This window comes from Python bivittatus, unplaced genomic scaffold, assembly GCF_059951505.1.
Source record: "Python bivittatus isolate LINGU-HERP-01145 unplaced genomic scaffold, Pbiv_v1 ctg000700_np1212, whole genome shotgun sequence".
Taxonomy (NCBI): domain Eukaryota; kingdom Metazoa; phylum Chordata; class Lepidosauria; order Squamata; family Pythonidae; genus Python; species Python bivittatus.
The window spans coordinates 54131183-54419540 of record NW_028277098.1 but is presented as its reverse complement, the minus strand read 5'-3'; the positions used below and the strand labels follow the sequence as shown (position 1 = coordinate 54419540).

Sequence of the window (288358 nt, the reverse complement as noted above, 5' to 3'; positions counted from 1 at the left end):
AAGCTGTCGGTACATAGAAAGGCAGTCAAAACAATTGGGGATGTGAAACTACCATCTTATGAGGAAAAGTTATAATGCTTGTGGTTTATTAGCACTGAAAATAATGCAAGTAGGGAGAAAATGATAGAAGAATATACATTTGGAATGATGTGGAGAAAGTGGATTAGGAGACTCATAATACTGGGGATCCTTAATGCTGGGAGTTTCAGGAATGAAAGAGGAAGTAGTTCTGAAAGCATATAATCAAACTGTGGGATTTATCTCTACAACTTGGACTAAAGATTAGACAAACTAATAGAGAAGACAATTACCATATGTAGTAGTCATGATGAATGTATATGTGCTCCATTATCAGAAACTGAACAGGTCTAGTGGAGGTGCCTGGGGCAGAGTCTTGTAGGGTTATCTGTGTGTGATTCCTGAGGAACTAGACAGGGTCTTCTGGACTGTGCGCTCAGCCACTGGCTTGTTAGATCCATGTCCCTCCTGGTTAATCAGGGCCACTCAGGAGGTGACCTGCTAGTGGGTCCATATGGTGACATCTGCTTTTTTGAGGGAGGAAGTTGTGCCTGCAGCCTTGAAGGAGGCTGTGGGGTGCCCTCAAGAGGCCATTTCTGGATCTAACGATTCTAGACAATTTCCCTCCAGCCTCCAACCATCCCTTTTTAGGAAAGGTTGTGAAGAAGATGGTTGGGCTTCAGCCCCAGAGGATCCTGGAGGAGATGGATTATCTGAACCCATTTCAGTTGGGTTTCAGGCCTGGTCACAGTGTGGAGACTGTAAGGTTTGCCCCGTTCGACAGAGAAACTCTCGTGACACGTGTGGTTCACAAAGAAGGTTTACTCATGCGTAACGTAGTAGTCACAAGCAAAGCCAGGACTGGCTTGGTACAATTGCATCACTTGTTATATTCCCCCCTTCCCGCGCTTTTTTCCCGCCCCGCGATCACGTTGCAGCTGCGGATTGTTGGCCCCCAATAATCCCCCTTGATTGTTCATGATGGCAGGATCGGTCAGGGTCCATTGTCCTTGATTGCCAGTCCCCCTCCGGCTGGGTTGGTTCCTTCCCGTTACGTGCAAGCCCGCGGGTTCTGTGCTGCGTTGCGATCTTGTTTCGCTGCCTGCGGCCCCGTTCATTGCTGGCTCGCGCCGTTATCAGTTTATAGTTAAAAGCTTCCGCTGCGGTTTTCCTGTTTGGCTGGGTGCAGGTGGCCCGTTAATTAGCGGCGCTTTCAGTTCCTCTTTTCCCCGCTAGCTACCGCCGGTGGATTCCGCGTGGTCTGGCTGCGAGCTTCCCTGAAGCCCCGTGCTGACCGAACCTGACAGAGACAGCATTGGATGTGCTTGTTGATGACCTGTGGCAGAGCCAGGATGAGGATACTGCATCTTTCTTTGTGCTCCTTGATGTCTTAGCAGCTTTCAGTACCATTGATCATGATATCCTTCTGGACTGGCTGCAAGGTTTTTTGAGGGGGGGGCATTTTACAGTGGTTCTTTCTTTGTGGCCGATTCCAGTTGGTATTAACTTATAGGGTGCTGCAAGGGTCAATACTCTTACCCCTTCTGTTTAACATGTACATGAAACCACTGGGTGAGGTCATCCAGCGGTTTGGGGTCAGATATTATTATAACACTGATGACACCTAATAATACATCTCAGTCCCAGATTGACCAAGTGGTCCTGTTGAAGTTGTGTCCCAGTGTCTAGAGGCTCTACAGGTCTGGATGAGGAGGAACAGATTCAGGCTCAGTCCTGACAAGACTAAGTGGCTGCAAATATTTGGGTCATCTGGCTTTGAGGGTTTTCCATCTTTGATCTTGGATGGGATTGCATTTCACCACTCAAGACTGGTGTGCAACTTGGTTCTACTTGGACTTATAGCTTCTGCTTAAAGAGCAGGTGGTAGCTGTGGCCAAGAGGGTCTTTTCACAGATGCACCCAATGAGCCACTTGCACCTTTCCCTCTACCTAGAAGCCCTTCAAACAGTCACTTATACCTTAGTCACCTCACAAATAGATTATTGTAATGTGTTCTACATGGGGCTGTAGAAGACTACTCAGAAGCCCAGAATGCAACAGCCTGGACAGTGTTGGGCATGCTTCATTATGTCTGTGTGACCCCACTGCTCCCTGAGCTGCACTGGTTATCAATTGGCTTCTGGGTGCAATTCAAGGTCCTAGTTATCATGTATAAAGCTCTTCATGGCATAGGGCCTGGTTTTTGAAGGACCACCTATCTCTGGTTGTTTCTGCTTATCCAGTGCGATCAGGGAGAGTGGGCATCCTTCATGTCCTATTGATTAATCAGCGTCATCATGTGGGACTCAGAAATTGTGCCTGCCTTCTGGAATGATATCCACCCAGAGATCCAGATGGCTCCCATCCTGATAATGTTCAGGAAACTATTAAAGACTTGGGCTATTCTTCCAGGCTATGGGGCAGAGTAAAGGTTGAGCCCTTGCTGGATTGTGTATGTGTGTGCGTGTGCATGTGTGGTTCTACTGTGTGTTGTTTTGAGAGCCATTCATGATTCCCTTTTGTGTTTTGTATTTTTTACTTTTAATTGTAAGCTACTCAGAGTCAAGAGTTATGTGGTCTATAAATTGTATAAATACTACTAGTAGTAATAATTATTGTAATACTGAATCCAAATGCTGTGCTCCAAATGTATCTGTGGGAAAATATTCAATTGGGTTTGGAGTGGTTTTGAATTGTTAACTAATTTTGAGAATTATGGAGAAGGCAGGTGGAGAATATATATGTTTGCTGATAGATACTCTCTGCTTCTGCTACAGGAGAGAACTGTGAAGTGAATTCCCGCTTGGGCCGCTGTACCCCAGGTGTCTGCAAGAATGGTGGCACCTGTGTCAACCTGCTGGTGGGTGGTTTCAAGTGTGACTGCCTTTCTGGAGACTATGAGAAGCCATACTGTCAGATGAGTACCCGTAGTTTCCCAGCCCACTCCTTTCTTACTTTTAAGGGGCTGCGCCAACGCTTCCATTTCACCATCGCTCTCACGTAAGTACTTGACGTAGGAAAAAGAAAAGTTCAGTATAGACTGACATTTGTATTTTCATTTACATTATTTTGCTCTTCCTTAGAATTTTCCTGGCATTCTGGACTATGAGCCAGCAGGATAACCCTCATACAACTATCCCTCTTCTTTTAAAAAATCTATTTTATTTTCAATATTTTTACAAAATGACTAGACTATGAAGCCCAGAGGAAAGAGGATTTTAAACAATAAATATAGTAGGTGGAGTATAAATATTTAACCAGTTCTCCAAATGTGACTATTGCAGTACTAAAAATTTGCAAATGGATAGAGTTTTGTGAAATTTCCTTTTTTTTTTTTTTTGGAAGCCAGATTAGATGAACTATATTTCCTTGGAAATTTTCTACTTTCACTGAAAATAAGATATATAGGTTAAAAAATGTCCCACTGTGCCCAGATGGGCCATCTCCTATTAAATGTCTTTAAAATTGCAGTCTTAAAAAGGTTTTGATACAGAATTCTGCTTCATCTTCTGTGTGTTTCTTTCCTGCTGAGATTTGAAATAGTTACATAGGACAATTTTAAAAGATTTGAATATGGACATATTTGCCAGGGGAATCACCTTGATCTAGGCTCTTACCTGTCCACAGGAGGAGAGTGATATAAGTAAATGCTGATGGTGTTGCACAGCCAGCATTATTACACTTGTATAGGTCCAGCTCTGGATAAATGAGAGCTGTATTCCTCCCCACTACCCACAAGTCCTGTCTGCACTAGATTTGAGGGCGGGGGGAGGTGTGTGGATGCTGAGAGCTACCACAGGCATCTGGGGCATATAGACCACTCAGTTTTGTGGATCTGTTTTGTTTAACTTTCAGACACATTGTGCTACCTATTGATTAGTCAAGCATCTTCCTCTTTCTAACTGTTTTAGCAATACTATTAAGCTAGAAAGGAACTTCTACTAGAGGAAAGCCTAGCAAAACTTTTGGGATTTGTGTATCTCATTTCTTGTTCTGTCCTTCAGTGTCAATGGGCATATTTGTTGTAAGGATGTTATTTGCTTGAGTTCCTCTGATGAGATTATGGAGTCCTCCCCATGTCCTGGCCTCACCCACCCATAATCATTCCAATTCCATCCCTATTGTTAGCCTAGCACAAAGAAGCCAGCCAGCCAAGGCCTTTTTGTCCCTGGCGAAGGGTCAGTGAACTCCAGTTCTGCTCTGTATACTTGTCACACACTTTTTCCTCTGGGACTGGGGATGTGTGGGGGTGGGGGTGGGGGGAAACTGCCAAGTGCTGACAGTCTAAAATGAATCTACCCAAAAGAGCAATACTGTGTGTGATCACAAGGGAAAGGAAGACCTGCTTTGCTCAGATGGGAACCATATTTTTCAGCCCTGACAGGCTCACCATTCACTGTTTCTGTGGGTTATCATTCCCCACCTGCTGCAGAATTGGTTGCTTCAATAACTCAGCCACTTGGTAATCTGGGAGCAGTTTGGTTTGGGGAAGAAAGGATCTCTTGCATGTGGCTCTTAATTGACTTCAGATACCACTGCAAAATATATCATCCTAAGGGACAAAGACGAGTGATTTGAGAAACATTCTGTTCTTGAATATAGTAGTTCACCTAGGTAATTATATACATTTTTATTTTAATGGTTTTACTATTGAATAATCAATTATGAAGCATGCATTTCTTTTTTCTCCCTTTAACCAACCTTATATGTTTTATGAGTATCTCTCTGTTCCTGATATACAGTATTAGACCAGAACAAAATACATTTAGTAACCTTAATAAAATAAAATAAAATATGCTGAACAGGTGTAATTTCACATGTTCCACTCAGATACTTCAGAGCACAAACATGTTTGCAGGTATAAGATAGAACTTGCTTATGCTCCTTTGATTGTAAGCATATATTTGGGGAATAAGCACGTTGCTATTAAAGAACAAACAATATGTATTTGAAGTAGAAATAAGAAAAGAAACCTCCAACCATGCAGAAGTTGGTACCAGTCAGCTGCCTTTCATTATAAAATATTTTCGAAAATAGGAAGAAAAGTTGCCTTAGCTGACTGGCAGCAGCTGTGGATTCCCTGTGCCAGCCAAGGTACTAATCGACCACCTGCAACTTTCCACGTGGCAATTTGGGGGCAGGGGTTGGTTCTAAATTTCATTAACAGGTGTACCATACCTACTGCACAAGGTCGATGCGTGTAGGGAAAATGAAAAATTTAGAATCAGTAGTAAAGAGGTAATATCTTATATGAGTATGTGGATGTGTAGAGAACATTGTGTATCTTTTTGGATATATGAATGCTACACTTGATCTTAGCCAAAAGGCCGAGAAGCAAAGGCACATTTGAATCTACTGCTTAAATTAAAAAACCATAGTTATCCAGGTTCCCTAGCCCCAATAATCAAAGTATATAAGGCTAAGGTTACTCCTATGCTCTTATATGGAGCAAAAGTTTGGGGCTTAAATTCCACTTCATTATTAGAACAAACACAATCCCAGCACCTGAGAAGTATTTTGGGTGTAGACAAAAGGGCTTCTGCTGATGCAGTTAGAGCTGAACTGGGAATTTATACAATCTATTCCCTGTCTAAAATCAGAGCATATAACCATTAATGAAATAGAGATTGACAGACTTCCAAAGCTGTGTTTACTAGAGCAGATAAAATCCCAATTACAGACCTCCTGGATTATACAACTGACAAATTATATAAGAAGCTGTGGTCTTCCCGTCTCTTGTGCAACCGGAGAAGAAGTAAAAAAGAGAGCTGCTCAAAGAATCTCGGATATAGAAGCACAGAAAGAGATAGCCACCCTTGGTAAGGTTGGCAATTTGAAATGGGTGAGCCAATATAAACATACTTTTCAAATTGCCAACTGTTTAAAGATACAAACGCCAAAACACCTTAGGAGGTATTTACCTGAGTGAGATTTGACCAGCTTAACACAATGGTTAGACATGGGAATCATTGTATTCCTTATAACGAACGCATTTGTATCTGTGGAGCGCCAGAGATCGAAGACTTAGCACATATATTATTTGATTGTAATCTGTATAAGAAGGAGAAAGACATGTATCTTGGACCACACATTAAATGAATCACCCATTGGGAACCACATATTAAAACAACATATTTTATATGTGGTCAGAATTTGAAAATAACATATACAATAATACAGCTCGGTATTTGAGTAAAACAGTATGGTTGAGATCTGCATACGTGGGGTTGATTGGGGTAAATTGTAGGGGTGACACGGAAATATGATTGTACTCTCACCTATTTGTATACTTAATCACTGTATTTTATTTCTATTTTCCTTAATTTGTTTTTATATAGGGTTTTATTAATATTTTGTGTTTGGAATTCCGTATTTTGATATGGCCTAAGGGCTAATCAATAAACTTTGATTTGATTTGATTTGATATATGAATACAGATCATGAAATGTGTAAAGTAGGTAGAATTCAAGGGTGATAGAAGACATTTAATTTGTATGATCTTGTGTTTTCTGGCTTTTCTGAGCTGTTGCTTATTTTAAAAATGCATTATTATTTACCAACTACATTTTTAAAATAATTGGGAGCCTTTAAAGGGTTCCTCCTATGCTCAGAAATAGTATATTTCTACAAGTGTGAAACTGTACCACTGAAAGCTAAAATGCAAAATACATTAACTGACCTGTGTGAATGCTGCTCCAGTCTTTTCTGGATAAATCAGCCTATATACAGTTGCTGGTAAGCACAGAAGAACACTCAGGTCTGTGAATTAGTATAGTAGCACATCGGGAAAAGACTAGGTTCCACCATAACAAGCTAATAGATTGCTGTGTATTTTTGTTTTAAGTTGTTATATTGGGAAGCATTCATATGTTACTTTCCCATTTGCAATTTGAAACGGCACATTCTAGGAATGAGTAGCAGTAAGCAATAAGCTCTGATGGAAGTCTACATGAAATAATCAACTAAATCTATACATTATCCATCTCTCATGGGTTTAGTTCAGTTCAACTACAGTTGATAGGTGGGCATATTGTAAAAGAAGATAAGAAGGTGCTATAGTTCTCCTGTTATATTTGTCAGAAGAGGGAAGATGGAATAATTTGACACCTGTGAATGAGGCTAAGCTTATTTGTTGGGATCTTTTAATTCCTTTTTCTACTGGATTTCATTTTTGATCTGGTGCCAGGAAGCTATGCAGTATGATACTAGTAAATAGATTGTCTTTGTTCTACCAGAAGATTGTAGAAAGTAGAGAGAAAAGGTACCTAGTGCTCTGATTATAGACAATTAATATATCAACATGCTGTTAATTAAAAACAAAAGTCGCCCTAACTATAGTGCTTTTCTGAAGATTTATTTCCACTTCTTTAGACTAAATCATAGTAAGCAACCTTTGAGTGCCTGATGGTTAGCAGCATTTGCTCTGGGGGCCCAGCAGGTTATGTTAAGGTGGGCATGACCAGTAAGTCAGTAGCAAGAATCTTTTGCAAAAAAATATTTAAAAATCTCCCATCACCACCCCCACCCCAAATTTAAACAGTAACAGAAGCAAGAAAACAAAGAACCAGTCAAAGGTATGGATAGTGTGCATGTAACACAATGAACAGGGCACACCAGGGAACCTAAAAATAACAATCTTAACAATCTAAAAGTTGAAATGGATTGGTAGGGGCTGATGTCATAATTATATTTAAGTTAATGTCTTACCTGAATCTTTTGTCTGAATGTACATTTTGGAATTTTCTTTGATGATATTCTCAAAAAATTGACCACTACATTAACAGATGGAAGTTTTACCCTAGATCACCTAGAAACAATAGTGTAAATCAACTCAACATCCCATTATATTTCCTGGTGTAGCCTGTCAGTGCATTTTCTCCTCCTAGCCATCTAATGAAATAAGGAATAGAAAAATGTGTTTGGCTGCGAGTTAACTTGTAACACATGGAGCAGAATCCAGTTTCCAGATTCTTTGGCCAGAACTTTAATCAGTAGCTAGTAAAGCCTTGTTTGTTTGTTTGTTTATATTTCAAATTTAGATACTGCCCATCTCACGAAAAAGTGACTCTGGGCTCTTTTTATTTATATTGAGCATTTTTCTCCAAGCTGTGAGGGTGTGATTTTCTTCCAATACAACTACATCATTTTCTGGATCTAAATGGATCAGTTTGCCCACTAATTCATATTTCTTTATTATCCTGGTTTCTCACTTGACTTAACAGAAATCTTTTCTTGTCCCACTTCTTGAACTTGACCTGGAAGTTGTGCTTTCCTTGAAACTATAGATATCCTGGGCTAACTTGGAACTTCCTTTAAAGGCTATGGCTGAGACTTGATAATTCGTGTCATTATGTGCCCAGTAACAACATGTGAACCTATAGTCTTGATTGTATATTTTGGGGAGTAGTAATCAAGTTCTCATAATTCTCCCAGCACAGCATTAACCATTTCAAATGACCACACTGGCATCTTGCTAAGAGCTGCCAGAACCTTGAAGAGCTTCCCATTGACATTGGAGAAATTGTTATTGTATGCTTATCTTCCTTACTTTCCTCGCTCTTATTTGCTGTTTATATACAGCCACATGCAACCGATACGAATGAATGAAGGGTTGAGATGGAGGGGGAGTTCCAGGATGAGTCACAGCTGAGCCAGCCTACTTGGGCACTCCTTTGTATGAAAGAACTACACACCTAATCACAGAGGAATGCCTTTGTTAGAACTAGCTTAGTTCCTTGGGTAAATCATGGCACTTAGCAATAAACATTCAGAGCCAGGATGTCTCCAAAATTTCTACTTAGGAAATTGTGTGAATCCCAAGTGCAGTCTACCTGTGTTTGTGAATGTTATATATGACCTGTCTCTGTGTGTGAATGTTTTCAAAGGAAAATTGTTTATTGGTATATGGGGTCCAGTGATACAGTTCATGTGCAGTTTATGTTGCTTTGTGTGGGAGTCCATTTTGGGGGGTTTTAAACTCTTTTTTCATCTTTTCATTTCATAACGCATTAGCAGCTATTGCAACATTTCTGCCCAGACAAAAATTCTAATACTTCACATCCTATAAACCACCCTGGTTCTTATGAACGTCTTGCGATAGGGATTGGGATGCCTGGAATGAGGCTTAGCATTCTCTTCTTTTGGGCAGGTTTGCCACCAAGGAACGGGATGGGCTCCTCCTCTACAATGGGCGTTTCAATGAACGGCATGATTTTGTTGCACTGGAAATAGTTCAAGAGCAAGTTCAGCTTACTTTCTCAGCAGGTATGATTGTTCTCCAGTACATATATTTATTTTAGTTTCCAGAAATTCCACCTCAGGATTTACTTTCCAGACCTTCTTTTTCTAAATCATTAGCAGTATTTTTTACCTCCTTGGCTCAGCATATTCCTGTTCCACTACTTCTTTCCTTGCTATAACTTCTGGTGCCATCACTGCTTCTCCTACAAAACCTTTTTGTAAAATGATGGAGAAATTATCCTTTTTTTCCTCAGATTTTATTTTTAAAACCTGAATTGTGCTTCATCTTTCCTTCAGGTGAAACCACAAGCACAGTAGCCCCATTCATCCCTGGAGGGGTGAGCGATGGGCAGTGGCACACCGTCCACCTGCACTATTATAACAAGGTAAGATTATTTTGTGCTGAACTGCATAGGCCTAGTGTTGAAGCACCTAGCATAGCAGTCCTCTTAGGATCTCTGAAGAATTCTGCTCATTTTATGCCAGTTTTCCCATTGGTATTGCCTGAATACCCATGTCATTGTCTGTAGTTGGAGATGCTGCTTATAGTGGAAGAGGAGGGTAGTTTCCATGGCTATGAAACATTCAAGAACTAGAAGAAGCTTTTGATTGTGGAGCCATTGTCATGATGTCTGTTTCAAAATATTTGGCTCCTGTAAGCTACTGGATATCCCCAGCCATTAGTATTCATAGTGCTCTAAACACAGAAGTATGGTGGGGGGAGTGAGGAGAAAGCTGTGATGGTCCAGCATGATGGAGTCCCAAGAAGCCAGTCACTAAATAGGAGGATGCTGACAGGGGGCAAGAAGAGGTGAACAGCTGGTGCAATTGTCACAGCCTGCTTCAGTTAATAAGCATGGGCCTGAAAAGGCTGCCCTGGGGAACAGAATGGCATTGATGGCTAGTGGGTGGGAGTGGAATTGAGGGAATGATATTAATCTGGGGGAGGGGAAGAAGGCAATAGGCAAAAATTGCCAGGCAGAGAAAGAAAAAACTTTCAAAAATTAACCTCTGCAGGGGAATACAGAAAAGTCCTCCTATAGTTCCTGTTTGCTGTGTCCTTGTTCTCCTAGGGAATTACCATTGCTTTTGTACGTTCAGTGCATTTTCATTCACTTTTCCAAAGGCCATCATGCTGATTCAATTCAGCCAGGACCCTCTGCCTGAATGTGATGATCTGAATCTAGAAATCAATTGAAGAATACAAAAACCTTGATCACAAGTCAGCCCACTTGATGTAAGAAAGCACCCAGAAAGATCAGTTTATAGCAGCCCTGTGCAAACTGAAGCCACAAAGGAGCCAGAACTACTCAAAGACTCAGCATGGTTGCTTCAAGCCCCTCCCAAAGTATTCCAAATATGCATATACATGTCCAGAAGACACTTCTCCTGAGTTAGCTGGTGAAGGGAAGCAGCAGCCACATCACTTCACCAGCTACCTTGGCAACTGCCGAAAGAACTTCGGGGTAGCTTTGAAGCAGCCATGTGTGTTTGTTGCAGTTATTTTTATACCTCCCATATCCCAAAACTCTGAGTAGTCATACAGCATCAAATTCCATAAAACACCATAAAATCCAATAAAACTTTACATAGACAGCCACAAAACTTTCACAATAAAACCAAATCAAAATAAGATCACACTAAACCTGGCAGTCCATGTCATCATTAAAATTCAAAGTCCCTAATGAGAACTGTCTTCACTGTCCTTCAGAAGGTTGATAGCTACAGGACAGGCATACCTCTAAGGGCAAGTTGTTGCCCTGTGTTGGGATCCAAATAGAAAAGGTTTGTCTACAGGCCCATGTCCATAATGGTCCATGTTTCTAGATGATCACATCGGACGGGCAAAATCCATTTAGAGAAAATAATGTTAAACAGTTGCAGCTTCAAAAAGCAGATCCAGAGCATCCTATTGAATGATTTTCAGGACACTACTTCATAAACATTGAACTTTAATATTTATGCTTTTATAATACTGCCCTGTGCAGAGAAACTAATTAAGCTATACATGCTATGTTATGTTGAACTGAGTCTCCTAAATGGCTTCACGATGATACTCTAACAGGACCCCAGTCTTTCAGAACTTGAATAAAAACTCTGATGCCAAGATCCAGCTGGTTAACAGGCATTACTCTACTTGCTTAAAGTTTATGCAATTGCATCAATACAGTTCCTGTTAGGCAAGAACTTCTGCTACACAAAAAAGGATCAGATAATCATTACAACTGCTTGACACTTACTTAGCATTGGCATCGTGCTAGATAAATGCCATGTTAGACTGCACAATTAGCCATCTGTTGTTGTAAGCTGCATTTTTTTCTTGTTTGACCAGTGCTTGTTTCATTCCCACATCAAATGCAGAAGTCAAAGGTGGCAGTAGAAAGAGCCACATTTTGTGATGTATTAGAGTTTCCTCCTGGAGTCCAGAGGAGTCTGGCTTGGCTCCATGCTCTCATTTGAGAGTACTTTATTTGGGATGGGGTGTTGTTCCTCCCATTCCTGGGAATGTTTCTGAATGCCGGTGTCAGCACTGATGAGCTGGATTGCCTGTGGGTACTTCACACAAGCATAGTGCTTCTGTGCCAGCAGACGGCTCTTGCTAGGTAGTGTGGAGGATACCTGCTTCCACTGCCTGCACCTAGCGCCATGCAGCCGTTTCTGCCCCCTGCCCCTGAACTTTCAGCCTTGTTTTAAAGGGATAGGTGCCTGACAAATACAGTATAAAAATCAAAAATGGAATCAAAGTTGCTTTCATAGGTTGCTGTAGGTAGCCTGCCAGTGAAAAGTTCTTAGCAGCATGTTGTGGTGACCTGGAGGTCCAGAGCTTGGGCTGAAGCATCACACTATTTCATTACACCAAGTCAAGCTTGCATAAACTGTCACTCAGGATCTTTTGTAGAAATAGTTCTATCGCTCCTCCTGCTCCCCCCACCATCTCACCGTGTAAGAATAAAAGGTATCTTGGGAGTTATGACTGTGGGGATTGTCAGAATATTACTTTTCAAAAAATGCTTTCTTACAAATCACATGGGGGATAGAGGGACACTGTATCCCTGGCCTCCTCCCACAAACTAAAAATATGTTATCCTTGGCTCATCCTGGCTGGAAACCAAGATATGTTAGCTTTCACTAAGACTGTTGGTTCTTTGGATTGTTCCTCTTTTTTTCCGAACACACTGTAGCAGGCAGAGGTGAGATTGGGGAGAGCTCTAACAAAGGTGCTCTTTTAAGTATCTATAAGAGTGGCTAAGCTTCCAGTATTTGGAGTGGTAGATAAAGTGCATAAGCTCTAGGTTTCAGTGCCATGCCTGTCAAATGGTAATAAGGCAGTCCTGCTGTTTCTTTCAGAACAATAAATACAGCTTATTAAAAACCACTGTGAATCTCTGTCCAAACATGTGAAGGCTTGCTTAATTGTTGAAGATGCCTTGTCTCTTTATCCTAGCTTTGGAAGCTAGGACACACAGGAAGTGAGGTCCTTTTTTTTCCTTTCTTTGCAATGAGCAGAATGCTTTCCAATTAGGGCAAAATTTGCTATTTCTACCAACTATTCCCTATAAAGAAAGAGTGGGATAGCTCATTGCATGCCTGTGGCTAATCTTGGCTTTCTTTGCTCTCAGTTTCTCAGTTCTCTGAGACAGTAAGTGGATTCAAAGAACAACTCTAGATATATTAGCAGCATGTCTTCTTAGGCATTGCCTTGAGGCATATTGGTACATCTAACTTAGTTTAGTGACAGATTGTGTGTGTGTGTGTGTACCCGCACTTATGGGAACAAAAAGTAGCAGAGCTATAGGGAAATTTACTCCTATTTTCCTCTAGCCAGTGAAAAGAATGAAAGGATTTGGGGATTTTGATAGAAAACAAAATCATCCCTCCTAAACTGAAAATGCAGAACATCCATGAACTGACAGAGATAATTCATACTAAGGCTACATTATGGAAGTAGGAAAAACAATATGATACTACTCTGGCAATAGAAGGAGACTAAGGTTCTTCCCCCCAGGTCAGTTAAAGTGCTCTCCTCCCATTTGTGAACCTGCAGAAAAGATACTGCTGTCCATATTGCCAGTCCCTGTTGTTTCTGTTCTGGCTTGTAGCTGGAGGACACATCCAATTTCCTATGCAGGAAAGGTTGCCCTCCCAGCTCCTTCTCAACATCACCAGTCAGCAAGAAAACCATCTGCTAATCGCAGCACTATGTTCTGACACATGTGTAGTTTTGTGGTTTTAGCCATCTCTGGAATATGCTTAGAAAAATTGGAATCCCAAAACATATACTTGTCTTCATGTGAAACCTGTACACAGGTCAGGACACCACAGTATGGACAGAACGTGGCAAAACACATTAGCTCCAGGTTAGCAAAGGAGTGAGACAAGGCTGTATACTTTCCCCTTGTTTATTCAACTTATATGCAGAATATATATCGAGGGAAGCTGGATCGGAAGAAGATGAGCAGGGTTTTAAAACTGGAGGAAGAAACAACAATAACCTGTGCTAAGCTGATGATAGTGCTCTGGTAACTGAAGATGCAAAGAATCGACAAGCTCTCATAATGAAAATGAAGGAGCACGGTGAAAAAAAACAGGCTAATATTAAAAGTAAAGAAGACCAAACTCATGACAACAGGTTCAGCAACCAGCCCTGAAATTGACAATAAAGATATTGAAGTGTTGGATAGTTTCTGCCTTTTAGGATCAACCATCAACAGTAAAGGAACCAACAATCAAGAAATATGCTGCAGACTAGCACTTGGCAGAGTAGCCATGAAGGCCTTGAGAAATATATGCCATGACAAAGATCAGAATTGTGCAGGCAATGGTTTTCCCTATGATGCTCTATGGAAGCAAAAGTAGGACTTTGAAGAAGCAGGATACAAAGAATATTGATGCTTTTGAAATTTGGTGTTGGAGAAGACTCCTGAAAATACCATGGCTAGCCAAGAAAATGAACAAATGGATCATTAAACAAATCAACCTAGAATTCTAACTCAAGGCACAAATGACCAGATTCAAATGATCCTACTTTGGACATATTATGTGAAGACTTTGATTTCATAGAAACTGGAACTCTTCTAAAAAGGAATGTTTCCAGCAACTTTCAGATGACTGTTATTTGGCAGGTTGGAAGAGAACTCCCAATGTGCCACTTTCCTTACAATCCTAATGACAATTACCCTTGTGTGTGATCTTGGTGCTGCTGTTTGTATGAGGAGGAAAGTTTCTTTTGGTGATAATGGGAGCTTTCTTCTTAAAGAACCATCAGGAACCTAATACTGAGGAATTTTCCCTTCTCTATCTGCAGTGTTTAGATGCTCACTCATGGCAGTGACTATCTGCATTTTTCTAAAAATGCCCACATTTGTATTCTTAGCTGCTCAGCAATAGTCCAGGAGGGTTTCTTCCCTCTAAAAGGCCATGGTATAGTCATTGCTTCTTTTCATGCTTTATCTGGTATTTCTGCAACCCAGTATAAGCTTGTATGAAACTGAGGTTCATACACAAAACTCCTGTTTTATCTTCTGTTAGGTTTCCTGGAGACTGAGCCAGCCAATCCTTTGATTGCTTTTACTTTCCATCAGTACTTTTTCTCTGTGGTCAGATTTCAAGCGCTTTCACCAGTCTAATGTCCTCCAGATGTGGAGGGCTGCAATTGGTTGGGAATAATGACCTGCAGAAAAAAGAGAGCTCCTTTGTCAGTTTGTCACAGTGGGTTAGCTGAGGACTCATCAGTATACAATTAAAATGGTTGTATGACAAAATGGAGAAGTTTAGTCTTCTGGGGTCACAAATCCTTCGGGATACAGTAATTCCAAAATACTGTAATCTTATGCCAGAGAAATAAAATCCTCGTGTTTAATAACCTGTGGCAAACAAGAACTGCCTCTGGGCAAAACATATGTTGCCTTTTTATTGGGGAACTTGTCTGAGTGTCAGATATCCAAAGTAGGTACTTGTACGTGGAATTTGAAAGCATGGGCACCTACTGCTTGCACAAAAGGGGGATTGGTGGCTGCAGTCTTCTTCTAATCCCACTCCTGTGGATTTTACAGGCCCAAGTCTCCATTTAGCCATATGCCTGCCACTTGCAAAAGCCACCATGTTGATTGTTCTTGATCTGAAGCAAATTTAGACTGTAGATTAAACAATTAGACAATTAACAACTCTGGGGAGTTTGCTTGGATCTGCCTGGGCTGGAGCGTGGGGGCTGTGCTCTGAGCCTTAAGCTGAGTTCCTCCCCTCTCCGCTCTCCCATTTTGTTTTGCATGTTTGGAGAGAAGGAATGACTCAAAGGCTGAGGGAAGATTTGGGCTGCCTGCCAGTCCCTTGGTGCTGTGCTGTGACCTGCTGCCATGGGCACACCCTCCCCTCCCCTCCCCTCCCCTCCCCTCCTCCAGCTGCCTTTGCTCCCTTTGTCTGGAGCTGGCCTGTTTCCTGAGCCTGGCCTTTGAATCGGTCTTCAGCTACGGTAGTCCAGGCCTGCACACAACACTGTCACCGGTGACCCATGGATTTTCCCTGCAAGGGACGGGGAATGCGCAGGATGGGCTTAGATGGAAGGCCAGCCCAGTGGACAAACACAAAGGGCAGAGGGATAGTCCAGAAGAGAAGCTCATGCTGCATCAGTAAAAAGGCAAAGGGATGCCTCAAGGAAGTTTTTTTTTTCTTTTAATTATGCATTTATGAAAAGAAGCTGGAGAACTGTACCATATTTACAGAGATATATAATTACATTACCATCTGAAATGTAGATGGTACCCTCATAAGCAGGATCAACATTTTATACCTGAAAAGAAAAAAAGAAAAAAGGCAGAAGCAGAAGTAAAAAATCACAAGCAGGAATGAAGAGTGACCTCCGAGCCCAGAAGCAATGGCCGAAAATGGAGTTAATTTGAATTTTTCTGTATGCTTTAATAACTGTCTCCAGGAACGAAGAAGAAAAAAAACTGCTAATAGTTTCTTAATCTGACTCAGTCATCTGTTCACCAGTTTTCCAAAATAGATACCTCTGTTAAGTCATTAAGTCTTTTCCTGATTTCGTAGATGTTTATCTTTTCTCATTCTCCTAAACTCGAACCTTATCAAGATCCTCTTTGTGAGATATTCTGTTCCTCCAGCAGTGTATAAAATGAAAAGGAGAAGTGGGGAAAATGCTTGGTAACAAAATTTTGTTTTTATTCAGTAAGACAAGACGCACACCTTTGTGTGGCTCTACATAGTCTGACAGTTTGGAAGTCATTTTGCAAAACAATGGGAATTGTTTTGAGGGTCCTTAATGTAGCTGGAGATGTCTCTAAGATGAAATTTAGCACAACCTATCTTAAGGTGCTGAGCAGCTATTGGATATTTTCCTTGTTTCTCAATTTGTTGTAGGTAAGAAAAAAATAGGGAAAAAGCAATGCAAAAATATGGTGAGGGGGGTTACTTAAAGGAAGGTATCATCTGGTCCCCTTCCACTACCCCCCCCCCAATTTCCATGAACAAGAAAGGGCAATTGAGTGATAAGAATCTGAAATAATTTAGAAATAAAAATAGATAAAAAGAATTTCATAAGAGCATATAAAATTGAAAGGTATAAATAATTTCTGCCATGGCTGGTACATGCTAATCACTTGACTCTTAACTCTGGTGCTTCTCATTCTGTTACGCATAAATATTAAAGGCTTGCCTTTAATCAGATCTTTGTGCCATTCTACTGGCCACTTTGAGAATTTTGTTAGAAGTTTGGTCTGTATTTGTAAATAACAGGCAGCTTTTGGTCTTCATTAGCAATTTATTCCATTGCACCCAGACATGTATCTATCCATAGCTTTGATTACTGATTACTGACAAACAGTATAGATCTTACTAGCCCAACATCTGCCCACTGCAGCTGAAAAAAATATCTAACTTCACAAAGGATACTGCTTGTGAATTAATTATGTGCCATTAAGTCTTAGTGACCACATAGATAGATTTTCTTCGTAATATCTATCCCTAACCTGGTCTTTCAGGTCTTCCAGTGGTGCAGCCATTGCCACTGTAACTGAGTCCATCCACCTTGCTGCTGGTCATCCTCTTTCCTTCTCCTTTCCCCAGCATTAGATCCTTCTCCAGAGAGCTAGGCCTTCACATGTGTCTGAAGTAAGATCACTTGAGCCTGGTCATTTGTGCCTCAAGTGAGAATTTTGGATTGATCTGTTCAATGATCCATTGGTTTGTTTTCTTGGCTGTTCATGGTATTCTCAGGAGTCTTCTCCAACACCAAAGTTCAAAGGCATCAATGCTTTTTCTACCCTGCTTCTTCAAAGTCCAACTTTCACTTCCATAGAGTGTCACAGGGAATACTATGGCTTGCACAATTGTGATCTTTGTAGGTACAGGTACACCTCACTTAATGACTGCCTCATTTAGCAACAATTCGAAGTTATGACAGTGCTGAAAAAATAACGTTATGACCAATGCCCTCATTTACAACCTTTGCAGCATCCCTCAGTCATGTGATCACCATTACAATCACTACGCATTGTTCCATCCCTGACCTGTTGTTCCCCCCCCCCCCGTCTTGCAGAGCAGAGAGATTGGAGAGGAAGGGGTTACAAGAGAGTAAGTAAGTATTCCTACAATGGGGAATAAACATCAAAAGGAATGCGGTGGTGCTGGCAGCCCCAAGCACATTCGGGTCTGGGACTGCAAGCATGCTATGCAAACAATCCAATGTATTCTCTCCTGTAATCTCTTCCTCTCCAATCTCTCTGCTCTGTGAGTGGGGGAGGGGGAGAAGAAAAAAATAGTCAGGCACAGGAGAGATTGCCCAGAGATCACTTTTTAAAATTATTTTTTGCCCCCTTACTTCTTAAGCAATCTCTCCGCTTTGGGGGGAAAAAAAGGGGAAAAAAACAAGCAATCTCTCCTATGCCTGACCTATTTTTTTCTCTCCCACCCTCACAGAGCAGAGAGATTGGAGAGGAAGGGCTCACAGGGGAGTAAGCAGGCACACAATGGGGAATATACCAGTCTGTTTTTGTAGCATGCTTGCAGCTCCCAGCCCCAAATGTGCTTGGGGATGCCACCACCGCTGCTTACTCTCTTGTAATCCCTTCCTGTCCAATGAATGTAAATACATTAATTCCCTTCTTGTCAATTATCCAAGCACCAAAGGGCAGGGGAGTGGGGAAAAAGGGAAGCTGAAGTAAAATTGTTAGGAGACAAACAAAAGCCAAAGGTGTGAAACTGATTACAGGTAGTCCTCACTTAACAACTATAATTGGGACCAGAATTTCTATTGCTAAGTGATGCGATCATAAAGCGCAACGTCACATGACTGCATTGCATAGCGATGGCAGTCCCGACAGTCCTGCAAGTTATAGACAGCAGCTGCAAGCCAGCTATCCCAGCACCGGGTAAGTATTCCAAAGATCTGGGGAGTAGGGAAAAGGAAGGCAAAATCATGGTCACATGATTTCCTACTTAGTGACCGCTTCACTTAACAACAGAGCTGCTGGTCCCAATTTTGGTCACTAAACAAGAACTACCTGTATAGACACATCACAGCATCTGAATATCTTTTCTAAGGCCTTCATTGCTGCTCTACCAAGTGCTAGTTTGTGGCATATTTCTTGACTGCTTATTCCTTTACTGTTGATTGTTGATCTTAAAACGCAGAAGCTATCTAACACTTCAATATTTTCATGATCAGTTCTAAGGCTGGTTGTTGTATCTGTTGTCATTTGTTTGGTCTTCTTTATATTTAATTTTAGTCCCATTTTTTCACTATGCTCTTTGACTATTATCAGAAGATCTTGCAGATCCTTTGTGTTTTCAGCTATTAGAGTAGTGTCATCAGCCTAGTGCAGGTTCTTGATGTTTCTTCCTCTAGTTTTAGAACCACACCCATCTTCTCCCAATCCAGCCTTCCTTAATATATATTCAGGATATAGGTTGAATAAATAAGGGGAGAGTATACAGCCTTGTCACACTCATTTGCCAATCTGGAGCCAGTCTGTTTTGCCATGTTCTATCCATACTGCGGCTTCCTGACCTGTATATAGGTTTTTCATGAGGACAATGAGATGTTCTGGGATTCCCATTTTTCTAAGCACATTCCACAGCTTGATGTGATCAACACAATCAAAGGCCTTTCTATAATCAATGAAGCATACACAGGTAGTCCTCAGTTAATGATGGCAATTGGGACTAGAATTTCCATTGCTAAATGATGCAGTCATAAAGTGTGACATCATGTAACTACACTGCTTAGCTGCAGCAATTCCAGCGCTTTTGGTTGTCATCGTTAAGTGAATCCCGCAATGTTGTTAAGTGTGACGTCATGTGGTCACCACTTGCAACCTCCTGCCCGCTTCCCCAATGATTTTGTTTGTCAGAATCCAGCAGTGAAGGTTGCAAATGGTGATCATGTGACTGCGGGATGCTGTGATGTCATAATTGTGAGCCAGTTGCCAAATATCTGGATCATGATCATGTAACCATGGGGACGCTGCAATGGCCAGAACTTTGAGTACCAGTTGTATGTACCATTCATTCAGCACCATCATAAGTTCAAACGGTCACTGAATGAGTGGTCATTAAGCAAGGATTAATGTATTACCTTCTTTTTGGTATTCTTTGGCTTTCTCAATTATCCAACGTGCATCAGCAATAAACTGCTTGTGAATAGCAAGGGACAATATATGAAGGAACAAAACTGTTCTAGAAAAATTGCTGCATTATTTCTTAAAATAAAAAAGTCCATTGTAGCCCTATAATCTGCAAAATCCTTTCTTTTTTTGTGATGCCTGCTTGATGCTTTTCTTACATAAGTCATACGTTTGAGTTCCATGCATCTGCCAGATGGTTGGGGCAGAATTTGTCATCATGAAAATTGTCATTTTCATTTTTGAGAGAAGGGAGAGAGAGAGAAGACTTAGGACTTACTGATTGTGATAGATTGAAACAGGTGGGGCAGTACCTGCTGATAGCCCAGGATAAGACATTGTATTAGTCTGCTGGATCTATTTCTAAAGATTAGATCATTAAATTCTCCCCAGGCAAACATATAGAATGCATTCCTCCTGTGTCGTAAATTCATTTATCAGAACGAGTTTCAGCTTCTGGTTCTGCCTTCATCATTGTTAGTGCATATTAGAATCACTGCTTCATAAATAAATACCTGTGGTGAAGCAACAGGGGAAAAATTCCACCCATTTACCACTTTGATGAGCGCTAAGCATCAGAACTCTGGCGAGTGCTCTGAAAGTGTCTGGCCATTGACATTCAGCTGCCAACATAGCTATTTTTCCATCCTTTCTAGCATCACAGCTAGCAGAGGCATACTGTGTATTTTTTCCTCAGATGCAGAGCAGTATATTTTTTTCCTCAGAAGCAGAGCTATGCCATCTAACTGGACCTGCAAGTGCATTTAAGGTATATGAAGGATTCTTTGACATGGCATAATTTTCTGTATGTTTTTATTCCCCAATCTCTGACAATCCAGTTTGAAGCCAACCAACAACCATGTTCACTTCTGCTGGCCTTGAAGTGCTGAGAAAGAGTCAGGGAATGCCATGAGCCATCCAGTTCTCCCTCCAATATGAAAACTGGGCTCAAAGAGCATCCTGTCCCTTGGCATAATAAAAATCTCATCCCTATGCAAGACAAAAGGAAAAGGAAAGAAAGTGCTAGCAGCCCACTTTTCTCCTTTCAGTACATGTTGCAGGTACAGTTGACCATTTTCAATAAACAAAACTGTTTTGGAGGGAATGAAGTTAGCCTGCTGTGAGGACGCTGTTCCTTCTGTTACAATTAAAAAGCCTCTGCTAGCTGTGATGCTAGAAGGTAGATATATGCAAAACAGAGTGGTCTGTTATGGTACATTGTGTTCTTCCCTGGAATTTTCCATTTTTCCCTCTTGAATGGGCCTGTGCAATCCTCCCAGTGGTGCTTTGCCTATTCTGTAAATGTATCTTATGGGAGAGTATCTTCCAGCTATCTTCTGGAAATAGACCCTTCATTGTACACATAGCTACTGATTGCATGGTGGCATCTTTGCAACCTGATATTTTTCATGATAGAGCTAACCCTGGTTGTGATTTGCAGTTCACACACCTCTAGGGGTGTGTGTGTGTGTGTGTGTGTGTTTGCATATGTTTGATGGGAAAGGGAATAATGGCTCACTTGAGTTCCACACATGCTGTTTATTTAAACAGAGAAAATCTAGCCAGGATTTTTTTTTGCAATGATTGTGAAACTGACTACAAGTGTTAAGAGTGTTCTTTGAGAAATTATATAAGCAGAGCAAAGCCCTTTTCTTTTTCTCATATTGTGACATTGACTAGGAAGTGAACAGAAAGATTTAGATTGAGTTGACTGATAGGGTTGTCTAAATTCCTTTCTTAGCATAGTTAAGAAAATGGGTGGTGAGAAATGCTTAATTATGGCCAGGAACTGACAGGTGTTGTGAAAGAAGAACAAAGTCAGTAGAAAACCAAATCATTCACAGGCCCCATCATTTGCAGGAAAAAGGCTAGCTTTGCTCCGGTTTCAGGCAAATAAGTGTAGAATCAGAAAAGCCTTGAAAGAAGCCAAGAATCATGGGGACAGTGCATCTGGAGTCAATCTAGAGGGTGCAAAGAGAGTATTCAGAGTGCAATTTCTACTAGATTCATTCCAACTCAGGAGAATCAATATGAGAACATTTGCATTGTTCAGTAGATTTTGGTCAGTATTCTGCACTTCCCTATCAAACATTTTCTGTCATGACCATTAATTGGCTACCCTGAAGTTTCTATAATAGAATTCTGCTTTCTTTTCACAGCCTATCGTGGGGATGTCTGGAATTCCACAGGGGCCTTCAGATGAGAAAGTAGCTGTGGTGACAGTGGATGACTGTGACACTTCAGTGGCCTTGAAATTTGGCTCTATTCTAGGAAACTATTCCTGTTCAGCTCAAGGGACACAATCAGGCACAAAGAAGTGAGAATTGTACAAGCACTATAAGTTCACCTGATGAGCTTGTAATAATAAGTACAGAATAGAGATGGGTAAAAACAGATTGACTTTACAGTAGTTATTCAGTGGGGAAATGGTTGTCAGAAAGATAAGCCATGGGGCTATAATTAACTTTGTTAATTTCCCTGGCTCAACTTCATCCTATATGAATGTGAAGTACTGTAGATTTCATTGATCATCTGCTTTAATGTGGTGCCATTTACGGAGATAGGAAGCTAGTATTTTGCCAAGTTGCATGGATGCATATGTATAAACACATAACAATCATGAGAACTAATAATATTGAATGCTCCAAACACAATTTTTCACTATTGAGCTATTAAGTTACTCTCCCTTAACCCAAGTGCCTTCCAGATGAATGAACAGACCTCAACTCCCAAATCCCAGCCAATTTGGCTATTGCTGAGAATTCTGAGAAGTGAAGACTACATACATTCAGGGCAGGACATTTAGGATGATGGTGATATGTTCCTTAGCCTTCCCCGCTATCTTCTGCTACTGCATTTTTACCTACAGGGATATGGTTATTTGCTAAAATCTCAAACTTCTACTGTAAACCTCTATTATAAATTGGCTGCATAGTGACTCTGAGATCTTAGGTCCACTCTTTTAATGTAATGTATGATTGGTGCCAGCCATAATGTCTGTTTAGGTCAGAACATCTTTCTCAGGCAGATATTTCTTTCCTTGACAGTGTTTTTCTCTTGAGTAACTCTAATTTGACTTTACAGATCCTTGGATTTGACAGGTCCCTTGTTACTGGGTGGCATTCCTGACCTTCCTGAGAGTTTCCCAGTACGGAACCGGCACTTTATAGGCTGCATGAGGGACTTCTTGATTGACAATCAAGACGTAGACCTGGCTGACTTCATTGCAAATAATGGAACTTTGCCTGGTATGATGAATTCAGAAGCTGGGGAGGAAATTGGAAGTTCACCCAGTTGGTGGGGTTTCTGTAGGTTGAAAATTGGCAAAAGGAGCACCATCCATTGAGAAGACCTTGAGCAGGCCATAGCCAGTGTCTGCAGTATAACAGATCCATAGGAATGGATTTCAGTCATGACTTAGCTCTTCATTACTCTTAGTAGCAAATTCAGCAATGCCTTCCTAATCCCTGGGGAATCTTCTTCTGCTACTATTCTTTGCAGTGCATTCTTATATTATATCTTACTTACATCTTTCAGGTTGCTCTGCCAAGAAGAATGTTTGTGACAGCAACACATGTCATAATGGTGGAACTTGTGTCAACCAGTGGAACACTTTCAGCTGTGAATGCCCTCTGGGTTTTGGAGGCAAGGACTGCAAGCAAGGTAAAAGATGGTAGCTGCTAAGGAAGGGGGCTTTTGGGGAATGACATCTGTGCTAATTGCCAGGAACTATATCAGGAAGTTACACCTGATCTGCCTAGCTCCAAGGAAACAGAAAATATACACTAATTATTAGAAGCAATAGAAGAAAAAGTGGGAATTCTAGTGTCCAGAAATTCTTGGACTGGGACCTATAGTACTAATAAGTATATATGTGAGAATAAGAGATGCTGACACATTCTTGCAGATGTCTGGGGACCGGGGATCTAAGTAAAAAAAAGCTGTTGTTTACTTAGCTTCAGAATACAATTCTCTTAAATACTGTGTCTTCTAAAGTGGTTGTATCATCTAGTACAAGTTGTCAAAAATGGTATGAGTACAGAAGCAGTGTTTCAGACCCTTCTTTAGGGTGTCTGGCATTGATTATAACAAGGAGTGAAAAAAAACAGGACAAAAATAATAAGAAAATACAAAAATAAATAAATCTAATTATAACAGTTACCCAGATTCAATCAGAACCAGAGCCACAATGAAATAAAATGGTCTTAAGTGACTTGTGGAATGAAAAAAAGGAAAAGGCCAAGTATACCTCCACATGGAGCATGATCCAAACAATGGGGGTGACCACAGAGGAAGCTTTAGTCTCACCCATATCCCATACACTTCACAAGATGAGGGTAGTCTTAATAGAGCCTTCCTTGATATTTGGACAGGATGGGCAGAATCAATTCTGACAAGACAGTGCATGATATGTCCTGATGCTATACCATATAGAGCTCTATAGGTGGTAATTAACACTTTAATTGGACCTAAAAGCCTAAAATCAGTCAGTGCAATCTTACTCTGCAGCAGTTGGGTTGTCCTGACACCTGTCTGGCCACCTCATTCTGTACCAGCTGCAACTTCTGAGTCATCTCCAAAGGGAATTCTGCATAGAATGCAAGTGGTGGTCAGGAGGCATGGTTCCATTGTAAGGACATCCTGGTCCAGGTAGGATCATAACTAGGATACCAGACAGAGCTAGGCAAAGCCCCCCTTGGCCATGGCTTCCACCTATTGTTTGAACTGGAGCCACAAGTTCAGAAGGACTCCTAATCACAAACCAGCTCTTTTGGAGGGAGTGAAACCCCATAAAGAGTAAATTTTGGGAATAGTGTTTCTGGAATGTCCAGATGTTTATTAACATACAACAACTCCATCAAGCTAATACTTAATCTGAGCATATCTTGCTCCATCTAGTGCCTAACAGCACAGGTTCAGGACTTCCATGGCATCTGTGGTGGTGACATACAACTGGTTGTCAAACACATGTGGGTGACATCCAACCTAAACCAACTGATGACCTCTCCCAAGGTTTCATATACATGTTAAATAATATAGGGAGAGCACAAAGCTCCGTGGTACCACGTATTAGAGCAACCAAGGGTTTGAATGCTACCCCTTCATGATAGTCAACTAGAACCATTTGTTTAGGTAGGAGTGAAACCATGGTGCTCCCCACTTCTACCCCTTGCAAGCAGTCCAAAAGAGTGCTGTGCTTGATGGTGTTGAATGCCACTGAAAGATCTAATAGACCCAAAGAGACTGCACTCCATCTATCCAGGTTTCTAAAAAAGGGGTAATCTTCTAAAGGATTTAGTGCCATTTCTTTCCCATGCCTGAGCCTGAATCCTGACTGGATGAGATCCACATAATCCATTTCCCCTAGGATGTTTTGTAATTGGGTCCTCACCTCCTTCTCAACATCCTTCCCCATGTTAATAAATATAAATGTTGATAATTATAAAGTGAGTATATTGGTTCTCACATTTTCAGCAGCCAAGAAACCAATTTAGGAAGCTCTAGCAGTCTAGCAGAAACTGAGTAAATCATCTTAAATCTTTTAAAACAAAACCACAAAAAAGGATATAAAAATTATCCCTCTCTCTCTCTTTTTACTATATGTAAATAAGTATACACACACACACACACACACACACACACACACTGTAGAAGCCAATGGCAAGCCAGTTCTATATAGTTGCCAAAAATTCTAATATGGACACCACCAGAAGGCTTCTTTATTGGAATGGGATCAGACGCACTCATTTGGCAACTCCAGCCTATGCAAGGGTGGTCTGGTCCCTCCTATGTCCATTTGTATGGCAAGAAAATGCAGAGAAAGAATAGACCCACAAGCTTCCCTATCTAGTGTGTAACAATAATGCAGAATTCTCCCCTGCTTCTCCATACTTACTTTTTAAGGAAAGTTTTTTTTAACTGTCATCAGATCATTGTTTAGGATTTGGGTGGAGTTGCTGTATCAGAATACATACAAAATGCTGAAGAATGTGATAAAACTTTCAAAATGCTATTTTTAAAAATTAATATTGTGAGTATATAGGAAGAGTCCATCTACTCCAGCATCAGTCAGAAGCCTATCTGGTGTATCAGCTTGTTCCCACAGTGGCCAGAATCCAGTGGGAAACTCAGAAGGATACGAACACAATAGCATTCTCCTCTCATATTGCCCAGCAATGGCCATTGAGAGGCATGTAGCTTCTTATAAGTACTCATGATAATTGTTCCATTTTTTTTTTAAATGTCTTGACTCTATATTCTCAGTTCTCTCTATAATCATGAGGAATAGAAATTTGGGAAGAGAATTCCAAACCTTAGTTACAAAATTTAATGGCTGCACAAATATGCATTGGAAAATAAGAGCTATATTTTGTTGTCATCCATGTGGTAGGTTTTAAATGGAAATCCTTGGAGTACACACATACTAGACTCGTATTCTAGCAGTATATATATGTGAGCTCTGGTATGCAATGTTTTATACACTTGTTGTACTGCTTTTTTTCCTCTGTGAAGAAATGGCAAGTCCTCAGCGTTTCTTGGGCAACAGTATGGTGACTTGGAATAATTTGGCATTGGTCATCACACTTCCATGGCACATTGGACTTATGTTTCGTACTAGGCAGAGCAGTGGTGTCCTCCTCCGTGCTGCAGCTGGGCAGCATTCTACAATCACACTTTGGGTGAGTGGGCAGCACTTTACTATTCTCTTGCCTAGGGAAGGCCACTTTGTGTTGCAACAAGGGTAGGCATCTTGCATGGGTGCAGCCTCCTAGCATTCTGAAGATTATCCCACCAAAATTCATTGGTAAAATATCTATATTCTGGAGCACCATTTCAGGTGATGGGGGGAGGGAGATTTTAAAAGGTGGAGAAGGGTGTAGTTTGCTCCCAGAGGCCTCCCATTCTGTCCGCAGTGGCTGCAAATCCAAAAGGGAGCTGTCTCCTCCACGCACGTATTAAGAGTAGGAATGGAGAATTGGAACTGTGTACTTCCTAGAGGCCTCCTGCTCTGCTCAAGCAGTGCAGAGATTGGTGAGATGTGGGTTGTAGATCCCTTGCATCATCAGAAGCCTCATGACTTTCTTTGATGCTATGTACTTGTTTCATTATTCTCAAGCCCCCTTTAATGGGCATAGATGGATGGTGCCCTCAGCAGTGAAAACTTGATTCAAAACTAAATTCATTCTGTTCTTATCTCTTTGCTCAGTTAAGTGAAGGCACAGTGCTGATGACTGTGTACCGAGCCAACAGCCAGATTTCAGCATTAAGACTACATCAGGTGAAAGTGAATGATGGTGACTGGCATCACCTACAATTGGAGCTGCATAGCAGCTGGGACAATCCGGAAGCCCAATGCTTAGCCATAATGGCCTTTGACTATGGTTTGCACCAGGTACAGTGAGCACTAGGACTCAATTAATCTCAATGGTCAACTAATGGCTGAATCTTTTGGCATTCATGGAACACTACTCTGTATATTTCTGAAGCTTGAACGTAACACTTGTAACAGAATTCAGTCCAGTGAAACTAAAGCTATCTGTGGAATAGATCTAAATTGATTCCCAGTATTCTAATACACTTCGTCACTTATCTCCTTGACTATCCTATCACTTAGGCTTCTTTTTCTCTAGAAGTTGATTTATAGTTAATTAATTCTATAAAATTCTTCAGTATCAATCTACAGGTATCAGCTTCCGTATCTATCTACAGCTATCTTAATAATTAATTTCAGCCCACCTCTTCTTGGCTTTCACAACTGTCCTGGTGTTTTATAACATCTGATCTATATTATACCAAATATGTATTGTGATCCTATCAAGAAATTAAGGAAAAATTATGTTTGCTTGGTCTGCCTATCCTCCAGGTGGTGGCCAACATTAGTAGTGAACTTCATGGACTAAAAATGCGGAATCTGAGTATTGGTGCTGTCCTGGGGGAGAAGGGAGACCTGCAGCATGGCTTCCGTGGCTGCATGCAGGTAAGGGGGCAAAGAACACACCTTGATGGCCCTTTCTGGATGCTATTGGGCCATACCATGATGGACACATCAGGTCCAGGCTCTGTCACTTCTTTCAGCTCCTCTTTCTTTAGTGCTTTTTACATAGATGATATATCTTTCAGCAGTTGATTAGACCATATCACTTTTAAGCAAATTTATATCCTTGGGAAATTATGTAACTGGTAGCGATTGTTGTGGTGTATGTAACAATATATTTTTACATATAATAAATTAGAAGCAGCTGTCTAATCTCCAGCAACCAGAGCTGTGAATTGATGAGACGGTCTCATTCTGTAGCCAGATTTTGCTAGAAAATTCGATAAAGCAGGCACACTTCTAGGTCCTAAGTCATGCCTACATTATGCAGGTTTCATTCTTTTTTTACCCTGAGAGGAAAGGAGATATGACAGGTAACTCCTGCTTAAACAGGAACACCAACACGTACAGTAGTACACAATTCACAGTTCTATACCAGCACTGTTTTTCACTTTTCCCACTTACTAGTCATGCTGGCTCTGTATTTCCTGTTTATGGATGTGGGCTGGGTATATCGCATGCTAAGTTTGATTAATACTGGAACTAACTGTATTTATGCAGATCTGTCAAGTATAAACTCTCAGTTTATTTTAGGCAATGCAGCACCATCTAGGGGCTATAGGTCTCAGGTCTCATATTTGGCTTATTTATTTAAAGATGTTTATATTCTGCTTTTGGGGTGCTAAAAGGCAGTTGGTTTAAATAGCAGGCTGCAAATTTTGTTCCCTATGAACAGAACCAAGAAATGACTGTGCACAAGAATAATCTGCCTTTCTAAGAGCTGATCCTCTCCTTCCTTGTTTTTTGTTTGGATCCCACAGGGTATAAGGATGGGTGAGACATCAGCCGGTGGTATTGCCTTGAATGTAAACCAGGCTGAGAAAGTGAATGTGGAGCAAGGCTGCAGTATCCCAGACCCTTGTGATTCCAACCCCTGTCCTCTCAATAGCTACTGCAATGATGATTGGGACAGTTACTCATGCAGTTGTGATCCAGGTCAGTGGGAGGGACAGTGCGATTATAATGGTAGATGAATAGATGGACAACTCCACATCACCGTTCTTAGCTGCCCAGAATTGTGTGCCACAAGATGGGCGGCCATATAAATCAATATAATATAATATAATATAATATAATATAATATAATATAATATAATATAATATAATATAATATAATATAATATAATATAATATAATATAATATAATAAAATATAATAAATTCCTCTAAAACAGCTCTAGCTATGCTGCCTAGGGTTTAGGTGGCTGTAGTCCAATATATCTGGAGGGCATCAAACATTTGTTGTATATGATATGTGATGGGCTTAGCTGTTGTTGATGGTACCTGCGTGGCACTCAGAGCTTTTTTTTACTTGTATAATAGCTGAGTCAGAGCTTGAAATAGTGCTGTTAAAGCTTTGATACAAAGCTCTGATATTTTATCATGATTCACTCTGATTAAACTTGATTTGATGGAAAGATATGTTATAAATATGCTTTGACTATTCTTTCTTACTGTACTTTATTTGTACAATATATACTGACTTTTTGTGCTCCCTGCTTTAATTCCATGTAGTTTGTTATTGACAGCTTCCATAACTAAATAAGTAATATACACCAAAATCAAGATTATTACCTTGCATAATTATTGAAATAACATGGATTATATTTAAACTCTTCACGGTATTAATATTTGGGTATTGCAGCTGATTAGGATATTATACAAAACATAAAAACCACCGGTTTAAACATGTATTTTTTTATTATTATTATTATTTATTATTATTACTTAAGATAGAAGTTGAGCCAGAAGCCAATGTTCTTACCAGGGATTGTGTATTTTTTATTTTTTTTTAGCCAGTTTCAGCTTTACATTCATTGTTTGACTAAAAAGTGAAAGCAGAAGTAGGTAGCTGAGTAAGCAGAAAGATCTCTGTAGCCGAGCAGGACTTCGTGCAGTCCCGGCAGGACAGGCTTCCTGCTGATTTCCGTCTTTCCAGCTGCACCTGTCCCATGCAGTTCTTTTGCTTGGTTGTGATTTGAGGAATGATTGTCACTCGGGTCTCTTGCCTGGCTGGGATATTGTTTAGTCTCAGGTTGGAGGTTATTGCCAGAATTACACCTTGAATTCTTCCTGTGGTGTTCAGGTTACTATGGAGACAGCTGTGCCAACGCCTGTTCCCTTAACCCTTGTGAGCATCAAGCCATCTGTGTCCGCAAGCCCAGCTCATCCCATGGCTACACCTGTGAGTGTCCTGACAGCTACTTTGGGCCATACTGCGAGAACAAGTGAGTCCGTGAAAGGGCACTTACGCGTGTTGCTATGTGCCCAGAAGTGTGTGTGTGTGCTTTTCAGTATATGTAGAACTGACACGTGGAAGTACTGAATGGTTATCGCAGTTATCGATAGAAACATTAGGCATTTGCATCTGGGTGTGAATGTCTAAAGGAAAGGTCAACCCAAATGAGTGTAGCAATAATTCATGTATAGGAAAGGCATGAATACAGTGACGATGGCTTGCGTATGAGCGTATACAGTGTATACACATAACTAAGGTGCTGTGATTGGTGTATATGTGCATGCCAGGCCAGGAGATTACTTTAGATAATGTGATTAGAACAATAACAAACCAACACAACAAACATGTGGAAGTCCTAAAAAAAATCCGGATGCATCTTTAGTTATCGCCTCTTTACTGAAAGCTTGTAAATTATGACAGCCATCACCTACACAGGAATGGAAGATATTAGAAAAGGCAATACCATAATTCGTAATGATGAAGTTTGTTTATTTCTGTCACATTTAGCTTTTACTATTTTAGTTGTTTGCTATAGTCTTCTACTATGTTTGAAAGGTGCTTATAACGGACCCTGTTTTTTCTTTGTTAGGTTAGCTCAGCCCTGTCCACGGGGATGGTGGGGACATCCTATATGTGGACCCTGCAACTGTGATGTTGGCAAAGGATTTGACCCTGACTGCAACAAAACTAATGGAGAGTGCCGCTGCAAGGTGAGATTTGGATTATTTATCTTGCTGAGGATAGAAACGTACAATCTGGAATTTAAAGAATAATCAAAGAGGGTGCAGAATAATTGATAAAATAGTTGCTGTGCCTGTGTTGATATTTTGCTGCTAGTCGTCTTGTTTTAGTAGATTGACTTTTAAACATTCTGTCTTCAATGGCTTTAACAAATGAATTTGTCTGCTGAGGAAAATTATGACAAACCAGACAAATCTGGACATCTTGGTGTATACTCTGTGTAAGGAGGCATTGGCCAGACTCAATGCCCTGCTTGAATTCAGGAAGTTTGTCTTATCATATACCTTCTTGCCTTCCAAACATTGCTATAACTTCCAGCAATATCAACCAGCATGAAAACTGTAGTTCAACAAAATCTAGAAGGCCGCTGGTTTCTCAACTGTATGGTAAGGGAAGGGCAATTGTGGTAATCAGCTCCCCTGCTGGGAAATGTATCCAGCATAAAGTAAATGTTCACTGAAGAATTCTAATAACCTTCCAGTGAAATCCATGGTTCCCTTGAATATAGTTTGAAAGCAACTAGTTTAAGAGAGAATATACTCTAATCCAGTCTTTCACATTTTGATAACCTCCAGATGTGTTGTAACTCCCATAACACATCCAACTTGAGGGAGCCGGTGGTAAATGAACAGGAACAAATGGAATGCTTCCTTTTCTTCCTGTGTAGTTTGGGATTGGCTGAGTTAAATTGCTAACTACCAGTCCTTGATGTGGCAGAAAACAATATCAGCATAATATTTTATATCCTTGCAAGTAATCCCTATCCCTTCACAGTAGGTGCATTTTGATAAATGGCTAGATCAGCAAGATTAGCCCTCTCTCAACACTTGCTCAGGTTTTGTATAAATGTTGCTGAACATGGGTTTCATGCTGTTCCATAAGAGCATTACCTGTGTTTCAAAATAGTTCAAACAACTGGTTGTCTCTCTCTCACTTGCCCATGCTCCCCTGTCCCCCACTAGTTAGGTGCTCTTCTGCTGTTCCAGGATGAATACAATGAGTTTGTATATGCACCAGTATAAAACAATCAATAATTACTACATCCCCTGAGGGTATTACCTGACCACCCTAAGAGAATGTTTGGTGAAGCACATTAGATTGTATCCACAGTAAATTGCTATAGCTAACTGTCTGCTTAAGAGGGAAGACACTAATTTTAAACTGGAGCAGCAAAGGATTACTTAGGAGAGGGTTGTGGATGAGATGAAGGCAACATTAAGAGGACATGGCAGAAAAACATGTTGCTGGGACGTGTTTATGCCATGACTAGGTGCAAGTGGGGAAAGTTGCTTAGAGGAAGTATTTTGCTTCTTTCCAACTATTAATTTGCTATGTTCCCCAGACCAAGAATTATTATGTTATTTTTAATTATGCTGTTTCGTTTGTTTGTTTTTATATATTCTTTTGATATTTATATTTTATGTGAGTCATCTTCAACTTGAGGAATTTGGCAAGATACAAATTAAATTAATAATGGTTCGACGTCTTTGTGATTAGTTTTAATAATCCGTATTTGGAAAACACAGTCTGAAATTTGTTTGATTCTAGTGATAATTAATATTAGCCAGTTTCTCCCTCCAGATGACATAATTAATGGAAACCAAACACTTCTGAATTGTTACCAACAGTGCAGAAAGGTTAAGGAAAAGAATGTGCTGGTACTTGTTTCTTCTCATAAACAACATGCTTAATCATTGCTTGGTATGACATGTGCATACGGCCACTCAAGATAATATGGAATTGGACTTGACATGTTTGATAGAAATCATGATAGTATCTTGGGAATTTCTGTCCTTTTTGAGTATGCAGGTGAATTGCTGAAAGTTTAATAGGAAATAACATTTCTGGTAAAGGTCTTGGATTGGCCAAGAGGTATATATGCTTCTTATAACAAATAAAAAACCATCAGAATTTAAATCTCCCTCTGCTGTTCTACAGGAAAACCACTACCGTCCAGCAGACAGTGCCTCCTGTTTCCTCTGTGACTGCTACCATACCGGCTCATTGTCTCGCACCTGTGAGCCTGAGACTGGGCAGTGCTCTTGCAAGCCAGGTGTCATTGGCCGCCGCTGTGACCGCTGTGACAATCCTTTTGCAGAAGTTACCATCAGTGGCTGCGAAGGTTAGAAATATTCCATGGGCAGGAAGCACTTCAGATTAGGTCAAATTTGTCTACTGCAGGTTGCAGCCTTAAATGATCCCAAAGAATTGAGCAGAGTTAAACTTGATTAGGACTTGGATTATAAGACACCAGGAAATCCTAGCAATAGGTAGATTACCTTCCCATTTATTTTAGATACATTTACTGAAAAGAGCACGCTGAGTTTACATAGAGCAAATAACTATTCACGTACTCTTTCTTTTTTCTTGCAGTGAATTACGATAGTTGCCCACGTGCCATTGAAGCTAATATTTGGTGGCCACGCACCCGCTTTGGCTTACCTGCAGCTGCATCTTGCCCCCGGGGATCTGTAGGTAATGAAACATCTTTAAGAATTCAGTCATGTACATATAATAATCAGTTGAATTATTAAATGGTCTTTGGATGCTTCCAGACAAAGGTTTTCTTTAGTTACCCTGCCCTGTTGACGACATTTTATGGATGGTCAAAGGAAGTAGTCTTCCTCAAATAGTCATCCCATGGTTTCCTAGCCCTCATCACCAAAAACTCTGTTGTGGAGTAAACAATGCAGTAACTATGCAATATATGTTGATGTGCAGTTTTTTCTCTCTGCTTGGAAGCACTTTTTGTGTGAGCCAAACACTCCTCTTAGCACCACAGAAATCTGATTTGCTTCTGGAAATGAATGTCCCACATTATAAAAAGCAAAAGCAAACAGAATCCCATTCTTCTCTCTATTTGAGAGACATGTGTTTAAAGGTTGAATGTTTTAACCTCCAATAACAGAAAAAACAAAACTTGAGCAAGCTAATATTTTTATTTTATTTTATTTATTAAGTTTCTCCCCACCCATGTCCCCCCAATGAGGGACTCTGGGCGGTTCACACAAACCATTACAACCATAAATACATATAAATACATAAAACATAAAAATTTAAAAACATTACCAAAAAAGAGAAAAAGAGTCCAAGAAGATGATGAAGGATCTGGGGCTGAAGACAGCAAGCCTCTATGGGGCTAGCCATCCCCACACTTGAAGTATTCCTTCCCCACCCCAGGCCAAGTGACAGAACCAGGTCTTCAAAGCCCTCCGGAAGGCCAGGAGTGAGGGAGCCAATCTCACCTCTGGGGGCAGAATATTCCAGAGAGCGGGGGCTACTGTAGAAAAGGCCCGCCTTTGACCCCGCTAATCGAAGTTCTCTTACTGCAGTGGTCCGAAGCATGTCCTCTCTGTGTGATTGAGTGGGATGGGTTGAAGTATATTGTGGCATTTGGTTTTGTGGGGCAAGTTTCATGTTGTCAGGTCCCTTTCCCACAAATGATCTCTTTTTGCTCCACAGGTACTGCTGTACGGCACTGTGATGAACACAAGGGCTGGCTGGCACCCAATCTCTTCAACTGCACCTCACTGACTTTTGCTGTTCTCAAGGGTTTTGTAAGTGCTTTTCTTACATTTTCCTGTTCCCAGAGAAAAGCCAAGAATCTATGGATTTACTCCCTTCTATGTGTGTATGAATGCAAACGTGTAGTTTCTTTAGTTTTATTTCACCAAAATTCTCCAAAGCAAAGGCTGTTAGATACAGCTCTTTATTCTCACTAGACTTGGTTTCATTCATAGAATCCCCAGTCCTGCCTATTACCATCCCTTGACTATAAGCCAAGGAGGAGGAGGTGCTGACACTCTTTGTAAGCTGCTTCACAATGAACTTGTGGTCACTGGGCCTGTATTCAGGCTTCATTGTAAGAAGAGAAATACAGCAGCTTTCTCAGGACCACTTCCTCTTATTGCCTGGATTGATTGAATGGGATGGCAATATGAATTGTCTTTTAACAAAGAAGTACATGTAGACCTAGCTTACCAACTGCCTTGTACAGCAACCATTTGAAGTTACAATGATGCTGAAAAAATAATTTTGCGACCAAGGCTCACATTTACAACCTTCACAGCATCTCCTCTCAGTCACATGTTCACTGTTACAGTGAATTAGTATGCATTGTCCTATGCCTAGCCCATTTTTTTCTTTTTTCCCCTCACAGAGCAGAGAGATTGCTTAAACAAGTGATTTCTTCATGAGTTGCTTTTCTCTAGGTGTTGGCAATTGCTGCCTGTAACTGACAAGATTTTAATCACTTTTACTTTTGGCCTTTCACCTGGTATAACCCTCACATTTCCAGGTTACGTTTTAGCCCTAGGACTATAACGTGAAAGAAGGGATTTTCAGAGTACTAAATTCTGTGATGAGTATTAAATTCAGCATTAGAATGTTTTGATTGGAATTGCTTAGGAAAAGTTTTGGTTCCATCTCTGACTGTGTCTTAGCAAACCTGTGGCAAGACAAAAGCTGCAATTGAGCTATCAACCAGCTGTGTTTCGTTAATTTACCTTGTTTCATTGAAGCACCTTGTGCAGAATATCTTAATCTTTCCTGTGAAACAGGCAGAGAGATTGTTGCAGAATGAGTCAGTTTTGGATACAGAGCAGTCTCAGCGGGTGGCTCTCCAGCTTCGCAATGCTACACAGAACACTGAGAGCTTCTTTGGTAGTGACGTCAAAGTGGCTTTTCAGCTCTTAGCCCAGCTCCTGAAGCATGAAAGCAACCAAGAAGGCTTTGGCTTGGCTGCTACCCAGGATGTTCATTTCACTGAGGTAAGCCCATGGGCTCAGGTTCATATGAAATGGAAACTCTGAGAGCAGAGCACACTTTTGAAGCAGGCAAGCAGGTTTGGTACCAGGGCACAAAACAGGTTTCTTTGGCAATATCAGAAGTTGATCTGATCTGATGGTACTAAGCTGGTCTGCTCTTGGAGCATGGGGTACCTTATGTGGCTTAGTGGAAGAGAAGTGGTAATCATCCTGTTGCATCTCTCAAGAAAAGCAAGTTGTTTGGTGCTTCCACTGATGGGCCTCAGGGAAGAACAAATCTTCAGTTCAGTTCAGCTGGGCATTGTAGAAGGAATGACAACTGGCAAATTATGCTTCATCCTAAATGATTAGGACTAAGAATCTCACTGGCAGGGGCATGCTACAGAACAGTGCCCTATAGACCCAAGCCTAAGTCAGTTCGCCAGTGAAGATTATTTTCTTAATAAATGTGGATTGATAAAGGCACACATATTGAAGGCATCAAGGCAACAGCTGTTCCGTGCAAGAAAATGTCAGCAATGAATATCCTTTTGCCATAGATGCCTGCAACTCTTTGGCCTTCCTGTAAATACAACAGAATTCCAGTCTTGCCTCTTGAAGCAAGCTGTTACTTAGATTTGACATCAGAGGCTACTCCTAGCTGGCTCAGAATATTCTTTTTTCTGTCCTACAGAATTTGCTTAAGGTAGGCAGTGCTCTACTGGACAACAGCAACAAGCGTCACTGGGAACTGATCCAACAGACAGAGGGTGGCACAGCACAGCTGCTCAAGCACTTTGAGGATTATGCCAGCACTCTGGCCCAGAACATGCGCAAGACATACTTGAACCCATTCACCATCATCACACCCAACATTGGTGAGAACATGATAATAATAATAAGTTTCCTAATTAACAAGATAGCAGTTCCTCAATTCTATGCATTTCAGATAACTATACTTACAGTACATTAATCTGCATGTGAATAAAAACAATAGTAAATGGAACAGGTATGCTGTGCTTGTATGCAGCTGAAGCACACGTATTTGTTTTGTGGCAGGCTCCAGCCTGGAAGAGGCATTATTTTGTAAGTTTGGGAGTAAGAGGGCTATTTCTTCTAAAATGATGCTTGCTACCAGTTTTTGTCAGTTCTTGTATTTAAATAGGCAACAGTAATTTGCTCTAAATGCTACTTTGATTAAGAAATCAAGATAGAAATACATATTTATTTATCAAAAGGATTTATCCTTTTTTATATATTTATCAAAAGGATAATTTTATTTGTCAAAATTTATCAAAAGGATTTAAATGAAGTAATATAATCAATTATTTAACTAAATATTGAAGACCGAACTGTCCTGCTTTTTCTTAAGTTACTACAGCTCTTTTCTTATGATATCTCCATAAATGTCCAATAACTCTAAGGTATGCATAGAATATTATCTGCATATTCATGATAGGGAGCTGAAATGGATTTTCTTAATTTCACTTAGTTATCATCGTCTAAGGTATGGGCCAGTGATTCTCCCATTCACAGATCGTATTAGCATGACTAAGTGAACATAAGTGGGCTGTAAGACTGTGTTACCTGTACTGTCAGGCACAGCACCTCCAGGAACTAGGGTTAGAATATACTGGTGATGGCATTGCATAACGTGGCCTCATAATTCGTTCACGAGTTTATTGAACATAGTAATTAAATAACAACAGCAACAATAAAATAATTAATTATTATTATGAGTATCTTCCCCCACCCTGTGCAAAAATATTTTACTGAACCACTTGGTGATGAGTGGGCATGTTCTGCAAATAATGCTTTATTTTTTGCCTTTATGAGATGGTTTGAAAACGTGTGTGTGTGTGTGTGTGTGTGTGTGTGTGTGTGTGTGTTGCTTCGGTCTGGACATAGAGTTAGCATTTATGACAGTATGTGGAGATAAGTGAAAGGGACATAGATGCCCACTTAAGAACTTCCAAGTCAGAATTAAGGATTTATAAGTAAAACAGTGCAGCTGTACACTGGCATTCAGTTGGCTTGATGCCTAATGAGTGTGTTTATGTGTGGGTCTCAGTCTATCTGTGTCTTATATTGGCAGTTATTTCTGTGGTGAGGCTAGAGAAGATGAACTTTGCTGGTGCCAAATTGCCCCACTATGAGACGCTCCGCGGTGAGAAACCTGCAGACATAGAAACTACTGTCATCCTACCTGAAAGTGTATTCAAGGCTCCAGAAGGCAAACGTGAGTTGTGGACGTGGGGGTAAAAATTCCTGGTATTCGAAAAGATGCTATTGATACAATCCCTCTTTAGCAGTACATCCTTTTTTACTGTCCCAGATCTTTTATCTGGGGCATGAGCAATAGAGAAGCATTACCACATAAACATAATTTATAATCCCCTGAATATTGGTCAGAATTCATAATGTTGGACTGATTAGATCTCTCTTTTTTTTTTTTTTTGCCAGTTAGCCTTTTCCTGAAGCCTTACTATATGGCACTTCCCAAGCCCTTAAGTGACTGGGTTTATTCAGTAAGCTAAGCCATAGGGTACTTACCATGATTTATTGAATACAGCAGAATTGGCAGTACACTAAAATAAATTACATTATGGCTTAATGCAACGTGGAAACCCATCCATTCTATCCTTACCACCTTGTGTTCTGACAAATAAGCTGTGTGTGTGTTACTTAACAACATAGGGATTTATTTTGGGGCTTTGTGGCTGGCTGCAGGAATGCTTTGGATGGTCAGTGCAATTCAGTACTGAATGCCATGATCAAGACTAAAACACACACACAGAGGAGTTTCTATTATTTTTCCTCATATATTCTTTTCATAATAAAAAGCAATCAGTTGAAAACTGGAATGGAAAATAGAGACCAATAGAAGGAAGTCTTGTTAATATTTCCTTTTCTGTTATACAGTATGCCAGTTTCAAAAATTCTCTTATTTTCTCTGTATGAGGGAATGAGAAGAGGAAATGTTTGTCATAAGGGAAAGCTTCAGGCCCTGACAAATAGGGCCAGGGATGTTATCAAAATAGCCAGTCTGAAAAGAACAGTAGTAGGAATAGCATGGTAGATCAGAGTGATGTCAGAAGTAGTTTAAGATTTTCTGTGTTGGGCCAGGCAAGAAAGGGCCAAGGCAAGGCAAGAGAAATGAAGTTGGTTTCAAGTAGCAGGTAAACCAGAAGAATTTGGGTGGCTCTAGTATGCAGACAGCTTCTGATCACCTGTTAGAAGGGAAATGGTGGTCTAATAGAAATAAGGACCATGTCATGGAGGCAGTGGGAGATCTAATTATCTGCTGAAATAAGTTCATCAAACATATCCTGGAAAATGTCACCAGCCCGTGCCCTTTAGCTTCTTTTTTGTTTCCCCAAAAAAGCAGACTACAAATATTGGAAATAAGTATTAGCGAAAAGATTCAGTCTAACCTGGTTTGGCCTGTTGCAGTGGCAAAATAAAATGCGGCTCCATGTTTCATGCTCATTTTCAGAATCTTCTGTGGCCAGTGCCAAGCCTTTGCCAGGCACCAATGAGGAAGAAGAACCTGCCCTTATGACAAGACAGAAGAGACATCCAGATCTAAGTGAAGGCCAGGCCATTGCCAGTGTGATCATCTACCGCACCCTGGCAAGTCTGCTTCCAGAGCAGTATGACACAGATAAAAGGAGCCTAAGGTAATGCCTGCCTCACACCTGCACGCATAAATGTATTAGTAGAGAGTGTAGAACTGTTCGGATCACAATGCTTGTATTTTATTCCAGTTCTTCTTTGAGGGTGAGGGTTTTCCATATTGTTTACGGAAAGGGTTGTTGAAACTCCAATAGCTTCATGATTCTCTGGTTCACAAAATAGGGAGCATGGCTGTTGTTATTTGCCTGGCTGACTTTGTCTAGTTTTAGAAACAAAGCAGGACAAATCCTGGTTAGTACTTGGATGAGATGGGGGACGCGGTGGCGCAGCGGCTTAATGACGCTGAAAGTTGCTGGCCAGAAATGGTCGACGCTTCAGCGGTTCGAGTCCAGCCTTCGCGTTAAACAGGGTGAGCTCCTGTTTCCTCCCCAGTTCCTGTCAACCCAACACTTCGAAAAAAACTTACGTGAGTAGATAAATGGGGACTCTCACTCTGGTAGGAGGAAAAATGCTGGCGGCGCCTTGCAAAAAAGGAGTTGGGAGCAGTTGCCGGTAAGCGCGAAAAACCGCGCGCGCCCGAAAAGGGCGCGAAGCAATGGAAACCCCGCCTCCTGCGCTCGCCAGCTGGGCTCTGCCCTAGGAAGGAGGCTCTGGCAAACCACTTCCGAAAAACAGTTGCCTTGAAAACTGCAAGGACTCGTCCAAGCAGTCACTGCAGGGTCAGCAATGACTGAGCGCAGGTAAAAAAAAAAAAAACTTGGATGAGAGACCACCAGGGAATACCAAGATTGGGAGGTTGAAAAAATATCCCCCAAAGCAATGGCAAACCACTTTCTGTACTGTTGCTAAAAAAAATAGCATATGGATGTAATCATGGAGTCTCCAAGAGTCAAGCCTGATTTGAAAGAGATTTTATTTTATTTTATGTGCTAGCAAATGTCTGGAAGCACTAAGTGAGGGACTAAGCAGAATTCAACTTTATACAGGGGTGAAACAGCGATTTAGGTAAATATATGCCCTGTTGTCATCACAGAGTCCCCAAGCGTCCTATCATCAACACCCCAGTGGTGAGTATCAGCATCCATGACAACGATGCATTGATGCAACGAGCCCTTGAGAAACCCATCACAGTGCAATTCCGGCTGTTGGAAACCGAGGAACGGACCAAGCCTATCTGCGTCTTCTGGAACCACTCCATCCTGTGAGATCTGTTTCCCAGTCAAAATGTTTGGGACTGGCATATATTGAACAGGGAGGGAACAATAGATATTTGTGTGGTTCTCAGGCTGACAGATTCACCTTGACTCTGCTGTTTTTCAGGGTCAGCGGGACTGGTGGCTGGTCAGCCAAGGGCTGTGAGGTTGTGTTCAGGAATGAGACCCATGTCAGCTGCCAGTGTAACCACATGACAAGCTTTGCTGTGCTGATGGATATTTCCCGCAGAGAGGTGAGACAAATAAGGACCCTACTTTTGAGAATGGGAGAATAGGGCAAGGGAGAATTCTGAAGAGAGAAGAACATAGTAGCAGAAATTAGGCTTTGGCCCCTTAAGGGTGGTAGACTCATAGGGCTGAGAACAGCTAATTAGGCCATCTAGTCCACTCCCTGCTCACTGCTGGAATTCAAGTCAAATAGGTATCTAGCCTCTGAACGTGTTCAGTGAAAGGGAATGTCCACTGTCAAATTGCTCTTACCTTAGGGAGACCAAATAATAACAGCTAAATTCACATTTTCATGGGTATCCATTAATAAATTCTCTGTTCCTCCCAGAATGGTGAGATCCTGCCCCTGAAGACCATCACGTATGTCTCCATTGCTGTGACACTGGGCAGCCTCCTGCTTACTTTCCTCTTCCTGGCTGGATTGCGAACTCTGAGATCCAATCAACAAAGCATCCGCAAGAACCTAGTGATAGCGCTATTTCTTTCTGAGCTCATCTTCCTACTGGGTATCAACCAGGCTGACCTGCCAGTAAGCACCTGTGTGGGTGGGAGGGAAAGGTCAGGGAACTCTACTAAAAAGATCAAGTTCATTGCCATTACCACATTTAGTAGTATCAATCCAATATTTCCCCACCCACCCAAAAAATCATACACTGCTATCTGGCATCAGTGCATCCTTCTTTGTCTGGGTGCCTTTGAGAGGCCAAGTAAACTGCCTTAAATTAACAGCAGCAGCTCCTGGAGATGTGGCTCAAAGATAGGGGATTAGGGTAAATATGTACCTTTCTAAATATACCGTGAAATAGTTCATTACACTTTGGTTTTTGTGCACATTTGGGACAGGTTTCCTAATTCTGCTCCTTTGTCTCTTTCCATGATAGTTTGCCTGCACCGTCATTGCCATCCTGTTGCATTTTCTGTACATGTGTGCCTTTTCCTGGGCATTGCTAGAAGCACTGCACATTTACCGCATGCTGAGTGAAGTGCGAGACATCAACTATGGCCCCATGCGCTTCTATTATATGGTTGGCTGGGGTGTGCCAGCATTCATCACAGGTGAGGCCTGCACTAAACATTGTATAATCTGGCTCACAGCCATGGTCATTCTGCGGCCATGATACTCTTTTGTGAAGCATATTTTAGTAAAGAGAAAATGGAAAAAGCATTTCCTTGCTCTGCTAACCTTGTAACAGACAACTGGGTCAATTTAAGCAGGATATAACTGGACTAACCTAAAACTGGAGCCTAAAGCTGGAGTGAACTGGCTTCAGCATTAATTAGATTAATGCTGTTCTGTCACAGTTCTTACAATTCCACCCTGCTGTCTGAGTAGATGAAATGATTAAGGACTTATATTTCCTCTTTGCTGATTGCTTTGTATGGCATTCTTCTTAGGACTTGCTGTGGGCCTGGACCCAGAAGGGTATGGGAACCCAGACTTTTGCTGGCTCTCCATCTATGATACACTGATTTGGAGCTTTGCTGGTCCCATTGCTTTTGCTGTTGCAGTGAGTAGAGAAGCAAGGGAATATGGGGAGGAAAGGCAAAAGGTCCACATTTGGCAGTATGGGGACAACTCTCTGGTTTCATAAGACTATTCTTGGTTTACATGAAGTGAAAGTTACAAATGCAGTGAGAAAAAAATGAGAGGTCTTTGCTTTAAGATGGGCATGGCAACCATTACTTTTCACAGAAATGCTTAGTTTTATTTACCCAATGGGTGCAAGGACTGCCTAGTTCTGTCATTTCACTCTGAGGAAGCTTGGAAAACAGTATTCTCACTGAACTGATTGAAGATGCAATGGAAGTCTGAGAAGCATTGCCCAGAACTGCAGCCCTTCCCCTGCTCCAGCAGGAACCTCAGATGATGGGTTACATGAGTTTCCCAATCAGTCATATAGTAGCTGTAGGACTCTTATAAAAGAGAAGTGATCTTTGCAAGACCAGAAAAGGGCATTGCCGAGGAAGAGGGACTGATACAGTATCTAAGATATTCCAGGTTTGGGAGGAGATGCTGTTAGCCAGAGAGAAGTTTAGTACTAATCTTTTCCCTCTTTCATTCTACAGATGAGTGTTTTCCTCTATGTCCTGGCCACCAAGGCCACTTGTGCTGCTCAACAGCAGGGTTTTGAGAAGAAGGGGACAGTGTGAGTCTGGTATTGCTCATGCACAACTGCTCTTTTCACCTATTATGAATACTTAACTGTCCTCCCATGTCCCTGCATTGTGATTTCTACTTTTCTGATGCCATGTGCTTTTCCTCTGATTTGTCACCCTTATTATTATCTCCATTTTATTGCACCCTACTAGCTCATTATTTCTGCTGAGTTCCGTTTTCTGACCTAACACTGTTATATTCCAATAGTCAATGCTTCCAGTATTTTTGTTGGAATTGTGGGATCAGTCCTACATACATAGTATAGCAAAATCAGCCAGGACATACTCCAGGACCAGCAGACAGAATCAGGAGCTTATTCATAAGTAATATTCTATCCATGAGGCTAGGGATTGCTGTGTGGGAGAGACCACACTGACTATGCTCCTTCTCTACTATAGCTCCGGTCTACGGTCGGGCTTCATCTCCCTGCTGATAATGAGTGTCACCTGGTTGCTGGCTCTGCTGTCCATTAACAGTGATGCCATCCTCTTCCACTACCTATTTGCGGGCTTCAACTGCCTCCAGGTAATTTGGGTATAACGAGATAACACAATAGCATACACTGGTGTGGAATCTCCCCAAACCAGTCACATTTGCTCAGTAATATTGATCTATTATCAAGTCCCCCAGTTAAGTTTTGTTTTTACCATTTTTCCCTTTCCTCCAAGGACTTGTTTATCTCAATTTCATTCAGTAATATAAATTGAGGAATCAGGCCGAACTTAATTTTGGAGGATTTCATGTGGCTTCTTGAGTATGATTGACCTCTGTGTGGCAATTGGAGCAAAGGAGCATGCAAGTTCTCTTGGTCATGATACTGTATCAGGCATAGCAGGCGTACTCCAAATAGCAGGGGGAGAGGAGTCAGTTTTTTCAGTGGGTTGGGGTCTTTTAAAGGATGAAAGAGTTCTGGAGGTGTTCTGGGAGACGCAAACAGAATCTATGTGGCACTTGGACTGCGTGTTTTATACCTTTGGAGTAAATAAATTCTTACGTACTTGAGCTCTTTGGCTCTCAAAACGATTAAGTTCTATGGAACAACAGGATTTTAATTTCTGTTAGTATATGTAGAATTAGTTATTTTGCTTCTCTCTGTTGCTCCAAATACTTTGATGTGTATAGATTTCATACAAGTTGTCTAATACTGTAATGCTGTGTCAGACATCTCTTCTGATAAATAATTAGGAAATGATGGTTTAAAATAGGATTTGTATCTAAATTATTGCTCTCTAAATTATAATAGAAACATGCAAAAATGTCATTTTTTTTCTTTTTTTACAACTGCTGTTGTTTTCCTAAGGTAATATCTACCAGAGCAAGAAATGTCTTATTAATAAAAGCAGCAGTTATTCTCAGTTTAGAAATTGGTGAAGCCCAGTCAAATCATAAGGAGTTTAATAAAACTTTTTGCATTTTTTAAGAAGAAAAACATTACTGCTTATGAGTGGGAAGAAATATATGGAACAAAAGTAATAGGACCATTAGGATTGAAAATAGAAAGCAAGGCCTGCAAATTAGGTTACTGGCTTCCCCTTAATGCTGTTGGAAAGCCAGTGTGGAGCAATGGTTAAGGTACTGAACTAGTACCAGGAGATCCAGGTTCAAGTACTCCTTTAGCCATGGAAACTCCCTGGGTGGCTTTGGGCTAGTCATTCTCTCTCTCAGCCCAACCTATCTCACAGAGTTGCTATCGTGGAGATGCAGTGGAACAAGATCCCCACAGATGCTGCCTTGAGCTCTTGAAGGAAGAGGAAGATATAAATCTAAGAAATAAAAAAATAAACATCATAAAGCTTGGAAGCCATGAGGTTGCCATTCAGTACTTATGCTCTCATTGTTCCATAGGGACCCTTAATCTTTCTCCTCTGTGTCATCTTGTGTAAAGAAGTGAGGAGAGCTCTCAGATCTATTTGTGGAAAGAAGCACAGCACTGATCCTACACTTACCACCAAATCTACCTTGACAGCGGTGAGTATTTCAAGGAGCTTTCTTTCCTAGGATCATCGAGGGCATATAATGCATTTGAGCAGAAAACATCAGGTATTTTGTTGCAGAGTTTGACACTGATCTTAAAAGGCAAATCAAACAAAACATTGACCCGGAGTTGGCATTTTGCTCCAGTTCAGAAATTTAACTCAAATTCTATATCAAGAAATGACAATGAAGCCATTGGCAATGAAGCAAATATGCATATATTTGCATGTTTTGCCTAATTCATTCTCCTACTATTAGTATTATGGAAGGCACAAAAATGATGTAAGACATTGAAGCCAAATTATGTACGACCTCCAGGCCTGATCGCATGAGTGCCCGCATCTTTTCACAACCATCTGTATCACTTAAAACTGAGTAATTTCACAAAAGCTGAGATTCACAGGCTACATTCATCCCCAAATTTTATGTTACTCGGAACAGACGGCACACATAATATTCTGTGTCTCACTTTCAGATTGTCACAACAGGAAAAAGATGGGCTGGTTTCTTACAGCAAATATGAGTTTTGGCAACACATTCCGAGGAACAACTAGTGAATGCCTGTGCGAAGAAACATGCTGCTAGCATCGAGGAAAGAGATTTCTAGTATAAAGAGAGATGAATGTTCAAATAGATGAGACAAACTTGGCATAGTGGAAGTTGGGAGGTCCAGGACTAAGAGCTATGCTAGCGAAAAATGCTCAGTTCCTTAATCCAGTTGGTGAAAAGAAAAGAAATACATAAGGGGCTCCATTAAGTTAGCTCTTGCCTCTCCCCTGCTGTTAATTGCTCTCTCCCCTATTATTATTCTGATCTCAACAGGCTTATATCTGCAACAATACCTATGTGGATGGGCAATTGTACCATACGCCATTTGGGGACTCCACTGGTTCCTTGCATAGCACTGTCCGCTCAGGCAAGAGTCAGCACAGCTACATCCCTTTTGTGCTCAGGTAATGCTAATGCCAGGGCCAAGTGATGATTGCTAGTCCCTGCATGTGAAATAATCTAACAGTCCTTAATGAATGTGTAGGTATACATCAAAAATAAGGTACTTTTGATTAGAACACCCTTTATCCCCACTGTACAGGGACTTAGTTTATGTTTGGTCTGTTCCTGAGAACTGTATGTGATATACCTGAATCCTGCTAGCTGCCACCTGTCCTTAGTGTTGTGGAGGTAAGGAGACATGTAGCCCTCCAGATGATGCTGAAATACAGCTTGTGCTAATCCCAAACAGAACTGTCAATGAGAGATGCTAGAAATGTCTGAGAATGAGATAGAAAAAGTTGAGAGTCAATGGCTGGACTGTGCTAAATCATGTGTTCATTAGCAGTTCATTGCCTCTGATTGGGAAATTCTTTTTATTTAAAATATGCAATGCAGTGAATCCATTGAAACATATAAGTTATCACATTATTTAAATGCTATACTGATAGCATTTTGAGGCTTGTGTCTTTGTTCATTGATATTTCAAAGTTACACAAAGTATTTTTTGTTTGAGGATATTTCTTTCTAGGCTCTTCTTCATGGCCAGGTTAAAGTGCTACCCATCAGTCCTTGAGGCAGCAGAAAGCAATCTGGGCACAATATTTGATGCCCCCCACTGGCACTGCTTGTCCTCTACAGGTGTGATGCTGGCAAATTGTACTGTCTTTATTTACAGTGTATAGTGGGGATTCATGGATTCCCCTGGCTTTATTTCCCTTGCTCCTTACCAAATATCACCAAGTGGCAGGAAAATATCCATCACTTTCCTTAACATGGGCTGTGCTGGGGTGGTGTGTTTTGACAGGTGCATTCAAAGGTTGCTATTTGGAATAGCACTAAGATCTAAAAGAAGGACAATCAGCTGGTATCAACTGATCATTGGAATCCTTTTGAATACGTGTATACAGATACTTGTACTGAGCTAGGCTGATTGATGGGCTCCTTTTGGATAGAGTTTTAGTGCCATTCCAATGTGTGCCAAAGCTATGTTCAAACGCAGCTGAAACAATAGGCATGGGTAGACTTGTGCTGTGAAGCAGCAGAGGCAGAGCTATCCCTCTCTCCTTCTTTGCCATGCAGCTCAACACTGCTGCCACCACAAGTCAACTGTTGTTCAGGCTGATCCCAGTTTCCAGGTGGGGATTGATTTGCAGATTTGGTGGGAACGTGGGAGAAAGACTGCTTTGAAATAACTGGACTCTTGTGCTGCCCAAAGCAGAACAATGTATAGGCTGGAGGGAAGGGAACAAGCCCACACCAGCCAGAAGTGGCCAGTGAATGCCAGGCTGCCCTAGGGGAGGTCACCTGACTCCAACACTGATTGAATGGTTAGCTAAGCATATCAAGTTGCCCCCACAATAAAGCTGCCATGCTTTGTTGCCTACTTAAAGGGGAAAGCACTAGCATTGCTAAGGACAACTTTAAGTTACCTGAGATATGGGTTGGGAATGAGATAAAAGCAATTTCATGAGAACATGGCAGAAAAAAAAGTTTTCTGTGATATGTTTATGCCATAGTTATGTGCAAGGAGAGAAGCACTCTGTTTTTACCATGGAGAGGAGAACAGAACAAATACTAATCCTTCTGCATTTGTGAAATCAGAATAAGAAATTGCATCTTTTTAGGACTAGCACATAATAGGAATAGAGGGATGCCTTTTTTGTATTAAACAGTTAATGCAAGTCTATCAGAAGACATCATCTCTTGTCCTTAAGGTCATTTACAGCAAACACGCATGCCAAGAATGTATAATTTCTTTCCTGCCACCCTGGTATAAGTCTTGTTGTCTGCACTGTGGAATCTTGGTGGCTGTCAAATCCTCTGTTTTCTGCTCACAGGGAGGAGTCTGGCTTGAACAATAGCCAGGTACACATTGGGCCTGCCGATCCCAGTTCTTTGTTCCTGGAAGACAAGGATCAGAACAATGGTGAGAGGAGGAGAATTGGACAAGTTCTGGGCAGAACTGTCCACATTTCTGGGCTTATAAATTGCCTTCAGAGGATGGCATGTCCTATAATTTGCTTCTTAAAGTTATAATATAGCGTTTCTCATTTCCATATAGTCCTTTTCTTCTTTCTCCACTTCCTGTTTAAACTTCTTTAAACCCTCTGTGATTTTGGACACCTATGGTGATTACATGTGAACAAGAAATCCACAATTCCTCCTCCTCATATTTCTCAGAGTCTAGTCAAAATTAAATATGTGCGCTAGGCTGAGGATGCAGTAGGTCCCTAAAGCTGCAATTCAATATATTACATAGGATATCTGTAAATCCCATGGAACTCAGTGATAATATCTTCATAGAGTTGCACAGTAAATCTCTTTATTTGCTTTGCTGTGATAAAACTGCTTCTCTCTAAATGAGAAAGGCAGATTAAAATGATCACTGCCTTTGTTCACATGCAGAAATGGAGGCTAGGCCATGTGTGATATGGAGCTCCCTGTGTTTGTGGGACTTGTTTTGGTAAAGTGAATACTTGCCTTTTTCCATACACACTATTTTCTTTATTTAAATCATCCCAATCCTTATGAAGTTGCAATATTAGCCCTTCATAGTTAGAGAATCTGTATTTTATCGAGACACCAATCCTTTTTTTTAAATAAAAATTTTATTAAGTTTCAAACAAGAATAAAATACACAAAGACATCAAAAGAAAAGTAGAAAGAAAGAAATAGATAAAGAAATGTGAGGAAAAAAGAAAAAAGGGACGGAGAAAAAAACAGAAAAGAAAAGAACAATTTCCTACTTTCTTCAGTACAGTTATAAGTAAAATAATACATTAACTTCTTACTCAAGTAATATCAATAAAACACAATATTTCTATAGCAAAAACAATTCTAAATATCAAATCTCAAAGTCAAAATTTCATTTCTTTCAGTTACAAGTAAAAATCCCAAAAGTAATTTCTAAATAGAAACAAAGTTAAAGAAATTTATACAGACATGTTATCCCGAGGACCTTACCAATATTTGAAGTATCAGTTAGTCTATCGTTATTAAACACCTAAATCTATTTATTTTCTATAACAATAAAATCCATAAACGTTACCATACAATCCCAACCCAAGAATAAATTCCAGTATTATCAATCCAAACTCATAATTTGTACATTTTAACCTTAGTCCCATAAGTCCACTTTAAATTCCTTTTTCTTCTTTTCAGGGAGCAGCTTGACATTTAATCTTTTTTCTTCAAGTGAAATCTCAAGTAGTAGTTCCTCGTCACTTTGTCCTTTTTTACTATCAAAGACATCTTCAAAGGTTTAGTACGTCCTTCTTGCACATCCAGAAAGAGAAAAATCTCCGAAATACTCTTCTGCTTTATGGTCTGGATATTATCAAAAAAGATTTCAGTTGTAATTTTGGGCTTTATAAAGAACTCATTATCTCCAGGCTCAAAATAAACTAAATCATCCAGCCCTCCATCCAGATCCAGATCTCTTATTCCAGTTTTCTGTTCTGAAGATTGCCTTATTTCACACCATGTAACATCATCAATAATCTTATTTTCAATATCCAATTTTGTTTGCAAATCAATATCACTATCAAATTTGTCTAATTTTTTCTCAAAGGCTTCAAATTTAGTTTCTGTCACTGGTAGAATTCTAGTAGTGAGATCTTCCATTAAATGTGTAAGTGTCTTTAAATTCCCTTTGCTGAACTGCAGTCATAACAAGCCTTGGAGACAGAAAAAAAAATGGGTAAAAAGCAAAGTACTTTTGGCTGGTGTGGGTCTTCCGGGCTGTGTGGCCGTGTTCTGGAAGTTTTGTTTCCTAACGTTTCGCCAGCACCTGTGACCGGCATCTTCAGAGTGCAGAAGCACAGACAGGAACAGTTCTCTCTGTGCCCAGGGTGATGTGACCCTTCTGTGGGTATTTATAGAGATCTGGGTGGGGGGGGGGGTTGGGTTACTGAGTGGCTGCTTGTTTTGGAGTCAGCATCTGTGTGTATTTTCCTGGGGATTAGGCAGGGTTTTTTCTTCTACTGAATTGTTAACGAGGGGCTGCTGGGGGTGATTAGCAAGTTCATTGTGTGAACTGTTCACACGTCCTGGTGGTTGAGCTGAGTTCGTTGACCTTTTGCAGGCTGTATTTTTCAGGATTGGTAGCCAGGTTTTGTTGATTTTTAGACTCTCCTCTTTTTTATTGAAACTGTGCTGGTGTTTGTGAATCTCAATGGCTTCCCAGTATAGCCTGGTATAGTGGCTGTTGGTGTTGTCCAGTATCTCTGTGTTTTCAAATAGGATTTTGTGTCCAGTGTGCTTGAGAGCATGTTCAGCTACTGCAGATTTTTCTGGTTGCTGTAGTCTGCAGTGTCTTTCGTGTTCTTTGATCCTGGTATGGATGCTGCATTTTGTGGTCCCGATGTATACTTGCCCGCAACTGCATGGTATGCGGTATACTTCTGCGGCGGTGAGAGGATCCCTTTTGTCTTTTGCTGATTTTAGCACTTCTTGTACTTTTCTGGTGGGACTGAAGATTGTTGGGAAATTGTGTTTTTCCATCAGTTTTCCCATGCGGTCTGTGACCCCTTTGATATAGGGCAGAAATACTTTGTTGGTGGGTGGCTGTTTTTCTTCTTCAGTCGTATGTTGCTTTCTTGGTTTGATGGCTCTTTTTATTTCATTTTTGGAGTAGCCATTCGCTTGTAGGACCCAATTAAGGTGGTTAAGTTCAGAGTTTAGGAATTGGGTTTCGCAGATCCAATTGGCACGATCCATGAGGGTTTTGATAATGCCTCTTTTCTGACGTGGGTGGTGGTTGGAGTTTTTGTGTAGGTACCAGTCTGTGTGGGTGGGTTTTCTGTAGACAGAAATGTGATTTTCTGGATTTTTTCCCCCATTTTGTCTCTCATAGTTGAGGTATACCTATGATGAAAATTACAGGCCTCTCTCATCTTTTTAAGTGGGAGAACTTGCACAATTGGTGGCTGACTAAATACTTTTTTGCCCCACTGTATTCTGTGACTGTTTTAAGTGCATCCGAAAACAATCTGTTAATCCAATAGTAGTTCTCCAGCAGTATCATATCAAATCTGGCCCAAATAAAGTGAGGTCAGATTAGACTTGATAATACCATATATCCATCTTGAAATTCAGCACATCCTTGTGGCATTATTAGAAGGCAAAGGTGAGATATTATAGACTGAGTTTGCACAAAAATACATATGCAAGAGAACAGTTTAATCACATGCTAAAATCTCCTGGTTTTTGAACATGGTTCTTAAATCACCCATTGGGACTATTAAATACCTGGCATGAAAAGCAGGTTGTATGTCCTAGACAGACATCTCTTTTACCCTCATAGGGGATATGCTTTGGTATGAATTGAGAGTGGAGAACAGTTGGGGGAAGAATGGATGCACTACTAATGCACTAACTCTGATTACTATTTCTCTCTCCCCCTGTACCTTTTGGCCATAGAACGTGATACTGATTCAGACAGTGACCTCTCTCTGGAGGATGACCAGAGTGGTTCCTTTGCTTCCACCCACTCCTCAGATAGTGAGGAAGATGAAGAATTTCCTAAGGAGCCCTGCTGGGAAAACCTACTGTGCCCTAACAATGAGAAGCTACCAGTGCACAATACTCCAAAGGGTAATGCGTTGGGCAACTCCAAGAATATCTGAGCCCTCACTAAAATTGTAGGATGGAATAGACCAGATCAGAATTTACCTGATTTACAAAGAAGTTTCAGCTCATCTTCATTATTCTGGAATTTCTGTGATTGTGTGGTGGAGACCATTGCTACAGTGATTCCAGGGAATTTGACACTTGAGTAAGGTGTAATCAAGTTCAGTTGCTGTAGGTTACAGATGCTTTAAAACTATGCAGAATTCTTTGTCAGTTGAGATAAAACAGATATAATCTCAGTTATATTCAGAGCAAGATTATTTCATAATGCAAACTGTCTTATTGTTAGTTCTTCCCTGTCCATTAAAACTCTAATTTACCTTAATCCTCAACAGTGGCACTGATGCCTCTTTCTCCTACTAAAGAGAGCTGATATAAGCATGTAATGTTATGACAAAGGGAGAGAAGGAAACCCCACAGAGCATGCTCACAGAATAGTGAAGACAGGACAAAACTACTTCTTCAGTGTAGTTTTTCTCTGGGTCTGAGCATGCATTTTTATATCAGTTACATCTCCTTGGGCAGTGGCTTTTCCTCAGCTCTCTTAATGTGGCCATTAAAGTCAGGCGAGCAGAACAGATACAGGGACAAGCATTGAAATCCATGCTCTTCTTCTGCTTTCTCAGTAGATAATGTCTCTGGACCTGGAAAACCTTACTGGCCGGGTGACTTTGTGACCACTGCCAGTGAAAGTGATGGCCATCTCGGCTCAGAGTCACTGCGAGTAGAGCCAGTGGGCAAGAACGACCGTCTGGGATTGACAGAAGAGCTGGCCAGAGAGAATGGGGAGGGCATCTTGGGCTCACTGCCTCATCCCACTGCTCAGCCCCAGAAAGGTAAGAAAGTTAGATTCTGGGAACTGTAACACCCACTTGCCTGTTTTACTCTTTCAATGTCCTTTCGAATTGTATCAAATACCCAGTTGCATTTTGCAACTGCTCTTAATATACAGTAGTGAATTCAGCATCTTGAGTCTCTCAAATCAGATAAATATGGATTAAGATAAGTATATGGTGTATGTGAATTGTGAGAATGAATATAAATAATTTATTTGCCTCTGGAAAAAACAAAAAAATGTACAAAATGTTTTGTAAACAAGCATAATCTCTTGTTTGACATACTAGTACAGAATTTAGCTTTATAGGAGATGACCTTTTAATGTCCCTGATCAAAGAATCTAATTGTGTGTTACTCTTTGGTGTTCAGCCATGATTGGAACATGATTGAGCATATGATTGGGCATATTGAAAGCACTGGGAACAGGCTGTTCCTCTGCAAAGTTTAAATGCCTCTTGGAATCTTGTACACACAGTATAAGCAGTTAATAATGAAAAAAAAAGAGCTCAATTTCCAGTATATTTTTAATTCAAATATAAAGATATTAAATTTGAGCATCACAGTAATTCAGTTATAGGGCATAAACAGCAGGGCCTATTGATACATATTAAGGAATACAGTAGTGGTTATGATTCAGTTTTTTTGAATAAAAACTAGTTTTCATTGGGCAGAAATAATGTGTCATTGCAGCCTTTGGTGAGAAAGCTCCACAATACTAACTTACAAGAACTTATATGCATTTTACAGATAAGCTGGCATTGGCAATTCTTGTAAAGTTAAAGATTGCACTGAGATGAATTTTCTCCAAGTTACCAACTTAGAATTGAGACAAAAATCTTTTCTGCTTGCTCTAAGACCCTGCTACCAGATGGGCCTAAGACCTAATGCAGACTTCAGCCCTTTGATAAAGAAAATACATAAAACCAGATAATTTTCAGTTATGAGTTTCAAGACTGTTTTAATTTACTGAGATTATTGGATTCTGAGTGCCTTTAAGCCAGTGTTGTCCAAACTTGGCCACTTTAAGATGAGTGGACTTCAACTCCCAGAATTCCCCAGCCAGCATGGCTGGCTGGGGAATTCTGGGAGTTGAAGTCCACTCATCTTAAAGTGGCCAAGTTTGGACAACACTGCTTTAAGGTTTATTTATGAAAATGGGCCACAGCTCTGCTTTTTGTTTTTTAAGAGTAGAACATAACCGAGCCCATACCACTATCAGGAAAGACAAGCAGTCAGACCCTTTGGCCTTAATTTAGTCCCTGCAGCAAGGGATGTTTTCTTTGACTCTGAATCTTCTGCCCTCAGGCATTTTAAAGAAGAAGTACTTGCCACCCATCAGCGAGAAGAACAGCATCCAGCGTATCCATAACAAGCTCTCCAGCTGTCGCTCAGGGATGGTATCATTGCATGGTTCTTCGGGGAGTGACGGCAGCCGTGGGGGTGGGGCACCCCGACCCCGACAGACCCTACAGGAACAGCTCAATGGCCTTACACCTATCACCATGAGCATAAAGACTGGCACAGTGGATGAGGACTCTTCAGGCTCTGAGTGAGTATGGCTGTGCCTTCTCCTTGCTAGCCTATTTTGGTTGCTTGTGTGTGTGAACCTGCTGCCTCTGTGAAGCCCCTTGCCCATGCCAGATCTGGTGCTTCCAATCTTTCAGGGCTCGTATTTTGCTATATTTCATTTTTGTCCCACTTTATTCCCAGGCTGTGCCTTTAAAAACAATGTCTGTCTATTACAGTTCCTTAGATTCTTCCTGACTTACATGTTATAAGAATCTTTTAATTCCACTGACCTTGTGGGGAGGGTTTCCATTCTTGGAGAAGATATTTCTCTGGCTTCTGGTTCAGAATATAACCCCTTAGCCCAATCTGGATATAGCTGAATGTGAAAGGCACTGATGCAGCCATCTCCTCCTTTGTGGATTTTAGGTGGGAAAAGGAGTTTTTGAAGGAAAGCCCAGGGTTACCCTGCAGCTTGCCCAAGGGGTGGAGGAGCATTTCAGAGTTAAAGTCCCTGAGAAGTACTGAGCTGCTCCTGTGAGATGCTATGGGACTCAATCAAAGTAGTATCTTCAACAGCGTGAAGGGGGAATTGGGGATACTACCCTGTTCTAACTTCTTCCTGAGCTCTCTGGCACTAACCCCCTTCTCCTCCTCCTCTCCTCCCTTTTCTGTTTCTTGTTCTCTCACCTCTCGCTTCAATCGCCCAGATTTCTGTTTTTTAATTTCCTCCATTAACACATGAGCCCCAGGGGGGTGCTTTGCTCAAACCTGCTCATGACCACACTCATGTGTTTGTGTTCCCCCTGTCCTGTCTCGCTTTGTGTTTGATCACTGAGCAGGAGCGATGAAACCTCAATCTGATGTCGCATGCACCAGACTCTCTTTCTCTCTCTCGTGTTTGGCCAGTCTGGGAGCCAGGATTGTTCTCAAACCACAGCGAGGAAAGTTGTCTCCATCAGCCCGGCCTGGCCCAGAGAGCTGGACCCACTGTATGTAGTGCCAAATGAAAAGTGACCTGCCCCCCACCCCCCGGGGGGAACAGCAGGTTCCAGGAGGCGGACCTAGTTGAACAGATGCACTTTGGATCATTCTAAAATGGACTGAAAGAACACAAACTTGACCACCTCCAAGTCTTCAGGGATTTTCATGCTTTGTTGCCCAGTCTGGAAGTGCTGCGTGTCTGGAATATATATATTTTCTTTATCTATCAAAATTGGTCTGGGGGAGCCTCAGCAGCCACCACATGTTTGGGCCTCTGGAAATGTATTACTGTGCAGATGTTTTCATTGCATATTTGACAATGGGGTGGAGCTAGGGGCCAATGTGCTTGAAGATGGCTGCAACTAGGAGCCACTAAGAACTGTAAGTTTTGACTTGAGTGACAGATCAGGATTGGCCCAGTTTTGGAGGACACCGTGCTGGGCTTCTCCTAGGATGGAGGGAAATAGCACCTTTTGAATTAAAGCTGGAGGGTGCAGCAGACCTGGCTGTGCAGAGGACTGTGTGAGACCTATGCTAGACATTCCTTAAGGACCACAGCTGGCTTTGCATTGAATCTGGAGGCCCCAACCCAGGGGCCTCCCTCTGCAATATATGTGTGTGTAAGTGCCACGGTCATGCTTTTTTCTGATCCAGCAGCGAGCATTTAAACACACCTTCCAAGGTGCAATTGAAGCATATTTAATCCAGGGTGCATTTCAGTCTCGGGCTGTCTGGCACATACAGAAAAATAGGAGTCTGACATCTTGGTTTTGCCATACTAAGCAATTATAGAATAGGAAAGGAATTTATCATCATCCAAATAGCTTTTCCAGGATACTATGTAAGTACATAGCTGTTCCGCAGGACAGCAGCTAGTACCACCTGCACTTTTTTGGCCTAAGGAAAGTTTTTAAACATGTTGAATGAAATAGTAGGTTTGTTCCAGAAACCCAGAGCCATTTCCCCAGGATGTTCATCGCCATCATGCTGCCTACATTCATGGACTGTACAGTTTAGCGTCAGCTGTGGATCTTGTTCTTCTCTGGCACGTTGCTTACTCCAGCCTTGGTGCTTCAGATTGCAGTGGGATCAGGGACACAGGACCAGTATATCCACTGGCTTCAATGGAAATGTTCCTCTTTGGATCACGAAAATTACTTTCTAACTGCTTTGTTTGACAGCCACTTCTCCAAGCTCAGCCCACCATTCCAGTAACTTGGCCCCATCAGAGTGCTCCAAGAGGCAGCCCATCAGGTGTTGAGCACCATGGGTGTGGCCTGCTGAGCCATCAGTCCATGCTGCAATTATTTTCGTAGAAAATGACAAAAAGAAAAAAGTCCCGCCTCCCGCTCCTCCCAGCCAGTTAGCACGTGTTTCCCTGTTGCTACTGTGGCTGGAGCAGGAACGCTGCCTTGATGTCTCCCCAAAGCGCCTGGCTCTCATGCCAACAGGTTGCTGCCTTTCTGCCTCAGAAGCCTTCATTTTTTTCTACACTCAGCCAAGCCTGATGCCTGCTCATAATGGGGATTTTCATGCTGGTCCTTTTGGAAAGTACTTTTTTTATAATGTTCACTGGGAAAGAGATTTTTCTGCTAAGGGAGAGTGGGAAGAGGGGGGCAGCTTGGGGAGGGTGAAGGCACTGTTATTTTGATGTGTTTTTATTATTATTATTATTAATTATTATTTTTATTTGACCATTGCTGAAGGATGTTCTAATTTAAATAGCTGAAAAGCCCTTGGGGTTATGCTTTGTAGCAATGTTAAATCTTGTTAGCTGGGGTGCAGAAACTGATGCGCTTTATTGACTTAAGCCAAGGTTTGCACAATAAGGAATTAATTGGGACTTGACTGTTGTCATGGCCTGGCTTGTCAAAGAAAGTAGTTCTGAAAATTAGGCTTTTCTTTTCAACACCTCTAGAAATATTGGCCATTGCTGTTTAGCCTTTTGTGGCCTCTGTACTTGCCAATTCCAAAACCTTTCTTGGAATGTTTTGACGTATAGAATGTGATTCTCTGAAATCTGTATAACATCAACTTGGCACTGCAGTGGCATCTACAATGCTAAGTAGGTGGCAGGGGATGAAGACCAGCCTCTTCAGTGTATGGATTGATCTAGTACTGTGTTATTTCCATTGAGTGTTCCTTCTGAACCATTTGGCTTTAGCTGGTTAAGTGAAATGAGACTCCCCTCTCCCCCCAAGTCTGTACAAAAGAAGAGCCATTTGCCCAAGTTCTACCTGGAGGCTGTATTGCTGTTGTGTTCAACCCCATTTTGGTCAACTTCTGCTGCTCATATTGAAGCAAACTGGAGATACACATGGAAATAAGATTCAGCTGGGCAGGAACTAGTTTGGCTTCCTAATATATGGCTTGCTGCAGTTATTCCAGGACAAAGGAATATTTAAAAAACCACAGGACTTCCCATGTTGTCCTAGAAGCGTTTCCCCTCACAACCCACAGGTGAATGCAAAATGGTAAGCGATGCTTCCAAATGCAGGAAATGGGACACACTCTTGGCCATCCCATACCTATAATAGCTTTTCTCAGCCCTGTGCTGTTCAGATGTGTCTGAACTACAAGTCCCATTGTCCACAACCAGTAGGATCCATTAGTTATACAAACTGAGGGTTGTTGGATGTAGTCCAATACATATGAAAGGCATTGACTGGGGAAGGCCAACTCAGAATGCAAACATATCCCTACAATTAGAGTAAGCAGATCAGAAGAAAAAGTCACTAGGACAAGAATGGCCTTCCAGATGTTACTAAGTTATGGTTCTAAGCAGCTCCAGCCAGCCTGGCCAATGTGATAAAAGCTGGGAATTGTTCAGCAGTATTTGGAGGGCTACAGATTTCTTACTGCTGGACAAGGAGAAGCAAATCAAGACGGCTTCCCTCTCAAATTGCCACCTATAAAGGTGAAGGCTAGTTAATTCCTGAATATCTTTATTCTGTTCTGGTATGCTGAATGAAGATTGGAAGGAAAGATCAATGGCTACTCTACAGTGTCTTCCATAAAGCCCCACCCCTGCATAAAAACACTGAAATTATATTCGTCTCCAGCCAACATTGGATTATGTTTTCTGTCAGGGCTCCATTACAGGCAGCTATCAAACAAATGAAGCCTTGGGAAATTTTCCTTATTGGAAACACCTTCACTTACTATATTTTGGCTTCCCTGAAACCATTCAAAGTATTGGATTTCTACCAGAAAAAAGCACTGGTAACCTGCTCCATCATCCTAACCCCTAGAGTACCTCTAATGCTGAGTTTTTAGACTGTAAGTCAAATGCACAAAATAGCCTACAATAACTTCCTATGCAAAATCTTTCTTATATGGCAAATCCATTAATTGAAACAAACTTGAAAGCAGTGGTAGTAAAGGATTCAAAAGCTCTCTGCAGCAGCGGTGACTTCCAGGGAAAACAGTCTTTCCACCTATTCCTGTGCCAGGTGGGACGGAATTGGAGGGGGAAGGTGCGCCACTCCATTCATGACCAAGGAAGTGTTAAATCTTAACTGTATCAAAGACTGAGAAACTGTCTTTTATGGGGAGCTTGATGTGAAGAGTTCAGCTTTTGCTTCATCACTGCAGCCAATTAATCTTTTAGTGTCTATCTGCTGTCTATAAAGAGCTAATTAGCTGTTTTACCTGTGGAAAGGATGTATTTGACATGTCTGCTTTTTAATTTATTATTTTTTAAAGATGTATATGCATATATTTACAACTGAGCACACCTTTCATTTCCTAGGCAATAAATCGCCACCGCCATTGTCCAGACCTAAGCATATGCCATTGTAGGTTCAAGGTTCTTGTCTTCTAATATGAGTTCCCATTGATTCAATCCATCCTTTTCCTCTTCACTAGCTAGTAAAGTCATTTCCAACAGCGCTCAGCTAAAGCCATGTACAGTTGTTTCCATAGTCTTGAGTAGCTGTGATGCATGCAGATATTCAAGAAATAAATGCTTTCTTGTCACAGCCTCATCAAGCTGAGCTGGAAACGGTAGTCTTTAAATTTCTGCTTGGCAAACAGCTGTTGAAGTTGGTGGAATATTGTCAGGGAAACAAATCATACTTTTCCTTGAGAAGCCCAGTTTGGTGGAAGGGGAAAGCATAGGAAAAGAGCCCTGATGGTTTAATTCTTTGGAGGAACAAAATGGCTTTCCTAATTCTGAATGTGTTGCAGGCTCTTCCTTTGATATAAATATCTCAAGTGTACAGGGAGGGTTCTTAATGTAAATATAATAGAGTTCACCTCCTTTTCCTAAATAATAAAACCATAGTTCCATGTAGGTGGCTCCATTTCAATGCTTTGTCCATATCTTTGCTAGAAAATTGAGTAGGGAAAGGGAAGACCAAGAACCTGAATTCAGTAGGAAGAACTGAAGCTATTACATTTCCTTGCTATTGGGTAGGGGTATTGTGAAAGAGAATCTAGATTATTTCTCTTCCAATAAGCTGTAACAAATATATAGGGAAATGACCCCTAGCTCTGATGTTAATGATTTACCAATCACGAGAAATTCTTAATCTCTGTGGAAACATGACGGGTCACTGCAGATTTTATAATTCATCCAGCTTTTGTCTGCTATGCTAAAATGTACAAGGTCTATCTGGGGAGCTTCCATTAATAGTATCAAAATGGGACAAATGTCAAACTGCTGTTGCTGAAAAAGGAATTACAATATTGGTTCTCATCTCCCTGAATGAGCACTGATCACCAAGGAGGTAATAATGGAATTACTTGAATTGATTTTGCTACAAAAGTCGATACACAGGTGTATGTGTGTGTATTTTTTATTAGAAAAGCATATATTTTTCAGAAATTAGTAAATTTAGCTACAACATACATGAATATAGTGGAAGAATTGATACTGCATTTTGTCACAGTATTTGCTCTCTCAATCTTACACAAGGCATAAGGATTTATGTACTTCACTGTTGCAACTACTTAAGCTGCAAAGAATTATTCACATTCCATTCCTTAGTATTTGCCGGAGGAAGAATTTCCACATATCCAAGAATCATTCCACAGACTTTGGATAGAGTCCTGTCAATGTATAGTCTTGAAACTAATACAGTATTGCAGAGTTTAACACATTAATACATCACTTTCTGTGCAGTGATTGCTAAATAGTCTCAACCTCCTTCACTCACAGCTATATTGCACATTGGGGAAGCACCATTTTAATTTAGAGTAGGAAGAAGCTGAAAATTTTGTCCAAGGCATCTTCCTCTGTGGTAGATTGTTGCAAATTTAAGTAGATGGCTGATGAAGGCAGACAGGTAGATCTGTTCAAAACTGAGCTTCTAAGAATTCCACTGCAGCTATTTAAAACTATTCTTTGATCTTTATGTAGGTCTTTGTACAAAACTGGCTTGCAAGCAAGTGTATTTTCAATATTGTGTATTGCTTTTCCATCTTTTTAAGGAAGGAGGGTCTAAGCCACAAATGCACTAATACTCAGGAATAATAGAAAAATGCTAATTATATGAATGTGATTTGTGTCTTGGGATAAATCTTTATCTTTAGCAACTGTATAACAGATAGAGGAAGTTGATTTTTTTTTCCATCTCTGTCTAGGTTCCTAACTTTTATGCAACTATTAATAGCGCAGGAGCTCTGTGAATAAATAGTAGTACCACTGACCATCCTCAGTTTAATATAAAGAGGAGGTATGGAATAAGTATGAAAAGATAAGGGGTTTGAAATAAGAGCTGTGTAGCCTTTCACATAATAAGAATCAGAAGCTTTCTTACTCTTAAGTTTAACCAAAAGAAACAATTAAGTCCTTACATATAACAACTGAAATTGTATGTTAGTGTTTACTTTTAAAGTATCAAAGTGATCAACAGTGCATATGTTATTCAGTATTACATAATGCTTCTTTACAGCTCTATGCTGTATAATGGTATTCCTTGTAAGAGACTAAGTATTCCACTGAGCTCCAGTAAGACTGTTTTTTTCTAATGAAGTCTTAAGCTAAACCAACCATCAAGAAGTAAGGAGAGTTTGCATTGGTATAGAGGAGCCAAAGTTTTCCCTTTCAGCAACATCTCAGCAAAGCTTCATAGGCTGCAGCTCAAACAGACTTCCAGCCACACAAGTTTCATCTATAAATCTAAGGAATGTAATGACAGGACAAGAGCTGGTAATGCTTCTTACTCCATATCCTCAAACCACAAACCCAGAGTGTGATAACATTAGAGGAGATGCACAGTGTAAGCTTTGAAAGTTGTCCTGAAAGAAGTGATTACAAGAGTTTCCTGTGACAGAAGACCAAAGCAGCTTTATCTTCAAAAGGAAGGCATCATTCCAGATTATCAGTTCTTTCTGGCTTGTTCCCAAGATTTTAGTAATGGCTGGTAGTATTATCTTAAAGGACAGGTGGAGTAGAGAGTTAGGACAGCTTCACAAATGTTTGGAATCAGCATGCACTTAACATTTGTATTATATTCATTTTTTACATACACCTCAAATCTATTCCATTATTTAGAACAATCAATAATGTACATTTTTTAAATCTAAGGACTGGGATTTTGCTTTTATAAACAACATGGATAGATTTTCAGCTGCTAGCCGTCAGATCCACAAGCATTCAGTATCCAGAATATTCATCAGATGAGCATTCCAGATAATACATGGGTTGACTTTCTTCCCATAGACTATCTTCAGGGAGCCAATGTTATTTCATTCACATTGGTGAGGCAGGACCTCTTAAGTGGCTTCAAAACCCAGGGAGCCAGTCCCTCACCTTGAATTGCTAGAAGTTGTCTTCTTTGGCAGCCGCAGCCTGCTGTTCTGAAAAGTGCCAGAAGGGACTGGCTTCTGACATGCAGCTGTAGAAGGAGGTGGAGAGAGATAAAAGGAAAGTAAATGTCTTTAATTCATTGTTTATTTCATAGTTCTATCACAGAGGAGACTTATGCTCCCCAAAAGGCCAAGACCATTCTTGACTGGAAACTGAGTAGGGAAAACTAAATCCACCAGAATTCTAGTCCCATGTTATTCATATATGGGAAATTCATTGTTTGAAATAGGTCTAAGCTCCCTGCCTGCATATTGAGCACTGTGGTCAACAAAAGGCTGGCAGCCCATTTAGGTTCAACACGACAACCTGAGTGCCACCAGGTGGACTTTGTGTCCATTGCTGAGAATTCTGCGAGCTGAAATCCACATATCAGACAACATGCAGATTAGGGAAGGAAAACACTATACAAAAATGTAACCGTAAAAGTGTGCAAGAAGAATGGGTCACTCCTGTTTCACCAGAGGATTTCTCTCATATCTGCTTAACACACACGACTATGTCAGAGTGTCCTAGAATACAGCAGGAAGGAGTAGAAATTCTATACTATTCTTGTGCAAGGGTCAGGCTAATCTTCTCTGTATTGTTTCAATTTTAGTGTATATGCTGCTAAAGCAAGCACAAAGTAAATATCTTATAAACCAGGTTATGCAGTCCAATATCAGGCATGGACACAAATGTACTTCATGGTAAACCAGAATGATAAAGAATTGTGGCTTCCCATCAGCGAGGAATGAAGTAATGACTGCAGCTCCGTTGCGCCTGTTGTCTTTTTTTACTAGGCACTTCTAAACAAGACTCAAATGGCTGTCTCTGTGTTTTATTTCATGTTTTATGTGGATTAGAACTTGTTTCTCCCCTAAGAAGGCAATTTGAGATCACGCTTGCCTACCATTTTAATAGATGGAATGGCACTGAGGACAATTCTACTCCAGAACAGTGTTTAGTTTTTCTAACAATATCTTTTTCAACAATTAAAAGGCTTTTTACCATCCCTGTGTATTCACTCACCTTTCTTCCCAGCCACAGAAGTTACTCTAATGGATCCCTGCCCACCAGATGTTTCTGAACTGATTGGTTTAAGCTGGCTGGATTTCCCAGGAACTGTACGTCTACCTAAAACAGCAGCAGTATGACTGGTTGGCTTTGGCACTGGGAGTTGGCTTGCCAGTGCAGATGTGCCAGTGCGCCTTGATTGAACCTGAAAAGAGCCACCACGAGGCTTGGAGCTGGCTTGTGTTTTGGGGCTATGGCCTCCCATAGTTTTCACCTGACCTGTAATGAAAGAGAAAAAATGGTTTAATGGCAAATCAGCAAAACGTTTCTAGTCAGAGAGACTGGATCCTACCAGATTCTTTAAATGTAAAATAATGTGTAGATCATAGGGGCCAAGAGATATTGTTTATGTGGATTTTCAAGAGTATTTTAACAGAGTCCCTCTCCTATGAACATTCAGCAGTCATAGAGTGAGGAATGGAGCAAGAAACAGGCAGCTTTCACAGTGAAAGGAAACAAGGTGTGGGCTCTAAAGATCTGAAGACTGATAGTTCACTTATCAGCTAGAGAATCAGGCATTAATGATGGATTAACAATATGCAGTATTTAGATAACACCAAGTTATCCAGTTTAGTGAAGACTCAGACTGAAGAGCTCAAAAAAGTCTCTTAACTAGTTGATTTCTTGTTGCAAAAGAGCAGCAAAGAGTCATTGCACAATTGCATATTCTGATATACCAAAAGCAAACTGCACTTACTGGCAACTATCCAGGAAATACATCTTTGAAATAGTATCAGAAAGACCAATTTGAAATAATGAAAAAGAAAAAAAAGGCAATAATTCTTAGAAACAGTTCTGAAATAAATACCATTTACTCAACAGCATGCATATCCTTCAACTGCATACAACTTTGATCATATCTCTCAAAAAGTTATTGCAACAGAAAAGATGGGAATAAAAAAACCCTACCCTACTAAGAAAGACATGTAAAGGTGTGGTTTCCTTTCTACAGTAAAAAAGAAGGTTGATAAAACCATAACTTCACCTTCAGTTTGGAAAAATACTGGTAAAGCTCAAGAAATTCAAAGTTTATTCTGAAGATGTTCTTATTGAAAGACATAATTCATGTAATTCACTTCTGCAAGATGTAAATGGATGGAGAGTGAATCAAAACTATGCCTTCACATACACCTGGCTCTCTAATAATTAAAACTTTATAGCAGAAGTGGACAAAGAGCATACAATTTTTATCTCGTTTTTGCTACTGAAGGCCATAGGAGCATGGCAAAGACATGAATGATACTGCTAAAGGAAGAGGGACTGGGATTTTTTTAACCCATTTTCCTAATTTCTGTGTTGGAATGCTTTTTTAAAAGGAAGTAAAATAGCTCCATTAAGCTTTAACTCAACAGCCAGTTTGATGTAGTAGTTAAGGCATAAGGCTAGAAACTGGGAGACTGAATTCTAATCCCACCTTAGGCAGGAAGCCAGCTGAGTAACATTGGGCTGGCCAGTCTCTCTCAGCCCTAGGAAGGAGACAATGGCAAGCCACTTATGAAATCTTGCCAAGAAAATTGCAAGGACTTGTCCAGGCAGTTGCCAGGATACAAGCTGACTTGAAGGCACAAATATATATATATATTACTGCAACAGCACAATAACAGCAGAGCCACCAACAACAGACACTGAACAGTACTGGAAGAACGTATGGGAGAAAGAGAAGACACATAACACCAGTACAAAGTGGCTGCAGGACATGAAAGCAGACCACAGCAGTCTCCCAGAACAAGAACCAGTCACCATCACAGCAGGTCAAGAACATGAAGAGCTGGACAGTACCTGACCCAGACACGATCCGCACCTACTGGCTAAAGAAACTAACTGCAGTGCATGAATGCCTAGCAGCACAGCTGAACTAGCAGCAGGCTCCCACCCAGACTGGCTAACACAAGGAAGGACAGTGCTGATCATGAAAGACCATCACAAGGGAACAGCACCATCCAACTACCATCCAATAACCTGCCTCCCCACAACATGGAAAGTCCTATCAGGCATCATAGCCACCAAGCTATTGGGCCATATGGGCCAGTACATGAACACAGCTCAGAAGAGCATTGGGAATGACACCAGAGGCTCAAAACATTAGTTGCTCATAGATAGAGCAGTCCGAGATTCAAGGTCTAGACAGACCAATCTGAATACAGCCTGGATTGACTACAGGAAAGCCTATGACTCAATGCAACACACATGGATCTGTGAATGCCTGGCACTATATAAAGTCAACAGGACACTAAGGACCTTCCTCAAGAACTCAGTGGGACTACGGAAGACAACACTGGAAGTCCACTCAAGACAGCTCGCACAAGTGGCCATCAAGTGTGGCATATACCAAGGTGATGCACTGTCCCCGCTGCTGTCCTGCATAGGCTTAAACCCCCTCAGCCAGACAATCACAAGAACTGGATTCGGATACAAGTTCAAGAGTGGAACTACCATCAGCCACCTCCTCTACATGGATGACATCAAGCTGTATGCTAAGAGTGAACGAGACATCAACTTGCTGATCCACCTGACACGGATCTACAGTTAAGTCATTGGGATGTCATTCGGACTGGAGAATGTGGCTGGATGCTAGTAAAGAGAGGGAAGTTAGTTGATGGGATGGAACTGCCAGCAGGCCACATAGCAGACATACAGACCAGCTACAAATACCTTGGTATCCCATAGTCCCATGGGAGCCACAATGAGGAGGCAAGGAAGACAGCAACATCCAAGTACCACCAAAAGATAAGACAGATCCTGAAGAGCCAGCTCAATGGGAAGAACAAGATCCATGCCATCAATATGTACGCCCTACCATTCATCAGATACCCTGCCGGTATAGTGAGCTGGCCAAGAGAGGGCATGGAAGCTGCCAACATGAAGACCTGGAAGCTCCTCACAATGTACAGAGGTTTCCACCCCAAGTCCAACACCCAGAGACTGTACACCAGCCAGAAAGAGGGTGGGCTGGGTCTGGGTGAGTGTCTGTCAGGCCTAGCCCAAGGAACTCCAAGAGACCATGCAAATTCAGTCCAGCAATGTTTATTAGCCACAACTTCTAGCAAGAATCTTCCCAGACTGAAACCCCAGCTCCCAAGCAATGCCAGCCACAACATTGTGAATTCCTCAGGGAGGTGCCAGCCTCATCCTCTTATCTCTCCCCTGCGACTCAGGAGATGAAAGAAAATGTTTTTCTCCCTGAGTCTGGCCTTCATGATTCCATTCCATCACAGTGTCCAAGCCACTGTCCTGGATGAAACCCGGAGCATCCAGAAGTACATCAGTAAGATAGCACCCAAAGATGAGCTGTTGAAAGAATGCCTGAGGCAGCAGCAGACATGGGAGGAAGTTCAAGCAGAGGAAGTGCCATGGTGAGAGAAGCATCTGCATGGGATGTGCCATCGACAGATAGCTGAGATGGCTGACATTAGGAAATCCTACCAGTGGCTGGTAAGGGCTGGACTAAAAGACAGCACTGAGGCATTCATCGTAGCAGCAGAAGAACAGGCACGAAGCACCAGATCCATAGAAGCAGGTGTCTACCACACTAGACAGGACCCAAGGTGCAGATTGTGCAAAGAGGCCTCAGAGACAGTCCAACACATAGTGGCAGGATGTAAGATGCAGGCAGGAACAGCATATACTGAACGGCACAACCAAGTAGCTGGCATTGTGCACAGGAACATCTGCATGGCGTATGGGCTAGATCCTGCCAAGTCATGACATTATGTGGGAGATTCCACATAATGTCATGAATAACAGGGCTAAGATCCTGTGGGACTTCCAGATCCAGACGGACAGGCAGGTACTGTCCAATGAACCAGACATTGTGGTAGTAAACAAGGACCAGAAGACAGCGGTGGTGATAGATGTAGGAGTGCCAAGTGACAGCAACATCAGGAAGAAGGAGTATGAGAAGCTGGAGAAGTACCAGGGCCTGAAGGAGGAACTAGAGAGGATGTGGAAAGTAAAAGCCAAAGTGGTCCCAGTGGTGGTAGGAGCACTCAGGGCTGTGACTCCTAAGCTGGGAGAGTGGCTCCAACAGATTCCCGGAACAACATCAGAGCTCTCTGTCCAGAAGAGTGCAGTGGTAGGAACAGCTAAGATACTGCCCCGAACCCTCAAACTCCCAGGCCTCTGGTAGAGGACCCAATATTGAGGAAGACACATACCACCCATAGGGATGAGAGGGGGGATATAGATACAGATATAGATATAAATGAATGAGAGAGGATATATATAAATATATCTAATTTTTATTATTTTTTATATCTATATCTCTATATTATATCTATATCTCTCGCTATATATATCTTAACTCAACTATTTTACTTTCTATTCTGCAGACTACTTCTCAGAAGATCTTGCTGAATTTGAACAGAGTAATCTGTAAAGGAAATGTGTGTGTGTGTGATGTACAAAAGTGACTGGGGCTGAATGTGACATATCCATCTCTTAGCAAGGCATTTGTTCTAACAGGTTTTGTGCTTAGTAACTTTATTCTGTGAGACGTGGCCAGGGGAAAAGGTAAGATACAAATAATGTATTCCAACTTACTTGCATTTATCTTCTGGAGAGGTACCATCTTTTCTGGAGCAGCTGGAATTCTTTTCACAGGGCTGGTCTGCAAGAGACGCAGCTGAGGATTCAGCTTTCCTTTCACTTGTGCCACAGGCACTGTCCCTCTGCTAGATGAGACCTGCAGATATATCTAATACAGCAAGATTCCAGTGGAAATTAAATGTTATAGGATTGTGTTATGATGTCACAAAGGTAGCTGGTGTTCCAGAAGTTTCAGAAGCTTCCCTGTTGTGCAGGGAAAACAAACATACGGTTTTATATGCACACATGCACATACATCTTGCCACGGCTGCATATATCTGAAGGGGAACTGCACAATTTACATGCATGGTTTCTGAAATGTTTATAGCCTTAGCTTGCATTGACATCAACAAAGACAGGCTAGACACCCTTTAAATCTGGAGAACCACGCAAAAGTTACTCACTATATGCAACTTTTATGCACTGATGTACATTCCTAACTATCTGCTCTGGTTTTCTTTTCCTTGGCTGCTTCTGTTGGAAATACCTGTGGATCTTGATCAGGACAGTTTTTAGCAGAAGCTTCTGTCTTCCTCAGCATTTTCCTTCTGCTGGTTTGAGGGAGAGGTTTCAAACGCAGCAAAGGCTCCTGGCCTTTTGTGGCAGTGGGGAGGACAAGTGGTTTATCTGTCCTGCTGCTCCTGATAGTTGCCTGAGGCTTGAGACAAAATAAAGCAGCTGCAGCTTTTGAAAAGAGCTACTATTGATTCTGGAGAAAGATAGCTTAAACGTTTTTAAATATACAGATTTTCTAGGGAAAAAAAATCCATTAAAATGCGGAAGAGGTACATGTCCCATTCGAATAATATTCACATATCGACACATTCACACACTTCTGTATGGTACTCAAAGCAGAGTAGCAGTTTTTAAAAAGCACAGAATCAGTAATCATAAGACTAAGTTAAAAACAAGTGAGCAGATTCTACAGAACCGAAAAGTACAAAAACTTAAGTGAATAAGGTTTTAAGTGGTTGTCTAAACATGTTTATCAGAGCATACTTTTCCAAATGGACTACCCACAGAACTTTCTTTTATGACTCTACTGTAATTCACAAGGTGGATATAACAGAGCTGGGTAATGTTTGGTGGCCAAGAGCTGTACGGGTAGTCCCCAGTTTAAGAACAAGTTCCATTCCCAAAGTCTGTCCTTAAGTCAAATTTGTATGTAAGCCGGAACAGTATTATTGTATAAAAATATACAATACTGTTTAAGTAGTATTGTGTAGTGAATTGGAACCATTTAACTTGAATTTTGCTACAATAGTTCCATTCATAACTATGGGTCATCCTTAAACTGGGCATTCTTAACCCAGGGACTACCTGTACTTCACATTTAGAAGATGGAAGCTGAGGGCTACAGTGGGTGAGGTGGTGATACACTGTGGACAAGGGCATGTTGCATGTAGAGCCAGGTTTTGGATTCCCACCTACTCCCCAAGTTGGCAGGCAAATTGTTTGTTTGTTTGGTTCAACATATACTATGCCTATTTTAGGGCACACACTGAACTTTGTTTGTATTCCACCTCGGAATGGTGAAAACCTTGGCAAGGTTTTTGATAAAAGGGACTTCAAGAGTCACATAATAAGCATTTGGGGAATGCAGCTAAGCTACTCCTACCCTAAACAATCTTCAGTTTCTAACAACTCTCATATAAATCTAAAATTGGTTGGCATAGATTCCAGGCAAAAGCTAAAGATTTTGAAAGGGTAGGCTTCTCTGTCTCTCTCTCCTTGTACTATACATTTAATGAAAAATTATGCAAGTTCTTTTTAAAATGTATATAACTCTCCCCCCAAAACCCAAGGACCTTGACTACAATGTAAAGTTCTGTATTTCCAGAATCCCATGATCATGACTGTATACACTAGTCTAGATTTTATACATAGAGATACATTCTTGTTTAAGAGTAATAAGTACTCCTCTCTTTTCATTTTGATCTGCTCCAGAAGATGCTTCTAAAATAGTATGGCTTGCTTGTGATTTCTGAAGCATAAGGCAACTTTGGGAATGTAAACTCAGAGAGTAGAGAATATAATGTATTCAAGCGAGAGGGCTCTGGATAGAGAAAGAAGATATCAGGAGAGGAGTTTTCCCTCATAATACTGAATTTCCAGATCCAAGTTTGCAAAATGGAAGTGATTAAAGCTAATCACCTTTTACAGGGCTATTGAATAGATTACCAAGAAAAGTACTTGGGGAAATTGATAAAGAAATGTTACATATTATAAAAATCCTTATAATGAATTATTGCATCATGTCATTATATGGTAACATGAGGATAATGCTAACAAGCACCATGCAGAGCTGTTTAAAAGGATCCCTGTGTAACTGCTGCAATATGGCAAAGGAGTCCCGAAACTCTGCTATCTCAGCTTAAAATGCTAAAAAGAAACAAAAAATAAAAAAGATCATCCAGTCCAAAAGTCCAGGGATTTGGCGGATGGGGTGGGGGATTACACACTAATGTAATAGCAATTAGATTTAAAAGAAGCCATCATCTGCGTGGCATGTGTGGATGAAACGCATATCTATAGACATGTTCAATTGGAGAACCTGACATTGCAATTTATATACAATTTTATGAAGTCTAGGAGACAATTGCTGAGGTTTTGAGAAATGAAACTCCAACACAGGCACCATGTTGGGAAAGGCTGACTAATAACAACAACACAAGCTTAGGAAGAAAGCAGAATCAAAACCAATGATTTCCTAAGCACAATCTTTGCAATCTATATGCCCTAAGTATGAGCTGCTGCCCTGCCACCATACCTTTTTAGTGCCAGATGTCACTCTGGTCATCAAGGCCTTGGGTTCAGAGAGCTTAGACTGGGGAACATCGGGACTGCAAACATAAGATACATTTTGGAGTCTCCTGGGACTAGGCAAGTCCACAAGGCAGGAATGAGGATTTCCCCCCTTGGAGAAGAGAGCTTTGGGGGAACCTTGTGCCAAGCAGGTAACTGGTTCCACTGTTGGGAGCAGAGCTTTCAGAGGACTGTTGTTCACATTGAAAGTCTTTCTCCGGGAGTTCTGGGGACTCTCGGTCTCTGCACACATGAACCTACTTGGAGGTAAAAGCTCATGTTCTAGAACTGTCTCAAGCTTTGTTTCAGAATTGACATTCTGCTTTTCCAGCAGCTGACATTTCTCAAGCTGCACAGCCAGCAGGTTAGCTTCTTTCATGACCTCTTCCAGCTTCTCTGGAGTCAGGGGGCTCCACTGGAGAATTTGCTCTCTGGCCCTTTCATCGTTCTCCCCCAACAAAATGTTCAGATCAACTGCTTGTGCCACACTCTTGTCACTGAGCCCAAGGGGGCGAGTTATAGACTCTTCCTCTTCTTGTCTATAGCAGCCATCAATGCTGAGAGAGAAAGAAAATGAAGCATGTCCACACACAAGGAAACAGCCATGTAACTCAGAATAAAGTTTCATATTATTATTATTGTACACTTGTTATGGGGAGGCATGTAAATATCGTAAAGAAGAATATAAGTTAACCTAAGAAAGTGGCTCCCATCCTGCCAGATTTCGAAGTATTGGCTTTTGTACGAAACCAGAATAAAGCTTGTCAGTATTAGTATTTTCAACTGCTATTTTTTTTAATTTAAAAATATATTGGAAATATGTAATATTTTAATTTAAGGAGTGGACAAAAAAAATTAGAATCATTTGTATATTTTCACCTTTCTCCCAAATTATTTATTTGATCCATTAAGATCTTCATTTATGCGCACTTGAAGAAAATTTTTGCACTGGCCTCCACTTTCACCCTCCCAGGGAGCTCAGTAGCTTCAGCAATCCTGACAGCGAAGCCAGCAAGAGCATGAACTTCAGGTAGGGTCACCCTTGCTGGTAAGACCAGAAGGATGAGGGACAACGCTAAGAGTGATCCACAAAGGGATCTTTGGAGCTCTGCAGGTGTTAGGGAAGCTGTCTAGGGGAAGGAACTCCAACATGAAACCCAGAAGAAGGCAATGGCAAGCCACTTTTGCCAAGATCAACATAGACCTGGCTGTAACATTTAGATAAGTTTGGTTCCAGATTATAAGACCCACAAGTTAGAAGGCACTGCTCTCGTAATTGAGAAAAAACACTGAATTTTCATTAATAGATCTGGGGAAGACAACATGGCTATATCAATGCTACAAGTAAGCCTGACTTGTAACACTGAGTGTTACTGTCAAAAGAGGAATTCCTCATTTTATAAGGACATATTAAGTTGGAACATGGAATGTAAAGAAGAATGATCCAACAAAAATCTGACTTTCTTAAAGCAGAAATGAAATGTACTATACTGCCTGTTTTAGGAATAACTCAATTTCGTGAATGAACTAAGTGAATCAGAATTGGCCCCTTAAATCAGGTGATAACATTACATATTAAGGACATGAGACCACACAAAGGAATGAAGCATGATTGATACTCAAAAAGAATTTAGTTAAGTATGTGCTTAGCTATTACACAGTAGGTAATGTATTTTAGAATTAGGGCGTATAGTGAATATCAATGTTACACAAGGGTATGCACCAACTAAAGACACATTGATGGAAGTCACTGAGGAATTGTATGACAAATTGCAAGAGGATGTAGTACTAGTTGGATGATTGGAATGCAAAATCTGGAGAAATGGAGGAACCTGGAATTACAGGAAGATTTGGACTAGGTAAATGCAACAATGCAGAAGATGTTAATAGAATTTTATGAAGAGAATTGAGCATGAAACTAAGCAAACTCAGGGAGGCAATGAAGGACAGGAAGGCCTGGCACAATATGGTTCATGGGGTCACAAAGAGTCAGACATGACTTAATGACTGAACAACAACAATTGAAGAGAAATCTGTGTTCACTGCCAATACAGTGGTACCTTGGGTTATGAACGCCTCTGCTTACGAACTTTTCGGGTTGCGACCAGCTCCGGCCGCAAAAATTTACCTCGGTTTGCAAACTCCGCCTCGGGGTACGAACCGGATCTGCGGCCATTTTCCGCCGTGACACGTGGTCTGCGGCCGTTTTTCCGCCCTGCCGCGCGGTCTGCAGCTGTTTTTCCGCCCTGCAGTGCGATCCGCGGCCGTTTTTCTACCCTGCCGCGTGGTCCGCGGCCATTTTTCCGCCCTGCCGCACGGTCCGCGGCCGTTTTTCCACCCTTGACGTGTGGTCCGTGGACGCCGGAACAGATTAATGGTAATTACATTGAACCTTATGGGAAAATTTGCTTCGGGTTGCGAACAAATCGGGTTGCGACCAGAGTCACGGACCGGATTAAATTCGTAACCCGAGGTACCACTGTATCTGCTTCAAGCAATATAAATGCAGATCAACCTGGATATCACTGAGTGGACATCAGAATCAAATCCTACATAGTAAAAAACAGAAAATGGATATATATATATATATATATATATACACACACACACGTACATACACGTGCGCGCACACATACATACTCCACCATGAAATCTTCAGGTGCAATTTGTAGAACCAACTGATTTGACCTAGAGAATATACAGTCAGAATATAAGATCAATGTAAGGAACAGATTTAGTATATTTAACTTAGTGAAAAAGAACCATGAGGAGCTTATGGAATGTGATAAAGAGACATTTTGAATACTAAACTGGAAAAAGTAATCCCAACATTTCAAAGAGGAAAAGATCCAAATAGCTTTTAGAATTATCTATTATGATAGCTTGAAAAAGACAGAGGATGAAATATATGAGTGATAAGCAGCATACATTCAACCAAACACTGATTTTCAACTGCTTTTGAAACACAGAGTAGCTCAGTATAGGGAAGGGAGCCAGACAAGGATGAATATTATCCTTGTATCTGTTTAATTTACACACTGAATGAAAGGTAAGAATGGCAGGATTGGAAAATATAATAGCTGGAATCAAAATTGAAAATCAAAGCACTACAATTTGAAATATACAGGCAATATCACTTTGTTACCTTAAAAATTAGACTTAGAAGAGTTCATTAAGAAATAAAAAATGGAAAGTGAAAAATATGGGCTACATATGGGCCAGCCACAATTACTGAACTCACAGGTGACATCAAATAAATAACGGAGGTTGATAGTTTCATTTTCTTGGTCTCAAGAACTGATAGAGATGGAGAGTGTGCTAGAGAGGTAAAGAGAGTACAGTAATTCTAGCAAGGAAGACAATGACAGATTTAGAGAAGATCTGAAGGGTATGGATATTTTCTGACAAAAGAGATAAGAATATTTAAGGCAATTCCCCCCCCAGGTGATAACATACAGATGTGAACGACGGATACTGTAACAGATCAAGAGAAAGAAGAGAGATGTCTTTGAATTACTTAAGAATGCCACCAACTCTAAAAAGCACCAGTCACTTGGTCCTGGACAAAGTAAACGCTCCTTTAAAATTATGATCAGCAAGTAGAAACTCATAAATTACACAGACTTTGAATATGTGATACAAGTGGATGATGAACTAGAAAAAAATTATTGTGCACGGCATGATGGATGGAAATAGAAAAGTTGAATGGGCGGGATCAAGGAGATTATTCGAATGTCCTTGGAAGAACTATGGGTTGATCCTGGGGACTGCTCAAGATAGCAGGGAGGGACTAGGCCTGACTTCAACCCTAACCCTAACTAATTTCACTTTTAATTTAAAAACATTGTCAGTGATTCTGAAGGCACTTGCTTATCAACTTTGCACACTAGCTATTTACTCATTTCGTAGCTTCTATGAATTGTTAGTGACCTATCAGTCTTACCCATCCAAAGGAGAAAACTGTCCAAAATCCAGTGTCTCATCAGTAATAAATTTTATATCTGCAAAATGACAAATCCTAATCATTAGAAGTATTAACCTTGATATTTAACCTTTATGAATCATGAACATCACAAATATTACCTAGGCATCTTAACAGTTCTAAGCAAGAAAAGAGACAGCTATTATTTCTACTTTGTAGTTAACAATACTCCCAAGTAAAAGCTAACTCCTGTTTGTAGCAGAAGCAGTTTAAAGTTCTTATAAAATACATGGGAACTGAAGAAGTTAATACTTGTGCCACAAATCACATGGAAAATTTGTGGTGAAACAGAGAATTAAAGCCACCTGTCTATTCGTGATTCTGCTGCCAATAATTTCAATATGTTCTGAGAATTATACAAGTCATAGTGGAACTTACCTAGACAACTATGAAGAATTAGGTACACTTAAATCAAATGAGATCAGCTGGAATAAGCAAACTCAAAACTCTTCATAATATCTGACAGAAAGCTTCACACTAAACATTGCACTGTATTAAAAAATTCCTACACCCTCTTGAAAGTTATACAAGCAAACATAAAGGGGATTTTTTTTTTTTTACAAAGACTGATGTTAAAAAGTTTTAGAAACAAATTGTAATGATCCTAGTCCAAAATGACCTTGGATATGGTATGGAACAATATCATGCAGATATTTACATACATAGACACTGACTTTCTGTACTCACCTTCTTTTGATGGTTCCATGCTTTCTAGCAGTCATCTAAGGATACTATTAAATAACTGAAGGGGGAAGATAACAAATACATCATGAATGTTAAGGGAGATATGTTCTGCCTTAGAACATACCTAGAAAAATAATGGAATTAGATGGGAATACAGAAAGCTGCTATATTCAGATTATTGGCATTGACTTTCCAGGTTTTCAGACATTTTTTGTTTTATTTGAAACAGATTAACCCTGGTTTGATCATGCAAAACAATCTAGTTTATTTATTTAATAGTAGTTACCAAGTTTAAAGTTTCTATTTTTAAAATATTTGAAATACACAAAATAATGTGCATGTGCTAATTATAGTTGTTACTAATAATCTTAACATTTTCTGCATTCTAGAAGTCAGGGTTTGGAAACTGTTTGAAACAGAGGAAAAAAAGTACACCCAACAATTGCTACACAAGTTACACTAATGGGAGATTGAAAAAGATTGCTTGGTGAAATGAAGTGAAAGGAGCTGTGGATGAGAAAAAAATGCATGGAAGAGAATAATTCAAAAAATGAGAATAATAAAAAGACATGGTATAATTTGTATATAGAGAAAAAGAGAATGGTAAAGAATGTAATCAAAGAGCAAGGACCAGTTCAGATTTAAAAAGGCAGAACAAATGCAGAAATATTTTAATAGAACAAGCAGTTTTGAAAGTGGGTAGGAAATGCTCTAGGATGAAACTGAAATGAGGAATGCTGGAAGATACGTTTTAGAGATTTGTATGGGAACGATAGGGATACATGATACAAATGCTGTGAATGTTAGTAGCCAACAAAAAAATAGACAAAAATAAATACTGTGAGAATGTTGAAAAATGGTAAGGGTGCAGGTGTAGAAAAGTTAAAGTATGAATGGGGTTTGCTTATGGAGTGACTGTGCAATTTAATCATTTGCATGCAAAAAAACCCTGCATCTGTGCCTGACCATTGAAAAAATGTTATTGTTCTCTCATATAAAGTGAAAGGTAACAAGAGTGAATGGAAAAACTACAGGGGGGTTAGTTTATTAAGTATGCCTGGGAAGGTGCTTGGGAAAGTTCTCATTGAAAGGACAGAAGTGATGTCAGGAAGCAGAAGCTGAGAAGTGCAGTATACCTTTGCAGCTTTATACTGGGCAGGAGTTGCACAGATTAGATCTTATTCTACAGGAATTCACTGAGAAATGTATGAGTGTGAGAAAGATTATTTATTGTAAGTTTGTTAATTTATATAAGTGTACAATAAAGCAAATTGGTTAGAATTGTGGATCATTTTTTGTCAATATGGAACTGAAGGTTGGTTGCTGAATGTGCTAAGAGTGACACATGATGGAAATAAAGTGTGTGTGACAATGAATGGAATGCTTAGACAATTGTTCCATAATGAGCAAGGAATAAGTTCCTTTTAGTTATTTAATGTACTTATGAATATATGTATAAGTAACACTTGCAGCAATATTAGAGGCATGTTGATTGAGGATATGAATAGCTGTGCATTTTTGTATGTAGCTGCTATATGTTATTGACTGAGAACACAAATGATTTGCAGCAAATATTAAATGAATTGTATGGGGATTATGGATTTCAGCAGGAATGTATCAAAGACCAAGGATGTTGTGTTGACAGGCAAAAAGAAGTAGACAAGTTACAAACAAATGATGAAAAATCAGGATTCTTTGGTAGATGGGGAAACGGATAAAGAAATGTTAAGATGTGCAAACACTGGTAAAAAGATGGTGGTCTGGTACTAGTACATATGTAAGTAGTGTGTGGTCTGTTAGAGGAATGAATGTTTATTGAAAGAAGTGCAAATGGCTGTATATACAGTAAAACTGCTTCTGCCCACTTAGTTATACGGAAGCGAGAACTGGAAACAAGTCTAAAAGTCGAATGCAATTGCACGTGGTACTTTAGAAAAGAATGGATGATGTCAAGGATAAATGGGTGCAGAATGAACATGAACTGAATACATCACTGAATTACTACTACAAAAGGAATATATTGAAGTGGTTTTGTCATATGAGAATGAATGAGGATTGAACTGCAGAGAAAATATAAACAGCAAGGGAAAAGCAAATGGGTTGAATGGAATAGGAGACCAAGAGGGTGGATGGAGTTGATGAGATCCTCAAAAAGAGAGGCAAGAAGTTTAAAGAACAAAAGGCAGTGCCTAGACATGGGGAAAGCAAGACTGCTTTGCAAGAATAAAGAGGTGTGGAGAGTAAATGGTGTTGATATAATTTAGTTATCTTTTATTTTCTCTTGCCTTTGTTTGGATTTTTGATTTTTTTTTTTTTTTTGCCTAACTACATCTTACTCTGTGCTTTGAATGGGTATTTATGGATGGATGGATGTGGTTAAATTAAACCTGTTAGGGACTTCCTGTTCTTAAAATTGTTACAAATTGCAGAGTAGTTTCATTACATTATTCTCTCTCCCATGAAGGGGGTGGGCAGAAAGTGGGGCCGGAAGAACTTAAACCTAAAGACTTTAGAATGCTGCGCTTACAGTGTTACAACTTCTCAGGTAATTCAAATGAAAATTATGTCGCTTTTCTTTTCAACTTAGGGATGAACATAAAAATTCTTGGCTGTTATTATTCAAGAACACTGACAATAACAGTTTTAAGCATAATGGCACCCCAGAGCAGCTGTTCTACCCCCAGAATTGAACTAAGGAGAACAAGCGAGCTTCCAAATAGCCTAGCCCTGACCGCGGTTTATTTCAGGCAAGAATGAAGCCATCATATCCATGTCCGTTCGGCCTGTTGCGCTCTTTTTCTCTCGTGTATCCGAGGATTGGGAGTGAGATCCTTTGACCATCCTGTCACTAAAATAACTAAATTACAATCATTTGAGCAGTAGGCTGATGTTTCTTGAATGGAACGACGCGGAGGCCTCCTTTGCCTTACCCGTTAAAAACAAAACAGTTTACACAAACGTAACGGGGAGGAAGGAAGGCAGGCAGGCAGGACGCAGTTGACTTTGCTTGGAAGAAAATCTCGCTCTGCTCAGGGGACGGGGCTGATTCCCTGATCTGTTCAGCATTGCAAGTCTTAGCTCCTAAGTAAATACGCTTTCAAGATGGGTATTTAATTTGCCTTAAAGAGCAAGATGCAAATCGAGTCTCCATTCAATGTTTTACACGCACACGCGCTCACTTCGTTCCTAAACTTCCCTAAATCCCATGAAGGGCAGCTCTAGCACAACGGCTTTCATACGTAAACCTATCCACCCCTCCATGCAACATGCAATCCATCCCCGCCTCCAGCGTACCATTTCCCCTACGCTCTCACCGCAAAGTTCCTCCGCTCTTTACAAACAGCCAAAAAAGAGGCAACAGCAAATTCAAATTTCCCCCTTTTGTCTCCGTCACAATAGTATTCTACACTCCTTTATAGCGATTGGCCCAAGGCTTGCGGAATCCCATCAGCCACGCCCCTTTCTACTTTCCCTTGCGAGGGGACGACGTAACCGGTGGTACCGGAAGTGTGGCTCGAGGATTTGGTTCCCCCAGTGGCAGATGAATCAGGCGAGGAGGAAGCATGGCTGCGGTGCCTCCGGACACTTGGCAGCCGCCAACTGTTTCAATGGAAACCACGTAGGTGTGAGAAAGGGCTTGGTAGGATGATAAAGGGCATCTTTTGCTCACGGAAGGTCCCAGATTTAGTCTGAGCACGGGCTAGAGAATGTCTCCTGGAAAGCCTCCGCCAGTCAGTGCGGGAACGATTATAGTCGGATGAACCGATTCCGGACAAGTTTCCTAAAAGCTGTTTTGGAAAGAGTTGAGAGGTGCTAATATCCCAGTGTTTCTCAGCCTCAACAACTTTAAGATATGTGGACTTCAACTCCCAGAATTCTGGCTGGGGAATTGGGAGTTGAAGTCCACGTATCTTGCTGAGGTTGAGAAACGCTGGGATATCCTGATTTTACCAGTTATTTGTGTATGTTGACAATGGTTCTGCTATTCTTAGCATAAGTTACAGCTTCTTTGGAAGTGGTTTTGCCCCTTTTTGAGCCTGTACAGTTCCTTTCTTTGGGGGACAGTGTACTTCTGCCTTGAACATCTCTCTGACACGCAAAGGTTCAGCTATAACTTTTCTTTCCTTCCACCTTTCCCAGCATTACAGCCAGAGAGCTAGGTCTTCACATAATGTGTCTGAGTAGGATAATTAGTGAGAACTCTAGGTCAGTTTGTTTGATGATGCATTTGTTTGTTTTCTTGGCTATCCATGGTATTCTCAGAACTCTTCTCCAACACCAAAAGTTCAAAAGCATCAGTACCTTTTCTGTCCTGCTTCTTCAAAGTCCACTGTGAAAAATGAAGGTGCCCTATTGGTGATTATATCATGATGTACCTTTTCATCTTAATATTTAGTATTTCATTAAATATTAAATAGCATGAGAATTCTCTCTGTTTTGCAGTATGGGGCTCATTGTTTTGGAGCTGTACTGGAAGCATGCACCCAAGACTTGCAAAAATTTCGCTGAGCTGTCCAGACGAGGTTATTACAATGGCACAAAGTTTCATAGGATAATCAAAGATTTCATGATCCAGGGGGGTGATCCAACAGGAACTGGTAAGAACACATTCGAAATACATGTGTTAGACATATTCTATCTATAATTGTAGATAAAAACCAATGTATAATGCAAAGGTGATATTAAGATGACAGCAGTCTGTCCATTCTGCCTCTCCTCAAATTCCTGCATCAGTCTCATTAAATCTAGGTGTCCTAGAAACACAGACTCACAGGAAGCAGTTTCTATTTTGGCTTTCCAAATTAATTAATTAGTCTTCTTGTTGTGGTAGGAAGAGGAGGAGCATCGATCTTTGGCAAGCAATTTGAAGATGAGCTCCACCCAGAACTGAAGTTTACAGGTAGGTAATCCTTCAAAAGGATTTAAATCTTCTAGGATAAATGCTTCACTATCTGATGTTAAATTAATTGGGTAATACTGTGTTTTAAAGACACATCTGACATTATTTCCCCATTAGTTATTGATGGCCAAATTGGTAATGACTGCACACAAATCTAATTAATAAACTTTTATTATAATTTCTTTTAAAATTATTTGTTTAGATTTTTTTATTCTGCCTGGCTCCAACTGACCGGGCAGCTCACAAAGTAAAAACAAAAACAAAAACTAGTAAATAAGAATAAAAATAAATTCTAAAATATTACAAAATAGTTACAGGATGGCAATCCAGATAACACGCAAGTCCATCCAACCTGTCCCAAGGCCTGGGAAAATAGCTAGGTTTTCAAGGCCTTTCAGAATGCCTTTCTCAAGAGGATCTCATTCCAGAGGGGTAGGCACTACTAAGGGAAGGGACATTTCCTGGGTCCTGCTGGATGATACTGTTTAAACTGTTGGATTGTACAGGCTGGGTAGAAACCATGGGAGATAAGCAGTCCCTCAAATAACCTGGCTGTATGCCACGTAGGCCTTTATTGGTGATAACCAGCACTTTGAATCACACCTGGCAACCAGTGCAGCTTGGGCAGGAGGGAGGTCATGTGGGCACGCCAAGGCAAGCCCATCGCTGTTTGCATCTCTGCATTGTGTACCAGTTGAAGTTCCTGAGTGGTCTTCAAGGACAGCCCATGTAGACCTCATTGCAGTAATTGAGCCATGAGGCGACAAGGGTATGATTGTCTGGAGGGCTGCCTGATCCAAGGAGGAAAATCCAGAGCTCCAAAATAATTATCTACCTGGAAGGGATAAAAAGGTAAAGACTCTTTTAAGATGCACTCAACTCCTGGTGACTGTATGGAGACATCCATGTAGTTTTTTGGTAACCATACAAAAGTAGTTTATGAATGTCTTTTTTTTTTTTTAATTCCCAGTCTAGAGTTTTCTGGGTGGTTTTTCATCAAAGTACTACTGTAATCAGGTCCAACTTATCTAAATACTAGTTTGGTCCTGTTAATAAAGTCTGACCAAGGTTGGGCAGTAGTCATTTGCTATGGGTATGAACCAGCTCAGCCTTTCCCTGTCACTGCAGAAATGCAGTGCCCTCCTCCTGCCACCTCATCATTGCAAGCAAGAGAAGAAGTTGGTTCCCTTTAAGTGTCCCTTGATATTGTCAAAAACTTAAGCCCAAAGTTCTGGCCTGTTTTATCAACCAGATGAGTGACAGAGATCTTGGCTTTTAAGTTTGGGTTTAGCAGATGAGATTAGAAAATTGTTAGTTAAAAAGATACCCTAGAAGTGATGAGAATGACACATAGCATGCTCCAGAAAGTGCTGGGAAAGGTATATAGTATTATAAGGGCTTGTGGATGCCAGTTATTAGTCAACAGAGATGCACAGGCATTTGGATATGAGGTGGGAAGCGTGCTCCAGACCCAGTATGGGCATATGTGCTATACCTGTCAGTGGCATCTTAATGAAGTCATGTCTTTTCCTGGTCTCCTACAGTAGCTATGCAATCACAGGAACATACCCATTTAAGGGCTAATGCCTCCCTAACATCCCCTGAGCTTAAATGCATATTTTAGTAGTTGATATAAGTGTAAAAGCTATCTGAAGTCCATGAGCAGTCCTATAATTTCAGTACACTTGATTCTGAATTTTGATACCTGTAAAGGAATGATATGCAATACATATCCAGCATTTGTTTTGTTTGCATGTTTGATACAATTATCTTAAAAATCATAAACTGGTAACATTTTTTCTCCTTAAGGTGCAGGAATCCTTGCTATGGCGAATGCAGGTCCTGATACAAATGGAAGCCAGTTCTTTATTACATTAGCACCAACCCAGTGGCTTGATGGCAAGCACACCATCTTTGGTCGTGTTTGCCAAGGAATTGGGATAGTCAACAGAGTGGGTATGGTGGAAACGAATGCACAAGATCGTCCAGTGGATGATGTAAAACTTTTGAAAGTTTTTCCATCTGGCTAGACTAAAATCGCAAAAGTGTTACATATAGACTCTTCAAAGAAAACTGCTGTATTCGAAGAGATACCTGCCAGCTACTTAGATGCAAATTAACCTGTACTAAAATTATCTTCAGGATTCATCATTAACCTTTTTATTAAAGCTTAATAATCAAGTGGTACATGAACTATCTGAAATGGGTGACAAGTATTGTTGATAGTATGATTTTGTCTACTATCCATGCTTTACTTGGAACATAGCAAATTATATGTGTAAATAAACATAACATTTCAGATACCCAGAAGGAGTCAGGCAATGTCTAGTATTTTACAAGTCATCATAAATACCTGTTAACTTAGTACAGTGTCCACATGACTCTGGAAGTAAGGTTAGAATGTTCCAAGTGGAAGTAGGAAGTTGATTTGTTACCATTTGTTTATTATGTAATGACATGCATATATAAAATTTTAGGACCAAATTGTTTATACTGATAGTGATTTATCTCTTGGTAAATCCCTTCATATTCCTCAAAGTCAAGGCCATGAAAACTTATGATACATTTGTCTGAATAAAGTGTGTTTTACTACATTTATTTATATTTTGGATTTAGATACCACCCATCTCACGAAAAACTGGCTCCGGGAGGAAATACATTTCTTCCTTGTTCTTACCATGATTCAGTGCTGCAAATTAAATACTTACATATTTGTACATATCTATTCTGTGTTTATCTCCATAGTGTCATTGTTCATCTATATTTGTTTCAGTTCATACATACTTTTGGGAATGGGGCAGATTTCCATGGTCTTAACACCTAAAACCCCGCCAAGTAATAGTACTTCAGTGTAGGAACCTGAAAAATACTGAGAAAACAGTGCATATTTTTGACAAAGATTGGCTTAACTCAACCTAAACCCTGATAGGGTTTGTTAGTGGCTTAGCAAGTTACACTTCTGGTTGTTACTGTTTTTATTTGAATACTTTGAATACTTTTTTGTTACTGTTTTTATACCCAGCTAAACGTAGTTTATTCAGTCAATCTCTAATGGCACTTCTTGGTGTCAGGGGTTTGCATGTCATCTATGATGGATCAGTCTACATTAATATTTGATCTTTATGTAGACTTGCCTCTCCTTTAGTAAATTTATGACAGCAAAGACTTTTGTAGTCTCCATAGAATTCATCAGATAGATGGAATTTTATGTTAATGGAAATGTGTGTGTGTGTGTGTATACATGCATACACACGCACACATACACCTCTTATTGAATGGCCATGAAGAATTAAGAAAATGTAAGTGAAGTTGGGGAAAGTGAAATGAATACCTAGCCAGGTAACAAAATGTGTGCAAGAAAACAAGCTCAGAGAAGCCCAAGGACTCCACAAAATGAAATGCAGAAGGTACAGACAATAACTACCTTGATGATGGTGGCTGTTCAAAAAGTAGTCGTTTACATGATGTCAACATTTTTGGACTGGTAAACACACATATTTGGTAAAGCTCTTTTGCCTCTTTTCCTGTACGGTACTGTACATTTCTTGATACTGCACCATTTTAGCTAAACTGTAGGGGGCAATCCAGTTCCACAGGTATTCTAAGCTTACTGTAGAGGAATGATTGAAGAGGTTACTAATGGCCATAAGGTGGAGGTAGAGCCACCTTATGGAAACATGGCACTAAAAGTAAAAATTGCAAGTCGTAAAATCATTCTTGAATTATTCAAGACTGAAGCAGTTAAATGGTGAAATGAGACTTCCTTGGCACTTTTAAAAGCATATGCAAGATCTCCAGATTATGGTCTGTAATATTTTTTATAAACTGCTAAGCGAAGTGTCACATAATGAAATGCCTTCCAAATATATTCATGGTACATATATTTCATCTAATATTGGCTGGCTATTTTCTGTAATTATTTGGATCACTTACTTGCATAGATATGCTCCCTTTCTCATACTTTTCTAAAATATTCAATCATTTTTCAACCGGCTTTTGAAAGATTAAAAAGAAAGTCCCAGTAGGATTTAGTAGAAATGCATCTAAATAAGCACTGTTCTCACTCAATTTAAGCAATTATGCTATAAAAGGTTTACTAATACAGTACATATACTTGGATTAAACACAATGCCATAATTTTACCACCATCATCATCCAATTGGGGAAAAAAAACTCTTGGCTTTGATGATGAGTTGTAAAGATGTGCATGCATAATCTGGGAATTATTTTATTCTGAAATCTTTTTTATTTTTCTCTTAGCCTTGCAGTCTTCTGGTTCTTGCATTTTTTGCCATGATTAATTGGAAAGGCAGGAAATACCATTACCTTCAATAAGAAAAAGTTTCCAGGTGGCTGCATTAATATCTTCTCATGATTAATCTGTAATGGGTTCTGAACAGAAAGATGAGCACCCCTGAAAACATCTAGGTTTGATTGCAGAAAAGGCTGCTGCCTAGTGACCAAAGGGGCATTGGGATTTTTTTAATGTAAAAGATGTGATACGATTTAAGAAAGCTTAGAGGAGCTCTGTTTGTACTACATCAGACTTCTGGTTCATCTAGACAAGTGCTCCTCTATAATGTCAGATATCATTTGTCCAACCGTGAAAAGAGAGGGTTCCCTTTTCAATCTACAGCTGTACAGCTAGTAGGAGAACGCATTTTTTGTCCAGTTTCTCTTGTCCATTTGTCATCTCAGCTTGAAACCCTGCTTTGCTCCAAAAGATTAAGGGAAAGTATGTGAGAGGAATATATGGTCCTCAAGAATCGAGGCCTTCCAAAAATCTTACAGGGCTGTCTGAAAAGGTTTAGATTAAACAGAGAGCAAGCAGGAGTTCTAAATAAAGAGTCGAACTGCAGAGTGGAAAATATTCTGGGAAGCTAGGTGATGTAGGAGTGAGCAGGCCCACCAGTTTAAATATTTGCTTGATGGTTGGACTGGCATTTTTCCGCTTTAAAATGCAAAGCATATTTTCACAAAATATTATTGCATTGCATTTCTTGGAAATGAAGCTTATTTTTTTCCATTTCACTGGTATGGAATATATTTGTAAATAATTATGCCTAAAATTATGCCTCCCTTGTTTTCTAAATCTGTGAGCTGCTTAAATGTTTGATGTCATCCTTTGCCCTGCAGAAGAAAACATGTTCCAGAAGCAATTATGTATTTATTTTCATGAATAAATCTTAGTCCTAAAATCGCCATGTCCTGTTTTTATCACACAGACTGCAATTAATAGAAGAAAGAGATCCAAAACTCTGGCTCCTCCCAACATCTGCACTGATATTGTTATTCATTTTCTACTGCCTACTTATATAATTAATACATTTAAATATGGTACTTAATAGAGAAACTGTTAGTGTGTGTGTGTGTGTGTGTGTGTGTGTATGTCTCATACACACACATTCCACAAATATTCCTCATCAAAATAAAGAAAACTCAGTAGCTGTATTAGAGGAAAATCCAGTTTAAAAATTAAAAATACTGTGTACCATATTCTGAGATTTTATCCTTCTGTCATCTGTGATTTACCTCTTAGGAGCCTATGTCTAAGACTGGACAAATATGCTCAAGGGGCAATGTCATTTCTAAACTCCCATTTTAATAAGAATTATTTTTTGTGTTTCTTCAGATGCCAAAAAAAAAAAAAGCTTTAGCATTGCTCTCCTCTGTTATAACCTCTTGTTGTTCTACTATCCCTGCAGTTCTGATAGCCTTACACTATACATGTACTGTAGATCAATCTACCATCATTTCAAAGGGGTGGGAGCTTGGCTCTTTTCCTTTGTCTGATCACAGGCTAGCCTCTTTGGCTAAAGAATGCAATACAAGGAATAGGATGGTGGAGGGAAGGGGGATAAACCCTACCCTCAAAATTCAGACATGAAGACGAATCTGACCAGTCACTGTAGATAGTAGACAGAGGCGATTAAAATCAAACTCTGAAGAACCAACCAGGAGCAGGAAAATTCCCTTTTCAGGTAGGCTTCAAAAAAGAGGATAGGGAAACTCCATTTTGCCTTTTTTTCTCTCCCATCCTAAGGGAAGAGGACATTTCTTCCCAGTGTGGCTCCTGCCAGCGGAGGAAAGTGCCCTAACCCAAAGGATGGTTAGAGAATCAGAAGGAAATATTTTTAGGGAAATAAGTTAGAAGTGGACTAGGATCTCTTCCTTTGATTTATATTTTGGGTGATTCTGAACCCTTCTTTGTATCCTTAACCCTATTTTGTTCCACCTGAATTATACGTATCACTGGATGTTTATTCCTGTCTGGAAGATTAGCTGCAAGTAAAACCCTGCAGGATCCATGATATTTTCCTTTTTCCCAGCAGCGTGTTGCGGCATCACACTACAAGTTGCACTGGGGTGGGGTGGGGGGGCTACGTTGCCATGCATGTAGAAAAAGAGTGTGGTTTGCATCACAATGCCATGATGCTGCTTTCCTCAGCCTGACCCCACTTTTGCCAGCCCCCTGCCTTTCTCCCAACTGTCTTTAAACCTCAGTTAGCCCTAGCTTTAACTTACATACTAAATGACTTGCGTCTTTCTTGAACTCATGCATCCCTGCCACTACTCTGCTACGAGCAGGAGGCTTAACACTCTTCCTCCTGAGTACACGCACAGAGAGGAAACTGGAAGGGCCAACCTGTCCCATCCTGTGCATGTGTGCGGGACCATACATGCCATGACAGATGGACACCCTCTCTTTATGCCAGGAAAGTTGCTAAAATAGACAATTGCAGCCCAACCTGTAAGGCCTTTGGTTGGGGACCTGCTCTAGACTTTACTTTGAAGAGGGTCAGCTCTTCAGGGAAGTTGGGGGAAGGGGCACTAAAGGAACAGCCAACAGGAGCCGTTTCTCTTACTGCTAAAAGAAAGTCCCTCCCAATCCAGCTGTTTTGTGGTGCCACTGTAATGCACCAGTAGTAGCCAAGTTGGCCATCTATCACATGAATACATCTTCTCACATTATAAATCCCTCTTTCTGGTTTGATTCAAAAAGACTGAATGATATAAAGAATGTGTCCATTTTGTAACAATGCAATAACAGGTCATTTCAATTAGCTTAGTTAGTGCCAGGCTAAGATCCAGGGCACAACGTTCATCGATACTGGGTAAGAAATAAGAAGAGATAAAAAGCCACCTAAGCAGGCAAAACTAATCAGTGAGAAACATCAAGTTTCCATGCAGAAAAAAGAATGTAGATATGTCCTCAGTTCAGAGGGTAATGATACCAGAAAAACCTCTGCACTACTACACCTTCTCTCAGAATTAAACTCTAGCATAATGTCATTGCAAAATGTATTCAGATCTATTTATTTTTTTATACAGCCAACCATTCCAAACAATTGCAAGGCCACTACCTTTTGCTTTAAAACATTTGAGCCAGTTCCAGATCTGAGTAAGCTCCTGAAAAGTACCTGCTGGTAGACTGTGGGCTTTTCTGATAGATCCCTTGGGCTTTGAACTAGGCATCATTTCAATGTCCCTCAATGCTCCAGAGCGAGGCTATGTTAAGGGTATTGTAAGAAAATAAAATTGGGGTTGCACTTAACCGCTCAGAATATTGGAGATGGAAATGTAAACAAGGGCATCATAAATTCCTATATTCTTATACAGGCCAATAAGACTCCTTAGAGTATCTAGTAAGGAATGTGAAGAGGACAGATGTTTTCTTTCTCAACACACATCCATATTGTAGCCTAGGGTCTGAGAACATTGGGAAAATGGAGCCTCTGGTAACTGAAGAGGCACCTTAGTCAGTCTAATTCTTGGAACCCAGATTTGGTGCTGCTCATTCTGAGAGGACCTTTTGCAAACAAACTACTGGGAGAATTGTTCAAGCTCCCTACCTGCTACCCTTCAATGAACAGACAGAAAACTCTCATTAACCAGGAAAGATCAGTACTTACTGGAAAAGGATGTCAGCCTATTATTGCAAGCCAGATCATCCTATCCTATTATATTCTGTCAATTGTTCCAGATTGGTACTCCTGTGTCTGCACAAGTTTCAGGATTGCTTCCATCGTTTTTTGCCTATCGCTTCTATTCTGATTGCACCTTTGCATTCTGCTTCACTCTCATCCTGCTGCACGTCTACAATCATGTTGTACATCCTTGCATAAACTGACACTTAAAGCAGATTGGGAAATCCCTGATGAACCAAGAAATTCTAATTTTTTTAAAAAAATTGCAAAATAGGTAACCTTGGTTCAATGGGTTATCGTAGCGATTCAAGGGTAACGAATGTTAAGAAAGTAAGTTCAGCCTCAACTTCTGTAATTTGTTGGCTTGATCAAGGAGATCAGGAGGTCAATGAATAGTACAGTGAAGCAAAACAACAGCCAGATTAGAGGCACAATTCAGTACTTAGAAAATAGCCCAGTTCAACTGGACTGAATCAGAAGAAATGAGATTTGGGAAACTGAAGGGCTTTTTTTGGGAGTGATGGTAATGGTTGTTTGTTTTTGTTCTTTAATTATTAGCACCCAAAACCCAGTAAAGCCGGTAACATTTAAGACAGATATAAAATATGCAGGCACAGGAGCCTGTCCTAAGCCAGGGAAACTGGAGAGTCTTTAATGAACTATTTTCTGGGATTAGTGATCACTTAGCAACCTTCCCAAGCCCGCAGAAGCAACATCTGAAACTGCCTGTTTTGGCTGACTGTTTCTGTCTTTCTTCTCCTTTACACTCATGCAGTTCAAAGGACACTTAAAAAAAAATCTCCTCTGTGCAGATTGATTGTACTGAAACCATATCCCATCCTTGAATGTGCTCCTTCTTCCCAAAGATAAAATTTGTGCAATGGTTACAGCAGGAATGGGAACCTACACCCTCCAGATATTGATACGATACAGCTCCCGATATCTCCAACCTGAGAGCTGTAGTTCAACAGTCTCTGAAGGGTCACAGGTTTCTTATTCCTGATCTACGCTTCCCAAGGCAAGAGGTACCTCTAGGAAGGAATTTGGGTCAAACAATGATATTGGAGGAACAGGTGGTAGTTGTTTTTTTAAAAAAAATCCCCAATCAATACCATATTTCCAATTCCAATGTTCTGCCTTTCAAATCTGTCTTTAAGAAAGACTGTGCTGAAGGTGAAATGTAATGAGCTTGTAACAGAAGTTCCTTTAACTTAGTCACTGCTTCCCTCAATGCACAAAGGCATGATGTACTTCATTCTGGCTTAAGGGGGGCAAATGATTACTAAAATATCAGGTACATGATTGGAAAGCAATCATATTGAGTATATTTATTTTTAATTCCATATTTTATGAAGTTGCATCTTATTTAGTTCTCCCTTCCAAGTGTTGGGAGGGCAGTCCCCACACTCATTTCAAAGCCAAGTGCAGCCCTGAGAACAGAAGCAGGGTGCCCAACCCTGAGTTCAAGTGTTACGTGAACCCAATAGTTGCAGGTTGTAAAGCAGGTTTGTGGCTTAATGTGTTTTGAGAATCCAGCCAATTGTGGTTTATTCAGATACCAGTTAAGCAAACCCTAATGAGATGCAATATGTCCATCAGTTGTAACCTCAAAGTAAGTGGGCCCAGTATCACACCAGTAAACTGCAACCATAAATGCATTTAACTGAGAATAAGCCCAGTTGAAGATTACTTATACCATTAATCTCTTAAAAGAAATCTATTTTATTTGTGCATTGATATTATATAATCAATCTCTTTATAATATAGCCCTGCAGTTTACCACTAGTTTTTGAACTGAGTGCAAATTACCCTATAATTATAATTGCCTCTTATTAGCTTCATAGTGACAGTGTCTTACAGGAAATGCAATTGTTTCATTGCCAGCACTTAATTGCCAATTCACATAGAAAAGCAAAATTTTCAGCCCAGCAAACATCCTTGCTCTGGTTTTTCAAGGCATTTCCACATCTAGAACAGGGATTTTTTAATGGGAATAAATAAGTACAGTATTTATATCCCTTTTTCAAGACCATTGATAGAACTTACGGTTTATTTATCTTACAGCAGTTTGCCGAAATGTTTCTGGCTACTTTGTGCACAAAAATGAGAGTTCTGCTGTTGAGCAAGTATGGTCAGATTTATTACTGAAATGACATCAGCAGGAAGAGATGTGCCACCATTTGGAAGATATTTCCTGACAGGCATCAGCTTGTCCAGAGATATCTAAAGAAGTGGCATGCATGGTGACAGCAAATTACGCATCAGCTGCTGTTTAGATGCTGTTTAGATGGTGCTTCTTGCAAAGGAAGGAGATGTTTGGAATGAGGATTTTTTAAAAATGAGAAAAGAGTACAAAATTAAGGGAAAGGATGTCCCTGTACTATATGTGCACTGACTCATTGGACAAGAAGGAAAAAAGAGTGCCTTAGCAAGCCCAGTTAAGAATAACATTTAGGACAGTTAATTACTGAAAAATTAAAAACTGAAGGAAATTGACACTGTAGAGAGTAAGGAAGATGACCTTGATGGAGATATGCAAGCCTTGTTGCCAGAGCAATGAGGGGTAAAATATTTGAAGTCTACAATAGATAGATAAGATTCAGAAGAAGCTCAGACAGAAACCTCCCTAATTCACTGAACTATAAGTAGCAGGAGGAGGTACAGCATAATCAGACTCGCGAGATTCTGTTATTACAGCCAATCTCAGTAAATCAGTTTTAGCCTTCCTGTGGATTTCTTGGTCTGGTCTAGCTAGTGGAGCTGGCGGAAATGAAGAAGAGCTGAAGGTCTTAAATGAATACAGGTGCCCTGCCTTTTACAGCTTTGCCCTAAAGAATTACAAAGGGTCAAATGCTGAGATCAGAGCTTGCTCATGATCTTGTTCATGTTACAGATATTATCTTGTTAACCATGATTGTGGCAGGAGACAAACTCCCTCTGCAGAGTTCCATGTCCCCCCAAATTTGCCACATGTTATTTGGTAGTAAATTTAGATTTCAAAATCAAGAATGGCATGGACAGACATACCTTAGATGTGAATTTGTGAAATTTGGCAAATCTCAGGTATTCTGAGGTAATGAAAACTCTAAATGAATCCAAGAGCAAAAAGGTATTTTTCCCCCATATCAAAATAATCGAGGCTGCCAAGCAAGCAAAGAGTGACAAATCACCGTTTGAAATAAGATGAAAATGAAGAGAATAACCAGAATGGTTAATTTATGCAGAAATATTACACTTTGGCAAGTAGTTATTGAGAAAAAAGTAGATTTTCTTTTCCTTAGGTTGGTATAGTATCACAATAACACCACTACACAAGTCTGGAAGGTTGGCACAGATTGTGCAAGCCAGGTGCATCTTACAGGTGCTTCAAATCAACACCACCGGTAAACAGCTAACACAGATGTGCCCTATAATTTCCCTGGGCCTAAATCCTCATATACAAATGCAATTATGTTAAATTAGAAATAAAATAATTTCAGTTCTGCTATACTGATTGGAGCTCTGGGATTAGGTTTATAGCACCTTTAGTGCCCTTGGACCTTGGGGTACAGAAGTTCAACACTGTAATCTTTCAAATAAGAAAAGCTAAATCTTAACTTCACCCAACTCAGTGTTAGAGGTAATATAACTGTAACATATATGAAATGCCCCAATTTGTAGATTTTGCTGTTTCAGAGAGCCAGAATTACAGTATTTGATTCTCTGTCTGCTGCACAGCACACTGTGGCTTTTTGAGAAGGTTGTGTGCGTTTGGCAAGACTGTCAAATTGTCACTCTGCTAATCTGCAATTGCCCAAGGCTTGACTAAGAATAATATAACATCAGAATTATCAATGAGTGTCTGTATCTTGGCTCGGCTGAGATAAGGGAATTACGACAAAGTATATGCTGTTAACAGGTCTGGGTGTCAGAAGGAATATAATAAACAGGAAATCTTGAAATGTTAGTCCTGTATTTTAAAATACTGTTCCCCCAGCATTGGCAATCATGCAAAATATAGGGGCAACTATAGAAAAGGCTGATTTCTCCCTCCTCTGCATTTAATCTTCTTTCACTGGCAGAAAATGTCAACCACAATTGGCAGAGAGAGTGACAAGGAGATACACCTTGCATAGAAATGAATCAAACCTGGGTATTCAGCAGCACCCTATGGCTTGCTCAGAAACACTCCTCCTATCCTCACTGTGAAGGCAATTAAAAGAGAGTTAAGGGTTAGGAAGAGACTGGAGGACACAGGGAAAAAAGAGATGCAGAAAAAAAACTTCTTAACTGAAAAGCCAAAAATGTCCATCTGCATTGAGTTACTTAGGAACATTAGAGGCATATTATTCTCACTTGCAATGTGGGGTGTTCAGAGCCACTGGAAAGCTTTGAAATCCTCATGGCTCAGGAAAATAAAGCAACGCATCACGAAAGAATCCTGCCGTTTGCGTTTTTCTCTGGGGGGATTAGTCTCTTCTAAAGGAAAGGGAGAGGAAGACCCCCTTACACAAAGGGTAAGTCTTGTGAGCTCATTGCAAGGAAGGGGCATCTATGGTGTTAATAAAAGTGTCTGGCTTGGGGGCCTGTTAGCAGAGTTGAGCGAAAGGGCTTTTCATCAGATCTGTGGTGAGAGGAGAACGACCTCTTAGCTTTCTGAATGCTAAGCAAGCTCCCACTTTCTACACTTCAGAAATAAAGCACGCTAATTGCATCTGTGCAGTTAATGTGGCATATAGTTTAATTCTTAGAATTGTTTGCAGTAAAACAAAAGAAACGATTTAAAAATTCCCACCCTATCTCCTTCCAGATGCTGGGAATGCCTGTATTTTGGTTTAAAAAGCTGCAGATACACTGGCGCGTCCGTCAATCACTTTTGAGTTGCTTGAAATTCAGCACAGGTCTGTGGGAAGCAAGAAATAATTATGATCCTCCTCCTCCTCATCTGACCATTGCTTTTCCTGGCTTTGCAAACACACCGATCCTTCTGCATCACCCTTTGAGATACAGCCCTTGCATGTTGCTCTGGCTTTGTGAGCATTGCTGCGGCAATATGTCAATTTCATGCCCCATGAGAAGCACAGGTTGTGGACCCACCAGCAATGTTTGTCCAGCTGAAAATTGCCAGGAATTTTAGGTACATGAATGTCATCTTTCTATTTCAAATGATTCTCATTCAGTAGCTGGCACACAATAGGCACCTACCTCTCCACTGTAAAAGACAATCATGAATTCATATTCATTCCCAAGATGGGGACACTGGGCCAAGTCTTCTGAAGCAGATGGTTTGTTATAGCAGAAAGAATCTGCATCTAGCTAAATAAAATACAATTGGTACCCTCATCAATGGTTCTTTACAAATACTGGAAATTAATTGACACTAATGTGTTGACAGATTTGAAGCAGAAGCCATTAAGATTCTTAGTTTTATGCTAGAAGAATTCATCTGAGTTTCAGACTTGTTGTTTGCCCTTGAATTATTGACAGAAATCATCAGGAAGAAAATGTTCTGCTCTAACCTTGACTCTTTGGAGCCTTACACTGAATGCTCTTTATTTAGTTTTGAAAGTACAGAGATACTGCAGAATTAGGTACCCACCTTTTAGCACCTTTCTCATGGATGATAATAATTAATAATCATGCCATACATCACTACCTAATGTAATATTTTACAATTTTACATTAAAATAATATTTACAATATTAAAAAATGAATATCATAAAATTCTATTGCTGTTTAAGGCCATGACACCATGAGTATGGGTCAGTAAGGGTTCTAGGAATAAAAGAATAAGCATTAGTTGTGAAAATACTTTTATTGGGGAAGCAAAGAATGGCACCATCTATCTTAGTTGATTTGAATGCTTAGATGGCAGCAGAGAAAAAAATCTCTATGATGTCATCTTGTGGTTGTCTGGATTGTTGCAGCCCAGATTTTACAGTGCTCTTCTTATGGGCTCTTTGCTTCCTATAGTGATCTCATACTTCTCTGCAGTAAAAATAGGTACAAAGGATCCTCCCTCTACCTAAAGAAGTATAGGAAGCTGACTTGTACCATGCAATTCACTAAGACTACATTGTTTTCAGAGTCCTTGACCATACGTAGGCATGTGACTACTTATGTATAGTTTCTACTGCTAGAAAGATTGTATAGACCATTGAGCAAAGGAACAAAACCCAGGGATGAAGTAGCTGCTGTGATCCCACTGCCATGATTCATTATTTACTCCTGGGCTGGGTGACTATGCTCCTGTCATTAAATCTTCTGTTTTCCAAAAGGTTTCTCAGGATTCCCCCAACCCAGCAATTTTACTCCTAAGATCTTTGTATTCTTCTTGTTCTCTTTCAAAAGCCACCAAAATTGCTCAGGGCAACCTTTTCCCCTAGTTCTCTTCTCGAAGCAATTTCCTCTTTTTGATCCAACCAAGATGGGTTCATTGGTTTCTTCTGTAATGGATGGAACCTGTCATCCCTTAGAACTGTGGTAATGAACCAACCCATTCCACATAGGTCTTTGCTACTGGTGGTTCTCAAACAGAAGGCATGCTATTCCCATGACTTGGTCTAGGTATCTTCCTTCTGAAGAGCCATCCATTCTTTTTTGCCTCAGCCACAGAGATCTGCAAATATGGACCTATTGGCTTGGTTCAGGCAAAATACTATACCATAAGATGGTTTGCTCTTCTTTTGCTTAGTACCACATACAAATTTTAATATTATTTGTGGCCAAGCAACCTATGACTTCTTTAGCGAATTCTGATTAATAATCCAGGCTCAGCAATATATGAACAGGCCAACATAAATATTTAACATGCAACAGAGAGTGTAAACCTGAGGCTTCTTCCCACATTCCACTATATGTAGATAGCTCTAGATTAACTGGAGAGGTTTATCTGCTAATCTCTGACAGCTATAAATGCTAGCATTCTAAACAGCAATTGGATCCTAGCATCCAGTCTTTCGCTGAATCAAAAGTACAATATGCTAGTCTGAAGAGAGCTATGAGCAGTGATCCTTTTGTGACTGAACAAGCAAGACTGGTTTTAACAAAAAGGAAGAATAGCAAGCAGGACATGTGGCACAATAACCATCTAAATATTAAATTATAGGAGGACCTCCTAACTTGTTAGCATAGTACTTGATAAGGTTTTAAAACTCTTTCCGAGGTAATAATTTCAAAGCATTGATGTCATTGAGCATGCAAATATGCATTATGACTGAATATGAAAAGGAAAAAAAGAGGTTCATCTGAATGTGACTCAGTAGACTATTTTAGGAAGAGATATTTAAAAAAAAACCTTTATAATCTGTACTTAAACTGAGAATTTTAATTACTGTTCTTTTGTTAATAGATTTTTGTGGAAATACACCTAATCATTATGAATACATTTGTTTCCAGAAAAACTGGTGATGTGAAATGGAAATGCAATGGATGTCACCACAATATAGAAAAGCTGGTAAAAATTCTGAAAACCACTTCCATTGGAAGACTATATATGCACTAAATTGAATCTTTCAATATTTTTAACAGAGCAGAATTTTGTATTTTGCATTATCAGTATTAAATCTTACAATGCAAATGTATTTTGCAATTTTTAAAAAAATGCTATTTCAAAATACCACTTGTCTGCTAATTTCCTAAAGATCTTTTACACGGGATTTATATTTTAATCGGCCTGTTTATATAGTCGGGAGAAAGTCAGAAATAATCCAAACGTAAGTTAGCCTGATAAATATGTTATTCTGCTTTGCAAGCAATGTTCCATCACAGTTTCTTAGTTAGATGTTAGAAAATGGGATTTACAAACCATGATATCTTGCTGAAGCCAAAGTACAGTAATAGTAGGAAACAGGATACCACGCCCATTCCCAAGGCATCACTGTATTTCAAGGGGATTCCTATCAGCATACATATGCTGTCTGATCAAACATGGCTTCTCATTTTGAGATATGACCCCTCATTTCATGTTATATCACACTGCTTGGATGAACACTGCAGGTCTGGTTATCCCAGATTCTTGGGACCAAGATATTTGCTAAGATATTGGTTTAGACTGCAATGGCTACCACAACACCCACCAATGATAGGGCTACTAGATTTGTGCTGCCAAAGAATCCAACACAGCACAAAAACAGTTAATCAGTAGATGAGAGCAAAGACTGCTTTTGAGTAGAGATCATCCAAATATTTGCAGTCCAGATCTGGTAGCTCTAACCATTCTCTACCAAACCACCAGTTAAACAATGGAATACTGGGTTAAATAAATAGCTATAATGCACTTCCCTATTATCTAAGAACAACTAAACTAGATATTTTAAAGCAGAATAGTATTTATTACTTTTGTAGATGGAGAGCCTTTTGCTATGTGACTTCATTCTCAATATACATGTTGGGTGAATTTAATCTGCTTCTGAAACAGAATAATAATATGAGTGGTTTCATTTGTTTTTTGATAATAAAAAAGTGAAGATACTCTCAAGCTGAATTCAATGCGTTCATGTAGCCTTCATGGCAGCATTATGCAAGTTTTCCACTGTAATACTCTGGGATTTTTTTGACTATGCATGCTACCTAATAGCCCTAGATACCTTAAAGTTCTTCCATCCAAGACAGTTTTCTTTGCAAGTACTTACCAAGCCTGGTCAGTTTAGCCAAAGTTGGCTAAATGCTGCCATTTGCTGAGGCTTTGATAACTACTAAGCCCTTGAATTTTGCAAGCCTATACAACACCCACCCACACCCACACCCTTATATTACTGCATAATCTCATAATATTGTTCTGTCCAAATGGGTACCTCTGTTTTTCTATGGCAGAAATGGTAACTCTCAGTTGATGACGTTAATCTTTTGAACACTCTCCTCACAAAAATAGAACAACATTTGTTCAGATTAAAGCAACCAGGTTTCTAGCATCTGTTATCAAGATGCTCACTAGCTCTTTAGAAAACTCTTTAGGGGCAAATATTTTTCTTCCAATTTAGTTCTGAAAATGTAAAGGCTGTAAGAGCAGATCCTACCACCCTGAGGGGTCTCAAACCACCTGCTTCTCTGGCTATGATACCTTTGAATACAGACAGGGGTGTCTGCAGAGTATGGTCTAAAAGTCAAGATGGCAGTTGTGATCAAAGCTGTTTTTTTATGTGTACACCCCTGGATACAGAATAGTGCGATGGGGAAGATTGAGCCCAGTTGTTTAATTCCAACTAGAATTCAAAGTTAGTCTAAAACCATTGGCCCCAACTGATTCCAACTCTATTATAATCAAAAGCCAAATCCCTACAGGTGCTTTACTTTTCCCATTGTATAACAGGACCAAAGGCTAGTCTAGCTGAGACAACTTGTTATTTAAGCATAGTCCTAGAGCAAATGAACTTAATATCTTGATTCACAACTTTTGTATCAAGCGTTTGCCTCAATCAGTAGCATATGAATCAACAACTGGCGTGGTGAGACATTGGGGCACTTATCTTCTGTCAGTCTAAGCCAGTGTTTCTCAACCTTGGCCACTTTAGGATGTGTGGACTTCAACTCCCATGCTGGCTGGGGGGTTCTGGGATTTGAAGTCCACACATCTTAAAGTGGCCAAGGTTGAGAAACACTGGTCTAAGCTATCTGCAGCATGTATTCAAGATCATAATAAGAATAACAATAACAATAACAATAACAATAATAATAATTCACCATCAGTCAATTGCAAAAGGCAGCTTTATTTGGAACAGCTTATATCCTGTGACAATATGTTTAATACCATCAAACAACAACATCTGCCTATCCCAGGTCCTTGGGAAGGGCTCGATAGGTGGATAAAAATGCCAAATCCAGTCTAAACATCTGGCTGACTGTGCGACCAACCATAATAATAATATAATTATATAGTAAGCCACCCAGAGTCGCTCTGTGGAGATGGGTGGCTATATAAATGTGATATATAAATAAAATAAATAAGTAATAATATTGCAATAAAAACCATAACATAATAGCAAGCAGCTGGCTTCATCCCAATGAAGGTACATCTTCCATTCTCACCTTGGTGTCTTCCTCCAGTTTTAAAACCACACTCTTCTTCCAGTCCAGCTTCCCTCAATATATATGCCATATACAGGTTGAATAAATAAGGGGAGAGTATATAGCCTTGTCTCATTCCTTTGCTAACCTAGAGTCAGTCTCTTTCACCATGTTCTATCTGTACTTTGGTTTACTGACTGTGTATAGGCTTCGCATGAGGACAATGTGATGTTCTAGGATTTCCATTTTCCTAAGCACATTCCATAGCTTGACATGACTGACACAATCAAAGGCCTTTCTATAATCAATGAAGCACATACTGACTTCTTTTTGGTATTCTTTGGTGGTGTCAATTATCCAGCATGCCTCAGCAATAATATCTTGTGTTCCTCAGTCTTTTCTAAAGCCAGCCTGAACTTCTAGCATCTCCCTCATCATGTAGGGCTCTAATCTGCATTGGATGATCCTAAGCATTATTTGCCTGCATGTGAAATTAAGGATAGGCAGTCCTGGCTTAACAACGGTAATTGGGACTAGAATTTCCATCACTAAGCAATGCTGTCGTAAAGTGCAACATCATGTGACTATATAGCTTTGCAATGGTAATCCTGGCTGTCCCCACTGCTATCATTAAGCAAGGATCGCAGGTCGTTAAGCAAGGATCTCCTTGCAACTTCCTGCTGGCTTCCAATAACCAAAGTCAGTGGGGAAGTTGGCAGGAAATTACACATCCCAGGTGGCTTGCAAGCAGGCTGGCAGGCAGGTAAGTGGCTGCTACAAGGTAAGGGAGAGTGTGCTGATGGCTGCAACGCACACAAGTGATTTTGGGCCCAGGGGTGGCTGCTGTGGATGGGGGAGGGAGTACAGGTAGGTCCAGTGGTACACGCAAGCGATTTTGGGCCTGGGGTTGGCTGCTGCCAAGTGGGGAAGGGTGCATGGGTGGCCAGTGAGGCGTAGTGCGAGCGCAGCAGGACCAGGGGTAGCTGCTCAGGTGGGGGAGACTTACTGGAGTGACTTGCAACCTTCCCTGCCAGCTTCCCCATTGACTTTGCTTGTGGGAAGCTGGCAGAAAAGGCTGCAAATGGCAATCACATGACTGCAGGGCACTGCAACTGTTGTGTGAGCTGGTTGCCAAGTGCCCAGATTGTGATCACATGACTGTGGGGTGTGTGTGCAATGGTTGGAACTTCAAGGACCAGTCGTATGTACCACTTGTTCAGTGCCATTGCAACTTTGAACAGTCACTGAACGATTAGTCGCTACGTGAGGACTACCTGTACAATACTTTGTACACTCTGTTAAGTCTCCTTTCTTGGGTATTGGTATGTAGACTAACCACTTCCAATCTGTTGGCCACTGTGTCATTCCCCAGATTTGTTGGCATAGCTTGGTTAGAATCTTTACTGATTCCTTTCTCTTGCTTCTCTAACTATTCCATCAATTTCTTTAGCCTTCTGACTTGATAATGACCAGAGTACTAAACTAACTTCATTTTCTAGTACTAAGGGTTCTTCTAAGTGGGATATATCTTGTAAGGTATCTTGGATGTTGACATCTCTACTGATTTTTTGAATCAGTTACTATCTGTCCATTGGCATCCTTTACCTTAACAATTCAAAGCTTGAATCTCTTTCTGAGTTCAGAGATTTTTTGAAAGACTTTCCTTGTTTTTCTATATCTATTTCTGTCTTTGATATCTTATGGGTGCTATTGTAATACTGCTTCTTGTCTCTTCTAATAGCTCTCTGAAATTCTTTATTAAGCTCTTTCATGAGATCTCCTCTTCTCTTCTTGGCAATGTCAACTGTGTCTTTTGATATCCAGTTTGTTAGCTTCTGTTTCTCCATTTTTGGCAGTCTCTTTTCACATTCACAACTTCTTTAAATTCATTCCACAGTTCCTCTGTTTCTCTATCAATGAGGTTCAGGACTTCAAAACAATTTCTGAAGTTCTCCTTGAAAATGATATATAGTCAAGATCAAATTGTGGAAACAGGTTGGCTTTCTTCTTCTTTAGCTTAACTTGGAATTTGCATATGAGCAGTTTGTGATCTGTTTCACGGTCAGCACTTGGCCATGTCTTTGATGCTATAAGGCTTTGGCCTTTCCCATGTTCATGTTTCTTACATTCCATGTTCCCACTGTAATTCTGTTTTTGCAGCTTTGGATTTTCTTTTCTTGCCTGGTAAACATCAGCAACTAGACATACTGAAGGATTTAATCTAGCCATGTCATAAACACCATTAGTACCCTGAAAAATCCTCAGCTCTTTCTCAGTAGCATGTTGAATGCCATGTGACCTGAGGGACCCATCATCTGGCACTATATTGTCAATCATTTTATATTTTCTATCCATGTGGTTTTCTTGGTATACCATTGTCTTTTCCTGCACAGTACGAAATGATGCCTTTGCTGTTATCACTGAAGTTATCATCCCCCTCCAGCATCTTCCTATATCACTACTGCCCCATATATTTGCTTGCTTTAGCTGGGCAGCTGGGGTGACCTTCACAACATGGGTGACCTTGCTGGGAGTATAAACTCTTGACATATGCTCCAAGAGGCTTTTGCCCATACCTCCCGAGAACACACACACCCTCCCATGGTGAGGCAACACAGCTTGCTGCGGTGGGGGGCTGAAAATAGAACTTTCATGAAATTGTCTGTGGAGCTTAAATGTGTTGGAACTAGAAAATGATTTATAAAATTACATTTGTAAAGTGTTTATTATGTTACTCTTAAGGAAACATGGATTAAATGCTTCATTTAAAGCTGAGTAATGACAGTTGTTATTGATGCAAGAGTATGCACTGATTAATTAATTGTTAATTGCTAATTTACTGAAAAAAATGTGGATGTCACTCCATGCATTACAGAAATTAGTAAAATAATTAGAACTGCTAATCTACTGAGAAGTTTTGGACAGATGATATATTACAAAAATGTATAGAATCTCTCATTAAATTCTATAATCATCTCTCTAGATTACTGAAAAGGATGAGAAAAACATGAGACAAAATACTTTTCCTTTAGTCCTGGAATAAGCCTTTTTTTTTTTTTTTTTTACAATAGTCATTCAGTACACTGGAATGAATTACATTAGAGAAATAAGTACTCTTAAAGCATAGTTTGTGATCTTCATGGTGCTATTTTAAGAAAGAGAGATAAAGACTGAATAGACTATCTTCTATCCCTCTTAAAAAGAAGCTTGGATATACAACCAGAGACTGATTTTCCAAAAACACCCTATATATGGTTCATGCAAATCTGTACCAGCCTGGTTAGAAATGTCCATTTCTGTGTATCTTGACAATATAGTTATAAATGAAGGGTTTTGCTTGTTCTTCTAATGTATTCCTTCCATGGAGTAATTAGAAAACATTTGCTGCTGTTCCAATATACATAGCAGCAAACGAAGATTAATTCATATGCCTCCTACATCCAGATTCATCACCTGTAATCCTGGAAGTAAAGATAATATATATTGTGTAATTTTTGCATTATGATAAAATGGGTTAATGCTTCTTTTATGTGGGATTCATTCTCTAGTTTTAATTGTCTGCATTATTCCAACATGAAAGGATGAGGGTGAGGATGTAGATAATGATGACCGTAGTGACACTATGCATAGCAAAATGATAGATTTCTAACCAGTGTTATCTTTTGTTAACATGAAGAAACGTTTTATTCGCATTACAAACAGCAAATGTCAGTAAAATGTAAGCAAGACAACAAAAGGCTCTTTGCTGATTAAGAAGCCTGTGGGCCTTGACCAAACCTGAAAAGCTTATCTTGGATGATTCCTGTAAGAGGAATAAAACATTCCCCATGTAGGCATTTAAGAAGACACAAAACCATACGATACATGAATTCTGAGTTTGAGTTGAAGATCATATCAACATGGACAGCATTTCTACCATAATCAGATAATACTTTACAATTAAGTATTTTGAAGACCATGTCAAGGGAACAGTGAGTGACTAATCATCCTTTATGCTTCGTGACAAGATGATGGTTTCTTGGGGTTCTCAAAAAGAGGGGCCATACATTGTATATGAAAAACAAGATCACTGGCAGAATTTGCTATTGGCTTGACCAAGCAAAGTGGAGAGGAAATTTGGGTGGGGGAGGGAGGGCCGATGTCCTGAAGGTCTAGATGAGCAAAGCTGGATCACTGGCAGGACTCGCTTTTACTTTGCCTGAGCCAATTGGCAGCCAGCTTATCTAAGCAAATTCTAGAGTGGGTTTTAATGGGGCTCCAGCTTTGTATCCTCAAGGATTAGGGCTTGTGTACCTGAAATCACTGTCAGAACATGCTCCCATTTTTCTTACAGAAACCAATGGTCAGAAGTGAAGAGCAAAGGCTGGAGCAAGGCTTGAAGACTTAAGCATGTAGAACTAAATCACAGGCAGAGCTTACTCCCCCTCTGCCTGGACAAGCTGGCAGCAAAGTCAAGATTGTCTACGGCTCTGCTATAAAGACCAAGTATTGATTCCCAAACCCCATGGGACTAGAACTGAGAGTCATTATCTCAAAAATAAAGCCCAGTTTTTAGGAACTATGGAAAAGTAAGCAAGCTCACTTTTAAATGTGTTTTATTGTTCATTTCCAATGAAAGGGCTTTATATATACAGTTGCAATCTTCTGTAATTGTTTTGTTATCTAAATTAAAAATTAATTATTAAAATAAGAGATATATTTATTTCTTGGCCAATCCTAACCCCAATGAAGCCATTTGTTTTACTGGATATCACAGAAATTCATTTATCATCTTAGTGGATCACAGTACTACAAAGAATGAAAACCCCTATTTTGGGGGTATACTATGATGATCCATTTGTAATCTACACTATGTCAACTTTTTTCAGATTAATTACTCCAGCTTTTCTAATAAAAGCTATTATTTTCTATTATAAATTCATCACTGTATCACTTTCTTTTGGATCTTCATTAAATATGTATACTGATGAATTATATATTTCATTAAAAAGTTCAGTTTTGATAAACAAAAAAAATACCAAGCATTATCATTTTATTGATGAATGTCAGCTTGATTTAGAATTGCTCAGCAGGAAATTCTTTGTTAAGCTCGCAACTTCAATGTAAGATTAATCCTGTGCAGTTTGGTTAACCAACATTTTGTAAAGTGCTGCACATTCAGTACAAATTGGCCCAGGTATAAACACCCTGAAATCCAACTGGCCTTATTTCCAGGTAAGAAATAATGAAATTATAGCCCAAATCATCATAACTGAAAAACGTTTTTGGATTATATTTGATATACATGAAGATTTTATTGTAGAAATCCTTGCTATTTTTTCCCTTCACTTGAAATTTTTGGCATAAGGATGAAGATTGATTATTACAGTCATGATGACGTGATGGCAGGTTTTATTTTTGTTGCCAGTATAATAAAAGTTCCTTGATAGAACAGTTTTCTTTATCTGCTAAAGCCATCTAGATTTTATTTCATACTGAAATTTAACAAAATATGATTGAATTACATAAACATGCAGTAGATAATTTCTTACAGAAAGAAAGTTACAGATTTGCATTTCTGGCTTCTGTGCTGTGATTCAGCAATATTAAAAGTCTAAAAACAGTTTGTAAAGCAAAGCATGGAAAACTAAACAAATTCTCAAATAATCTTTTAAAAATAATAATGGTCAAATTAGCTACAAAAAGTTGAAAATACTTTCCTTTACTCTCCAGCCCTTTATAAAAAATCATGTCTTGCATGAAATTGTTTTCAACTATTTAGGTCAAATATACGCTTAGGGCGTTGTCTTTGTGATTGTGGGGTGGGCAGAAGAATATTGCTTGCATCACTCACAAACTTTATTTTTTTCATAGGCTGCTGTTTGGTTACATTAGGCTAATGTGAACACAGCATGAAGAATATGACCTAATATTATGATAATAGAAAGAAGGTGGAGTTAGAGAGTGGGAATATGCTAAATTCTCATCCTGTTGCTTTTTTCTATTATTGCTGTTTGCTTATACAGAACTTGAATAATAGAACATTTTCCACAACACTCTAAATTAGACCACTTCTTGATACAAAACTCCTTTTTATTCCTATCCTATAAAATTCTGCTTGTGTGCTTGCCATTTATAATACTATCTTGTTCCTGCGCAACAAAAAGGAGTAATATTGTTTATTTGTTTGTTTGTTTATGAGGCTTACGTGGCTGCCATAACTCTGGGTGGCTCACAGCAGTGATAAGAACATACAAAACAATAAAAACCAACATCCCCCCAAAAGAAAAACAAAACAACAACCAATAACAACAACTTCTAAGCAACATTCTCTAATGCATTAAAAAAAATCACAACATTAGACACTTTTGAGGGAGGAAAAAACATATTTGGAGATTTATAAAAATTTGTAAGCAATGGTGGCCCTTGTGCCACACCAGCTAGTCTGTGCTTGGGATGCAGGATCAGCAATTGCCTCATAATGCATCAGTATTATGACTGGACAGAGCTATGTAGTCAGGCATAACTGCTATTAAATAGCATTTTCCTAAAACAGAAATAGTTGCTGCAACTAGGCTTGGGACCTTGGAAAGCCAAGGAGAATAAGAATTGACATCACTTTAAATTGAGAGCTGCATGTCACCAAAGCTGTGTGGAGTTTAGTGGGATATAAATGTTGTAGTAAATAAATTTTAAAAAGCATGCTGTACACAGAATGTGTCATATAGCAATGGGACATTGGACAACACAGGGCAGAACAAAGCTAAATAGTTCACTCTCTACTATATATTCACACCTTCTCCAGCTCACGCTTATCTATACAACTGCATTCACACTCATCCATCATTCCAGCCATACACATAGCCATTTAAACCTCCCCTCACCTGTGATTTCTCTCTTTATGCTGCTCAGCTGGTTACCCTCCTGCTGAAATCTGAACCCTACAGCAGGAATGGGCAACCCTGGCCTTAAATGACTTTTCTGCAGCCTTCAGTGCCTCTTCTAACAAAACATATGGCAGTTTCCTATCATTTTGAGATGGAAAGCAGATGATAATTTAGTCTCAGACTTTAAAAAAAAGACTGTTTAAAAATCAAGAAAATCTACAAAATCTAGCTCTTCCAAATGTGACCTGACACCATCTACTTTGCAGCCCTAAATGTTAGCCTTTGGCCACCAATTGGTAGCCCATGTATGCGGAAATCTGCCCCTTCTGGCTTCTGGTGTTTTTGCACGGCTGGAATCTACCAACTCAGAGGCAGCCCCGTGAAGATCAGGATATACAAAATGGGGCTGAGCTTCACACCCTGATTTGAAGGCTGCAAGATTTGGTGACTGAGATCTCAGACTCCACCCCTGGCCTTGGGCATCTCTCTTTCTATGTTTTGGTATCTCTAAATGGGCAAATGCTTCTAGACAAATTTCTACATGCTTATTGATCATAAAATGTATGTTGAACTGATGTATGGTCTGTGGCTTGGCTCACTTTCTTGATGGTTCTCTTCCATGTTAAATTTATTTCCTGCTTTCTGACAGTCACCAAGTCTACACAGTGCTGGGTAGCTCTGTGATGATTTGCTACCTTACTTGGGTAATATAGCCAGGTAGTTGGAAACTAATTTTTATTTTAAGACGTTGAAAAAGAAAAAGGAAAACAAAACATCCCCACACCCTGGAGGCACAGACAATCACTCTAGACTAGAGCTTAGCTTAAGGTGCCTCCTGCCTTGGACTTGCAGCTTGGTGCTAGTGAGCAGGCCAAGGGCATCTCCATATGGAGGGCATGAGTTCTCCCGATGGCCTTGTGCTATGATTTATCTCTGCCACAGTCACACATTCCCAGAGACTTCACACGTCCTGTATGAACGTTTGCCTTGTGCGCTGCCTGGGTTTGCTTAGGCCTGCTCATGTCTGCGTAGCGCACACTGCTGTGTTCATAGGAACATGCGTGTATGGAATGCATTCCTTCTCACGTCACGCTTGTGCCACACGCACTCCCCAGCCCGCCGTGCCTTTTTTTCCTTGCCACAGCCCAGTCTCTGATTCAAGGTCCCCTTCAAATCACATCACATCAGGGTGTGGCACTTAGCTAGTTCGCATACTTTCAAATGCTACGAAAACAGCTTCCTCCAACCCTGCGCCCTCCGGCTGCTTTGGACTGTGACTCCGGCCACCGGCTTGGAGAAGGTTGCAATCCCTAAGCCACTGCGCGCCATGACACAGGCACCTCCACAGAGACAAAGAGCCCTCGCCCTCCGCCCCTGGAGAAGCGCACGTCCAAATCCCCGCGCGTTTAAGCGGCTGCCCTGCAGTTGCGAAGGCTCCTTCCAGCCCCCCGCGGCTCCGAGGCCGGCGCTCCCCCGGGCACCGGCGCAGAAAGGGTGTGCGGCGGGGAAACAGGTTCCCGCGGGGGATCGTGCTGGGGTCCCCCTCTTTGCCGTAGGAGCAGCACTGGACTGAGGCGCCCCAGCGATTTTATTTTGAAGGAGGTGGAGCTTCACTGAAATCTCCGTCCGTGGACTTGGAAAAAGAAAGCCCTTTTCCTTCTGAAATCGCGGCGTGCGTGGCGAGAGGGTGCGCGCGACCTCCGATTAGCTCTCAAAGCCCGGTTTGCTTCTAGCCGCCGCCAGCGCTTCAAGCCCGGCTGCTGCGCGGGTCAGCAGCGCTTGAGTGAGGCAACACACACCGTCAAGGCAGAGCCAGGGAGAGCGCGCCTGTTCGCCCGCCCGCTGGGCCGGGGCTACGATTAGGGCTCTGTGGCGGATTGGTCTCCCCGGGTAGCCGGCGCTCGGCGACTTGTTGAGAGGCGCCGCTCTTCCGTGTCCCCCATGGAGGAGGACGTTCTGGACAAACTCGAGGACATGGCGTCGGTGCAGGACTTCGACCCTCTCACGGGCAGCATTCCTGCCACCAAAGTGGAGGTCACGGTCTCCGCCAGGTAAAGGGAGGCCGCCTGCGGTCGTCGGGGAAATGGGTGGGGTTTGTGTGTGACAAGGATGAGGATGATGGGGGGCTCAGCTTGAAGTAAGACGGCGGCAAGTTTCTCGGCGCGTAGCTGCTGCGAAGATTTCGGGAAGCGCGCGAGGGGCGGCTGCTATTTGCCGCCAGTTCGAAGTTTCTGCCTTTGCAAACCTTTGGCTGGGTGGCTGGCTAACTGGGAAGCGCTTGGGAACTTGAGGGAGAAAAGAAAACCAAACGAGGTTGGTGCGGTGGGTTGGGGGAACCCATCTCGGCCTAGTGGTGAGTTCGGATACCGCCCCCAGTTTGCGGAGGGTTCAGTCTCGAAGGCTCGCCGAGGTCAACCTCTCCTCCTGCGTTTCACAAATGAGAACGAGCAGACGCACGCACGTGCACAAGTTCCAGGGTGAGCCCATGGGCGTGGTCTGGGGCGGTGGAAGGTAGGGGGCGGGATTCGTAGGTTCGACAACATCTCACCTGTAGAAGAAGTAGGAACAGAACATGGATCTGCGAATTGGTATGGCTGATTAAAGGTGCCGTGGAGTGACTATTTCGTTCCATATAAAAGTGAAGCTGCACTCCCGTATTGCAGGTCATAGTCATTCAATTAGGCCCATATTTGGGAGAATAGGGAAAAACCTTGTCAAGATGGCAACATGTACTGATCAACTTTTTATGATAAGTTTTCATGATAAGAGCTAGATCCTGAAGATCTGTTTTGTATGAGCAGCCCATTATCTTCAGCATTGTGGTCTCTGGTATGTATCCTGATAGAACAGCTGCGTGTGAAAAAGAGAAAGTCTGTTGGGTTAAAAATGGATTCTCCTGGTCTCAACAAGGCCCTACTTTAATCCTTGTATCTCAGGCTAGGAAAGATCTGGAGAGTTGCCTCCATTCAGATGAAGGAGTTCTGAGTTACATGAACCAGTTTACAGCTGTTTCATATATTAACAAAGATTGCATGCTTGGTGTGGCTCCAGCAGACATAATTCAAGGAAATATTTTACCTACATTGTGCTGTGTAATGAACTGTGAGAGACAGCCTATTCACAAGTAATGAAATAAGCATGTATTTGGGGAAGAATAAAAACTTCTGGGCTATTAAACCCACATAAAGACTTTTTTTATTATACTGAATGAAAGTGGCTTTGTAATACCAAAAGCTTACTGTTATCCTAATTCGGAAAGCACTTTAAGATTCCACTAAGCATTAAAAATTTGCTAACTGACATGGATCCAGAGCTTACAGGAAACACATGGAATATTTCTGCATGGAGAGCTAAAGCTGAACTCTTTCACACAGTTTTTAGATTGATTGATTGATTGATTAGATAGATGCCAGTGTAGGACAAGTGGCTGAGCTTCGGACTGGGAAGATCTGGGTTCTAGCCTCCTTTCCACTCAGTCATGGAGATTCATTGGGTGACTTGGTCTTCCTCAACTCAACCTACCTCACAGGACTTTTGCTGTTAGGAAGAATTGGAAGAATGGGTATTAAATGTGCTGAGTTAAGCTTGGAGCAGTATTTCTCAATGTCAGCAACTTTAAGATGTCTGCATTCGACTCCCAGAATTCCCCAGCCAGCATGCTAGCTGGGGAATTCTGAGAGTTGAAATCCGCACAACTGTTCCTGACATTGAGAAACACTGATGTAAAGGTGGGATAAGAAATACTAACAATAAGTAAGTAAAATATTTTGCAACCTATATATCCCTCTTTGGAGCAATTAAGAACCTCAGACAAACACTGAATATACTATGTCATTTGCAGTATAATCAGGATTGGAGTTTTTGCATGTATGATCCAATATCACCTTATAAATTGTATCATAGGGTAGATACAGGTTCTTGCTATTATATTTCATAGTGATAAATCCTGAACAATCCATGTCACAAGTTCCCATGCTGTGGGCAGGTCTACATAGTTGCCTTGCCCTGGGGTGAAGAGGTCCACTAACTGTTTGCAGAGAACATTTCTGTATGCTATCACCTATATATCATTGTCGACCCATAGCTGAGGCAACTTGAGGATGGCGTGAGCGTTCTTGGGAAGTGGTCTTTTCTCTGGTCTCTCACTTCAGAAGCTGTGTGCTGGCAATGTAGGATGCGCTGAAGGGGGAGGCAGCTTGAAATGACATGGTCTGTGTTGGCAACTTTGCTTCTTTCTCCAATTGGTTCTTCTAGTTTCCTGTGAGACCATCCCTTCCACCTGGTTCCTGACCTGTTTTTCCACCCCTCAGTCCTCTTGGCTGTGAGGCAGATCAGAACTGTGGCTTCCACAGCCACTTGCCCTCTTCCTCTTTTTTCCAATGAGTTGGTTGACTGGTCACCCTAGAGCAGGGTTTCTCAATCTTGGCAGCTTTCAGATGGGTGGACTTCAACTCCCAGAATTCCCCAGCCAGCCAGGTTGGATACACCCTTCCCAGTGGCTACTGCCCCCAGGATCCCTGGTTCCTTACTTCCTCCCTTCACGTAATGTTCTTAGGGTAGTTTACATCACCTACATGGATCCCCAGAGTCATTCCCTTTTCTGAAACTCCAGTCGTTCAGCAGTCCTTATCCAGTGACTGCCCAAATCCAGGCAACCACTAGAGAGCAGCCAAGAGATACAAAATCCCAAGTGTTGGCTGCCATCTGTTGGCCAGTATAGCAAATAGGCAAGCAGCTGACATAAATTCAAGGATTTAAAAATTCAGTTGGCAATACAATGGGAAAGAAAACAAATGCAGTGTGTGTGTGTAGTGTGTGTAGTAATGATCATGCATGCCAGCAGGAGGAGGATTTTCACATGGTGGATATTGTTGGACAGAGCTAGAATTTCAGCATGGCCCTTGAGTGTTGTGCATTAAAGTTGTGCAGAAAAGAGCACCGCACAGAACCATTCTGGGTTCATGGTAAGGGCTTGCTATAAAAACAGCAAAACCTAGGGCAGAGCGGTTTCCTGCTGGTTCTGGAACAGGAAGAGAGCTGTGTCAATGTTGCCTCAGTAAATAATCTTCCAGGGTTTTAATTCCCTCTCAGTACCTATACAAGATATCTTATGGGAGGGTCAGTTTGGTACACACCTTTTTGGAAGTAAGTGCTGTTGCGTTCTGTGGGACATATTCCTAGCAACATGAGTAGAAGTCTACTGAATTAATACAAAATTTAAAAAGCAAAGGAAATTATCATGATCCATAAGCAAAATGTTAGAATCTACATTCTGGCACTATTCATTTGGACAAACAAAAAAGTCATGAAACAATGAACAAACTCACCCTGCTTTGTTTGTTATCGCAGCTGATGAAGAGCCCTAGGTAAACTGAAAGCTTGCATACTCTTTTTATGATATTTTGGTTGGATTTCAGATGAAAGAGAGAATGGATTCTTTGTACAACCAGAATAGCCAGGTTGCATGGGAAAAGAGGATGAGCAATTGAGAGAAGACAGTGCAGGGGGACAGAGAAGTCATTGCAACATAATGCATTCAAATATGTGATGTATTCCACGTGAAACTATGTCTGCGTATCATAGAAGAAACTTGGTCTTTTTTACACTCCATGCTAGTTAATTAATTTGGAAAAAGGAATCCCTTTCAATGCTAATATTCATTTCAACAATTTTCATCTTGACTCACATACATTTCATACCCACAGTTTTTGTAATTCCTTTTTCCACAGAGAGAAGAGGGCTTTTGCTGACAGACAAAAACTTTCCTAAAGGCACACAGTATTGGATTCAGAGCATTTTAAAAGCAGCAGGCCAAAGGATTTATTTAGACAGTCAGAGCTGCCTCGTCCATTTGACAACTTCAGTACTTCTCCATTTGCACTGACACAAGCAGTCATAGTGTTTGTGCTACACTTTTGTGACTCAGGACCTTAGACTTGTTAGTTTATTAATGAAAACATTCCAAATAGTATAGGAACTTGTATTGTGAATGGTTCTAATTTGTCAAGAAGAACACTTTTTTCCTTGCACTGAAATTCTTTAAGGAATATGACATCTTGGATCTTCCATTCAATCTGAAGTACTGGTTTTCTGTGTGTTGGCTAATTGGGTATAATTAGCAGGGTCATTATGAAGTAAGCAGTGAATTGAATAATATGCAGTGATGGTTTTTAGCAGTGCAATTCGAGCAAAATGGAATGAATGCTTTCCATCCTGAGTCACCAGCATTCATTCAACCATCCTTGCCCTGCTTTCGAATGGAAAGGACTCTTCTGAATATGACAGTAAGACCCCTTCCATATTCAGCACCTTTAGTACCATGAGTTGATGGTACTAAACCATCTCCTGCTTCACTGCCTATCTGGGGGCTGAATTAAGAAGTAGTTTCTGGATGCTCCAAATGTCATACTCCAATGTCATACTTATACATTGCTTTTACTTAAGGAATTGTTTGGTGGTAACTAGCTTATTTTATTAATGATGAAATTAAAAGAGGATTATAAGCTACAGATAACTATTTCTTTATTACCTGTTGTGAATAGGAAACTATCTCATGAAGACCAAGCAGGGAAACTTTACAGATCTTTCCCTTTCTCTTTTAGGTTCCTGATCTTTTAGCCAAAAAAGATTCCTGCATATATGTTGCCTTGGGAAGGTTTTTCCCCCTACTAGACTGGTAACTGTTATAGTTTTAAGTGTAAGAATAAATTGAAAGTTTACCTGCTTTGAGATGTTGAATTGGAAATGTCTATATTTTGTTTGTAGAAAACTATGGATAGACTGACAAATTTGCCATCACTTGGGGAAATAATAGCTCCAAGAATTTAAATACATTAGGATTCGATGTAAGAGCAGGCAGCTTTGTGCAAAGCTTTGCTTTGCTTTGATGACAATTTGAATAAAGTGGACCCTGCCCAAGGTTGCTTCATGAACTAGCATGGCTGCATCATCTCTAATGTTGCTTTGATTCTCCTGCGATGCAGCCCCTCCAGGATCCTGCATATGCAACACCTGTGCAGAAGTCTCATCCAGTTTTTGTGCCAAGTGCTGGAGAAGACTGGGAGTCCCCTTACAGCCTTCTGTGGTAGGGCAAAAGTCAGAAGTTGGAGAACTCAACCTCATCAAAATAACAGATGTAATTGGAGCAATTGAAACCATGCCCCCTTTTACGTGCATGTGATACATGCAACAAACATTTTAAAAGGATGAGGCTTCAGCTGCTCAGCCACAATTGCCACTTTGATGTCAAAGGTGCTTTTAGATGTTGCAAAATAATTCATTAAGTGGAATCTACGTGGACTTCCACAGACATAATAGCAAGTTCCTTCTTGGGAAATATTATTTATTGGTTATTTATTTATCTGTTTTGCCCCAATCTAATCACTCTGGGTATTTTCCAAAAATAATATCAACAAAAAAAAATCTCTAAAATACCTAAAACAATCTTCAGTATACTAAATACAATAAGATAGTCAACCTCCTCAACTAGGACTCAAAACTGAATGCTCAAACTATCACACAATTGTGCTCATTTCACATGCTAGCAAGGTTATGCTCAAAATCCTACAAGCTAGGCTTCAGCAGTATGTGAACCGAGAACTACTGGATGTACAAGCTGGGTTTCGAAGAGGCAGAGGAACTAGAGATCAAATTGCCAACATTGGCTGGATCATGGAGAAAGCACGAGAGTTCCATAAAAATATCTACTTCTGCTTCATTGACTATGCAAAAGCCTTTGACTGTGTGGATCACAACAAACTGTGGCAAATTCTTAAAGAGATGGGGGTACCAGACCACCTTACCTGTCTCCTGAGAAATCTGTATGCGGGCCAAGAAGCAACAGTTAGAACTGGTCATGGAACAACTGATTGGTTCAAAATAGGGAAAGGAGTACAACGAGGCTGTATACTGTCACCCTGCTTATTTAACTTATATGCAGAGTACATTGTGAGAAATGCCAGGCTAGAAGAATCACAAGCTGGAATTAAGATCGCAGGGAGAAACATCAACAACCTCAGATACGGAGACGATACCACCCTAATGGCAGAAAGTGAAGAAGAACTAAAGAGCCTCTTGATGAGGGTGAAAGAGGAGAGTACGAAGGCTGGCTTGAAACTCAACATTAAAAAAACTAAGATCATGGCATCTGGACCCATCAATTCCTGGCAAATAGAAGGGGTAGAAATAGAAGTACAGTAATAACAGACTTCGTTTATTTGATCCAAGATCACCACAGATGGAGACTGCAGCCATGAAATTAAAAGACCCTTGCTCCTTGGGAGGAAAGCTATGGCAAACCTAGACAGCATATTAAAAAACAGAGACATCAGCTTGCCAACAAAGATCCGCATAATCAAAGCTATGGTTTTTCCAGTACTAATGTATGGCTGTGAGAACTGGTCCATAAAGAAGGCTGAGTGCCGAAGAATGGATGCCTTTGAACTGTGGTGCTGGAGAAGACTCTTAAGAGCCCCCTGGACTGCTAGGAGGTCAAACCAGTCAATCTTAAAGGAAATCAACCCTGACTGCTCATTGGAAGGATTGATAACGAAGCTCAAGCTCAGATACTTTGGTCACCTAATGCGAAGAGAGGACTCTGGAAAAGACCCTGATGCTGGGAAAGATTGAAGGCAAAAGGAGAAGGGGACGGCGGAGGATGAGATGATTAGATAGCATCACTGAAGCAATGGGCATGAAACTGAGCAAACTCAGGGAGGCAGTGAAGGACAGGAAGGCCTGGCATGATATGGTTCATGGGGTCATGAAGAGTCGGACATGATTTAACGACTGAACGACAACTACAACAACTGAAAACTGGAGCAAGAGGGCCAAGTGTGTCTCCAGAGACAGCATATTCCACAATTTTGGGGTTAACACAGAGAAGGTCTGCCTTGGGAACACCCCCACTTATTTCAGTTGGAGCAGAGACTTTAAGCAGCCCCCGTCAATGATCTGATAAGACATATTATTAATACATCATTTCTTAAGGCCATCCCCATTAATTCATTAGATCAATTTACAGATCAAACTTTGGATACTATAGATTTATTGTACAGTACTGAATTAGATATGTTTTTTTCCTGGAATGAGCTAAGTGAAAGGTCATTAGTTTCTGAAGAGGATATAGGTTAAAACATGAAACTGAAACAGTAGTTCATTGAATAAGCAACAGTTGACCAGCTTCACATATCACTCTAAAACACAAAGCACATTTCAAATACTTATGTTACATTCCAGTAAGGGTTAGTCAGGTTTGGGTTGTTTTGATTTAGTGTGCTATGTGATAAAGCCATTTTATTTATTATTATGGCCACCCCTTTGACACATAACTTTGGGAGGCTAACAATCAAATTACAAATATCCAAAATATCAATTAAAAAAAAAAAACAATGTAAAGCAACACTAGTTACAGTGAGTAGATCCTCACAGTCTTTTTTGCTATGGTCAAAAGTGCAGTTTCTGAAACAGTTTGGGTGTCTCCTGTTTCTCCACTAGCTCTAAACAGGCAAGAGGTCCATGCTCTGCTTGTCCTACTTTAGGAAAGAAAGTTCTTCCTCTTATGCTAAGCCTTTTCAGTTTGAATTATGATTTTAAATGTTATTACAATATTTTAATGATGTTTTATTTTTACTGTTAGCCATCTTAGATGGCCTATGAGTAGAACAGCAGGATAGAAATAATAACAATTATTTAATTATCCATTTGTCCAATTTATATGGCTATGTAAATGAATATATGGTCAAAGCCTTGTCCTTTCCCTTAGAAAAATAGTGTTTGTTATCTGATACATTTCAAGGTAGGATCTATACAAATGTGCCTCCATGTTCTCCCCACCCCACCCCACCCCACCCCAACCGATTTGCAGAAGCGGAATCTTCCCATGCTGCTTAGAACCAGAATTCATTGGACTACAGTCACATATAACAGAACAGCTCAGTCAGTGTAGCTTTAATGTCACTAGTAAAATTACTTTGGTTACTTGACTATGTGTTGACCTCAGCTGTAGCCCTATAGCCATAAATTTTAAGTTGCTAGCAAAAACAAGTTGGCAACTTCCACTCAAATTGTCTTCCCTAAAGAATTGCATCATAGCATGAAGCCATTCTGTTACAAACATCCTCAAGCACTTAAGTTTATGCCCACAGTGGAATTGCAAATACACAAACTGGCATTTTACTACATTCAGTTTCATTATATTGAATTAAGGCTATAGTGATGAGAATTCAGCCACATTTGGATAAACTGATGGCATTTACATAGTACTACAGTTCACGTGTAACTGTGATGTACTTAATTTCCCAATGAAGAATCCAATTAGTTCAGGGTCTTTTGAACAATTGGCTAAGTCCAAGGTTTCATACAGGTAGTCCTTGAGTTACGACCATTTGTTCAGCAACTGTTCAAAGTTACGACAATGTTGAAAAAATGGACTTATGACTGGTCCCCAAAGTTATGGGCATTGCAACAGCTCTGTGGTCATGTGATTGTGATCTGGGTGGTTGGCAACCCATTCGCACTTATGACCGATTGCCAAGCACCCCGCGATCATGTGATCTCCATTTACAACCTTCCCTCCCGGCTTTCCACAAGCAAAGTCAATGGGGAAGCTGGCAGGGGAGGCTGGGTAGGTCTCCCACACCCACCCTGGCCTTTCTTTGCCTTCATGAACTGTACCCTCCTTCCCCCCTTCGCTTGCATACACCAGCGCCTTCCTTCCCCCCTTCGCTTGCACACACCAGCGCCCTCCTTCCCCATTCGCTCACATGCACATACCATGCCCTCCGCTCGCTTGCTCACTCACGCATGCACCACACCCTCCTTCACTTGCTGGCATACAGCACCTGAGCCACAGCATGGCAAACAGCCCCAGAGTTGCAGTTCTGGGGCTGCTTGCCACCCTGTATGGCAGAGTACAGGGCAGCCAAAAGGGCAGAGATGGGGGAGGAGATAGGTAGATGGGGGAGTTGGAGGCAGTCCCTTACCTTATTGAGGCTCAAGGCTGGGAGGGACTAAGCCTGGAATGGTTTGGCTTGGGGTGGGTCCTCAGCTAACGAATGGTGAAATTCGCTTAATGATGTCAACTGGGAGTGCCGGTATTGCCATCACTAAGCGATGTGGTCACATGATGTCTTGATTTATGACTGCATCACTTATCAATGGAAATTCCACTTCCAATTGTGGTCGTAAGTTGAGGACTACCTGTACATGGATAATGAAGTTGAGCAGAAGTCCTTTTATTTCAGTATCACTTTGCTGATTCTCTTCAGGCCCAGATGTTTTAAGAAGAGTATAAACACTTTGGAAGTGAAGAATGCATGTACAGAACTCCCAAAAGGAGAAACATCCTTTCCTCAATAATCTCCAACAGATGGACCTGTTGAGCTGTAACTCAGAATTCCAAGGACTCTCTGACTTTAATTGCCCTAAGTCTGAGCTATATCCTTTAAAGGAGGATTCCTGAACTTTTTCCAGAGGGCTTTTCTTCTTTTAGGATGCTTCCACCCAAAAATAAGGTTAATATGCCTAAGTCTTTACTGCTTCTCTTTACTGTCATATAGTGGTCATCTGGATTTATGCAGTGCAAATATGATAGCTTTAAGCAAAACGGCATTGCTCAGCTGTTCTGTAACTAAGAACTAGCTCAGACATTGTTAGCTACAGACAAACCCGTTATGCCTGAAGTTCACTCTTCAACTTAGCAGGATTTCCACACCTGCTGAGATTTTTGTGCCTGTTTCTGGAAGCCAAATTAGAAGTGGCAGTTAATTGTGTGAATGTAATTAACCTGCACTTAAAGAAAAAAAGTAAATGGCAATTGCAAGGGAGCCTGGACAACAGTGGGAAAGTGTATTTCCCTCCTTCTTTCTGTGGTCCAAACTGAGTTCTTGATTTAGAAAGCCCCTTAATCTTGTTATCAAAGTGCTATAGGGAGAAATTGATATCCCAGCTGAAATAACAAAAAAGAGTTGATGAACTAGATTGGACATTTAAACCAGAGAACCTCAGTTGCGACATTCACACAACACTTTTCCCTGTGGTTACTCAGTTAACCTGATTTGCATGAGTTTGGACAGTATATTAAGCTTACTCTGTGGTTTAACAAGCTTGTGGTTCATTGTATGGTACAAGGCCAGCCAGAGGATCACGGTTCTGAAAAGCCTGAATACAAAGATGGCCAATCCTTTAGCACTGAGGATCCCTCAACTTCCATGGATATGAAGGAGAGATGTCCCATTCAAACCTGCATCAATCTGAGCTGGGAAGCAGTATTTATAGACATTTCTTCTGTGCAACTGTTAAAGCATTGTTGAGCTTTTTGTGGTCTCAGGGCCACGTGAAATTTCCAGACTCTCTTTTTTTGTATCCTTCAAAATCCCTCTGACTGCATGGCTGAATTTAAGATTTCCATCATTTTGAGACAGGAAGCCCATGAAAATGGCACTATAAAAAAACTAGGTTAACATTGTTTTCTTTTTCTTTTTTCTTTTTTTTAAGGAAGGAACACTCCAGCCCCTGCCCCCATGCCAGACCCAGATAGTTTCAGTCCCATCCAGTTGCATGTCATGGCCCCATTCACTCTGCATCAACACCCTACCCTTTGGAGCCTTTGCCCCCACTCCCCAGCTCATTAAAGGTGTGCAGGCCCTGTTTGCCAAAAGTTTTCAGCCCTGTTAAAAGGGGCTAGATATTGAAAGCCTGATCATCGTCTTCCGTAATTCAGTTATATTGTATTATCTATATGGAAACCCTCTGTGCTGAGTTATACCGTTCAGTTTTAGCCCATTATTGATTGTTTTGGCTTCTGACAGCTCCCTGGAGGCTTAGGAAGATATTTTCCCAGATCTGCCCCCAGGAGTTTATATCACTGACAGATACCTGACTTTGGATGGATGCGCTCTGCCATTGAACTGTATTGTGGGTTTCTCCAATATGCCGTTATCTTTTTAAATAATTCAACTATCTGCTTTTGATTGTCTCTTCCCCACCCCAGCATTTGCACCAGAATGTAGCTAAAAATATTTGTGTGTCATTTTATGCCTGTTGATTCTTTGATATGAAGATTGATGCTGTGCAATATTATGGACTAGATATGAGCAATTGACAAATTTCATATTCAAACTGTTTCAGAACCCCTGAGTGAATAGTTTCAGGGACTAGTGTCTTATTACTGTTTCACTCATTACTTTATCCTGAAAGCTCTTCCACTGGCATTTCAATATGTGGTTGTCCCCTTCCCTTTTATTACCTGAAAAAAATGAGTTGGAGTGAGTATTTCCTTATTAACTCCTTTCCTAAAGACAAATTTAAAACCCCCCATTCATTTATCTGTCACCAATGAGTACCTAATGGAATTTTGTGGCCCCCTTGGCCCTATTTATTCTGAAGCAAGTGTTTGCTTCAAGGTATCCTTTTAAATAATATTTTCTTTTCCAGGTGTTTCAATTCTTTATCTTCACTGCAAAGGTTTTAGAACAGATCCATGCCTAAACTTCCTTTTTCAGGGGGAGAATATGAAGAAGTGAAGCAAGTGGAGGTGGCAAAAAATGAATCTATAGACATTATTGACCTATTAAAAATAAATAACTGGGAAAAGACAGGCAAAACACTTTCCCACAATTTGAATATCACCAATTCAATGAAAGATTTATTTTAATTTTTCAGTATTTAGCAGTAACATTCCTGGCAGCTAACAACTGAGTCAGTTACTTATGCTGATTTGATTTATATGCCTTAGGAAATATGGTCAATAAAACTGTAGCAGGATTTATGATAAAAGGTTATTAGGTGATTTTTCTAGTTTCTTTAAAAACTTTCAGACAAAATGGTTGGCTAATTGGGTCCTATAATCAAAGATGACAAAATGTGTTAGTTTATTTACAGCTCCACCAATACAATCTGGGAGGGTTTCCATCTATGTGGTGTGATTTTAATGAGTGTTCCACCACCTATGAAATAAAATCTTAAATAACTTCAGTTGCTGAACTTCTAACAAAAATGTGCCACTGATAAAAATGGTGGCCAAGTTTGCAGTTGATCCCAAATTATTCAACATTAAAAAGGCATTGTGAAGAGGTCTAAAGGATTTTTCTAAACTTGGTAAATGGGCTTAAAACAGAAAACATCGTCCAGGGGAAGCAAATGCAGAGTGTCACATATTATTGCTAACAATTTAAATATCACATAGACTAATAGAACCTGCAGTGATTGATCCAGGAAGTAATCTTGGAATTGAGGATAATTCAATGGAAATGTCAACTTAATGTGTAATTGCCATAAAGATGATGAATTTTATGATGTAAATAATCAGGAAATGAACCACAAATAAAACTGTCAATAAAATAATTCCATATATAAATTTGTGGTACAATTGTACATGGAATATTGTATATAGTTCTAGTCACTGCACAATGTCAACAGTCTTATTGTAGAGCTGTAAAAGATGCAGGCAAGGACAGCTAAAACGATAAGGGAGCTAGGGCAGTTTCCCTGTGAGGGAAGACTTTAACCTTTGGGGCTTTTCAGTTAAGGAAAAAGGAATCATGAGAAAGTTTTTTAAAAAACATGTACGGGGTGGAAGATTCTTCCCTAATCAGGGCACTTCCCAGATTTATGGACTTCATTTGTCATAATTCCTCAGATAATCTGGCCATTACTGACAATTCTGAGAATTGAAGTCCACACATCTGCAAGGTGCCCAGGTTGGAGACCGTGAACAGCAGTATGTTTTTCCCCCCTCTCCCAATATTAGAGCCAGAGGAAACCACCTGTATGATTTGGATGAGAATATTAGTGAATCAAATTTAGAAAATCTCCAAGAAAAAACATTTGTCCATAGGCCAATAAATCAAAAGGATTTGGGGAAGAAAAAGTTAAAAGCCTGCATTTCTTAGCATAATTCTGTGTGGAACTCAGGAAATGCCACAAAATGAACAGTGTTAGAATCATCAACACCTTGCCTGATACTTAAAAAGACAGATGTCTGCAAAATGACAGAAATACCCTTAAAGATGTCACTGCACAGATATTTCAGCTATTGGGGATTACAGTTTTATCTATGTAAATCACTATCAGGAAATCATAAATGGATAAATATGTTTGATACAAGAATATTTAATAATTTTAGTGAGAAGACTTTATTTCAGTTTATCTCTTCATAGGTATCCGTGAAACAAGAGATAAAAGGTGAACCCATGCTAAAGCCACTGTGGTTCTCCAAACAGCTCAGGTTCTTCTTTCTTGGGTCTAGTTCATATAGGGTTTACAAGCCTTGATGTAGAAATGTATTAGTAATTTGACTGTCTGAATGTTGTCCCATGCGAAATCAACTTGGTAGTCTTTTGATATGATTTTTGCCTGTTTTAACTGTAATAATTTGCATTCTAATAAAAAGAAAGGAAGACATTTCTTGCCTCAGAGAATGAAGTAGAGATAAATGTTGTGCATCTTAAAGGCCCCAAGAGATTCATTTCAATGGAAGTCTAGCAATATATTTCAAAGAATTCCAGGTGCTGCCTTGAACTGTTAAGCTAATAGCTTAACTAAAATAGAAATATAGGCAGGGATTGTTTGACTATAGAGTAGTGTTTCTCAATCTTGGCAGCTTGAAGATGTGTGAACTTCAATCTCAGAATTCTGCATTGCTGGCTGGGGAATTCTGGGAGTTGAATTCTACATACCTTCAAGTTGCCATGGTTGAGAAACACTGCTATAGAGTAATTGCTTACCATCCACTGAAGCTAGATGCATGTGTTGGCCATTATGTGATCCAGAAGGCTTTGCTCATATTCCTGAGAATGCCCAAAATTCCTGAGAATGCCTCTTCCCTTCTTACCAGTGTGTGTCCCCTAGCTGGTCCTGCTTGCATGAGAGTTAAAGAGGAGAACAGGTTGCAGGAGGAGCCAGGATGAGGAGGTGCAGCTGTGAAAGGCAGTCTATTCAATATTTTAGTAATACAATAAAAATGCGAAATCCATCAGACAGAGGCTGTGAATGTAAATTCCAATCTATAACATATAATGCACAGCGATAATAGATGGCAGTGATAAATCACATTTAATTTAGGGAGCCAGATGGAAGCCTGAAGTAACAGTTCATTCCGGTAGCAGCCAATGAACTCAGTGTCTGGCCTTTTAACATAACGTAAAAGCAGAAGTCAGTTTTGGCACGCTCTCTGTGTTCTGCCTAGAACTTGGTTATATTGTGATTATATTGCTGCTTCCAGTTCTGTATTGATTAAATGTGGCTTCCCAGCTCTTTTAGCTTTTAGGATGTGCAAATGGAAATGCCTACCTCATAAAGTCAGGGCACTGGTTTCTGAGGGTGTAGTTGAATGCTTCCCAGGGATGAGATGCACTTAGTAGTTGAAAGTTTCCCAGGGATGAGAAATGCTTACATATATTCTCTTCTATGAGAAGTACTTGGTATCTCTGGTTCACCAAGTTGGTCAGAATCTAAGTTGCAGACAATCCTGAGAGCCATTTTCCACTGAAAACAGAAAAGGTCTATTAAAATATTTTGTACTGTTGGGTTATCTGTACTGAAAACAAATAGAGTTATAATTGGAAAAGTACAGAAAGGGGCAACCAAAATGGTAATTTTTTAATATTTCTGTGTCATTTTTCTATTAAATTCATAGAAGCATCAAAACAGATTTTTTTCTTTACTTCATTTAATTTGTTTTTTGCTTGTTATTTCTTGTTCTTGCTTTGTGCTTTGCATAAAGTTATTGGACCTGAAAGGGAGCAGTGTGTTGGGTGTGTATGTATTATGAAACATTAAACCAACAATGGCCATAAAATATTTAAGGCAACAGTAGTAATCTCAAAAAATGGGACATATCAAATATTTCTGAATCCCTTTTCCCAAAAGAAAAAAAACCCCAAATCATAGTTACAAAAACACAACAATTTGAAAGGACAAATTAAATGTTATAAAGTTATGGAGTGAGATGAGAAGAAGTTTTGCATATCACATAGATTTGCTACAATAAGTTGTATTAATGGCCAGTATAGATCTTTTAGAAGAAATTTAGACAAGCCTTTTCCAGTCTGGTGCCTTCCAAATATGTTGGATTCAACTTCCATTAGCCCCAACTAGTGTATCCATAAGGCTGTTAGATTATATTCAAAGGGTTTAAGTCTATGTCAGCCCAATTCTATTTTTTATTGCTTATTTGGGAGTCAAGTACAGCTCGGAGATTTATTCTCTGCTAAGTATTGATATCATCATAGTCTGATAAACCTTGTTATAGGTCCTCTGAGTACTCTGCTAAGTACCTAATACTAAACTGCCGAGTATCATGAGGGAGACAAATAACTAGAGTTATCAAATATGGACTGCAAAAATTTGGATGACTCCAGATGGTAGGAGAGAGAAAGAATAACTTTAAAATAACGTAAGAAGGTTTACACCTTCATGTCTGGCTTGTGTGTTCCTGGAAATTTCTAGCTGACTTCTTGCTGGGAACTTGCTAATTCAGGAAGGGAATGGTTACAGGCCAGCCTGACAGTACCTCCTGCATTATGTAAGAAAAGTTGCAGAATAGAGATTTTTCCCTGTGCCTACTTTTTTTTTTTTTTTTTTACTCAAAGTACATGGAAATTTGTGTGAACAAGATAAACTCTGATGGGACTTTATAGAAGCACCTGAAATATATGCAGGGGTGTGTATGTGTTTCTTGCTGTTTTTAAAAGTTAAGGAAGTGCAGAAAAAAACATTAAGTTTAAATGCCTGCTTTTGCTGTTTTTATTGACTTGTATTGTTTTTTATGAGAGGAGACATGGGTTAAAAGATTCAAATCTTAAAATACAGGTTTAGATGCAGAAATCTGCTGTCTCCATAATTCATTAGTTAAACTCTCTTCAACTCAGATTTACATTTCTAAATTGGAAGTGGACCTTTTCCAAAAAAAACTTTGTTGAAGCTCCATAAAGTTTGCATTCTACTGCCACGGCTCAATTTTTCTGATTTTCTTTTTCTCAAGGGAAGTATCGTGGGTATTTTGATGCTTAACTTTCCTAAGTCCTCTGATATATTTATTCAAAGCACTTCAGATATATTATCTAGCTGTAATCTTTGCAGCAACCCTGTAAGCTCAGTTAATAGCAGGAATGGTGGTCATGGCCAAGTTCATACTTAGAGACATTCCTAGGCACTTCCTAGACATTTCCTACAGGGAAAGCAAGTTACATGGCGTGTGTTGTAATGTCACAACAATGGCATAACAAAATGTGCAAATCCAGTGAGTGCCAAGCAAACACAAATACATCGGGTTTGATCTTGATATACATTCGTTCCCCATCTGCAGAGAACCACATAGGTGACCTTAGAGAAGGTATGCGGCAATGGTCAGTAAAACAGAATTTAAGCCTGGGACAGGAAGAGAATGTTGAGGAAAAAAACTGTCTCCTCCTTAACTTTCTTTGATATAAGAGGGAAGGAGAAAAAACACAGGCTTTCAAGATTCTGTTGTTATAGCCTATACCAATAACATAGAGTTCCAGTATTCTTTGGAGTCTGTTTCCTGACCTAGCCTACTTTTAGGGATGACACCATCCAGAGAAATCACCTGAATTTAATTCTTCTCTTGGACATTCCAGGGAGAACCATAGAAATCAGTGCAGTACTATTCCTATGAAACAAGAGAAGTATGAACTTCTTTTGGAACTTGATATTTCTTGCATTTGTAATCTTCACAGGTGAAGCTTGGATTGAATATGGAGGCACACCTGATTTTGTCAGCAAGTGGTTTTATGTAGCAAGTGACAAGTTTGGGTCCTCTTTCAAGTTTCTTGGTTTCTGAATAAAAGCAAAAGGAGTGTGGGCGGGGGGTTGAGATCCCAGTGTGCTCTTGGGATGCCTGACAAATTTTCCAATCTAAGTTTCTTTCTCTTCAGTATGGAGGAATCTGGATGAAAGCAGGTAGATGTCTCCTATGATGATGTCCCAGAGTGTGTTTTCCTGGGGCAATTGAAAGATGCCAAGCATGTTGTGAGGGCTCTGCCTTTGGAATTATGGTCTCTTTACAATTGTAAATCAGACACCAGAAGTCTGATTGATTTTCTTCTGACACAAAGAAATATTAAACGGAAGGGGCTAATTTCTGTGCCAGTTTTTGGCATCAGAGGCCTTTAAACAGAATTCTCCAAGGATGCTCAAATTTCCCTCTGTGATCTTCAAGAGATATTAATCCCCTCCATTGCACAGGACAGCATGTGCTGTCAGGGCAAAACATGCAACTTGAAATGTGCTTTCTTGATGCTTTATTAGTGCGGCTACTATTCCAGCATGAAGAGCTTTGCGAACTGGTAGGAGGGGGGATTTCTAAGTGAGGTAAAGAGATTCATATTTCAATTGTAAAGCCAGTAGGAGGGGATCGTTCTTGTTGCTTAGCATTAATAAATGCAGAAATAAGAATACCTTGCTGGGTAGAAGAAATTGCATTCCAGAATATTTTTAGTATTCTGAATATATTTGGTGATCCTGATTAATCACAGATTCTGGCTTTCTTGGACTTAAGCTTCTTGAAAAGCATTCAGAGTAAACAGGAGATTAAGTAGAATGTAGGTGTCATGGCTGGGAGACTTGAATTTTGGAATTCTTGCTTTGTCACAAAATCTTGGATGGTCAAAGACAGTCTCTCTCAGCTCATGGACTTCTTGTAAAGATAGTATGGAGGACAATACATATAGCCATGGACAGCTGTGGCAGAGTGCGGGGACAAGAGGTGTCATGATACATGTCACATCATTATGGATGATATTAGGGATTGCCTCATTGCGATAAGGGCAGCAAAACGTCAATATTTCTCTGCCCTTAATTGTGTCCACTGATAGCAGTCCACTGTTTAGGGTGATCTAGTCCCTACTAGGCAGAGACAGGCCCTAGAACCATCTGCAGGGCTGTTTTGAAGAATATTTTGGATATTTAGCAGATAAAGTTGCTCAGATCTGTTCCAAGTTGGACTTGCCAGATCCAGCTGAGGTGCCTGGGATGCAGTCTTGTGCTGTGATCTGGGATGAGTTTGAAACTGTGACAGGGTTCTGTGTGTTGTAAGCATAGCCAACTGTTTGTTGGATCCAGGTCCCTACTGGGTCATGAAAGCAGCCAGGAAAGTGACCTGTGGTTGGATCCATGCTGTGTTGTCAGCCTCTTTGAGGGAGAGGGTGATGCCTTTAGCCTTGAAAGAGGCAATGGTACACCTCCTTCTCAAAGGCCATCCTTGGACCCAGTGGTCGTTTTTTTTTAAATATAATTTTAAATGAAGATTTTTTTAACAAGATAAAAACAATACAAATATTAGAAAATAAACAAAATAAAGAACAGTGAATAAATAAGAAATGAAATAGAAATAGAAATAGGAAAGAAAGAAAGAAAGAAAGAAAGAAAGAAAGAAAGAAAGAAAGAAAGAAAGAAAGAAAGAGAAAGAAAAAGAGATTTCTGATCTTTTTGACAGCGGTTATAAATGTATTTATATTTTACCCTCTCTAAGATTACATCATAATTTCCTTCTTTCCATAAGCTACTCTTTCTAACCCTCAAATCATAAATCACAACTTTCTTTTTCTCCTTTTTTTTTTTCAGCAAAAAGTTCATAAAGGGTTTCCAGTTACTGATAAATGTAGTTGCTGATCTTTCTCTAATCAAACAAGTTAATTTTACCATCTCTGCTCGTTCTGTCATCTTCACCAACCATTCCTCCATTGTGGGTATTTCAGAGTCTTTCAATTTTTGCACATATAATAGTCTCGCAGCAGTTGTTGTTGTTTAGTCGTTAAGTCGTGTCCGACTCTTCGTGACCCCATGAACCATATTGCGCCAGGCCTTCCTGTCTTTCACTGCCTCCCTGAGTTTGCTCAGTTTCATGCTCATTGCTTCAGTGATGCTATCTAACCATCTCATCCTCTGCCGTCCTCTTCTCCTTTTGCCTTCAATCTTTCCCAGCATCAGGGTCTTCTCCAAAGAGATCTCTCTTCGCATTAGGTGACCAAAATATCTGAGCTTGAGCTTCATTATCGATCCTTCCAATGAGCAATCAGGGTTGATTTCCTTTAAGATTGACTGGTTTGACCTCCTAGCAGTCCAGGGGACTCTCAAGAGTCTTCTCCAGCACCACAGTTCAAAGGCATCAGTTCTTCGGCGCTCGGCCTTTTTTATGGTCCAGCTCTCACAGCCATACATTACTACTGGAAAAACCATAGCTTTGACTATGCGGATCTTTGTCGGCAAGGTGACGTCTCTGCTTTTTAATATGCTATCTAGGCTTGCCATAGCTTTCCTCCCAAGGAGCAAGCGTCTTTTAATTTCATGGCTGCTGTCTCCGTCTGCGGTGATCTTGGAGCCCAAATAAATGAAGTCTGTTACTGCTTCCATTTCTACCCCTTCTATTTGCCAGGAATTGATGGGTCCAGATGCCATGATCTTAGTTTTTTTAATGTTGAGTTTCAAGCCAGCTTTTGCACTCTCCTCTTTCACCCTCATCAAGAGGCTCTTTAGTTCTTCTTCACTTTCTGCCATTAGGGTGGTATCGTCCGCATATCTGAGGTTGTTGATGATTCAGTAATCATATATAAAAATAATCTTCCATGACTTTTTTTCTGACTGTCCATTAATCCCAGCTAGAAAAGTTCTTGTTTCAGTTGAATGTTGATCTTTAAAATTCTTTGTATCATTATATGTATTTGAACCCAGAAATTTCTGGATTTTTTACAAGTTCACCAGGCAGGATAAAATTACCCTTCATGTTGTCCACATTTCCAACATAAATTTGAAGTACCTTTATACATTCTAGACAATTTTATGGAGTCATATACCAATGGTCCATCATTTTATAAAAATTCTCTTTTAAGTTATAACATAATGTAAATTTCAATCCCTTTAAGACACATTTTTTCCACTGTTCCATCAGTATGTTGTATCCAAAGTTCTTAGCCCATTTTATCATAGTCTTTCACTTGTTCTTTTTCCATTTCAAATTTCAATAAAAGTTTATTAATTTTAGCAGTTACATGTTCATCATTTGAACATAGTTCAGCTTCACATTCTGTCACCTGCTGCTCAATTCCAAATGTCCTATTATCTACCTTAAATCTTTCTCTTCTCTGTGCATACAAAAATCATTGAAAACTAAATCCCTCTGCAGCCAATTGCGCGTTGATTTCATCTTATATTCTCCATGTTCTTTTTTTAACAACTCTTGATAAGTTAACCATTTTTATTTACCTATTGTTTCTTTCCTGTAAAATGCTTCTTTTGCTGAGACCCATAAAGGCATTTTCAGGCATGGTCTGGATTTATATCTGTTCCATGTTCTCAATATGGTACTTTTAACATAATGATTCTTAAAATCTACATTAACCTCAACTTTATCATACCATAGAATACCATAACATCTAAACTTCAGATTGTGCTCTTCTAATTCTAAAATTCTCTCATTTCTCAGCAAAACCCACTTTTTCATCCAGACTAAGCAGCAGGCTGCAAAATACAATTTCGAATCAGGCAGTCTGAATCCTCTTCATTCCTTTGCATCTTGAAGTATTTTATATTTAACTCTTGCTTTTTTTCCTTGCCATACAAACTTAGATATATTTTTCTGCCATCGTTTAAATGGTATATCAGTTGTCATAATAGGTATTGTTTGAAACAAAAACATCATTCTTGGCAAAACATTCATTTTTATCACAGAAATTCTCCCCAACAATGACAGTTGTAATTTCTCCCATCTTAACATGTCCTTGATTTCATTCCATGTCTTAACATAATTATTCTGGTATAACATACAACTCATGTTAGTCATAGTGATACCCAAATATTTCACTTTTTCTCAATTTTAAGGCTAGTTTTTTCCATCAATTCCATTTGTTTTTCTATTTTCCTATTCTTTGTTAACATCTTTGTCTTTAAAACCAGCTAATACCCCAAAATCCTTTAGTTTTTCCATTAATATTTCTATTCCTTCCAGTGGATCTTCCAAAATTATCACCAGGTCATCAGCAAATGCCCGTAATTTATGTTTCTCTTTTAATCTTCACTCAAGCAATTATCTTGTCTTATATCTCTATTCAGTACTTCTAAAGCTAAAATAAATAGCAAATCCCTTTCTGTATCTCACAGGGTTTTTTAAATTCCCCATTAACAATTATCTGTGCCTTTTGTGAGGTATAAATCAGTTTTACCCATTTAATAAAATTCCTACCAAAGCCCATATCTTCCAGAATTTTAAACAAAAAAGTCCAGTTCAAATTGTCAAAGGCCTTTTCTGCATCAAAAAAAATCCATGCTGCTTGCTTTTCATTGTGTTGTTCTAAGTATTCCAAAATATTGAATACATTTCTAATATTGTCTCTTGGACCCAGTGGTCTTGAATAATGACCCATCCCCTTGTTGAGAAGTTGGTTGGATTGTGATATTGAGAACTCTGAGGAAGCAGATTATCCCAGCTCGTTTCAGTCAGGTTTCAGGTCTGAATTCAGGAAAGAAACAACCTTGGTCATGCTTGTTGATGACCTTTGGCAGAGCCGGGATGAAGGTAGTGTATCCTTGTGTTTCTTGAACTCTCAGCGGCTTTCAATACCGTTAACCACAGTATCCTTCTAAACTGGCTCTGGGGGATTGGGAATTGGGGACATCTTGGAATGGTCATCTTCCTTCCTTCAGGTCCAGTTCCAGTCAGTGCTGTTTTTTGGGGGGGGGGAGGTCGCTCTCCATGCCCCTCCTTTGTGGGGTGCCACAGGGCTTGGTGCTCTCTATGTTTCTGTTCGACATCTACATGAAACACTGGGTGAGGTCTTCTGCTGGTTTGGGGTTCGGTGTCATGATGATGATAACCAATTATATCTTTTGACCCTAGGCAAGCTAAGCGCAGCTGTCAAAGTCCTGTCCCAGTGTCTGGAGGCTTACAGACCTGGATGGGGATATGGCTTAGCTTTGATGTATGTTAGGGGACTGAATGGCTACAATATAGAGCGGGATGGGGGGAGTACATCCATCCTTGCTCTTTTTGACCTCTCGGCGGCTTTCGATACCATCAACCATGGTATCCTTTTGGGTCGGCTGCAGGAGTTGGGGCTGGGTGGCACAATGTTGTGCTGGTTCAGCTCCTTTCTCCAAGGCCGAACCCAATCGGTGTTGATAGGGAGCGAGAGGTCCAGCCCCTGGCCCCTACTTTGTGGGGTGCCACAGGGGTCAGTGCTTTCACCGCTCCTATTTAATATCTACATGAAACCGCTGGGTGAGATCATCCGGCACCATGGGGTGAGGTATCATCAGAATGCTGATGATACCCAACTATACATCTCCATCCCAGGTGCCTTAAGTGATGCTGTGACTGCCCTCTCACGGTGCCTGGAGGCTGTGGGGGCCTGGATGGGGGACAACAGTCTTCAGCTGAACCCTGGTAAGATGGAGTGGCTGTGGATACGGGGAGCCTCAGGATCTAGGAGCTTGTCATCTTTGGTTCTTGATGGGGTTGCACTACCCCAGACAGACCCGGTGCGTAATCTGGGGGTTCTCCTGGACTCACGACTCCTGCTCAAAGAGCAGGTGGCAGTCGTGGCTAAGAGGGCCTTTGCACGACTTCATGTTGTGCAGCAGTTACGCCCCTTCCTGGATCAGGAGGACCTCCACACAGTCACTCATGCCCTGGTCACCTCCGGGTTGGACTACTGTAATGCGCTCTACATGGGGCTACCCTTGAAGAGTATCTGGAAGCTACAGCTGGTACAGAATGTGGCGGCGCAGACAGTTCTTAATGCCCCTAGGAGGCACATATAACACCCCTGTTGTGTGAGCTGTATTGGTTGCCAGTTTGTTTCCGGGTCCAATTCAAGGTGTTGGTCATCACCTTTAAAGCCCTTCATGGCATGGGACCAGGTTATCTGAGGAACCGCCTCACCCCGGTCATTTCAGCCCGCCCCACTCGGTCCAGCAGAAGGGGCACGTTGCAGACCCCAACAGTCAAGGAATTTTGACTGGTGGGGTCTAGGCAGAGAACCTTTTCTGCTGCAGCACCCGCCCTATGGAACATCCTGCCTGCTGAGGTGCGGTGTGCCCCCTCCCTCATGGCCTTCAGGAAAGGGATCAAATCCTGGCTCTGCCAGAAGGCCTGGGGGCCAGAGGGGGGCCCGCACCTGTGGAGATGGCTGGTGGGGTGATGGGTTGTCTCCCCCCCCAGCATCTTACAGGTTTTTTAGGGCTAAAATCATAGGAGGTTTTTAGGGCATTTTTAATATGTTTTTTAATTATTTATAGATTGTACCCATGTCTGGAGAGACCTGTGTTTTTTCTTTTTTATTATTGTGAGCCGCCCAGAGTCACCCATTGGGGGAGATGGGCGGCATACAAGTCTGAAAATAAATAAATAAATAAATCTATTATCTATTTGTTAATAGATCAATGGTACAGCAGTCCCATAATATTGCTTCTCTGGTGAGTCCTTCTGAATGTGCAGCTCTTGATGGGTGGCTTCTTTCTCATGGAAAGTTGAGAATGAATTAATTTTATATTTTTCTTCTGTGGCTTTTATTGGATGAGAAATAGAAACTTCTCCTGGAATAATTCACTGTGCTTGGTTTTTCAAAGCAAAAAAATCCTGTGATGGAAGAATATCACCCTTTTTTCTGTAACCTGTGCTTTAGCTTTATTATTCTGGTGATCATTCCTCCTAAATCAAATTTTATTCTTTCCTTCATTTCTTCTCCAAATCTCATACACACACACACACACACACACACACACAAAATTCTCTTCTCAAGTTATATGCCTTTATTAAGATTTAATACATACCTTTATTACATGCCTTTATTAAGATTGTTATGTCCTTTGAAGCCCAACTCCTGTTGATAACACCCACTCAGGCATTTTTTGTGACAGTAGGACTAAAAAGGTATGCAGTTCCTTCTTCTGGAATGTTTTCTCCATTTCTCAATCTAGCCTACATCCCTGGGATTTCCTGGGATCTCCCATCCGAGTACTGACTTAGATCCAATCTTGCTTAGCCAACATTATCTAGGTCTGCTTCCCAGCCGGGCATTAGATGAGGTACAAATTAATGTTAAGCCAATAGCCTGTGTTCTCTAAGCAGGCTAAAGCTGTTCTTGACTTTTCTGTAGTGAATTACAAAGTGGCTGCCTTAACTCTGTTAGTCCTTTAGACCACTAGAGTATTATTTACAGGCACAGGCACCAACTATACAAGGTTTCAGAGTGGTCAGTCTTTCCAGTCTAAGTGGAGATGCCATTGACTGAAGATGGGTCCTTTAGCTGCAAATCAGGACCTTTAGCCCGGAGCTGTGATTCATCTGTAATTACTTTTGGTGCCTCTCTTGGACTTTTGGCAACTTGCGGAGAGAGATTTTTAGCAGCTTCATCTTGCTACAGCAAGGAAAGGGTCTGTTGAAGCTTTTAGTATCCATGTCCCACTTAAAGAAGGGACAGCATTGCAGGAAAAACTGTAGTGCTCCCACTTAGTATGGCCACCTTTTGAACTGTTTTTAATTTCCCACTGGATTAAATTATAAAACCCAACTGCAGCTATGAAAATTTTCATAGCTGAATGAAGATGAGCTATTTTGTGTGGAGCAAATATATATAGATTCTAACAAATGATGGCATTAAAAAAGCATGAGGGGATTATGATTATGGCTTCTCAGGGCAGACACGTTTTATAATTTATATTTATAAAATATGCAAATGTGCTGAACATTTCAGCATGAAATTCACTACCAGGTCTGAACTTCGTAACGTGCGAAGTGGCACTCATAATATTCACATATCACCATAGGCCTTACCTTTTCATTTAGCTGTTTTATTGACTAAGCCAAAACCAAGCCAAAGTCAGTCATACAGACAAGAGAAATTTGCATGGTTTGTTTTTGTTTCCTGGCCAAATTTCAGTTTTCCCTCCTTTATAGTTTCTCCCATTTTGATCTTCTGTTGATGATTTAGAGACAAGAAAGGAGCTTGGAAACAAATCAGAGATAAAATTATGGGCCCCCATTCACTCATTGTACTAAGCCACAATTACATGTAATAAGCCAACAGCAAACCATAGTTTCAAATGGCAGTTTATTGCCCTGAAATAAACTATGGTTTATTCATTGACTTGGGCCAAACATTACACTAAGCCATAATCAAGCAAACCACACTATTGCTTAGAGTAATATGTCAGCTGAGTTTATCTCTCTTCAAATATTTATGACAAAGAGGGGAAAACCTCACAGTCTTGCTGAAGTTCTTTTTTACTTAAAGAAGTGACTTGTCACAAAAATGTGCATGGAATTAATAGTGTTGATTCTTTGTGGTACATGAACAGTTTGTAAGGAAAAAAAGCCACTATGTTTTTAGTTAAATATTAACTGTTCTGTGAGCAAGAAGACAAATGGTTAAGCCTTGTCTGAATGGTTTGTCTGTTCAGTAACTCAGCTCTATTTCAATATGCTCTCTTTTTGGTTGGTAGGGTTACTTCTGGAATGCAAATGTATATCTGTGTGGCATCAGTATAAACTCTGTATGTACAATGTGCCTCTAAACTTGCTAGTGTAATTTTTTTTTAAAAAATCTGCAGAGTCAGATTTTCTGGGTCAAATTTCAAAGCTAACAAAACAATTTTTTTATTTGTTTACAGGCTTAAAGCCAACTTTGAGTGGTATACAGTTTCCATCTAGATACATTCAGATTAAAAACAAAGAATTAAACATACAAATAATATTGATGGAACACATCAGTAGGAAAAAGAAAAGACAGAATGTAAAAGAATGGGAATAGACTAAAAATTAAAATCCCATTCCTCACCGGAGGGAGCAGTAGCAGCATTCCAGCTTCCATGGCCTGATGAAACAGTCACAATTTTACAGACTTTCGAAAAGGCTTGAGGGAAGGGGCCATTCTGATGTCTGGAGGCAAGCTATTCCAGAGGAGCAGAGACACATCTGAAAAGGAACGCTTCTGAGTTTCCTGCATGTGGAGTCCCCTCCCCTACTTGATCTTATTAGGCAGGCTGATATTACTGAGAGAAGGTAGTGCTGCAGTTCTGATTTTAAGAGCTAGAATTTCTGTTTCCAAAAATGGGGAGCTTACAAACATTTGCTTTTTTCCTCTCAGCAAGCTTTAGGAGAGCTACTAATGGAACCTAGCACTACTCTCCGCCTGACAAAACCAAGTTGCATGGTTGGAGACTGTTCATCATATCACTGAATAATCAGACTCCTTCTGATTTTGTTTGCTACTATAGTCTAACACAGCTCTCCTCCTACAGTGTTTCCATTGAATAAGGTAATGTGCTTCATTGATCAGACACATTCCTCCCTTCCACCAACTATTTGACTAGATAAAAAGTTCCTGACAGTGAAAGGGTTGCAGTGATTTGGAAATAATAAAGGCATCGCTTCTATGGATTTTGAATTTTTTTTCTCATGTCCAACATGGCTACTATTAAAGAAAGGCTTGCAGGATCAGTCCAAAGGCCCCTCCAACCCAGTCCTGAGTTTGCACTGTGGTGGAAAAGGGGAGTAATCAGGTTGTCCAGGTGGAGGTCTTGTTTTGTCAAGAAACAATCCATTCTAGAGACATGTTTGAAGGAAGCAAATCCTACTAGTTTTGTCTCTGCTTATTCATTAACATGCACATAGAAGCATGAGTTTTAAAAATGACAAGAAAACAGTCAGAATGAATAATTAAGCAATTAGCAAAGCAGCACTGACTCCCTTTAGAAATGTGCAAAGCAATGGGAGAGAAATAAAACAGCTCTTTCTCCTGCACTTGGTGTCAGAAAACTGAAAACCTGGATGATGTATTTTGTTTATAACAAAACAGAAGGTATTTGATGGATTGAAGGGTCCTGAGTTAACCTACGAGAAGTAGGCAATTATACCCCTTGCCTAGCAGAGATTTAAGCAACATTGCTTGCAGAGCAAAAATTGATTGTCTTGGGAAGATGCTTTTACTAGGGCAGCAGCCTCCTCTATCTCAGAGTGCAAAGTTAAGCGGAAAACAAGAGAGGGGAAAACCAAGTTTGAAACCAAGTGTTGTGGGTTGAAAGAGATGTCCCACTGTTCTGGTCTGCAAACAGAGTTAGAAGCCTGAGAAATTTAAGATGCTAATTGGAGGCTGTGATTGTTCTTGAATAGCATGATAAATACAAAATGCATTCAGAGCGCACTGCTTTTCAGGAATATATTTATGCAACCTTATTATAGTGCTATAATCAAAAACAGAAGTGAGAAACCTGTATAGCTGCAACCTTCCCCACAGGGCATGTCTGGGAAGAATAAAAAAAGTGACATTGGCAGACATGACTGTGTAAGTTAAACCCCACCCCTTTTCTACGTGTGTTGCATTATGCTTCCCTGCTGTGTTGAGATCACAACTCCCAGTATGCCCAGGCAACTTCCATCAGAGATGGAATGGAGAGTTATAGGAAACAGATGCTTCCAGCTAGTTTCTTAATGTCCTGCAGGCAAAGTTTGCATATGTTTAATTTACCAGGCAATACATTAGCTGTAGAATTTCAGACAATTTTATAAACATATAAGGGTATTTTTTAAATGAAACTTTCAAGGTACTTTTAAAGTTGACATTAAAGATGATTAAGTCTGAGCCAAAATTACTTAACCCAATTTTGTGTTCATTTTTTTCCAGCTCCATTGAAAAGCTTCTCTCCTCTGTTGGTCACATTGTTACAGTTGTTACATGATCGCTCAGATGCTGCATTTCTTGATGCCATTTCCCATCACGTTCTTTGTCTTCTCAGGTTTTTAAATTTTAACATGCTATCTAATTGGATTGACTATAGAGACCCCATGATTTTATTAATGATGTCTTCAGATCATAAGCCTGATCTTATAATGTCATGGATGTGTGTAAACAAAGAGATGAGGGCCACCACAGACAATAGGATTAAACGGTGCAGAGTACATTAAGGAGGATGAGAGTTGTGAAAGCAAAGGAGAGAAAGAGAAATAGCACTTGGAAGGAAAAACAATGAACTTTTTACAAGATTTTAACTTCATCAGATATATCTTTTTTTGTAATAAATGATGAAGTTGGAAAGAATACACCATGCATTATTCATTTAAATAATGAAATTGACTAGGGAGCAGTAGCATGTTTTTAAAACCTATGAATATTCGGGGGGGGAGAGAAGAGGAAAATCTGGCTGAGTGGTTTTCCATTGAGGTTAACACTTAGATGGGGTTGCAGAACTGGGCTACAAAGTCTGGATAAGCAGTAGGTAGCAACAAAGCATTAGAACTTTCTATATCTCTTTGCTACTATTTGGTGGTCTTCTGAGTTTTTACTGCCCAGATCTGGTAGCCCTGGTTTAAGGCACATCTTGGTAAAACATGCAAACTGCAGAGAAGCGGGATGGGCAACTTCATACTAGAATTCTGAACTTTCCAAGAATCATTGGGCTAAAAAAAGATCTCTAGACAGTAAGACTGGCCTAGAATATTTTATTGCCAGGGACGGAGTAGAAAATGATTGCTGAGATTACTTAGTGCTTAAGACCTGTCAAGTAATTTTGCCAGCTCAGCATAAAATCACTTTCTTGATAGCATAAAAAATTAAATAACCACTTTCTATTACGTTTATGACCTTCAAATCAATTGCCTAAGGCCACTGAGGGACCTGCCACTGTCCATTAACTTGGAAAAGTGGGAAGAAGAAACTTTAAATGTTATAGCATAGATTTATAAAGGCTCTGAATTCTTGCTGTGCTATAAGCAATCAACTGTTGTGTTAAGGCTTCTTTCTTGTCTGCAGTAAAAATTCTAAACTAGCTGTGTCATGTCTTGAAGGCTTCTGTCAAGTCTAGCCAAGAACTGAATTAAGAGCTAAGGGTCTGGAGATCTGTGATTTACTGCCAAGCCTGAATGTGAAGTCTGACAAATGCAGTGCCTCATTCTGCTTAGTAGTAGGGCTGGCCGTGCTGAAGTTATTTTCAACTAATTCAAATCCCATAATGTTATTCTCAGTATCTCAGTTTAGTGAGACTGTTACTCCTGTACATTCATACTTAGGGTTTATTTCACATCGGCACAAGACTGTGTAATTAATGTTAGATATTTGAAATATGTTAGTTGATATATGTGGCAGTACCATAGCCAGAATATGTTTCAGATGTTTGGGATGAGCTGGTAGTGTCAAGAGTCACCCAGGATCCCTGGCCTGATTATCTATTGAAAGTGACTTCAGCAGTGTGGTTCTGTTGCTGTCTGCATGAAACATTCAATTGCTCTAAGAATTTCCTGAAAAGAGACTGGTGTTTGTCTGTCTCTGTATGTGTGTGTAACAGCATTTTTTAGAATTATTCAGGTCAAGGAAAAGAACATAAGATAGTAATGGAAGAGCAGGCTCTCTCTTGTAAATTCTCTAATCCCTTTACACCATCCAGTTCTTGAGGAGTTAGTGGTATAGAAATGATGCAAATAAAAACCTATGCAAGGAAGTTGATCTAGTAGATTTTATACACTTAGATAACCTACTCTAGTCCTACTCAGGGTTACTGATTCAGTGGCATCTTGTAGATTAGTCTTATTTGGTCCACTGAATTGGCCACAGGCTTTGGTAATAGAAGGAACAAACAGGAACAAGAGCAAAGGACTTTTGCTAGGTTTTATGCTGTTCAGGTGAGATTACTTTGTTACCTGCCTTTTTCTGGGCAATGTATACACATATGCAAAAGAACTATTATTGGAGAAATGTATTATTAGAGTTTATCTAGATACAGGTGAGCAAAGAAGGGGCAACCTTGTGGCAAGATAGACTTGTAGGCTGCAAAGAGTTGCTGGTAGGGATTATACTAGAAGAAGGTAGGGATCATGATCCCAGTAACTTTCAGGAGATTTTAGATATAGGAAGGTAACTATGAACATGCTTTGTCACAAAGATAAGTCTGCAATTGTATAGTTCTAAAAACTAGGTTTGGTGCCTTTTCAGTGATTCAGATTTGTAACTTCTGGATTAGAAATAAATACCCTTTCCTTTGCATATCTGCATCTATAAGGAAAAGTCCAAAAACATTTCCTGCCTGCCTGCCTGCCTGCCTGCCTGCCTGCCTGCCTGCCTGCCTGCCTGCCTTCCTGCCATCCATCCATCCATCCATCCATCCATCCATCCATCCATCCATCCATCCATCCATCCTGGCCCCATTTAGGAGAGAAAATAGGATGCATGGGCATATTCAGCTTGTTTTTCATAAAGGAGACTTCCCCTTAGTGTTTCCATTTAATAACATTTATGAAACCAGTGAAGAAATTACTATAAAATGAATCTTTCAAAAGGTAATCTGAGCTAAAACTACATGGACTGCATGTATATTTAAACAATTTCCAAGTTAATTTCTTGCAATGGAAACAACAGAATCTTATGGCATTTTAATGTCCACAAAACCATATGTGCCAAAATCAATCTGTCCATCCCTAAGACGCCACAGGATTGTTGTTTATACTTTTACAATGGTATTCTTCTGCTTTCTAAAGTCTGTTAGCTGGAGTGCTGGATTTTAGACAAAATGACCTTGGCAGTGTTTGCTGGAAAAACAAAAACTCATTGTTTTCTTTCTGATGTGCATGTAATGTTGCCACAGTTAATTCAAAACTCTTTTCACTTCGATGTTCAAGAGGAGGTATAAACAGCCCTGCATTGTGATATTGATGCCATTCACACTTACTAGCTACCTTCAGGGATATCTTTCTACATGGAAAGGAACAAGTGCAGAGTTCTTCTCCAGCTGTTGTCCTCCTTTTTACTTTTACCTTCTACATCCTCAGTTAGGATCTTTGCTTATCAAGCTCCACCATTCCCCAGAGTTGAAGATGGTTAATCTTTGCTTACTCAACTCCATTTTTTTCTGCTCCTATATATTTGGAACCCTCTTCTGGATTTCTTAAATGATAGTGTGTTTTTTCTCCATACATTCTTCAACTCACCCTTCAAAGTTTACCTTTTCTGTGAAGCCTGTGGCATAGCTCCCTAGTACCCATTCCCTAATGTAGATTTTCCTGAGCTGGTAATCTCCAGATGCGTTGACTCCAGATGTGCTGGACTCATGGGGGCTGATCCAATAATCTAGAAGGCACCATATAAGAACTGCCTCCTTTCTGTAACTGAGACTCTAACTAAGCTTAAGTACTTATAACTGAACTGCTCCCCTCTCCCATATATATAGTTTATGTGTGTGCATTATGTATGTACGTCGTTAGGTAAAATATGAACAGGCTTGTTATTTACTTTGGTTTTGAGTTTATATTATTTTATTAAATGAATATAAAGATGCACTTGACTTTACTATGACTCCTGGTGACTGCATAGGCATGTCCATGTAATTTGCCTGGCAGCATTATAGAAATGGTTTATCATTACCTTCTTGGATGTTTTTTCCACTTGCCAATCTATTCTCTAGCCCTGGAATTTCTTATGGTGGCCTCCCATCCAAGTACTAATCAGGACCTGGCTTCCTTTGAAATCAGCCAGGGTTGGCTAAGGAGTACTACTTTTATTATATATGAAGTGTCTAAAGTTGGATAAGGGGTACCTTCTCACTTATTTTGCTATACTTCTTTCTAGCATGGAATTAGTAAATTGGAAGCCCCATGGATGTTAATGTTTGCTAACATAAATTTCCCCCATGTCTGTCTGCTGAATGACACAACATGAGGAGATCAGCAGGACTCATCCATACATAGACAATTGTCAGGGAGCCACAAGTAACAGTGGCTTCATCGTATGGCTCTTTGTAATACTTCACTCTGGTTATTTCCTGTTCTCTGACTTAGGCTCTCCTTTTTACATCTTTACTGCTTTCTACAGTAGCCCTTCTGATCTAGGATTCTGACCCTGCAGGGATAAACTGCATTCTGGTCTGTTCAGTGTAGTGAATCTTTTGTGTTTTTGGCAACACCTTTGTAACTTATCTTGCCAATAAAGTATTGTTTCGTTTTGTAGAGGAAAAAATAGTCATGCAATCTCTGTCCTTCAGCAGAAAGTCATAGTTGCTGAATGCATAGAGAGACAGGAGGAGGCTGTGTTTTACCCAGTGAACCTTTTATCATTGTGGGAATGAGAGATAGTATGCAATGAGGGGAAAGGGCAATCTCTCAACTCCTGGGGGAGCACAGTGCTGAAACAGAAGTGCTGTTTTATCAGTAAGGCAACATTAGTAGCAGTGGGACAAATGGATCCCCGAATACTGGAATTACATGTCTAATTTCTGTCCTTCCCATTTTTTTTTCAGTGCCTTTCTTTGTCCCACACTTTCTGATATTTGTTGTCGCATCGCATTTTGCTCCGCAGCTTCAGACTTATCTGCTTGCCAGGTAGCCACATTCTGAATGCAGAAGGGAGGCAATGTGGCTTTTTTTTCCTCTGTGCATTCCTCTTGCTTTATGGGTCATTCAGGTAATACATGGAAGCCGCCTACACACATTCTCCTGTCCCTGTACATAATAGCCAAGCAGTAAGTGCGCTTGTCAGTGCAGGGTAGTTATCCTATTCAATGAAAATGAAGTTATAATTGAAAGCCCTAGGATTCTCCAGGAAGAAGCTGAGCTGCTTTCACTGTCTGACAAAGAAAGTGCCCTGTCATCACTCACTCCAGAGAATGCCAGCGGTCATGTGGAAAAGGTTATGGTGGGGTGTTACTTAAAGATCATGCTTCTTCTTTATATATGTTCTTTCAGGTTTCTATGAGATCAAATGTATAACTTAAGCATGAAAGCCCAAAGATGGGACCTGCTGTCTGCAATAAGTTCTGGGACATACACACACGTGTGCACACACACACACCATAGGCAGACCTAACCTTTATATTCTGTACTTTTCTACTTGCATTTCTGGAGAATCAGCTTCTCCAGAATTCCCTTTTGGCTTCATCTCATATTATTGGACAGTTTTTTTTTCCTGATTAAGTTTTTTTTTTTTTAATAATTTTGAAAGAGGGGTTAAGTTTTCTTTCTTAATAGTTGGGTGTCACTTCCTAGAAGAGGATAAATAATCTTTCTCGGGATGCTAAATCTTTTGAGTCTTAAGAACGAATAATAATAGGTGACTCACTTGGTAGTTATTCCCAGTAGTTTCTTCTACCTGACTCTGAATATTCAATTATCCACCATGACTGATGTGTCTTCTACGCCCTCTGCATTCTTACCTTGCCTTGGGCTTTGTCATCGTGGTGTCTTCCAGAAGAGTTGAGATTACAATTCCCAGGATTCCAGCCATGCTAGCTGTGAATTCTGGAGGTTGTATTCCCAAAACTCCTGTAGAACACCTCTATGAGGAAGACTATGGGAATTACATAGGAAAGGGATAAGTCTTATTTGATCATCCTGGTTACTGATCCACCCAGTTCTTTTGACTCAAAGCTGCTTTCTTCCTTGCCCAAATGCAACAGCCTGACCTGCTGTAATCCCTGAAGTTTGTTTGTCTTTAAAGTTTGCTTCCAGAAAGAACTGTGCCAAGGAGTTGAAAGAAGCTCCCTCTGCACTCGGTCTGTGTATCTCCTTACATTTAATTGGTGTTCTTGCAGGCTTCGAAGATAAGCTATTGAAAGGCCTGGCTCTGAACCTGGTATGCTATTAAGCTCCTTCTAATCCCTTATTATTTCTGCTATTCATTGATGGCACTCTCTGCCATTAGTGCACAATCTAAAATTTAACCACATCAGCAAAGAATCCTATACTGTACACTTTTATGGTACTGTCTCATTGCAACATTTTCAGACTGCATTCAGCACTGAGAGCGCTGGACAGCTCTCAGAAAAGTTACAGTACTTGTTACTAGGATTTTTATTTGAAAATAGACATTATGGAAGGAAGTGAAGCTGTTAGGAAGTTGAGACAAATTCTTAGTATAGTGAAATTTATGGCAAGCTTTAGGAAAGATTACAGCACCTGGCACAGAATAAAAATGACTCTGCCATTTAAATAAATAAATTTAAAGAAGGAAACAACTTTTACATTTTTTTATACCATCAGTTGTCAAGATACTAACTTTTTAGCAGATGCTTGTGAAAATATAGTCATTAGAGTCCACTTTATGGCCATCATCAACATCAGAGACTTGTGAGTGAATTCTGACTTTATTTGCTGTGAAAAGGACAATCTGAACTGGACAGTACTGATATTGGTACAAAGTTCCCCTGTGCAACATAATTTCTTGCCTAGTTAGGCCCTTCTTCCTTCCCCCTACACTACTTACAGCAATGGTTCAAGGCAGCACAATAAGAAACTGTTCCTTGAATTATCTGCGTTCTGTTCTTGGATGGATTAATAAGCATATTGGTTGGGGTTGATTAAAGTTTTTGTGTGGGTTCTAGAGGGTCACATCTGGAATAAGCAAATAAACATTTTGAAGATTGAGACAGGTGAATCTCCATTAAGGGTGAATGGTTTCTAAATTACAGTGAAGTTTGGAATAATGCCTTGACCCATTATTTTAGAGAATAAAAGCTAAAGCAGAAGGGGAATCAAGCATCTCAACTAATGTGCCTTTACTACTGGCTCATTTTACAAAGCAACTAGCTTAACATTATGTCAGTAACATTTTCTCCAGTTGTGTTCATTTGCACATGCATTGGTATTGACACAAAGTGGTATTGACACTTTGGCCACATAGTTTGAATTGGTGTTCTGCAGATGTGTTAGATTTCAACTTCCATCTTCCCTGGCCATGATGGGCAAAGCACTACTAGTTGAAATTATCAGAGTTGTATTACAGCATATTTGAAAAGTGCCAATTAAGGGAGGCTGATTAAGCTGGTCCTGGGAGATAATATGAAGCAATGATTGGATTGAAAAGATTATTTTTTATTTTTTAAATTTCTATTAACCTACCTTTATTATTTTTATAAATAACTCAAGGTGGTGAACATACCTAATACTCCTTCCTCCTCCTATTTTCCCCACAACAACCCTGTGAGGTGACTTGGGCTGAGAGAGAGTGACTGGTCCAAAGTCACCCAGCTGGCTCTCGTGCCTAAGGCAGGAAGTTTTTTTCTGAAGAGAGAAAACTTGTTCATAAGCATCACTGAATTAGAAAATGCTTTGCCACTGTTAGGAAGCATATGAGCTAGAAATGGGCACTCTCTGCTACAAATGTAGTTGTTCTGTATGCCAAGCAAGATAACTGTAGTTTGGAGCATCTCCTTGGGCAGTCAAATGTTCTCAGCCTATAGATTTGTCCTGCTGAGCCAGGATGGCTACTAGGTCATTGTAAGCAAAAAGACACCTTATTTGATTGGAGACTTTGTCTGAAAAACACATTCTTCTTGGCTCTGGTGTACTGATTGATTGAATTATTTGGCTTGATTCTTCAGCTCTAATTCCCTAGGCTACTTCTGATGGCTGTCTTGACAGCTTTAGCAGAGTTCAGTAGTTTCTGGGTGTATATAATTATTTGGAAAACAAACACATAATATTACTGTTTTAAAGAATCAGTTGAAAATCTGTGCAAAAAAACTAGGGAGATTTTTATCAATTCCGTTTCTGAACTGAAAACTCATCTATCCAGGTCCTATGTAATCCTTTCTGTTTTTCCTCTCCCCCCCCCCACAGGAATCTTTTGGATAAGGATACATTCTCCAAGTCTGACCCATGTACGTAAGTGTTGCATGAAGTTTCACTTTTCTTCAAGATGAGTTTTGGTTGCAGTATTCGGGCTTTGTTCACAAAAGTTCTTGAAGACTTCTCTCCCCCCCTCCCCCCATTTATGGATCTTTCGAATTCTTTATTGCAAATGTATGTAAATGACAACCTAGGGCAAAAATAAAACCCAAGTTAAACATTTTTAAGAACCATTGATTTAAATATGGGAAAGCATAATACATGATTGTAATTACTGGGATTTGGTAATCTTGGATTCTGCACAGAGTTAATAATTCCTGGTTTAAAATAAACACTCAAATGTATTAAGTACTTTAAAAAGTCTTATTGGCTTTGAACTTTCATTTTTACAACTTTATAATCTGAATGACCTCATTCTCTCACATATTTATACAAAATCACACTGATCAAGAGATCCATGTTTGTATTTGAACACACAGCAATATGTTGAGTGTGTGGATGATTGCGGTTTCAGGGGACTTGCTTTGAATGTATAAATTGAGCAGAGACAGAGTGAGTTCCTCCTTTGCATTAAACAGAAACAGCTGTGGAAGATAGAAATCCGTGCATGCATTGCAATTCTTATGCTCAGCATAGGTCTCTGAGCCAGATTTTATAGATAATTCTGTTCCTGGTACATATTTCTGGGACATTTGAAAGCCTGAGTTAATAGATCTCTGGCCATAATTTCTTTGGCTTGAATAATTACATTGCCTGTTCTTCTGGGATATGTGCTTCCTGTATTTTTATTTTTATTTTATTTGTATATCACTTTTTCTCCCAGTAGAATGGAGGTAATGGTGCATTGACTGCTAATATATATTAACTGACTTTTCAAGTGTTAATCCTTATGTATCCAAAACAGCACCATCTGTATGCATGGCACAGGTAATAACTGGTTTGGGAGAAGCTCAACCTAAACCACCTTGAGTGCTAGAATAAACAGAAGGGGGGGTATAATATATAAATATATGAGAAAAGTTGGCAGAAGTGCACAAATAATTTAGATTTAAAAAATCATATCCACTAATGGATGCCAGCAGATAGGGAGACAACTCACAGAACCCAGTAAAGACTGGCCAGACTTTGTGGTCCTAGAATGCAATTAGCAGTGGTGATAGTATAGAGCAGCTTGGAAAAGATGTGGAAGATGTCATGACTGGCTAGATTTCTGAACAGGAACACTTTGCACTGCAGCACCTTTTTGCAGATCCGACTTGTGGAGTTCTACTTCCTTTGATTAGCACTGAGGTTGTAGCCAGTATGTACAGATCCTTAGGCAGATGAGAGACATAATCAGAACCTGAAAAAAAGCTTAGCAGGACAGCATTTGCTCTCTTTGGCAGCTTCTCTTCATTAAAATCTCATTAATCATTTTTACATTTTTGCCATGCTTTAGTAATGGGGAGCCATTGAAAGCGAGCCAAATACATTAATGAAGATATCTTTATTGGGTAATTTAAAGGTCTTGTTTGGTTTTCTGTGGTTTCTTTGCTCTTTGCATGAAAGAGCTACCCTAATTCTGCATTTAGCATAATGCTAAATTATGCTAAATGCAGAATGTTCTGGGTGTTGCAGAAGCTTCCTTGGCCTCTAAAGATACATTCCGAGAAAAGAGGAGTCAGGGAAGAGATACAGTAGGCTTTAACAGAGATGGCCACGAGGAGGTCAGATAATGAAAGCAGCATCATGGTGTCCCAGTGCAAACTTTGTTACTTTTTTATGCACGTCATGTATATATGAAAGGGATGGAATCCCAACAGTGTGACATTCCTTTTGTCATTTTGATGAAAGCATTGCATCCTGTGGGTGCCTCTGGGCTTCGGCCTTGATTTATAGAAGGCAGAATCTACCTCTCAATGGAAGAAAACATAGCGTAGCCACTTTTTCCTGTGGCTCTTTTCCTGTTGTGCATCCCAGATGCTTCCCTGCCACACTTACAGAAGGGGAAGCAAGAAAAAAATTGTGTGTTATAGAGAAGGTCCAGCCCAAGACTGAAATCAAAGAAGCATGGTAGAAGTTTTTCTTTATGGGTTTGAACAGTAAATTAAGGCCACAATCCAAAGGCTATTGATTTAGTTATTCCTTTTATTTATATTCTGTTTTTCTTCTAGGAACTCAAGGTGATAAACATGAGTCTTTTCCCCCAACTACATATTATCTTCACAAAAACCCTGTGAGGTAGGTTAAGCTGAGAGAAAGCAGTGGATCCCAAATCACCTAATGATTTTTTTGAAGAACTGGGGATTAAATCTGGATTTCCCATGTCCTAGTTCTACTCAACACGCAGAGTAAACCCGCTGAACCTAATGAATATGGATGGAATTAAGCTGCACGCTCTGCAGTATTTTGGGTTCCTTCTGACAAGCGTTCTAGTGACACTGATTTTGATGTAGGACTAGCCTTGGCATGTCATAGTTCCCAGCTGAGTGTGGTATAGCTTCTGATTCCAAAGACAGCCTCTTTTTTTCCTCATGTGAGTGAAGGCACAGGCAAACAGCTCTTGCGTCACTCCATTATGTGGGAAGACAATAGCTGTCAGTCATAGCTCATGAAATTGATGTTCTTCAAGTTAATGGAGCTGAGATGTATAAGTAAAGGATCCACTCTTTTGAGCTGATGGAGCAGAGTGGTTAGGGTGCCAAATAAGAAGACCTGAGTTCAAATCCCTGCTTAGCCAGTTTCTGTCAGCTCAGCTTACCTCATAAGATTATTGTGAAGATCAAAAACAAAAACATGTATATTATCTTCAGTTCTGTCAAGGAGAGGAAGACTAATATGCAGTGAATAAACAAATAAATTAATTCTGCCATTTATCTAGAGCATAGGTGGTCCTCCAGATTACAATTCCCAGGAGTCTTGCTAGCATGGCCAAAGGTGAGGGGTATGATAGTTCAGCAACCTCTGGAGGCCTGCAGGTTCTCCATCCCTGATACTGGCACAGAAGATATTTGAATCAATATCTTGAAATAGCTAGTATTTCCAAAAATGCTGCTGTTATTTCTATGGTAAAATAGGAGATGATGGGCCTTTTATCTGTGTGTAAGTGAGGAAGCAAAGGAAGTAAGCCTGGATGTTTAACCTCACACCGTTCCAAGTGTGCTCATTAAATGTGACCTGCATCTAAGGCCTGATGAAATCACACATTATGGTATTTGTTGCAGTATGGTTATTAGTTTCCATTTCAGATTTCCATTATAATGTATGCCTAGAATCCACCCCATTTTTGCATTTTTGAATTTGGAGGCAAATGCTTTTCATCAATAGCAAAATGGAGAAGTCTGGATGCTATTTTTGTGTGCATAGAAATACACAATCTAAAAGAAAAAGAGCGGGGAGGAGATAATGCACAGTAGCCTTCCAGTCATCAGGAATCCAGTCCTCTCCCCCATCTCATTGGTGGGGATCAAGCTTCAGCAGTTTTGTTTAGCTTTTGATCTGGCAGAAGCTTGTGGTGTCTGTCTAATGCAACCTGTGCTGTGTGGCATCACTGCTAAATTCTTGTCTCTATGCCAGTGGCTTGGTTAACTTGTAATTTTTTTCCCCTTTGCAGTGTGTGTGCTGTATACTCAGGGCATAGAGACCAAGCAGTGGAGAGAGGTATGTAACTTGTGTGTTAATGGAAAATTTTGCGTCTCAGAAAATTAGTGAGTCTCCAGCTGATCATATCTCCTAGATTTCATTCTGCTTTACTGCCTCTTATAATTCTTGCAAGTCACATTCTTGCCTTGTGGCTCAGTCTTGTTTTGTGCTTCTCCATCATCTGAAAAGCAGATTAGGTTAAAGGCATTTGACAAGTATTCTGTTGGTTAAAAATGGCTGCCATGCCTTGTTTATCTACTGATCAGAGTGCTCACTGGTGGCACCCCCGAAGGTGTAAACGCTTCACTCAGAAAATCCTGGACTGTGTATGTGTCCACTGGATTGCTTTTACATTCCCTTGTGCTAGCAGAGCACAATATGACATTGGCACAGCTGGCATAAAGCTGCACAGGCTGGTGGGAAAGTTCCAACTCATCCAGTTGATGCAAAAGAGAATATGGGTAGAGTTGGAAATGTAATGCAGAAGGATAGAAGACAGGGCCAAAGTGGGATATGAGGACAGTAACTCTGGGTGTTGAAACCCAGAACATAGCAGCCACATAAAAAGATGAACCAAGGAGCTGAATTTTAGACATAAAAGACTCGTGGAGGAGAGGAAAGCAAAGCTCCATCAACTTCTGTGAGTTGTTGTTCTGCAGACCCTATCTGTGGGGGCTTTACTTTCAGTTAGGCCAGTTCTGGGGTTGAAATGGAGGAGAAAAAGGCACCTGGAGTGAGAAACAGAAGGGATAGAAGCTGTAGGTGGGTGGGCAGGTTTCCACTCCTGTCCCTGAAACGCAAACATGTTGCTTTTAAAAATAAGACCTCCTACTCCGTCTTCCTACTTTTACACATTTTCACACACAACTGCTGCTGTGTAGGCACTGGGGGGAATCCTATGCCTCATTTTTGTGACACAGTGATGTAATATTATGGGTGGGAAAGAACTGGAGGATCAAAGTTTTATGCTTTTACTTTACAGCTTCTTGCCCTTAAGTGCAAGTTGTGCTGAAGGGTCCAAATAATCATCTCTTCTGTTCACAAGCATCCTGTTCTTTCCTTACCAGTTTTTCTGCCCCCCCCCCCCCAATCATGATGGTGTTCAGGAGAAGAACCCTGTAGATGTTTTAGTTTGGATCTGTAAATTGTTCTTGGCACTTAACAAAGCCATTGTCACAAGAGAGGGCATCAACTGTTGAGCTATTTAGCAGTTGGAGACGCTTGAGGACTGTGGGACTTGTGGAAGACAGTTTTCCCGGTGGTAGGAATTCCCATGGATGTCTGGCCCATGAGCCCGTTCCTCTCCCCCAACTCATAAACAGCTGAGCTGCCCTAGTGACTTGGTGCCCTTGCAGGAAGCTTCAGAGCAGCTTAACAAGCAGCGGTCAGGTTGCTGATCTGACCCCGCCCAGTGCAACGTGGCAAGCAGGGGTATCCACAGGATACGTTCAAAAAAGTCAGGGCAGTGACCCCAACAGGGCAATTGAAGCTTTGTCTGTTTTTATGTGCATTGCACATGGGACTCACCTGAAGAACAAGCAGAGCTTCAATAGCACCGTCGCAGCCAACATCCTGACGTTTTTGACCATACCCTGGAGAGCCCCTTGATGGCAAGACAGGACGGAGAGGAGGGTGTGGTGTTGGTGGGCAGACACTGTTGTGCAGGCCAGCTCATCCTGAGTTCTCAGGACAGCAACGTGATGAGAATGATTGTGGGCCATTCTGAGACTATTTCTGAATGTGAGAGGTGGAAAACTGGTGGTAGGGAAATGCTGTAGGATTCGTAGTAAACAGGTACAAAGAATTCCCCATCACAGCTGGATTTATTCATAGTTTTACTGGTGCAGCCCTAGGAAGAATAAAAGGTGAAAGGCGTTACTTCTGGTGGAATAAGTCAAGTAAAGGGAGCAGAAATAGGGGCTTGGCTTATTCTGCCAGCAGACCTCTGGGGAAACAACCAGTCCATCAAATGAACACTGGGGAGGCATGGCTAGGGGAAGCAATCAAGAAATGAAAGACTTCCCTTGACTCAGACTTAAGACTGTGGATCCATGGCTTGTAGCTATAGATTATAGCTGGGTCTCTCCTGTGGATAATGCGTAGCCTTTTACAAGGAATGTGCTGTGGACTCCTGCCAGGCTAGTTGTACGTTGTTTGTGTGAGAAGTGGAGAGAATCGAGTGATCCCATCAAGGCCCTGTAAAACTTCACTGCCTTCCCAGCATTGTTGGGACAGCTGCCTTGACTGGTTAGCAGGCAGGGATTGGGAGGGTATTCTGTTGGAATGGCTGTTATTGGTGGCTCACTAGGTTTACAGAACCACTGCGGTGTTGATTTTGTGATTATTAGTGCACTATCCATTGTGGTCACCCAATCCAATATAGCTGGGCACATTTCTAGCCATTATGGACTTTTCTCATCTGGTCAGCGTACAGATCACTGCAGTCTGACTTCATTGCTTTCTCAATTCATACACACCTGCCAGCCATCACTTGGAGGCAGTTAATATATAGGCAAGCATTTATGTGCAGTTGTATACTGTGATACTATTTGATCACACATATTATACACACACACATTTATACATACAGTGTGTGTGTGTGTGGGGGGGGTATTGCAGTTGTATAGTACTGACCCAAAAGCTAACTAATCCTAATCTAAGGCATTCACATCCAGTGCAGTTTCTTTAATAATATTTAATAATCACAACTGTCATTATCAAGAAGACTGATTGCAATAAGTGAATATGCTGCACTTCTTAAAGCCTAACTTCATTTTCAAATTTTGATTAAAATAGACATTTCAGAAATATAATTATGCTTCTCAGAGGAGGTAAGCTTTATATTAATATCAGCTTAATTGTTAACTATTGGATGAGCCCATACTTCTTATTTAGCATTTACCGAGTTAGCTTGTTTAAAAAAAATAGGAAGCCATACAAAGTAATCCAGTCTACCATGCCTGAACTCTAAAAGGATTACAGACACAGCACAGAAACCAAGCAAAAATAGAGCTAAATGGAATTTTGGGGGGAAAAGAAAGAACTCAGGGGATGTGTGAACAAAAACTGAAATGCTTTTTGAGGGCTGACCAAGCCAAATTATACTGTTACTGCCAAGATCTGTAGTTTTGTTTTGTAAACATTTCCAGGGCAAAACATTAGTGGTAATGCTAGGAATAGTAGTAGTAACAGTAGCATCCCACACTCCGGCTTTGAGGTAGCATCTCCTCTGCCCCATCCTCTTCCTTTGTCTACAAGGCAGGTTCCTATGTTTCATTGTGCTGTTATTCTGTTAATGCAGGTGGGCAGAGAGCAAGTCCGGCCCATCTGAAACATGTGGCTTTCATTGCTATGCAATACGTATCACTTGCTGGCAACGTATTGTAAACGTTTTTGGTTTTGCCCCCCTTTCTGAAATTTAGATTCTAAATGCACCTAAGCAGATACCTGTCTATGTATGACTTGTAACAGTCTATGAGTGATGTTAACTGAAGATTACCTATACATGATCACATTTACTGTTACATGATCATATTTATCTCCTGGTGTTTCTTTTTTTGTCTGCATGATACTATTTTATAGATGTAAATAAATATCTGTGCTTGAAAACAATGTCAAAGAATCTTGTGGCATGTTAAAGACCAACAAATGTATTCTGACCTAAAAGTGTTGTGGATTACAGTTTCATGCCATAATAAATATACATGTTTCTAAAGTGCTGCAAGGTAAATTTTTGTGTGGAATTATGTAGAACTTAAAGGAGCTCCCAAATCACTCAGGCTCTCTCAGTAACAAGTTACGTTCCTTCATTTAATCAGGTGCTTTGAGAAGCCAGAGAACCAGTAGGAAAAAAATGGTAAAGCTTTACTTGAAGATTAGCGTGACTGAGCTGCTGCTTGAGTTCAGTGCTTGTCAATTATCCAATAAAAGATCTGTGGAGTAGGAACCAATTCTTAGATAGCCAATGCTTTGGTTGAATTATTTCAGGCCAAAGTGGATTAATAGGTCTGGGAATGAACAGAGTGCCAAAATTGTAGAAGTCATTCTTAGAAAAGGAGCAATTATTCTTGGTAGGGGAGTCCAGCAGTTTTTTGTAGGCAGCTAAGTACTAATAAAATACATATACATTTAAAGATGAAGCAGAGGAAAAGCACACATACCAAGATGGCGAGTACATCTTTTGTTTAGGACTGCATAGTTTAGGCCAGAGGTATACCACTTCAGCCCCTCCAGATGTCTTAGACCAAATCATACCTGACCATTGGTTGATGGGACTGGGGATGAAAGGAACAGGACCCTAAACATCTGGTTGCATTTCTCTGTTATAGGCTGAAGATCTTCTCTTGTAAGCTTTCTTGATCCCTGGTGCAGCAGTGTCAGACAGTGTTGACAGCAAACTCACGTGGAATTGTATTTCCATACAACAGACGTACTTGGAGTTAGGGGTTTGGATGTGGCAATCCCAACTGCTGTAGGAGGAAACCAACTTGGGGAAAGGTTTTGTACAATGCAGGCATATAGTTTCCAAGGGCTAACTTGAAAGTATCCAGAAGCTGAAGTTGGTGCAGAATGCGGCGGCGTGGGCAGTTATGGGCACCTCTAGGGCTACACATGTAACACCTCTGCTTCGCAAGCTGCATTGGGTGCTGGTTTGCTTCCGGGTCCAATTCAAGGTGTTGGTTATGACCTTTAAAGCCCTTCATGGGATGTGCCCAGGTTACCTGAGGAACTGTCTTGTCCCGCCCCACCCAGTCCAGCAGGAAGGCCATGTTACGGACCCTGTCAGCTAAAGAATTTCGACTGGTGAAGTCTAGGAGAAGAGCCTTTTCTGCCATTGCCCCCAGTCTGTGGAACATCTTGAGGTGAGATTGGCCCCCACTTCTCTGGCCTTCCAGAAGAGCGTCAAGACCTGTCTCTGCTGACTAGCATGGGGATCCAATGGGGGTTTGCAGCACTGGGGGTGATTGGTGGCTTGAGGACACTCTCTCCATCTTTTAATTTTGTATATTTTTGTAAAGATTTTTATAGCTTTCTTTTTACTTGTAAGCCGCCTACAGTCACCTCTACGGTGAGATGGGTGCGTATACATTTGATTAATAAAACAAACAAATAAATAAATAAACAAACTTGTTCTCTCAGGCTGTATCAGAAGACAGGATGAACCTTCATTTGTGGTTAGCATCATAGGACCTGTTTTGTTAGGATCCTGCAAGGGATACTGGACATTCTTATAATAGTTGCCAGCAGAGCACTCAGACTTTTTGCTAGTGCTGCTGTTGGAGGGGTTGATGGAGCCAGTTCACATCTATCTCAGTGGACAACAGCTTAGCTGGAAGTTAGCTGTCCTCTGAACAGGGCAGCTTCACAACAGTGCCTTTAACACAGGGTTTTTCAAATTGTGTTCTGTGGAAGTATAGGATTCTGCAGGAAGCTGCTGGGGTTTTATGAGTGACTAAGGGAAAATAACCCATTTGCTGAAATGCAACCAGTTTTCTGTCACTAGAGCTTTGCCTCTAGATCACTTTCTGTGCCCTGAAAAAATTTGAAAACCACTGCTCTGACATTCCTGTGCAAGGAAGTGGCTGTAGAGAAGCACTCTATAGAATGTGCCTATGGTTGTTTGGCTCTCTCAGAAATCATCAGATATTGCTGAATAGCAAAATAGCATATTCTGTCATAGTGTTCCCCAACCTTGGCAACTTTAAGATGTGTGGATTTCAACCCCCAGAATTCCCAGGATACTGGCTGGAGAATTCTGGGAGTTGAAGTCCACACATCTTAAAGTTGCCAAGATTGGGGAATGCTGTTCTGTCATTCTGTACTCAGTCAAGTTATATTTCCTGTAGTGAAATGAGTTGCGTTGCCTGAGATTCACTTGATGGTAATGAGAGGAAGCAGAATGTGAAACTTCCTACTGCACCAACAAGATTTCTCTTGATCCTTCATGGAGAATTTTCTACTACTTTTCCTTTTATCTAAGCATTTGGCTTGCTTTAGTGAATCATTGTGGTTATTTTATTGTTTTATATTTTGTTATGAAATTGATATCCTGAACTGACCTAACCTGCAAGTGCTATGGTCAAGGTAGAGTAAAGAGTAATGGTATAAATAAATATCTGCTTTTCCATTTAAGCTAGAGGGAGGGAGGTGACATTACTCCACAATGAATGGCTGTTCTGCACTTAAAAGCTGGATTCACATAGATTTATTTGATTACTAAATTAACCTATTTTCTGGATTCATACAATACTCTGTGTTCCTGATTGGTATGTTTTATTTAGTACAAGTTTATGAACCACACATTCTGGAAGCATACATTTCTGCATAATGGCTATTATAAGAAATGGATTTCCCTCCCCACTTTACAAAGAGATGGGAGAGGCCTCAGTAATTTTACTGATTTTACTGTAGTAACGTTTTGTAGAAAACCTGCAGGCAATGGCGAGAAGAGAATGTGTGTGATGCTGCCGCAATATAAGAAAGAGCAGATGGTGCTCCCCCACCCTGCTGTCCCACTCCAATAATGTTGAAGTCTATCCCCATTTTGCTCAGTTATGTGACTGTTGCGCTTCCGTGACAGCTTTCCATAAGGACTTCTAGTAAGAAGAGAATCTCTCTGTTCTGTGAAATCAACTGTTTGGAAACTGCACCATTAAGGTGTTGCTATTTGTTTCTCAGGAGCAATTCCATTCTTCCTGCAGAAGAAAAGGGCCTCATGATTTGTCTATAAGCACTTAAGGCTGGTTTAGCAACTACATCACAGTTGGCAAAATGACCAGTTAGGTCAGCCTTTGCCTTGTTATCTTCTAAAGATTTTGGACCCCATAATTCCCAGCCAGTAAAGCCAATGCATATAGAGTCCCTCATTTTGGGAAGAGCTTGCTTCTTGGAATGTGGACTCATCTCTAAACTGTCATTTACCCAGTTCAAAAGGATTTGCCATTACTTTAGGAGAGCTTTTAATAAAAAGAGCAAGGTTCACTCATGTGTTCCTTTTGTATCTGGACAGTAAACAACTTGGAGGCGATATGCCCTGTCTTTATCTCTCATTTTATTAAGCTAGCCCTGCAAAAGTGGATCTGGTATCTCAGCGTCCGATGTTCCTTATGGTAAATGTTTCAGATCAATTGCTATGGCTATTCTAGATCAGCTTTCCCTGACTTTAAGTGTTCCAGATGTGTTTGACTACAACTGCCACCATTCTTAGCCATTAGTTGGCTAAGGATTGTTGGAATTGTAGTCTAATACATATGAAGGGCATCTGGTTGGAGAAAGCTTCTTTAGAGGATATGGAGCCAACAGCTGTAATCAAATGAGCATAAGTATATTTCCTTATCATTATCAAATTCCCAAATCCCAAAGGAATCTCTCTGGCTGAAAGCAGTGTGTTAGTCATGCAGCATTTTCCCCCAACTGACAATTGTTTCTCCAAATTGGTGTCACATTCTGTGTAATCATTGGACCATATCACAGGCTGCTATTTCTACTGAGAGTTAGAGTAGTGGGGGAGAGTAAAAGAACAAGGTGTTTAACCAAGAAGTCCCTGGTGCAGATCTCACTGCAAGTGTGAACTATGAGTTCAATAAGGCCTCCCCTTCCTCCGTTCAACATAAGATACAAAAATGCCTATTCAGCTTAAATCAGTGCTGCCTCTTGGTATCCCCTCACCATTGTTGGGCTTCCCTTGAGATTGAGCAGCTGAGCTGATGAACTGTTGGCTGAAGACCAGGCTATGTTTCCTTTGAAACAGCAAGGTGGGCAATTTCCCAGTGAAAACTCTGCCTTCTGGGATCCTTCCTCTTTCCTACAACCAAGGTACTGTCCTCCCAGATGCTCTGTTCTCTGTCCCCCTCTTCCTCTCCCTCTCCCTCTCAGTATATCAGTTCTGGGCTGACAGTGGCTTGGTAGAAGTGCCTACAGCATTGTTTCAGATTCCCTGAGTTATATGTAATTTGATTCTGCACTAATAAAATCCAAGTTTAGCTCCAACAAATCATGACTTGAAACACATTTTCATAGATCCCTTCCCTTCCCTTCCCTTCCCTTCCCTTCCCTTCCCTTCCCTTCCCTTCCCTTCCCTTCCCTTCCCTTCCCTTCCCTTCCCTTCCCTTCCCTTCCCTTCCCTTCCCACCCACTGATACTTTTCTTTCCAGTCCTGATACTTTTCCTGGACTGTTCCACTGGAAAACTATAGGGGTAGAGTCCCCTATTCAAATGCAAAATAGTATGCCAGAGAGAGTGCTAAGTTAACCGTTCCCTTCAACATATCCATTTTCTACATATGGTGAATGAGATGAAATTAGAAGTGAAATATTCAAGCTCATGACTTGCCCTCTGAAATGGCATGATCCAGAAAAGCTTTTATCACTCGATTCTCCTACATGTACATGGCAAAATTAGCTGAAAGATAGGCAACCGCTATTAGCCAGATCATCTTGTCCTGTTATTTTTCTTAGATTCAAATTTATTCCTTTTGATTCATATACTGTAAAGCTGAATTGCCATCATTTTCCTAAGTTGAGAATTTAGCCCCTTTTATGCTTCTGTTGCAGTACAAAGTTCCATTGGTGTAAAATTAACTTTAATTATTAAATGCAGCCTTCCCACACATAACACCAAACAACTCATCTGCTGCTTGTCTGAATATTTTATGGCTTTTTGCATTACTTTGCTGTGGACATAGATTACTAAAATGAAGAGGTTATTAATATTATAACTCATCACAGATATAGTTCCCTAAAGCACTGCTTCATATTTGAAGATAACATTTGAGACTTACTTTGTCCTTATTCTTTTTTTTTTCTCCCAACTGCCATATAGCTGATCTCTATATTGCCATTTTTTGTCTGTCCCCAGCAGCTTACCTCCCAAAAGAGGCATTAAAAAAGCCTGAAAAAAAATTGAAAAGGCAGTAAGCATCATGGGAGAACATGGGGAATGAAGTAAAAAACTGAGCCTGTTCAGTACCTGAACAAATGCCGCTGGCTTAATTACAGCCCCCAGTTATGAGCAGAGATTCAGAACAATTTGCTTGTTACCACAGTAGCTCAGAAGTCTTCCTGGATCATAGGAAGAAGCCAACTGAAGTGTAAGGTGACTGGGGATGCCTGAGAGGTTTGACATATGGGATATCTCCTAGTGAGACTTGGAGGAAGGAAATCTCTCCTTGGCCATTATTTCCAAGCTAATGGCATGTTTTTGGTTAGAGAGAATTTCTTCCCATATATCCTGGGACATTTCAAATCTCCTTTTGGAAACTGCTGGGTGAACAGTGAAGTGAGCTACCCCTTTGTATGACAGGTTGGATATTGAGTGTGTGTGTGTGTGTGTGAGAGAGAGAGAGATGGTGGTGATATTAATGCCCATGAGATTGGAGTTATGAAGCTAACATTTTTAGTATAATGATGAGGTAATGCTTCAAATCAAGGGCAGTTCTTGGAATTGTGGCCATGTGGTATGGAAGGAGTAGAAACTAACTTAGATAGCAGGCATGATTGTTGGCAGTGAGTCTTCCTCTTAGCCTAACCAGATGGCTAAACATAAATATCTCCATTGTTAGAAGAGTGAAGGACATTTGTACTTGGATAATGGAGACTGTTTCTCATACAAAGTCAGAGTGGGGAAAAGATCCTTCCCTTATATGCACTGAACCCAGCTGAACATTTGTTACCCCTTAAAGGGTAAATAAGAGTTAAAGTAAATATGATATTAAATGTGTCTGTATTGAAGGTGGATATTTTAAAATTGCAAATAGCAGCTGGTAGGTAGGAGGGACTGTCACAGCAATTGTGATTGGGGAAATTTAAGTCTTTCCTTCCCTGGAAAGCTTCTGCAAAATACTTTGGTTGGGGGAGAGGGGGGAGAATTGTGTTTAAGGGATCCTGTTTTACTACCCTCCTTAAAGTTTCATTTAATGCTTCACTCTTGCTAAGCTTAGGCTACAGCACCAGTAGGGGAACAATTTGTCTTTGCCAAAGTCTTTCTAGACCTGGTTTTCCCTGCAATTCCCACAATTCCTGAATTCCATTGACCAGTAGGCAGAGACTTCTGGCTCTAATCATCTGGAGGTCTCCAGCTAGGCAAGGCTGGCCTATACATTATAATATGGGTAACTAGATAAATGGCAGCTGGTTCACTCTGAGGTCAATTCCAAGGCTCCTATCAGTGGCATTTATAGAAGTCACAGATCATCTCAATATCGGTACAAGAGTAAACAGGATGCTTGATGGAAACTGAATACCAAACTGACAGGTTTAACTTTTTTGAAGAAGGTCAGCAGCTTCAAATACTAACCCTCCAAAGGGAATCACCTTAATCTAGTTTATCATCATAGTGCCTCTGCAGTTATAGCAGCACTTGGCCAACCGTGTCTCTGCTCAGGAGCTAAATAGGATCAAACCTATTTAGGACTAGGATAGGAGACCACCAGGGAACCATAAGCAAAATTGATCTGTAGGCAAGACTGGGAAGGCCCCTTCCTCCCCAAACCCCAACTCTGTGGAAATAGGCAATGGAAAACTATTGTTGCTAAGAAAAATACATGTTTAGGTCTGTGAAGTCAGCAGGAATTAAACTTGACTCAAGAGTGTCTTTATTTTCATTGCAGTCATAGACATTGTAACTGGGTAGTGAATCGTGTTGCAGTTCTAGATTAGATCCAGCCACCTGCCCCAAGTAGGATGTCCAGTAGTATAGAGCTTAAAACTCTGGAAATCAGCCTCCAAAACACAGTGCCTCTGCTTTCCCAAAAAGAACAGATGCTCAGCCCATGGCAAGATGATCCTTTGGGGGATTTGCTAAAATCATCCCATATTATTATTATTTTAAGCTCTGTGTTTTCCTGCTAACAGATGCTTACTGAAAGTGACTCAGTTACTGTAATGAAGTTCAGCATCTCTGCGTGGCAAGCACACCAACTCTATGGAAATTAGTTTTAATTATATATTGTGTTTAGCTACTTCTTCAATCAACAAAGTGTAAATATTTTGAATAAATAAACATGGATTCTTTGATAAACAAAATGGTAAAGAGGAAGGAGAGAAAAAGGAGCTTTCCATCAGAAATGCAGACAATAGCCTTTGCTCTTCTCACCTTCAACTTGCTAGTTAAGAGGAATTAGCTTTCCCACATGCAATCCCATTTTTTTTTTTTACTGAAAAACAATACTTTTCTCTTATTCTTTTTCTCCTGATGTGCCTTTTACAAAATATATATAGGATTTTATGTGCAATATCAGAGCAAGCATTTATTGAGGCCCCACAAAATAAACATAGTATATCAGTTTTTAACTACTTTATTACAGCATATTCTACACACCCATAAACACACACACACATGCATTCATACCATATACATAGCAAAAATGAAGAAGGGATGAGAAAGAGGTCCTCTCTCTGTCTCTCTCTCTGTCTCTCTCTCTCTCAGTCTGGAGATTTAGGAAATTAATTTAGCATTTAATTGATGGAATTGATCAGTTTTATAGTATAGTAAATGCAACATATATTTTTAGTGATAATCTTTAAAAAATTCTTAATTCAGTTGCTGAAAAAGAAGCATAGTAAGAGTTTGAGTGAAAGAATTTGGGAACCTAGTTCTGTCATATTTAATTTCCTTGACTGAGCATGGCGCAGTGGCACTTTCAACCTACCTCACAGGGTTGCATTTGGGATAAAAATAAACATGGTAATATCTTGTAGACTGCCTTGAGCTCCTGGAGTCATGGTGAAATTGAAATCTAACAAAAACATAGATTTGTTTCTTGAGTTGTATCATCAGTATTTTGCACCTATCCCCAGCTGCTGGATCTCAGAATTCTGTGAAGAAAGAATTTTATGATCTTGATGTTTGAGATCTTTATGTTCCCCTATTCCTGATAGAAAGCAATGGCTAAACCCATGGACCTCACCTCTTCTAGTTCATATGTTCATATCCCAACCTTTCATTCACTTGATGAGGAGATCTCAATTCTTCATATAAAAACTTCTATAAATCTTCTACTGTCGTGTTTTTGTATATTAGAGGAAAGAGACTCAAGGAGGGAAAAGCTGGAAGAGAAAACAAAAGCTTGCATATAGATAACAGATAACAGACCTGTAATCAATATTCACTGAAGTACAGTTTGTAAACTTCTTTGAATAGTTGAAATATCCTCCATTAGTGTTAGGTGCCATTAAAATCATGCCCGATTCTTACTAATTGTATGGACAAGTATTCAACATCTCAGCCCATTCCAGTGGACAATTTGCAGCTTTTCCAAGGGTATTCCAGTGATATTCCTGATCCAAACTCTCCACCTAATCCATTGTCTTCTCCTTCTCCTTCCTCAACCTTGTTGTGCTTCCCCCCCCCCCCCAATACTTCATCCACTTAAACGGCAGTCTAAAGTTACTTGTGGTTTCAAAGTCTTGAATGTAAAAGCTGACAATTTATACAAAATAGGACATTATTAAATACCTAGGAGGTAATCACAATTGTTTTAAACTTGGCCAAATAAATTTTATTTTGTCCTGATTTTGCCATTTTGGAGTGTGGCCTTCAGTACATAACCCAAAGATGAAGATCAGCTCCTGACGTATCAACCATATCATGAAATAGGGAATTTCTGAGCAATGATTTAATTGAGTATAAGATTCCTAAGGAAAAACTTTATTTGTAATTGGTATTAGTGTTACATTTATTTAGTTAGGTATTTATAAATACATAAACTCCCTGGATGCTGTTCTTAATATATTGTATTATTTAAAAAAACTGAGATTCCTGTCTGCTGATTTGCTATCTAAGACATTATAAAGAAGAAGGGGAAAGGGGGAGAGAAATAAGAAGAGCCAGAAGAAAATTGCTGAAGGGAAAAATCATTTTGGTAATACTTCCAGACTGATAGGTCTTCAACTCCCCCCCCCCCCAAAAAAACAACAGATTGAAAAGAGAGCAGCTGTTTGAAAACATTTTTGGGAAGCTAGATTCAGTGCAGATGAATGAATATGGACTTTTCTCCTCCTTCATAAATGTTACAGGTGAGGATAGTGCACTAATAATAAATGGGAGCTTAATGGCCTTTATTTGGTACTTTTCCTTACTATAATTAAAATCAGTTCATGTTGCAGGACCCAGAAATTGAATGGGCAACAATGAGCTGTTTCTCTCTGTTGGTTCTGATCAAAGGCAATTTATTTTCTTCCCTTCCTGAAAGACAAAGAGCCAATCTCTGGGTGGTTTCACACAATCATTGTGAGATAGAGAATGTTGTAAAGTCCCCATGAGTTGATTTAGGAAAATTCAGTTCAGTTCAGTTCAATTCATTACAGTCATAGACCAGTACAAGCAGAGTGCTCTGTGAATGTATATAAATCTATCTTAATAGATAACAAACAAAATCAAATTTAAGACAAAGTTAAAATACATTTATAAAACAACCTAACCAGCATCTATGAGTAAGTTCCAGGATGCAGTCTATATTTAAATTATAAAGTAGACACTAAAATTGTATAAAGTGTAATAACATCTAAAATTACAAAAAAGTGATGATATCTAAAATGTAAATGGTTTACAGTTACATAGAATGTGATAGCTAATGGAAAATCGGCCCATCAGGGTCTGTCGGATCTTCCTTGCTGCTGCACAAACCTGTCCACGTGCACTGTAACAAAAGGCAGTTCATCTGTGAGCAGCATCTGAGCATAGGCTGAGTCTGAGCGACCAGGATATCTACTAATCAGAGGTAGGATGAATCTGGTTTGAATGTCTCCATAAAAGGAGCAGTGAAGAAGAACATGTTCTGTAGTTTCCACCTCTCCAGAATCCCAGGGGCAAAGCCGTTCAGCCAGTGGTACTTTTTTATACTTACCATCCAGTACTGCAGAAGGGAGTGCATGACATTGGGCAAGAGAGGAAGCTTTCTGATGGCTGGGTGTTTCTAGCTTTGTAAGGTACTGGCAGCAATGACAATATATTTGTTGTGCACTGGTGACAGGAAGGCTGGATCTGCTTGCCGCTCTGTATCCTTTATCCTTTGCTTCAGGATTTGTTTTGTCTGATCATATTTCATCTTAAGAACTGAGGAGGGAGAGTAGCCTAGATTTAAAAGTTTAGATTCAACAGCCTTGATCCATGTGGATTGAAAATTGTCCTAGAGAATTAATGGTGCTAGACCTTGAGGATGAAAGTTAAGCTTTAACCAAAGGTTTATAGAAAAGACACACTCTTGACTCAACTTTTATCATACCTGACTCCAGTCGTAAACCTGCATTGGGGACACAAAGAGGTATCTGGAGAGCTGCGCTGATGAATTTATATTGTACCCTCTCCAAGGAGGTGAAACAAGAAGCTGGGGGGGGGGTGGCAGGGAGACAACCAAAGTCCCATAAAGGAGCTGGGTTAGTGGCTTAGTCTGAAAGAGCTTAAGTGTGGCTGGAACATAATATCCTCCCTTGGAGTGGAAAAATTTAAGGATGGCATTGGCAAATCATTGTCCATTAGCAGCAGCATATTCACAGTAGGCTCTCCTCTAGCCAGTGGCATGCCTGACTACTCCTAAATACTTAAAGCAAGTCACTTGTTCTATTCTATGGCCATTTATGCTCCATGAACGGAGCTTTGGCTTTTGGCAAATGTCATAATCTTGGTTTTCTGATGGTTTATTTCCAGATGATCATTGTTGCAGTATTGGACCAGAGTTCTCAAAGCTCTTTTAAGGCTTATTGGTGTTCTGGCAAGAGCTACAGCATCGTCTGCATAAAGCAGCAGGGCAATGCTGTGATCCCCTAGTTTAGGGGGGATTTAGGGAAATGTGGAAGAGGAAGGGGAGGTCAACATTTCCTGGATTTTTTTTTTTTTTTTTATAATGTTTTTTTTATTTTTACAACAAACACAAAACAAACATGAACAAACAAAAACATAAAAAAGCATAAAAAAGCATCTTCCATTTTATACCGTGTGTCAACCAGTTAAACTCGTTGGTGCCCCTTTCATAATCTTAAATTCTCATATCATCTATTCAAAATATACTTGTATACTTATCAATTAACAATTATTAATCATTCATAGCTAATCTATAAAATCATATATTACAAAAAATTTTAACTTTCAATAGGATTAGTAATACATCTCCATCTATCTATTATATGTGTATATATGTAATAATTAATATCAAATTTCTATTATAAAATTTCCTAATCTATTACATTACTATATTTTCTCATCTAATCATTAATAAAAACAAATCCCGTGTCATATAAAATTGCTTATCTTCTTACTCTAATTTCAAATCTCAATTTAACTCATCTCTGCACATTCCATAATTTTGAATAACTTCCTCCTGCATAAGTACTTTTTAATTTTTCCAATTCTTAAGAGTTACAATTCTAACCAATATCAGTTACAGTATCAATTACAATTCTAACCAAGTTACAGTTCTAACCAGATTTCACTACATGTTATACAATTTTTAACTATATATCTCAGATTTATACTTTATTCCAGCGCTTGCATAATTTTGAGTTCACCCTTTTCATTCAATATCCCAAAATATCTGGCTATTCATTCCTTTTTTCTATATTATTGGATAAGAGAAAGCAATAATAAGTGTCCTTTTGAACATTCTGCTTTTGGAAGCTTCTGTCAGTTCCATCATTGTTGTATTCCCCTGATTTTCTCTTTAAACATCTGCAATAGTTTCTTTCAATATTGTTTTACTTCTTCTTTTTGTACATTCTCTTAGTACGATTTTCCATTATAATCTTGTATAATCTTTTTCTCACCCTCAGTGCCAAGAACAAATCTGTCTCTCTTCATTTATCAGTTGATTAACCCTTTTAATTCTCAGTTTATAGGCCTCACAATAACTCCGTTTAATGTTTCTGATTTCTTGTACTATTTCTTCCTTTTCCAATGATCCCGTTTTATGTTTAATTAAGTCCATTTTAGCTTTAATATCTTTTTTTCTTTTTTTTTTTTTTGGGAATTTCTGCAGCTCTTCTTCCAATTTTTTATAGTCATCCTCAATAGTTTAAAGATCTTTTTCTGCATTGTGTTTCTCGTATAGTCTATTATCTTGATAAACCTTCATTGAGTCAAAGGATTCTTTATCTTTGTTCTTGCCAAAAATAAGAAAAAAAAAAAGAAGCAAAAGGAGAGAAAAAAAAAAAAGAAGGAAAAATAAAAAGAAAAGGAAAAGAAGGAAAAGGCTAAGCCTCTTTAAAAAAAAAATCCATCTGGGGGAATAGAGAGCAAAGCAGAGCTTCTAGCAGAAAAAAGAGCTACTGCCACTAATCAAGGCTCTTGTGACTGGCTCAAACTTTCCATCTTAATGTTTTCAAAGTCGCTTTCAACTCCACTTTCTTGTTTATAGTTACGGATGGCACCTGTATAAACATGCACATCCCACTATCTTTTAGAAAGCACAGGGTCTTTGAGCGTGCGTCACAATGAAAAAAAAAAGCACTAAGTCGCGCCTCTAAATGGCAGTGCAACTTTCTTTCATTTACTTTCTCTTAACTCCACTTTCCCCATTTCAAAGTCAAAAAGATATAAATTTCTTATAACAATAAAGAAATCTTAGTAAAAAAAAAAGGCTTAAAATAAAGAGTTATTGAGTATTTAAAAGAGAAAGCCAATCCAGTTAAAAATATATTTTTTTTAAAAGAAAAACATCTTGTCAATTCCACTAAAAAGGGAAAGTTGAAAAGAAAAATTTTCTCCCCCTTCTTTTTTTTTTAATAGGGTTCAATCTCGCCGCTTAATCCACTTTTCTTCACTTTTAAAAATCTCTTTAAGTTACTTAAGGTGTTCTCTAAGAATAGTTGAATAGTAAAAGTCCATCTCACCCAGTTGACACCCTTCTCTTCCATCTTCCTTTGGAGCTGTCCTGGCTTTCGCAGCCATTTTTGGCTGCCTCTCCTCCGCCGGCTTCAAGAGCTTCTCCCCGGATCGATCTGGGACTTGCGGCGTCCCTGAGATCCGCGGGACGCGCCCTTTGCGTTCGCCATCTCTACGGGACGGCTTAGGTCCATCGGGACCGTCTGGGAGAGGAGATATCGGCTGCCATCCTGGGAGCCCAGGATCGCCCGCCGTATCGCCGCGACGCCAGCTCCGCCCCCAACATTTCCTGGATTTTTTAAATGATAATTTATTTGTCTCATATATTCGTTTCTGGTATTTGCTTGCCATTCCATATTCCATAAGTTTTCTGGAGGGTTTACATTAAAAAAAAAATCAGAACTCTTTAGAATTTAAAAATATATAATGTAAGTTGAAAAATCAAAAGCAGCATTGTAATATTTATGGCACAAAAGTGAAAATAAAAGGTTAGAGTCTCCTTTTTTCCCCTGTTTTGCTTTTCCCTGTCTTTAACATATGTCCCAATTAGCTCTCCGTAGCTACAGTCATGCAGTCTGGCTCATATTACCCATACCTTCTTATTTTGTAAAATCCACCAATTATCTACTTTCCTTAATAATAAACAATCAACATTCCCACAAAGGTCTGGTCTGATTGTCTAATTAATTTGACTATTTTCAAAGGCACTTTCATCAAATAAAAATTATTATTCTGTTTTCTAAAATTGCCGTCTTCTTTATCCATTTACAATTTTCTTAAATCACAATCTTGTTAAGCTTTTTGCTTTTAAGTCAAAATCCTTTAAGATAGTTTTTTTTTTCCCTCTTAATTCTAAAAAGAAGGTGACTCAATGAGTGTCTTTATTCTTTCCTGCCAGTTGGAAGATCTCCCTTAAATTGTAAATTAATTATATCCAAAAAAATTTAAGAAAGTGAGGCTTTTGTGGGTCAAGTGTCCATAAAGGCTGCACAGCAGTTTTGAGCATGATGGTAATCCCTTGGGTCCCAAGCTGTTCAACCCATGCTCAACCACAAGAAACTCAATCCCTGCAGACTCCTCACGAGGAGCAGCTATCTAGAGAACATCTGGGCGATCTCTCCTTCTTTGGAGAGAATTTTGTCAGCCAGAACTCATTGCCTGGCCTCTGATCTTTGTCGTGGTGCTGTCCCTACTCACAGAGAAGTTTGCAGGGACATGTAACCCACCATAGTTCCTCACCCAGAAGCCCACTTTTGGGCCATAACCATTACAATGGCAACCACAAGAAAAATAACAAAAATAGAAGGAATGAAAGTTCACTAGAACAACTTAAAGATAAGGGCATCTCACCAGATTTATTGCAGAAAATGTTTGAGGAATTTGGCAAGAGGATGACTGAAACAGTTGACAATACTTTGGGTGTTTTTAAAAAAGAAATGAGAGAAGGTTTTGCAGAGCTAAAAAAGGATATGAAAGAAGTTAAGAGGATTGAAGAACCTGTAGGATAGTTGGCTGGAGATATAAAACAAGTTAATGACAAAGTAGAAGTTTTGGAAAGTAAGATAGAAGTTACAAACAGAGAGATGGAGAAAGATTTGGATAACCTGGCATTACTGGAACTGAGAGAAAAAGAATTTTGTTGAAGATTTAGAGCAATTCCAGAAGGCCACGGGGAAGATATCAGAAAAGATTGTTGAGTTGCTATATAACTTTTTGGATTGGGATGAAGATGACACAGAGGCAGAGATTGATAAAGTTTATAGGATTAATACATGATTTGCAAAATTAAGAAATGTTCCAAGGGATGTCCTTGTGCACTTTGTCAGGAAGAATAAAAGAGACCAAGTTCTGGAACAGCATTTTAATACTAGATTGAGGATTGATAATTGTACTTAAGGAATTTCCAGTTAGAATACTGCGCAAGAGAAAAGAGTGTTTTTTTTCTGACAAACTCACAGAAGAAGATTCCATTTAGATGGGATAAGTTGGAAAGGGTGATTTTCACACATTTATACAGAGGATTTTAAAGATTAATATTCAATTGAAGCCAAAATTTTTCCTTTTAGGATTGATGGATATACAGTTAGAAAAGAGTCGTAGAAGATTATTTCAGTATATGATTACTGCGGTGAGATTATTATATGCACAAAGACAGATAGATTTGGCACTACCCACCATGGAGGAATGGTTGATGAAATTAACAGAACTTGCTGAGATGGCCAAACTGACTTCTTTGATTAGAGAAAAGTCATTATTGACATTCATCAATGACTGGAAATCCCTTATGGACTTTTTGTGTAAAAATGAAAATGATTTTGTGACTTATGGCTTTGATGATTAGAAAGAATAGGTTATAGAAAGAAGAGAATTATGATGTAATCTTAGAGAGAGAGGTTTGATTAGAATTGTATGTATAACTGCTGAGAGGAAGGTTGGAAGCAATTTCTTTATATTTCTTTTCACGTTTTCTGTTCTGTTCTTTTATTTTCTTTTTCTTTTTTCTATATGCTTTTTTCTTTGTCTCTTTTTTCCTTTCTTTCCTTTTTTTTCTCTTTCACATTTACTATATCTTTTTCTTTGAATGTACTTATTTTATATGTAAAATATTTTAATAAAAACTATTTTAAAAAAGAAAAATCAAAATCAGCATGAAATACAATAAAAATCAAAGCTCATAACAATCACAACATTAAACATACAGTTTTTAAAATAAGAAGGCTTAGCTTGCATGAATTACATAAAGTATCCTATAAACAAGAACAATCCCCATAGGTACACCTATCTGGGAAAGTTGTTCCATAGCTTGGGTGCCACTACAAAAAAGGCCCTCTCCCTGTCATTAGCTGTTCTCATGTTCTTCAGAGAGGCCCTTACAGCAAATCGTCTGGAAAAAAATATTATGGTTCAGGTACTTATAGTTGAAAATGCCCTATCAGAACACTGTAATAGATTGTAGCATGTGTTGAATCAGGAGTAACATAATGGAATATCAACATCTCTTTCAGCCTTATTAGGGTTAGGGTTAAACTTATAATAACTTAAGAAAGTTGTTTTAGACCCACCTTCCCCAAGAGAATACTCTCCGGGTATTCCCAGCTGACATGTCCACCTCAGGGAAGTTACAGTCTAACAAAACTGGAAAGCAACTGCTTAAGGTAGTGTTTCTCAAACACAGCAACTTTAAGATGTGTGGACTTCAACTCCCAGAATTCCCCAGCTAGCATTCCTCACCAAGTCCTGACTTGTAGCTCTTGATTCTCTAGGACAGGTTCCCTAACTGTTTGGGGCTGGTGGGCGCATTTGGAATTTTTGAAAACACATTGTCAGCACAGTCACAAAATGGCTGTAGGGTAGAGTTTGCCCATTTTCAAAATGGCGGCAGAACTCTACCTGCCATTCCTTCTAGCTCGCCATCATGCAATATACTTCTTTTTATCTTTGCTTACCTTTGTCCTTCTTGTGGGCAAGTAGATACAAATTCAAAACAAGCAGCCATGCTTAATATTTATTTGCTAAAAAGGTAATGGAATAAATTTGGGGGCCATACGCATTTTTGAAAGTGAAGTTAAACAGAAGTCTTAATTGATGTAAATATTAATATAAACAACAAACATATTAGTGAATGTTTTTAAAAATGCACAAGCCAGGATGAAGGAGAACCAAAGAAGTTGCTTGTGAGCATGTTGGTACTTCTAGGCACCATGTTGGGAATTTCAGCTCTGACAACACTTGCATTATAAACTATATATGGAGATGGCAGGTTTTTTTGAAGGAAACTGGCAGGATGGCATTTTCTACAGCACATAATAAATAACCCAGACCACATGTGTAAATAGCATGCCTGGTATGTCTTCTTAATACAAATTTATAATCTGTTCTTGCTCCCATTGATTTCACTTCCTCTCCTTTGCTCTTCAAATGGTCATAAAAGATAAGTGCTGCTGTACTCATGTTCCTGGGGCATCTGCCAGCATAAATTGTACAAGTAAGCTACAGAGGATCCTAACCTATGATGGACTAAGGCTAAAATGCTTTGCCAGCACAATTAATTTTGCACTACTGATCTGCCTTTTATTCCACTGTATTGCACATCATGTGGGTAGGGAAAAGCTAGATTTGCAGACTTCCCATCATTATATATGCATGCTGTCTTGCTTAAACCTGAGAAAGTTCCTACTTGTGTTTTCCAGGAACACTAAAAACTGCCCTGGGCAGCTGCACATTTAGTACAATGTTGTAGGGCCATAAGATTGTCTTTGACATTTTGGCTTTATTTGACCAATTCATTGTCCCAGGAGCACTTTGGTTCATGAATCGGCTGTTCTTGGAGATGCTGTTTGCCCTCCAGCTGCAAATTATCCCAAATGCCAAAATCCAGTTCTTTCCCTTGTTGGCATTATCAGAACTACCAGAGTCAGAGGGGCATAAGGTGCTTATCCAGTTTATTTATTTGCTCCATTTATATCCTACCTTTCCTTCAAGAACTCAGGATAATAAATCCTGCCTCCAATTTTTTCCCACAACATCAACACTGAAAGATTGGGCTAAGACAGAAGACCAGCCCAATGTCACTCAGTAACCATAGCTAAAGGTGATTTGAACCTGGGTCTCCTCATTCTTGACGAACACAGTTTATAGAAATACTGCATCCAAGCAATGCTAGGCAGTGTCAGGTTTTTATCTTGTGTTCTTTAACAGTGAATATTCTCTTCCTTTCTACATAAGCATTTGCGTCATCCTTAAAAATTTTCAGATGACTGCAGCTTGATGGACACGTTGGGCTTAATAGCAAAATCAGAGGTGGTCTTTGACTGCTTCACTCACATAGTTATACCTTAAGTTCTGTCCTGAATGTTTTTAAATGGTTACTATCCGCTGCTTGCCCAGTTATCTACAGTACATTCTCTTTATTTCATCTACAACCCTTTCTTTTATGACTTTTTAGCTGATACCAGTTTAAAGCCGATATCCCCATTTTCTCACCCCTGTTTGTGGACTTCTTCCCTTTGGGAGGCTGGCTTGGGGATGCAAAATCCTGAGTCTCCCCTCTGTGGCAAATACTCATCTAAAAACCTGATCAAGCTCCTTTTTTTCTTTTTCTTCTTTGCTTCTGACATCACATTTTATCACAGAAGGCAAGAGGTTAGCTGGCAATTCAGAATGAAGAACATAAGGACAGATTTTTTTTTTTAAAAAAAAACAAGCTCCTGTTTCAGTATATTTTACCTAGCTTTTCTTTGCCCTTTAGAGAACCCTAGAATTCTCCTTCTTTGGAAATATAATTTCATATTCCGTCATCTCAGGTAGCTAGATTTACTCCATCCTCCCTACCTTGAAAATCTCTGCTGCCTCAAAAGCAACTTGCTGCCATTTGGAATATATATTTCCTAGAATTCCTGTACCTCTAAAAGATGTTAGGTGGAGGTTCCGGAAATTCAGCCCTCTATTGTGTGACCCCCTGAGGAATGATGGTTATAATTAATATCTGGTTAATTGAAGCACTTGGAGGCTTAGTCATATAGCCTTTATGTATTCTCACTAGGCTAGCTTTGTCTCAAGGCGACTACCAATTGTTGTGGTGCAAAGAAGAAATTAGCAGTTCTTGATGCAACAGGCTTCTGTCTTTATAAGTGACTCTTTTCTCCTCCCCTTTCCTGATTTCACTGTTATATTTTGCCCTGTCTCAGTTTTGCCACCTTCTTTTTCACATCTCTTTGGAAAGGTCAGACCACTCCTTTCCCCCCAGCTGTGCCTATGTAATTGTGCGTTCTGTGTGCGTCACTTGCTGTGATGTCCCTAGCTTGCACCTAAATATGGAGCATCTCTTCCAAATGTGTTTGCTGGCTTGGCAGACTTCTTGCTTTTTGGAAACAAATCAAACAACTTTGGCTGCTGAGCTTAGAAATTCTGACATGCTGGAGGAGGCACAGATTTTGATAATTGAAATATTATAAAAACAATGACTTGACTGAAGCTCAGTCAACTAAATACTGTTTCCTTGCTTTGCTTTGTTGTGTTGGGTTTCTTTTCTTAGTTGATTGATGCATATTTTACCTGTTTCTGCATTCATGTGTATTAGCTACAGTGCTGCAGCAACACTAATAAAGCCAGCTTTAATAACTAAATCTTGACCATCACATGTAAAGTATAGAAGAACCATGCCATTAAAGGAAAAGATTTTTGATGGGGAGGGGGAGAAAGTTGGCAAATTCTCCATGCCCCCTCTTTGCTCTCTTTTGTTGTTGTTATTGTTTCTTTTCACCTGCCAAGACTAAAAACTTTGTCCTGAAGCAGGACCAGGCAAGTTGTGGCACTCAGCCCAATTCTGAACTGCCTACAAGTTATCAGACCTCTGTCAATCTGAAAGAAGCCTCTCCCCAGCCAGCATGGCCATTGTTCAACATGCTAGAAGTTGAAGTCAGCACATCTGGAAGTTGTTCACTTTAGGGATTAAGAGATGAAAGAATTGTTTCCCACTCTTAAGATTGGAAGGAGGCAATTGATGAAGCTTGTCAAGAAGCATAAAACAAAGATATTTAATGTTACATATTATTTAAAAGTGTCTGGACTAGATTTCATCCCAGGATCAGTTTGGGATGTGGTTTTCAAATCTTCCTGCCTGTTGTTGTAATGCTACTAGACTTGCCACACTCATTTGGTTCCCTTTCCCTTTGCAGTTTGGCAGGACTGAAGTCATCGACAACACCTTGAACCCAGACTTTGTGCGCAAGTTCATCCTTGATTACTTTTTTGAAGAGAAGCAGAATTTGCGCTTTGATCTGTGAGTGACATACTTCCTGGTCTTCTAGAGACTGAGCATGTGAAAGGAATATCAGTGTCTGCCCATAAGAATTATCAATCTGATTGTATCCTGTATTTTATGAAATGCTGTGGTGAAGAATATGCAAATGCCTTGCCCTAACAGGGGCTTGCACTGAAAAAAGCAGCATGTACATTGAGATTCAAAGGAGTTCTCTTTATTCTCAGCTTCAAGGGCAGCAATAGGTCTATGCACATTAAAGCCAAAGTTTTCACTTTTCAGTAGGTTTCAAATTTTGGGAATAGAATACATTGCATTCACATTTTTTATGTTTATTTTTTTCCCCAACCTTTATAAAAATTAAACTCATACAATGTCATTGTAGAAATGTAGGTGCCTAAGTCTTTTTCGATGTACTCCGCTTGCATCATGCAGATGTTGAAACATAACCCTTGCTATACATCCTTTGGGGGGCCTACTAGACACAGAGCATATTGTGTTGTTTTATTAATCTCATGTAGAAATCATGCCATATTAATTTAACAACTAATAAAACACTAGCTCATTGATTTATTAAGACAGGATATTCCAACTCATTACGCTAAATTATCTGCAAATTATCCATATCTATCTTAATATATCTTTTCAGTTGTAAATAAATGTTAACTATAGGTTTAGCAACTTTGAGAACATTTTCCAATGATATCAGTACTGTAGGACCTTCAGAAACAACTAATACATCAGGCCCAAATATACTTTCAAAAGATATTTTAATTGAATAAATTATCATTGAATAGTCTTAGGTCGTCCAAAGTGTTTTTGCAAAGTATCAAGTGTTTTTGAAGAAATGATTAGTAGTAACCTGGTCCAAAATATTGTTGCCTTTCCCCCCCCCCCCCGACTTCCAGAATAATTATTTGCCAACAATCTTCAGGGTTGGATTATCCCATAAAGTCAACTTCTCATGAGAGTTGGATCAAATTTGAATTTCCTTCCCAATATACACACCCTGAAACTTTTAATCTGAGAAACCCAACTAAAAGAGAAATCAAAACTTTGCCAAGATATTAAAAGGCAAGATAGTCGCTTTCTAATTGTTCCCATAATGGTTTTTGAGATAAATCATTTGAATTCCAAAAGCAACATATGCCCAGTGGTATAACTGAAAATTGACTAGTTAAAATCCCCATGTTCAGAGAAAAGTAATTCTAATATAGAAAATTTGGGAGTCCAACAACCCCTTTAAAGTTTTTCAATACCTTATCAATCTGTTTAAAACACTTTACAAATATTAACATAGAATTCCCTCCAATAATATACATCAACTTTGGACTGACTTTTATTTTGACGTTTATTCTTCCCCATAGAGTCCTGGGGATTTTTAACCATTTGTTTATATCAGTATTAACCTACTGGAAACTGGAATTATTAACCTACTTCAATGAAGAAATCCAGGAATAATTATTAGGAATTCATGTATTTGGATATTTTCCAAATATCCATTGAAGCCTTAGAACCAGTAGGAAGATATTAGACCTCTCCTAATTAATGGAATAACTTGAAAATATTTACCAAAGTATTGTGCTATAGACTGTATCCATAAATGTTGGTTAAGAACATTGATAGTTATCAAGAAAGGACAGAGGATCATCAGCATGTAATAATCATTTATATTTGTCAGCCCTTCAGGGTTGGCAAAGTGAAGAAACAGAGGCAACAGGGATTCCAGGAATGCTCTTTATAATTGTAGTGCAGCATACAGAATCTTGAAAACCTGTCAGATTCTTTCTACCACATCTTATGCTTAGCAAAATCAAGACAGGGTCCTTTTGAGTTTCCTTCTCACACTTTCCTCTTTCTTGTGACTAAGTTATTTTTTTTTCCTCCTCAAGAGTTTGTTACTCCCTTCCCCCTTTCCAAGGCATATCTTTCTTTCACAATGTTCCATTCCCACTAACTTGAAATATTCTTACATTGTCTATATAAAGGCCAATAATTCCAACATCAAGTTAAATAAAAGAGGAGAAGTAAACACCCTTGATGAATTCCTCATAACATCCTAATATATGAACAAATAATTCCAGTTGTGATCATCCTTGTAATGGGTTAGAGAATCACACTTTAATCCAATTTTAAAAAATTGAAGGGAAAACCAAATTTAGCCAGAACGTGTTCCACAAATTTAATCTGCACCATATCAAAAACTTTCTTGGCATCCAGTGAGACAAGTGTCACCAAATCCAATATATCTAATTGTGTATCAGTTATATCCACGAATTATCTAATATTGTCTGTTGCTTGACATCCTTTAATGAAACCAGATTGTTCCAGAGGAGGTGTCGAAGGTAGTATAGCTTACAGTCTATAGGCCAAAGTTGCTGTCAATACTGTAGCATCCACTTTTAACAAAGGAAGTAAATTGTACATTCTATAGCATTGACCTTAGCTTCAAAAGTATAGCTATAAATGGAAGTGGAGAAAAATGTATGAAAAAAGCATTCTTGTAATCCAGCAATGCAGGAGGAAAATAAAATCAATAAATGCCTTATACCTAAGCTCACAAATTGGCTGTTCCAAATGATGCCTTCCTTACTTGTGCAAAAGTGCCTTGGCATTGTATACGTCTTAGTAAATAAATATGAACTATTGCTGAAATTAGCTCTGCAAATTTTGCGGCAAACTGTTCTCCTTGTGTCTTTGAAATGGACACCCTCCAAATATCTATTCTTATTTTATCAGCCAGTGATATTTTATTTCAGTATCAGATACTGGATGATACTAAACCATTGTTAATGTTTATCATGTAATAATATTTAAATTTTGACTATGTTCATCATTATTTGCAGTGATATTTCTATAAAGTGTATTTCTCAATATTCTCTTTTTTACCTTAGTGATTCCATAAGAGCTCTGAGTCTTCAGGGAAATTCCCAGTTGTATCTACTTCATATAGAACAATGCTGGTCATATTACTCAGTATGAGCAAAGAAAGATTCATCCCAGAACATATCCAATGCTCAGGTTGCAAATGAGGATAAGTTTCCAAAACTCAGGGTGCTCCAGAGGATAATTGGAAGTCCACAGGCATACTATATTTGCTAAATGACTCACATATAATAGTATTTATAATAAATAGCATTTTATAGTTGAAAAGTAGCAGAGTTACATGAAAGGTATTAAGTATCTGTCATTTGTTGTTAATATGCAATAGTAGCTCAGAATTTGCCAACATCAATCAGGAGATACTAATTTCTTACAGCATTCAACTTTTCAATTTAACTTTTCAGATTTCAAGTATGAATTTAGTTTTTGATGTTAAAACATTCAGAGAAAAACATTTATTTAAAAATATTTGTTTCAGCTCTAGGGTGAAGGATTAGGAGAAGAGTATTTAAATATAAAATCAAAGACCAAATATTCCAAATTTCCTCCCCACTAAATATTACTGGAAAAATGAAGTTTCCTTAACATGTATATTACAATCTTTTTCATATTCCATCAGCTGTACTCTTGTTTCCATTTATTTGATTTGACATTTTCCCCTAATCTACTTCTTTCAGATGCATTAGACTTCTGTTGGCATAATAACCAGGCAACATTATCTTTTGGATGAGGATATGGGAGTTGAAGTCCACAAATGATTAGAGAAGACTATTTTAAGTAATGTACAGGGAAAAGGATTCAGCTTTAACATCAAAAAGCTAATCTCAGGAAGCCTTACAGAAGTCAAATTCTTGTTCTCCAACCCTGAGTCTGTTTCCTTCTTCATAGATATTGTACAGTGTCCCTGTTGTATAGGTTTTGCAAAAGAGAAATACCAAGATTCTACATGATTGAAATACAGTGTGTGATCTCTGCTTCTTCTTCTTTGCAGTTATGATGTAGACTCCAAGAGTCCTGACCTCTCCAAACATGTAAGCTAAGTACACATTCTCTTCTTCATTTACATGATGCTCTTGAGGTACTTACTCTTTGATCCAATTTCTGTTGCCTATATTTCATTACATCATCTTCAGATGACACAATAAGCCAGAATTGTAAAGAACTCTAATTGATCACCCACATGATGGATGCTAGTACAGGCTTTCAGTTGCTTCCACTTAGCTGTACCTTCCATTGAGAGTGCCTAAATAAGCCTGGATCATTCCATCTTTGTTTTGTTTAGAGTTGTGTGCAAATCAAGATCTGATTTATTCTTCTCTTATAAGCCAGGGTCTAAAACTATGGTTTTCCCTTAGCTTCTGGTTCTGTTTTTCCAGAAAGACCAGAGCCCTTGGTTCACTGTAACTCTAAATAAACCATGGACTGAGTCATCCAGATTTCATTAGCCACTCCCATTAATAGGAGGAGCCAAGTGTAATTATGCATCAGGTATGAGCATGATACTTATTCTTAATAAGTTAAACTTCTTTACAATTTTAGTTTACCATATTTACCATGTGAAGTTTTACATGCTTACCATGTGAAGTTTTCTAATATTGGGTTAATCTATTTATCTGTTATGCAGTGGATAATGCCAATTATGATCCAGTGCAGTTGGCTATGAATACTGGCAGAGATGTTTCCTATTGATTGCTACCAGACTGGGCTTAATTGAAGATGTTAAGCTAAATTGCTAAGGAGTTAGGAATCTTTCAAGTCCAGGCATCATCACATAAACTTGCAAAATGCCCCAAAATAATTTATTTATTTATTTATTTTATATATAGTTTTAGTTGCTTCCACTTAGCTGTACCTTCCAGTGAGATTGGCAAAATCTTTTCAAGATTTGTCAATCTTGCAATATTTCAGCCATTTTATCATTCATATATATATATATATATATATATATAAATGAATGAATGAATGAATGAATGAATGAATGAATGAATGAATGATATTTATTTATTTATTTATTTATTTATTTATTTATTTATTTAACTTGTCCCCGCCCATCTCCCCCCAATGGGGGACTCTAGGTGGCTTACAACATATTAAAACAATAAATAAATATACAGTTAAAATTTAAAGAGGACACATTTACAAAGAATAAAAGGAAAAGGATATGACACACACACACACACACACACACACACTATATGTATATGTATATGTATATGTATATAAATAAATGAATGATAAAATGATATATGATAAAATGGCTGAAATTATGCAAGATTGACAAATCTTGAAAAGATTTTTCCAGTCTCACCTAGAGATCTCCCTTGAGTATGCTAAAATCTCGGCCATCTTGCATAAAAATGGAAAAATCTTTTCAGATTTTAGCCTTCGTACTTGAAAACTTACAAGAACAACTGTAAGAACAGTGAACAAAATAGATTAATTTTTAAGAATTATTTTAATAAACTCATTTTAAAATGTTATATTTCATTGTGGAGTACCACAGGTGCCACATAGATGTACTACAGGTACCTTGATGCTTATGGGAACTGCATTGGTGACTGATGCCCAAGGGAATGAATCTGGGTCTTTCAGGATGCAGTTGATGCATTGCAACACACTGAGTTCTTCTAAGTTGTAAAATATTACTAAAAACAGTATTTTCTTCCTGCCAGTTCTCCACATACTTTGGTTCATTCTCTAGATTTATCTTGAATTTTTATAATATTTTGCATTTCAAGTAAGTAAGGAAATGTAAGGAAATGATACAGCGAATCTCCGTTTTTATTTTTGCCAACTAGTTAGATGAAGCATGTACAAGTAAGTCTGGTAGGAATTCATTGCAAGATATAGGCTCAAGTGACAACTTTATGGGGTGACAGCCTACATTTTCTACAAATAAATAGGCATGGTTTGAGGAAATAGATATAGTCAGGTTATGCTGGAGAAAAAGTACCAATCCATTTTTTTCTATCTTCTTTTTTACTAACATTACTGGCTGATTTAATTTATGAGAATATGACAGTCAAAATAGTCTCAACTATGCTGCATTCTGGATCTACAGAGCAGGAACAAGGATGCCAGAGGCTGAAGTACCCATGTACACAGACACTGACTAGGCAAAGACCCTGGTATATGATGTGCTTGCTCTGTGGAATCATCCTACCTTTCCACCAGACTGCTTCTTTTTAATCCAGCAAGTGGGTGTTCTTTACTGTTAAAGCAGTGTTCTGTGGCCAGATTCATAAATTGCTAGCCACTTATTCCCAGACTTCTGCTGTAAGAGCTGTAGAAAGGAGCTACATTAATTGACTGAAGACTGATCTTCATAAAATAACCAGAGCAGAAGTTACATTTTTAATAATGTCTTGCCTTCAGTCTCTAGGAAGCTGTAGAAAGAGGGGAAAAGCCCAGCTAAGAGGGGTTTGAGAATTTTCATAATATTCATGTCAATTTCCTTCATCAGGATTTCCTCGGTCAAACGTTCTGCACCCTGGGGGAGATTGTTGGATCACCAGGAAGTCGCTTGGAGAAGCCTCTGATGTGAGTGTCTAGTCAATGTCATCTTTGATGTCATTAGTATGGCTTCCAGCTTCTCCTCTTCTTCTGCATTGGGTTCATTCTGTCACACCTAGTGAAGTATAAGGCTTACAGTGAGATTTTAAGATGAATCCTATTAAAGGGAGTCTACATTTCCCAGAGATAGACTAAAGACTAATTTAACTTTGGGTAAAACCAGTAGCCAGATATTAGTTTCTTTCCTGCTTGTTATTATGTCTAGGTCAGCTTTCCCCAACCTGATGGGTCACTGATGCGTGGGGAAAAAGCAAAATATCATGACCACATGACATAAACTCTTTGCAAGTTTGTGGAAGGCAGTATGTAATATTTTCTTCTAAACCTAAACACACTGAAAATAAAGCCACCCAAACCATTTAGTCGTATTTCTTATAAACATGGTTAAAAATAGCAAATACAAGAGTCATACAAAATACAAAAATTTGGATTCACATATATGAACCTCAGAGAAGATCTACCACTTTGAATCTTTTCTCCTATTTCTCATATATATAATTTACATTTGTTGAGCCAACCAGCAGTATTCCAGGAAATTATTGTCAGAGTGGAGTGCTTAGGGTTATATTCTGAAAGTAGTCAGTCATCAACATCAATGCAATTTAATAAGCTTTCTTCATTGAAAATAGCACAGTGATTCCTGCTTCTAGAATTACTCACTGGTGGGTTTTGGGTGGACCTAGGGCCCCTTGTAGAGACCACTGGATTGTCTGGGTTACCACCTAATTCATTGGCCTTCAGGTATCTCATTTGTTGCCAATTTGAAGCAGACTCAATGTTAGGTTTATTCTGCAATCTCTTTGTTTCTCTTGTGCCTTTTGCTTCAACATCAGGGGCAGACATTACTTTATTACATTCCGTTGTTTGATTTGTTTGATTAGTTATGTTCCCTGATGGATTGACTAGCTGGTCTTTAAGTTTACAGGTTTGTTGATATACAATTGGCTGTATTTTGTAAAAACAAGATACTGTGATAGATATTTTATTAATAGAATCCTTAAGATTGAATGTATTATCTGCTGTTTCTGTTGTTTTGAACATAACAATTGCTCTTGCTTTGAAATAGTTAAAAAATAAGTACTCAGTCTTACTAATCATATTTATAGTGATTGATGGTTCAACAAATGTAATGGTATTTCTTTTACTCAATATTTAAGCAACTTTGACATGATTCTGTTACAGGAAAGTTGGGTGCACAATTATCTTTATCTTCAGAGCTTTACTCCATTTATTGTAAAGGCTTCTAAAACTTCCAAAAAAGGGCGTAACAATGCAGGCTTAGCAATCCTTGTCTCAAGTGCTTTAAAGGTGGAGACAACCTTACTAGGGCACTATGAACAATACACTATTACGATACAATTAAAATTAAAACAGTTTGATTTAATAATCATAAATATTTATCTTCCACCAGCTAAAACATGATTCCGAACCAAGCATATTTGGACAGAATTGGAACAATATATATACGATCTGCTTTTTAAATTCCCCCATACACATTTTGTGATTCTGGGTGATTTAAATGCAAGAATTGGCCCTAATAATGAAGCATTGGTAGCCAAGTTTCCTTATTAATCTGTCAAACCTGGGAAAGTATGACAGACAGTCTAAAGATCAGAACATTGCTGTATTTTTCCGACAATAAGACGCCCCCATGTACAAGATGACCCCCACTTTTCCAGCCCAAAATTAAAAAATCAATATTTTAAAGATAGTGCAGAACACATTTTTATTTAGTAATTAGTTAACATTGACCTGATACACTCGGTGGGAGGAGGTCCAAACCATCTCTCTGCAGCTCTATTTCCAGGCTCTTTTGCTTAACTGATTACATTCAAGCACGAGTGAAACTGCAGATAGCTTGTTTCTGCAATCAGCCTTCCTCTAATTGGTTTGTTCAGCATCAGCTGACATCAGTTACATCAGGCACGTGATTGGAGGAAGTCTGTTTGGGAGACAAGCTATTTCACTCGTGATTGGAGACTAGCAATAGGAGGAAGCCTCTCTGCAGAAACAAAGTATGGGCAGTTTGGAACCGCACGATTCTCGGCTGACTTCCTTGAATAAGACGCCCTTCAGTTTGTAGGGTAAGGATTTTAGAAAAAAATATCGTCTTATAGTCGGAAAAATACGGTAACTATGTAGGATCTTGTTTAGCCAGTCTTTGCAATAAGTTAAATTTAATAATTTTAAATGGTTCAATGGCACATGATTATCTTGGTGAATTCACATTTACCTTGTGGATGGGGAGCAAGCGTGATAGATTATTGTTTAACATCGACCAATTTATTTCCCTTGGTCAGATTATTTAATATCAGTTTCAGATCAGATAGTGATCATCAACCTATTGTTTTAAGTTTGTTAACCAATGATAAAGATATTTGTCTAACCCAATATTATTCCCCGGAGGTTCTTCAGGAAGGCAATTTATACTGCAGGATTTCTTGGGCAGAACATCTAAATAATTATTTAGCTATGGTTTTAAACTCTACTCAAGCTGTAGATTTTAGATCATGTATAATAAAAGATGGGAGTTCTACAGAAAAAATCATTTCTTATAATATTCTAACAAACCTGATCAGTATAACTCTAGAATCTGGAGCATCCACTACATCAAATCAAAGAAATACTCTACTGAGTATCACTTCTAGTTGGTTTGATGCTGATTATGTCACCGCTAATAGAAAGATCTTTTATAATTTATAATATAATTATAATAATATAATATAATTTATAATTAAATAATTTATACTTATATTAAAATTACATTATAATTTATATATTAAAATAATATAATTTATTATAATAGAAGAGAGCTCTATATTTAGTATACAGAAAGTCCAATTTACAACAGCCCTTTTTAAGATATTATGAGTTGAAGAAAAATTATAAGATACTATTATACCAGGAGAAACAGAAAGGAGAGAGAGATGCCTGGTCATTATTAATAAATGCTTCTCTGACTCCAAAACCTTTCGGAAATTCATTTCCAGGGCTTTCACTGCTCCTTCTGTTCTGGATTGTTGTATACCATCCAAAACCTTGGAAAAATATTTTAAATCAATGTTCATGGAGCAGGAGCAACCTGTCACAAATATAGCAAATAACATTAGATTAAAGTTACTTACCCTTCCACAGTGGGAACCAATGCTAGAGGAAGAGATTATTGACCTTATATCAAAAGTAAAATCTGGCAAGGCTCCTGGCCAGGATAATATACCCATTGAACTCCTCAAACAAAATCTAGATTGGTGGGGCACCTTATTAGAGGCCTTATTCATTGCAACAGATAGCTCTGGTTTAATCCCCTTGGGTTGGAATAGGGCTATAGTAGTCCCCTTATATAAGAAGGGAGATATAGAAAACCCTGCTAATTATAGGCCAATCAGTTTGTTATCAGTCCTGGGAAAATTTTATGCAAGACATTTAAATGAAAATTTAACTTCTTACTTTGAGGAGCATTCTGTTTTAACAAATGCTCAGGCTCCTTTTAGAAAAGGCAAGTCAGCAATTGATCAATGTTTTGTATTCGCCTATTTGGCAAGAAAATATTCTGTTTTCCTGAAAGGTAAACTTTTTGCTGCTTTTATAGATTTTAAAGTCACTTTTGACTCTGTTAACAGAACCAAACTTTGGGCTAAATTAGAACATTTGGTTCCTGACAGGCATCTTACATACCTGATACAGGCACTGTATCAAGACAGTAAAATGCAAGTTAGATACAACCGAAAAGGTTCACTTGCAGATGATATTACAATGAAGAAGGGAAACAAGGTTGCATCCTGGCCCCTGCACTATTTAACATCTACCTCAATGATCTGGAGACCACATTACTTCAGGTTGAGGGCCACTGCCCATCATTAGCCAAAAGGAAAATTTGTGCTTTGTTATATGCAGATGACACTGTTCTTCTTTCACGTGCTAGATTGGGCCTAAAACACTTCCTTGAGGCACTAGTTAAGTATTGCCAAGAAAATCATTTACAAATTAACTATGATAAAACTAAAATGTTGGTTTTTGAAAAAAAAAAAGTTTAAAAGTATATCTGGAAAATTCAACATCATATAATAACACAAATAGAGAATTTTAGTTATCTGGGCATTTTATTTAACTGTGCTCTAACCTGGCAACACCATTGTAAGGCAATACTTCTGAAAGCAAATCTACTATGGCAGCCTTGCTCTGATATTTTTACTCAAAAGGAGGAAGAATTGTTCCCGCAGCAATAAAAGTTTTCAGTGCCAAAATTGCATCACAAATTCTATATGGAGCTCCAGTCTGGATCATATTTGCTAATAATAACATAACACAATTGCAGGCAAAATTTTAAGATCTCTTTTAAGTGTCCCAAGCTGTGTTTGAAATTCTGTTATTCTCTTGGAAACTGGGCAATGCCCTTTAAAACAAAGGCCTGGTTAAGCACTAGTAAGTTTTGGTTGCAAATATATGTTTTTAAAAATAAGGAAGGATTGCTTCAGGAAATTCCAAATGATCTTTTATAGATATGTGGTTTAAACAGGTGACTCAAAGGATAAGTCAGATTGGCATTGATCCTGATTATTTATTTTCCAGGGGTATGTCATCAGCATTTCATTGTATCAAAGATTATGGGATAATTCAATACAGGGATTAATGGCTAAAGCCAAAGTATTGTGCTCATCTGTAACTTTTGGCATAATTACAGATATATTTTTCAACTCCCTAAATATTTGGATAGCTTATATTTAAGTATATACAGAATAGCTTTCTCAAAAGCCAGATTAAATGTACTGCCATCAAATATGCTATATGATAGATTTCAAAAAATTCCCATCTCTAAAAGATTTTATCCCTATAATGATTGTTGTTTAGTCGTTAAGTCGTGTCCGACTCTTCGTGACCCCATGAACCATATTGCGCCAGGCCTTCCTGTCCTTCACTGCCTCCCTGAGTTTGCTCAGTTTCATGCTCATTGCTTCAGTGATGCTATCTAACCATCTCATCCTCTGCCGTCCTCTTCTCCTTTTGCCTTCAATCTTTCCCAGCATCAGGGTCTTCTCCAAAGAGATCTCTCTTCGCATTAGGTGGCCAAAATATCTGAGCTTGAGCTTCATTATCGATCCTTCCAATGAGCAATCAGGGTTGATTTCCTTTAAGATTGACTGGTTTGACCTCCTAGCAGTCCAGGGAACTCTTAAGAGTCTTCTCCAGCACCACAGTTCAAAGGCATCAATTCTTCGGCGCTCGGCCTTTTTTTTTTTTTTTTTTATAATGTTTTTTTTATTTTTACAACAAACACAAAACAAACATGAACAAACAAAAACATAAAAAGGCATAAAAAAGCATCTTCCATTTTATACCGTGTGTCAACCAGTTAAACTCGTTGGTGCCCCTTTCATAATCTTAAATTCTCATATCATCTATTCAAAAATATACTTGTATACTTATCAATTAACAATTATTAATCATTCATAGCTAATCTATAAAATCATATATTACAAAAAATTTTAACTTTCAATAGGATTAGTAATACATCTCCATCTATCTATTATATGTGTATATATATAATAATTAATATCAAATTTCTATTATAAAATTTCCTAATCTATTACATTACTATATTTTCTCATCTAATCATTAATAAAAACAAATCCCGTGTCATATAAAATTGCTTATCTTCTTACTCTAATTTCAAATCTCAATTTAACTCATCTCTGCACATTCCATAATTTTGAATAACTTCCTCCTGCATAAGTACTTTTTAATTTTTCCAATTCTTAAGAGTTACAATTCTAACCAATATCAGTTACAGTATCAATTACAATTCTAACCAAGTTACAGTTCTAACCAGATTTCACTACATGTTATACAATTTTTAACTATATATCTCAGATTTATACTTTATTCCAGCGCTTGCATAATTTTGAGTTCACCCTTTTCATTCAATGTCCCAAAATATCTGGCTGTTCATTCCTTTTTTCTATATTATTGGATAAGAGAAAGCAATAATAAGTGTCCTTTTGAACATTCTGCTTTTGGAAGCTTCTGTCAGTTCCATCATTGTTGTATTCCCCTGATTTTCTCTTTAAACATCTGCAATAGTTTCTTTCAATATTGTTTTACTTCTTCTTTTTGTACATTCTCTTAGTACGATTTTCCATTATAATCTTGTATAATCTTTTTCTCACCCTCAGTGCCAAGAACAAATCTGTCTCTCTTCATTTATCAGTTGATTAACCCTTTTAATTCTCAGTTTATAGGCCTCACAATAATTCCGTTTAATGTTTCTGATTTCTTGTACTATTTCTTCCTTTTCCAATGATCCCGTTTTATGTTTAATTAAGTCCATTTTAGCTTTAATATCTTTTTTCTTTTTTTTTTTTTTGAGAATTTCTGCAGCTCTTCTTCCAATTTTTTATAGTCATCCTCAATAGTTTAAAGATCTTTTTCTGCATTGTGTTTCTCGTATAGTCTATTATCTTGATAAACCTTCATTGAGTCAAAGGATTCTTTATCTTTGTTCTTGCCAAAAATAAGAGAAAAAAAGAAGCAAAAGGAGAGAAAAAAAGAAGGAAAAATAAAAAGAAAAGGAAAAGAAGGAAAAGGCTAAGCCTCTTTAAAAAAAAAAATCCCTCTGGGGGGAATAGAGAGCAAAGCAGAGCTTCTAGCAGAAAAAAGAGCTACTGCCACTAATCAAGGCTCTTGTGACTGGCTCAAACTTTCCATCTTAATGTTTTCAAAGTCGCTTTCAACTCCACTTTCTTGTTTATAGTTACGGATGGCACCTGTATAAACATGCACATCCCACTATCTTTTTAGAAAGCACAGGGTCTTTGAGCGTGCGTCACAATGAAAAAAAAAAGCACTAATTCGCGCCTCTAAATGGCAGTGCAACTTTCTTTCATTTACTTTCTCTTAACTCCACTTTCCCCATTTCAAAGTCAAAAAGATATAAATTTCTTATAACAATAAAAAAAACTTAGTAAAAAAAAGGCTTAAAATAAAAAGTTATTGAGTATTAAAAAGAGAAAGCCAATCCAGTTAAAAATATATTTTTTTTAAAAGAAAAACATCTTGTCAATTCCACTAAAAAGGGAAAGTTGAAAAGAAAAATTTTCTCCCCCTTCTTTTTTTTAATAGGGTTCAATCTCGCCGCTTAATCCACTTTTCTTCACTTTTAAAAATCTCTTTAAGTTACTTAAGGTGTTCTCTAAGAATAGTTGAATAGTAAAAGTCCATCTCACCCAGTTGACACCCCTCTCTTCCATCTTCCTTTGGAGCTGTCCCGGCTTTCGCAGCCATTTTTGGCTGCCTCTCCTCCACCGGCTTCAAGAGCTTCTCCCCGGATCGATCTGGGACTTGCGGCGTCCCTGAGATCCGCGGGACGCGCCCTTTACGTTCGCCATCTCTACGGGACGGCTTAGGTCCATCGGGACCGTCCGGGCGAGGAGATATCGGCTGCCATCCTGGGAGCCCAGGATCGCCCGCCGTATCGCCGCGACGCCAGCTCCGCCCTCCGGCGCTCGGCCTTTTTTATGGTCCAGCTCTCACAGCCATACATTACTACTGGAAAAACCATAGCTTTGACTATGCGGATCTTTGTCGGCAAGGTGACGTCTCTGCTTTTTAATATGCTATCTAGGCTTGCCATAGCTTTCCTCCCAAGGAGCAAGCGTCTTTTAATTTCATGGCTGCAGTCTCCATCTGCGGTGATCTTGGAGCCCAAATAAATGAAGTCTGTTACTGCTTCCATTTCTACCCCTTCTATTTGCCAGGAATTGATGGGTCCAGATGCCATGATCTTAGTTTTTTTAATGTTGAGTTTCAAGCCAGCTTTTGCACTCTCCTCTTTCACCCTCATCAAGAGGCTCTTTAGTTCTTCTTCACTTTCTGCCATTAGGGTGGTATCGTCCGCATATCTGAGGTTGTTGATGATTCTCCCTGCAATCTTAATTCCGGCTTGTGATTCTTCCAGCCTGGCATTTCTCATGATGTACTCTGCATATAGGTTAAATAAGCAGGGTGACAGTATACAGCCTTGTCGTACACCTTTCCCTATTTTGAACCAATCGGTTGTTCCGTGACCGGTTCTAACTGTTGCTTCTTGGCCCGCATACAGATTTCTCAGGAGACAGGTAAGGTGGTCTGGTATTCCCATCTCTTTAAGAATTTGCCACAGTTTGTTGTGATCCACACAATCAAAGGCTTTTGCATAGTCAATGAAGCAGAAGTAGATATTTTTCTGGAACTCTCGTGCTTTCTCCATGATCCAGCGAATGTTGGCGATTTGATCTCTAGTTCCTCTGCCTCTTCGAAACCCAGCTTGTACATCCGGTAGTTCTCGGTTCATATATTGCTGAAGCCTAGCTTGTAGGATTTTGAGCATAACCTTGCTAGCATGTGAAATGAGTGCAATTGTGTGATAGTTTGAGCATTCTTTGGCGTTGCCCTTCTTTGGAATTGGAACGTAAACTGACCTTTTCCAATCCCGTGGCCACTGTTGCGTTTTCCAAACTTGCTGGCATATTGAGTGCAGCACTTTAACACCATCATCTTTTAGTATTTTAAATAACTCAGCTGGAATCCTGTCATCTCCACTAGCTTTGTTGTTAGCAATGCTTCCTAAGGCCCACTTGACTTCACTCTCTAGGATGTCTGGCTCAAGGTCAGTGATCACACCAGCGTGGACATCAGGGACATTAAGATCTTTCTTGTATAGTTCTTCTGTGTATTCTTGCCACCTCTTCTTAATCTCTTCTGCTTCTGTTAGGTCCCTGCCTTTTTTGTCCTTTATCATGCCCATCTTTGCACTAAACGTTCCTTTCATATCTCCAATTTTCTTGAAGAGATCTCTAGTCTTCCCCATTCTATTGTTTTCCTCAATTTCTTTGCATTGTTCATTCAAGAAGGCCTTCTTATCTCTCCTGGCTATTCTCTGGAAATCTGCATTCAGCTGCTTATATCTTTCCCTTTCACCCTTGCTTTTCGCATTCCTTCTTTCCACAGCTATTTGTAAAGCCTCATCAGACAGCCATTTTGCTTTCTTGCATTTCTTTTTCTTTGGGATGGTTTTAGTTGCTGCCTCCTGTACAATGTTACGGACCTCCGTCCATAGTTCTTCAGGCACTCTGTCTACCAAATCTAATCCTCTAAATCTATTCATCACCTTCACTGTGTACTCACAAGGAATATGATCTAAGTCATACCTGAGTGGTCTAGTGGTTTTCCCTACATTCTTCAATTTAAGCCTAAATTTTACAGTAAGAAGTTCATGATCTGAGCCAGAGTCAGCTCCTGGTCTTGTTTTTGCTGTCTGTATAGAGCTTCTCCATCTTTGGCTGCAAAGTATATAATCAATCTGGTTTCGGTATTGACCATCTGGTGATGTCCATGTGTAGAGTCGTCTCTTGTGTTGTTGGAAAAGAGTGTTTGCTATGACTAGCTTGTTCTCTTGACAGAACTCTATTAGCCTTTGCCCTGCTTCATTTTGTACTCCAAGGCCAAATTTGCCTGTTATTCCGATTACTCCTTGACTTCCTACTTTAGCATTCCAATCCCCTATGATGAAAAGGACATCTTTTTTTGGTGCTAGTTCTAGAAGGTGTTGTAGGTCTTCATAGAAGCGGTCAACTTTAGCTTCTTCAGCATCAGTGGTTGGGGCATAGACTTGGATGACTGTGATATTGAATGGTTTGCCTTGGATACGCACTGAGATCATTCTGTCGTTTTTGAGGTTGGTACCCCATTACTGCCTTTCCCACTCTCTTATTCACTATGAGTGCAACTCCATTTCTTCTAAGGGTTTCTTGCCCACAGTAGTAGATATAATGGTCACCCGAATTAAATTCACCCATTCCTGTCCATTTCAGTTCGCTGATTCCCAAGATGTCGACGTTCAATCTTGTCATCTCATGTTTGACCACATCCAGCTTGCCTTGGTTCATAGATCTTACATTCCAGGTACCTATACAATATTGTTCTTTACAGCATCGGACCTTCTTTTCGCTTCCAGATACATCCACAGCTGAACGTCCTTTCGGCTTTGGCCCAGCCGCTTCACTCTTTCTGGAGCTACTTGGAAATGCCCTCCGCTCTTCCCCAGTAGCATATTGGACACCTTCCGACCTGAGGGGCTCATCTTCCGGCGTCATATCTTTTAGCCTTTTAACATTGTCCATGGGGTTTTCTTGGCAAGGATACTGGAGTGGGTTGCCATTTCCTTCTCCAGTGGACCACATTTTGTCAGAACTCTCTGTCATGACCTGTCCGTCTTGGGTGGCCCTGCACGGTATAGCTCATGGCTTCACTGAGTTACGCAAGCCCCTTCGCCACGACAAGGCAGTGATCCATGAAGGGGCCCTATAATGATACTGATACTGAAACAGTGGATCATATTTTATTGCATTGTGAATTTTATAAGAGTCTTCAGCAGGAAGTTATCTGGCCTATTTTAAAAACCCTAAGTATGTAAAAATTTTACTTGCAGATGAAAATCCTGAGATCACAGTGGCAACAGCCAGATTTTTAACTATGGCTATAAAAACAAGGTTTTTAGTAACAAATCAATGAGTTGGGCTTTTAAGTGTATCATGTAATATTTAAATAATATTATATTTATTAATTATTAATATTTAAATTATTATTTAAAATTTTTATCTGTTAAATTGTTTTATTTAATGTCAAGTCTATATTATATTTGCCAGAGGATGAGATGGTTAGATAGCATCACTGAAGCAATGGGCATGAAACTGAGCAAACTCAGGGAGGCAGTGAAGGACAGGAAGGCCTGGCGCGATATGGTTCATGTGGTCACGAAGAGTTGGACACGACTTAATAACTGAATAACAAAGATTATATTTGTAATTTGTTTTCGGGCCTTTTGGCTGTAAACAAACAAATAAATAAATAAAAATATATAATTTGCATACTTTATCACTTTTTATACTCCCTTTCAGACCCATTAATATTCATCTCAAGGGCATCTGTCTTTTCCTGAATTTACCATCTGCATTAGCTTGTTTTAGAACTAACTCTCTTAAATACTTTTTCTTCATTATTTATAGGGAAATAAGATAGTTTTTTAATAGAGCACAGCACTCCAGATTTGCAAAATTATTTTTAGTGCTGATTCTGTAGATTGCATAGATTTAAAGCTAATTCCAGCTTCATATTTTTTGCAGGTTTTAGACTGCACTCTGTCTCCTTCTATAGCCACCTTCAGGCAGAACATTAACAAGAAGGTTTGGGCTTGTGATCTCCCAAAGGAAAGGAAAGGAGGCATGAAAACGCTGACTGTGTGGTTTATAACAAATTGCTCTTTGTCATGTCATCCAAATATGTTGAACTGTGGTTTGTAGAAAACATGGTTTCTTAACATAGTAGATTATCTTTAAATTTGAGGTAAAAGCAGATGGGAAGCAGTTTTCTGGGGGATGGAGTAAGGAAGCGTAAAGGAAGGTCAGTTCTCCTGCTGCATGTAATCTGGATTGCAGACCACATCTTAAGATATAGGCAGTATTCTGAAACATGCCCGAAGTCATATCTGGTGTAGCCCTAAACAATTTACTTTTGCTGCTTATTTTGCTTATTCTGATGTTCTCTTTTGATTGCCCTTCTGATGCTTCTCTTTGGTTTCATTGCTTGCTGGAGTTGTGGGTTTATTTTTAGATTTGATTGGTTTTAACTGTGGATCCTTTTTAATTTATTTTGCAAATTGGGAGCCGTTAGATTTGAAGGACAGTCAGGACTCTGTTTAATAAATAAATATAATATGAAGTTTTGAACAAACAGCACTCTGCATTTGCTACCTATTTTTATAGATGATTATAGTGTCAAAGTGCTGCAGTGGTTAAAGACTGTCTTCACTGGTTGGAATTTTTCCCGTTGGGTAGAAGTTTGTAAAGTTTTGAGTGTCTTTAAAGAGTTTGAACTAGGAATCCTCTAGGGAAATAGGATACAGCAGGGCCAGCAGAGGTTTTAGGCTACATCTTCCACAATTGACCATGCCTTCTGGGATTGACAACATCTGGGGAACAATCTGTTGCCAACTCAGGTATACAATTATGAGCCCTTCATAATACCAATATGTTGGGGCAAAACCACTGGCATTTTTAGGGGAGGCGGAGTGGGGTCCGTGGCATCCAAGGCAAACCATGATGATACCAAGATTACATGTGCAGTATGACAACATTATGCAAATGCTTCTATTATGTAATAATGTCCTGATGTTTGATGCAAATACTTGATTCACGGCATTTACATAATGATTTCATTAGGCACACATTATCATTTGCTGCTGCTCTCTACTCAGCAGAGGTCCTTAAGTGGGATTCCAACTTCTTATCCTGGGCTAGGTCAAATCTCAGTAAATCCTTACTGAGAAGATGCTGTTAGCAGTGTAGAATGCCACTAATACATCAGTATGCTTGCAGTCTCCAGGCCCAGCACATAACCACCTCTTTCCTCGTCTGAAAACAGCTCCGGAGTCCTTGGAAGGAAGCAGGTGCCAAGGCTCTTCTTGCAATTGCCAGCCATAATTGGAAAGGAGAGATACACATAGTGAAAAGGAGAACCTCTCTTCTGTCTTTTGAGAAGCAGCTTATTAATTCAGATGCACCATGGGAGGGTGAATGCAAGGTGCAAAGCAGCATGTACAAGTGGTGGGGGCGTTACAGAAGCCCACTGTGGAATTAATTATCATTGCCACTGGAAACAAGCCAAAGCCCAGGGCTTTTTCCCCAGAGAAGCAGCAGGTAGGAAGAAACATAAAGATAAAGAGGGGCAGAGAGCTTTGGATCCTGAACAAAATAAATAAAAGTTCACAAAAGAGGGCTTTGCTGCGTACAAGTATCAAAAACACTTGTACAAGAAAGGGCAGATGTGAGAATGAGCTGTATAAGCATGAAGTCCTGATAGGTGTTAAGAACATTATTATTATTATTATTATTATTATTATTATTATTATTATTATTATTATTATTATATTTGTTTCATTGGTTTTTGGAAGCCTGCTCAGGATGTTTTGTCTTGCTACTCACCTAAGATTTAAGGTGTGTGCAGGTGAGCTGCAGAACATGGTGCTCCAAGCAGTTTTCTCAAAAGTGCAGAAATCCCCTTTATCAAGAATTGATTTCCCTGAGGTACTTCAGAATGTAATAATTTGTTCAGCTCTCTTGGCTATTCCACACCCTCATCAGTGCAAGATAGATTTTTCCTTCCAGCAGTGCCTAAGCATATCCCACACTTGTTTGGGAAGACCCCCCAAAAGTCCCAGACTCCCCAGCCATTATCCTCAAATTATTCTGGAGCTATAGTTCCAACATAATTGACCGGCTGCCAGATAGGAATGACTGGCATAAATGAAGCTTACCGAAAGGAGGAATACATTTGTTGAGCAATATGTCACATATATAGGATGGATGCGTGGTTATATTTTGAAATGGAGCATCACCAGATGCACCCTCTTTGTAGACCATTCTCATAATTTGATTTCTCTTAAGGACAGAAATTGGGGGCTTCAAGAAGCCACCAAAGCTGAACTGTCCATTCTGTTATTTTGCAAAGTGTGTTCTGGTAGGGGGTCTATACAACAATTAACTCATGCAACAATTTTTGGCATTATTGTTAAAATAGTTGAGTTCAGAAATAGAGTTGCCTTGGTAGCTCATTGAAGTTGATCTTCTGAGGCACTGATGCTTTTCCTGTGTCCTAAAACTTTCTTCTGAACACTTCGAAATTACTGCGTAAAATCAGTATTACTGTTTCTTTCCTCCGTCTTTCCATTAAATTCCTGATAGTGTTTCTGCAGTCTGCATGTTGGGAAGCATTTATATGCCTTGAGTCACTCAGTTATATATTGGAAATCTTAGTAACAATGGCCATCAAAGGTATTCTAGGCTTTTTTTCCCCTTTCCCTTTTCAGTCTATATTAGTGATGGCTTTAAAACCAAAGGTCCACAACCTGAGGTGATCAACCTGCCTGCAGCTTCCAAAAACCTTGGCTGCAGCCCCCACAGAATCCATAAAGATTTTGATATTGCCAAAGATTATATATGTATGTATGTATACATCTACAGCTGTATATTTGAAGAGTAATTATAATAACTATATTTTAATCAAATGTGCACATGAACATGTATGAAATGAAACTTAGTTTTTGTTGGCTCATGGATAATCTTATGGAGTATCACCCCCAAGTGACCCACTTGTAGGACAACAGTGCATGCTGATTTATGGTCATGTTGTCATGGACTAAGTTAAAAATAACTATGCTGTTCAGTGCTACACACTGAATTCAGCCTAGATGTTATACTGTGGCCACTGCAGCCAATATTCATTTGTTATATTTTTAAAAAAAAAATCTGCCCAATTACAGATATATCTTAGTGGATTACATAAGCAATTGCTCTTAGGTGTTCCAAAGCCAATCTGGTGTATTGATGAAGATCTTGGATTAGGATCATAGAAACCATCAGCCATAGAAGTCCACCCTTAGCCATAAGACTCTCCTTAAATGATCCTGGACCAGTCATTCTCTCTCAGAATAAACTACTTCACAAAGTTGTTGTTATGAGGGAAAAATAAAGAGTATTATTTATTTAATTAATTTAGTTTTGAGGCCCAACACCTTAGCAACTCTGGGTGGCTTATAATGAAAAAAGAAAGAAAACAATACATATGGGGAAAAAGTTGTAGCGGACCAGAAGATTAATTTAATAACAGAAAAGAAGAAAAAATCCTACTTGTAGGGATTCCATAACTACCCTATCCCAAGGCCTGGGAGAACAGCCAAGTTTTTAATGATTTTCAAAACTCATAAAGGCGAGAGATGTATGGATCTCTGGGGGGAGATCTTGCAGGTGCCGCAACAGAGAAAGGACACCTCCTGAGTCCTGTAAGATGACACTATTTAATCAATGGGACCTGGAGTACATCTGCTGTGCCTGATCTCACTGGATGGCCAAAAATAATCAGAGACAAGTGGTCCCTCAGATAGACAGGCCTTCTGCCATGATAACTAGTAGCTTGAATTTCACCCAGTGCAACCAGTGCAGCTCATGGAGAAGTGGACTCACGTGAGCATAATACAATACGCCCATATAGTTTTGTCACTACATGAGATGAGATTGGAACTGTTTTGAGGTCATTTACTTATTGTGAGCGCTTACTGGTTCTACTGGATTTAATTTTTTCATTTGGTCCTCCTTCTCTGACAACAACAGAAGACATGCTGGTAGTGAAAATGGCATTTTGTTTTTGTTTTTTTCCAGAATTGTGTCTCTCAGTGTAATTCCAACAGGCTATACTAATAAAATGCTGACCTTGAAGGCAGCAGATTTCTTAAGTATAGTTTGGGCCAAGCTAATTCAAGATTATTTTCCCCATATATTATTACCCTTTGAGTTTCTCTCTCTGTCTGTCTCTCTTTTTTTTTAATGAATCTTTTAAAAACTTGGGGCAAATGGTCTAATCTTCTTCAGCCATCCATCCATCCATTCATTCATTCATCCATCCATTCATTTCTTCCCTTCCCCCTCTTTCTCACACATATAACATATACACACAAAACACAACTTCTCTGCAGTGTAGTTATTTGTCATTGGAACTTCAGTTTTGTTATGCAGGTAATTCTTCACAGCCTCAACTGCTCCGCTTGATCATTAGCTGAATGCTGCCCTGTGCAGTGTTCTGGTCCACTGAATTGAGATGTACTAGTGAAAGTAAAGGATGCTGCTGCCCATCGTTCATAGAGCAAGAAGCTGCATTCACCAAGGCTACAAAAGGGCCATGTGGGATGGGGGCACAGTTCAGACTGAGGGCTAATTTTGCAGGCTGTTTTCATGGTGCGAGGAGACATAGAATCAAACTGTCAGCTCCTCTTTAGACAGAAAAAGGGAAGCAATTCTGTTGGCTTCTATAGCTGGTCTCTCTCTGGTTCTCATAAGTAATATGATGCAGGATCTTCATCATTAGCTCTCTCTAGTGCAAAAGTTTTGATTCTTTATATTTTCTTCATGTGCAAGCCAGATCTTAAAGCACTAGTGAACCTTAAACTTTTTGTTAGGAGTCAGAGACCACCTTCTTGCAGTCTCTCTGAACTTCATATTTATTTCATACCACCATGGCTGCTTAGGGTTGATTCACAGTTTGTGCTTGCTCCAGCATGGGCTACCTATTGTGGCAGAACGGCAGAAGTGGATGGTGTCCTTGACCTGCCTTAGGCTGCTGGACAATCAGCCACCACCAGCGGTATTCTTGATCTTCTGCTGGTGCAAGTAGAGCAGTCTGGTTGACCTGCTACATTTCATTCCATTCTATACAAATGCCTCTGCTCCAATTGGCTGATGGGTGTTCTGGGGGACATTGTCCCCGGGTCCCTGCTCTCTGCCTTCAGTGCCCATTTTGCATAAGGCTACCTCCCTTGAAAGGCTGGACTTTGGCTTTTTTTTTTTCCTTTCATTTTTTATAGGTTCAGAGTGAAATGGTGAAATGCCAGCCTTTCCTCCCTCCCTCCCTCCCTCCCTCCCAGATGAAATTGACAAGATTTTGCCAAGTTTCCTCTTCTAGCCCAAGTGACTGGACCAACCATAAAGTAGTCCCCCCCCATCCTCAAAAGCCATGCCCATAGAATGGTAAGCAATTAACCCTTGCTTTCTTGGTGTGGGTGGGAGAACAAAGCAGGGAAATCCACCGATCAGGGGCTGTTTTAACCATGGTCAGGACAGAACGCCAGACCATCACTATGGTCAAAGCAGAGAAAGGGGATGAAATTCAGAAAATGATTTCTTAAACAAGCTTCATTTCTACCTGTTTATGTAGCCCTTAGTCTTGCATTGACTCAATAAAAAGTGGGGCAAGCAGGGAAAAATCCACTTATAATAAGGAATAATCATATTCTTTGCTGTCCCTGCCAGCTTACTTCCATAGTGGTGGGGTGCTCATTTTAAGTGACCCATTGCATGGTGCAAAATTATGTATATGCACTGGAAATTGGAAAGCATCCAGTGCATTATCAGGGATCTTTGTCCCAGTTTGCTGAACTGCAAAGAGGCAAGCTGGGGCTGATTTCCTCTGTCTTGGCTTATTAGAGTCATCTTTTCTGCAAATCCCTGAAGAAAGAAGCAGAGAAAGACTCTGGTTAACCATTTTCACATAGGCTAACTTGATTGCACCTGAAATTATTTTCCTATATCTTCTGCAAATCCTTTTTTCTTTTTCTTTTCCTTTTTCTAGATATAGCCATTTTCCTGCTTTAGTGTTTCAGAACCTATTCATATCTTTCTTCTTTCCTGAGCCCAGTTCTGCAAGAAGTCTGATTGTGCTTAAGATGAGCTTCCTTGGTCTTGCTCTTGCATGTATAGTTCACCTGATTTTTGAGATGTACAGATTTGCAACAATGCAGGCAGAATTTGCTTTCCCAACTAGACTCACATTGATCCCAGTGTAGGGCAACCTTCTGCAGTCTGGCTGGGTGATTATGGGGATTGAGGCTCAACCCACTTGGAGGGCATCTGTTTGAGGAAAGGTGGTGTGGGTTATTGGGAAGATGTTTGTTAGAACAGTCATTATCTCAGCAATTCCTTCAGTGCTACTGAAGGCTAATTGGTTTGAGCCTTATGAGTTAATGGCAAGGGCTGGATAAATTTTCAGTTTTTGCTAGAGAAATGGCAGCTGGCAAAGCCATGTCCTTTGTCTCTGCAATTTGTTAGTCAGTGCTCTCCAGCTGGTAGGAGAAAGGTTGCCACGCTTCACTGTCAAATAGCTGCAGCTAGGGCAATCTGTCATCTCTGCTCGTTTGCCACCTACCATTACTCAGGCAGCATGGTGATCACAATCTGAACAAGAGGCTCAGAAAGCCTCTCTGAAGCTCAGTAATACAGGAACAAGCCTTGATGAGATTTGCTCCCATATTGCTCAACCATTATGGGGAAAGCCACATGGCTTGTTATGCAGAGTCCTCATGGTATCTAAGATATATCTCAAGTTGTCTAAGTTCCCATCTCCTGGTGAGGTTGTCAGGATGGTAGTAGCTTGTATGCTTACTAACCTGAGTTCTTCATTGCTGAGCTCAGAATCAGGTAGCAAGATTGTAGTTAATCTAAACGAACCTGGATACACTCTGATTTGTGGATTTCAGCTTCTAAAATTTTCCAAACAGCATTGCCATTGGAACAAATTCCTGGAGTTGAAGTCCCCACATTTGAAGGATGCCCAAGTTGGAGAAGACTTATTTAAACTATTGAGGCAAAACTTAATCATGTGTCTGAACAAACCATAGCTTCTGCTAAGCAAATTTCTTTTCAATTTAGGTAGAGCATTTATACAGAAGGGATTGCTTCTACTGTTCTCCATCTCATTGTCCCACCAGAAGTAGCAGGGGAAGAACATGTGGATCTGAAGCTTACAGAACTGTGATTCAGAGCACACGTCCACAATTTGGTGTCATCCAGATGTGTTGGACAACAATACTTCCACTGGTCAGATGGGCTGGGAATTCTGGGAGTTATAATTCAGCACATCTGAAGGACACCAAGTTGGGAAGAGCCTGTTTAACATTGTGTGAAACAAGCAGCAGTGATGCTTGATGCTACTACCCCTCCATGGCCCCCAACTTTCAAACTCTTGAGAGAGAGAGAGGGAGGGAGGGAGAGGGAGAGAGAGAGAGAGAGGCAGACCGACCGACAGACAGACAGACAGACAAATATTGGGAACTAGATTACACCACTGAGTGTAGAAGGAGCAGAACAGTGGGGAAGGGAAGGGAAGAAACAGGACAGCTGGTTTTCAGATTGCATGAAATAGCCTTGAGACTAGTGAGATCCTAATTCAAGTCTGCCTTCAGCCATGGAAGTTCATTGAGTGACTTTGGGGCAGGAATTATCTCTCAGCTTAACCTACCTTACAAGGTTGTTATTGTGGGTGTAAAGTTGGGGGAAAAAAGTACAATGTATGTTTTGAGCTCCTGGAGAAATGGCAGCTTATACATCTAATAAACATGAAGGCACAGGTTCCCAGTAGCTAGCTGCAGAGACTTTCCATCTATCAGATAATACCTAGTACCTATTGATCAGATGGACCTTTGGAAGGAAACAATGCTTCAGTCAGTTCAATGCAATACTATTTATTTAACCAATCCTGCTAATGAACAAAAGGGGTGGAGGACACCTCCACTGACTGTAGAAGCCACCTGTTTTCAGTTGTCTCCCATTCAACTTGAAGACATGAGCAGAGGCAGCCAGAGAGAAGACTCAGTAACTCTGTTGAACATTCCAGGAGAGGAGGAGGAAACCTCAGTCAAGTTCTATAAATATTGTCAAGGAAACTGTATCAGTGAAAGAAGGGAATTAGTCACTGTCTCTGTAGCTATGGCCCCATGCCAAGGAAATTTAGAGGGTATCATTGTTCCTCTCAGCAGGGGAGATGCAGAAGGGGAAAACTCAGGCCCTATCATTGTAGACCTTATCTTCCTCCTATATGCATAAGGATATGGGGTGCTTCTTGCAAGGGTTTTATTGTGCAATTGTCATGCCTCACTCACAGAATTTTATTGGGGGATGGAGATGCCATCATAGTATCTATCTTCTTTTTCTTCTGTCAAAAGTCCATTAAAGAGGGGACAATAGAAAAACTGAATGGTGTTGTTTGACTGGTAGCATTAGGTGTCTTCTGTCTGGAAAATGCCCAGCATTGCTAACTTACATTCTAGAACTGAGACCTTTTGTCAAGGCCATGATGTGTATTAGGCATTGACAGACATACAGTTTCTGCCATTATCAAATCTCTGCTGCGTGTGATTTCAGACGATCTTTGTAAAGAAGAAGAATCTGGAAGGGTGAGTGCTGATGAACAAAAACAGGATTGGGGCACCATGGCCAGAAGATTCTCCTTCCTTGTCCATCATATAACTGCATACTGGGAGATGTTATTGATCCAATAAGGGAACATTACTCCTGGATTTCTGTTACAGTTGATGAGTTCAGCTTGTGTTCCAATAACATCCCAAAATCTTACTGGAATTTCCATTTATCCTTTCAGGAGCTCATATTATTTATTACAGAAGTGCAAAAGTTGATACCAACTTTTTATATCACCCATTTTACAATCTTAGTTACTTGCATTGAATTGAGACGCTGATGCATGTGATTTGGAACTTCTGTAGTTGATGTTTATTCTGCAAGGATTGGTTCGTGTTGGATTATTCACACAACACATTGAATCACAAACTAGCTAACCACATTTTAGCCTGGGATGTTAAATGAATCTAGCCATATTGTTAGTTTATTGTGCCATGTAGACTGATAATATGTCTCTCACACACAACCCATTAATTGATAAAGGTACAGAGACAAGCTCAAACTGCCCTTAAATTGGAACATTGCATTATATCACTTAACCAAGCCCACATCCAAGGTGGCTAAGATCAGTCATTGATAAATGCAATCAGTTTTATAACAGAAAGCACAGGCACAAAGCAAAATCAGCTGATAGACTCAGGAGTAGTAAGAAAGTTAAGTGTAAAAAATTTCAAACACTATTCAAGCCAAGATAAGTGGGGGGTAGAAGAGTTTTAAGTGGTCATCAAGAATAGGATCAGGATAGTTTCTGAAAGTAAGGAATTCCACAGCCTGGAGCATCACAATTAAGCAGACTGTTTCATACTTTCCTATTCCAATGAATCTCAGTTAACTGAATGGGTAGTGAAGATAATACTAAAGAATACAGATTTTTAAGCTTGCGTTTCATCTGGGAATATTTCTGAATGGGAATACACGGAGACCATCAGGTTCCCCGACCCACTTTTTTTTTTATCCCTTTTGATTAGAGAAGTTAGTATCTGGCAAATCAAAGTGCTAGCTCCTGTATGATTTTTATTTCCAAGATGACTCTGGTCCTGCAAATTTCCCATAGGCATTCTTAGAGAATTAAAATGATGGAGGTCCAAATCCCAACACGTTGAAAGGAAGCTGGAAGGAAGGTGGCAGGAAGTTTTGGGAGGCGGGGTGGGAGGGGAAGAGTAAAAGCATGGTAAGGTGCAAACCGACTAGTTTACATTTGATAAATCAGCATTTTGTGAGTGCCATTTTAGGAGATCACCCATGACATGCTCTTCAGATGCTAGAGATGCCTACTGGCTCAAAGAAGTTGACAATCTTTGATTTATAATGTTGAATTATATGTGATCTTGTTGCAGAATGTTTATTACTTCAGAGCCCTGTTTGAAATAAGAAAACAAATCAACTCTGGGTTATGATTATGCATTAGTTGAGAATGGAAGAAAAAAATCATGCAGGGTGTTATGGAAGGAAGAGAGCGGAAGTGGTATTTGTGGAAATTAATACCACTTTTTTGTTTTATTCTCATATATTCTTATTTTTCATTTTGTATTAGTATATTAACATATTTATCTTTGTTCTCCCCCCAGAGTGACATATGTGAGATGTGCAGCCATATACATTGAATAACATATATAAATTATCATTGTTTTGTTCTTTTTTCAGGATGGGAACATTTACATTACATTCCAAAACTGGGAAGCCTATGCCGTCCGTCTCCAATGGGTGAGTCATATTTCAGCTCTCCTACAGACTAGAAAATAGAGAACGATGGGTGCATTCCGTCCATTGCAAAGTATCAGTATAAACTGCGTGAGGATCTTAAGTCTTTCTTACCAAATTGTGACATATCCACTTAATTAAAAAAAAACACATCCTACAGTGTTATTCTGAGCCTGGCATTAATATTAGTCATAACCGAAGTAATTTAATTTTGCTAATGGAGTGCTTCATTTATGCTTTGGTGGAGAATTTACATACAACAACATGATGTAATAGAATTCAGCTATCATTAATGCAGTCAAGTCCACTAGAATTCAGATGTAATTTTGATGGAGCTCAGCCTATTATTTTTGGCTGTTTCTATCATTCTTTTCATTTTTAAAGAGAACTCAACAACTCTTGCCTCATTCATTTTCATAATGACTCAACTGATAAAATTTGGAGAGAAGGGGGAGAGGAAGGCAAATCTCACCATTCCTGTTTAATATTCAAATCAGGTAGTGTCAAATCTATTGGGCTTCTTCCCCTTCCTGAATACATAATATCCAGTGTGGGTCTTGATTGAGCTCGGATCTTGAACATCGAGTCATCTGCATCTAAATATAATATGCCTGTTCTCAAAATCATCTGGATAATCACATTTTTGGCAAATAGGTGGATTGTCAAGCATATAGCCAATTCCTATAATCAGGAGGTTGGATATGTGCTGTCCAGAAAAGAACATTTAGAGGTCTATTTTTTTGCAGACAGTAACATTAACAAAATATTTTCTAAGCCTGATTTAGAATTCATCACAGTGGTCTTGAATTGCTCTTCCTTTGTTAAATCTGCAGCAGAAAGCTAAAAGGGAAGTGGAGCCTGAAATATAGTAAAGAAACCTGGATATCTCCTGAATATTTGCTCTAAAGAAAAAGCCAAGTGTGACCTACTGGAAGTCACCACTGCTGATGTGTGTAGACAGGTTGATGATTGCTTCCCTTCAAATACCTAACCTGTCCAGCTACAACCACCCAACTATACCACAGCGTTCTCTATAATACAGAAATATGACATAGGTTTAGCCCCCCAGAGTCACCAGGCAAGTGGGCAGCCCTATATTATGAATGAATGAATGAAAGCAAACAGACTCTTCCCATGTCTCTGAGGAACTCAAAGTTGGATAATTCCAGATTGAAGGATGCCATTTAAAAAAAAGTGGTGGAAAGGAAGATAGATGACAAAGAACCTATAAGAAATAATATCCAAAATCTTAGCAAAGATTACTGCAATATCTAATGCACCAGCCAGCACATAATACTAGATTTGTTTTGTTTAAGGTCATGTTAAAGGTAAAACTCCTTCAAATCAAATTTGACCCTTGCTAATTACATGGACAGCTCCAGGTAGTTTTCTTTGGTAACCATATAAAAGCGTTGTTTCCTTCCAGGAATGTTTTGACTTCCCAGTCATGCCTGGGATCTCAGGATGTTCTAGTGGTCTCCCATCCAAGTATTAATTGCATTCAGTTCTGCTTAGTGGTTTGAGATCAACCAAATCTGGCTAGGTGCTGCCACCTGCTGGGCCACGTTCAAATTGACACATGGGAAAAACTCATCACAGTTGGTAGCCACCACAGGTAGTCCTTGACTTGCAACCACAATTCAGACCGGAATTTCAGTCACTAAGCGATGCGGTTGTAAAGCAAGATATCACGTGACTGCATTGCTTAGCCACTGCAATCCCAGCAATTCCCCTTGCCATCATTAAGTGAATTTTACTGGTTGTTAGCTGAGGACCCACCCCAATCCAAGCCCTTCCAGGCTTGGTCTCTCCTATCCCCAAGCTTCAATAAGGGACTGCCTCCAAACTCCTCCCACCTGCTTATCTCTCCTCCCCATTTCTGCTCTTTTGGCTGCCCTGCACCCTGCTTTGTAGGGTGGCAAGCAGCCCCGGAACCATGCGGCTCTGGGAATGCAAGAAGCCCCTGAGCTGCAGTGCAGCATGAAGCCGCAGCTGCCCCTAGAAGCCCCAGGTGCCCCAGCCTGCCCCAGCAAGTGCCAGCAAGCATTTGTTTGCCTTCTCTCCCAGTTCCACACACTGACCTTTCGCCTTTTGCACCCAGCTGCAGTGGCCAGGAAGTGCTAGCAAGCATCAGCAAGCATTTGTTCACCCAGCTGCCTTTGCTCTCTCCCTTTCAGACCCAGCTTCAGGGAACTCTGTTAGGTGGATTAAATCAACCAAGAAATCCAAAAAGTATTCAGCTTTTTCAAGCATGGGACATATCCTTAGCCCCTCTTTGAAATACAGGACCCATTTCTAGGGGTTTGAATTAATCTACTGTTGATTGTTGACTTTATGTGTCTGTATGTTTGTATGTGTAAATTGTAAGCTTGTTGCAAGCTATCATGGACATCCTCAAGGAGCCACGTGGAGGAAACATTTGCAGGAGAAGCGGGATCCAGAAAGGAGACAGCAAAGGCAGCTGGCAAATGAATGCTTGTTGGGGCTTTGCATTGTGCTGCATCTCAGGGGCTTCTTGCAGCCCCAGAGCCATGCAGTTCTGGGGCTGCTTGTTGCCCCACAAGTCACGGTGCAGAAAGCCAAAAGGGCATAGATGGGGAAAGATAGGGGGTTGAGGGGAGTTGAAGCACCTCTGTGGTCGTAAGTGCAGTCAGGCTGCCAAGTGCCCGAATTTTGATCACGTGACCGTGGGGGTGCTGCAACAGCCGTAACTTCAGTCATAAGTCACTTTTTTCAGCATGTTCATAACTTCAGTCACTGAATGAATGGTTGTAAGTCAAGGACTGTCTGTACCACAAACTAGAATTTTGAGTCCACCACTCCATTGCTTTATTCCACGTGCCAGTTAGATGAGGGATGGTATTTAGAATCAAACCTTGCCCATGAAAGTAATGCAGATGTTCAATGTTCACACTGACAACCTTAGTTCCATCTCTGACATTGAAGGGGATTTAGAGTTTGAAGCTGTGATCATCAGGCCATTAATCACTACACAGAATAAGAAATAGAATATTTTCATATTTCCATTCATTATTAGTTGAATCTGCATATAAAACATCACTTTTCTAAACCCAATCCTTTCTTTAGCTGCTGGTGAGTGGAAATAATAGGAATCATAAGTAAGGTAATCCTTTCGATATAACTTAGGACTTTATGTGATTTATATTGCTGGCCTGAAAAAGGTCATATTAGCCATCCACTGTCATACTTCTAATTTCCAAACTCCATAGAAGAAATAGACTTGTCATCTGTTCTGAAGATTAAATCCATTTTGAGCCATCATTATCCAAGACATCACCCATGCATGTGGAATTGAATGGACAGAATTGTTGTAAATCATAAAATTGACACATTTTTAAAAAGAAAATTAAAAAAAAATAGGTTCCACATAAACTGCTTTTGTTCTTAGGCTTGCTCTATGGTGAGTTATGTCTCTCAATAATCAATTTGATATGAGCGTTCAGATAAATATTTCAGCTCGTCTCAGATGCTACAAGTTCAGGCAGTGATATAATTTGGCCAAAAACATTATATTGTTTTAATTTGAAAAAAAATTCTTCAGTACTCCATTTTTGTACCATCTTTGAACATGTTTAATGTTTAAAAGAACTCATTTTAATTTGTATTATTTAAGATAGTTTTACAATGTCAACCCTCAGCAAAACATCGATGATAGTTTGCAACAAGGTTACAATTGCACATACAAACACACAGACACATGAAGTCAACAATCAACAGTAGATTAATTCAAACCCCTAGAAATGGGTCCTGTATTTCAAAGAGGGGCTGAGGATAAGTCCCATGCTTGAAAAAGCTGGACACTTTTTGGATTTCTTGGTTGATTTTAATCCACCTAACAGAGATCCCTGAAAGGAGTATAGGGTTACTGAGACATTTAAATCATAAGAAAATCCAAACAATGCAACAGTAAAATACATTAATAAATAGAACAGGAAAGAACATGCTTATCAATATGTATAAAACCCACTATACCCATATAACACAGGCACTCAACAGTCAAACCAAAATTGAGTTATGTGGCCCTGCTTCACTTTATGGAAGTGGTACTGTGGGCTTCAAGGCAATGTCTTGAGAAGGAAAAGTCAAGTGTTCCACCTCCATGTGTGGAGGTGGACCACCTTGCTTAGCCCAGTTGCTTTGCTTTGGCAAATATATCTAATATGTATGTACAAACATGCATCAGAGATTATCAGTGGCTGATTCCGCAGGATGTTTTCACACAGTGCCAAGAAGCAGGGCACCTTTATGCTTCATGGAGCTGCATTGAAAGTGTGCTTTATCAAAGCCTTAATCAAAACACAGTATTGTCAGCCCTTCAAGGTAAATCAGACTAGGAAACCAATGCCATGTAGGTCAGTTGTATACCGTTTGTTGTAAAGCTATAGTAAAAGAATTGTGCAAATCTGAACACGCTCCCCCCTCTCTTTTTCTCCATGTGAACTAGGGAGGGGTTTGTTTACTCATATTACATTCCTGACCTGGACTCAGTCCTCTTTTATCTGACCTTTGTCTTGGTAGTGGCTCTTCCTCCTCTCCCTCAAAGCTATTCTCTCTGCCCTCTACACCACTGCAGAATGTGGAAAGGGGGCTATGGGTTTGGAAAACCAAAACTTGGTGGGTTGCTGTTATTTTTGTGAACCCAAAATAACATTCTGAAGCTTCATAAAAGGAGAGGCTGCAAATGGAACAGAAAAATAAAACTTAGCTTATTCTGTATTTGGGGCAAAGATGGATGGAAACATCAGCCAAGCCATTTCTTTCCTCCCTCTCCTAGCCACTTCATGAACTATTTTTTCTCTTCTTACAGAGGAATTCCAGGGAAAAAGTGTGGCACCATCATCCTATCAGCTGAAGAACTGGGCAACTGTAGGGTGAGTCATTCTTTTCTCTTTGAATTTCTGATCAAGTCATTGCTTTCAAGAAGCTTGTCAAAAGAAGAAAGGATGTCTTTGAGTTCAAAAGCCCCAGTGCTAGGGAGTCCCTGATGGTCCAGCTTGTTGTCCTATTAAAGTTGCTCTCACATGCCATGCTGCATCGGAGTCAGAGATATCATGTTGCAGAATATAATGGGAGACTCACTCTGATGTTACTTTTTATGATGCAGGACTACACATAAGGTATATATTTAAGTATATTCCATCTAACAACTGCTTCTCTTAAATGTTTTTATTATATGTGCTGATCCTCACATCTGCAGTATTAACAGACCAGAGATCTCTGCCCCTTCTGGGTATGCTGGCTTGCTAGCTTTGTATACATACAGACCCGTGGGTATTTGGTAAGAGCATTGAAGTGAAATATAATGTACTTTCCTGGCTAAGTACTTTGATAGAGGCCAGCATCATGACCTTGGTGGAGCTCTCAGCGGGATGTACCATGCTGAAGTAAATCAGATGAACTCCTCAGTAGCAGATCAGAAGAAGTAAATCAAATGCAGAAAAGTAAGCTGGGCAGCTCCAGGGAGTCATAAGGCTGCGTCAAGATATTTCACCCTGCTTTTCCAGGGGGGAAATCTACTGTAATTGTTGACCAAACATTTCCCATAATAGTTCTCAGAACCTGAACTGAGATTACAGTCAACATTAGTAGCTAAAGAGTGCTTACAGCTGGAAGTTGAGAGCTCAGATTTGTGCTATTTAAAAGATAATCATGGATGATCACCAAACTAGATGAATGTCTATAAAGATGGACAGAAGAAGTTGATGGGTTTGATACCTAACAAGGTGTTTGGGGAGAAACAGATATAAACCTGTGCATAGGGATATGTAACTTTATATTCCAAGTTATCATGGCATTGGAAACATTACAGCATGAATATTGGGGTGGGGGGAAGTCATGCTTCTCATTACTAGTAGTGAACTTTTAGTCACACATCCAGATACTATATCATGTGATTTTAAATATTTATACCTATCTTTGTTTTGTTTTGTTTTGTTTTGTTTTGTTTTGTTATGTTTAGTTAGTTTTAGTTATGTTTTTTTGACAAATTTATATAGCTGCCTATCTAACCATTGGAACTCTGGGTGGCAAACAAAAAATAAAACACAACAAACCAATAAAATCACTTAAAATAACCTAGTTGAGGCTCCCACAAAAATTATCCTAACCACATAATAAAGACACACACTCAGGCTTTACTAACATCCTAGCCCCAAAGCCCAGGGCAGAAAAGCCAGGTTAAGCCTTCTGGAAAACCCACATGGTTCAGGCCATCTGAATCTCATTGTTTTTTCATAAATCTCATTTAATATTTAATTTAATTTAATTTAATTTAATTTAATAAATCTCATTGTTGTTTCATAAGGCTGACCCCATGACAGAGAAGGCATGCTTCCTAGCTGCCGCCAAATGACACTGCTTTACTGAGGGGACCCAAAGCATGTCCACCTTGCCAGATCTGGTAGGACAGGCAGAAACTACTGGGAATAGACAGTCCTTCAAGTAACCTTGACTCATGTCATGTAGGGCTTTCAAGGTAACAATCAGCACCTTAAATTACACCCAGAAGCCTACTGGGAGCCAGTACGGCTCAGGTAAGAGTGGTGTTACATGGGTGTACTGTGGTATCTCTAATATTGCACAAAAGGTCCATGTGAAGCCATTCTTCATCTGGATGAAATGGTATCTGCAGACATAGGGGATATATATTGACCTGCACTGTAGATAGGCAGTAGAGAGCCCATTTGGTGAAATGGTTAAGGCACTAAGTTAGAAACTGGGAGACTGAGTTCTAGTCCTGCCTTAGGCACAAAGCCAGCTGGGTGACTTTGGACCAGTCACTCTCTCTCAGCCCTAGGAAGCAGGCAATGACAAACTACTTCTGAAATCTTGCCAAGAAAACTGCAGACTAGTCCAGGCAGTCGCCAAGAGTCAATGTTGACTCGAAGGCACACATACAGATAGGCAATAGTGTTTGGAGTGCTGGACTAGGTATAGAAAAGCCAAGATTTCATTCTCTATGAAGCTCATGGGATCAACTTAGAACAGTCTTCTCAGTGGACCCACATCATAAAAGGCAGAGTTGTGAAGATAAAAGAAAGCAAATCAAGGTATTCTTCTCTGTGCTCCGTACAGAGAATAGGATGAATGTGAATAAATCAGTGACAAATCTCATTAGTGTCCTAGCCCAGCTTTAAAACAGAGCTACAATCTCTGGCCTATTACAGCAGAACGTTCTTTAAAACTAGTCAGTCCTTCTTTCTTCCCCCTTACAATAGGGCCACTGGGCATAAATGTCCACTGAAAGTTTCACTCTTTTCTAAGAGTCAGGCTGGCTGAATATGTGTGTGTAGCCTATACCATCTGGGGAAGGTTGCTATAGATCTTTTCTCACAGTCTATTTCCATGAAAGAAAAGTGGCCTAAAAGGAGCCCTCAGGCTTGTTTTTGCTATGGACGGTGACAGAAGAAAACCCTTTCTTCCAAGGGAAAAGTTCAGAGTATCTGTAGCTTTAAGAGTCATGGTTGAGTTGTGTTTGTGCCAGAGAAGAGAAAGAGGCATCCAGGCAACTAGCAAGACAATGCTTGGGTTATCCCAACAGTCAAGTATTGATGACCCACTAGAGGTTCACCATCTTTTCATAACCACAACCAATTTACTGCTGACACCAAAGAGAGCAAAATAACCCAGTGGGTGTATATCTTTCCACAGAAGCATCAGCCTATCTAGACTCCAGCAAAGCCAGACATTTTCAATCTTTCTCTCCCACGTACAGAAGTTAACACAAACAATATCACTGTATTTGTCTCACCTCATCTCGCCCACAAGTCTGACGTCTACAAGGGAGAAAATCCTAATTTCTCTCCTACGCAATTCTTTGTCCTCAGACACACTCATGTTAAATTTCCATACCTTTAAAAATGCATGCAGATCAATGCTTTCTCACCCATGCATCCATGTACACATCTTTTGTGTATATACTTGTGGAAATGGATGCACATACCATGGTACAGTACATGATGAAAGCTTATGTCCATTATATCATGTTGGGTTTTATCTCTGTTGCTTTTCTGTGCTTGAATGCTTATTTACACACCCTGTTTATTATCTAAAGTATGTAGAAAGGCTTACATGTTTATACTTTTTCAACTCACAAAACACACACTGTCTTGCTAGTGCACGCTACTTTTGACATAAGATCCACTCAGAATTTCAGGGGTGCGCTTGAATGCATTCAAAACAGCCCATCTGTTGTGTTATAAAGGGAATTTAACTCCCCTTTCCATCAGAACAAACCAAGACCTAAGCAATTAGCTCTACATGAGCAGTCCTGCAGCCTGTGTTAGAATTTGGCTTAACTCTTTCCCTTGCACAGAGAAGATGCTGGGGTGGGGGGGGGGCTCTCCTTCACCCAGTGCCATTTTTCCCTGCTGTGGCTCACTAACTTCGCTATAACTTCAAAGATTCATTCATGATTGCAGCTTGGAAAAAGAGATCAGTCAGATGGACACGAAACTGCTGTGTTGCATCTGCTAAGGAGGCTGGATAATGTTGCAAGATGCTTCTTCCACTGAAGTCCATGTGATTCATCAGTATTTATTTATCTCAAACCATGTCAGTGAAGAGGCCATTGCACTGGAAAACCAGCAGTCTTAAGGATTCACTCTTATGCCCTTCCCTAAAGCAGCTGGACACCTTCTGTTTTCAGTGAGCATGTCTACAAAGCAAGAGAGCTGTCTTTTCCATGTGACATGGTCTGATTATTTGCTAATTTTTGTGAGGAGTTTCCCTTAAAGCTGTGTTTCACATATGCATGTTCCCCTGAAATACACATTTTTCTTTTTCCTTTTTCCTTTTTCCTTTTTCCTTTTTCCTTTTTTTTTTTTGTGGGAGATTGCACTGCAACATTCTGAGAAATGTTAATCCCAAAGGATAACTGGAACCCAGTTGCATATTGATTTGGGCAGGGCAAATTTAGTATATTTATCTCAAAATGCAAATAGATCAAGGTTCTCTTCCATCTCTAGTCCCAAGGATATTTTTTAGGGTTGAAGTGAAGCTTTCTTACCTGAATCAGGGAAATGGAAAGAGGCATTTGATGTCTACTTGGCATCCTAGGTGCTTATTCGTGTATCATTGCTCCTGAGACACGAACCCCTGAGACATATCATTATTCCTATATTAATTTATTTGTCACCCTGTTGTACAAGTTCAGTGCTTCATCCCTTGTGCATTTTCCTGTATGACTTGCAAGGTACATTAACCAGAAATAGCAGTGATACTACATATCTTAATGCTTTCCAAACTCCCTTAGGAAGCATGAAAACACATACCACAAGCGGAGATAAGGAAGCTTGCTTGTGTTCTCATAAGTCAACCTGCCTCTCTACCCTGGATTTTTGCTTGTTTTGTGCTCTACAACCTTATATTTCTGATTTGTGTTTTCTTCTTGTTCTTCAGCGTAAGCTTTAAACAAGCCCAGGGTATTTGTTTAAAAACTATGAAGTCCAGATTAGTAAATAAAAATTTTAAAAACTCGGAAAATCAGCTCAGAAATGCCTTCCCAGGGAATAACAAGTCCTCAAAAAAGCCAAAACACCCTTTTGCTTTGCCCTACACGTTCTACTCCTCTTTTCCACCCAGTTAAAATGGTATGCTCAGAAAGATTTAATCCTCACACACACACGGTAATTCACCCATTTCCTCCTGGAAAAAAGCTGCTGCTGACTGCCTCCGGCAGCACTGGCAGAGGATTTTGCAGAAGAACGAAAATGCCTTGAGTTGGAATCAGAAAGGGTTGATAAGTGGGGTACTAATCTCTTCTGCATCCCTCTCATGCTTCCCCACTGCTAGAAAAAATCTCATCAAACATCTAGGATGTAAACTAACTTTTGATCTCAAACGTGACACTTCAAGACACAATGTGATCTTCAGTGCTTTGCAGCTTGAGACATTTGGCTTACAACAGCAAGGCTATTCTTTCCTTAACACTAGAGTATATCTGCAGACAGTTCAAGCCAAATGGTTAGCCCTGGCAAGCATAAAATAAAAATGTATTATACATGAACTCCTGCCAACTGATTGTGATTTTTGAAAACTCCTGGTGGTGCTGGAAGAGCAACCATAGTCCAATATGCAAAATGCTAGAGGGAGCAACTGGGGAAATATAGACCTATTGATTAGCATCTCTGCTGAGTAAATTGTCAAGTAGCATGGCTATGAGCATTTAGAAAAGAATGCTACCATTACCACAAGCTAGCTGGGATTGTTTAGTTATATGTTGTCTTAGTCTATTCTAGCTTGAAGATGTGTGGACTTCAATTCCCAGAATTCTCCAGCCAGCATGCTGGCTGGGGAATCCTGGGAGTTGAAGTCCACACATCTTCAAGTTGCCAAGATTGAAAAATTCTGGTCTAGTCTTTTCTCTATTTATGACAGAGTGAATAGTTTAAAAGACAGGATGCACTGTGAATGTAATGTGCTTTGATCTCAGAAAAGCATTTGACAAGGACTTTCATGGTATTTTTGTGGACAAGAGAGAGAAATGTGGGCTAGTTGATACTGTGGTCTGTTAGATTTGTAACTGGTAACAATCACCTCCAAAGGGGGCTTGTGAATAGTTCTATATCATCCCAGAGGGAAGGATTAAGTGAGATCTCCAGGACTCTATCCTTGGCCTCCTGCTATTCAACATCTAGATAAATGACCTACAGATGCAATGGAAGGCATGCTTATCAAATTTGCAGATGATACGAACCTAATTGAGTAACACCTCAGAGGACAAAATCACAGCTCAAAATTATTTTGATAGGACTGAGCATTGGACCTAATCCAACAGTATGATGTTGAACTGTGGCAAATAAGTAAGGGACCAGGGAGACCTGACTTGTAATATAAGGAAGATCTAGGAGTACTAGTGATATGTCTACATTAGGAAAAAACATGCATAAAAATGCAGAGCAGGGGAAATTGTATATAAAATGCACACATTCTTGCAAGTCAAAATCCAACTGATAGGAGAATGAGGGAAAATATTTTAGAAAGTAAATTAAGTTTATTATATTTATGGAATGCTAGCCCAAACAAGATTTTTTTGTGTGTGTTCACAGAGCAGCAGTGACACTGATTGACAAATATATGAAGCTGTTTATCTTTTTCCAACACACAGAAGCAGCTACTTCCATTATAATCCTAAGGGCCTAGATTGATTTAAATGCCAGGAAGTGAAAAAGTATAGTGGATGACTTATCTGTTATGAAAATCACTGGCAAGCTGTAACTCTTCTTCTATAAAGAGTTCAGTGCATGTACCAGAGACTGATGGGAAAAAGAATACCCAAGTACCAAAGTCTAAAGTGTGCAAGGATGAGTAAAAAGTCTTAGTTGTAGGTACAGTATCCTTGTTTGATGCCAGAATGATAGCTGTCCCAGATTTTTTGAGCCTTGTTCATGCTGTTATAGTCCTTTCTGTTACACACTGCATTAGAATTTCCTTCAGTGATAATTTTCAGTCTTTCTTTTTCCATTTTCTGTTGGGCTGGTTGCAAATTCTGATTTTTTTTTTGTTATATACAGTATGTCTTTCCTGTGTAACTTTCACGTGTAACTTCTTAAAGTTGCTCTGTTAGCTCAGCAGCAGTGCTGGTAGACAATGTGTTTTCTGCTTCCAATTCCAAGGATGTAGCCACCATGCAGTTCTGTGCCAACAAGCTGGACAAGAAAGACTTCTTTGGGAAATCAGACCCTTTCATGGTATTCTACAGAAGTAATGAGGATGGAACGTGAGTACAAGTATTGTGTTTTTTTTCTGGCAATAGGAGATTTGCTCCAATTTTAACTAGCCCTTCTTTAATAACACATAGTGAAGACCTATTTTAAAAAGGCAATATGTATTTCCCTTGATACTTCCCTTGTGTGAATTAGGAACTATATCCATTATACATGATCTTCTAGCCTCAGATCAGATCCTTCATTTAAATAATGAAATAATAAAAGTTGAGCTGAGATGCCAACAGATGGCATAGAGAAGTCTTCACAGAAGTGGAACTGATAAAGATGGGGCTAGCAGAGGTGTGAAAAATATTCTGTGCAGGACAATCCTGATCAGAAACATCCCATTTTCCACCCCCACACAGAATGTGCTGATCTAGCATCCTAGAATGATTAATGACTTTCTGGAAATGGATAGTCCAACATTCTGATATTCTGAAATGTTGAGGCTGGAATACATGTAGAACATCATGAATCACTTTCAGTTTCAGACAAATTAGTTCCAGAATTACACAAACCTCCTGAATGCCCTTATCAGCCCATTCCAGAGGTAGATTGCTCCCAAAATACTTTTTTGAACATAGCTAGTTTCTAGTATAATTGTCATTTCATGTGTATAATTATCAAAGACAAAGGGGGTTTATAAAATCAGTGGTAAACCTTTTATTGTTGTAATTCAGTCTCATATTTAACAATCATATGATAACCATGGTCAGCGGGGAATTCTGTATGAGTGAACAAGTTGGCTATCAGAAGATGGAGGAATGAATCCATCCATCTTCATTTCCCTGCTGATTACAAAAATAAGAAGATGGCTGCATCTGGCAGGGAAGGTACACAGTGTTCTGTACCACCTACTCTGGCTCATCTTTCCTCACTAATTATAGGAGATCTCTTCCTTAGATTAAAAAGGTAAAAGACTTCCTCGACTTGAGCTTGACTTCTGGTAAATGCACAGACGTGTCTGTGTAGCTTTGTTGTACAGAAGTGACCTGTCATTTGGGGATTTTGTTTGTGATTTCCCAGTCTAGCCTACAAGTCTGCATTTTCCAATGATCACCCTTTCAAATACCAATCAGATCCAGCAGGTTTTGTTTAGGACAATCAATATAGCTGGTTGCTGCTACCTGCTCAGGCTTTCCTTGATAAGTAGTTTCTTAAAATCCTCATAAAAAGAACATGTTCAAGCTAATGACTTTTATTTACAAGGCTATTGTAGTCATATATAATCTGGCATGACACCAACACAATGGATCCCCTCTTCTTAAATGTTCTTTACCTCACATTCCAAAAATGTGAGCATTTGGGTTAATTGAGGAGGATCATCACTCTGAGATAATATCATAAAGAAAAGAAGGTTGAATAGGGAGAAGCATAGAGTATTAAACTCAGGATGGATAAGTGTTTTTTTTTAGCATTCATCCAGTTTTGCAGTCTTAGCAGTCAGGGTGTTCACAGGATATGGTAAACAGAAAAATCAAGATGGTGGCTGTGATGGTGTGATTGAAGCTTCACCTATTTTTATGTGGAATCACACTATCACGGCCACCATCTCAATTGAATATACCTTCCTTGTGAGTTTATATGTATCTATACATATACGTGAGATGGGCGGTGTCCAAATTTGAAATATAAATAAATAAATACTAAATAAAAAAGGATTTCTTTGGAATTATTTTCTGGACCAGTTCAAGTAAAGAACTGCTTTGACTAACTTTTTAGCTGATACAGGAGAAAATAAAAAGACTAAAAAGACTCAAGCATGCTATGTTTTCAACTTTCAGGGTCATTTTAAAAAGATGACTTACAGTATGAATATTCTTCAAGTTGTTGCAACTTGAAGTTGCAACTATTCTTAGTTCTTGCAACTAAGCCAGCAAGATATGAAATGAGATGTTGTATTCAATAGGAAAAAGTCTGGGCAAAAGTTAGTTAACAACAAGACAATTCCGTACTTGACCATTCTGAATAATAAAAAAGGGTAAATGAAAGTCAGATCTCCTTGAAATTGTGAACATTTGCCTTAATTTTCAAAGTGCAGGGCTGGTGCTGCAATAAAATATCAGTTTGTAACCAAATTCCCAGGCTCCCTAACTATTTTTGTGTGAGCAGGGTGGAAATCCATATTCCCAGAGTCAAAATCTGATAGGTTTTGCAGTCTGGATCTAAGAGAGTCTACCAGTGTTCTAGACAAACTCTTTTCCTACTGAAGTGTCCCAACAAAATTACTGTACAGCAAGAATGGCCGGAATGCTAGATTCATGTGATTCATGTAGCCTGTGATTCATGTAGCCTTTAACATATTATTAGACCTCTGCAAAAGGATCATTTTAATCTGTAGCAAGAGTGATCTGTCCCTCTTCCAACAGCATGTTGGGTGGGAGCAAGGACAGAGCTCATGGAAAGTTGAACTAATTGAAAATAAGAGAAGAAAAGAGTGATCTCCCCAATTTTGGCTCTGGTCATTACTGGTACATGGCTCCCAGCAGATTATTTCTAAAAAGCCCAGGCCTTGACTGAAAAAAATTCCCCTCCCTTGTTTGAGAGAATATGAACTTCTCCCTTCTAGAGCTATTGCCATATCTTGCTGGTTATTGCTTTTAACTGGTTCCCAATATAGTTTATTCTGCTTTCAGCAAGTTTCCTCTCTCTGTGGGAATGGATATTGCACTACTTGTGCTAATAAAAGTATAACTCTAATAGAAAATATTTATATCCTCTGTGAAGAATGTTTGCTAATATTGCATGAAGTTGGTGCTTATTTCTGCTGCAAGTGTTTGGAGAGTGCCAGCATTTACAGCTATTAAAGTAATCCATTTTTATCTCGGTCCAACCCAGTGCCAATTTTCATTGTCCATGGCGGGTTGGAGAAGCATATTTCAAAAACAAAATTTAATGAGGTTTCTTCTTCTTTGTTGTTGTCTAACCCAAGGCATTCTTTGGTTGCTGAGAATTAACATATAACTAAATGGACTTTCTGTATCCTGCTAGGTTTACTATCTGTCATAAAACGGAGGTGGTGAAGAACACTCTGAATCCGGTATGGCAGTCATTCGCTATCCCTGTGCGAGCCTTGTGCAATGGAGACTATGACAGGTACAATCTCCATAGAATTAGAGTTAACAGCTGTCCTGATGTGTTCATTAAAAGTGGTGTTAGAGCAGCCATGTCCAACCTGGTGCCCACCATATTAGCATCACAGTTCCAGAGTGGCTGGATGTTTAGGAGTTGTAATCCTAACACATCTAGAGGGGACCAGGTTGGAAAAGATTAGGTTAGAAGACATGAATACATAGCCCTTTTCAGGCATTCACATATGAGGAGCTTCAAACTGGTGCTGCTCATGCAGCCCTGCATCCTAGTCACTGGTTCTTCCACATGTTCAGCTGAGAGATCAGATGGAGAAGGGTAGTCACGTTAGCTGAAATCATAGAATCTCAGAGTTGGAAGGTATCTTTGTGGTCATCTAATCCAACCTTTTGCTTAGTGGGGGATCCATTAGAGCTTCTCTGACAGATGACCAACTTGTGTTTGAAGACATCCAGAAAAGGAGAAGTTACCACTTTATGTGGCAGTCTAATAACTCATACAGTCAGGACCTTGATGAGTCAGGACCAACATCCTTGATGTTTTACTCATTACTTCTGGTCCTGCTTCCTGGGGCAATAGAGAATATGTGGCAATACTTCAGATATTTGAAGCCTGCTATCATATATCCCCTCAGTTATCTGTTCTGTAGGCTAGTTCCTTCATAGGACATGGTTTTCAGACCCATCATCATCTTGATGACTCTTTTTTTAACTTAATCCAACTTCTCACGGTCCTTTCTGAATTGTAGGTGTCCAAAACTAGACACAGTATTGCAAGACTCTGGACCAGGGCAAAATAGAGCAGACCAATTACATTTGTAATTGTAAATAGATTTGGACAAGGACACCCAAATCTCTTTCACATGTACTACTATCAACTCAGGTCTTCCCCATCCTACACTTATATCTTTCATTTTTCCTACAGAGACTGCAACACTTACATTTCTTCCTATTAAATTCCATTTATTCATATTAGACTCACCCAGCATTGTGTGGTATAGTGGCTAAGGTGTAGGACTAGGAGCAGGGACACCAAGGTTTTAGTTCACCCTCAGCCATGGAATTCACTGACTTTGGGTCAGTTACACTCTGTCAGCTCAACCTACTTCACAGGATTGTTGCTGTGAGAGAAATTAGGAAGAGGGAACACTATGCATGCTGCCTTGAGCTCCAGTACAAAAAGTGGAATATAAATCAAATACGTTCATACATACATACATACATACATACATACATAGGCATATTCTCTAAGTGTCCCTCAACTTCCTCATCCAAGTCTTTGATAAAAATGTTGAACAGCACAAGGTCCAGGACAGAGCACTCCACTTGATACTTTGATTTGATTTGATTTGATTTGATTTGATTTTAATTTTGAGGCCATCTGACACCACGACGACTCTGGGCAGCTTACAGATAAAAAATTAAAATATATTAAGAAAAAGAAGACAACTGACCAGAAAACAGAACCAAAAAGACCAAATGGCAAAAAACCAAACCAAAGGCGCCATCATCCATCATCCTATCCAAGTCCTGGGAGAACAATCAGATATTTAACAGTTTGTGGAAAGTCAAAGGGGTGAGAGTAGTGTGGATCTCTGGGCAGGTATCATTTCACAGAGCAGGAGTCATCTCCGAGAAGGCATGCTTCCTGAGTCTCTCAAGATGACACTGCTTAATCAACAGGACCTGGAGCGTGCCTACTGTAGCTGACTTCGCTGGATTAGTGGAAACAGATGGAGATGGGCAGTGTCTCAAGCTGAAGCAGAGCCATCAACAAGTACTTTTTGAGTGTGGTCATTCAGCCAATGGTGAGGGGGAGCTCTCTGTGCAATCCAGTATCCTAATAAAAAACAGATCCCAGATCGCATAGAGAGCAGTATTTGCCTTGCAATTTCTCAGCTGAATATGTAGAGGTCTGGTAGAGGAAAGAGAGGAGCCAGCATACACATCTCATTGACTGAAATAAAGTTGCTTTTGAGTCACATTCAATTCTTTGTGACTTACAGGAGCACATCCATCCACTTTTCTTGATTTGATGTGAAAGAGGTTTGCCATTTCCTTCTTCTGGGATTTTTTTTAAAAATTCTCAGTTTAGCCAATATCCCTAGATTTTCCGGATGTTCCTCAACCATCTGGGATACACCACAGCCACCCATGCTTAGAATTCTAGATCAGCCAAGGTTAGCTAGGTGCTACTACCTGTTTTTAGATGAAAATGCAACAGACTGTCATACGTGCCCAAAATGTATTAGAGTCACCTATAAGCACCCACCATTGAAACTTGGCCTTGACTTAATGACCCATAAAGAAAGGGAATTGTGGCTTCAACTGAGAATGAATTTGTTTGACTTGGCTGTAGAAATAGTTAATGGGGGGGGGGGCAAAGAGGCTCCTGCAAAGATAGCTTGGATAGGTAAGATTTGTCCCCAGACTGAGGTTTAGTTTACTGTATACTGTATATAGAAGGAGAAAAGACATGGATTTACTATTTCATATTAATATCTAAATATTTTAAATATTAAATACAGCAACTGTCTATGGCCCCATGAATTTGCCCAGTGCGTGGCAGAAGTTGTCACATCCAGGAATTTAGTAATCCAAAAGACTCTTCCTCCCTTAAGATTCTTAAGGGGGCTTAAAAAACACTGACAGTCCTCAGAGCTGTTCTAAATTAGGGGGCTGTTATTCTGTCAGCATTAGTGAAAAGACAAAAGTTGCGGGGGGAGCTGGGAGGGCTCCCTTGGGAAGGCTGTTTCTCACTTCAGAGATGGAACTGAAACGTACTTAAGGGGTGATAGATGGATGGAAATGAACCCAAAAACTAGAAAAGGTTTGCCGGGAGAAACTCTGGTAATGGATTACTCTTACACTGACAAAACCTGCCGCCGCTCCTGTGCCTCAGTCCACAGCAAAGGTCTGTTTCCGTTCAGGACAGGTGGCCTTGCTGATGAGGGATGTTAATCCAAGTCCTAAAGAGCACCCTGTACCATGAGGGGAAGAATGACTGGATCCTTTATCAGGGCAATATACTCTTCATTCAGCTTTATGATTTCCTGTGTCACAACTGAATCTTTGCATCTGTGTATGTTTGAGAGCTATGCTTTAATTTACCAGCATATTTTCTGTTGATCAGCAGCTCAGCTCTGCTTCACTATTCTCACTTCAGTGCTTCCTGTTAATAGAATATAACTTAGTTCTGAGAAAGCTCCATATAAATCGAAAGCAGGAAATGCCCTCTGACTTTTCCGGGAGGAAAGTAAATATTAAAAAGCCACTCTGGCTTTAATTTAAATTTAATTTTTTAAAAAATATCTCTGTTTTTTTTTAACGTGATTCCCTGTATATTTTTCTTAAACAGATTTCAGAGTTTTTGAGGTGATTGAAGCAAATAAAATTCCTCTCTTAATTAATTTCAAACAAAATTCAATTAAAGCCAGGGTGATGAAGGTTTTTGGGCTAGGGCCAAAGAGTCCCTGGTTCAAGTCTGCTCTCACCCATGGAAATTCACTGGGTGGTTTTGGACCAGTCACTTTCTCATGGTCCAACCTACCCCACAGGTTTGTTGTGGGGAGAAATAGGAGAAGGCAATGCCATGTACGTCACCTTGAGCTGCTGGGGAAAGGCAAGACAGAGATCTAACTAATATGTAAATAAATAAAGCCAATGAATAGAAAATCTATTTATTGATTCCTAGTGGATTTATCTTCCTAAAATGTCTTAGTTGCATCTTTGGATGATTCTCATCTGCTGCAGAAACTGGCTTAAAGTAAGCCTTTAGACACTTGTGTCTGAAATAGTTGCTTGCTATATTCACCTAATGGATCTAAACTTAAAAAGTGAGCAGTTAATTTATCTGCCAACTCCCTATGTGTTCAAAGAGTAACATTTTGAATTGGCAAAAGTTAGCAGTGTGTTAAGAATCTAAGCCTTCTGTCTCTAAGACTTCTTTTCATAATTAATTAGAATATCAGTGGCCTAGGAAAATTGGGTTCCATACTGTATCTTCACACCAGCTGTGTGTCACTGGACTTTCTCAGCCTTTCTTGGGGTTGGGTGGAGGTTTAACTTTGGTAAGGGAAGCAAAGCACTCCCATTTCCCCCCTTCCACACCTCCCTAAGTGTCTTGAAAATTTGTTGTTGAAATTTGGTGGCTCAATTGCTGAATGTTGATGACACAATTTAAATCTGTAGGGATTTTAAGGGTGAGGGAGGGTGTAGTTTGCTTCCCAGAGGCTATCCACTCTTGTTCCCACCTGAAATTTTGAAAAACAAAACAATGTGGTGCTGAATTTCAGCATGCAGTCTTGTTGCTTCAGGACTACATGTAGCCATAGACCTCTGGATTAGAGAACCCAGCCATGGTGGTTTGTAAGTTATGGCTATATCAATAAAGTCAGTTTTTAATAAAGTAATGTCTGAATATTACCCTGAGGGCCACTCTGAAAATGTGTATGTTTCATAAAGTTGCACTCACTAGTTTAGCTATAAAGTGGTCAAGGATCTGCCTTATTTACAAAATGGAACCTAGAAGAATGGGGGCTAAATCTGTTTTTTCTCCATCTTCTCCATCCTTCATTGCTTAAAGATTATTTTCCCAGATCATTCACTTGCCTGTACAGGGGCATCTGCAGGATGTGTGTGTGTGCTAAAAATTCAAGAAGGCAACCACAACTGCAAGATTGAAGTCTCACCCCTTTTTCATGCATGATACATTAAAAGGGGGCAGGACTTTGATCACATGGTTGCAGTCATGATCTTGCCTTTTTTACCCTGCCTGTGGAGGCCCTTCTCCCATTATCAGAGCTGATATGAGGAGCAGATTAAACCAATGGACCATGGGTAGCCAGGAGAAGAATGGGTTCTGCTACCACTCTTCCTGGGTTCCATTTATTGATAAAAGTATAGTCCACTTCTATTTTGTAAACTAATGGAAATTGTTATAAATATTTTTATGAAGTTTCAAGCATCTATAGTACATAAACTACATTATCTGGTTGTAACAAGCCATTAGTACTATTATCTACTGCCATTTCAGATAGGTGCATAGGTGTAGCCAAAAGTGGCTTGCTAAATCCACCTGGTATATTCATGGTAGAGATAAGACTCAAACTGGATATCCCTGACTTGTATCTAACCAGCATTCACTCTGTAGCTGCGTTCTCATGATCCAGAGGATCACAGATTAACCAGGCACATGTTGGGTGAATCCACCCTATATGGTTAGCCTCTAATTCAGTGATTTATGAGAACCAGTAAATTGAGATAATTGAGTAAACCATGGCTCAGGTAGCACTGGGTAAATGTGCTATGTGAATACAGCCAGAAAGTGCTAAACAAATATGTAATCCTGAAATACATGGCTCACTTACTTACTAAAAGAAAATAAATCAGAATATTCGCCAGAGGAGCTTCCTGGGTTCATGCCACAGGTTCCATCCAAAGTTGTAGCTCAGAACATTCCTCCAGTAGTGCCAGTATTTTTCCAGGATACTATGGAGCCTGTTTAACCATGCAAAGTATTCAACCACAATTGTTTCACAAAAGCCATCTGAATTTGTATCTCCTAGGAGGTAAAGAGCCTTCAGATATATGAGCCCACACAGAAGGCATAACTGCACATTACACTAATGATGTAATTAGCAAGCATGTTTATGTTTCGTAAAACATTAAATGCTAGGCACAGAAATATGGAGGAGGGATGGCGCAGGAAGGGGAACTTTGACCCTCTGTTGGCTATACAACCTTATGCAGCAGTTGGTTCCAATCCCCAATTCCTACAGTGCTTCACTGCTATCTGTGCACATACTGTATTCAAAAGTAAACTCTTGAAGGTTGCAGTTCCATATATTCTTATTGAAAATAAGCCTCACTGAAAGGAATAGGATGTGTGCACTTAGTTGCAGCCTTTATAGTAGATATAAAGGAAGAAAGTCTTATCTATGATCTTGACTTTCTCCAAACTCAAATTCTGAAGTAATTATTAATCATTCCAGCAAGGTGACAGACATTTCCCAATGTCAATCCAACATATTCTATTTTTGTGAAAAGTGATAACTGCTTAATTATAACCAGGTGGACCCTCAGATTTTGGAGTATTCACTAATCTTATGTTATAGCTCTCTTTATGCTGTTAGATTAAACAAAACAATAAAAAAGTATGTTGGCCCATTTTTTAACCTTCTTAAATTATCTTTTCAAATGTTTGCTAACAGAGTTACTGTACCTATGATGAAAATTACAGGCCTCTCTCACCTTTTTAAGTGGGAGAACTTGCACAATTGGTGGCTGACTAAATACTTTTTTGCCCCACTGTGTTTGGAAAGTGTTCATTTGATATTTTCTTTTTAGTTTCTAAAAATTTGAATAAATCCAACCTTACCAAAAGTCTGCATTTTAAAAGTTCTCTTTGTAAAACAATGTGATTCCTATATTCAGTATTCTTTTCTACTGAAGGCAATGAGATGTATAGCTGCAATCTGAAATATGTCTCCTTATAACTAAAACAGTGAAGTTGACTACTCTCTGAGTTCAGTTGAATTTATTCCTAGAGTAGTGTATATGAATATATACAATGGGATTAAGACCTGTTGAGCTTAATGGAATTTATTCTGAGTAGACATGCTTAAATTATCTTTTCAAATGTTTGCTAACAGAGTTATTTGGAAAGTGTTCATTTGATATTTTCTTTTTAGTTTCTAAAAATTTGAATAATATTTTCAAAATAGGAGGAGGAAGGAGTATTAGGTATGTTCACTGCCTTGAGTTATTTATAAAAATAATAAAGGGATAAAAAAAACTCATATATCCAGAGTGGCTGGATAGCGTAGTGGTTAGAGCACTGCCTTTGACACAGGAGACCAGGGTTCAATCCCAGCTGATACCTACTTTACCAGTTACCTTACCAATAGGGGTCCTTGGGCAAAGACCCCCTAATACTTCACCTGCCTACCTCAAATATGAGAGTGACACGAACTAAGAGGGGCATGCCAGCTCGGACGTCGCCTGGATTAACAAGGTCCACGTCAGATGTTGGGGAACCAGAACAATCTGACAGTAAGTGGGCTACTGGAACAAAACATATGTGGACAAGACAAGAGAACTTGGAATTGATGGAATGCTACTTCAACAGTAGACCTAATGAAAGGGGGTATATGAAATGTATGAGGGAACTACGGATAGGTAGAAGACCTACATCCACACTAACTAAGAAACAACTAGTTACCCAGTGCTTGAACATAGTGAAGAGGAAGCTGCTCTCACAACTTGAGATAGACCAACTCCATATTGCAACGCAGACTGAAGCAGACCTGGAAGAACAACTGGATGTGCAGCTAACACCTGAAGCTGGAATGTCACTGCCACCATTACAGAGCACAGCAGCTGATATGAGGCATAAAATCATGGATAAACTAGCTACAGTCAACCCTTGAGGCCAATTACCAAGGCTCAGTGGAGAAGCTCCATTAGAGAGTATGCTAGAAGATGCCAATAGAGCTCTCCAGACAATCCCTACTACCGCTATAACTCAAACCAATGAACTACAGCTGCTGTAATCCTGGAAATGCTTGGCTACACAATCAAGAAGAACAGCAGTACATACCCCCCCGGAAGATGAGGTTGGAGGCTAAGATCAAGGCAACTCGAAGAGAAGTCAGTCAGCTGGTGGAACTACCGAAGGGTGTGGAGATTAAGGATAAGGCTCGGCTACTGAAAAAATATACAGGCCTGACTCCATCTGAAGCCCTAGAGACTGCTAAACAAAGGCTCACAGCACTGGCTGCCAGGCTAAGGAGATACACTAGAGAAGCAGAGGCCAAGACGATAAATGCCCTGTTCTCCAAAGAACCATCCAAAGTGTACTCCCAACTGCAGTGCAACCACACAGTAACAGCAGAGCCACCAGCAGCAGAAACTGAACAGTACTGGAAGAACATATGGGAGAAAGAGAAGACACATAACACCAGTGCAAAGTGGCTGCAGGACCTGAAAGCAGACCACAGCAGTCTCCCAGAACAGGAACCAGTCACCATCACAGTAGCAGACATCCAACAGCAGGCCAAGAACATGAAGAGCTGGATGGCACCTGGCACGGACACGATCCACACCTACTGGCTAAAGCAGTGCGTGACTGCCTAGCAGCAGAGATGAACCAGCTGCTAGCAGCAGGCTCCCACCCAGACTGGCTAACACAAGGAAGGACAGTGCTGATCATGAAAGACCGTCACAAGGGAACAGCACCATCCAACTACCAGCCAGTAACCTGCCTCCACACAACATGGAAAGTTCTATCAGGCATCATAGCTGCCAAGCTACAGGACCATATGGGTCAGTACATGAGCACAGCTCAGAAGGGCATTGGGAACAACACCAGAGGTTCAAAACACCAGTTGCTCACAGATAGAGCAGTCGCCCGAGACTCAAGGTCTAGGCAGACCAATCTGAGCATAGCCTGGATTGACTACAGGAAAGCCTAGGACTCAATGCCGCATACATGGATCTGTGTATGCCTGGCACTATACAAAGTCAACAGGACACTAAGGACCTTCCTCAAGAACTCAGTGGGACTGTGGAAGACAACACTGGAAGTCCACTCACGACATATACCAAGGTGATGCACTGTCCCCGCTGCTGTCCTGCATAGCCTTAAACCCCCTCAGCCAGAAAATCAGAAGGACTGGATACGGGTACAAGTTCAAGAGTGGAATCACCATCAACCACCTCTTCTACATGGATGACATCAAGCTATATGCTAAGAGTGAACGAGACACTGACTCACTGATCCACCTGACCCGGATCTACAGTGAGGACATTGGGATGCCATTCGGACTGGAGAAGTGTGGCAGGATGATAGTAAAGAGAGGGAAGGTAGTTAAGACCGATGGGGTGGAACTATCAGTGAGCCACATAGCAGACATAGAGACCAGCTACAAGTACCTTGGTATCCCACAGTCCCATGGGAACCACGATGAGGCAGGGAAGACAGCAACATCCAAGTACCACCAAAGGATAAGACAGATCCTGAAGAGTCAGCTCAATGTGAAGAACAAGATCCATGCCATCAACATGTATGCCCTGCCAGTCATCAGATACCTTGCCACTATAATGAGCTGGCCGAAGGAGGACATGGAGGCTGCCAACGTGAAGACCCGGAAGCTCCTCATAATGTACAGAGGTTTCCACCCCAAGTCCAACACCCAGTGATTGTACACCAGCCACAAAGAGGGTGGGCGGGGTCTGATGAGTGTCAAACCCACTGTCCTGGATGAAACCCAGAGCATCCAGGGGTACATTAGTAAGATGGCACCCAAAGATGAGCTGCTGAGAGAATGCCTGAGGCAGCAGCAGACATGGGAGGAAGTTCAAGCAGAGGAAGTGCCACGGCAAGACAAGCCCCTGAATGGGATGTAACATCAACAGATAGCTGAGGTGGCTGACATTGGAAAATCCTATCAGTGGCTGGTAAGGGCTGGACTAAAAGACTGCACTGAGGCATTCATCGTAGCAGCAGAACAGGCACGAAGCACCAGATCCATAGGAGCAGGTGTCTACCACACTAGACAGGACCCAAGGTGCAGATTGTGCAAAGAGGCCTCAGAGACAGTCCAACACATAGTGGCAGGATGTAACATGCAGGCAGGAACAGCATATACTGAACAGCACAGCCAAGTAGCTGGCATTGTATACAGAAACATCTGTACAGTATATGAGCTAGACCCTCCCAAGTCCAGATGGGAGATTCCATAGAAGGTCATGGAGAATAACAGGGCTAAGATCCTGTGGGACTTCCAGATCCAGACAGACAGGCAGGTATTGTCCAATCAACCCAACATTGTGATAGTACACAAGGACCAGAAGACAGCAGTGGTGATAGATGTAGGAGTGCCAAGTGACAGCAACATCAGGAAGAAGGAGTATGAGAAGCTGGAGAAGTACCAGGGCCTGAAGGAGGAACTAGAGAGGATGCAGAAAGTAAAGACCAAAGTGATGGTAGGAGCACTCGGGGCTTTGACTCCTAAGCTGGGAGAGTGGCTCCAGCAGACCCCAGGAACAACATCAGAGCTCTCTGTCCAGAAGAGTGCAGTGATAGGAACAGCTAAGATACTGCCCAAAACCCTCAAACTCCCAGGCCTCTGGTAGAGGACCCGATATTGAGGAGACACATGCCACCCATAGGGGTGAGAGGAGAATTTTTATATTTATTTACACACACACACACACACACACACACACACACTGATAATGATCTTTGATTTTGTCCATTTTTTACAAGTATGAATGTTATTCATTTTATAGTGATTTCAATGACTCAGCAGTTGGTCGAATAGTGGTGGTTTGAGTTCATCCAGACAAAACTAGATTGTTGATGTCTGGCTGTCTTTAAGAAAATGAGAGGGTGCTAATATGATGAGTTTTTCTAGGAGCAAATTGGAAGGCAAATATTGTTCATGTAAGAAACTTTTTCTTCTATAATATTATCCCACTTTGTCCATTTTTCTGGAGGACAAACTCCAAGATTGGGGAAAGGTTGCTCTGGAGTGTAGAAATTGGGAAGTAATACTAACTAGCTCCATTAGCACATAATATATCACTCTCTCTCAGCCCAGCGTACCTCAAAGGGTGGTTGTTGTGGGGAAAAGAGGAGGAAGGAGTATTAGGTAATGAGTTTTACGCCTAAGATGTAAAACTTTAGGTGTAACCACCTTGAGTTATTTGTAAAAATAATAAAGATGGGGTAAAAAAATCTTTAAAAAATTATTAAACCATGATTTAGAGCTATGTGTATGACTGGGAAGCAGTATTTGTGAGCTTCAGGCTCTCATGCTTCTCTCTAGCTTAAAATAAACCTCAGTTAGCTAAAACAAACCAGCTTCATAACCCTGGCTTGAAGTCAGCTTGCTTCATAGCTAACAGTCATTTTAAACTATGACTTATAATGTGCACAAAATAAGAGATGACTTTTAATGGAAAGTGTCACTAAACATTGGTTGAATAGAGGAACATCTGAAACTAAGTTCATGATAGCTTTGTCCTGCTCTTGGCCATAATGCTAAACCACGGTGTGCCTCATAATTTTCTTGGATAAATGTATGTTGAATGAATTAAATGTATATAAATAAATCAGTGGAAATTTCTTAGTTACATGCAAATAATTTAATGAAAAGAAAATGCCGCCAGTCCAAATGTCATTGTTATACTTTTAATGAGGGGCACAGAAGTTTTCCAAGGCTTTTATTTATATTTCCTTATTTTATTTGATAATTAAGGATATATCTTCTAAGAATAGAAGGTATGTAGGAAAGGTCCAAATACTGTGTTCTGATATGATCACAAAGTCTGTGCAATTTTCCTATATGCATAGAAATCCTGCCACTAGTTTTCTAGCTACAAGTGTGTGAAAAATGAAACCAGCATCACTAATATTATTCCATCTTGAGATAAAAGGTACTTCCCAAATGTTAGGGCTGGAATAATGGTGTTATAAATATTGCAGGTTATTTTATGAAGCCAATTTTTAATGCTGCCTGATCCATATCTTATTTTGTTTAGAGTAGAAATGAGAGCTTTGATGGCCACAAAAGTTTTGATCAGCCTTAATGTCAACAGCAAAGCAATTCCATCTCTCTGAATCCCCATCTCTTGGAGCAACTCAGAATCTGTTGCGGCTTGCTAATTCACATCAATGGCTACATCCATGAGATGAGAACAGAGTTTGAAGAGCTGTTTACCTGATTACTATATATTGGCGATTTAGATCAAAGTTACAGTTTTCTGATTTCAAATGTTTGTGGGCCTGCATGAAATCTGTAACCATGTCCCTACCTTTGTGTAATTAATGTACAGGTTCATTTGTATACAGATATATACATGTATGTGTGTATATAGACACAGATAAATATATACACGTGAACATGCCTCTGAGATCTGTATGAAAGAATGCTGCTAGGCAATGTTGCCTCAGCTAAAGTAACCTGCTTTGGGACAGCGTCCTAACTCAAAAAAAAAAAAAAAAAGTTGTTTCATCTTAAGCTTCTAGTTGCAATTCCAAACTAGAATTTGGAAACATTTAGATTCTGATGGACATTCCTTGATCTACCTCATTGCAGAAAGTTTAAGAACAAGAAGTTCCAGTTTTTGTATTTCCCAATATACTTAGCCTGCACTTTATCATAAGGATATCAGCTTAGGATATCAACTTCCTATATTGTACTGCTGTTGTTGTTTGCATTTATAATTCACAATTTCTCTGGTAAGTCCAGAACATTTATATGGAGGTCCTCTAATCTTCTTCGTCTTATAACAACCTTAAAAGGTAGATTGGAGTGAGAGAGCAAATGGCTCAACGTGAGATCTATGGAGACTTGATTGTGAGTCTTCGTAAGCTGATACATTAAGTCTGACACTTCACTGGATGTATGTATTCAAAATATGTGGCTATATAGAATAATTTAGGAAGTTGAAAGCACTCCACTGGTTTACTGTAATCTTTATAACAACACTGCAAAATAAGTCATCATTATTCCTGTGAAACAAAGGTAGTGCTTTTACACTTGATCACACAGAAATGTGGCCTGAGGAATCCCATTTTCCAACACAACTGAGGCTCCTTTCCACAGTGATTGATAGAAATGCGAGCATCCTATCTCCAAAATCTGTTCTTTTCTTCCATCTTGTTTCATCACCTCCTGAACAAGTCCAGGGAAATTATTAAAATCATTTCTCCTCATTATGATTGCAGTTGGATCTTTATTTAGTTTGTTTTGACTGCTGCGTGGGCCTTTCCCCCATTTTAGATGGTATATTTTTAGCTTTTGTTGCTATGGAAACGCATGACATTGGGACCAAGCTAGTCACAGATCAAGACAACAAACGCAATCATCTCGTTCTGTTTCCTGATTGAAAGTCTGCTTTAAAATATTAACCTTTTCCTGTTTCAGTGGGTGGATCATAAAGCTGCTGCAAATCCTTGCTCTCTGAAGAGTGGATGTTTATAAAAGTGGAGAAATTAAAGATACCTTTATTTGGCATGGTCTCCTGTGTGCCATGCTCTGAAATCTGTTCCTTATCATAATCTGAGTCCTAGTCTCTTTGTAACCAGAGCAACACAATCACACTGCCAGGCTTGAGGCTGAGGGCTCAGCTACTTCTGTGTTACCACCAAAGGTACCCTAGAAGCTCACAAGCAGGACATGGGAACAATACCCTCTTCCACTGTTATTCTTTAGCTGATGCATAAAGAATACTCCCTGTTGTTCATGGAAACAATCTATGATGCATTAAAATGTGTGGCCATCCATTGCCTAATCCTCCATGAATTGTGTTCTCCCCTTTGAAAATCAGTTAATTCAATGCCCTATAGCCATATCTGATAATAGCAAACTATTTGTATTGTAAAGAATTGCTTCCTTTTATCAGTCTTGAATTTCTCCAGTGGTTACATTAATTGGATCGCTTCAGGATCTAATATTGTCAGAGAAACTCACATTTTCCACAGAATGTAAAATGGTATATGTATATATCGCCATCGTGTTTCGCATGCCCAATATTGTTATAAAAATTTTATAGCCTGTGTTTAACTGATTGATCTATATGACTGTGGTTTCTCCAGATCATTCCTTAATTTGTTAAATCAAAGTTATGTATGCTTCTTCTCATGTTTGTGGTATCACATTTGTCTCTTTAATTTCCTTCATTGGGTTTATTAGTGGTTCCAACAATTCCTCCTCAAGTTCTTTATAATATTGGTCACTTTTCCTGTATTTTTTTCCAAGCTTTACAATATCCTTTTTGAGGTGCAGTGAATAGAACTGTGCACTTACTTTGAGTGCTGCCTCAGCATAAGGCTTTATAAGGGCACTTGATCATTATATTGGCATTTTATTTTCTGTTTCCTTCCTAACAATTCCAAGAATGGAATTTACAGTCATAGTGGGTTGACATTTTCATGGAACTGTTGATTCCAAGTTCCATTTCTTGATCTTTCCTGGGCGGTTACTGCCAGCTCAGTCCCCATTTGTGTATCTGTGAAGTCTGAGGGCAGAGTGTGTTGCACTATTGTGCGTTACTTTGCACTTGTTTACATTGAACTGGATTTTCAATTTAAACCTCAGTCACCCAGGTGGGGGCAATTCTTTTGAGAGAGCTCTCTAATCCTTTTTTGATGTTACCAACCTTGTAACATTGGTATCATCAATAAACTTGGCAACTTATCACCATTTGAAATAAATAAATAACATAAAACTGCAGTCCTAATGCAGTTTCTTGATAGACCCTGTTTTGCCCATTTATCTAATCTGAAAGGCTTTTATTCTCATTTGCTTTCTGCTCTTTAACCATTTACCAATCTCTGATAGACCTATTGGTTGCCAAACTCCCCCACCCAACAACCTGCAAAAAAAATGGGAAAAGAACAAAAAAGAGCTAGTTCAGGTGTTAGTAAATATAAAACTGGGGGAAAGAAATCGAATAGAGTTTCCAGAAGCAGATCCTGAGAACCAATGGGTACTTTGTAGTGGTTAAGGCAGTGTTTCATGCCAGTGGAACATGGCTGGCTGGGGAATTCTGGGAGTTGAAGTCCACATAGCTTAAAGTTGCCAAGATTGAGAAACACTGGGTTAAGGTATTGAACCAGGAGGTGGGAGACCTAGGTTCTAGCTCCCCCTCAGCCACGAATGCTCCCTGAAAGTTGTTCTCAGCCCAGCCTACCTCACATGGGGAAAACAGGAAGGAGTGTGATGCAGATCACCTTGAGGTGCTGTACAAAAGGTTGGCTATAACTCAGATCTGGATGGCTCTTACGTCCCATCCGTGTGACAGCTGCCTCATTCGTGTGCACACAAATCATGTTCCGTCTTCATAATAATTTATTAAATGTATATGCTGCCCAACTCCCAGTGACTCATCATACTATTTGCCCTCAAAAATCTGTGTTTATTTTGGGTTTTGGGGGCAGTCAGAGCTTCTGTATTTTATCAAGGAAAACTTTGTTTCCCAGTTGCAGTACTCTAATTTAACTTTACTTATAGGATGCTGCTAGGGGAAGGATGTGTATTATTTATGCTAGTAGTGAAAATCAAACAGGAAGTTTTCAGTCAACTTTGAGAAATTGAACAGGCATTACAAAATAGATGAGGTTAGGTACTCAGACAAGGTTTGGTTGTGAAATTTGCTAACAAGTGGAAAAAATATCAGGAAAATTTAGAATGAACAAAGCTATATCTGAATTCCTGATTTTCTGAAGGTTTCTCTTTTTTCTGTCTGGTATCAAATGTAATGAGCATAATTCAAACCTGTGCATCCTATGCTATTCACAATAAGTTGTTCTCCCAAGATTTCCACTTTCAAAAGTGTGCATGCATGCATTTACTGAGCAATCCAGAAAAGGTGGCCAACCCCAATTGGCTGCTTAGAAAACAGCCTTTAGTGGAGCTCAGCAAATAATTCACTGAATTTGATATCTCTGAATTGCTGTTTACCAACAAAATCACCGCAGGCTTGTTTTTTAAAGGGGACTGCTCTCCATTTTATGGATGGGAATAAGACTCAAGTTATCAGCCACTTTGAGCACATTTTGTAGAATGCCGTAATTGTATGAAAATCCTTGGAATCAAAGTCACCAGGAAACTTTAAATCCAGGCATTTAATGGTCTAAAAGGACACTCTTCTTGAATGTTAGTTTCCAGACTGTGTAATGCCATTTTCAGGGCATTTGTGTGAGATCTCCTAGTTCACAGAAAGATAGAATACTTATTATCAGTTATGTTCATTTATTTCAATGAATACTTGTTAAAGCTTTACCTTCTTCCATCAGAATGATTTTTTTTCTTTTAACTGTTGCCCATCCCTGCTAATCTATTATAATCTAGTTGAAAAATTGGGATTGCCCACCATTATTCTATTTTGCTTTGCTTTTATAACATGTGCCTTTTCTTTAAATTGCTGGTGAGTGCATAGTTTGGAAGATTTGGTTGACTTCAAGAAGCATTGAAAATATTGAGAAAGCAATTCCCAAATCATTGAAGTGGGAGGTGAAGGGATGTGGCAGAGTCTCTGTAAATGAGCTCCAAGTGTGGTCTGACATCTCCGCTCATTCCTGTGCCTCTGAGAATTCAAATGTCACCTGTCAGCATATATACAGCCACAGGCAATTTAATCACTGTCATTGTTCTAACAGGAGTTTAAGAATCCACTAGCCTGGAGTATTTGCTGAGAATAACCAATGTCTGACATTGGAAATTATATTGTAGTTAAGGGTAAAGTGTCATTGTCCCCATTGCCTACTTAGGAACAATGAATACCCCTGGTATCATTGTAAGGCATATATTAAACTGTTGGGGTCAAGCAATATCAACCAGTCATTTGCAAGTTTTGTCTCAGAAGCCTGCCTGTTTATCAACATTTAAATGGTTCACATCTTTCCAAGTATAACTCAGACAAAATGGATAGAGTGCATGTAAGGCACCATATATACCTCTTCATAATTTAAAGACAAAAACAAAACAATTTGTATGTATTTGCTAAAATAATTTATATCTCATCTTTCAACACCAAAGAGAAACACAAGTGGCTAAAAACATTGTAAAAGCATGTAAAACAGAAATAATTAGCCAATAACCGATACAAAGAAATCACATGTAACTAAAAGGTTAAAGTTGGGATCCAGCGTGAAATAGCAGAGTTGATCATAATTCTGTCTGACGTTGTCTTCACCTGGTGGGAGAAGCTAAAAAGAGAGGGAGTCAAATGGACCTTCTGAGGGAGAAAATGCTTCCTTGGCGTGTGCTGGGCTGCCACCACAAAAATGTCCATGTCACACATGCTGACTAATTTGCACCTATTCATCTTGGAACACAGAAAAAGAACTCTCCAATTTTATGTATTGGCAGGAAAGTGGTCCAAGGTCACTGGGACATAGGCTGTGTAAAGCTTGAGTTTAAAAGAAAATCATTTGGATTTGTGCCTAGATGCACATTGCTAATGGTGCTTTTTATTTTGATATCCTCTTTTGAAGTGGGCGTAATATACTTACTCTGCTGCATTTCCACATCTGAAGCCCTTTGTGCCACAGCTGTTATCTGAGCATTAATGAAGAAACTGGGACCAAGAGAACTCCCAAACTGCACATTTAATTTCATGTGGGGGAGACCCTATTGAAGAATGCACTAAAACTCCTTCATTAAAAAAAGCTAACTCCACCACCTTCAAAAAAAAAAAAGAAAGAAAATCTCTGCCTTGTCTAGATTAAGCTTTTAATTATTGCCTTCAAGCACATTCTGGATAGCCACAGCTTGCCAATAGAACTGTGTGGCATCTTGGGCATCCATCTTTGGATAATGGAGATACTTTAAGTTGCCAAGTAGGATGGCCCAGAAGAAGCAAAAAAAGGCTTATCTTAAAAAACAAAAAACAAAGTTCTGGCACCCTTATGAACTATTACACGGCTGGAGGCTTCCCTGCCCAGTCATATCACATTCTGAATCAGAATAAGGATAGGGACTTGTTCACTCCTTGGCAACTCCCTTTTCTTCACATGGCAAGAGCCTTTGATGTAAACACATGCTTATTTAATACGTCAGTTCTAAGATGCTTATCCAGAAAAGGCTAGAAGGGCAGTTGCAGGCCCATTTAGGATAGCCAGAGTATTCTTAATATCCCGTAAATCCCACCTGGCTTACTTGCCCAGCTTTCTTAAAAGAAAGAATGTTATCTGTAATGTACAGCTTGGCACTTTTTTTTGCCAATGGTTTTCTCAGAGAGAAGAAAACTGACCTGGTAACAATAGGAGTTGCAACTTGACCATTAATGTCATCTTTTGCAGAACTATAAAAGTGGAGGTGTATGATTGGGATCGAGATGGCAGGTAAGTAGCATTTAGATCTTTGCATTTAATCATTTAAAAAAAACCCCTACATTGAGAAAAGTTAAATGAGAAGAAAATGCAGCAAGGGCATGTGGCATGCTTGAATTTCCCTTATGGGGCTTGAGACAAAAGGTCTTGTGCTTCCCCCAAAAGAAAAAAGAATTGCTAGCCCAATCTTCCGTATGTATTGAGACTCGAACCACCAGAATTACAGCCATGAAGTTGAGAACTGTGAGAATTATAAATCCAAACTCATCTCACAGCCCTAGATTTGGAAAAGCTGGCTTTGCCTTATGAATCAACTTATTTAATAGAGGGTCTGTTGTCTAAGTAATGACAGGAGAAGAATGAAAAGTATGCTGTAAGCTGGGTCAAAAATATACAAATTAAATAAGTGAGGAGTGGGCAGAATCACCACTGATTGGTTATGACTTTTTATTATTCCTCATTTGGACCATCAAGGTATAGAGAAATGGGAATCTCTGTTCTATAGCACCTCTCACAGTCTTATTTTCTATTAACAGCCATGATTTCATTGGAGAGTTTACAACCAGCTATAGAGAACTGGCACGAGGACAAAGCCAGTTTAATGTCTATGAGGTGAGTAGCTTTTTGAAGTGTCCCTTAATATCAACATCCAAGATTAATTGATATTGATGGATGACTGAAAAAATTGTTGGAATGGTTTAACAGATTCCTGTCTTGAACAGGTAGTCAGACTTTATGACCCAGTTGGTCCATTCTATAAGACCCCTGCATTCTGTGGTGCTTTGATTAAAACCGTAGTGGCCAACTTGATTTGCAAGAGTTACATGCACTCCTGGAACCACATTTTTGTAGTTGTTAGAACCTCTCCTCTCAAAATAACTAAATTGAGTTGGGTGGTTTCTTGTCATTTTAAGGTGTGAAATTGTAGAAAATGATAGCATAAGCCTTAAAACATGCTTAACATATTTTTTAGGAAAGCAAGACAAAAATCCCCCCTCCTCAAATTCAAGAAGAAATTGGTTATTGGCTTTGCCCATACGCATTACCCATCATACTACTTACCCCTGACCTCTATCAGGTTCCCTCTAGGGCTTTTCCAAACCATAGATCCATGTGGGAAGAAAGTTCTACTAGGGCATCCCTCCCCAGTCTAGTGTTCTTGAGATACATTGGACTACTCCCATACTCGATATTCTTAAAGGAGTTTTAGCTCGACATGTTTGTTGGGCAGCTGGTTGGGGAATGTTGTGTTAGGAAATTCCAGCTTAAGTTCCATTAAAATGAGCCAGAGTTACATCAGACCACTATTAATTCAATAAGGTTTCTAATTCAATAAGGTTAGTTTAACTTTTAAAAAGACTGTGATCTTTGTCTTAGGGGTTGCCCCAACCCACATGAGTAGTTCAGTGGTGTTTGGGGGAGGGGGTCAAATCAGTCAATTTGACAAAAGCAGCATTGTGCCGCTGTGACACAAGCTGCACTCCTTTTGTACATGCTTTGTGATGTTACATACATGTCCAAAAGAGGTGGACTTTGCGTCTTGACAGCACAACACTATTTTTGTCATTTTGATTACTGCATCCAGAGCAGCAGATGCCCATGGCCCAAAGCAGTGGGTTGAAGGAGAAGGGAAAGAGAATCAGCTATATTTTTGCTATTCTTTAAAAAAAAGTTGAAAGAGAACATGTACTGCAGCATCAGTAAAGGAAACCAAACATTCTTCAAAAATGCAGTGATATGTGCCTTCTACATGTCATGGCATTTTTTTCAAGTAGATTGTTAATGGATATAACGATATGGTTGCATGTAGTCATGTTTTTCTAACCATTTAAGAGTATATGCTCAATCAAATTTATAGATATTATTGGCATTATTACTTGACTGTAGGATTTAGATAGTACATAGCCAGTAGAATCTGGCATTCCTCAGTATTGCACCAGTAGCCAAAGCAACATGGATGCTCACATCCCAACCTACCAATAGTGTATCAGCAAAAAGGCTAATTTGGGGCAGACATCAGGAAAAGGTAAGATTATGTGCTTGGCATAAAATTGGAAAACTAGAGAAGCTGATGATGTTGCACTGAACTACTCTGACTTTCAGACTAGTGTGAATCAACACAATGTTGATTTCCAGCAGCTGAATAATTTACATATGGCCATGCATTGAATAATGACCACAGAAGGAAGACATTTAGGAAGAAGCTGGCTATGCAAAATTGGGCCTAATTCTTTCAGTTATCTATCAAGCAAGCAGAATTTTGCACATTTGAATTCATCCTTATCCTGTAGTTCGTTTTTGGAAAGTGGACAGATCAAACATCCTTAACGTGACTGATTGGATTTCAGCAGTGGAATATTTGTCCTAAGGGCAAGAATTACAGTACTGTACTATTGCTTCTCCCAGGACCGTTCCAGTAAGAGAATCATTGCAACCTTTTCTTCCTGGAGAATGCTGCTTGGCTTTGTCACACTGTACCTAGTGTGGTTGGAACTGCAGTACAGAGACAGAGTTTTCTGTTTCTCTGCTGATTTTGTATTGTGTTACATACTATGGTTGCCCACATAGTGTGATGCTCATTTAGCCTTTCAAAGTGGAGTTGTGGCTAAAGACTAGTAAATAAGCTTTAATTATTAATTATTATTATTATTAATAATAATAATAATAATAATTGAGCAGCAAATGGCACCCTTTAGCTATCCAAATTATAGGAAGCTGTACCCAAAGCCTGTTAAATATTTTAATAAGGGGAAGAAGATCAAAAGCATCTTTCTCCCAAGCAGATAAAATACAAAGAAAATAATCATTTCCTGCCCTTTTGTGACACTCAGGCTGAGGCAGTTGCTTCAAACTGCATAGTAGTATTGCTGCCCCAGTCAGGAAATACTGCCCGAGTGAGGCGATGTGCTGCCTTGTTTTACTTCACTTTTCTCCAGTTCAAACCCTCCAAAACTTTTGAACTTCAACATCCATTATCCCTGTCCAGTGTGACCCCTGGCTGGGGATAATGCAGGCTGGGAATGATGGCATTTGCAAAGAGAGAATTTGATTGAGGACGACTGATCTATTAACATTCTAGAACAACCTTAATAGTTATTGGTTCCTCTGGATTCCTGGAACAGTGGCAGGATTTCTCTCGCATTGAATAAGATTCTAATCCCAACACAGATAGAGATAACTCTCTTATCTCTCACAATCAGTCTATGTTAAGGCTTGTTTTAGGCCACAGCCACCCTTTCCTTTTCAGTGCATCATATATCAATGTAATTTTCTCCTCTGCTGGGAAAAAAATCCTAAGTATAAATCTTTCAAAAGCCATCTATACTCTGAAAATATTGAGGTTCTCAGCCAATTGAATAATGCTATATTTGGCTGGTGTGTATACCAGGCTAGTATACCATAGTATAGGAAGCCATTGAGATTCACAAACACCAGCACAGTTTCAATAAAAAAGAGGAGAGTCTAAAAATCAACAAAACCTGGCTACCAATCCTGAAAAATACAGCCTGCAAAAGGTCAACAAACTCAGCTCAACCACCAGGACGTGTGAACAGTTCACACAATGAACTTGCTAATCACCCCCAGCAGCCCCTCGTTAACAATTCAATAGAAGAAAAAACCCTGCCTAATCCCCAGGAAGATACACACAGATGCAGACACCAAAACAAGCAGCCACTCAGTAACCCAACCCCCCCCACACACACACCCAATCCCCGCCCCCCAGATCTCTATAAATACCCACAAAAGGATCACATCACCCTGGGCACAGAGAGAACTGCTCCTGTCTGTGCTCCTGCACTCTGAAGATGCCGGTCACAGGTGCTGGCGAAACGTTAGGAAACAAAACTTCCAGAACACGGCCACACAGCCCGGAAGACCCACACCAGCCATCGTATGCCGGCCGTGAAAGCCTTCGACAATACAATGCTATATTTCTTCAGTATTTTCTAAAGGCTATTGGCAGAATTCTGGTCCCCATAAGACAGGTGATATTCAGCCAGGAATGAAATGTTCTGCTGGTATATTAACCAAATTTTCTAAATTTGATGCCCTCCAGAGTTGTTGGCCTAAAACAAAGACAGGGAATTCTGTAGCCTATAGATTGCACATCGTCCCTAAAGCATACATACATACATACATGCCTTGTATTTATGGAAGCAATATTTTCTTCCATTTTTCAGTTGGGAGAAACAAACCCCTCAAATTCTCCCAAATCTGCCTATTTTAGTGAAGTCAGTTTCAGGCCAGAGGTTCCCCATACTGTATTAGCAGCTTTCACAGTCCTATAGGTAGAAGCTAATAGAATATTTACAATCTTGTGTTCACATGGAGAGTACATGGAGAGAATGTGCTCCAAGAACAAGAGAGTACGCATGTACCATTTTAGGTGGAAATGCATTAGACTAAAAATGAACAATAACTTTCTGGCCTGATTTACACCTTTACACTAAAGCCCTTCTGCTACTAAAATATCTGCTGTAGAGCTAACTGGTCATGGTGTACATCAGATTTAGTGTGGCCCTGTTGTAGTACAAAACTGTCACTTGATAGGGCATTGCCAGCAACAGCACTGTGCTAATTTCAGGTCTCAGTAAAAACATAAATAAGGGATTGCCAAGGAGAGAAGTAATTTGAGCCAGATTATGTGCAGTATCATAATTAGATTGAGTTGGCTGCCTATTGCTAGATAACTGGATCTCAAACAAGTCTGCTCCAGCTGTATGCTAACCAGCCTTTATGCCATATTCCTCCCTTAGGGGAGGCCACTTGAAAGAAAGTTAACTCTATGCCTTGTAATTTATACAGTATTTGTTAATTTTCTATCCCAATTTGTTCAGGAGTTCGAGAAACTAATGTGGATTCTTTTATTTTGGCTTTTATAAGGTTTTTTTTTTTTTGGTCAGATATTGTAAGTTCTCAGTGATGTTTCCACATTTGCAATTCTTTTGACTTTTCAGCCTGAACATCCTGTTCTTTGGAATGGAACTATCAGAGCTTTATGCAATATTTCAGTTGCACTCTCACCATTGAGTTATATAAAAGCATTAAGACAGTGTCTGTTCTATTTTTAACCTATTTCCAGACCATCCCAAACACAGAGTTTGCCTTTTTCATTTCTAGGACTGCATGCTGAGATGATGTGGGGGTTTTTTTTCTTTTTTTTTTTGAGCTACCCACCACAACCAAAATATCTCTTTCCTGATGAATCATTACAACTTAGACTCAGGCTATCTGTAAATGTGGCTAAGAACTCTGTTTTCCTAATCTAGTTTGAAGAGGTTGCTTTGACTCTTGTTACAGTCAATTGTATTTTCACCATCTTGAATAATTCAGTGTCTTCTGCTAACTTGGCAACGTCAGTGCTCATCTCCTGACTGACATCATTGATGAATAAAATACATGACATGGGAGCGTAGGGTTGTATGTGGGAGAGAAGGGGGAACTCGCCACTTGTTCCATTGTGAAAACTATATATAATTCTCCCCTCAATTCCATTTCATGCACAAAAGTTCTTCCTCTTATGACATAATTCCCAGGTTTTCCCAGGAGTCTGTGGAAAAAGCTTTTTATCAAAAACTGTTCGCAAGTTAAAGAGTATATATATATCCCTCCTATCTACATAGCATTTGGTAAAAGCTCCGGTGATGTTACATAATTGGCATAATTTATGTGATAGTGTCATGATCTGTACAACACCACTCTCCCCTTGGAGGCCCATGCATATCTATATATCTCTTGAGATTATTGGACTGACATATTAATGTTAGTACTGAGTCTTAAGCAGCACTGAACAAGAGCCAGGAGGTTGGAACTAGATTTGACTGAGTCATGCAATGCCAGCCCCACTAAGTAGACCAGACCATGAAATCAACTCCACAGGAAGACTAAAACTGCTTTTATTGAGACTGACTGTTATAACAGTATCTTGCAACCCTAAGTATGCTGTACCTCCTCTTCCTTCTTGTAGTTCTATGAATCGGAGAGGTACAGTGTCTGTCTGAGCTGCTTCTGAATGTTATCTGGGTGTTCTAGACCAGTGTTTCTCAACCTCAGCAAGTTTAAGATGTGTGGACTTCACACACATCCAGATAACATTCGCTTCTGAATGTTATCTGGGTGTTCTAGACAAGTGTTTCTTAATCGCAGCAAGTTTAAGATATGTGGACTTCAACTCCCAGAATTCCCCAGCCAGCCATCCTGGCTGGGGAATTCTGGAAATTGAAGTCCACTCCAATTGCTGAAGTTGAGAAACACTATTCTAGACTTAAAAGATGCTTTAGCCCCTTTTTCCTAGGCAACAGTTTTTGAGTATCTCCATCAAGGTCATCTTCCATACTTTCTACACATGGTGAGCTAAGCCACTGTTTGTGTTTGAATCCTGCTATTGTAGCTTGTAAACAGTGATGTATGATTTGATATTAAATGTAAACCCAACCAATTCTTTTTTCAATAAAACATGATTTAAAAATCACAGCTTATGATCTCAGCCAGTAGAGGTTATGGCCTGTCATTAGTTCTAGTTGTAATATCCATTGATTGTGCTTTTCTGTTTAAGTTGAAGATCTGACTTCAGCAACAGATGACAAAGCCCATGTGAATCTGAAAAGCAGAGTTGCAGTAGTGTGCATGCCCAGACGTGAGACCACTTACTTCAGAGCCTGGGTTTCCTCTTATTACCAATCATTTTTTGCATATTAGATATATTCTGCTCAGCCGTTCTGCTATAATAGTATCTAATGTGACAGTTCTAGGCCAATTTCTCATATGACTGGCCTGACTAGGCACAGGGAGATCCCAGCTGCTCCTCTCAAAGAACCCAGCTTTTCTCCTCAGTAGGAAAAAATGGGGAGGAGGAGAAGAAAATGGAGATGAGAAATTTGCATAGTTTGTGTAATTCACAGTCTGCTCTTCTAGAGAACAGACTGCCATGAAATTGGAGAAGGAATCTACGTTTCTGTTTTTCATAATGAGGATAGAGAGAAAACTTTCTCTCTGGCAATAGGCAATAAAAAACAAATTGGATGTGTTGATGTATTCTCTTTCAAAGGAATGAAGGATCCATTCTCTGTGTGTAAGGTAATTCTTGAGCCATCAATGGGGGAACCTGTGATTCTCCAAATATTGCTCAACTATAAGTCCTTACAACCCTCACCATTGGCCTTGCTGGCTGAGGTTGCTGGGTGTTAAAATTACCAATCCTGCATCAACCCAACTTTCCCTCATCTGTAGCCTATTATTGTTTGTTTGTTTATAAATCAAATTTGTATGCCGTCTATCTCACTATACAAGTGAATCTAGGTAGCTGACACATAAAAAGCATGAAAACAGTTAAAAACACAAAACAAAGTTAAAAAGACTGCAAATGAAGTTTAAAAGCAGAGAGAGCATCCTCAGGGCACTAACCATTCCCAGTGTCAGGAGTCCCCATTGGATCCCCAAGCTAGTTGGCGGAGCCAGGTCTTAAGGCTCTTCTGGAAAGCCAAAAGAGTGGGGGCCAATCTCACCTTGGGGGGCAAGATATTCCACAGGGCAGGGCCAACAGCAGAAAAGGCTCTCCTCCTAGACCCCCCCAGACAAAATTCTCTAGCTGCAACATGCCCTTCCTGCTGGACTGGGTGGGATAGGTCGATGTAACTGGGACGAGACGGTTCCTCAGGTAACCTAGGCCCATGCCATGAAGGTCTTTTAAGATCATAACCAACACTTGGAATTGTACCCAGAAGCAGACCAGCACCCAATGCAGCTCAGACAGCAGAGGTGTTATATGTGCAGCCCTGGGGGCACCCAAAACTGTTCACGCCACCGCATTCTGTATCAGCTGCAGCTTCCGGATACTTTTCAAGGGCATTTTATGGTTGTCTTTTGGAAGGACTAAACTGATTGCCAGTAAGAACACATTCTAAGACTTGAACTGCTATTGGTTCATAGAGAATTCTTAGTGACCATTCAGATCTCATGATTCCTGCCTATTAGTAAAGGTTTAGTACACAGCTAAGCAGCCCTTCTTATTTTTGTATTAATTTTAAGTTCTTATTAGAATGATCACTTTGTTTCTTTAACAAAAACAAATCCTAAATACAATAGGAACTAGCTGAGCCCATACAGTGGAAGGCTGGATATTTCAAATTTTCTCTCCCAGAAATAATACAGGTCTTCACATTGTGGCCCAACATCTTGCTTTCAAGTAATTGCTAGGTAGTTCCTGCTGTCATCACCTAACTTCCAAAGGGCACAATACTATGCTTCTCCTAACCTTAGTGTATATATGAGAAACAGGACTTTAACACCCTGTGCTCCCTTCCTGGCAATTAAAAGGTAAGAGAACAACAGAACAGAACAGAACAGAACAGAACAGAACAGAACAGAACAGAACAGAACAGAACAGAACAGAACAGAACAGAATAGAATAGAATAGAATAGAATAGAATAGAATAGAATAGAATAGAATAGAATAGAATAGAATAGTTTGTATAACAGAAGCTCCTGTGTAGCTTAGGGGCACATGGCTAAAAGACTTCAGTTCTTCCTTGAAATATGGACAAATCTCACAAGAGATAGACAAAATCAAATTTTATTATCAAAAAGAGATAAATCACAAGGCTGCTTTTTAATGTTAAACTTTAAATTACATGTGTTTAACATTCTAGAAAAAGAGAGTTGCCTTGATCATGGTCAGCAACTAAACTAAAAATCCACAGAAAAATCAAAAGAAATGCTCCAAGTAGACAATAAAATGGTGTTAGCCTGCTACAAATAAACCTAAAGCATTCTAGCAGGTTCTTGAAAGAGAGTACAGAGATTCCATATGAGTATATAGTTTCCAAGAAGGTCCTAAAGAAAATGTTTACTCTTCATGCCCCCGTCATATGAACAAAAAAATGAAATAACCCCAATTTTCTAAAGTAAACAGAGAAATTAATATTATTTCTCTGCATAGTTTAGAAAATTGGGTTTATCCCAGTCTTTTATTCTGCTCCACACAGAAAAAGAAAAGGGGGGGGGAACTAACACAGTTTTCTAGCTAGACCTTTGCATATTTCAACAGAAATACCTAAATAGTAGTTTTCTGCTTTCTCCAGTTTTTTGGGGAGACTAATCAGAGGCTCCCGAGGAAGTAGTGAACCCTCAATCTTGTCCAGCTTCTTTTTCTTGGCTTCTCCCTTGTTCGACTACACATTGTGGTTAAAAAAAAGTCCCTTTTATCTCTAGAAGAGAGAGGGACTCAATCTAATTTTGAATGTGACCAAGAGTCATGCCTCACTTGTGGATGTGGATTGACTATCTAACATGAGGCTGGCCAGCTGTGAATGTCAGTTTGTAGCCTGCACATACACAATACTTCCATTCATTTTCCCTATCATTTAAAATTACCCAGTCATTGCTGTATCATGTGTTAGTGAATCTCACAGAGAATCTGCATTGTGAAGAACTACTTCCATTGATTAGCCTTGACTCTCCCACCATTCTGGTATATCTTTTCTGATGTTCAGTAGGACTGTATAAAACATTTGAAATAGGCACTTCAAAAAAATTCACTGGTATCAATGAAGCACTCCTCCCCAAAGAGCCACATTACTTCAAAGTTTCATGTAGCTGCTTTAGGGGCTTTGGGGGTTGTTTGTACGCATGCATTTGTATGCAGACAACGCATCTCCTGGGGTTTTCTGGTAAGCCTTCAAAGTAGCCACACAAACCTTCTAAAGGTTGCATCCGTTTTAATGCTTTGAAGAAGGGTATTTTGCTGGCACCAATGTAGCTTGCAAAACCACCCCTTTCAAATGATTTGCACAGCCCGAATATGCAATGAATAATATACACAGAATTCCAAATACACCTGCACCATAGATTGGTATAAAAACATTATGGTGGCAGCTTGATTTTCAAATTTCTTTCTAATGATCCTTCAGAACTGGATTTATCTCGAATTTGTGTTTCCAACTTTTAAGTCTATTCTCATTTCTTGAAATACTGTAGGCTAAGTAGGAAAACTATCTCAGAATGGTTAATTTAGAATTTGATAATGGGAATTAGATCTTAATTCAGAAATATTATCTTTTAAACTTAGAACTGTCATACTTCAATAATCTATTTGAAAGAAGTTGAATTTGTACACTTCCTATGGTCATTTACCATACTATATTACACAGCATATTTACTTTGCATTTTCAGTTATTTTTCATTAAATTCAAATAATTTCCTGTTTCATGATTGCGTTTGCGTGGATTATATCCCAGGAAACATTTCTGATCTGGAAGAGAAGGAAACACCCAGTTTGTTTGAATGTCAGGTCTTGCATCAAAACATCTAATCATTCTAATAGCTTGATGTTGAATGAATGAAGCAGAAGGACTGCTTGGCCCCCAGAATAGTGCCATAACTTCTGAGATGGTAGCAGTCTGGCGTGTACTTCATGCTAAAAATTAACCTTCTGCACCAAAATAATCCAAATCTTTTACCAAGGAAATCTGAGTTTCCTAATATGAATAAATTATACATTTTTAATCTTATTCTTTTTTTTTCTTTTTTTTTTATTGCATTGAAGAATTTATCCTGGCTTTGAGGAGAGAGCAAGCAGGGGACTTTAGCTCCATTCCCAACTCCTGAAAGCCTTATGCAGCTGCATTACGAACCGTTAAGATTTAATAGGTGTTGGTTAAACATTTGTAAGACAACTGCCCTGCCAGAAAGCAAATATTCCTTTGATTAAAACAAATGAAGGAGCAGTGAAAATAAACATAAGTGTCTGAGGAAGATTAATGTTGTACCTAACGCCATATTTTTGTCAGATTGTGTGGCACACATAAAACCTGATCTGTAGCAGCCTACAATGGAGAAAAGGCGCTCAGAACGCACTGACACTGCAGCACGTGTTGGCAGCTGTGTGCTGGCTGCAGGCTGCATTGCCAGATACCGTGGGTGTTCATGGTGTGATAAGACTAAAACCTGGGATTGGGGGAAATCATGGGCTACGCATGGCATAAAAACAAATTGAGAAAACGGGGTAGGTGTGAGTGGGAGGAGGATTGGATGGCTGTAGGTACCAAGTACATTGTAATGCAATGCTATGGCGCATGTACAGTGTTGCAACTGATTTCATTCATACTTCATATTTGGCATGTTAGGAATCACCCCTGCTACCATTCTTCACTGTTTTTAGAAAGATCTCTGTTGACTGCAGATATTTGGGACCCCAGGAGGCACAGCTTCACCTTCTCCTTGTCTTTAGAATTTTAATGTCTGTCTCAGTTTCCATTCTCGTTGGTACATGGTGAATAACAATGAGTAGCTCATGGAGTAGCTGCAAGAATGAACAAGACAAGCTGAATTCTTCATATCCCTTCTCAAAAGTGTTGGTGTGTTTGTGAAAGGCTTTGGCTTAACCCCCTGCTCTCTGCCCTGCTGAAATAAAACTCCAGCACGTGTAACTAAAGCGGAAGCCATATGATTTGCAAGTGAAATTGTTTGCAGTATAACCATCCGTATGTTGTTCTCTGTGCCTCTCTCCTTTCCCCCTTGCCTCTTCAGTCTTAGACTTCCTCTTTGTTTAAATAGAGTTTGTAAACTCCTTGGGGCAGCATTACATCTTTTCTTTTGTTTTCTGAAATTCCTCTACAAAGTGCTGTGTAAGTAGATGGGATTAGTATGCATAAATGTCAGGAATGCGTCTGCTGCTTCCACTATACATCACACACTAGGCCGGCCAGGGCAGATGTCTCATGGAGATGTTTATATCAGCATCATTTTTCTTCTTTCTCTCAGGTGGTAAATCCCAAAAAGAAAATGAAGAAAAAGAAATATGCTAATTCAGGAACAGTGAGTAGCATTATTATAAATATTACTTGATGTATTAAAATATTTCCCCAACATGTCATCTGAGTAATTTTGAAGTTGGGATTTCTTTTTTCTTTGAGCCTCAACAAGAGGAAGTCAGTGGGCAGCAAATTGCATATGTTGATGTAAACTGAAGAGCAAATAATATATCACTGCCAATGTTGTTTGTCCCAGCAGTTGTATTACACAAATACCAGCCAGAGCAATGGCCGGTAAAAACAGTTGGCTTTCAGTCCTGCATCCAGGATTCTACAATTAAAATAGTAGAAAATAGTACAGTCTGATTTTAATCAAAGGCAGGCGGAACTCTATTGATAAATGTTTTAACACAGAGTAAATGAACATTTTAGAAATGATTTTGAATTGATGTTAATTTCTCCATGCAAGGAAAAATGTAGACTTTTTGAGTGATTAGTGCATTTGCTGGATAAATCCACGTTATTTTGCTAACAGTTGTTAAATCTGGCTGATGCCTCTGGCATAACATATTATGGCAACACACTCTTTGTGCCTTGCCCCTAGGAGAAAGTGATTAATTTGGTAGAGTAGGATATATAAGGAAGGGCCATAGTGGTAGACCCCATACAGAAAGTCTGAGCTTCAGTTCCCAGTATGAACCAGTTGGATCAGGAAGACTCCTGTCTGAAACACTAGAGAGCCACTGTTAATAACAGCATTCCTCAATTAAATGGTCCAATGGTCTGACTTACTCTGTTCCTTATGAGTACAGTGACCATAGATCCTTTATTGTAAAGGACAATCCTTTATTTCAGAAAGCTGTCCTTTAGATTTATTTATTTTTCAAAAGCTCACTTTTGACCTTTATTTTGGTTGTTTAACTTTTACCGTACAAATGGTACCACTTAATGCACAGTCTTTCACATTCATGTGAAAAATATGAAAATTGAATTGTCTTTTTAAAATAAATTTACATATACTGTTTGATTTTAGATATTTTTATTAGAATATGAATTTTTGTAAAGTTTTTCTTGGTTTTGCTCCTGAATTTTCCTTTGTAAAGCAAAGTTATACAGGTAGTTCTTGCTTAATTACCATAACAGGGACCAAAAAATTGGTCATTAGGTGGGGCGATCATTAAGCAAGTCACCACATGACCAGACCCAATTTTACAACCATTTTTATGATGGTTGTTAAGCAAATCGCCATGTTTGTTAAGCGAATCACATGGTCATTAAGCGAATCACATGGTCGTTAAATGAATCCAGCTTCTCCAATGGACTTTTTTGCCGGAATTCACTCAATGACCACACAATTTGCTTAACCACGGTAATTTGCTTAATGACCATCGTAAAAAAGGTTGCAAATCACAATCACGGGGAGTGGTGTGATAGTTTGTGATGGTCGTAAGTGTGAGTACAAGTCATAAAGCACTTTTCCCGAGGCCATTGTAACTTTGAACCATCGTTAAGTGAACGGTCATTAAGTGAGGACTACCTGTAAACATAAACAATTAATTTCTTTTATCCTTATGAACTTCTCAGATTTGTCCTTTTTTCAGGTTTGTCCTTTATTTTTTCCAAGAAAATATGGTCACTGTATTTATGAGAGATTCTCCACTGGAGTGGGACTTTACTAGGTAACTATCACAACTATTCTGTTCTCGTGACTCTGAGTTCAAATCTTCAGTGAGGAAATAAATGTTTCTCCTGGATTTTTGCAACCCAAATCTGGTAATCTTAGAAAGCCCATTGGACTGGGCATTGTTGAAAGTCAGTAGACTGAAGATAGGGTGGCTTTGGATGTGACTGCAAACCATCAGTAGCACCAGATGCTTCTACACCAGTAACAATTATTTTGTGGTCCCTTGTGTGATATTAATCCTGTTTCTTCCTTTTCAAGGTAACATTGCTCTCATTTGCCACAGAATCAGAACATACATTTCTAGATTACATCAAAGGAGGGTAAGTGGTCTCTCTTTCTAAAACACTGAAACTTAATCCAGACAACATGGGAAAGACTGTTGGTAGGTATACATTTACCTACCAACCTGGGTTTAGAGCTGCAGTCTAACTGGGATAGAATTGTACTTCAGCCAAAACAAATAAAATATTTAATAAATAATGTAAATGACTGCTGCTAGTTTGCTCTTCCCTTTTCAAGATCTTTAAGAAGGCGTAGCTTTGTGTGATTTCTGAAACCAGAATTAGGTTAAAAATGCCCAGGTAAGGCAGGATTAGTTTTAAAAACTATAAAGCAAGGTTCGTGGTTAGTTTATGAGTTCTGGTTTGTTTGAGAATGCATAATTATAATTCTCAAATGTTCCTTGGTGGCAAGCCACAACCAGCTACAGATTTGGTGGGTCTGGTACCCCCTTTACAGCCCCTAAAATATATCCAAAAATTCCACTGACAAAACAGTGGCAAAATGATAATGTTTCAGTTGTGTGATTTTGGACACAAAAATACCTAAAGAAGCAGCAGAAACGGTTCCCCAAGCCTCCAGGAAGCCAAACATACACCATTAAAATTCTCCAAAATCCTCAGAAGCTAGGCCCAAATCATGCTGCCAAAAGATGGCATTGAAATGGCCAAAGTTTGGCAGCATGATTTTCAGCTAAAAAAAGAGAAATGGGGTGGGAATGCAAGCACAAAGTTCCAGCATTGTGAAATGCTCCCATTTCCGCCTGTGAACCACCAACCCAAATCTACACACACAAAACAAAGCAAGCCAAGATTTTTTATCCCCAACCTCTGATGACATCATTGGCATCACTCGGGTTGTGGTCCCAAGACCAAAACGACAGCTCCCAGTATGAAGCTCCCTTTGCTTGGTTTGTTTCCCCAAAGAGAAGAAGCAAATAGAAGTGACCAAGCTGTTGCACCAGCATGATTCTTGATCATGTAATGGTTTGATAACCCAATTGTCCTGGCCTCAGGTGACATGGAAATGCAACAGGTGATTCTTGTATGTCATTATAAAATTATGTTGCGGGGTTAGAGACTGATGATGAGGATTTAACCAACACCATGAAGCACTGGGCTGGTGGGACAGTGTTAAAGACTAGACACACAGAAGTTCAATTTTAGTTGGGTAGTAATCAGACTTGTTCTATTTTGAGAACACCCAAACAGTATAAGCCTGGTTGCAATATTACCATACTGTCTGGGAAATATTTTCCATTTTGTTTCAATATGAAGTTTAGCTTGTATCAGGGTAACTAGAACTGATCAGGAAACATGCTGCAGCTCTGTGGCGTAAGCCAGTTATTTGCTATTTTCTTGCCAAACATACAATTTTAAAATGCCACAGGAGAACAACCATTGAGCTATTTATGATTTAAAACTCCACATATGCCTGCTATTCGTACAACTAAACACCTGGGCAACGTTTATTGAGCTCATGTATCAGATACATCTCTATAATGTCATATTTGTTATAACATTTTGTCCACCATCTCTCCAAAAAGCTTAGTGCATGGGATTTTGTGATAATAAAATTGAAAGTGAAATAGATAGATTCCCCTGATTATATGAGTGTAACAAATGGCTTTCCCTTCTGATTTGAATTGTGCCTGTTTGCACCATCAGACATTGAATTACTGATAAATTATTCAAATGAACACTGGAAAGAAAATTGTTGGTTACAGAAGATCTGAAATCCATGCCCAGCCGTGGTGAGCAGATTATCTATTTTTTAGAAAGTGGAACTGTTACATGAGAATATCAAGATAAAACTGCTGAAAACACACTGGGTTGGATCCAGTTTTTGCCATGCATAGAGAATGCCTGCTAAAAGGGGATCTTAGTCTGATGTTAATGGGCTTCAAGATATAAAATTAATATCAAAATCTGCAAGCAAAGGCAAGAGGATCTGTTTGTATTTGGGACAGTGAGAGAGGATATAACATAGAGCTTTTGGTCCAGTGCTTAATTTATTAGACCTAAGAATAACAACTTGCGTTAGATAAAATGGGCATTGAGAGAGAACCTTAAAACATAAGCTAATAGAGGATCGAAGACATGTAAAAAATGAGGAATAAGGTACCTCGGGAGAGGCTGAGTCAGTACTATTTTCTGTGTTCATCTTACATAACGTAGCTATATTACTTTCTATTTCTCTTGCCACCTGCAACAGAAAAAAATGAAAAAAAAATAGCCTCTAAAAGTCCAAAGTCATTTTGAAGAAGGAAGCTCAAATGAATTCCACACCTTGAATAGATATTTTTTTTGCTGATATACCTTTGCTTCAGCCAGAATCCCTTTTGCCTCCCAGCCACTGAGTCATCATAGCCAGTTCTCACCAGCAAAATCTGTTTATGTTCAGTCCGTGTAATATTTCATATATTTAATCAAATGTCTCTTATGTTCAGTTTTCCCATTCATCAGTTTTACCATGTATTTACTAACACTGCAACTTTTCCTAACAAATGCATTTAGTAGATTGTCTTCCCTAGCATGCACATTTTGGTATGCAGTTTTGGTGTTGAGAACTGTATTCCAAAATTTGGAGATGTGCACTGCCCGGAGGATGACTGTCATATTTAGTCTGGAAAGTGCAAGTTAGATTGCTTACTTTAAAATGCTAACCAGATTTTCTTCCATCCTAATGCATCTGGATTAGGCAATGTGAAGGGATGCTGCAACAAAATGTTGCAGTATGGGGACCTCATGTTAACGATGCTCTGTTCCCTAACTAACCAGCAGTCACCATTTCATGGTCACTCAGAAAGCAAGTCTTGATTGGGCTGCTCTGCAGTCCTCTATTTTGCAAATTTTGTGTGTATAGGTGTTTTGAATTTTTGCAGTCCTTACATTCCCCAAATCTGATGGATATTTCCCACCTTTGCTACTGTTTTGTTGCTGTTTTCTATACAGCGCCGAGAACTGGCTTTTATTTAGACATTAGGCACTGGGCTTGTTGCTTATGGCCAAGAGTGTTTTAGCTGATGTATCTACCAGCCATTCTTGGCCCATAAAAACCCAGCATTCTCCATGTGCAAATGTCAATTCACAGAAGAATCCATCAGAGTTCAATTTGTGGCTTTTGAGAGGCACTAGATTCTAGAAATCAATCCAAGCACGTTCAGAGCATTTAACAACCAACAGTAACAACCAATAATAATAACCCATTATTAACTTCTCAGAAGGAATCCTAAAAGACCAAGATGTAGATTCATTAAAGGGTGAAGAGATTTCTTAGATTTATTCAGTATTAAAGTGGACCTTGAATGGTTTTTGGCAGTTAGTACAAGCTCTCTGAAATATGTTAGTAAGTTTGTTTTATTCTTCTTTTCTTGAAACTCATAATCCTCTTACTTTTCTCAAGTGAGTAATTCAACATGTTTCCTCTCATTCACTGCCTTTGACCAAATTTCCCTTAAGGCCCTCTCAACTCAAGAGAAAGGTGTTCAGTTTAACATCTTAGGAATTACTCCTTTCCTTTCCTTGACTCATCTGTTTTCTTTCTTGGCAGAAGTCAACCGAGCTTCCCAGCAGGGCTCCTTTACAAGCTTATCTGATGATTTCTTACTACCCTGGTTCAAGTATTATGCTGTGCCATGATATGGTTTGTTTGGGGCTCAGCAGGGTGTGTGAAGTCTTAGCTAGCACTTAAGGCCTGGAGAGCAATTTGCTTTCTGTGCAATTTTTTTCTTTTATTATGACTTTAGTTTTAAGTTTTACAGATTTTCTTTATTAGTTATTGGATTTGCCACATCTCCAGGCTCAGAGGTAATATGGAAATAAACACAGATGGGGAGTGTCCTTTGGCCTTTACTTGCAGCTTCTGAGCTTAGGCAAATTCGGACACCACCGATGAAAGAAATGGATCTGTGGGGTCTCAGTTCTGCACAACCAGAGATAGTTACACCTTTGTGCTCTCTTCTGGAGTTGAAAGTACTCCCCTGGCTGGTGCTAGTTCTAATTTGGATGTATCTCCAGAGCAGCAAAACAAAGGGGCCTTTCCCTCTGGCCTAGTCTCTGCCTATCTACCCGGCATTTAAAATGTTATCTCCCACTGACAGCTGCATTCTTTCATTGAAGGCTTGTGTGACATCTGAAGGAAAGGCCTGTCATGCGAGTCATTGCTATTGATGGAGGATGGGAGATGACAGATTTGGAACCTCATCTGAGAAGGCTGCCAGAGAAATGTCTGCAGACAGTTTTTTCAATCTTCTATTTTAATAGCACTGGTGTTCACTGTCCTTTAAACCATATTCCTTGTCCACCAAGATAGGCTCCAGAACTGAGAGTTTCCCTGATTCATAAGAACTCCTAGAGGGACAAAGAAAAGAGACTGAGTTATTAATATCCAATACTGGCAGCAGTGAAGTATGTCTTCACTTCATTTCATTTCATTTCATAGCATTTTTATGCTACTATTTTGCAGGATTTAGGGCAATATGCAAACAAGCTGGCCTAAAAATCTCTCAACATCCCATTTAAATCACTATAAAATTAATTTAAACATAATTGAAGGCCACCCAGCATTCATAGGTAGGTGTTTTTTAGAAAGCATGAGTTTCATTGCCTTCCTGAATCCCAGAATAGGGTCAAGCCCACAGAATGAGGCAGCCATTGAGACCGCCTCCCTTCTTTTTTCTCTCTGGGGTGAAACTCTCAGCAGGCGTTTACTAGGTGTCTGTGCAGGACAGATGCAATTTCATTGGATAGCACAGACCCTGATATAATGATATACCGTGCCATATACCTGTAGGGCTTTGTAGGTAATAACCCAGACCTTAAATTGAGTGTGGAAACCTGATGACAGGCAGTGCAGTGATTACAAAATCAGTATTCACTGCAGTAGTGAGCTTCCCTTGCTAACAGTTTGGCTGACAGATTCTATACCAGCCATAGCTTCTGGGTTGTAAAGCACATTGCAGTAATCCAGCCACATGGTGATAAAGGATAAGTTACATCACCAAGTCTTCTCGGTCAAGGATAGACCATAACAGATGCACCAGCCTAAGCTGGACAAAGCCCCCAGCCTGTTGTTCCAGCAGGAACCATGAATCCAGGAAGGCCTGTAATGGTATGTGGGAATGACCTTTAGAGGCAAGGGGAAGAGATGCTGTCTAGGGAATGATCAGATAAAAGGGGGAGGAGCCCACAGCTGAATTACAGGAACAGAAAGAAACTTAGAAAGGATCTGCCTTAACTTAATCAGGCTGTAAAAAGAGACAGTGGGAGATTTGTGCTTTCAAACTTGCAAGATTCTATTAATGTAGCCTACCACCTTTTCAACAACATTTACCCCAATGGAAGGGTTAAAACTAGGCAGAGTTGTTCAGTATGACTTGATTGAAAGATAACAATTCAAGAAGGGGTATGCACCACTTTTTCAAGGCAGAGGGGCATTAAACATCTCCCAAATCCACGTTCACATACCCCACCCAGTTGCCCAAAGAAGGGAGATAGGGTATGGGTCCAATTCACAGGTGGCAGAGCTCATACTACAGAGCATCCTATCCACTTCCTCAGGTTCCACAAGTTCAAAATAATCCCAAGTAATGATGCAAGACACTGTCCCCCAGTATCTGTCGGCTTTGCTCAAGTGGTGTCCAGGCCTGAGTAAACACTCATTTGTGTTTACTCAGGCCTTCTTTGCAGATAAAGTGTTTGCAGATAAAGTCACATCTTTATCTGCAAAGAAATCTGCAAAATCTCTGGTTGAAGCATTTTGCCGGCCCAGCCATCCTTCCCTTTGAACAAGACTTCCAGATGGGAATCTGCAGATGCGATGAAAGTGAAGCTTTTTTACCAGTCTTATTGCTGCTATGTAGTCCCCAACCTGGGTACATACCAATGGTGGGTCATATTCACTTGTCTGCTGTAGACATTTTTTCAGTCACTTTCTTTCCCAAAGCTCTTCTGAAAACCAGGATGCCATTCAAGATCAGCAACCGGGAAGAGGCCTCACAGAAGCAATCCTGTTTTGCATTCTGGTTTTCTCCTTGTATCAGAGATTAACCAGAATTGCTCACCAAATCATCAGGAAATTCCCCAAGTACTCTCATCAGATCACTGGGGCAGACTGTCTTAATCAGTCCATTGTTCTCACATTGGCCCATGGTAAATAAGATTTGCAGCCTGACCAGAAAGTAATCTGAGCACAGCAGATATCTGTGCCCTCTATATTCAGATAATGTCTCATTTGCTGCAAAGTAAAAACCAGATGAAGTGTGTGCCCACCAGGTCCAAGATTATTTGGGATAAGCCCAAAGAGTCCTTGACATTCCAAGTCAAACTGAATCCATCTTCAGACCCTGGAGATTGTAGTCCCAAAGGCTCATGGACTCCCAACAATAGCCCCAGGATGAGGTCCAAGAAGTCCTGGAGAGCTGTTGCTCAACACCAGGGTGGTGAATACACCAGCAGCAGGCCAAATTTGTCCCTGCAATTTTACATATGGGCATTTACAACCAGTTACCTATAGGGTAGTCCTACCGGTCATTGCTAGAGTATCCCAAATGATTACAGAAGCTTCTACTCCCTTGACCTTGGAGCCAGAGTTGCTGCAGGAACTAAAAGCCAGAAGGGCAGGTTTCTGATAGAGCTACATTCCCATTACTGCACAATCACATTTCAGTAATATGTGCCAAGACTACACGTCACAAATGTGGTCTTAATCAACATTTACCAGCAGCAGGTTGAGTTCACGATGCCCATTAATTTGACCACTTGGGGCCAGGATTGAAGCAATTGGGTTAAACTGCATTGTCTTAATATGAGGTTCCAACTTCTGGATTAGTCTACCCAGTGCCCCCTGTCATATTTTCCCCTGTCCATCATGGTTTCATTGTGGTCCACATTTCCTTTACCCCCAGCTTCATAGTCAAGCACCCCTCAGTGTCCTGTTCAGCATCTGCCGCCCATATATCTTTTTTAGTTTTGACCCACCAATCTAATCACACACTTAACCAACATCATCTTCCAGCCACACTCACATAGTCACTTAGGCCTACTCATGTCCACTTGCCCTAACCTTTCTTCTAAACCCACTTTCCACAGAGACCCATTTTCCAGTGCTCTGTTTGCTCTGTATGGGGGGCAAAGTTCTTTCTACCCTTTCTCTCACTTTACAATCTGTTTCCCACTTAGGAAGCATAGTGTCAAAGTCCTAGTGCAGGATCCACCAATATGTTCACTCCTCAGTCTGCAGCCTCCAGATAACACCATGGGAATTATCCTCCAGAAACCTCCATTGAAGCCTTTCCAAAATTTCACTTATTCTGACTTCAGTCCTAGGTCTTCCCTGCCACCTATCTTCCTCTCTTTATCACAGCTTCAATCCTGCTCACCAATGTCTGTTGAAACACCTTCTACCATGTGGGCCCTATTTTTCCTCCAGCCGGCAATGCCACAGCCACCAAATCCACAGTAGCAACTCCTATAGTGTCCCCTCATCACCCAGCAGCCACTGCTTTGGAGGAAACTATCATCTTTTTCCCTTCCTTTCTGACTTCACCACTGGCCAGGGACTAATTGACATGATCTTACATTCTGGTCAGCATCGGGTCTGGTCCTCTTTCTCCTGTCCTCTCCCAGTACTTCATCCCTCCTCAATCAATATCTTACCATCCAGCATCGCCCACCTCTTCTCAGTCCTTCTTATCCTATCCTTCCCTCCATTCAAAACTCATAAACTTTCCCTTCCAAACTATTCTATCCTGCGTAGTGCCAACTGCAAAATCATCCCTCATGGATCAAAAGTTTTTGTTTTTACATGAATGGTTAATAAATCCTCCTTCAAGCATTACTTCCAAGAGTGTGCATGTTCTGCCTCATTCTCCACCCCACCCCCAATTCTCCAAACTATAGCTTCCCAGGCTGAAATGGAAAATCCACAGGGAGGTTTAATACATTTGGCTGAAAAAGTTAAGCTACCAGCTTCAGGGCCAATTACATGAAGTGATAGATTATGCATCCTACATCTTTCACCCAGTGAACTAACTGGCATTGCATGGATATGCCGGGGAGACCCACTAGCCCTGTTCTTGCTGTGGCAAATACCATAGCAGCCGTTGTGGATTATGTCTACAGCATTCCCACAATCCATAGATTTAGTCTGGCAAGATTTGGTCTTGACAAGTCTCTGCTGACTTCTTGTAACCATCACATTGTTTCCAAGGTGCTTACAGATGGCTTGCTTTATGATGTGCTCTAGAATCAACACCAGAATGATAGGTATAGTTCCCTGAATTCTCCATTTCTCTCTTTTTGAAGATAGGGACAACATGAGTCCTCCTTCATTCATTTGGCACTACATCCATTCTCCAGAGTTTCTCAAATATTGCACATATATGTTCAGCCAGACTGTCAGCAAGTTCCTTCAGTATCCTAGGATGCATTTCATCTACTGCTTCTCATATCCCAATCTCAAGCTTCAGTCCTGGTCTATCCAAGAGGGACCCTAAAGCAATCTTCATTGTTGCTGTTTGGAACATACGCTCTCTTGTTGGAAAAGATAGAGCCAAAATAAGAGTTCAGTAGTTCTGTTTTTTCTTTGTTACCAGTTAGCATCTTAAATAAGCAGCTGACATACTGATTCTTTTTTCTCTTTTATCTTGAGGAAACGTTTGTTTTTGTTAGCATTCTTCACAGTCTCAGCTCATTCTGTACCTCAACCTGTCTAACATCATCATTACAATTCTGGTCTGTATAGTTTTCCTTTATGACAAACTCCTGTATGAACTTCCTGTAGGTGTTCTTTTTATATAAATAAATAATACAGACCTTAATGGCACACAAACAGCATGTCAACCATATCTGAGAAACGTCGTAAGCCTACAATAGCACAATCTGGTTTTTTGCACCTTCTTTGAGTCCTCTTTATAAATGAAGTCTTATTCTAATCAATTATTATAAACATAAATTCTTGGAATAAGAATAACAGTAGAAGGAAAAAGGAAATAAAGATGAGGAAGTGGAGTTCCAAACAACTCTGGATTTCATTTCTCTCAAAAGGTCTGGACTAAATATTTTACAGTTTACCAGCCTAAATGATGATGATGTGATTATTTTTTTCCAGGACACAGATCAATTTTACAGTAGCCATTGACTTCACAGCTTCCAATGGTAAGTTTTGATTTATTCATTTTTGTTCGTATGTTTTGTATTTAATTTGTTATTTGCTTATACAATTTACCAGTGTTTAAAAAATAAAATTGAAGCATTATACTTTTATTAAAGTCATTAAATCTTAAGCCTAAACATATTGCATAAAAGTGCCCATTATGTTCAATGGTAGCTTTCCCCAGGAAGGCATTCATTAGATTCTTAACCTAAGGTGACCTCAGAAAAACTGTCTAAGGGATTATAGAATATGTTGACCTTCTCCCTCTCCACTCGGGAGTGATCTGATCTTGCAGGCCTCTTCTAACCCCATGGAAACTTCTGAAGCTGATTCTTCTTTAATTTTGAGCTTTGTCACATAAGGTCAGATTGCTTTGCCTGCCCTGTTAAAGGTGGTGGCATCTTATTAACTCATTCAGTATCAAATGAGAAAGCAAAATATTTCATGCTGGAAACAAGCCCCAGTTAGGAACTATGGAAGGGTGTGATGAGATAATATTGTAAGGAAAAAGGCAAGATCAGTTTCTCTCTTTACAATTCTCTTTACAATAAAAAATTATTGATAATTTTTTGCTGTAAAAATCAGGCTCAGTTCACTTTAGACAGGAATGTGGCCTCCTGTTCTACTGATTTTAGTGAACTGGGTTCAGGGGCAAAACTAGAAGAGGTGAGCAAGACTGACTGATGATGTATATACAAATGTAAAAGATGTGAATGTGTGCCTTGGAAAATCATTGCCTTCCTAATTTCAGCCACGTAAACAGGCTAATGCTGTCTCTCATGCATGCACACAATGCATATCTGCTTGTAGATAAGATCACTGAATTCTTAGCAGATTCAAGAGTATTTCACTATAGTAAGATAAGATTTATTATGCCACCATGCTGTCTCTTTCATGAAATTTCATTAGATGTCCAGATGATGATTTCTAGCTCTTCTAACTCCTAGGTCTTACGTATCTTCCTATGCTTCTACTATCTTTTTTTTTCTTCCTATAGAGAGTTGGTAATGTGAAAAAGATAGAATGACTGCACTGTAACCAGACTATTTTATTTTGTGGTGTCTGAAGGCAACTCTGAAAATAACTGCAGGTTACTGTAGAGATTGTGTGATGTTTCAAGTATATAACGTGTGTATAATTGGCCTGATGTGTTTTAATTGTTTAGAGCATTTGTATATGGCCCTGCGTAATATTGAAATCAGTAGGATATGCACATTAGAGCAATAAAAATAAATAACAGACTCAATACTAATTAAAACAGCAATGCAAATTCCAGTTTCTGTATTTAAAATATAGCATCCTTTCAGTACTTAAAATATCAGTCACTGAAGAGCTTGAGAGGATAAAAATGTCATGATTGCCCTTCTAAAAGATAATATAGTAGCATCAGGTGAAGCTCCTTGGGGAGAGGTTCATAATTAGGGCACAGATAAGGAGGCTGTTTCTTTTGTTGACTTTAAGCAAGCCTCATCAATGCAACTGGCTCCCAGGCAGTGAACCAACAATTGTTCCTTCTCTTTCTCTCTCCCCACTTCTCTCTTTCTCTCTCTCATTTTCTGCAGGCAATCCTTCTCAGTCTACCTCCCTTCATTATATGAATCCATACCAGCTCAATGCATACGCTATGGCACTGAAGGCTGTTGGGGAGATCATCCAGGACTATGACAGTGATAAAATGTTCCCAGCGCTTGGGTTTGGAGCCAAGATTCCCCCCGATGGGCGTGTGTCTCATGAGTTCCCCTTGGTACTGACACTTCCCTTTGAGTCACACCAGCATTCAAAAACAGCTCCTGAGGGACACTTTGCTTCAAATCAGATCGCGTGTCAGACAGAGGAGTCCAAGTATCACATTCTGTGATGCCTTCTCTGGAGGGAGCAAATGCCATATAATCCTGTCGGCAGAGACTCTGCTTCATTGACAGCTGAATCAATGAATCTTTCCAGCTGCAATCCTAAACACATTGACTAGGGAATAAGCCCCATTTTCTACACTGTTTATTCATTCTTGCTCCTGGATAAAATGAATAGGCTGGCACTGTGTTGTCTTGCTTTCCTTGGCTGTGGCCGGATTCTTCAAGGAGTTTGGAATTTACCTACAAAAAAGTCCCATGGGCCTCCAAATCTTGCTAACTACATCTTTTAGCAGCCTCAGCTGAGTATTATAGTTCAGCAACTTCTGGAGGTCAGAGATTCCCTACTCCTGAGTTAAAGCCTTCAGGACATGAGGGTTATAGTAACAGAAGAAGCAATGTATGTGAGGGCTTTTTAAATGTTGGTGTCTCTGTAAAATCAGCATGAACCTTAGATCCAAGAAAAGAAAAATGTCTTCGCTACCGTTGCTATCCCTCTAAAACCCTGAGAGGGAGTTTCAGTTGCATCAGCTTAATCTCTGCTTGCAGCCAGGAGAGGGTCCTTCATTTGTGATAAATCTAAGGATCCAGCCATGTATTACTTTAAAGACCTAGCAGTTTTGTCTTTTCATACTCCATACTCAAAAATACATGTTTGTGGTGTGATCTAGCATGTGGGGAGAGAGGTAAGATACACATTGCAAGAAATACATCCAGTCATGGATCAAGGCTGCACTAGAGGGCCATAAAGGTAAAGCTCCTAATCTGTCTCAGTAAAATCCTGATCTGGAGCAGACACATGCTCTTTCTTTTAAGAAGGAAGCCAAGCTGCTCAGCTGTCTTGACATAAATTTTTGTAACTGCTGCCTAGCATTTTTATCTTTGTTGTTGCATATTATTAGCTGAAAGGGATGTTTAGAGGCAGGTGGAAGGATTAAAGCAGCCAAAGGAAAATGTTTAAGATGCAGCCTCTGCCTGGAGATTCCCTTTAGTTGTGTCTCCATTTCTCTGTTGCAGAATGGCAACTCTGACAATCCTCACTGTAGTGGAATAGAAGGAATCCTTGAAGCGTATCACCAGAGCCTCAAGACTGTGCAGCTCTATGGCCCCACTAATTTTGCACCAGTGGTTAACCATGTAGCTAGGTAGGTCCACATAAGTATAAAGTACTTCATAAAGCATGACATTGAAAGCTTCTTGCCAGCCTTCATAAAGCAGGCACACAAATTTACCGTTCATTTTTGCAAGCTAAAAACCACATAAACGAACAGTTTCAGTGGATTTGTACGTTGTATCTATTAGGATTGCAATACGGAAGGGTACATAGCCCAGTGAATGAACATATCCTATATTCACAAAAAAGGAAGACAACTCTGAATTGGAAGCAGTCACAGATACACATATATACTTGTCAGAAGCCAAGCCACACTCCAAAAAACAATTGGGCCATGTGGAGAGCCATGATGACCATGATATACAGTTTGATAGGCAAGAGATTTGACTATGACCAGGGCAAGTGTCATTGTCCTCCCTTATCAAATCACATCTCAACTACTAAACAAAGGCCAAGTCAAACATGCCAACCTATATGTGTTGTGGCCCCATTTTTGTGGGACAAGCCCATGATTGTCTTGGGAACCATGGACTCACAAGCTATCCTGGACTCTCCCCAGGGCATGTAAGGTTGAAATCACCCAAGAATCCTTGGGAACTCCAACACCAGCCCCAAGATAGCATCCAGGAATTAGTGGAGGGCGTATGCTCAGCATTTAGATGGTGTAGCCCATCAACAGCTCAGCTTGTCTTTGCTAGTTAATTCCACACAAAGACACTTGCAATCTAACTATGTCCAGGGCGTGCTCCTCATCACTGCGAGGATCTCACATACTACCACAGCCCCCTCCCCACCCACTCCCTGGCATTACTGCTGCTGCAGTATTTAAAATGCAGGTGGGCACATTTCTGATGGCCATATCCCTATCACTGCCCAGCCAGGTCTCAGCAAGATATGCCTGCTTAGCACAGACATCTGTCACTACATCATAGATCAATGCATCCTTATTGTGCACTCACCTGATATTTTTCAGCAGCAAAAAGAGAACAAGGCTCCCAACAATTTAGCTACCCAGGACCAGGACTGGGGCAACAGGCTTACAAGAAAGAACCTACACCAATATGCAGGTCCTCCTTTTCCTGCAATGGTCTACCCATTGGCTCACTGTACCTTCCCCTGCCTATCACAGTCCCAGTTTGTTTCCCACTGTATCACCCTGGAAGCAAACAACATTCCCTTCCTTACATCCTTCCTAATATGCTCCAAGCCCATCCCTCAACCTCAGCTATCCTGAGCATCCACTTAACACATATGCAGATCCCTTTCATAATATCCTACTGACCCTCCTGATTCCTACACCACTTCTCCTTTCCTTCAGTCATGTAGCCTGTCTCCTTCAAATCTTCCCAGGAGCCTTCAGAAATATTTAAGGGAAATAGGAGAAGGTGCAATGAACAGTTTTTTGAGAAACAAATTCTTTCTACTAGTGCTTGTAGTATTACAATTTGATGCCAGCTAACTGCACCATTTGTGTTCAGAATGTGGGATTTTTCAGTTCAGGATTCAGAGGGCCACTAGGAACTTGTATCTTCCTGTATTCAATATTATTTCCTCCCAATTCAGATATGCCTCAGCTGTGCAGGATGGCTCCCAGTATTTCGTTTTGCTCATCATCACAGATGGTGTGATATCAGACATGGCTCAGACAAAAGAAGCAATTGTCAATGTGAGTAACTCACATGGGTGATGTTGCATTCTGATTTCAGCTTTGTAAAACAAGCAGACATGTTCCTGTACGTGCCAGGGTGGACAAAAATTGCTTCAGTTCAGCAGCATGACATATTAGTAAGCTAAGCGCCTGGAATTCTCCTAGCCACAGAAAGAGGTATAGTCTTGCAGCCACAGCATACTATTGTTTTCCTTATTGTAAATCTACTTAATGTTCTCTAACTGGAATTGTAGCAGCTGCCTCTTTTGCTAAGTATGGGAAACCCTGAGAAGTGCAGATGGATGTTTTCAAGCGGAGACAGGACAGGCATTTGCCAGGAACGCTTTCATTTAAATTCCTGCTTGGACTTAGTGTACTAAGTAGCCTTTTCCAGTTGTGATTTTGTATATATATTCTTTTTCCCCAGATAGCCGGTTTTTGCTTCCATCCTATTATTAATACAGCATTTGTAATCAGATTTAGAATCAGTGGCATCCACAAGAAAGGGCAAAAGAGGTCATACTGACAAAAGCAACATTGTGGTATCACGAAACAAGCTTTGCCCCTTTCTTACATGTGTTGTGATGTTGCACACATGCCCCAAAGCGATCAAGCTTGTGGCATGACACTCTTTCCTTATTCTGACAAAAGCAACAAGATCCTTCCAGGGCCATTACTTAGAATTCTTATGCCTCATTCACACATAATGCTAGCCTACAAGAAAGAAGCCACTGTTTACAAATCAAAATGGATGGGTCTGGACATCAAGCTAAGTCCAAACTCAATACATTAGGTCTTAACTAATGTGTGAATCATGCCATAGAGTGCTCAGTCCATTACACAATTATTCTTCCACCAGGAGTGGGAAATCTGTAGCCTTCCAGATGATGCTCAACTACAACATCCATCTCTACTGGTCATGCTAGCTGAGGCTGCTGGGAGCAACAACTGCCGAGGCTGCTTTTGGCAACATCTGGAAGCCCACAGATTCCCCATACTTCATTCCACCAAATAATTTAGACTTATCTAATCCATGGGGTGCCAAAGCAGAATCACAGCAGTCAGCATCAAATCATATAGCAGGAGAGCAAGCCCCCCAGGGGATGCCTGCCAGTATCCCTTCTGTGGACTGCATCATGGATGAGGTCTGAATTCTTAGCCCCTCTTTTTTATTTTGGCTGAAGTTTGGATCAGGTTTAGGATGCCAAATGAGGGTGGTAAGCAAAGGTTTAAAGCACTCTTTTCACTCCTTAAAACCATCCCACCCCAAATGGATCCTGGCCCTGCCCATATTTTGAATGTGGCCTTCAATATGCTGTGGAAGTAAATGAAAAAAGTCACTGCTGGCTTTTTTCAGCCTCCTGTTTTAATCCTTGTACCACATCAGCTCTTTCCTCTCCTCCCTTTTCACAAATGATGGGAGGGAAGAAAGAAAACTACTTGCCCAAAGCTACTCTTCTCATGGCTCCAATGGACTTTGAACACAGGTTTCCCAGAGGGGATTTGAAAATCAGCTGGACTGTACGAATAAGCAACGCTTCTTGTTATGCAAGTATTTGCTTCTGCGTGCAGTCTGCCCCCACCCTACTGTTTCCAGCCATTAGAACACTGCCATGTGCTATGCTTTTGATTCCAGTGGTGATGAGTGATGAGTGCCGCTCCTGATTAAATTGTTGCTGCAGTCCATTGTTTCAACATTGCTAGAGATCTGCTGTAGCAAAGAACACTGATTATTGCCACTTCTGCATTTAACAGCAAAAACAGTCACTGATTGCTGAAGGGGAAGAGAAAGGAGTTAGATAATTTGATAATAGGACAGAGAGAGCATGTTAAGGACAAGCTCAGGCAGATTGGAAAACACAAAGCATCTCTATTATTCTCCTCTACTCTTGCGATAACTTCCACAGTGGTAAATCCCATCAGCAAGGAAAGGGCCACAAGGGATGGGTGCAGAGTGAGGCGGGTTGGCCTAATTCAAGTGAAAAACATGGCTAGTGCTTACATAGTTTGAGCCCTGGAAGATGAGCTTGCAAGACACATAGGAGCCAGTGCATAGAGGGAAGACTGCCTGGTGCAGACATTCAGCCCTCCATACACAGAGGGCTGTGGAGGCAAGCAGCGATGAATTGAGTAGAGCCAGCAAGTTGATTGTGCTATTCTGACTTCATAAAGGGTGGGAGTGAACTGCTGGATTTTTTTAACTCAGCTGTCTCCATATTATTTTACAGTTGTCTGTTCTAAATTCAGGCTCTTTCTTTGTTTCTTCTCCCCATCTCCATTCTTCATCTCTCCGTTGAGCCCATCTATTCTCATTTGTTTCCTGCTGGCCCTCAGGCTGCCAAACTTCCGATGTCTATAATAATTGTGGGTGTTGGACAGGCTGAATTTGATGGTAAGAATCTGTGTTGTGTTACCTTGTCTCCAGTCATGATATATGAGGATTTTCATAAATCTTATTCCATTGAGAACTAGTAGGGCTATGCCAGTGTAATATAAATTCAGTTCTGCACTTAATCAGTCGCCATGGGCAATCACTGGAGGTGGGGGGGGGCAGGTGACATCATGTGCATCATGATATCATTACACAAATTAACAAGTTATGTCATTTCCATCATTTACATGATGGTATTGTGACACACATGATGTCATCATGACTTTCATTAGATGCCTGTGGTAGTGGCAATAATCAGCAGTGCAATGTCCATAAACGCAGCAAGACAGAAGCTGGTTTCACACATTAGAATTGGCAAAAATTCATATCTTCATGTGAGCACAGAGCTCATTGAATGACTTAGGGCCAGTTTCTTTCTTGCTCAGCCCAACTATTTTACAGGGTTGTTACTGTGGGAATCAAATTAGGAGAGTTCCCAATGTATATCATCTTAAGCTCCCAGAAAAAAGGTGGAATATAAACACAATAATAAATGAAAAGAAACCTTACTTAAATAAACCAAGACACATAGTTTAGAGCAATGGATTATATTGCCATCTCTTTAGACAGCTTATTCCATTATCAGATCCTTTGGGAAGATGCTTTGGGATCCAGAAATATATTAACTCTGTAATATATCATAGAGAGTGTGCAACATGTGTCTTAAATCCTTGTCATCCAGTAGCGTACTTTGGCTACATATATTGAAAATAAAGCTTTAAAAATTAGAGCAACTAGCAGATATACAGTATATTTCAGTGATTAAAGATTTGAACAGACATCCTAGCTTCCTTTAATAAAGCATGATTGGTCAAACAAGGTATATACAGTATTTAAGGCTCTGCAAAGCAGCTGTTAAGATCTGTCATGTTTTTGCTTGAGCCTCCAATTAACAACTTTTAGGTCTCATATTTGATAGTCTTCAGTGCGAAATAATGCCATTTGCTGAAAATCTGTATAATGGAATTCAACAGGTAAAATGTAATGGTTTAATTGTACTTTGTAGAGCAGAATGGGACGTGGACATTGACTGGTCCATTAGGAGAACAAGTTGCAACATGCAAAGAGGATATTCAGTATGTGATTCCAGTTCAGCTCTCTGAAAGAAAAGAGTAATGCCATTTTTTACAAGTTTTTTCCCCCAGTCATTAATTAGTCAGTTGTTTGTGGCACAAGTGAATTTTTGGAGCTTTTGGCTCTTCACAGTCTTGTTCCTATTGAATGTTTAATATTTAATTTGATAAACATCCATTTCCCCTTCCTCCAATGGACAGCAATGGTGGAACTGGATGGAGATGACATTCGGATCACCTCTCGTGGAAGGACTGCTGAACGTGACATTGTCCAGGTACCTAGAAGAAAACAATAAGGCTTTATTTTGCACACTCACCAGCCGATATGGAGTTGTAAGACTTGCTGCAAAGATGAATCTCCAGTCTTGAAAGTGGTTAGTCAGTGGGGCTTTCCTAAAATCTTCAGTGTATGTAAATCTCAGATTGTGTGTGAGCAACAATAGCCACCTTGCAAGTTCTCTGAACAAAATGTGTCAAGATAAGAAACGCTGAGTAAACAGTTTTCTTTTCCCCAGTCAACTCAGCTTAATTGACACGAAAACATTCTAGTTTTGGATCAATACTGGGAAAGAAAATAATTCTCAGGAAAAGAGCTCAGTGGGAGAACACATGTTACATACAGAAATTACATACAGACATTTCCAAGTTTAATAGGAGATGTAAAAGATCTCTACCCGGAAGAGTGGGGAGTTGACAGACAAAGATTTATTGTGATATAAGGCATTTTTTGTACTCCTAATTTTTATTTAAATTTGAAGAGGAATTAAACAGAGGTAGATAGCCTTTTGAGATCTGTAGCAGTTTTGGAACTTGCAAGCATAGCACGGGCATGCTCATCCAAGGATTGCTGTGGTAGAAATGACCAGCAACAAAAATACCCTCTCCAAACTGGTATAATTGATTATTCCCCATCATGTCTAGCCCCCTAAGATGCTCTTTCCCAGCCTAGTTTTTTTAAGATAATCTTAAGTCAGATGAGACAGGGTGCCTGGTACCAAGGCAGTAACTGTGGGGACATTAAGGCCTTGGCCATCATATTGCGCAGAGTAGAATAGCCTGACAACATATTTTAACTTATCTAAGACTAGTGAATTCTCTAACAAATTTCTGTCTCTATGAATGTACCTCCGCTGGGGAGGTTTGGCACAATAAGTAGCTGGAGTATTTAAGTGCATGATTACCTTTTATATTACTTTGTGATGCTGTCTAAATCAAATAATATATGATTATAAAATATGTATTTTGATATCTCCCAGTTTGTACCATTCCGAGATTACATTGACCGCACAGGAAACCACGTCTTGAGTATGGCACGACTGGCTAAGGATGTGCTGGCTGAGATTCCAGATCAATTCATCTCCTACATGAAGGGACGTGGCATCAAACCTAACCCAGCTCCACCTCCTTACTCCCCCACAAGCCACACCCTTCAGACTGAAATCTGAAGATCGGGCGAAGAAAAGAGCATTTTGAGAGGGATGTGTCCAAACACCCAGTCACTCTTTGGGATCTGTCTATCTGTTTTCTGGGGCCAGAGACCAAGGCAGTATCACACCAGTGAGAAAATCCACAATGTGTTCTCTTTCCAAAAAAGTTCATATTGAGAACTGTTTATGCTGAAATGCTGGCACAGCAATGTGTTTCACTGGTAGGACATTTCCACTTGGGAAACAGCAAAAATGGGGGGCTTGTTTTTTATTTTTTAAAAAGGACACTCATTGGTAAGCTTCCTCATTTCCTTTCAGGGAGGTAACCAAGATGGAGTCTAGTATGTCATCAGGAAGTTTACATGATTCATTTTGCTTATGGTATGTGTGATGGATTCCCATAAATCTTCCAAGCATCCCTTCCCCCTCCTCCTTCCAGCATCAAGAAGTTTTGAATTATTGGGAATTTTTTATAGCCTGTGTATAATCTGCCTGCCACATTAGGCCTTCTGTCTTTCCTTTGTAACAGCTCAACTTCTGGATTGACCTGGCAGGCTACATATTGTGATCAAGTATCTGTTTGATGTCATGTTGGTGCTGCTACTGGTCCTTGTACTGAACCCTGTCCCTAGCTTGCCTAACTCCCTTTATCGTTTGTAAATCTGCTTTGGCAATATTCGTGCAGGCCTGGATTGTTTTGTTTATTAGTGTGTCTTAATGCCCCCATTAAGTCCCTTTTTAATTGTTTGTAAAATTCTGGTTTTCAGCATCTCCCTGGAAACCAATTTCTATCTTGACTTTGATATTTGACATTTCTGTGTGGGGCATTAATGACGTATTTGGATTATGAGAGAAGAAAATTAAAACTGAGCCTGATTTGTTTAAATACCTTATTGCAGTTTTGCCTGTCAGCAATATAACATTAATAACAGTCTACTCCAGTATTTCTCAACCTGGGCAACTTTAAGACGTGTGGACTTCAACTCCCAGAATTCTGGCTGGTTGACTAGGGAATTCTGGGAGTTGAAGTCCACACATCTTAAAGTTGCTGAGGTTGAGAAACACTGGTCTACTCATTCAGAGCAAACATAGAGCTGCCACATAAAAACACAAAACTCTCCAAATTTCAAAATTTGCATATGCAATCCATTATAGAAGCCCAGCAATTCCTCAGCAGTTCCATCTTTCCTGGAGGGAAATAGAATCATAGGGTGGAAGAGAACTTGGAGGTCTTCTAATCCAACTCCCTGCCCAGGACAGAAATCCAATCTTTGTTTGAAAACTTCCAGCGATGGAGACCCCATAAGTCCCATTATGCTGAATTCTCAGCCAAGCAGATATTCCAATCCTACCCCCAGGGTCAGAAATTCCAGATGGAAAGCCTGTTTGGATTCTGCTCATGAATAATCTCCGTCAGTGGCAGCATATAAACCTCCTCTTACTCATAAATCAGTTTGTCCATCTTGAGACTCCTTCCAGCTCTCCAGACCTGATTTTTTGCATTGCTGTTATTAGCCAATTATACAACCACTCTTGTAGTTGGTGCTCTCTTTCCATAGGAGTACCAGCTGTGGAACAGTTCCCTCTCCAGTGGTGGTACCTAGACAGTTCCCAGAAGCTATGGATTAAGCTCTAGGAAAAAGGCAGAAGTCAGAAGTGAAAACAAAGATTATGCTATGTTCCTTCTCAGGATTAAATGCAATAGTTGAAGCTTCTGAGGATTTGAATATATTGATTATATAGGCCAATTAAAAAAAAAATAAGTTGAAGCCTCCACTTTCCAAGTTTGATCTCATTTGGCAAAGGATGTACTATTTGGCTTAATTATTTGTAGCCTCTCAAATATCCTCCCCCCCCCAAACAGGCTGCTGTGTAGAAGTTCAAAGAAGGTCTACTTCAGAGAACTCACTCTTAATCCTTCTGATCTATTAATAAGATTTGCATTGCAGCTGGATGGTTATTTTGCTCAATTGCAGGGAAAGTGAAAGAAGTATTAAGCAGTAGCTGAGCAATTATGCCCAGCTGCCTCCTTTAGAGTGGTAACAAATGTAGTGCAAGTTGTTTTCTTGTTCTACAATTAATTTGTTGAGGGTCGATCAAAATTTAACAAAGGTACTGTTAACATCTGAGGGATTCTCAGACTTTATATACTGGAATGCCATTCAGTTCTTTTTTTGACTGAAACAATACGCAGGGCAAGAGGGTGCATCTTTTATTAGTCCAATGGCCATATTAGGCTTTGCACAGCACATACTTCCAAAGTGGGTGGTTCCAAGACCTATTTTGGGAGAAGGGTTCAGGGAATATAAGGGATGTCATGTGTGCTATAAACATCAAGATTTAAGGCATTCATTTTGCCCTAAAATGCAAAAGAAAATTCAAGGATTTGGGCCCTCTTGGTCTGCTGGGCCATGAGGGCCACAAAAAGGATGCTGGGAGGCTGCATTTTTTTGCTCCATTGATGTCCATTGAGGGACAAGGGAGTTTATCTACTTAACAACACGTCGGATCATATGAACCAGTTGGTCCATGACGGTTCTGGTCCAGGTTTTGCAGCAGAAGTTCATCTGTTTAAAATGTCTCACACTCCTGAAGACGAGTTCCACTGTAAATAGGAATACAACAGGATCCTGTAAACATCTGTAGAAGCCCATTGTGCTAATTATTTCTAGGCATCCTGTCTTTCAGGTCATTCTCCCACAAATATAACCATAAGGTAAATTGGGACAAGGTAGACTAACCTTGGGACTGGTATGAAAGAAGAAATCCCTATCTGTGGATCAAAGATTTATTTACTGTTTACATTACTGCACCAACAGAGATGCTATACAGAATTACAAAAAGAAGCATGCCTTTATGGTGTCCTTTCCCACCATTTCAGCTATATTGGATCCAGTTTATGGCTGTCTAAGTGGTCTTATTTTGCCACTTAACTGTATAGTACATATTCTTTGCTAGTGGTTGTCTTACCCACAAACTAGTCAACGCTTTTTTAAATGTTTTCCAGAGTTCAGTAGTGGGGTTCTTTTGGTGCTTACTGAAAATTGCTGGATTAGAGCAGCTAATAATGACTGACAGTCTGCTCAGTCCAGATCCTTTGTTGACCCCAACTAGTTGGTAAAATTGACTTCAGCTAGAAATTCTTGGTCTGAGGTTAGAATTACTGTATAAAATTACCCAGCCCATATGCTGAATAACAAACTCAGGGAGAAATCCTGAACTATTTGCAATGAATGAGAGCTCTGTTGTTCACTTTGCTTTGGGCTGTGAATTACACTCCAAAAAATGTAACTTCCACAGCTATATGGTCTTCCAACCCTCAAAAGAAATTATTTTCTTTGTCTTAACTCCATTCAGACATTTCTTCCCCCCTCCCGATCCTTTTCAGAATCAAAGCTTCCATGAGGAGACAGTGGGAAGCATTGCAGCCCTAGTTCTGAATGAGAAGAATGTTTGTGCATGCTAGTTGTACTCCGTCATCTATCTGTGCATTGCTGACATCAGTGAAAGTACAACTGGTGGATGTTATTTACTCTGCAGTTCTCTGTACTGCATCTTTGTTCAAGCATGGTGAAGCATGTCAGAATTGTCTTGTTCTCACTTGTGTGAGTGTAAGGGCAAAGAAACCTACATTGTGCAAACTGGTTCTCTATTGAGTAAGGATGTAATGTTTGCAAGAGAAAGATATCTGACATAAAGGTCATCTTTTTAAGTGGGCAAAACTGCTGAATCTTAGCCTCATAGAATAGCTCTGAGTTGTAATGGAAACCACAGCGATTCTTTAGGCAACTTCATTTGACATGAAGTAGTAAGGCTGTTGTACATGCAGTCTGTTGCCCAAATCAAAACATCATCTAATTACTTAACTTTCTTACAGCGACCCAGCATGTTTTCACCTATCTCTTTTTCTTTCTCCATTCATAGCTCTTTTTATTTGCATGGCAATGATTTTTATCTCTTTTACGCTACTGTACTCTATGTTGAATGTTTGATGTAATATGGTTTCTATTGGATTGCCTTAAATTGAAATAAATGATTCCTTTTATTTAAATAGCATGCAAGCAAGCATAATTTGTTAAGATTGTTAGATGCTGATTGCAAAATTGGGAGGACAAGCCAGAAAAATCATTTCAGGAGAGAGAATGGTGTTACATGGAATATATTGCATATATTAAAAAGAAGCAGATTATGAAAGAAATCTTTTGGAGACATAATCGGTACTGATACTTTTTCCTCGTTGTTAGGGTGTGTACAGAACCTTGGAGCAAATCCTGAAATAATTTTATTATAGAAAAAAAAGATTTACACATTCACCCAAACGGTAATTAAAATATACTTAATAACACAATTCAGTGCGTGGCTCCCTGGGAGTAAGCCCCAATGAGTACAATAGCTTTAACCTAGGTAAAGTCTTGGTTACTAAGACCAGGTATCGATTACAGCTGTTCAATTATTATAATTAGACTAAACATGTAAGCAGCGATTTAAATCAGGAAGGAGAGGCTCAGTTTGTAACATTTTCTGTCTTTAAAGGAAATACATGTAGAGAAAGGCACTTCTGGCACAATTTGTGTGGACACATTTTGAATGTGCTTGAAACAACACAAGGAGTTAGCCTTACAGCACTTAGTCGTGTTTGAAACTTGTGTTTTCACAGTGTTTTGAATTCGAAGTGGGATGATCTGTACTTGAAAGTCTCTTATTGGGACTTGAAAGTATTGCACATCACTATTTGGAAGGTTTTGAGCTTGAAACAGACTGTTTCAAACTTGGAAAATATCTGTTTCAAGTGTGAAACATTTCAATATTACCTAAACAGCCTCTTTTAAATGCAAAACAAGTGTTTCACACAGAAACAACTGTTTTGAACTCAAAATGGGGCATTTTGAACTGGAAATTGTTCAAATCTGAAAGGTTTTGCATAACCCCAGAAGCTAATTTTAAATCTAATTATAGGTATTTACTGACTAATATCATGACTGCTGGAGACTGCTTGGACAGGTTATGCCTTATAGTGTATTCCTAACAAAGGCCAATATTGCTCCTTTTCCTTAAAAGTCCTAGACCAGTGTTGTCCAAACGTGGCCACTTTAAGATGAGTGGACTTCAACTCCCAGAATTCCCCAGCCAGCATGGCTGGCTGGGAAATTCTGGGAGTTGAAGTCCACTCATCTTAAAGTGGCCAGGTTTGGACAACACTGTCCTAGACAATAGTGGAGAAAGATCCTGATGCAAGAGAGTTCGAATTTAGAGCTTCCTATCTCCCGAGTAAAGTGAAATCTTAGGGCTTGAAAATTCATGTTGTATAACAAAACCATTGAATGCTTTTGAGGTTGTTCAGTGTAAACTTTAAACCGTTGGGATGTTTTGTGATCAATATGGCATGTCTAGGACAATGGACACTATGTACTGAATTCACATAGGTCAGTGTGTAATAACATTCAAAAAGGCGGTGGCTGTCTGCAAAGTGTTGTGTTTCTGTTCCATATGAAAAATTTTCCCTGTTCTTATGGCTTTGCAACGTGCTAATTCATTGTGTAAGAAGCACACACATATACACACATACTGCTGGCATTGGGAAGAACATTAGGCACTGTAAAAGACTGTACTGAAACAAAGAACTACTGTAATCTATGAAAAAGTAAGAAAGACAAACAAGAAAGGTTTCAAATGCAGCAAATGCAGAAAGTGGAATTCTTTAAAAAATTGTATATTCTTTCCCAGTAGAGTGCTGGGGATTTCTAATCATAGAGTAATGGCCTCCCAATTTTGTATCTCAGTTTGTACAATCTCTGTGCACTCATTCAATCCAATACATGTAAATCTTTAAGCCTAAAGCTCCTCTCTGTATCTCGCCTGCTCTAAAATTTTAAGAAGACACAAGAAATGTCTTCCAGGGTGATACAAGGACCTCTTGGTGAAAAAACGGAATCAGAGAGAGAGAGAACCTTGTTATTCTACACCAGGGAAAACTCCATAGTATGGTTTTATCTTTATGAGGACGGTCCACAGAACCCGTTCCCCCTGCTCCATGCAATTACTTTTATCTTCTTCATTTTTAAAGCAGCATTTTGACACATTGCTTAAACAAAACCCTGGGTTTCATGCATTCTAGAATGATAATGCAATACAATCTAGCAAAAATCTAGAAGAGTGTCATAGTCTAAACCTGGCAGTAGAATAATGTGAAGAACAGTGCAGACTAAAGAGTGGCACAAAATCCACCAGAATACCAATGCAATACAGACTAAGAATTAAAAACACTCAGTACAGAAGCCAAAATTATATCCCCCAAATGACATTGGGATCAGAAACAGAGGCTTAAAACAAATTGAAGAAGAAACAAAAAGAACTTGACCCCGGCACTCAAATTCAATGTTGGTGCCAGATGAGCTTCCCAAGAAAGAAGCTTCGGTAACTGAGGAAAGTTGTTTTTGTGCCTTTGAGTCATTGTTGACTGCTGGTGACTGCCTGGACAGGTCCCTGCGGTTTTCTTGGCAATAGTTCAGAAGTGGTTTGCCATTGCCTCCTTCCTAGGGCTGTGAGAGAGCGACTGGCTCAAGATCACTCAGCTGGCTTCATGCCTAAGGCAGGACTAGAACTCATGCTCTCCCAGTTTCCAGCCTGGTGCCTTAACCACTAGGCCAAACTGGCTCCCAACCACTAAAAAGCTCCTCTTTCAAGCAATCATCCTTTGAACTCAACAAAGAGAAGTCATATGGAGTAAGACCTTGCACATGCTTTTAAGCCACAAATAGGCACGTAAGCAAGAAGATTCATTAGCCAAACTCTGTCCTTTGAATTGAGTTTGGAACAAACCAGCTGCCAGTGTAGCTGAGATAGATTGGCCAGAAGATGATTGGCTGCAGTTTTGGTTTTCCAGACTTGGATGATTACGTTTACACTGAACATGTGATCCAGAACAAAATGAGCAAACCTGACCCTGTCACTATAATGGTAAAGATGTTTTAAAATCTAGATTAAGATTTCTCAGATCTCAGATCATACAGAGTATTTCTCCCTCCATCCTTGGAGGTCAGGAGGAGGGTTCTGATCTCAGATGAGGGAATCTGCAGTTTTCCAAAGTAGCTCTTTCTGAGATTGGGACATCTCACCTTGGAAAACTCCCAGAGAGTCCATGTCAGTGCCCTGGATAGGACTCAGGAAAGGAGATCAGAATCCAAGGATTCCAAGTGCTGCTCTTAGTCTTTCAAGGCATTTCCAGTCTGGGACAGAATTTCAGCTAGTCCTGTGTGGTGAACAGCTCTAAAATAACTCCATGAGTTCAGTGGGGCTCCCTCAAAGTATAAATTTGCTCCTAATACACACAAACCTGCAGGTTTTCAGCTTGCCAACTTCAGCTATATAAATTAGTCAATACTTTTGTCATCATGTAAAAAGTATTAATTGTGGTTTAGACATTTACACGTGCATGCTTATTACACACACAAGCTGAACACACCAGTTCAGAATCCGTAACACTGAATGAAGGTAGAGAAGGCAAAGAAGCCAGAAATCACAACTAAGGCCCTTAGAAATAAGTAGCTGTTTACTAAAGAAGAGCAAGGAGAATTTAGAACCATATAAAGTGAACATATTAAATGTTGTGGGAAAATATTAAGAAATATTAAACATTTCTGGAAAAGTACATCCAATATGAGGCTAAATCTGAGACTATTAAGAAGTAATGCCTACAGCTTGTGCAGTTCCCAGCTGGCCTTGGCTGATCTCTGAAAATTAAGCAAGGTCAGGCTGAATTAGCACTTGGATGAGAAACAACCATAAAACCCCAAGATAGTAGGCATTGTTGGGATGCACAGAAACAACTGACAGAGCTTTGATCACACCATCATGGCTGCCATCTTGACTTTTTTGACCACACCCTGTGGACACTCCTGCAATACAGGGGAGTTGAAATAAAACATTCTGGGAGAAGACAATGTGTAACCACTTGTACACACATTTACATTCAGTGAGTCTGTGTGAGAGTGTACTTCTAATTAAAAAGTGTGTGCACTGGAGACCTAAATGAATTTGAAATATTAAACATACTAGCAGACAGAAATCTAGCATTTAAGTGAAAACTAGCTCTTAAGAGGGAGCTAGTTTTGATGAGCATTTTACTGGTAAAATGTGTTTGTATAAGTATTTCAGATATGGCAAAGTTATTGTGGGCAGGGTACAAACAAGAGGACAGCTACAGTATCTGGTCACAATTCCAAAGGAGCTTTTGAAGTTATGAAAGCATTTTTTGTGTGTGGGGATGAGAGAGAGTAAAACACATGAAAGGATTTGTAGAAAAATGAGCAGCAGGAAATATCCAAACAAAAATTCATCCAAATATGGAATGTTGGGGCAGGGGGAGTGAAGCAAATAGATAACAGGTTCACCCAGTGAATTGTTTCTCTAACTTTTTGCCATTGTGGGCCACTAAATAAGCGTTTGTAACCTGTAGGGGTGCCCTCCTTAAACAGACATTCCTGCCTACACTTTCATTTGGAAAGCACAGGAGAACACAAGAGGATTACAAGTACATGTGTATGTGTTGTTCCATCTCCATTTCAACATAGCTTTTTGAAACTCAGTTGTATACAAAGTATGTAATCCAAAGTTAAGTGTTGATTTACCACTTGAGGTGAAGGAAGAGGCTGCAAATGGGCTATGGTCAGCGAATGCAGGATGATTATGGTGGACCACAGTTTGAGAATCACTGATCTAGAGCTAACATATCTTGACTGCAAAAGTTCAGATGACCACTAGAGGGCAGCAAAGAATTACAGAAGCAATTTGTTTGTCTCTGCTGCCATCTGGTAGTCATGGGAAGGTTTGCAACCCAAGTCTGGTAGAAATAAGTTCACCCAAAGAGTTGCGTGGTGAGAAGGCAGCCATTAAATAAATAAATAATTTTTAAAAAAATGGATGGATGGATGGATGACATGCTAAGCTACCTTGAGCAAAGTCAATGGTAGATCATGGCTTATAGCCCAGTAAACCATTGTTAAATGAGAGATGTAATGGAGTGCATGCCTGGGATGTGGTGGACTGGGGCCTTTGGCTCCTCCCAGGGGGATTTCTAAGCCCTTCCCCCACAATCTTCAGTGCCCTCTCTCACGCTCTCTGCTAGGCTTCCACCAGCTACTTTATTCCAGAGAATCGCCCTGTCTGTACTGGTTTACTCAAGAGAAAGAAGGTGACGCACTTGCCTTCTAGGCAGCAGTTTAGCTGGACAGAGAGATGCATGTAGTGATTCAGTAAGAATGCAGCCCTTTGTTATGTATATCAAGGTGAAAGACCAAGATTTGAAGACAGAAGCAGGAAGGAAAAAAGTAACAATGATTCTGAAGGGGGTTTTCTAGCACTGTGTGGGCCTTCAGCCAGGAATACACATACGGAGAATAAGGGAAAGCAGACTAGGAGACAGGATAACAAAGGCACCACCACTCAGATCCTTTTCCAGAAAATACAATCAAAATTCTAATTCAATCTAGCTTCCATTAGTTGCCAGACTGCTATATGTATTTCCAGGATCTCCAGTCCCAAACTAGTTTTGGCTTAGAAGCAGCCTGGGAAAAGATTCTTCACTCCTTCCAGGAGGGAAAAGCCACATCAAAGACAAAATGGAGCTGGCTTTTCTCCTCTTTTAAAAGCTCACTGGAGAGGAAAACTTTCCCACGCCTGGTGGGTGGCTGAGAGTTTGATTTTCCTGGACTTTGATGGTCTCTGACTGCTATCCAGATTGACAGGTTAGATTTGATTGTCAGATTACATTCAGAGTTTCCTCTAGCTCTTTCCTGTCTGAACCTTTGGGGAGGAGAGATCTCTCCATAGCCCACAGATGTAAATACAGCAAGAAGCAGGCATAATTCACCTGATCTGATCTAAGGGAGTTGAGGACAATGGCTGGGGCCATAATGTCTCCAGAGCTGAGTTTCTGCTCCTAATGTGCAACTGTGGGGATTCCTGTGGACTACCAAGAAGATCAGAGAGGAACACTGAATAGGCTTCTGACCCAATTAGGCTGAATATACAGGCTTCTGCTTTATTGGCTGGGTAGAATCTGTGTGAAAGCCAAGAGAACTGTGTGGGTGTTGAGGGGGTGCACTCCTGAGTAGCTCCTTCTTGGACTGAAAAAGCCTCACATTCTGGAATTTGCCATCCAAAGCTGAGGAGGCTGTAGGCAAGATGCCCTCCCTGTGTTGCCCATAATCTCAGTCTCTTTCCTCATTGCACAGCCCACCTTTAAAAAGAAATAAAAATGGTCCTCTTCACTTCTAAGGGGAGAATGGATTTCCTTTCCTTCTGAGCATCTGGTCTGCCCCTTTACTCCATCCCCGTCCCCTTCCTACTAGTAGGCTGGCAGAGACATTCAGTACAACATCTTTTCTTTCTTCTTAAGCTTCTTGCAGAGCCCCGCCATTGTTAGACATGTATTTATTGTAAGATTTATACCAATCCCTTTCTGCAGATTCTTGGCAGTTAACAATGGCCATGTGGCAATCAACAATACAATCAAACCTCAATAAAGCATCCATAATATAAAATTAAAAATGGTAAAATAAAATAAAATCAAGTAGCAATAACAACAATGAAGAACTGTTGCCTGTCTGAAACAGTTCAGGTTTTGAAGGCTTACAGAAAGCTTTCAAACAGTAACCCAGGGACCAATCTGCTTTCCTACAGAAAGCTGGTCCATAGCTCAGGTGCTTGGAGCTGAGAAACAGAGGCTGAGACCCTCAATTTTCCCCCTCGCTTCAGGAAAGTGGGAAGCTAAAAGCAGTTTCTTCTGGGATGAGCAAATGGGATGGGCCGAATCTGGCTGGAGATGCTAGAAGCCTGCCAGAAACTAAGTAGACAAGTATGGCCATCTGGAATGGTGCACAGTAGCATCCTTCAGAAGGGAATGGCTGGGGTGGGATGGGGTGGGGTGGTGGCAGTAGGAAATAGAATGTTGAAAGCAGCATTGCAACGTCGCCACACAAGTCCTGCCTCTTTTGTATGTGCCTCATGACATTGCACCAAAGAATGAAATGGGTGGAGCTCGTGGCATGATGTCACAGCAATGCTTTCACCATTCTGAGGAAAACAGTAAGCTCCTGCATGGCTGTGCACCTCAGCGGCATCCACGTTCTTTATAAAGGGGGGAAAAGAGACTGTGCTGGGATCTGTAGAATTGTGGCTGTGGTCTGGCTCTTAACTGCGCAGGGCTGACTGCTCAAGATTTAGCCATTAATTTAAAACAAAATAAAGTTCTTATTCCTACATGTCCAACTTGATTTGGGAAAACCATAGCCTGGTCTTTCTTGGTATGAAAGGAGGCAAATGGAGAGACTTGGGCATATGTCTAAGACAGTGTTTTTCAACCTTAGCAACTTTAAGATATATGGACGCCAACTCCCAAAATTATGCTGGCTGGAGAATTCTGGGAGTTGACATCCACATATCTTAAAGTTGCTAAGGTTGAGAAGCACTGCTCTAGGGAGTCACCTTTCTGGTCAGAAATGTTAAGGTAGAGTTCAACCACCTTCAGGGGTCCTGAATGAAAAGAAGGCACAAGGCAGACTCTTTCAGTCATTGTCTCTACAACAATGGCCTCACTCATAAGAAAGAACATATCCAGCTTTACAAGCCATAAGGAAGGTAAGATAAGGACATTCAAACTGCAGGTACAAAGGGTCATGTGTATTTTCTTGGGATCCACTCAGAGGTTCATACAATAAAGAAGATTCCTGCTGCAAAGGAGGAAGGGAACCACAGTTGCGAGAAGAGGTCATGGAAAGACACAACACCCAGCCAACTCAAAGTTCAGAGGTGGCTATAACCCTAGTGTTGTTCCAATCTTCCTCCATCTCATAGCAATTTAATGAAAGCCACATGCCAGAGACTGGGTTCACATCCCATACAAAGCTAAAATGTGATTTGCTTATGGCTCAGTATGTTGCATGAATGCTTCCTAAAGCAGGGTCTATAGTTTAGTGAACCCAGACAATTGTGGTTTATTCAATAAACTATGTCTCAGTATGTTGAGTGAGCGCAGCCAGTACTATCATATTTATGAGGCAGGAGCTTGTACGGGAATAATTTTTTTATGCCCAATATGTTTGTCTCTGCATTCCACTAGGAGAAAAAACAGTGGAGAAGGCAGTGAATCGTGTTGCCATCTCTTTTACTAAGCAGATTTTTTTTTCTTTTTAAATAATGTTGTCCAGCTTTTGTACCGGTTTGGTAACATTCGGATGTATTATTTGTGTTATAAAGCAAGAATTTATCAGAAACTTCCATCTTGCTGAAGAAATTGGTTTATATCTGGGTATGATTAATTTTTTTTTCAGTGATTTAATTATTGAAATTACCATTGAAATCTCATTGCAATAAGAAGAGAACGGAGAACCTAGGTCACTGTTAATACTTTTAAGCATCGGCAATTTATGTTCCGAGAACAATAATATAAAATTAAGATTAAAGTGCTGCTTTGTGCTCCAAACTCCTGCTTGCATTTCTATTGTACTAAGAATCTTTTCTAAAATGCAGCAGCGACATCTAAGGGCCAGCTTAGCGAATACTTTTCTTTTCTTTTTGCACCACTAACCCTGATAGTTTGCGTAGATTAGCCTTTCTTAAAAGAGGCACATGCAAGGGGAGGAAGATGCTTTAAAAGGTCCAGATGGCAGTTGCAATCACATAATTTAAGCCTCACCCCCTTTTTATGTGTGTCACCCACGCAACACATATAAAGAGCGGGCGGGGTATCAATTGCACAGTCACAGCTGTCGCCTTGACTTTTTTGACGCCCCCTGCAGAAACCACTGACAACCAGTTGTGTTGGACCACAGTTCCAGTTATGAGCAGGATGGAACGTCAATCAATACATGTGCTGAGCATCATCAATAGAATAATTATAGCTCACTCCGCCCAATGGACAAGACTTATAAACTATGATGCAAATGATGTTGTCTGGCAATTGGTTTTCTTTGATTGTTCTCATGGATCATACTTCCTATTCTGTTTTCCTAAATATATAGTCTGCCTTGTATCCTTCAGAAGGTGGAGATAATATGTGGACATATATATGTCTAGAAATATAACAAATCAATGGGTAAAATTAAAAAGTTGTATCATGCGTTGAATACAAAACTGAGTTTCAGCTTTCTTTTCCTTTTATTACAATGCTTAAAGTTAAAAAAAAAAAGCTATCAAATTATGCAGAAAAGGATTGCAGAAACTTAAATGCTATAGGAGATTTCCAAAAGCTGAAAAATGGAAAGGGGCAGTCCAGCAGGAAGGGCATGCTGCAGACCCCATCGGTTAGAGAATTTTGACTGGTGAGCTCTAGGAGGAGAGCCTTGTCTGCCATCACCCCTGCCCTGTGGAATATCTTGCCCCCCAAGGTGAAATTGGCCCCCACTCTCCTGGCCTTCCAGAAGAGCCTTAAGATCTGGCTCTGCCGACTAGCATAGGGATCCAATGAGGGCTCCGAACACTGGGAGTGGCTGGCACCTCAAGGATGTTCTCTCTGTCTCTTAACTCTGTCTGTAGTTTTGTTTAATACATTTTGTAGTTTTTAAATGTTCTTATGTCTTTTATTAGTGAGCCACCTAGAGTCACTGATAATGAGATGGGTGGCATATAAATTTGATTTGTAAATACATAAATAAAAACGAGTGCTTATATAAAAGCCTGCTATATGTATATCAATGTTTCCAGCCTTAGCAACTTTAAGATGTGTGGACTTCAAGGCATGTCGCCTGAGGAATTCTTGGGGTTGAAATCCACACACCTTAAAGTTGCTAGGGTTCATCAGTTCTTCTCTGTCCCAGAGCTGGATCTTCCTGACCTTCTCTGGCAAGGCGACTTTGTCAAGGTAGCCTGAAACTGTTCAGAAAGAGAAAAGTAGGTGAGAAGGCTCACTGAGCAATGAGAAGACCTAAACAGAGTTGATAAATGGGAAACTACAGAGCACATGGGAGTTTATGGAAAGCTGGAGGTGGCAGAGAGATAAATCACGGTATCTATGGGATAAAAATTATGAACACAACCAGGATGCAACACAAAATAGTGGCCTTTTGGTTCAGCTGGATGCTTATTTCGAAATAGCCTGCCAGCCTCTTCCTAAATTACACTAACTGGATTAATTCAGGCATAGCAAAGATCAACAAGTTTTAGAGCCAGTTTGGTGTAATAGTTAAGGTATCAGACTAGAAACCAGGAGACCGTGAATTCTAGTCCTCCCTTAGGCACAAAGCCAGCTGGGTGACCATGACCCAGTCACTTTCCTTCAGCCCTGGGAAGGAGGAAATGCAAACCACTTGAAACTGCAGAGACTAGTCCCGGCAGTCACCAGGACTCAAAAATGGACCTGAAGGCACATATATACACACACACAAGACCAACAAAAGCACAGAGGGAGAAAAATGCAATTCCCCCAAGGACATAATATAGGAAGGTTTATCTGGTGTCATCAGATGGTTACAGTTTTTAGCATTTTCAATAATAATGCGTCAGTTCAGAAGAAAAAGCATCACCCCATAAGGTAAGTGTCAAGGCCCTTGCATCTGGGCAAGATCAAGGAAGCAAGAACTGTAGACATTATCTTTAATATCTGTCAGGGGTAAATACAGAATCTTAGGAACTGTAATGCAACTGTAACTATAAACCTCAGTTATACTGAGTGAATTGAATGCCTTCTTCCCTGATTTCTATTCACCTGAGCTAACTTTATGAGATAAACTGTCAGCTGACTTGCCTACAGCTGCTCTTGATTGTTTATGGCTGTGTCCTCATCCGTTCCTTTCCCAGCCTCCCCACCATCTCTCACAATAAGCAGATAAAACATGAACCCCTGAATGATGTTTGTGAGAAGCAGGAAATTGGATGAATTGTAGGGTGGAGGTGACTACCCTGTTGTGAAAGCTGTATAATATGGTCCACATTTTTTAAAAAACAAAAGTAGTCCTGGCTGCTTATACACACTCCTGCAAGCAGTTCCCTGTTCCCATAGACAAAGATAAACAGGAACATAGTGATATTCTAGAGAAGAAAAGTAAATTCAGAAACTGTGGTGTTAACCATCAGTATGCTCTTCATTGTAGAGCTAGAGCTCCTATTATTACTACCATCAATCCAGAAGCATGAACGGGTTGTCAGCAAAGCAGATGAGCAAAATGAGGATGCAGAAAGAAGCAAGGATTTACCCATGTTATGACACTGTCAGTTACACAACAGGTAACAACAGTTATCCTCTGTTCGGTGTGAAGAGTTATTGAAGCTGTGGTTAGGAGCAAAACATAAATCTGTCTGCCGGAAACTCCATTATTCCACCTTGATGGGAGGATAACATAGTGCAGATATGACTGTAGCCCAGCAGTATATTCACCTCCTTGTCTTGACACTGAAGAAGTGCATTCTAGCATACAACTAGGGCAGAGATGGGTATGGAAGCCCCCAGAGATGTGTACTGAATGTCTGAATCTTCAGGATGCAGTCTGACAAGCAAGCTACATCCCCAACAATCACAAAACCACACTTGCTAAATGATGAAAACTTAGCAAGCCATTGTGCTTTTAAGGTCAGTCTTCAGAGAGGGGATTGTTTGGCAGTAAATCATATCACTTCTACAGTTCCCGCTCCTTTTCCCAAAAGTAGTTACCAGTTTGTCTGCAAGTGTTCTGAGGATTTGATGTGTGATTGTGTGAGAGAAAATAAATCATAATCCATGATCAATAGAAAAACAATCAGTACTTTACATGGCACAGCATGTAGGCAATCAGTAGGTAAGGGAACACAGGAACTATTTTAAGCTATTCAACCACACACAAATTTACTGTCCCCAAGATGCATGTGGTTGTTAGGAAACTCATGGATGTATCTCAAAAAAGAAATGACTATTAAGCTTCAAGTCAAGACAAATCCAAGTTCTTGTTACAGGTTTAGCCTTTAAAAAAAAATAAAAATCAGCAATAGCATTGTGTTCAGTGATTGGCCTTCGTGTAGATAAACAATGTAATTAAATGCTGTGCTTGTAGGCCCTAATATGTTTAATACATACACACATATTTTATTTCCAGAGTTTTCTTCTATCTTTCTATGGTATAGATTGGAGAATCTGTCACTCAGGGATGCCAGTATGCATACAGATACTTTCCTTGATGTGCCTTCTTGCTCTGTCTGGCATTTTACTTTAAAAAAAATTACACGATGGAAAGCATGCGTGTTTCAACTCAAACTATCAACCTCTAGCATCATCTTTACTTCCAAGAATGGCCCTGGTCCCATATGAGACCTGTACGCTTCCATAAATAAAAACGATGGGTGCCTGTGAAAAGATGCTTTGTTTGTAAGTTCCCACCTGCCCCAAAGGATAAAGGAAGCCCATGTGTTAGGGAGGAGAGCTAAAGGAGATCACAGGTAGCAGCCATTTGGTGAATGGTCAAGCCCCATACAGCAGCCTTTTTTGTGAGAGTGCTCATACCATGTTCTTACCCTTCCAAATGTTTCCATCAAACCCAAAGCTTTTTACTAGAGACCTTCCTTTGGCATCAGGCCTTTCCAATTTTACAGCTGAGTTGCCCTATTCCCTACCTCTTGTTGTGTTGCTTCCCTCCTGATTCATTGTCTTCCTCTCCCACTAAAGTTCTGCTTTGGTTCTACTGTTGTAAATGCCAAGCACTTAAAAATGTCTTGTGTAAAATAAAACAAAGAGTTATGACATAGGTGCTGTGTTCAGTGATGCCATGAGACTTAGACCAGCAAGTTCAAGTTTATAGCCCCAGAGAGTACTGACTATTTATTTATTTATTGAATTTATATGGCCACCCGTCTCACAAAAAGTGACTCTGGGTAGCATACAACAATCCCCAAAAACAATAAATATATAAACAATCATTACATAGAACCATTATATAGTAATTATTAAAAACCTTAAAAAATATAAAAACAGAACTAAAACAGAAAAAGAAAATAATAGGCGAAGGGATGTTAATAATAGAGCCACCTCACCAGATGCTGGCGAAACGTTAGGAAACAAAACTTCCAGAACACGGCCACACAGCCCGGAAGACCCACACCAGCCATCGTATTCCGGCCATGAAAGCCTTCAACAATACATGGAGGGCAAATTGATGGCATCAGAAACTCTCAAGGTGTGCTACGATGATAACTTCCAGTACACCCAGCCAGCATTGAGTTTTTGGAAGGGGCGTAATGCATCCAATTTTTTTTTATTTTTTTTTACTCAAGATAACTCCAGTTCTCCCAAACCACAACTGCTTGCTTTTGTGATTCAGCTTTTTGTTCTTTTAGGCATATATAATAATTTATTTTTTTTCTCTCTCTCTCTCATTCTCTCCCTCCCTCTCAATATCAGCAGCATAATCAGCTAACAAAGAGGTAGCAATTGTTTGTGATGCTAAACATTCTTTTAAAAAATAATGAAGAAAATATCAGCAGATATTCATTACAGCTTGTACAGAGTAAGGGAACCCTATATCAGTGTCACTAACACTCTCTTCAAAAATTAGCAAACAATTTCTCCCAGCAAATGAATCTGCATGTTCCCTAGCCAGAACTTTCCTTCAGCCACACAATGTCTAGCCTCAGAACTCCATTTGTACATAGAAAGGCTACAGATTCAGATTTTGACTTTAAGCCCAAGGGAGAAGTCTAAAACTTACACCATCAAGTATTCTTTGTGGTCCCACATTGTCTTCCTGAAGACCAATCTTTCTCAATCTGGTATCTTCCAGCATTTTGAGCTACAACGCTGTGCTGGTGGGAGATGATGGAGAGTTGAAGTCAGATTTTGCGGCATCACCAAGGAATCTTGAAGTTTTATTATTAAAGTAGTGCATTTAAATGAAAACCAAATTGAAGTAATTTCTTTGCCTTTTGTTGATGCCTAGATTTTTCAGATTCCACCCTGTTAACGTATTATGCTGGTAGAGCTTCCGAAGTGTAACTGTTAGCCATAGCATTTTGGTTATTTATTGTCCTCAGAAGAAAGGCAAGCTGTAATTGGCATAAAAGCAACACTTTGAAGATCCAAAGACAAGTAGGTCAGTAGCCATCAGAAGACATGACTAGCCTAGGCAGTTGTCCCAATCTCTCATAAAGCTCTACTTTTCTCTGAACAGTTCAAGATCCAAAGGCTAGCTAGCTCTTCCCAAATGGCCCCATTACCTCAAGCAATTCAACTCAAATTTTTCTTTCAGTTTCATTAGGCAGCACCTTTGTCAGCCTGTAGTTCAAACCAAATAGGAAAACCATAACAAGCAAAGGCAATAGCGAATGATTTCTGTATTGTTGCCAAGAAAACTGCAGAAATGTCCATGATGTCACCAGGAATTGAGCTGAGCTTGAAGAAAACTCCTTTTTCTGAGTTCAGAGTTTTTGAAATCTGCCAATCATAATGTATAGGAGAGGTGAAAATAAAAACTAATAGTTATTGTATTTGTTCTCTCGTTTATTAAGCCTTTTAACCATCTAATTCTCATAAGTTTTTAGAGCATATACAATCCATATAAATGCATAAATATTTACAGGTTATCTGATTATATGCAGCTGGATGAATGAGTAACTTAAGATGGTCTTGCCTCAGTAATGTGAACAATAAAGAGCCAGATACTTTAGCTGTAAACATTCAAGAGAAGGGAACATATCAGACTCTATATATACAGTCCCATTAAAACTACACAAACGTATTAAAATTCCCTTTAGATCGGTAGAACAAGATTACTGCAGTTTCAGTTCCAGATACAGCTCTATACATTTTCAGCAAAACTAATACACTTTTGTGGAGTCATCAGAATTGCTGTTGATTTCAACTGGACCTTAACTCCATTGAGATTCAAGACTTACCTAATTATGATGGACTCATATATGTTGGCTACTATTCCAAAATATTTCACAAATGATGATCTTAATTGAAGCAGAAGGCTTTTAGTAAATGGGAGGGGGAAGCTGAGAAACTTCCTAAAGATGAGTGGGAGAGAACATTCATAGAATGGTTTGTATTGTTCTTTATTAAAACATTAAAGGGAGCTAATCTTTAGTTAGAAAATACAATCCAGATTACAGCTCCCAGCATCTCAGCCAGCATGGGCAAGGCCATCATCCTAGGTGGGTTATTCCTTGGACTTCCAGGGAAGAAATGGCAGACTGAAGACAGCTCCACAAAAAGCAGAGCTGACGACCATGGCGGAATGAAGACCCAGTGAGTAGATCGGCTCTGATAATTCCTCTCTGGACAAGGAGAGGTGTTGTAATGGTATGGGAGGCTGATAGGACTTGAGATTGCCCACAAGCGCTCCAGACAGCTGCTCCTCATGAGGAGACCACAAGTCAGTGGACTCCAGTGGGTTTAGAGGTCTGGGAGATGAAGGAATAGCCATCTTGCTCAAACTGCAGTTGGCATCTTTGAAAGGACACTAAGTTCGCATACTTTCTTTTCTAATCACTTGTTAACTGCTTTTCTGCTATTAGGAATGTTTGGATCAAGAAGTCTGAAAGCACTGAGTGAGTTTCCTTCAATCCTTAGCGAAAGAAGTTTTAACTACAAGTTTAAGAACTTAAAAAAAAATAGGGAGGAGAGGAATAAACATCAAAAGGGTGATTAAAACTTTAATTTTAGAAAGTCTCAAACAGACTAAGGGTCCAGATAAATTTGAATTAAGATTTTGGAATTAATTATAAAGAATCCTTTCCATGGAAAAATACTCTTGGTTTGAATTTAAAAAAAAGAAAGTAATAAGACTTTGAGGACACTAGACGGAACTAAAGATTATAACTAAAGGAGAAGAACACTCAAACTCAGCTTACAATTACAGAATGATAATATTTCAACATTGGATATATTGAAGGATATTTTTGAACAATGGACCCAGAAGTTAATATTAATAGTGTCTGCCTCTATATCTATATAGACTGTGTTTAAAAGAACTTATGGAAGAGGAACACATTCTACCTGACAAAACTGAGACTGACTTGAAAGTGGATTTAAAACTGACAGGCTACAAGAATGACAGGGAAAAATGTTACACTGGACATACAAAAGAAACCAGCTGATGTCTTAATAATTAAAAGGGATATACAAATAACAAACCAAGAGAATGACCTGGATAATTTTCCTCTATTGGATTTACAAAAGAGGCTTGTTAAAGTTTTGAAGAATTTTGTGAGAAGGAACAAAGAAAAAACAAAAGGAAATCAAATTTTATGACATTATTTGAAGGGACTTAAGATCAAGATTGTTAGAAGTAAAAGGAAAGAATATAAAGTTAGTTTATTTGATCAAGGTTAAAATAGATATGTTGTTATCTATGGTAACCCTCAATGGACTTTTGATGACATCAGGACTGAAATGACAAGGCTTTATGGATTTATTTATAGATAAATAAATCACTTCTTTATATATTTCTTTTCTTTTTCTTTTTCTTTTTCTTTTTCTTTCTTTTCTATTTCTATTTCTATTTCTCTTTTTTCTTTTTTTCTTTTCTGCACCTTCTATTTTTTTCTGTTTATTCTTCTTTCTCTGTCTCTCTCTGTCTCTCTGTCTCTCTCTCTGGTTTGTATTAGTTTTTACTGTTGTATTGTAATTTTCACTAAAATTACTATTAAAAAAAAATCCTAGATGGGTTATTCCAGCCTTCTCCAGACTGGAGCCCTTTCTGTCTTGTTCACTGCCCAAGCTATTGGTATTTTTCATTCCCCTTGAACTAGGCATGGAGCTACTGCTTCTTTGTCATGAAGATGGATGGAAATAGTCACTATAATCATACAAAGGTACAAACATTTTTAAAGCATCTTAGCTCACATTAGGAAGCTTTAGGTGGGGGTGGTAGCTATATTTCTCAGGAGTGAAGATTCTCTTTTTCCTTAGACTTTCATTCCATGACTGGTTATAGCCAGAGCCCAAAGTGGGCAGATTTAGAGATGTGGACAGATACGTGTGCGGCAATAGCAACAAAAGAGATCTAAACCTAGGCAATCTCTTTCATCATCAGCTCTGCAATTGGACTAATGTGAGATGGAGATGTGGATGTGAGGGGGAATGGTCTTAGGGGTAACCTGAAGGACTGTAGGTTTCATTGTAGGTTTGCTACAGGAGATGCTGGTTCCCCACCTTTGCAATAGTGGCTCAAATTATGGCTCTTATGGGAAAGATGACAAATACCTTTCACTCCAGAGAACTTTTCTTCCTGAGACTTCATTAGCCTATTTGGCAAGGCACTAGATTTCTCAACTCAAATATTAAAGGTTATTCCAGGGACTCAATCCTCAGTGCAGAAGCTTCAATGCAATTAATATTGCCTCTAGAGACCCCTTTCTGTTGTTGCAACTAGAACCATTTGAAGTGAACAAACATGTAATATTCCTTGGGAATGAATCAGTGTCCAATTAAAGGTACACAAACAACTCAGAAATAACCAAAGCAAAAGCAGCACTTTGAAGTCCAGGCAGGAAGAAAGCTATCTAGAGACATTCAAACTGAGCAACTCCCTCCAGTTGCAGTAAAATATGTTACTGGTAGAATAACATGGCTCAATAAGAAACCATATTTAGAATCAATAATGAAATTAAAAAGCAGTTGTTCCTTCAGCTCTTTTAGGGAATAAAGCAACTAGAACTCCAACAAACTAAGGGTATTCTGGAACTACCATCTTTTCCCAGATGAAGAAACCAAGTAAATATTTTAAACTGGTGCAGATTGTGTCAGCTCTTGTGAATGTTTCATAGGGACCTTTCAGCTTGGCAATAATATTGTAGCCCCACATCTTTGGTGAGGCTTATATAACATAAGCCTTATGGTGTGCTACGCAGAACATCTATCCTGCCCAGGTGGATGGTGCTTAGTTGATTCTGTCTCTTCCTTACCCTCTGAAAGAGATTCTTCAACCTAGCTTGGAATTGGGAGGAGAAACAGAAACAGATAAATGGATTAACACAGCGATTTGCAAAGGCCAGGAAGAATGTTAAATGATATGCTATGTACTTATGAGCTGTGGTTAACAACTCTTCATACCTGATGAAGAAAATCACTAGCCAGTATGGAAGCCACATGATCACAAGTACCACCAAGTTGACCAAAATCATTACTGTAGCTCGCCAATTAATGTGCAAGGTAGCAGCTGCGTGTATAGATATTACTCTCCTCAACCTTAGGGTGAAGATGATCCTTGAGTAGCAGATCATCATCAACAACATGGGAGGCAGGAACCCCATCCCTCCCAGGAGCCTTAAATAAAGGATCATTTCTTTGTTTTCCACTTGATTCACACAAAATATTTCCCCTTCCAGGGGAATAATTTCATAATGAATCCAAAGAGGAGTGGTGAACAAGAGGCAAACTATACAAATTAACACAGAAGCCCTAACTATTTGTTTCGGGGAAATGGATATCACTTGCATTGGATGGATTATAGCAGCATAGCGGAGCAGAGAAATAGCCAACATGCTATAGAAGTCAGCAAAGGAGATCCATAAGGACAAGCTATGATTAGCAACACACAGCAGGTGACTCAAGCGCCAGTTCTTGAGAATGGATCTGCCAGACATCACCAGAAGGCTGTAGAGGAAGAAGAGGAGATCAAGAGCTACTATGTTGATGTATAGGAGTTCAGTCAAGCGTGAGATGTGGTTGCCACTTTTTCTTTGGAGACCTCTCATGAGTACAGAGAGCAACAAGATGTTCCCCGGAATTCCCAAGAGGAAGAAGACAATATAAAAAACAATAAACACTGTCTTGCTGTAGGACAGGAAAAGTTCACTCAGGCTAGAGCTGGTGTTGTTTCTTGAACTGGTATTGGAGGCCATAGTTGCAGGAGTTCTTATCTGCCGTGCAGCTTACCAATAATTTAGCTTTCCTTCTTCCCCTGAAAACAAAAAAGGTGATAGTGAAATGAACTCAAAACAGCAGAATTTGGGATAATATCAGTAGTGAAACTGTACCTCAATATTCATGAAGTATTGGATTTTTCAAGAGCGCTTTTGTTTCATTTCTATCTACTCACCCCATTCCACAATATTTCTTCAGCTATTTTTAATTAAGATGCATAGGCTATTTTTCATTTTAAGATCTACTATATGGTATATTCCAATCTGGCTTGAATCTGACTCACTGAACTTTTTGTGTTTATGGGTCAATGCAAAGTTAATACTTCAAAGAGAAAAATATCTAAACATACATTTCATGAATAGAGCGTCATAGAATATAAGAGTTGGATAGGACTTAAAGATCTAGCACTACAGCATCTCCAACTGATGGCACTCCAGCTTCTGTTAAAACATTTCCAATGAAGAGGATTCTACAACCTCACAAGACAATTTGTTCCTCTGTTGAAAAGCTCTTACCATTAGAAATTTTTTCCCGATGTCCAACCAAAATATACTTCCGTGTTATTTAATCCCAGTTTCTTGTTCTGCCTTCTGAAACAATATTGAACAATTCTGTCCTGTCTTCTACATGAGAATGCTTCAGATACTCCAAGACAGGCATCATGTCTCCTGTCTCCTTTTCTTCTCCATGCTGACCATACCCAGTGTGTCCAACCATTCCTTGGTTTTCCTTCCTTCTGTAACTACAGCTGGGGTGGTTTGAAGTGGTGTGGCTTTACACAGAGCCATTCCAACTCCAATTTCTGGAACAAAGTGGTAATGCAACATGGAAAAGTGACTTTCACTTCAGTGCCTCCAATCAAACTATTAGGGTGGGTCTCATTACTTCACCCAGCTGTTTGGCTCCAATAAAAATAGCGTCTGATGCTCATGCAAGAAAACAGAGTTGGGAATGTGCTCTGGAGCCTAGAAATTGGGTGCTCAGTTCATTAACTTGATCAAATCAACCTTCCAACATCCATAGGAGCCTAAAATTATGTGTAATTGTATCCCTAAAGAATTAGATCTTAGTCAAATATAAGCACCAAAATTAGTCAAACATAGAATTAATAGGACTTAAATTTTTACTCTTGTATCATTCTTAAATAGTATCTTGTATCACTTTTATACCTTGCATCATCGAACAAGAACTAAATTCCATTGTACTATATTCAGACCCTTGAGTCCTGCAAATGTATGCGGAATATACTTAATGTTGGTATTTAATTATAGCACACAATAGACCATCATATACTTTTTCTATCAAGAAATGCATTGTTTGTAAGAGACACATCATATATGAGGTAGTCCAATATGGGCCACTTGGCATCTATTCTAAACTTGTTTCTACAACTTCTACCACCCTTTGGTTTTAATACATCACATTTTTTACCAAAAAGTATGTCATGCTAGAGAACTGTGTTCATCAGTCTCATTGGTATTAACTTGAAAAAGAATAATTCTGTTTGTTCTCATAATTTAACAACACACTGGTCAAAGACTCCTACCTCACTGCTGGTGTGTGGGCTAGGTACCACTAGAAGAAAGCCAAGAGGTAGGCAGGTTCTGCTGCATTGGTCAGGAGCAATTTCTTTATGACTTGCATTCACTTTTCAGTACCTGCACAGCAATGTTTCTCAACTTTGACAGCTTTAAAATGTGTGGACTTCAACTCCCAGAATGGGAATTCTGGGAGTTGAAGTCCACACATCTTAAAGTTACCAAGACTGAGAAACAGTGCTCTACAGACTTATTTATATTCTCTTTAAAGAACAACAAAATGTGCATACACACATGCATGCCCCCAGATGGAAATGCTGCTTCGTTGCTGCTGACAGTTATTACTAAGGAAAACTTGCCTATCGGTGGCACGCATTCATTTGCACAAGCAGACAGGCTGCTCATTTATAGACAGCCATGCATTTCATTATCTGGAAATAGGAATTGGTCTTCCGACTGGAATGTAATGAGTCATTTTTCAAAGCTGATAATCCTCAATGGCTCGAAACTCAATTCCTGTACCAGTTTCAGGGGAAAGATGAAATAATCTGTTTCAAAAATGGATTGCTGAACAAAAGAGTTGGGGAAGGACAGAGGAAGGAGCGTTCAGGAGCAGCACAAGTTAAGTGCCAAGAGAAGAGACAATAAAACTCTCTACAATAAAACTCTCACATGGAAAATAACTACAAAAAGGCAGTTGTGGGGAAGAAGGATCAGTTGCATCTTGATCCTAACAATGGACCACAAGCACTGGGCAGCTAATGAAGGTATGGAATTTGGGGATCTTTACTTGGGCCTTAAAGCTGTTCAGAAAAACATGAAACCAAGCCTCAGTAGCACCCTCATTGGATGAAAGGCTGAGCTCTAGTAATTTGAGCATTATTATGATTAGGTTTTTAAGAAGTAGATCACTAAAGTAGCACTACTGCTATAGGGTTTAAAAAAAAAAAAAGAGCCCAAAGACTTGAGCCATTGATATTGAGCCTAACATGCAAATTAGCATAAACAGTAACTAGAATATTTGTGCTGACAAGATGCTGGTGCTTTTGGGGTGAACAATAATCTTACCTAAATTCAAAAGATTATCTCCTCAATTCTGTTTGTAATGACTCCAGGCTTCAGGTCTTTCCACAAACATTTTACAGAGTTGTCACTTTTTGCTAGCGAGAAGTACTGATGCGGACCTGATTTTCTGAGTTTTGACATTTTAACAAGAAAAAAACCACCATGGAAATATATTAAGTCTTAATTAGCAGGTTCCAAAAAACCCACTTCCTGAAGGCTAGTACCATTGCACTGAGAGAAGCAGAAATGATTTCAGAATTTAGTGGTGATGATAAAAGACAACACATTTGAAGGAAAGTTGAATTAATATGCTGGAACTGCTTGAATCTATTTAGATTGAAATGGCAAGTACTGTAAAGCTTTTTTAGGGGAGGGAAAAAAAGATAATTGCACAATTTCACTGAGAAATGCTATTCCATTATTCCACGTAGATCAGATCCAGGCCACAGCACTTAGGCAGACAGCTTATGTCAAGAATAGCTAAAAAACCAACTGCTCCAAAATTCCAGTGTAATTTGTTCAATTAGTCACTTGGACCGATGCAGTCCTGAATCATCAGACAATGATTTTGTAACCTAAGAAATTATGTGATTGGATACCACCCAAAAGCAAATATTGAACATATTTGTACTTGAGATCACAACCACTG

The 288358-nt window shown here is 39.8% G+C and overlaps 5 protein-coding genes and 1 pseudogene across 8 annotated transcripts in view; 3 read left to right on the top strand and 3 right to left on the bottom strand.

Moving 5' to 3' along the window:
* Positions 1–59423, top strand: part of CELSR2 (cadherin EGF LAG seven-pass G-type receptor 2) — a 99094-nt gene extending 39671 nt beyond the window's left edge. Inside the window, exons 3-35 of the mRNA XM_088153475.1 lie at positions 2796–3018; positions 9167–9282; positions 9556–9644; positions 22052–22209; positions 22977–23140; positions 23430–23555; positions 26406–26572; positions 27100–27285; positions 27757–27870; positions 28749–28923; positions 30073–30214; positions 30815–30935; positions 32905–33088; positions 33340–33441; positions 34429–34523; positions 35526–35735; positions 36406–36589; positions 37807–37950; positions 39208–39391; positions 40381–40548; positions 40668–40794; positions 41118–41318; positions 41671–41845; positions 42185–42297; positions 42857–42936; positions 43346–43472; positions 44793–44915; positions 45744–45874; positions 47750–47838; positions 51333–51506; positions 52169–52378; positions 53685–53928; positions 54795–59423. Coding sequence (XP_088009601.1) covers positions 2796–3018; positions 9167–9282; positions 9556–9644; positions 22052–22209; positions 22977–23140; positions 23430–23555; positions 26406–26572; positions 27100–27285; positions 27757–27870; positions 28749–28923; positions 30073–30214; positions 30815–30935; positions 32905–33088; positions 33340–33441; positions 34429–34523; positions 35526–35735; positions 36406–36589; positions 37807–37950; positions 39208–39391; positions 40381–40548; positions 40668–40794; positions 41118–41318; positions 41671–41845; positions 42185–42297; positions 42857–42936; positions 43346–43472; positions 44793–44915; positions 45744–45874; positions 47750–47838; positions 51333–51506; positions 52169–52378; positions 53685–53928; positions 54795–54885 — 4937 coding nt within the window. The 3' untranslated portion in view covers positions 54886–59423. The remainder of the gene's footprint in view (positions 1–2795; positions 3019–9166; positions 9283–9555; positions 9645–22051; positions 22210–22976; positions 23141–23429; positions 23556–26405; positions 26573–27099; positions 27286–27756; positions 27871–28748; positions 28924–30072; positions 30215–30814; positions 30936–32904; positions 33089–33339; positions 33442–34428; positions 34524–35525; positions 35736–36405; positions 36590–37806; positions 37951–39207; positions 39392–40380; positions 40549–40667; positions 40795–41117; positions 41319–41670; positions 41846–42184; positions 42298–42856; positions 42937–43345; positions 43473–44792; positions 44916–45743; positions 45875–47749; positions 47839–51332; positions 51507–52168; positions 52379–53684; positions 53929–54794) is intronic.
* Positions 59424–59662: 239 nt separating this feature from the next.
* PSRC1 (proline and serine rich coiled-coil 1) lies at positions 59663–78214 on the bottom strand. 4 transcript variants are annotated; one of them, XM_088153473.1, is made up of 9 exons: positions 78106–78214; positions 74795–74849; positions 74069–74126; positions 70091–70682; positions 67808–67978; positions 67276–67429; positions 62692–62955; positions 61627–61711; positions 59663–61247 (listed from the first exon to the last, which is right to left on the bottom strand). In XM_088153473.1, exons 2-9 carry the CDS (start codon positions 74811–74813, stop codon positions 61244–61246), a joined length of 1347 nt encoding a protein of 448 aa, XP_088009599.1. In that variant the 5' UTR covers positions 74814–74849; positions 78106–78214; the 3' UTR covers positions 59663–61243. The 4 variants fall into 4 exon arrangements, with proteins under 4 accessions (XP_088009599.1, XP_025023575.1, XP_088009598.1 ...); XM_025167807.2 differs by having other exon boundaries at positions 59663–61711; XM_088153472.1 differs by having other exon boundaries at positions 59663–61711; positions 78086–78154.
* On the bottom strand, positions 62205–62302 carry LOC112540853 (U6 spliceosomal RNA; annotated as a pseudogene).
* A 61-nt stretch (positions 78215–78275) lies between the features above and the next one.
* Positions 78276–84906, top strand: PPIL1 (peptidylprolyl isomerase like 1). The gene is made up of 4 exons (XM_007430005.3): positions 78276–78410; positions 79235–79389; positions 79623–79691; positions 81501–84906. Exons 1-4 carry the CDS (start codon positions 78355–78357, stop codon positions 81719–81721), a joined length of 501 nt encoding a protein of 166 aa, XP_007430067.1. The 5' UTR covers positions 78276–78354; the 3' UTR covers positions 81722–84906.
* A 20794-nt stretch (positions 84907–105700) lies between these two features.
* Positions 105701–266330, top strand: LOC103048694 (copine-5). The gene is made up of 21 exons (XM_088153182.1): positions 105701–106520; positions 142019–142059; positions 145620–145666; positions 169138–169241; positions 173095–173134; positions 175567–175643; positions 197150–197209; positions 202035–202098; positions 208843–208946; positions 211927–212031; positions 229840–229881; positions 230406–230481; positions 241630–241683; positions 243562–243623; positions 252694–252740; positions 254301–254482; positions 255606–255733; positions 257266–257368; positions 259685–259742; positions 261056–261129; positions 262111–266330. Exons 1-21 carry the CDS (start codon positions 106411–106413, stop codon positions 262297–262299), a joined length of 1767 nt encoding a protein of 588 aa, XP_088009308.1. The 5' UTR covers positions 105701–106410; the 3' UTR covers positions 262300–266330.
* Positions 266331–280612: 14282 nt separating this feature from the next.
* Positions 280613–286780, bottom strand: LOC112540899 (galanin receptor 2a-like). The gene is made up of 2 exons (XM_025168064.2): positions 285622–286780; positions 280613–285143 (listed from the first exon to the last, which is right to left on the bottom strand). Exon 2 carries the CDS (start codon positions 285082–285084, stop codon positions 284074–284076), a length of 1011 nt encoding a protein of 336 aa, XP_025023832.1. The 5' UTR covers positions 285085–285143; positions 285622–286780; the 3' UTR covers positions 280613–284073.
* Positions 286781–288358: the final 1578 nt, after the last annotated feature.

What these genes read in the sequence shown, in the direction of transcription:
- PPIL1 (XM_007430005.3), top strand. Translation starts at nt 78,355, where the DNA reads ATGGCTGCGGTGCCTCCGGACACTTGGCAGCCGCCAACTGTTTCAATG. An exon ending in ACTGTTTCAATGGAAACCAC is followed by an intron (nt 78,411 to 79,234) that starts GTAGGTGTGAGA and finishes TCTGTTTTGCAG; the next exon opens with TATGGGGCTCATTGTTTTGG. An exon ending in GGGTGATCCAACAGGAACTG is followed by an intron (nt 79,390 to 79,622) that starts GTAAGAACACAT and finishes TTGTTGTGGTAG; the next exon opens with GAAGAGGAGGAGCATCGATC.
- PSRC1 (XM_025167807.2), bottom strand. An exon ending in CAGTTTTCTCCTTTGGATGG is followed by an intron (nt 70,683 to 74,068) that starts GTAAGACTGATA and finishes TTTCTCTCTCAG; the next exon opens with CATTGATGGCTGCTATAGAC. An exon ending in TCTCCAGAAGATAAATGCAA is followed by an intron (nt 62,956 to 67,275) that starts GTAAGTTGGAAT and finishes CTTTCATTACAG; the next exon opens with GTCAGGTGAAAACTATGGGA.
- LOC103048694 (XM_088153182.1), top strand. Translation starts at nt 106,411, where the DNA reads ATGGAGGAGGACGTTCTGGACAAACTCGAGGACATGGCGTCGGTGCAG. An exon ending in GAGGTCACGGTCTCCGCCAG is followed by an intron (nt 106,521 to 142,018) that starts GTAAAGGGAGGC and finishes CCCCCCCCACAG; the next exon opens with GAATCTTTTGGATAAGGATA. An exon ending in CAAAAGAAGCAATTGTCAAT is followed by an intron (nt 257,369 to 259,684) that starts GTGAGTAACTCA and finishes GCTGGCCCTCAG; the next exon opens with GCTGCCAAACTTCCGATGTC.
- LOC112540899 (XM_025168064.2), bottom strand. Translation starts at nt 285,084, where the DNA reads ATGGCCTCCAATACCAGTTCAAGAAACAACACCAGCTCTAGCCTGAGT.